Source organism: Oncorhynchus nerka, linkage group LG18 (genome assembly GCF_034236695.1).
Source record: "Oncorhynchus nerka isolate Pitt River linkage group LG18, Oner_Uvic_2.0, whole genome shotgun sequence".
NCBI lineage: Eukaryota > Metazoa > Chordata > Actinopteri > Salmoniformes > Salmonidae > Oncorhynchus > Oncorhynchus nerka.
This window is the reverse complement of record NC_088413.1, coordinates 30,568,474-30,856,831: the sequence shown is the minus strand read 5'-3', so window position 1 is coordinate 30,856,831 and position 288,358 is coordinate 30,568,474. Positions and strand designations below refer to the sequence as shown.

General features: G+C 42.7%; 15 protein-coding genes, 3 long non-coding RNA genes and 2 pseudogenes across 31 annotated transcripts; 17 read left to right on the top strand and 3 right to left on the bottom strand.

Annotated features, from left to right (window-relative positions):
• Positions 1 to 2,290: 2,290 nt before the first annotated feature.
• LOC115146716 (uncharacterized) lies at positions 2,291 to 15,036 on the top strand. The gene is made up of 7 exons (XM_065003953.1): positions 2,291 to 2,794; positions 3,176 to 3,306; positions 3,507 to 3,689; positions 5,980 to 6,129; positions 6,548 to 6,659; positions 6,942 to 7,069; positions 13,084 to 15,036. The coding sequence occupies exons 1-7, from the start codon at positions 2,512 to 2,514 to the stop codon at positions 14,080 to 14,082; spliced, it is 1,986 nt and encodes a 661-aa protein (XP_064860025.1). The 5' UTR covers positions 2,291 to 2,511; the 3' UTR covers positions 14,083 to 15,036.
• A 3,830-nt stretch (positions 15,037 to 18,866) lies between these two features.
• On the top strand, positions 18,867 to 21,657 carry LOC135559471 (oocyte zinc finger protein XlCOF29-like). The gene is made up of 3 exons (XM_029687145.2): positions 18,867 to 19,368; positions 19,528 to 19,658; positions 19,841 to 21,657. Exons 1-3 carry the CDS (start codon positions 19,092 to 19,094, stop codon positions 21,014 to 21,016), a joined length of 1,584 nt encoding a protein of 527 aa, XP_029543005.2. The 5' UTR covers positions 18,867 to 19,091; the 3' UTR covers positions 21,017 to 21,657.
• Positions 21,658 to 26,175: 4,518 nt separating this feature from the next.
• Positions 26,176 to 63,257, top strand: LOC115145633 (zinc finger protein 34-like). Of its 5 annotated transcripts, none has more exons than XM_065003970.1 (10): positions 26,176 to 26,669; positions 27,447 to 27,571; positions 27,759 to 27,941; positions 32,786 to 37,543; positions 40,885 to 41,015; positions 41,202 to 41,387; positions 48,278 to 48,418; positions 48,794 to 48,905; positions 55,718 to 55,845; positions 60,456 to 63,257. In XM_065003970.1, exons 4-10 carry the CDS (start codon positions 37,249 to 37,251, stop codon positions 60,480 to 60,482), a joined length of 1,020 nt encoding a protein of 339 aa, XP_064860042.1. In that variant the 5' UTR covers positions 26,176 to 26,669; positions 27,447 to 27,571; positions 27,759 to 27,941; positions 32,786 to 37,248; the 3' UTR covers positions 60,483 to 63,257. The 5 variants fall into 5 exon arrangements, with proteins under 5 accessions (XP_064860042.1, XP_064860040.1, XP_064860039.1 ...); XM_065003968.1 differs by having other exon boundaries at positions 55,718 to 56,681; XM_065003967.1 differs by lacking the exon at positions 60,456 to 63,257 and having other exon boundaries at positions 55,718 to 58,173.
• Positions 63,258 to 80,363: 17,106 nt separating this feature from the next.
• Positions 80,364 to 112,846, top strand: LOC115145663 (uncharacterized). The gene is made up of 7 exons (XM_029687187.2): positions 80,364 to 80,850; positions 86,439 to 86,569; positions 86,756 to 86,944; positions 91,331 to 91,495; positions 102,795 to 102,906; positions 104,712 to 104,839; positions 111,682 to 112,846. The coding sequence occupies exons 1-7, from the start codon at positions 80,559 to 80,561 to the stop codon at positions 112,627 to 112,629; spliced, it is 1,965 nt and encodes a 654-aa protein (XP_029543047.2). The 5' UTR covers positions 80,364 to 80,558; the 3' UTR covers positions 112,630 to 112,846.
• On the top strand, positions 86,952 to 90,922 carry LOC115145692 (zinc finger protein 22-like). The gene has a single exon (XM_029687216.2). It carries the CDS (start codon positions 87,131 to 87,133, stop codon positions 87,986 to 87,988), a length of 858 nt encoding a protein of 285 aa, XP_029543076.1. The 5' UTR covers positions 86,952 to 87,130; the 3' UTR covers positions 87,989 to 90,922.
• On the top strand, positions 105,937 to 107,114 carry LOC135561852 (gastrula zinc finger protein XlCGF49.1-like; annotated as a pseudogene).
• Positions 110,059 to 120,051, bottom strand: LOC135561854 (uncharacterized). The gene is made up of 2 exons (XR_010459695.1): positions 119,741 to 120,051; positions 110,059 to 114,809 (listed from the first exon to the last, which is right to left on the bottom strand). It is a non-coding gene; the product is annotated as an uncharacterized LOC135561854 (long non-coding RNA).
• LOC135561853 (uncharacterized) lies at positions 113,751 to 117,778 on the top strand. The gene is made up of 2 exons (XR_010459694.1): positions 113,751 to 114,024; positions 114,705 to 117,778. It is a non-coding gene; the product is annotated as an uncharacterized LOC135561853 (long non-coding RNA).
• A 139-nt stretch (positions 120,052 to 120,190) lies between the features above and the next one.
• LOC115145646 (zinc finger protein 8-like) lies at positions 120,191 to 122,911 on the top strand. The gene is made up of 3 exons (XM_029687168.2): positions 120,191 to 120,696; positions 121,070 to 121,200; positions 121,395 to 122,911. The coding sequence occupies exons 1-3, from the start codon at positions 120,414 to 120,416 to the stop codon at positions 122,487 to 122,489; spliced, it is 1,509 nt and encodes a 502-aa protein (XP_029543028.1). The 5' UTR covers positions 120,191 to 120,413; the 3' UTR covers positions 122,490 to 122,911.
• A 7,008-nt stretch (positions 122,912 to 129,919) lies between these two features.
• On the bottom strand, positions 129,920 to 136,379 carry LOC115145678 (zinc finger and BTB domain-containing protein 18-like). Its single transcript, XM_029687204.2, has 3 exons — positions 135,881 to 136,379; positions 132,203 to 132,333; positions 129,920 to 131,996 (listed from the first exon to the last, which is right to left on the bottom strand). Exons 1-3 carry the CDS (start codon positions 136,137 to 136,139, stop codon positions 130,887 to 130,889), a joined length of 1,500 nt encoding a protein of 499 aa, XP_029543064.2. The 5' UTR covers positions 136,140 to 136,379; the 3' UTR covers positions 129,920 to 130,886.
• A 6,540-nt stretch (positions 136,380 to 142,919) lies between these two features.
• Positions 142,920 to 149,631, top strand: LOC115145647 (zinc finger and BTB domain-containing protein 18-like). Its single transcript, XM_029687169.2, has 3 exons — positions 142,920 to 143,190; positions 146,411 to 146,541; positions 146,743 to 149,631. The coding sequence occupies exons 1-3, from the start codon at positions 142,920 to 142,922 to the stop codon at positions 148,030 to 148,032; spliced, it is 1,692 nt and encodes a 563-aa protein (XP_029543029.2). The 3' UTR covers positions 148,033 to 149,631.
• On the bottom strand, positions 144,412 to 146,811 carry LOC135561851 (uncharacterized). 2 transcript variants are annotated; one of them, XR_010459692.1, is made up of 3 exons: positions 146,723 to 146,811; positions 146,064 to 146,512; positions 144,412 to 144,740 (listed from the first exon to the last, which is right to left on the bottom strand). It is a non-coding gene; the product is annotated as an uncharacterized LOC135561851 (long non-coding RNA). The 2 variants fall into 2 exon arrangements; XR_010459693.1 differs by having other exon boundaries at positions 146,064 to 146,491; positions 146,723 to 146,806.
• Positions 149,632 to 154,169: 4,538 nt separating the features above from the next.
• Positions 154,170 to 173,074, top strand: LOC115145650 (zinc finger E-box-binding homeobox protein zag-1-like). The gene is made up of 6 exons (XM_029687172.2): positions 154,170 to 154,667; positions 155,216 to 155,340; positions 157,504 to 157,671; positions 170,833 to 170,997; positions 171,388 to 171,499; positions 171,724 to 173,074. The coding sequence occupies exons 1-6, from the start codon at positions 154,385 to 154,387 to the stop codon at positions 172,674 to 172,676; spliced, it is 1,806 nt and encodes a 601-aa protein (XP_029543032.2). The 5' UTR covers positions 154,170 to 154,384; the 3' UTR covers positions 172,677 to 173,074.
• Positions 173,075 to 174,329: 1,255 nt separating this feature from the next.
• LOC115145659 (early growth response protein 1-like) lies at positions 174,330 to 191,293 on the top strand. Its single transcript, XM_029687182.2, has 7 exons — positions 174,330 to 174,809; positions 176,436 to 176,566; positions 180,775 to 180,951; positions 186,536 to 186,697; positions 187,065 to 187,176; positions 187,392 to 187,519; positions 188,975 to 191,293. Exons 1-7 carry the CDS (start codon positions 174,548 to 174,550, stop codon positions 189,992 to 189,994), a joined length of 1,992 nt encoding a protein of 663 aa, XP_029543042.2. The 5' UTR covers positions 174,330 to 174,547; the 3' UTR covers positions 189,995 to 191,293.
• Positions 191,294 to 197,372: 6,079 nt separating this feature from the next.
• Positions 197,373 to 215,008, top strand: LOC115145652 (specificity protein transcription factor 3-like). 5 transcript variants are annotated; one of them, XR_010459688.1, is made up of 6 exons: positions 197,373 to 197,831; positions 198,236 to 198,363; positions 200,053 to 202,809; positions 211,975 to 212,155; positions 214,398 to 214,495; positions 214,694 to 215,008. XR_010459688.1 is itself a non-coding variant. In XM_065003946.1 (6 exons), exons 1-6 carry the CDS (start codon positions 197,573 to 197,575, stop codon positions 208,440 to 208,442), a joined length of 1,776 nt encoding a protein of 591 aa, XP_064860018.1. In that variant the 5' UTR covers positions 197,373 to 197,572; the 3' UTR covers positions 208,443 to 209,487. The 5 variants fall into 5 exon arrangements, 1 of the variants encoding a protein (XP_064860018.1); XM_065003946.1 differs by lacking the exons at positions 211,975 to 212,155; positions 214,398 to 214,495; positions 214,694 to 215,008 and adding exons at positions 205,606 to 205,752; positions 205,879 to 205,990; positions 207,478 to 209,487 and having other exon boundaries at positions 200,053 to 200,217; XR_010459689.1 differs by lacking the exons at positions 211,975 to 212,155; positions 214,398 to 214,495; positions 214,694 to 215,008 and adding an exon at positions 205,606 to 205,691.
• Positions 215,009 to 224,345: 9,337 nt separating this feature from the next.
• Positions 224,346 to 240,369, top strand: LOC115145635 (zinc finger protein 713-like). Of its 4 annotated transcripts, XM_065003944.1 has the most exons (8): positions 224,346 to 224,525; positions 224,635 to 224,853; positions 226,174 to 226,304; positions 226,503 to 226,649; positions 235,977 to 236,162; positions 236,483 to 236,647; positions 238,718 to 238,829; positions 239,014 to 240,369. In XM_065003944.1, the coding sequence occupies exons 2-8, from the start codon at positions 224,643 to 224,645 to the stop codon at positions 239,961 to 239,963; spliced, it is 1,902 nt and encodes a 633-aa protein (XP_064860016.1). In that variant the 5' UTR covers positions 224,346 to 224,525; positions 224,635 to 224,642; the 3' UTR covers positions 239,964 to 240,369. The 4 variants fall into 4 exon arrangements, with proteins under 4 accessions (XP_064860016.1, XP_064860015.1, XP_029543009.2 ...); XM_065003943.1 differs by having other exon boundaries at positions 224,346 to 224,853; XM_029687149.2 differs by lacking the exon at positions 235,977 to 236,162 and having other exon boundaries at positions 224,347 to 224,853.
• A 3,371-nt stretch (positions 240,370 to 243,740) lies between these two features.
• LOC115145723 (zinc finger and SCAN domain-containing protein 2-like) lies at positions 243,741 to 258,985 on the top strand. The gene is made up of 7 exons (XM_065003936.1): positions 243,741 to 244,247; positions 244,609 to 244,739; positions 244,926 to 245,078; positions 250,843 to 250,995; positions 251,378 to 251,489; positions 251,682 to 251,809; positions 257,883 to 258,985. Exons 1-7 carry the CDS (start codon positions 243,965 to 243,967, stop codon positions 258,735 to 258,737), a joined length of 1,815 nt encoding a protein of 604 aa, XP_064860008.1. The 5' UTR covers positions 243,741 to 243,964; the 3' UTR covers positions 258,738 to 258,985.
• Positions 251,817 to 253,025, top strand: LOC115145704 (zinc finger protein 271-like). Its single transcript, XM_029687230.2, has one exon. It carries the CDS (start codon positions 251,960 to 251,962, stop codon positions 252,524 to 252,526), a length of 567 nt encoding a protein of 188 aa, XP_029543090.1. The 5' UTR covers positions 251,817 to 251,959; the 3' UTR covers positions 252,527 to 253,025.
• Positions 258,986 to 259,067: 82 nt separating the features above from the next.
• LOC115145653 (neurotrophin receptor-interacting factor homolog) lies at positions 259,068 to 273,113 on the top strand (annotated as a pseudogene).
• Positions 273,114 to 273,362: 249 nt separating this feature from the next.
• On the top strand, positions 273,363 to 284,971 carry LOC115145720 (zinc finger protein 329-like). Of its 2 annotated transcripts, XM_065003938.1 has the most exons (6): positions 273,363 to 274,799; positions 280,764 to 280,894; positions 280,973 to 281,146; positions 282,910 to 283,062; positions 283,277 to 283,398; positions 284,441 to 284,971. In XM_065003938.1, exons 1-4 carry the CDS (start codon positions 274,517 to 274,519, stop codon positions 283,021 to 283,023), a joined length of 702 nt encoding a protein of 233 aa, XP_064860010.1. In that variant the 5' UTR covers positions 273,363 to 274,516; the 3' UTR covers positions 283,024 to 283,062; positions 283,277 to 283,398; positions 284,441 to 284,971. The 2 variants fall into 2 exon arrangements, with proteins under 2 accessions (XP_064860010.1, XP_064860009.1); XM_065003937.1 differs by lacking the exons at positions 282,910 to 283,062; positions 283,277 to 283,398; positions 284,441 to 284,971 and having other exon boundaries at positions 273,622 to 274,799; positions 280,973 to 282,530.
• Positions 284,972 to 288,358: the final 3,387 nt, after the last annotated feature.

The following is a 288,358-nucleotide window of genomic DNA, read 5'->3' as shown; positions in this document are numbered from 1 at the left end:
TGTGGTTAACATTTATAATATCATGTCTCTATGTGTACAGCAAAGAGTTTTTCATATAAACCTTTATGCTTTTCTGTTCAATTTGTGTTTACAGTCTGCAGTCCATGCAGAAAAAAAGTAGCATCTGGTCAATTTCCACAAGCGCGTGGCTAAACTTCTCAGCTGTTTTGTTTCAACCAATCATTAGAGTGTTTTTGTTTGACCCACACGAACATGACCAAAGCCATGACTGAAACAGGAATGAATTTACCCTGGATATTCACAAAAAAAGTGTGATATTTGAGGCTCTCTGTCACTAAGTGATTGAACAATGTACACCTGGGTTGGGCTCAATTCGAATTGAAGGCAATCCTTTCAGGGAGTAACCTGAAATTCCAATTCAATGTTTGAAAAAACAGCATATATTTTCCATTACTTCTCAAACTGAAAATGAGAAGCCATTTATTCCAAAAGTAATACAAAAAATATATATATTTTAAATTCAAATCCCTTCCTGAATTGACTGACTGCAATTCAAATTGATCCCAACCCTGTTGTACACACATCATGTTATGATTTCAGTTTGTGAGTGTGTGATATGGGGATTAGAATAGATGTTTATTTCGACATTATAAAGAACACCTTTCATAAACAATGGCAAAGCTGCCATGTTGATCTGAGCCTTGCTGTTGGAAAACCACATTAGTTCGCAGATACGCCTCCCCTGACTTAACTCATCGACGTTCGTCAACTTATATCAGTAGTGCTGCTTGTGGCAACATCATCTCGCTGAATCTACCTTTAAAATATGAAGTCAATTTATACACCACCAAACTTAGTTGGAAGTGTTTTTGAGAAAGATGCAGCTTGCAGTGCAACCATTCATTTAAAGTCTCCCATTTTTCACCCCACACAGTAGGTGGCAGCAATACAACTTGTTGGTGCAGTCCAACTTGAAGAAGTAAACAGAAGGGAAAATCTGTACTAGAGATAGTGTCATATAATGGAAACAGAAGGGAGGCGGTTATGTTTAGGGTGAGATTAGGGCGTACTGGATTAAATTGATAGGGAAACATGGAAGAGGAAACAGTTGAACATGTATTATTATTTTGTGAAATGTATGATGTAAAAAATGAGAGGTGTTTGACAGGGTCAATCAAATTTTATTGGTCACACACATATTTTGCGGATGTTGGTGCAGGTGTAGCTCCAACAGTGCAAGAGTATCTAACAATTCATAACGATACAAAAACAATCTAAAAGTAAAAGAATGGAATTAAGAAATATATAAATATTAGGATGACCAGTGTCGGAGTGGCATTGACTAAAATATAGTAGAATAGAATACAGTATATACATATGAAATGAGTAAATCTGAACGTAAATTTTATTACATTTCAGGCTTCAAACAAAGATATAAAACTGTATTTTTTTGTGAAGAATCAACAACAAGTGGGACACAATCATGTAGTGGAACGATATTTCAAACTTTTTTAACAAATCAAAAACTGAAAAATTGGGCGTGCAAAATTATTCAGCCCCCTTAAGTTAATACTTTGTAGCGCCACCTTTTGCTGGCAAAAGGTCGCAAAGTTCAAGGGGGCCGAATACTTTCGCAAGGCACTGTATATATATATATATATATATATATGAGCAGCAGCCTGAGTGATGGCTATTTAACAGTGATGGCCTTGAGATAGAAGCTGGTTTTCAGTCTCTCTGTCCCAGCTTTGATGCACCTGTACTGACCTCGCCTTCTGGATCGTAGCGGGGTGAACAGGACGTGGCTCGGGTGGTTGATGTTCTTGATGATCTTTTTGCCCTTCCTGTGACATTGGGTGCTGCTGTTATTGTACTGGAGGGCAGGCAGTGTGCCCCCAGTGGTGCGTTGGGCAGACCGCACCACCCTCTGGAGAGCCCTGTGGTTGTGGGTGATGCAGTTGCCGTACCAGACGGTGATACAGCCCGACAGCATGCTCTCAATTAGGCATCTGTAAAAGTTGAGGGTATTAGGTGCCAAGCCAAATTTCTTCAGCCTTCTGAGGTTGAAGAGGCGCTGTTGCGCCTTCTTCACCACACTGTCTGTGTGGGTGGACCATTTCAGATTGTCAGTGATGTGTACGACGAAGAACTTGAAACTTTTCACCTTCTCCACTGCAGTCCCATTTTGGGTGGGGGTGATGGAAGTAGGAAGGTTTGTAGGGAATTATTATATTTTATTATAAATGTAGGGTTAGTTAAGATAGTATAGTGGAATAGATGTCGTAACGGTCTCACACTCCAGTACAGTAGGTGGCGGTGTATGCACATGGCAGTTGGTTGCGATTCTCCAATAAAACTTAAAATAAGAAAAAAAGAAAACAGAACTGAAAAGCCTTTTTGTTGTTATTATTTTGACGTTTATTAACTAACACCCTGGAACTCAAAATATGATCAATTTAAATTCACCGCATCGCGTTGGAAACAGGACTGGGTTGATAGATGTTATCTAGGTAACGCTAGCTAGCTGTTAACGGCTAACGTTAGCCAACAATGGATAACTGTATGGTTTTTCACACGCAAATAGCCTCCGTCGTGGAGGTGCTAGCGAATGCAGCCGTGGCAGAGATCTGTAAACTCGTAGACGACGACTATGCAGTGTTTCGTTTGGAAATAACTCAAAGCCAGAAAGAAAACAGGGCTTTGCGTAGGAAACTACAGCTACTGGAACTGAAGGTGGCACGGGAGCGCGCAGAGAGGACAATGCAAGAGCGCGTCCTCGGCAGTCGTCCCAGTAGTGTCAAGATCCTCGACCGATACAGAGCGATGGCAAGAGGTAAATGTAGCAGGAGACTGCGGGACCTGTCGCCCCCTTCCCCTCTGCGCTTGTGTGGCTATAGATGTGTCAACCCCACCTATCTTGGTCAGTTTTAGGATAGTATGCAATAATTCCCCTGATTACTTAGTTATCTTGCGCACAGACACAATATCATATTCTAACCAGATTCTTGATTTACTGCATTTACTATTATTATTTACTCAATGAAAACATGCCTGGAACATAATACATTTAACAATAAATAGTATATCAATAAGTTATAAGCATTACCTTACATCCTTGCCAATTCTAGACAGTGTCAAAACAGTCAATAGTATACAATATAGTGTTGAACATTAGCTAACCTGACCACCTCTTTCCCCCCAATCACTCTCTCAGGTGAAGGACATCTCACTGGAGGCTACAGGAGCTTTGTGAAGCCAACGGGACACAATACAAGGAGTGATGACCAACCAATCACTGTTGATGAGGGGAGTGGAACCTCAACCCAGAACATTATCATGATAGAGGTTAGTGTAATAGTAAAAAATTACAATTACTTTGTAAATCAAATGTGGACGGTTTATTTCAAAGGCTCCCCTCAGCTATTCACTTGCTTACATTTACATCCTAATTTATCTGCCATAGGAGAGCTTGTGAGACTTCCCTTTGACATTGTTATCCAATTCAACCCATGTACTGATAGTAATGTCCTCTCTTCTTGTGTCAGTCTGCAGATGCAGAGGCTGCAGATCCTGGAGTCAAACTGGAGAGGTCTGGAGGAGAGGAGGACCCGCGGCACAGCAGAGACATCCAGACTGGAGCAGCATCTGGAGTGGTGCCCCCTGTAGCCACGGAGGACCTCACCACCGCCGCTGCGCTCCAGGCCAGGAACCGTTGCAGCATCACGGAGGTCAGTCGAACGCTCTCCGACACAAAGACTTTAACTCTAACACACAGGCTCTTACACACACGATATGAACAGAGATCAGAGCCAAAGAGACGAGGGCCACCAGTCTGACCTCCTGATCCTGGTTTCTACTACTTACTAGTGATTCACCAGAGCCAGAGGATGGTTTATTCCCGTGGAGATGGTGATGCGTTAGACACTCACGGTGATGATCTGTTTTGTTCTTACGCTACAGAGATGGTCCCTGGAAACATATCCTTGGGTTTAGAGACACAGACTGATCTGTCTAGAGGGGACTGGAACTGGTACATTTCTGTATGGACCTCGCTTAGTACACAGGGGCATTGTCATGCTGAAACAGGAAAGGGCCTTCCCCAAACTGTTACCACAAAGTTGGAAGCACAGAATCATCTTGAATGTCATTGTATGCTGTAGCGTTAAGATATCCCTTCACTGAAACTAAAGGGCTTAGCCCGAACCTTGAAAAAATAGCCCCAGACCATTATTCCTCCTCCACCAAACTTTACAGTTGGCACTATGCATTTGGGCAGGTAGCGTTCTCCTGGCATCCGCCAAACCCAGATTCGTCCGTCGGAGTGCCAGATGGTGAAGCGTGATTCATCACTCCAGAGAACGTGTTTCCACTGCTCTAGAGTCCAATGGCGGTGAGCTTTACACCACTCCAGCTGACACTTGGCATTACCCATGGTGATCTTAGGCTTGTTTGCGGCTGCTCGGCCATGGAAACCCATTTCCAGACAAACAGTTCTTGGGTAGATGTTGCTTCTAGAGGCAGTTTGGAACTCGGTAGTGAGTGTTGCAACTCGCTGCTGTTACTTGTAAACATTTCTACTTCACAATAACAGTACTTACAGTCGACCGGGAGGCTCTAGCAGGGCACTCTTACGTAGGTGTCATAACCAGCCATAAAATAACACAAAACATGTCTCAACAGATCTAAATATGTGTTATGATCATATTATTACAGGTTATGACCGTGTCAAGTGAAGTGTTACCAAAAATCCTTCTTTACCTTGTCTCCTCCACTTCATCTACACTGATTGAAGTGGATTGAACAAGTGACATCAATAAGGAATCATAGCTTTCACCTGCATTCACCTGGTCAGTTTGTGTCATGGAAAGAGCAGGTGTTCATAATGTTTGGCAGACGCTCTGGATAAGAGCGTCTGCTAAATGACTTAAATGTAATGTAAATGTTTGGTATACACTCAGTGTATAAGGCACGTAAAGCCTAAAAGTCTGTTTCATATAGTGTTTGTACTGTGTATCTGATGTTCGCAAATTTTCCAAAGACACTTTTTTTAAATGAGAAAATTAATGCAGTTCATTAACTTCAGGCAGATATTTTTGTTGAGACATGTCAAGTATGTGTGGTTTTCATGTGGTGTATTTAAAACTGGTTTGTTCAATGAACACAAAGTGGGACTTTTCATTCTAAGACTTTGATTGAGACTTGCGTTAGCATACATCACATCTGATCTTACCCTATTCTGCAAACGCACAACAGTGCTTTATAACCAATATACACTTAGTCCACAAAACATTAGGAAAACCTGCTATTTCCATGACATAGAATGACCAGGTGAATGCAGGTAAAAGCTATGATCCCTTATTGATGTCACCTATTAAATCCACTTCAATCGGTGTAAATGAAGGGGAGGAGACAGGTTAAAAATGATTTTTAAGCATTGAGACAATTGAGACATGGATTGTGTATGTGTGGATGGGCAAGACAAAATATTTAAGTGCCCCTGTATGGGGTATGGTAGTAGGTGCCAGGTGCACCCGGTTTGATTGTGTCAAGAACTGCAACGCTGCTTGATTTTTCACACGTGTATCAAGAATGGAACACCACCCAAAAGGACATCCAGCCAACTTGAAAGCATTGGAGTCAACATGGGCCAGCAACCCTGTGGAACACTTTCGACACCTTGCAGAGTCCATGCTCCGATGAATTGTATTTGGAAGGTGTTCCTAATGGTTTGTACACTCAGTGAACACTCACCAAATATACCTACAAATACCCATACACTATACACTAGTCAGGTTTGTTTGTCTGATGATTACTTGACTTATCATTGCTGACCTTTTACCCACAACATCATATTTATGTCCACCATGACAGGTTTAACATCAATGAAGTCATTCTGTAACTACATTATAGGACTCAAACATAGTGGGGATGGGTGAAGACTCCATGTTGAAAGTGTTTATTATCTGTGTGTACGTACCTGAGGGAGTGTATGTCTGTGTAATCACCTTTCTCTTCCAGGAGAAGGGTTCAGAGGTGCTGCTGGTGAAGGAGGAGGGGTGTGAGGAGGTTCTGGGGAACATGGTCATGGAGGACAACCAGACTACACCTCCTTCTGAACCCACAGAGGAACCAGCTGAGAAGCACAGGACCACACACAGTCTCACTGAAGTGAGCCCACTGTGAACTACTGGCTGAATGGTATTCGGTCAGGGCCCATATCCACAAAGCCTCTCAGAGTAGGAGTGCTGATCTAGGATCAGTTTAGCCTTTTAGATCATAATGAATAACATATGTAAAGATCCTAGATCTGCACTCCTACTCTGAGAATCTTTGTGGTTACGGGCCCAGGTCTTGACCATACCTTTGAATTATAAAACTATTAAAGAGTGTCAAGTAATCAAATTAACTAACATGTTTGCATACTGTAGTTCTCAAAGCAATCCATTACTGCCCAATCGTAATCACTCTTCTTTCACCCCAGCTGCCAAACTAACCCTGATTCAGATGACCATCCTACCCATGCTCCAAAGCAGGGTGCTGATATCAGATTTCTTGATCCAACATCCTCTCACTCTATCTCTTACAGTCAGTAGACATGGAGGATGGGAAGCCTGATCTGCTACTAGTCAAAGAGGAGACGATAGAAGACGGACCAGAGAGCATTGACCTGCTGAGTGGACTAAAGATGGGGGAGCAAGGTAAGGGAGAAATACATATAGCCTACATACAGAAATAGATCTTCAATGGGGATAGTAATACATATAGCCTCCATACAGTAATACATCTTCAATGGGGATAGTGATGCACCTGGCTATGTGTTCTTATTTTTCTTCATTCATAAAATGATATCAGTACAACTTGTGTTTACATACAAAAACACACATAATGTATGAACTGGACCTGGTAATTGATGAAAGAAAATCCATATGTAGAGTTCTCTGCCATGTTTATAAAGTCTATTTTGTAACCTCTTCCTGCAGGTGGTTGGCTGGAGGCTAACAGAGGAGACTGGGTGGCCATCTTGGATTCCCAGACTCAGACGGGTGCAGCCAAGGGCCCCGGGGACGAAAACATTGAGCAGGCCAGGACCAGAGGCGACATGGCTGAGGTCAGTGGCTGGGACCGCATCCTCAACTCTGGGCTGGGGAATACAACTGTTAACCACAACCAGAAACAGACAATGGAAAACAAAACATCCTAATTTAGTCTCCATGACAACAGACTGGCTGAGACCAGGGCGAGGCGTAGAATTGGTCTGCAGGGTCGGGGAGGTGTCCCTATGTGGCGGGAGAGAACAGATAGACTTGTTTAGCGATGCTCCGTCCTGCTCCTATAGTTGTGATTCAGAGAGACTGATGGCACCGCAGGTTAACCCCCTAACAGGTGCTGCCTTCAGCCTGCCTTCTATAGGATCTATCAACTGGAACATGATCCCTGCGACAACACAGACACTCTCTGGCCTTCGTCCTCGTCACACCTTCCTAATGTTAAACCAAACCTCAGACAATGCCAAGGCCTCAACACTAAATGGCTACACAAGCCCATTGACAAATGAGAGTAGTTGAGAAGGAACAGGTGGATATCCACCAGAGGATACACACGGAGGAGAAACCGTTCAGCTGCCACTTGTGCCGGGCCAGTTCCTCCCACTCATCCAGCCTGTAGAGGCACCAGAGGGTCCACACAGGGGAGAAATCCTACAGCTGCCCCCAGTGTGAGAATCAAATCAAATGTATTTATGAAACCCTTTTTACATTAGCAGATGTGACTAAGTACTTATACAGAAACTCAGCCTAAAACCCCAGGGCTTAGAGCTTGAGGTAGTCACCTCATACAAGTACTTGGTAGTATGGCTAGACGGTGCACTGTCCTCCTCTCAGCACATATCAAAGCTGCAGGCTAAAGTTAAATATAGACTTGGTTTCCTTTATCGTAATCACTCTTTTCACCCCAGCAGCCAAACTAACCCTGATTCAGATGACCATCCTACCCATGCTAGATTACGGAGACGTAATTTATAGATCGGCAGGTAAGGGTGCTCTCGAGTGGCTAGATGTTCTTTACCATTCGGCCATCAGATTTGCCACTAATGCTCCTTATAGGACACATCACTGCACTCTATATTCCTCTGTAAACTGGTCATCTCTGTTTACCCGTCTCAAGACCCACTGGTTGATGCTTATTTATAAAACCCTCTTAGGCCTCACACCCCCCTATATGAGGTATCTACTGCAGCCCTCATCCTCCACATACAACACCCGTTCTGCCAGCCATTCTGTTAAAGGTCCTCAAAGGACACACATCCCTGGGTCACTCCTCTTTTCAGTTTGCTGCAGCTAGCGTCTGGAACGAGCTGCAACAAACACTCAAACGGGACAGTTCTCAATCTCTTCATTCAAAGACTCAATAATGGACACTCTTACTGACAGTTGTGGCTGCTTTGTGTGGTGTATTGTTGTCTTTACCTTCTTGCCCTTTGTGCTGTTGTCTGTGCCCAATAATGTTTGAACCATGTTGTGTTGTAGCGGTATTTATTAGAGAGGGGTAAAGAAAGATTTTGTTCGGGCGCCAGGCAGGTATTAACCATGCCGAAAGGAAAAGAGTAGAATAGAGAGTACCACTACCAGACCCACACACATCAGCAGAAGAGACTGCCTAGAGTGTAGCCTGTTTACCAGATAGCCAGTGGAGAAAAAAGAGAATACACACCATATAAAACCCACATCACAGCACAGGGGTAACCCCAACAAGAATACATCATACTAATACTAATAATGGCAGAACAATTCAACAGCAACTTCATACAAGAACAAACCCAGTCATCAACAGAGGATTTGCAATAATCTGTATTATTTTCTAGTGGATGAGTGCAGAGGGTATGAATGTGGGGGGTGTTCATCGACACAACAAAGGCCTTAAAAATATCCACAGTCTTCTCGGCCACATGTCATTAGTACACCTCAATACAGTTCACATAACAATACACAACTTGCAAGCAACCTCCCTTCTAACTAAAATGTCCATCAAAATACTTCTGTCAGGGCAATAATAGTCCAGCTCTAATGAACTTCAATGGGAAGTGCATTTGAAAAATAGAGAGTCTGTTGCAAGGTAAAGCACTGGAACGAGAGGGAAGAGAAAGAGAGAGAAAAAGAGAAATCTTAGCTGTGGTCTTCAGGCCTGCCGGTGTAATGTCTGACTGTCCGATGGTTTGTTGGTTTGTATGTTAAAGCTTCGCAACAATGTTGCTACTAATCCATGCGATCCATAACGGGCGCGGTCCCAAACAAAAACAACCACGATCTAAAGCGATCACACCGATGATTGAGTTAAATACTTTATAAACTACAAACGCTGAAAACAAACAAAACTTCACAGCACAGCACAGCACAGCACAGCACAGCACAGCACACAATCAAACTGTCGCGCCACCCAAGAGCCCCTCCCCAAAGAGCTGAAAGAGCTCTCTTTATTTCCTCCTTCCTTTACTGCTCATGCGCTCTTAAAGTGGCAGTGCACGGTGAAGGCTCCGTGCAGATTTCGCCACAGTGTTGCTACCATGTTTTGTTTCTACCATGCTGTGTTGTCATGTGTTGCTGCCTTGCTATGGAGTTGTCTTAGGTCTCTGTTTATGTAGTGTTGTTTCTCTTGTTGTGATGTGTGTTTTGTCGTATATTTATATTCTATTTATTTTTAATCCCAGGCCCGTCCCCGCAGGAGGCCTTTTTGCGTTTTGGTAGGTCGTCATTGTAAATAAGAATTTGTTCTTAAACTGACTCGCTTAGTTAAATAAAGATTAAATAAAAAATAATTGTATTTCATTTGAAATAAAAGCCAGGAACTTAGGAAGAAACCTAGAGAGGAACCATGGCCTGAGGAGTAGGCAGTCCTCTTCAGGCTGTGCCAGGTGGAGATAAGAGTACACGGCCATTAAGGCCAGATCGTTCTTCAAGATGTTCAAACATTCAAATCAAAGTTTATTTGTCACGTGTGCCAAATACAACAGGTGTAGACCTTACAGTGAAATGCTTACTTACAAGCTCTAACCAATAGTGCAAAAAAGGTATTAGGTGAACAATAGGTAAGTAAAGAAATAAAAACAACAGTAAAAAGACAGTGAAAAACAGTAGCGAGGCTATATACAGTAGCGAGCCTATAAAAGTAGCGAGGCTATGTACAGACATCGGTTAGTCAGGCTGATTGAGGTAGTATGTACATGTAGATATGGTTAAAGTGACTATGCATATATGATGAATAGAGAGTAGCAGTAGCGTAAAGAGGGGTTGGCGGGTGGTTGATGGCGGGACACAATGCAGATAGCCTGGTTAGGTAATGTGCGGGAGCACTCGTAGGTCGGGTCAATTGAGGCAGTATGTACATATGTACATGAATGTATAGTTAAAGTGACTGTGTATATATGATAAACAGAGAGTAGCAGCAGCATAAAAGAGGGGTTGGGGGGGCACACAATGCAAATAGTCAGGGTAGCAATTTGATTACCTGTTCAGGAGTATTATGGCTTGGGGGTAAAGACTGTTGAGAAGCTTTTTTGTCCTAGACTTGGCACTCCGGTACTGCTTGCCATGCGGTAGTAGAGAGAACAGTCTATGACTGGGGTGGCTGGGGTTTTTGACAATTTTTAGGGCCTTCCTCCGACACCACCTGGTGTAGAGGTCCTGGATGGCAGGCGGGCTTAGCCCCATGTGATGTACTGGGCTGTACGCACTACCCTCTGTCGTGCCTTGCGGTCGGAGGCCGAGCAATTGCCGTACCAGGCAGTGATGCAACCAGTCAGGATCTCTCGATGTTGCAGCTGTGGAACATTTTGATAATCTCAGGACCCATGCCAAATCTTTTTAGTTTCCTGAGGGGGAATAGGCTTTGTCGTGCCCCCTTCATAACGGTCTTGGTGTGCTTGGACCTTTCTAGTTTGTTGGTGATGTGGACACCAAGGAACTTGAAGCTCTCAACCTGCTCCACTACAGCCCCGTCAATGAGAATGGGGGCGTACTTGGTCCTCCTTTTCCTGTAGTCCACAATAATCTCCTTAGTCTTGGTTATGTTGAGGGATAGGTTGTTATTCTGGCACCACCCGGCCAGGTCTCTGACCTACGGTGATCAGGCCTACCACTGTTGTGTCGTCTGCAAACTTAATGGTGTTGGAGTCATGCCTGGCCATGCAGTTGTGGGTGAACAGGGAGTACAGCTGGGAACTGAGCACGCACCCCTGGGGGGCTCCAGTGTTGAGGATCAGCGTGGCAGATGTGTTGCTACCTACCCTTACCACCTGGGGGCGGCCCATCAGGAAGTCCAGGATCCAGTTGCAGAGGTGTTTAGTTCCAGGATCCTTAGCTTAGTGATGAGCTTTGAGGGTACTATGGTGTTGAACTATAGTCAGTGAATAGCATTCTCACATAAGTGTTCCTTTTGTCCAGATGGGAAAGGGCAGTGTGGAGTGCAATAGAGACTGCATCATCTGTGGATCTGTTTGGGCGGTATGCAAATTGGAGTGGGTCTAGGGTTTCTGGGAAAATGGTGTTGATGTGAGGCATTACCAGCCTTTCAAAGCACTTCATGGCTACGGATGTGAGTGCTACGGGTCTGTAGTCATTTAGGCAGATTGCCTTTGTGTTCTTGGGCACAGGGACTATGGTGGTCTGCTTGAAACATGTTGATATTACAGACTCAATCAGGGACATATTGAAATGTCAGTGAAGACACCTGCCAGTTGGTCAGCACATGCCCGGAGCACATGTCCTGGTAATCCATCTGGCCCCGCAGCCTTGTGTATATTGACCTGTTTAAAGGTCTTACTCACGTTGGCTACGGAGAGCGTGATCACACAGTCGTCCGGAACAGCTGATGCTCTGACCAGCAGGGTCAAATAATAATCACAGTGGTTGTGCAACAGGTCAGCACCTCAGGATAAAATGTCAATTGGCTTTTCATAGCCGAGCATTCAGAGGTTGAGACAGCAGGTGCGGGGGATAGTGAGAGAGAGGGTCGAAAACAGCAGGTCCGGGACAGGTTAGCACGTCTGGTGAACAGGTCAGGGTTCCATAGCCACAGGCAAAACTGCATGACCAGGTGAACTGGGAAAGGGGACAGCCAGCAGTCATCAGGTGAGGTAGTCCTGAGGCATGGGAGAATTAGAGGGAGCATAATTCATACAGGACAAGAGATAAGACAGGATAATTTCACCAGACAGACTGACCCTAGCACCCTAGGTGGGGGGGGACAGAAAGATCACGTCAGTGACTCAACCCACTCAAGTGACAAACCCCTCCTTGGGGTGGCATGGAAGAGCACTAGTAAGCCAGTGACTCAGCCCCCGTAATAGGGTCAGAGGCAGAGGATCCCAGTGGAGAGAGCAAGGGCAGTTCGTCACTCCAGTGCCTTGCCATTCACCTTCGCTCCCCTGAGCCAGAGTCATTCGCAGTCATGTGAAATCCATAGAGTAGGGCCTAATTTGTGTATTTACATTGACTGCTTTTCATATATGAACTGTAACTCTGTAAATCTTTTAAAATGTTGCATGTTGCGTTTATGATTTTGTTCAGTATATGTTCCTTTAGGATGATACTGTTTTTTTAATAGTGAGTTGAGGATATTGCCTTAATTCATGTTTACTTGACACAAAGTATTGAAGGTCTTTGTAATGTAATGTTTAACCTTGTACAACATTTTCAAAAATGTATTTTAACAAAGCGAGGGTACCAGATTTACAGAAAAATGTAGTGTCACCAAAGTGAGAAAGTTATTCTTCTTGTCACGCATCGTTTTGTGCAATGAAAGTACTGTACTTCACTTTATGTGAGTGTATATATACCATTTTGTTGAAATTCAATACAAAAATTGACTGTCTGACTTGGTTATTTTTGTATCATTACAGGGACTGAGTTTCCCTTCTCTCAGTCAAACCTAAACATTATACTTAGTTCTTGAATCAACACATATGGACATTTTTTATAATGAACTTCAATGGATCCACATTGTTGGGTACTTGAATCACAGTGTTGGGGATGGGCTTGACTGTGGTTATTAATTTTCATGTTTCTGTGTGTACAGCAAATAATTTCTTCTATAAACCTTTATGCTTTTCTGGCCAATTTGTGTTTACAGTCTGCAGTCCATGAGGAACTGTTGATATCCGGTGTTGCTGGTGGGAGAGACTGGACCTCTGATGCGGCCGGTCACAAACCCTGGCCCCAGATCAGGACCCTGGATCAGGAGCCGTCAATCTTCCTTCCTGAGTCAGAACCAAGACTGAACCATGAGGGACAGAGACTCCACCACCACACAGAAGACAACCAGTGGACAGGTGGACTGAACAACCTCAGTCCTGGTGGTCATCAGAGAGACAGAGGCTCCAGTCTGCAGCCCAGACCCTCTTCGCATTCTCGGTGCAGGGATGAAGCAGGGCCTGGGGCTGATAGAGATAGACCCTCCTGTTCCTATGATACAAACACCACAGTATCCATGATGAACAGAGCAGGTCACCCTGGGCTTCAGTCTTCACCGAGAGTAATGGGAGACCCCCCTGGTGGGAGTCGAACAGGAAGTCTGTCTTCTCCTTCAGGATCTCATCTAACGCCTGATGATTGGGTTCATAGAAAGCCTGGACCTGGGTCTAGCCTTCCCCAACTGCCTCCTGGTTACCCCACCAATACAGACAGGGTCAGGATGGGTGTTCACCACAAGAAGTATCTAGCTGATAACAAGGCACACAATCCCAACAACACCGAAACAATGGCTTTATGTCAAGGAGGGAGCTCAAAGACTAACCAGATGAGGGTGGTAGCTCCTGCTTCTACCTCCTCTGGTGTTATTTGGTCAAAACGTGGGAGGCCAAACATGAAGACCGACGCTAACAAGCCATACGCCTGCCCCACATGTGGGAAGTGCTTTGCTGAGGCGAACTACGTGAAGATCCACCAGAGGGTCCACACAGGGGAGAAACCATTCAGCTGTACCCAGTGTCACATGCGCTTCTCAGAGGCTGGCACCCTGAAGAGGCACCAGAGGGTCCACACAGGGGAGAAACCCTACAGCTGCCCTCAGTGTGAGAAAAGGTTCTCCCACCAGCACCATCTGAAGAGGCACCTGAAGGTCCACACATGAGAAAGGCCATTCGCCTTCTCTGAGGTTCTCAGAGAGGAGCTACCTCAGGACACACCAGCAGAAAAACCATTACACTTCATAACATAAAAGGTAACCATTCCCTCCTCAGGGTACAGGAATCACTACTGTAACCCCCTAGTTCCTTAGGGCCACCCAATAGCACATTGTCTTCCCATCATTGGTGTTAGTGCGGTGACATACTGCCGACCTTCACTTTCTCTCATTAGCTTTAGTCCTGCCCTCTAACCTCTCATTCCCTATTTGTGTTTTTGATCTTCTCTTCCTCCAAGCTAACCCTTAAATATTTCTACCTCACATTTAATAGTTCTCTCCTTTTGCCCCCCTAACCATGCATGTACTCTTTGAGGGTGTCTCTTTTTCTGAGTTCCTTTTATTTGTGTGTACAGAACATGATTCCTTTCTCATCTTTATCTACCCTCTTATCTTCCTACTTCATGCTGCTCATTGGTTAACTGTCACCGTGGAAGCCCCCATTGGGCCCACCCCCAAGCCACGCAGCAAAGATCTGGATAGGCTCGGTCAGGTGGACCAGATCCATAGAGCCAATCGGGATGCTTCTTAATCTTCTCTCAAGACAAAGATTCATTTTCATTACTGTCAACAGAAAAGATCCACAGATGCATTTGGAATAACGATAGGGAAAGTGTTGAATATTCCTGAATAGAATATTGCATCCAGACATTGTGTGATATAAACAGTATAATGCATATAAGTCTAAAAGGTATATTATAGTGTTTGCACTGTGTAGGATATATGATGTTCACCAATCCCTATTACATCCATTTAACTACTTTATTTTTTACCAAGACACTTTTAATGATAATAAATGCAGTTCATCAAATTAATGCAGATTATTTTGTTGAGAATTGTATGTGGTTTTCATATGGTGTATTTCATTTATTTTAATGTTTAATAAACACAAACTTATATTGAGACTCTCTCTAGTATACATCACATCTGATCTCACCCTATTCTACATACCGACAGCTTATATACACTTACTAAATATACCTACACAAACACCTATTGTACAAATAATTTAGTCAGGTTTGTCTGATGAAATTTGATTTATTATTACTTATATTTTACCCATATTTATGTCCACCATGATGGGTTTAACAACAATGAAGTCATTCTCTAACTACAGTATAGGACTCAAACATAGTCAGCCTGGTCTCAGAGAAAAACATGTTTTACTAAAATCCATGCCACTCCATTTAGCATGATATGTTACTTTACATTAGGGATATGGTTAGGTTTAGGGGAAGGGTTAGCTAACATGCTGAGTAGTTAAAGTAGCAAGTAGTTGCAAATTAGCTAAAATGCTATATTTGTCCATGAAAACATGCAACCATTGGGTTGCTAGAAGTTTGTTTTATCCACCCACCCACCCATCCCCCCTGACCAACCACCTTCTTTTCGTTTTTTGCTTTAAGTAACCTACTGTCATACCAAGAGTAACATATACTAATTTGAGTGTCCTGGATTTATGTAGGCCAATGTAATGTAACCTAATCTAAAAAATGTACAGAGGTTGTTCAGTCCACTGGTGGATGTAAATATTTTTCCTCATAATCCTGGACTATCGGACCAAAATCGTATTATGTTTGCAATCACAACAGATAATCTGCTCAGACCACAACCAAGGATTATCAAAAGTTGCACTATAAATTCTCGGACAACCCAAAGATTCCTTGATGCCCTTCCAGACCCGCTCCACCTACTCAAGGATGTCAGAGTACAAAAATCACTTAACCACCTAACCGAGGATTTAACATTGAATAGATGGAGTCGCACCTCTTAAAACTAAAAACATTTGTCACAAGAAATCAGCTCCCTGGTATACACTAAATACACAAGCCCTGAAACAAACTTCCAGAAAATTGGAACGGAAATGGCGCTCCACCAAACTGGAAGTCTTCCGACTAACTTGGAGAGACATTACCATGCAATATCGAAGAGTCCTCACTGCTGCTCGATCACCCTACTTTTCCAACCTAATTGAGGAGAATAAAAACAATCCATATTTTATTTTTGATACTGTCGCAAAGCAGCATTCCCCAAGAAAGGATGGCCTTCACTTCAGCAGTGATGAATTCATGATCATAAACATTTTTTAAATAGATTTCTCAAACTCAGTTGTCCAGAACTACTTAATCCTGTATCTCTCGACACATTAACGAAAATAGTCATAGCCTCTAAACCTTCTAGCTGCCTACTGGACCCTATTCCAACTAAACTACCGAGAGAGCTACTTCCTGTGCTTAGCCCTCATATGTTGAACATAATAAACGGCTCCCTATACTCCAGATGTGTACCAAACTCACTGGAAGTGGCAGTAATAAAGCCAAACCTGAAAATTCCAAACCTTGACTCGAAAATGTGAAAAACGATCAGCCTATATTGAATATCCCATTCCTCTCTCAACAGAAAAGCTGTTGCACATTGACTCATACAAATAATGTATACAAAACGCTCCAGTCTAATTTTCAACACTATCATAGTACTGAGACTGCACTTGTGAAGGAGGTAAATTACCTTTTAATGGCGTCAGACCAAGGCTCTGAATCTGTTCTCGTGCTCCTAGACCTTAGTGCCACTTTTGACACCAATCACCACATTCTTTTGTAGAGATTGGAAATCCTAATTGGTAAACATGGTTTAGTTCTTGCCTGGGTTAGATCTTATCTGTCGGAATGATATCAGTTCATCTCTGTGGACTTAAGTTGATAAAAGTGTCTAACACAACATTAGGTAATAATATATGCATTATCAAGGATTTATAATCATCTATAATGGGGCGGTCATTTTGGACCAGGAACACAGCATTAATTAACATGAAACGAACACAACAGGAGGGTTAACCAAACCCTTTGAGCTATGACCCCAACCAATAAGATCCTTTCTCAGTGTAAATGGAAGTGGGGTGTCTTGATTTGGCTCATAGAGAATTATTTAAACATCTAGTGACCAAAAGGCCATATTAGCATGGGCAGCGCCATTGAGGGCTTCCACCATTTTAATGTAGTCAACATGGGACTTCCTGGTAACCCTGTTGGAGTCATGTCCAACCGGGTCATCAGGAGGGATCAGCCAATCGTGAATAAGAAAATATACAAATTCAAAATGGAGATTGCCTCAATGGCACTGCCCATGCTATCACTGAAGCTATAATGGCACAGATACAAATATGAGTCCTCTACCTATCTCTATGATTTGTCGAGTTCTCTCTGACTTATAACGCAGATGTGGAAGAATGGGAAGAAAGGCGCCAGGCTCAAACCTACGTCTCCTGAATATATACCTAGTAATGGTGTTAAAGAGTACAAATCAACTACTGAGTGTGAGACCCTGTCTCCTGTTACAAGTCACCAACGAGGGTGTGACATGGTGTTTGGAAGTGAGCCAGACCAGGATGAAGTACCTGAGGTGACAGGTGTGGTAGAGACTTCCAACGTTTGCCCTGAGAGGTGGATTCTGTCTTTTTGGCTAACCCGTACATTGTTTCAAGCGGAGTAAAAGGACAAACTGGGAACTGTACATCTGTCAAAGTTTTGAGAAGTGGAATTGTTTTGCTTTTTTGTGCATCCGCCGGCACAGAGGCAGCGGGGAAACTGTGTCACGTGCCTCTGGGATCGACATGTGTAGTGCTTTGTTCTTCAGAGCAGGGTGCCACTCAAAAGAGTGATCAATGGGGTAGCGTTGAGTGTAGAGGTGGATCAAATGAAAAAGAATATTCCTGGTGTTTGTGACACCCGCTGTTTGGTGAGACGTAGACCCGGTGGCAATGGCAAGACTGAGAATACGGTCTGTCTCGTTGAGCTTTGACCTGACCGTACCTGATACGGTCAGGTTAGGTTATATTTGCTAAACTGTGATGGCATCTGTTCCGAACCTACTACGGTGCTTTATGTGCTAAGGACTCGGACATATTGCAGCAGTGTGTAGAAAGGAGATCCCGCGATGTGGGAAATGTACAGGAGGGCATAGCCGGAGATAGTGTACAGTTGGGATAAAGAAAGCAGATTCCACTGTGGGGGCACCCATGCAACTGGGGATCCGAAGTGCCCTTTGAAGGAGAGACAGGTTGAGATTGACAGAGTTAGAGTGGGGTAGACAGTGTCCTATTCTGAGGCAGTGAAGAGAGTATAGGATAGCCCAAGGGTGAGTGATTAGACTGGGAGCCCCCCTGTGAATAAGAGAGAGATCCAGAGAGGATGAGTTTTAGTAAGGTAGGATTTCTTGTGTTTATTGCTATGGTTAATTGTACTGCACTGATGAAGCGTGAATCCCAGAAAATACATGTGGTAGCGGAAGTAGCAGAGACATTTGTGGGTGCAAGAGATCTACAAGGGGTTTCGAAGAGTAGGGGTTCCATGCACCTGGTCAGTTGGCCTGGAGTATGATCTGGTAGGGCTAAAGTAGTGGGATTGGGGGTGGTGAGTTTATGAGGTATGGTGGTGTATATGTGTAGGGTTATCAGGAACAGGCAACTCTAGTCTTTAGGGACCAGAGTGGCGTCACACTTTTTCTCCATCCCAAACACAGCTGATTAAACTAATTGCATTCTAAACTGAAGGTCATAATTAGTTGATTATTGGAGTCATGTTTGTTAGCTGGGGGAAAAGTGTTACACCAATCAGGTCCCATCCCTGGATTAGATGGTGGTGAGATTAATTCCCCTTTTTGTGTGACAATGTGCAATTCACCCTCCGACCTGTGAAAGGCAGCAATACTTGTATTGTCTGCCGGAAACTCACACAAATAAGTACACGGAAGTCAACAAGAACAATTTCCACGATAGCGTTTTTATTGTTGTTATTTCGACGTTTATAAACACCCTGGAACCTAAAATATGATTCATCTAACTGCACAGCATCACATACTTACCATATGTAGTGTTTAATTGGCGTTGGAGACAGGACTTGGTTGGTTGATAGATGTTATCTAGGTAACGCTACCTAGCTATCTGCTAACGTCAGCTAACCATGGCTAACTGTATGGTTTTTCACACTCAATTAGCCTCCATCATGGAGGTTCTAGCGAATGCAGCTGTGGCAGAGATCTGTAAACTCGTAGACGACGACTATGCAGTGTTTCGTTTGGAAATAACTCAAAGCCAGAAAGAAAACAGGGCATTGCGGAGGAAACTACTGGAACTGAAGGTGGCTCGGGAGCGCGCAGAGAGGACAGTGCGAGAGCGCGTCCTCGCCAGTCGACCCAGTAGTGTCAAGATCCTCGACCGATACAGAGGAATGGCAAGAGGTACATTTTGCAGAAGGCCGAGACTGGGTAGTATATCAGGAAGTTAGAGGTGTTACCTTACATCCTTGCCAATTGTAAACAATGTCAATATTGTACACTTTAGTGTTGAGCATTGACAGTGCCTAACCTAACCACCTATTTCCCCCCAATCACTCTCAGGTGAAGGACATCTCACTGGAGGCCACAGGAGCTTTGTGAAGCCAGCAGGGCACAACACATGGAAAGACGACCAACAAATCACTGTTGATGAGAGGAGTGAAACTTCAACCCAGCATGTTATCGTGATAGAGGTTTGTGTAATAGTGTTGCATAAAAAATGTGTTACTTGGTAAATTAAATGTGGCCCGTTTATTTCAGAAAGGGTACCCTCAGCTATGTACATCATCATTTATCTGCCAATGGGGAGCTTCCCTAGGACATTGTTATCCTGTTCAACTCATGTACCAGTAATAACCTCCTCTCTTCTTGTCAGTCTGTGGATGCAGAGGCTACAGGTCCTGGGGTCAAACAGGAGAGGTCTGAAGGAGAGGAAGACCTACAGCACAGCAGAGACATCCAGGCTGGAGCACCCCCTGTAGCCACAGAGGACCCCGCCCCAGCGCAGCCCAGGACCCGACACAGCATCAGTGGACTGCAGAACGCTGTCCTCAAGTCAGAGTCCGGCACCGAGACTTTAACTGTAACACACAGGTTCTTACACACAGGATCTGACCACAGATTAGACCCAGAGAGACTAGGGCCACTGGCCTGTCCTCCTGCTCCCGGCTCAGAATATTTACCAGTATTTCACCAGAGCCAGAGGACGGTTAATTCCTGTGGGGATGTTGAGGGTGATGCATTAGACACTGGCAGTGATGATCCATCTTGTTCTTACACTACAGAAATAGATCCTGGCAAAATGCCCTTGGGTTTAGAAACACAGACTGATCTGTCTAGAGGTGACTGGAACCGGTACAGTAATAGGTTATACTCTGAAGGGTGCCTAGATAAGAAAGGGGAGGTTATAATGGTAGATGAGGTGAAAGTGGAGGGCGACTCTCCTCCCACATGGAATGCAGATAGTCACCTAGGAGACAGACACTCACAGGGCAGAGATTTCTTAAATTACAGGGGAAGCTTAGAGACAAATCTAAATGTCGCCACCCACTCCTCTTTACATGCGTTCAGGGGTCGTGACCCAGTGTTCACGTCGATGGCACCTTCCGATTCACATAGCGACGTCCTTTTCGATCAGTTATTGAACTCAAACAACACGGCTAGAGCCCAGGCTCAGGGGGAAGGAGCCACATCAGGCAATAGTAAAGAGAAAAGATTCCTCTGCATGTTCTGTCACAAAGGCTTCAGCTGTCCCCAGAAGGTGGAGAGGCACCAGAGGGTCCACACAGGGGAGAAACCCTTCAGCTGTACCCAGTGTGAGAAGAGGTTCTCCCGCCAGGACAACCTAAAGATGCACCAGAGGGTTCATACAGGGGAGAAACCCTTCAGCTGTACCCAGTGTCACATGCGCTTTGCCCTGGCAGGCAACCTGAAGATGCACTTGAAGGTCCACACGGGAGAAAGGCCATTCGCCTGTACGCACTGCGGGAAGAGGTTCTCAGAGAGGAGATACCTCAGGATACACCAGCAGAAAAACCATGCCATTCTATGATATAGAAAGTAACCATTCCACTCGATAGCTTCTGACGTTTAGATCAAACCCTGCATTAAAGACAAAGATGAATTTGTCAGCAGAATAGATCCACTGATTACTTTTGACTTATCATGGCTGCCTTTTTTCAGTATAGGACTCAAATGTAATGGGGATGGGTAAACTCTCCATGTTGATAGTGTGTTATCTGTGTGTTCATATATGTCTGTGTCCTCGGTATCACCTCTCTTCCAGGAGGAGAATCCAGAGTGTCGATTTATATATTACACTAGATGACTGATAAGGGGCTCTGTTTTGAAACCGCACCTCCATCTTGGCACTCCCCCACCCATGTAAAAAATATTTTGGAAGCTCCAGAAATGCATTTATTAATGTCTACATTTGTTTTTGCCATTTTTATTATATTACAGACATCTTAATGCATACTTTAAATTATATTATGTAAGCTAAACAATTTTTTTGAAAGGAAAATGAAAAAAAATTATACTTAAGGAAAATGTTAAGGTTCTAATATTACTGTCCCTACTAGGAAAATAAATACTTAAAGCTGCAATATGTAACTTTTTGGTGACCTGACCAAATTCACATAGAAATGTGAGTTATAGATCTGTCATTCTGATTGAAATCAAGTCTAAGTCTAATTTTTACGTCTTTTACTTTCCATTTTGTACACCGGCTTCAAACAACTGAAAGTATAATATTTTTGGTAATGGAAAATATATTTCACAGCGGTTTAGATGGTAGATTGATTCTCTGCACTATACTTACTTGTTTTGTCACAAATGGAAATTAGGTGAACTATTTAAGCAATAAGGGCAGAGGAGGTGTGGTATATGGCAAATATACCATGGCTAAGAGCTGTTCATATGTGCAACGCGGAGTGCCTGGACACAGTCCTTAGCCATGGTATATTGGCCATATATCACAAACCCCCGAGGTGCCTTATTGCTATTATAAACTGGTTACCAACGTAATTAGAGTAGTAAAAATACATGTTTTGTCATACCCGTGGTATAGGGTCTGAAATACCATGGCTGTCAGCCAATCAGCATTCAGGGCTCGAACCACCCAGTTTATAATTTAATTTGAACAACCAGGAAATGGGGGAGCGATTTCTGCATAGTGCAGCTTTAAATACATGTAATTTTGTCCTTGAAACTTTTTAATTGAAAAACTGTAGAACTCCATTCCTTCCTATGGAGGACATGCTCCTTCTGGGGAGTGCCAATATGGCTTACAGGTGGTTTCAAAGCCGCTCACTGGCCAATAGATCGTTATCAATAAAACGTCACAATAAGATGCAGAGTGTTCGATTTGCCTGCTTGAGGGGCAAGGAGACCCCAGCTCCTCTAAAACCATTGACAACTGTGTGCCGTTTTCAAGGGATTGTTAAATAAATGTTAACCTGTCTAGGACTGGGGTTCTGCTAGCGGAAAAGCAATGGAACGAGAGCTACCTCTCGTGTGAATACGCGTGACTGAGATCGAGGCTGCTGCCGGACCTCTGACTCAATCCCCTCTCATTTGGCCCCCCTTCACAGTAGAAGCCTGAAACAACGTTCTAAAGACCGTTGACATCTAGTGGAAGCCTTAGGAAGTGCAAAATGACCCATATCCCACTGCGTATTCGATAGGGCCTGAGTTCAAAAACTACAAACCTCAGATTTCCCACTTCCTGTTTATTTTTTCTTAGGTTTTTGCCTGCCATATGAGTTCTGTTATACTCACAGACATCATTCAAACAGTTTTAGAAACGTAAGAGTGTTTTCTATCCAATACTAATAATGATATGCATATATTAGCATCTGGGACTGGGTAGGAGGCAGTTTACTCTGGGCACGCTTTTCATCCAAAAGTGAAAATGCTGCCCCCTATCCCAAAGAAGTTAACTATTTGGTTGTAATATCATAACCTCGTCAGAACTATACATTTCCATGCAAAACAATTGTGCAGATTTAGCTACATCAAAGTTATACAGCCAATATACAGCATGCTTTTAATTATCAGTAAACATCAATTGATCATGTCATTTCAGATATTTGATGTTAGCCCACGACATCTCTCAGTAGTGGCCACTATTCATTTGATAATTGCATGATATAAAAGTGAACTATATCTGACAAGTATGAGTGGTTTAGATTAATATCCCATCCTTTGTGGGCTCTGCCAGTCAAGTGGCAGAAGGGCGCACTTGCCGTTGCAATGTTAGCAGATAATGTTTACTTTGCAAGTTTTTCAGTGTATAATCACGATTGCTGCTGACAGACATGATAGGCTATATTGATTGATGAACCAGGTGAAATTGGCTAGCTAGCAAATAACAGATCACGTCAATATGGCTGGTTAACAAGCCAACTTTCAAATAATTAACTAGATGGCTATATCCAAATCATGTTTGATTTGCGGGCCATCTATAATGGTGATGACAGTAGTCCGACTCACATCCTTACCAGGATGAGGATTTGACGATGTCAAGCTAAATTACGCATGTTGTTTGCTTAGCTATCTAACTACATGCCAAATTGGTTATCTGAAAAACAGTGCCTTTTTAAAAAACATTTATTTAACCTTTATTTAACCAGGTAGGCCAGTTGAGAACAAGTTCTCATTTACAACTGCAACCTAGCCAAGATAAAGCAAAGAAGTGCGACACAAACAACAACACAGAGTTACAAATGAAATAAACAAACGTACAGTCAATAACACAATAGAAAAAAATCAATATACAGTGTGTGCAAATGAGGTAAGAATAGGGAGGTAAGGCAATAAATAGGCCGTAGTGGAGGAATAATTACAATTTAGCAATTAACACTGGAGTGATAGATGTAGATATGCAGAAGATGAATGTGGAGTTTAGAAGCTTCTAGTGGGCTAATTGACATGATTCAATTGGAGGTGTACTTGTGGATGAATTTCAAGGCCTACCTTCAAACTCGGTGCCTCTTTGCGTGACATCATGGGAAAATCAAAAGAAATCAGCCAAGACCTCAGAAAAAAAATTGTAGACCTCCACAAGTCTGGTACATCCTTGGGAGCAATTTCCAAATGCCTGAAGGTACCACGTTCATCTGTACAAACAATAGTACACAAGTATAAACACCATGGGACCACGCATCCGTCATACTGCTCAGGAAGGAGACGCGTTCTGTCTCCTAGAGATGAATGTACTTTGGTGCGAAAAGTGCAAATCAATCCCAGAACAACAACAAAAGACCTTATGAAGATGCTGGAGGAAACAGGTACAAAGTATCTATATCCATAGTAAAACGAGTCATATATCGACATAACCTGAAAGGCCGCTCAGCAAGGAAGAAGTCACTGCTCCAAAACTGCCATAAAAAAGCCAGATTACGGTTTGCAACTGCACATGGGGAAAAATATCGTACTTTTTGGAGAAATGTCCTCTGGTCTGATGAAAAAAAATTGGAACTGTTTGGCCATAATGACCATTGTTATGTTTGGAGGAAGAAGGGGGAGGCTTGCAAGCCGAAGAAGCACGGGGGTGGCAGCATGATGTTGTGGGGTTGCTTTGCTGCAGGAGGGACTGGTGCACTTCACAAAATAGATGACATCATGAAGCAGGAAAATTATGTGAAGCAACATCTCAAGACATCAGTTTAACAGCTTTAACATCAGAAGTTAAAGCTTGGTCACAAATGGATCTTCCAAATGGACAATGACCCCAAGCATACATCCAAAGTTGTGGCAAAATGGCTTAAGGACAACAAAGTCAAGGTATTGGAGTGGCCATCACAAAGCCCTGACCTCAATCCTATAAAAAATGTGTGGGCAGAACTGAAAAAGTGTGTGTGAGCAATGAGGCCTACAAACCTGACTTAGTTACACCAGCTCTGTCAGGAGGAATGAGCCAAAATTCACCCAACTTATTGTGGATGGCTATCCAAAACGTTTGACCCAAGTTAAACAATTTAAAAGCAATGCTACCAAATACTAATTGAGTGTATGTAAACTTCTGACCACTGGGAATGTGATGAAAGAAATCAAATCTGAAATAAATGATTATCTCTACTATTATTCTGACATTTCACATTCTTGAAATAAACTGGTGATCCTAACTGACCTAAGACAGGGAATTTATACTATGATTAAATGTCAGGAATTGTGAAAAACTGAGTGTAAATGTATTTGGCAAAGGTGTATGTTAACTTCCGACTTCACCTGTATGTGGCTAAATCTAGTGCGCCTACTGCGATGACCAATGAAATAGCTCAAATTACCAATCGAATAGCTCAAATCATGACCCAGCCAGAGCAAAGCTGATACTAGAGAATTAATTACTTTTAAAACCATTACCAGAGAGAGACTGTCAAAGAATATAGCAAAGAGCTGCTGTTTTTATGTGTGTTCATGTCTAGGATTTTATTCAGAAACACAAAACGTGCTTCTCCCTACTTACACTCGCGCTGCAATGAATCAGTAGCGAAGTGTATCGATAACATTTTTATTATTAGCAACAGCTAGTCATGTTTATTTTAATATCAAGGAATATTTCACTTTCTCTGGTCTTAGGAACAATATACATATGGGCACGAGGTAGATGCGGTGCGACTCAGGTTTCGGCATCAAGTGGAATACAGTGTCCCCTCTCTCTCACAGGAGGAACAGAAAGAGACTTGCTTTGGCAATGTTAACACATGTTTCCCATGCCAATAAAGCCCTTGAATTGAATTGAATTGAGAGCTGGAACCGCAAGAGGCGGACCCTCTGCTGCTCTCTCCCTCCCTTCGCTGAGACTAATGCCTTGTTCAAAACAACTAGGAACTCGGAAATCCCTCTGACTTCAGTGCATTCTATACAACTAGGAACTGAAAAAAACTAGATCCGACTAGGGAAAATCGTTTTGAACAGTCATCCAACTAGGATTTCCAATCCAGAAACTCGGCATCTTTCTAGAGCTCTGACTTTAAGACCTGAAGGTCACTGAAGTCATGATTTCATCTCTAGTTCCCAGTTGTCTTGAAAGCACCATGAGTACCATCAGTCCCGTAAAATAGTAAAGCAAATTATTTGCAAATTGTATCCACGATGAACATTTTAATTAGGTATGGTTAAACTTTAGAACTACCCTGTCTCTGTTCCACACTCCAGTCGGTGGCGGTAATGCATCCACTAAAGTTGGTTGCCAACCGCCATTTAAAAACCACTGAAGAAGTGTAAACGGAAGTGAACAGTGACCAAGACAAATTTCCACGTTAGCATTTCTATTGTTATTTAGACATGTATTACACCATGGAACTCAGAATATGAGTCATTTAACTGCAGAGTATCATAAACGTATCCCAGGTAGTCTTTAATTCGCGTTGTAGACGGGCCTTGGTTGATCGATCTGTTATCTAGGTAACGCTAACTATCTAGCTGCTAATGTTAGCTAACAATGGCTAACTGTATGGTTTTTCACACTCAAATAGCCTCCATCATGGAGGTGTTAGCGAATGCAGCTGTGGCAGAGGTCTGTAAACTGGTAGACGATGACTATGCAGTGTTTCGTTTGGAAATAACTCAAAGCCAGAAAGAAAACAGCGCATTGCGAAGGAAAGTACAGCTACTCGAACTGAAGATGGTACGGGAGCGCATCCTCGCCACTCGCCCCGGTAGTGTCAAAATCCTTGACCGATACAGAGGAATGGCAAAAGGTACAGTTTGCCGAGGTTGAGGGGCCTGTCGCCCAGTTCACATCTGCACATGTTTGACTTTAGATGTGTTAACCACATATGGTTAACCATTGTCCAGAAACCTGATGTTAAATTTCATGACATTGGAGACCACACCAAATGAGCGTTTGAATCAGGAAAGTTCTCTCTCAGGACCTCGACAAGCCAGAATGCTGAATACAATACTTTTATTTATTTTGCCTGATGTCTGTGCAGTTGGTCCTTTTGCAGGTAGGAATGTTAGACAATATATCCAAAGAAATTATGATTATGTCAACTTTTTAAAATATGAATGCACTTCCAGCACATTTATTACCCATAGCGGTAAAGTAAGATAAAATAACTGTATTCAACATACTGGCTTGTAAAGGTCGTGAGAATAAACTTTCCTTATCCAAACGCTCATTTGTGCCTTTAGTAGAATTCAATGTAATTCGACATAGTTTCCAGGCTAAGTTAACCGGAATTGGGTCTTGGTCAGTTTTTTGTTAGTATGCAATAATTCTCCTTTAGTTCACTTGCAGAAAGACCCACTATCATATCATAATCAGAAAACATTTACCGCATTAAAAAGCAATATGATGCATGGAACATAATAAATCAATCTATAAATCGTATATCAAGAAGTTATGCGAAGCGTTACCTTACATTCTTGCCTATTCTACACACTATCAAAACGGTCAATAGTGTAGTATAAGTATTAAGCATTGACAGCAGATAACCTAACCACCTCTTTTCCTCCCAATCACTCTGGTGAAGGACATCTCACTGGAGGCCACAGGAGCTTTGTGAAGCCAGCGGGACACAATACATGGAGAGATGACCAACCAATCACTGTTGATGAGGGGAATGGAGAGTCAACCCAGAATGTTATCGTGATAGAGGTTAATGTAATAGTATTACAGTACATCAAATGTGGCCAGTTTATTTCAGAAAAACTCCTCAGATATTTGCTTGCTTATATGTACATCCTCATTTATCTGCCACATGGGAGCTTGTGAGACTTCCCTATGACATTATTATCCAATTCTACTCATTTACTGGTAACAACCTCCCCTCTTTTTGTGTCAGTCTGCAAATGCAGAGGCTGCAGGTTCTGGGGTCAAGCTGGAGAGATCTGAAGGAGATGAGGACCCGCTGCACAGCAGAGACATCCAGACTGGAGCAGCTCATGGAGTGGCGCTCCCTGTAGCCACTGAGGACCTCACCACTACTGCTGCGCCCCAGACCAGGACCCGATGCAGCATCACGGAGGTCAGTGGAACGCCGAACGCCGTCCTCAAGGCAGAGACGGAGACAGAAACAGAGACTTTAATTGTAACACAAAGGCTATTACACACAGGATCTAACCACCAATCAGACCCCAAGAGACTGGACTGTCTTCCTGCTCCACACTCAGAGCATTTAATGGTATTTCACCAGAGGCAGGGGACAGTTAATTCCCGTGGAGATGGTGATACATTAGACACTGGCGTTGATGATCTGTCTTGTTCTTACGCTACAGAGATGGACCCTGGCAACATGCCCTTGGGTTTAGAGACCCAGACTGATCTGTCTAGAGGGGACTGGAACCGGTACAGTAGTAGTGTATACTCTGAAGGGTGCTTAGATGAGAAAGGGGATGTTATAGTGGTAGATGAGGTGACTGTGAAAGTAGAGGGTGACGCTCCTCCCACATGGAATGCAAAGAGTCACCTAGGAGATGAACACTCACAGGACAGAGATTTCTTAGATTACAGGGGAAATCTAAATGTCGCCACCCACTCCCCTTTACACACGTTCAGGGATCGCGACCCAGTGTCCACATCAATGGCACCTTCCGATTCACACGGCCATGTGATTTTTGATCAGGTTTTACATTTAAACGATAGGGCTGTAGCCCAGGCTCGTGGAGGGGGAGCAACAACGGTCGGGAAAGAGAAACTTGCTAACTGGAATGCAGACGAGACTCACTTAGGAGAAGGACACGCGCAGGGCAACACTAGTGACTTCTTAGACTACAGGGAAAGTTTAGAGACAAATCTAAATGTCGCAACCCATTCGCCGTTACACACAGTGTCCATGTCGATGGAACCTTCCGATTTGCACGGCCGTGTTTTTTCCAATCAGGTATTGAACTCAAACGACCAAAGGGCCAAGGCGCGGAGAGGGGGAGCAACAATGGTTGGAAAAGAGAAGCGGTTCCTCTGCATGTTCTGTAACAAAGGCTTCAGCTGCTCCCAGAAGGTGGAGATCCACCAGAGGGTCCACACAGGGGAGAAACCCTTCAGCTGTACCCAGTGTCACATGTGCTTCACCCATGCTGGCAACCTGAAGAGGCACCAGAGGGTCCACACAGGGGAGAAACCCTTCAGCTGTGCCCAGTGTCATATGTGCTTCGCTCAGACTGGTGACCTGAAGAGGCACCAGAGAGTCCACACTGGAGAGAGGCCGTTCGCCTGTACGCACTGTGGGAAGAAGTTCTCAGAGAGGAGCTACCTCAGGACACACCAGCAGAAAAACCATCCCACTCTATAACATAGAAAGAAACCATTCCACTCGATAGCTTCTGATGTTTAGATCAAATCCTGCATTAAAGACAAAAAATAATTTTAATTGTTGTCAGCAGAAAAGATCCACAGATGAATTTGGAATAACGAGAGTAAGATTTCAGTGTTGAATATTCCTGCGTAGAATATTGCATCCAGACATTGTTTCATATACAGTGAGGGAAAGAAGTATTTGATCCCCTGTTGATTTTGTATGTTTGCCCACTGACAAAGAAATGATCCGTCTATAATGTTAATGGTAGGTTTATTTGAACAGTGAGAGACAGAATAACAACAAAAAAATCTAGAAAAACGCATGTCAAAAATGTTATAAATTGATTTGCATTTTAATGAGATAAATAAGTATTTGACCCCTCTGCAAAACATGACTTAGTAGTTGGTGGCAAAACCCTTGTTGGCAATCAGAGGTCAGACGTTTCTTGTAGTTGGCCACCAGGTTTGCACACATCTCAGGAGGGATTTTGTCCCACTCCTCTTTGCAGATCTTCTCCAAGTCATTAAGGTTTCGAGGCTGACGTTTGGCAACTCGAACCTTCAGCTCCCTCCACAGATTTTTATGGGATTAAGGTCTGAAGAGACTCCAGGCTTAATGTGCTTCTTGAGCCACTCCTTTGTTGCCTCCAGGACCTGGAATATCCAATGACCTATTTTCAATGCCCTGGCTGAGGAAGGAGGTTCTCACCCAAGATTTGACAGTACATTGAGCCACTCCTTTGTTGCCTTGGAAAAACACCCCCAAAGCATAATGTTTCCACCTCCATGTCTTTTGATTGGTCATTGTCATGCTGGAATATCCATCTCATCTGACAGTTGTCCTCTGAATCATTCAATGGCGAACTTCAGGCCCTGGCTGAGGGGGAAGGAGGATTTTCTCAGTGTGCTACCAATTGTTTTCTTATTTGAGCAGTACATTGCCCTGTCCATTCCTCGTTCTCATCCCGAGGTGAGATTGATGCGAGGGAGATTGACAGTTCTTTTTGCCCTGTCCCCTTAGCAGCCCATTCCAAAACTATTCTGTCTCTGGAGAGTTTGGAATCTGTTCAAATAAACCTACCATTAAAATTATTAGACTGCAAATCAATTTCATTTTTTGTCAGTGTTATTCTGTCTCTCACTGTTCAAACGTACAAAATCAGCAGGGGATCAAATACTTTTTTCCTTACTGTATAAGCCTAAAATGTCTGTTACATATTGTGTTTGTACTGCGTAGGTTATATAACTATTTAATTACTTCCATTCAACTATTACTACTTTTTCCCAAGACACTTTTAATGAGAGAATTATTTCATTTATGCAGTTTATCAAGTTCATGATAATTTTTATTTGAGGCATGTGTATACTGTGTGGTTTTCATATGGTGTATTTAAAACTTGTTCATCTTTAATAAACACAAAATGGGACTTTTCATTCTAATACTTTTACGTCACATCTGATCTCACCCTATTCTGCAAACACCGACAGCGCTTTTGAACCAATATACACTTACTAAATATACACTACAATTCAAAAGTTGTTGGTCACTTACAAATGTTTTTGGAAGAAAAGCACTTTTTTTGTCCACTGAAATAACATCAAATTGATCAGAAATACAGTGTAGACATGTTGTAAAAGAATATTTTAGCTGGAAACGGATTTAATGGAATATCTACCTAGGTGTACAGAGGTCAATTATCAGCAACCATCAGTCCTGTGTTCCAATGGCACGTTGTGTTAGCTAATCCAAGTGTATAATTTAAAAGGCTAATTAATCATGAGAAAACACTTTTACAATTGTTAGCACAGCTGAAAACTGTTTCGCTGATTAAAGAAGCAATAAAACTAGCCTCCTTTAGACTAGTTTAGTATCTGGAGCATCAGCATTTGTGGGTTCGGTTACTGGCTCAAAATGGCCAGAATCAAAGCACTTTCTTCTGAAACTCGTCAGTCTATTCTTCTTCTAAGAAATGAAGGCAATTCTGTGTGAGAAATTGGCAAGAAACTAAAGATCTCGTACAACGCTGTGTACTACTCCCTTCACAGAACAGCGCAAACAGGCTCTAACCAGAATAGAAAGAGTGGGAGGCCCCGGTTCACGACTGAGCAAGAGGACAAGTACATTAGAGTGTCGCCTCACAAGTCCTCAACTGGCGTCTTGATTAAATAGTACCCGCAAAACACGAGTCTCAACATCAACAGTGAAGAGGCGACTCCAGTATGCTGGCCTTCTAGGCAGAGTTCCTCTGTCCAGTGTCTGTGTTCCCCGAGTCGCCTCCTCACTGTTGACGTTGAGACTGGTGTTTTGTGGGTACTATTTAATGAAGCTGCCAGTTGAGGACTTGTGAGGCGTCTGTTTCTCAAACTAGACACTCTAATGTACTTGTCCTCGGCTAGCGATTCTCTGGTCCTGCCCCTATAGTTCTGATTCAGAGAGACTGATGGCGCCTGAGGTTGACCCCCTTACCGATGCTGCCTTTAGCCTGCCTTCTATAGGATCTATCAACTGGAACATGAACCCTGTGACAATTGACACTCCCTAGCCTTCATCCTCCTCACACTCTCCTTATGTTAAACCAGACCTCAGACAATGCCAGTGCCTCAACGCTAAATGGCTACACAAGCCCATTGACAAGTGACAGTAGTAGTAATGCTATCAGTAGATCCGGTGACCATGATAAGCACTTCCTGTGTTTGTTGTGTGGGAAAGCCTTCTGTTTCCCCAAACAGGTGGAGATCCACCAGAGGATGCACATGGGGAAAAATCTTTTGGCCTGTGTGAGAATATGTTCTCCCACCAGCACCAGCTGAAGATGCACCTGTAAGTCCATAAGGGAGAGAGACCATTTGCCTGTACACACTGCTGGAAGAGGTTCTCAGAGAGGAGCTACCTCAGGATACACCAGCAGAAAATGCACACAGTCCATGTATAGAGTATATTGACGTAACGTAGTACTAGTTAGTTAGTTTGTTTGTAGTTAATTCTCTTGGTTTAGGATGTAGTGGGGAACTGGATGAGATTAACTGAGGAAAGAATGAGTATGATGAGACAGAGTAGATGATTGTGATGGTGTCTGTAAAAATGCTTCACTGATGAAGAGTGACAACCTTGTCCTGTTTGATGGTCATGTTTTATAATGAGGAATTGAGTGGCTATGTTTACTTGACATTAAGTAGTGTGTAATGTAATGACAGTGTTAAATATGAATTTGATCAAAAGTGAGGGTACCAGATTTATAGAAAAGGTCAAGTGTTACCATAGTGAGAATGGTTATTCTACTAGTCACGTATCGTTTTGTGCAATAAAAGTACGGTACTTCATGTTGTGAGCGTATGACTATTTTGTTGAAATGAAGGTTTTCCTTATCTCAGTTGAACCAAAACATACTTAATTTGAGTCAACACATTGCCATTATTTTTTAGAATCTCCAATGACTCCATATTGTTTGGTACTTGAATCAGTGTTAGACATGTGTTTGACTGTGGTTAACATTTTATCATGTCATGTTTCTGTGTGTACAGCGAAGAGTTTCTTATATAAACCTTCATGCTTTTCTGTTCAATTTGTCTTTACAGTCTGCAGTCCATGAGGACCTGCTGATATCCAGTGTTGCTGGCACTTGAGGAGCGGGACACTAATCTGGACCCCTATAAGAAATCCAGCTATGCCCTCAGACGAACCATCAAACAAGCAAAGTGTCAATACAGGATTAAGATTGAATCGTACTACACCTTCTCTGACGCTCGTCGGATGTGGCAGGGCTTGGAAACTATTACGGACTACAAAGGGAAACCCAGCCGCGAGCTGCCCAGTGACGCGAGCCTACCAGACGAGCTAAATGCCTTTTATGCTCGCTTCAAGGCAAGCAATACATAAGCATGCACGAGATTACCAGCTGTTCTGGATGACTGTGTGATAATGCTCTCTGTAGCTGATGTGAGCAAGATCTTTAAACAGGTTAACGTTCACAAAGACACGGGGCCAGATGGATTACCAGGACGTGTACTCAAAGCATGCGCAGACCAACTGGCAAGTGTCTTCACTGACATTTTCAATCTCTCCCTGACTGAGTCTGTAATACCTACATGTTTCAAGCAGACCACCATGGTTCCTGTGCCCAAGGAAGTAAAGGTAACCTGCTTAAATGATTACCGCCCCGTAACAATCACGTCGGTAGCCATGATGTGCTTTGAAAGGCTGGTCATGGCTCCCATCAACAGCATCATCACGGATACCCTAGACCCACTCCAATTCGCATACGGCCCCAAAAGATACACAGATGATGCAATCTCAATCGTACTCCACACTGCCCTTTCCCACCTGGACAAAAGGAAGACCTATGTGAGAATGCTATTCATTGACTCATTGTGCCCACGAAGCTCATCACTAAGCTAAGGACCCTGGGACTAAACACCTCCCTCTGCAACTGGATCCTGGACTTCCTGATGGGCCGCCCCCAGGTGGTAAGGGTAGGCAACAACACGTCTGCCGCGCTGATCCTTAACACTGGAGCCCCTCAGTGGTGTGTACTTAATCCCCTCCTGTACTCCCTGTTCATCCACGACTGCGTGGCCAAACACCATCATTAAGTTTGCTGATGACACAACAGTGGAAGGCCTGATCACCAACAACAATGAGACTGCCTATAGGGACGAGGTCAGAGAACTGTCAGTGTGGTGCCAGGACAACAACCTCTCCCTCAATGTGAGAAAGACAAAGGAGCTGATTGTGGACTACAGGAAAATTTGGGCCGAACAGGCTCCCGTTAACATCAACGGGACTGTAGTGGAGCGGTTCAAGAGTTTCAAGTTCCTTGGTGTCCAAATCACCAACGATCTATCATGGTCCTAACACACCAAGACAGTCGTGAAGAGGGCATGACAAAACCTTTTCCCCCTCAGGAGACTGAAAAGATTTGGTATGAGTCCCCAGATCTTCAAAAAGTTCTACAGCTGCACCATCGAGATCATCCTGACCGGTAGCATCACCTCCTGGTATGGCATCTGACCGTAAGGCGCTACAGAGGGTGGTGTGTATGGCCCAGTACATCACTGGGGCCAAGCTTCCTGCAATCCAGGACCTATATAATAGGTGGTTTCAGAGGAAAGCCCATAAAATGGTCAGAGACTCCAGTCACCCAAGTCATTGACTGTTTTCTTTGCTACAGAACGGCAAGAGGTACCGGAGCGAAAGGCTCCTCAACAGCTTCTACCCCCAAGCCATACGAATGCTGAACAATTAATCAAACAGCCAAGGGATTATTACATTGACCCCCCCCTCCTCCATTTGTTTTATTGCTACTTGCTGTTTATTATCTATGCATAGTCACTTCACCCCTACCTACATGTACAAATTGCCTCTAACTTGTACCCCCGCACACTGACTCTGTACCGCTACCCCTTGTATATAGCCTTGTTATTGTTATGTTATTGTGTTACTTATTTTTTACTTTAGTTTGTTTGGTAAATGGTTTTTTTCTTTTGTTTTTTAAACTTTTTTACTCCTTTTTTCTCCCCAATTTTGTGGTTTCCAATTGGTAGTAGTTACAGTCTTGTCTCATCGCGGCAACTCCTGTATGGACTCGGGAGAGGCGAAGGTCGCGAGCCAAGCATCCCCCGAAACACAACCCAACCTAGCCGCACTGCTTCTTGACACAACGCACATCCAACCCGGAACCCAGCCGCACCAATGTGTCGGAGGAAACACTGTACACCTGGCGACCTGGTCAGCGTGCACTGTGCCCGGCCCGCCACAGGAGTCGCTAGTGCGCGATGAGACAAGGATATCCCTGCTGGCCTAACCCGGACGACGCTAGGCCAATTGTGTCGCGGCCAGCTGCGACAGAGCCTGGGCTCGAACCCAGATTCTCTAGTTGCACAGCTAGACCACTGCGCCACCCGGGAGGCCCTTGTAAATATTTTCTTAACTTTTCTTGAAATTCACTGTTGGTTAAGGGCTTGTAAGTAAGCATTTCAAGGTAACTTGTTGTATTTGGCGCATGTGACAAAGTTTGATTTGATTTTCCTCTCCTGAAAACCCTGAGCAGTCGAGAGATGGTGAACTCTCAGAAATTGAACCTGAGAAAAATGATTTGTAAGATCCTGCGCTGAGAGGTGAGGTGAAGGCTTCCAAGCCTCAACCGAATCACCAGGAAAATACTAGAGATGACTTGGGCCCAGTGGGAGTACAATTCTTGAGGAGCATGCTAACAGATACATTGTGATATAGCTAGTTAGCATTGGCTTGCGAAACTAGCTCTAACTTCCATACTGGACATAAAAATGGTATCCACTAGTTCATCTGCCTGGGGAAGTAGTATCCTGAAGTATCCCTTTAAATTGTACTGTACAGATGGAATGGAAATCCCAGAAGATTGAATTGGTAGTAGCAGCAGAGAAGTTTTCGGGTGTCATATTTGAATGTAGAAGGAACTACGGGGGTTTTGAGAGAAGGGGTTCCAGCCTCCCAGACTGATGGTGTTGATGTAGGACCTGTTAGGGCCAAAGTAGTGTGAAGGGGTGGTGCTATATAGAGAGCAATTTTAATGGTGTCTTTTCATAGGCACTAACACCCTCCATGGTTTGTTGTAAAAAGCCTATAGGGAATTTAATGGAGTTTTTGTAGGGTTTTTGGATAAATGCCGGAAATAAGGTCTGTGGTAAACACAGGTTGTGTCTGAATACCCATACCAGTGTACTATATACTTAAACTGCATGGTATGTACTCATCTCAGTGCTAGAGGCGTCACTACAGGCCCTGGTTCGATTCCAGGCTGTATCACAACCAGCCGTGATTGGGAGTCCCAAAGGGCGGCGCACAATTGGCCCAGCGTCGTCCGGGTTAGGCCATCATTGTAAATAAGAATTTGTTCTTAAACAGACTTGCCTAGTTAAATAAAGGTATAAAACAAATTGTCTCATACTATTTATGACAATGTTTAGTAAAAAGCATGCGTTATGCCACAGCCGTAGCATACTCCTTTGATATGGCTTCGCAGATATAAACCAGAAAGTGAATCCTCAAAAATCTCTGGATACACAGTTCTAAATCCAAATATCATCCCTATTTATAAATCTGTTTTCAAATATGTTCAATTCAATGGTCATGATAATTTTAAGGACAACAAAACACACATTACATTTTAACAGAGACTCTTTGCAGGTCTTCTTTGCCAACTTAAAAAAAAAATGGTTTTACTTCCAGAGAACTATGATATCTCAATGTCCTCCTTTTTTTCCAGTTTGAATGCATTGTGGGTGTGAAATGTCCAAAAAGTTTACAATTCATTCATACTACATCCAGGCATTTAAAGCGTTCAACATTTTCAAAATGTCACATACTATAAAACAAAACAAAAATCACATACTCAAACAGCCTTTCTATTTAGGATGTAGTATGGGTATTTGGATACAACCACTGGCTTAGATCTTAAACGTTTTGTTCTATGACAATCTTAATCAGCTAACATCAAGGCCTAAAATAAACTTTTTGGTCCACCAGCCACTGGCAGGTACAGGAAAAAATCTTACCAGACACTCAGATTTTTTTTATCAGTCAAATTATTTTTGGGCCATAATTACATACAATTTTTTTTTTTACAGATGACCATGCTTTGTAATGTTTCTAATACAATTGTATTAGTAAGAAGTAACGTGGTATATTACTAAATTTCACAAAACAATGTGTGACTTCAGTCTTTTAACCAAAATATCAGATGATGTTTCCCTTTTTTGTGAACAAAAGTGCAATGCACTTTCCGAACAGTGAACAGCAGCAATACGCAACAAAGCGTCTACCCGGCCGGAAAACTACACGAAGAAGTAGTAAACGGAAGTGAACAGTGATCAAGAACAATTTCCACGTTAGCGGTTTTTTGTTATTTAGACATTTATTAACACCTTGGAACTCAAAATAGGATTAATTTAACTGCACAGCATAACTTATGTATCCCTGGTAGTGTTTAATTTGCGTTGAAGACAGTACTTGGTTGATATAGGTGATATAGTTCATGATAGTTAGCTGCTAACGTTAGCTAACAATGGCTACCTGTAACTCAAACGTTATGATTTTTCACACTCAAATAGCCTCCGTCATGGAGGTACTAGCGAATGCGGCCGTTGCAGAGATCTGTAAACTCGTAGACGACGACTATGCAGTGTTTCGTTTAGAAATAACTCAAAGTCAGAAAGAAAACAGGGCATTGCGGAGGAAACTACAGCTAATTGAACTGAAGGTGGCACGGGAGCGCGCCGAGAGGACAACGCGAGAGCGCGTCTTCGCCAGTCGTCCCAGTAGTGTCAAGATCCTCGACCGATACAGAGGAATGACAAGAGGTAGGCTACACTTTGCAGAAGACCGAGGCTGCGGGGCCTGTTGTCCCGTTCCCCTCTGCGCATGCGCATGTGCTCAGATGTCTTACCCAGAGTTTGGTCTTGGTCAGTTTTTGGATAGTATGCCATACTTCCCCTATCGTGCATTTTTTCCCCCCATGTTACCTTTATTTTACCAGGCAGGTTAATTAATAAGAAATACTTATTGCACAAAGATATTCAAACCAGATTTTTGATTTACTATATTTACTATTGTTATGCTCAATTAAAATAACGTGATGGATGGAACAAAATCAATAAATGTCAAGAATTTATTATACGTGTTACATTACATCCAGGGCTATATTACCAAACGGCACGCAGCGCATGTGTCTTAACCTCCCGGGGCCCCCCACCAATATTTTGGGGGCCCCAATATTTTGCTGGGGGAGGTCGGGCTCCCCCAAATAGCATATGAAAGCACCAGTTGTGGGCAAGGTTCCCTTAACATGCAGCTGGCCAAGAACAGAGCAGCACGTTTTGGTCTTCACTGTAGTCAGAGGGCTAATTTCAATACTATATATGCCAGTCTTTCTTGGCTAAAAGTTGAGGAGAGTCCGACTACATTGCTTCTCGTTTTTATCAGAAACAATGTGTTGAAAATTCCTAATTGTTTTCATTGTCAACTTACACACAACACTGACACACACACTTAACCCACCAGACATGTCACCAGGGGTATTTTCACAGTTCCCAGGTCCAGAACAAATTCAAGGAAATGTATACTATTATACAGAGCCAGGATTGCATGGAACTCCCATCTTTTTTATATCTTTTTTATGAATAATGCAACACCTCACGACTAATGTTGCCTCAAATTTGATTGGGGTTTGGTCTTTGTTTGGGAAACTTGAACGTTGTGAGTTGTACCCTGCAAACTAAAGGGATTTCTTCTGAGCAGCAGTCCTTCGATGAGGTTTAACGGCGGTTGGCATCCAATAAATGTTGCATTACCGCCACCTACTAGACTGAAGTACAACACCCTTATACTTTTGCTTAAATAAAATAAATAAATACCCTACCATCTAACACTACACAAAAGAAGAAAAAAAGATCACCACTATTTAAAAATATTTAGTGCTACCTCAGGCCAACAGCCTGAAAGGATGGGACACCACCACTTAACACACCCTGTAACTCTTTTGATGTCAAGTCTCGCACACCCAAATATCTCTCTGCAGTTTTCATCCCTGCAGTACAGTTGATGACCATTTCTATAAATGCTAAAAATCCAGTCTTACTGAAACATATCATTTGTTGGCCTATCCCTCTGTATTGGTGCAAATCTACTACTCACACCACTCCTATCAGGATCCATCCACCTTGACCCATCTTCCTCTACTTTCTTCACTTGCCTCAGCATATGACAACTTCTGCGAACGGGACATTTCTGATCCCCAGTCCCATGGGCACCCCTACCATTAACACATACCACTACTTTCCCTAATGCTATACATTCCTTTGTCTCATGACGTTCTGCACACTTCTCACACCTAGGAACCTCCCTCCTATACACTGCTGCCACATGCCCAGAGCAGCAGTCCTGGAGGAGGTGGTTGGTTGTGGGTCACCTGGAGGTCAGGCCCCCCCAGATAGAGTACGATCAGGTCATAAACTATAGCAAATGTGTGGAATTGCAGGGAATTCGGTTAAAAACTCAAAAAGTTTCTCTCAACCTCATGGCAAAATGTGTACAATATCATGAGATTAGCTATAAAACGGTACATTTTTCTCTCTACCTCATGGCAAAATGTGTAGAATTGCAGGAAATGAGATAAATGTGTAAAATAGCATGAGATTATCTATAAAACTGCACATTTGCCCTGGAGGTACAGTGGGGTCCGATATTATTGACACCTTTGATAAAGATGAGAAAAAATGACTGTAAAATATATTATTCAAATACTGAACTATGACTTTTTTTGGGGGTGGGGGGTGTATATTATTTTCACCACCACTGATGGTCATGTCATCTGACTAAAGCACCGCTTCTAATCCAAGTGACAATGCTGTTTAGCAAACTCCAGGTGTTTTCCTTTTTTGGATGACATTAAAATAGAGCTCTTTGGCCACGCACACCAGTGGTGGGCTTGGTGTTGAAATGAGGATGCATGGAGCAGAAAATAACCCCATACCTACTGTAATATATGGTGGTGGGTCATTGATGTTATGGCTCTATTTTGATGTTTGATGTTATGGCCCAAGGACCAGTGGAAGTAGTCCATAAGCGCAGACGTAGGGTATCAATAATCTGGAAGCATTCTGTATGGAGGAATGGTCTATAGCCTTGTTCACATTGGCAGTTTGAAGTGACTACATTTTTTTCCCTTGCGTATCTGATTTGAATCTGATATTTTACCTACATTCTGACAGCCAAAAAGCACATCGAATCAGATATTTCAAGCCATACAAATCTGATTCCTGGCCATGTGACTTGTGTCTGAACAGTCAAATCTGATTTATTTGCCCTCGAGTGGTTTTTAAGACTTATTTGGCATATCTTGTTGCTTGCTAGCTACTCTGCTGACAGTTTTGACAAGATTATGTGGTAGCTAACTAGCTTGTTCATCTTTTACAAACAAATGAGTGAATATGCCAGAAAGCTAAATGGCTTCCCAGCCAGCTAGTTGACTGCTGTGACTAGTCAAAAAGGACTCATTTTGAAAGTTGGATCTTTAAAAGCGTTCATAGCAGGCATTGTTGTCACCTTAGCTTGCTACATAACTTCTGAGTGATAGGAAGCAGGTGCACCACCACCAATCAGCCTACACAACTGTGCACACACCCGCCGTTGCTATGACAACTAGCGTAGCCATGTCAGGAAATGACTGATTTGAGCGTCAAGGCCTTCAGCTTGAACCAGGCTTTACATCCTTCTCAATGTGTTCTCCAACTCAAAAAACATTAGGAAAAGGCTCCCTGCCATTATCCTCATAAGGTGAGGTATTGAAAACAGTAGTGTCAATCATTTGGAACCCTACCCTTTTTGAGAATTGTATTTATTACTTGTTAAACAAAATCGATTTCTCAGAGCAATTGTATTATTATAATTCCCTCTTTTTGGAGCATACAATAAAGTTCAGTATTTTAAGGGTTTATTTTATACAGTCATTTTTGTTCATTGTTATTATTAAGGGTGTCAATAATTTCGGACCCCACTGTAGATGCCCCGGGGCCCCAGATGTGGTAGTCCAGCCCTGCTTACAGCGTTGCCAATTGTAGACAGTGTCATTAGTGTACAATATAGTGTTGAGCATTGACCGTACCTAATTTAACCACCCGTTTTCCCCCAATCACTCTCTTAGGTGAAGGACATCTCACTGGAGGCCACAGGAGCTTTGTGAAACCAACGGGACATAATACATGGAGAGATGACCAACCCATAGCTATAGATGAGGGGAGTGGAACCTCAAACCAGCATGTTATCCTGATAGAGGTTTGTGTAACATGACAGTACATCAAATGTGTCCCGTTTATTTCAGAAAGACTCCCCTCAGCTATACACTTGCTTACATGGACATCCTTATTTATCTGCCATAAGGGAGCTTGTGAGACTTCTCTATGACATTGTTATCCAATTCAACTCATGTACCAATAATAACCTCCTCTCTTCTTGTGTCAGTCTGCAGATGCAGAGGCTGCTAGTCCTGGAGGATCGTCTCTGGTCAAACAGGAGAGGACTGAAGGAGAGGAGGACCCACGACACAGCAGAGACATCCAGATTGGAGCGGTTGGAGTGGCACCCACTGTAGCCACGGAGGACTTCGCCTCCGCGGCCCATCCTAGGGCCCAATGCAGCATCACGGAGGTCAGTGGAACGCCGAATGCCGTCCTGAAGTCAGAGAAAGACACAGAGACTTTAGCTGTAACACAAAGGTTCTTACACACAGGACCTGACCAAATGTCAGACCCAGTGAGACTGGAGTTGGGACCACTGGGCTGTCCTCCTGCTCCTGGCTCAGAGTATTTACTTTACGGTAACCCGAGCCTGAGGACGGTTCATTCTCATGGGGACTCAGGTGATGTGTTGGAGACTGGCAATGATCCGTCTTGTTCTTACACAACAGAGATGGACCCTATCAACATGCCTTTGGGTTTAGAGACACAGACTGATCTGTCTAGAGGGGACTGGAAACAGTACAGTAGTAGCATATACTCTGAAGGGTGCCTAGATAAGAAAGGGGAGGTTATAGTCATAGATGAGAGGACTGTGAAGGGCGAAGCTCCTCTGACATGGAATGTAGATGAAACTCACTTAGTAGTAGGACACTCACAAGGCAGAGATTTCTTAGATTACAGAGAAAGCTTAGAGACTAATCCAAATGTTGCTTCCCATTCCCCTTTACACACGCTCAGGGATCTCAACCCAGTGTCCACGTCGATGGGGCCTTCCGATTCACAGAGCCGGGACTTTTTCGATCAGGTATTGAACTCAAAGGATCAAAGGGCCAAGGCTCGGGGAGGGGGAGCAACATCAGGCAATAGTAAAGAGAAGCGGTTCTGTAATGAAGGCTTCAATTGCCCCCAGAAGGTAGAGATCCATCAGAGGGTCCACATAGGGGTGAAACCCTTCAGCTGTACCCAGTGTCATATGCACTTTGCTGAGGCTGGCAACCTGAAGAGGCACCAGAGGGTCCACACAGGGGAGAAACCCTTCAGCTGTGTCCAGTGTCACATGCACTTCGCCCGGACGGGTGACCTGAAGAGGCACCAGAGGGTCCACACAGGGGAGAAACCCTTCAGCTGTACCCAGTGTCACATGCGCTTCGCCCAGGCTGGCAACCTGAAGATGCACCTGAAGGTCCACACGGGAGAAAGGCCATTCGCCTGTACGCACTGCGGGAAGAGGTTCTCAGAGAGGAGATGCCTCAGGATACACCAGCAGAAAAAACATTCCATTTTATAATAAAGAAGCCATTCCACTCAATAGCTTCTGACACTTAGATCTAACCCTGCATTAAAGACAAAGATTAATTTACATTGTAGTCAGCAGATGCATTTGAAGTAACGAATGTAACAGATTTCAGTGTTGAATATTCCTGTGTAAATATTGCATCCAGACATTGTGTGATACAATGCATTCAGGAAGTATTTTTCAACATTTTGTTACTTTACATCCTTATTCTAGTATTGATTTTATATATTTTCTTCATCAACCTACAGACAATACCCCATAATGACAAATCAAAAAGTTATTTTTTTTTATTTTTGCAAATTTATAAAAAAAAAATAACTGAAGTATGACGTTTACATAAGTATTCAGACCCTTTACTCAGCACTTTGTTGAAGCACCTTTGGCCTCAATTACATCATTGAGTCTTCTTGGGTATGACGCTACAAGCTTGGCATACCTGTATTTGGGGAGATTCTCCCATTCTTCTCTGCAGATCCTCTCAAGCTCTGTCAGGTTGGATGGGGAGTGTCGAGGCACAGCTATTTTCAGGTCTCTCCAGAGATGTTCGATCGGGCTCTGGCTGGGCCACTCAAGGACATTCAGAGACTTGCCCCGAAGTCACTCTTGGTTGTGTGCTTAGGGTCATTGACCCATTGGAAGGTGAACCTTCACCCCAGTCTGAGGTCCTGAGCGCTCTGGAGCAGGTTTTCATCAAGAATCTCTCTGTACTTTGCTCCGTTCATCTGTCCCTCGATCCTGACTAGTCTCCCAGTCCCTGACGCTGAAAAACATATGCTGCCACCACCGTGCTTCACCGTAGGGATGGTGCCAGGTCTCCTCCAGACGTGATGCTTGGCATTCAGGCCAAAGAGTTCAATCTTGGTTTTGTCAGACCAGTGAATCTTGTTTCTCATGGTCTGAGAGTTTTTCGGTGCCTTTTGGCAAACTCAAAGTGGGCTGTCGTGCCTTTTACTGAGGATTGGCTTCAGTCTGGCCACTCTACCCTAAAAGCCTGATTGGTGGAGTGCTGCAGAGATGGTTGTCCTTCTGGAACATTCTCCCATCTCCACAGAGGAACTCTGGAGCTCTGTCAGAGTGACCATCAATTTGATTTTTGGTCACCTCCCTGGCCAGGTTCGCTGGGCGTCCAGCTCTAGGAAGAGTCTTGGATGTTCCAAACTTCCTCCATTTAAGAATGATGGAGGCCACTGTGTTCTTGGGGACATGTCTCAGAGCTCTACGGACAATTCCTTCGACCTCATGGCTTGGTTTTTGCTCTAATATGCACTGTCGACTGTGGGACCTTTATATAGACAGGTGTGTGCCTTTCCAAATCATGTCCAATCAATTGAATTTACCACAGGTGAACTCCAAGTTGTAGAAATGATGATCAATGGAAATAGGAAGCACCTGAGCTCAATTTCGAGTCTCATAGCAAAGGGTCTGAATTTGCAAACATTTCTAAAAACCTGTTTTCGCTTTGTCATTATGGGGTATTATATATCAATTGATGAGGAAAAATAATTATTTAATCCATTTTAAAATAAGGCTATAACATAACAAAATGTGGATAAAGTCAAGTGGTCTCAATAGTTTCCAAATGCACTGTTTTATAAGCATTATATACAATGAACAAAAAACATAAATGTGATGTGTTGGTCCCATGTTTCATGAGCTGAAATAAAAGATCACAGAACTTTACCATATGCACAAAAAGGTTATTTCTCTCAAATGATGTGTACTAATTTGTTTACATTCCTGTTAATGAGTTTCTCCTCTGACAAGATAGTCCATCCACCTGACAGGTGTGGCATTTCAAGAAACTGATTAAACAGCATGATCATTACACAGGTGCACCTTGTACTGGGGACAATAAAAGGCCACTCTAAAATGTGCAGTTTTGTCACACAAGTTTTTCTACCTCCCTATTTCTCACCAATTTCAATGTTGTCTCATCGCTGAAACTCCCCAACGGGCTCGGAAGGCGAAGGTGGAGTTATGCGTCCTCCGAAACATGCTCCGCCTTTGAGGGAGCGTGCAATTGGCATGCTGACTGCAGGAATGTCCACCTGAGCTGTTACCAGAGAATTGAATGTTCACTTCTCTACCGTAAGCTGCCTCAGCGGTTTGCTGATGTCAACGTTGTGAACAGAATGCTCCATGGTGGCGGTGGGCTGATGATATGGGCAAGCATAAGCTACGGACAACGAACACAAATGTATTTTATTCGTAGCTATTTGAATACAGAGATAGCATGACTAGATCCTGAGACCCATTGTCTTGCCATTCATCTGCCGCCATCGTCTCATGTTTCAGCATGATAATGCACTGCCCCATGTCACAAGCATCTATACACAATTCCTGGAAGCTGAACATTTCCCAGTTCTTCCATGGCCTGCATACTCAGAAATGTCAGCCAATGAGCATGTTTGGGATGTTCTGGGTCGACGTGTACGACAGTGTTCCAGTTCCTGACAATATCCGGCAACTTCGCACAGCCATTGAAGAGGAGAGGGACAACATTCAACGGGCCACAATTAACAGCCTGATCAACGCTTTGCGAAGGAGGTTTGTCGCGCTGCATGAGGTGAATGGTGGTCACACTAGATGCTGACTGGTTTTCTGATCCACGCTCCTGCTTTTTTTGAAGATATCTGTGACCAACAGATGAATATCTGTGTTGTCGGTCATGTGAAATCCATAGATTAGGGCCTAATGAATTTATTTCATTTGACTGATTTCCTTACAGTGGCAAGAAAAAGTATGTGAACCCTTTGGAATTACCTGGATTTCTGCATAAATTGGTCATAAAATTTGATCTGATCCTCATCTAAGTCACAACAATAGACAAACACAGTCTGTTTAAACTAATAACACACAAACACTTATACTTTTTCATGTCTTTTTTGAGCACACCATGTAGACATTCACAGTGCAGGGTGGAAAAAGTATGTGAACCCTTGGATTTAATTACTGGTTGACCCTCCTTTGGCAGCAATAACCTCAACCAAACATTTTCTGTAGTTGCGGATCAGACCTGCACAATGGTCAGGAGGAATTTTGGACCATTCTTTTTTGCAAAACTGTTTCAGTTCAGCAATATTCTTGGGATGTCTGGTGTTAACTGCTCTCTTGATGTCATGCCACAGCATCTCAATCGGGTTGAGGTCAGGAATCTGACTGGGCCACTCCAGAAGGCGTATTTTCTTCTGTTGAAGCCATTTTGTTGTTGATTTAGTTTTGGGTTGTTGTCCTGTTGCATCACCCAACTTCTGTTGAGCTTCAATTGGCAGACAGCCTTACATTCTCCTGCAAAATCTCTTGATAAACTTGGGAATTCATATTTTCCTTCTGATAGCAAGCTGTCCAAGTACTGAGGCAGCAAAGCAGCCCCAAACCATGATGCTTCCTCCACCATACTTTACAGTTGGAATAAGTTTTTGATGTTGGTGTGCTGTACCTTTTTTTTCTCCACACATAGTGTTTTATGTTCCTTGCAAAGAACCCAACTGTAGTTTCATCTGTCCACAGAATATTTTGCCAGTACCGCTGTGGAACATCCAGGTGCACTTTTGCAAACTTCAGAGGTGCAGCAATGTTTTTTTTGGACAGCAGCGGCTTCTTCCGTGGTGTCCTCCCATGAACACAATTCTTGTTTAGTGTTTTACGTATCGTAAACTCGTCAGCAGAGATGTTAACATGTTCCAGAGATTTCTGGAAGACTTTAGCTGACACTCTGGGATTATTCTTAACCTCATTGAGCATTCTACGCTGTGCTCTTGCAGTATTCTTTCCCATAAGGCCACTCCTAGAGAGAGTAGCAACATTGCTGAACTTTCTCCATTTATAAACAATTTGTCTTACTGTGGACTGATGAACATCAATGCTTTTAGAGATACTTTTGTAACCCTTTCCAGCTTCATGCAAGTTAACAATTCTTAATCTTAGGTCTTGTGAGATCTCTTTTGTTCGAGGCATGGTTCACATCAGGCAATGCTTCTTGTGAATAGCAACCTCAAATTTTGTGAGTATTTTTTTATAGGGCAAGGCAGCTCTAAACAACATCTCCAATCTCGTCTCATTGTTTGGACTCCAGGTTAGCTGACTCCTGACTCCAGGTTAGCTGACTCCTGACTCCAGGTTAGCTGACTCCTGACTCCAGGTTAGCTGACTCCTGACTCCAGGTTAGCTGACTCCTGACTCCAGGTTAGCTGACTCCTGACTCCAGGTTAGCTGACTCCTGACTCCAGGTTAGCTGACTCCTGACTCCAGGTTAGCTGACTCCTGACTCCAGGTTAGCTGACTCCTGACTCCAGGTTAGCTGACTCCTGACTCCAGGTTAGCTGACTCCTGACTCCAGGTTAGCTGACTCCTGACTCCAGGTTAGCTGACTCCTGACTCTAGGTTAGCTGACTCCTGACTCCAATGAGCTTTTGGAGAAGTCATTAGCATAGGGGTTCACATACTTTTCTCAAACTACACTGTAAATGTGTAAATTATGTATTCAATATAGACAAAAAAGGATGTGTGTGTTATTAGATTAAGCACAGTATCTTTGTCTATTGTTGTGATTTACATTTTATGACCAATTTATGCAGAAATCCAGGTAATTCTAAAGGGTTCACATACTTTTTCTTGCCACTGTATATGAACTGCTGCATGTTGCATTCATATTTTTGTTCAGTGTATATAATCCTAAAATGTCTGTTACATATTGTGTTTGTACTGTGTAGGCTATATTTTCACATGCCTATTTCATTCAATTACTTTATTTCTTTCCCAAGACACTTTTAATGAGAAAATGAATGCGGTTGATCAAATTCATGCAGATTTTTTGTTGATGTGTGTGATTTTCATATGGTATATGTCGTGGACTTATTGTCATCAAAAGGAGAGACTTTTACATTTCTTCAAAACAAGTCAATTTTGTTATTTAATTACTGCAGTAATGGAGCTTCTCAACGAGCCCCCCGTATGTGATTCGTTGAGAGCCCAACCAGCAGGACAAAGCCACAGCATTTTATAGCGAAGTCCATCCTCCTGGATGTTCATGACAAATCACAGATGTATAGAATGGGTCACAAGGTTAGGATTCGTATGAAAGATACTAATAATTCACAGCAAACAGTATCTGCTGTAAAGACTGATCTCATTGTGTAGAAACCAGAGTCTGGACCCCAGCTCCATACTGGAGCCATCTCCCCCTGGTACCCCAGTACAGAAACATTAACTCATGCTCTAGAATGCAGTATCCCCCAAAAACATCAGAAATCATCTGTCAGTGTTAAATCTCCCAGAGGCCCATCAGTAGAACACACACAGATGAACGTGTTCTAAGAACCCCCTATTATGTTGCATAAAACAACCATTTGATGCATTAACAGTATTATAACAATCTTGCAATATGTATTTAAAACTTGTTTAATAAACACAAAATGGGACTTTTCATTCTAACACTTTAATTGATTCTCTTTAGTATACATCACATCTGATCTCACCATATTCTGCATAAACCCAACAGTGCTTTATAACCAATATACCCACACAAACACCTACTGAATGTCAAAATAGGTTAGTTAGTTTTGTCTGACTTTTGACTTATCATAGCTGACTCATATTTACCCACAACATCATATGTATGTCCACCATGATGGGTTTAACAACAATGAAGTAATTCTGTAACTACAGTATAGGACTCAAACATATTGGGGATGGGTAAAGACTCCATTTTGAAAGTGTGTTTATTTGTGTGTATGTACCCGAGGAAGTGTATGTCTGTGTAATCTGTATCACCTCTCTTCCAGGAGGAGGAGGGTCCAGAGGTGCTGCTGGTGAAGGATGAGGGTCTGGGGAACCCTGAGGGGGAGGACAACCAGACTACACCTCCTCCTGAACCCACAGAGGAACCAGCTGAGCAGCACAGGACCACACACAGTCTCACTGAGGTGAGCCCCATGTGAACTACTGTCTGTATGGTATTAGGTCAGGGCCCATATCCTCAAAGCCTCAGAGTAGGAGTGCTGATCTAGGATCAGATTAGCCTTTTCGATCATACTGAATAAGACTACATAGACAGGTGGGGACCTGATCCTCGATCAGCAATTCTATTCTGAGACTCTGTGGATACGGGCCCAGGTCTTGATTAATTGTATCTTAAGTGTGGGACCATTCCTTTCAATGATCAACCAATTAAAGAGTGTAATAGCATTACATTTACGCTACATAGCAATCCCTCATTGGCCAATCAGAAGATGCTCCATAGCAGGGTGCTGATATCAGATGTCTTGATCCAACATTCTCTCACTCTATATCTCTTACAGTCAGTAGACATGGAGGATGGGAAGCCTGATCTGCTGCTGGTCAAAGAGGAGACTATAGAAGATGAACCAGAGAGCATTGACCTGCTGAGTGGACTAAAGATGGGGGAGCAAGGTAAGGGAGAAATACATGTAGCCTCCATACAGTAATAGATCTTCAATGGGAATAGTGATACTCCTGGCTGTTGTTTTTGCTTCATTCTAAAAATAAAATCAAAATAAGTTATGTTTACCTTCAGAAGTTTCAAGTTTTATTTGTCGCATGCAAAGCAAGTACAGTGAAATTCTTAACTTGCAAGCCCAACCCAGAAGTACAGTATTCAATATCAAATAGTATAACTAATAAAAAATATATTGAAAAGGAGAAATAAGAGAGGAAGCTATATACAGGGTCAGAGCCAGTACCAAATGTACAATGTGCACCGATACTGGAGTGTTTGAGGTAGATACAGTGCCTTCGGTAGGTATTCACACCAGTGGCGGTCGGTCGGTGCCATTTAAGATGAGGGAGGATTTATTTTATTTTTATGAGCATGGCCTTTTCTATTACAGCATATTGAATGACTGTCATTCGTATTTTATTCATCCAGCCCAATGTAACATCGACAGGTTTAGGATACTACACGATACTCAAATTTTGCCTATACTCATCATGAGGTTGCTACAAAAGGTCAAGAGAAAAATGAGAGTAATCCAGACAGTTGACACATTCAATACCGCTTGCACACTCTTGCCTGCATCTAGCTGATCTAGGGTGTAGTCATTAGTCCAGTTGCAAATGAGAGTTTCTATTGGACAAATGTAGGTATGTTTATCCCCGTTTCGTTCCGTTTGCTTCCGTTTAAGAAATGTTTTTCAACAGAATCAGCAGAATGAATACACTCCTGATCACCACAAACACAGTTCACTTTCATAGCAGCCACATACAAAAATAATGATCATTTGCTCATTGTATAATTCGTTCTCGCATCTATGCGCTCTCCTCCTGGACAAAAAAAACTTTCCAAGCCAAACCTTCATTCCATAACTGCTAACCGCTACTCACAGCCTACATCGTTGTCACCTAACATCATAGTCAGCATATATAGCTACTAGCATGAATAAATGTAAGTCGCTCTGGATAAGAGCGTCTGCTAAATGACTTAAATGTAAATGTAAATCAGCAACAAACGTTAGTTTTCAGCAAGCGGTTTAGTATTTACACCGGCGGTAATAAATTAATAAAACCAAAAGCTTACCTTGACTTGGAAGTGCTCCAGTGTTAGATGTGCTATGTTAGCTAGTTGTCTCTCTCTCTCTGTTTGAGTCGCTAGCTAGACAAGTGAAAGTGAAAGTAAAAAAATAAATATATACACTGTTCAAAAGTTTGGGGTCACTTAGAAATGTCCTTGTTTTTGAAAGAAGAGCAAGTTTTTTTGTCCATTAAAATGACATACATTTTTATCTGAAATACAGTGTAGACATTGTTAATGTTGTAAATTACTATTGTTGCTGAAAACGGCTGAATTAAAAAAAAATGGAATATCTACAGTTAAAGGGAAGTTTACATACACTTAGGTTGGAGTCATTAAAACTCGTTTTTCAACCACTCCACAAATGTCTTGTTAACAAACTATAGTTTTGGCAAGTCGGTTAGTACATCTCCTTTGTGCATGACACAAGTAATTTTTTCAACAACTGTTTACAGACAGATTATTTCACTTATAATTCACTGTATCACAATTCCAGTGGGTCAGATGTTTACATACACTAAGTTGACTGTGCCTTTAAACAGCTTGGAAAATTCCAGAAAATGATGTCATGGCTTTAGAAGCTTCTGACAAGCTAATTTACATAATTTGAGTCAATTGGAGGTGTACCTGTGGATGTATTTCAAGGCCAATTTCCAAATGCCTGAAGGTACCACGTTCATCTGTACAAACAATAGTACGCAAGTATAAACATCATGGGACCACGCAGCCGTCATACTGCTCAGGAAGGAGAGCTGTCATACCGCTCAGGAAGGAGACTGGTTTTGTCTCCTAGAGATTTGCGAAAAGTGCAAATCAATCCCAGAACAACAGCAAAGGACCTTGTGAAGATGTTGGAGGAAACAGGTACAAGAGTATCTATATCCACAGTAAAACGAGTCCTATATCGACATAACCTGAAAGGCCGCTCAGCAAGGAAGAAGCCACTGCTCCAAAACCGCCATAAAAAAAGCCAGACTATGGTTTGAAACTGCACATGGGGACAAAGATCGTACTTTTTGGAGAAATGTCCTCTGGTCTGATAAAACAAAAATAGAACTGTTTGGCCATAATTACCATTGTTATGTTTGGAGGAAAAAGGGGGAGCCTTGCAAGCCAAAGAACACCATCCCAACCGTGAAGCACGGGGATGGCAGCATGATGTTGTGGGGGTGCTTTGCTGCAGGAGGGCCTGGTGCACTTCACAAAATAGATGGTATCATGAGGATATATTGAAGCAACATCTCAAGACATCAGTCAGGAAGTTGAAGCTTGGCCCCAAATGGGTCTTCCAAATGGACAATGACCCCAAGCATACTTCCAAAGTTGTGGCAAAATGGCTTAAGGACAACAAAGTCAAGGAATTGGAGTGTCCATCACAAAGCCCTGACCTCAATCCTATAGAAAATGTGTGGGCAGAACTGAAAGTGTGTGCGAGCAAGGAGGCCTACAAACCTGACTCAGTTACACCAGCTCTGTCAGGAGGAATGGGCCAAAATTCACCCAACTTATTGTGGGAAGATTGTAGAAGGCTACCCAAAACATTTGACCCAAGTTAAACAATTTAAAGGCAATGCTACCAAATACTAATTGAGTGTATATAAACTTCTGACCCACTGGGAATGTGATGAAAGAAATCAAATCTGAAATAAATCATTCTCTCTACTATTATTCTGACATTTCACATTTTTAAAATAAAGTGGTGATCCTAACTGACCTAAGACAGGGAATTGTTACTTGGATTAAATGTCAGGAATTGTGAAAAACGGAGTTCCGACTGTACATAGGCGTACAGAGGCCCATTATCAGCAACCATCAGTCCTGTGTTCCAATGGCACGTTGTGTTAGCTAATCCAAGTTTATCATTATAAAAGGCTAATTGATCATTAGAAAACCCTTTTGTAATTATGTTAGCACAGCTGAAAAGGGTTTAACACTATTTCTTATCAATTCAATGTTATTTTAATGGACAAAAAAATGTGCTTTTCTTTCAAAAACAAGGACATTTCTAAGTGACTCCAAAGTTTTGAACGTTAGTATACATACCCCAACCAGAAGCCATGGATTACAGACAACATTTGCACTGAGCTACAGGGTAGAGCTGCGGACTAACCCGGAAGCTTATAAGAAATCCCGCTATGCCTTCCGACGAACCATCAAACAGGCAAAGCGTCAATACAGGACTAAGATCGAATCGTAGTACACCGGCTCCGACGCTGGTCGGATGTGGCAGGTCTTGCAAACTATTACAGCCTACAAAGGGAAGCACAGCCGAGAGCTGCCCAGTTACACAAGCCTGCCAGACTAGCTAAGTAACTTCTATGCTCGCTTCGAGGCAAGTAACACTGAAACATGCATGAGAGCATCAGATGTTCCGGAAGACTGTGTGATCACGCCCTCTGCAGCCGATGTGAGTAATACCTTTAAACAGGTCAATATACACAAGGCTGCGGGGCCAGACGGATTACCAGGACCTTACTCCGAGCATGTGCTGACCCACTGGCAAGTGTCTTCACTGACATTTTCAACCTCTCCCTGTCTGAGTCTGTATTACCAACATGTTTAAGCAGACCACCATAGTCCCTGTGCTCAAGAACACTAAGGTAACCTGTTTAAATGACTACCGACCCTTAGTACTTACGTCTGTAGCCATGAAATGCTTTGAAATTCTGGTCATGACTTACATCAACACCATTATCCCAGAAACCCTAGACCCACCCAATTTGCATACCACCCCAACAGATCCATAGATGATGCAATCTCTATTGCACTCCATGCTGCCCTTTCCCACCTGGACAAAAGGAACACCTATGTGAGAATGCTATTCATTGACTACAGCTCAGAATTCAACACCATAGTGCCCACAAAGCTCACCACTAACTATAGACCCTAGGACTAAACACCTCCCTCTGTACTTGAATCCTGGACCTCCTGATGGGCCACCCCCAGGTGGTAAGGGTAGGTAAAAACACATCCGCCACGCTGATCCTCAACACTGGGGCCCCTCAGGGGTGCGAGCTCAGTCCCCTCCTGTACTCCCTGTTCACTCATGACTGCACGGTCAGGCATGACTCCAACACCATCATTAAGTTTGCCGATGACACAACAGTGGTAGGCCTGATCACCGACAACGATGAGACAGCCTATAGGGAGGAGGTCAGAGACCTGACCGCGTGGTGCCAGGACAACAACCTCTCCCTCAATGTGATCAAGACAAAGGAGATGATTGTGGACTACAGGAAAAACGAGGACCAAGCACGCCCCCATTCTCATCGACAGGGCTGTAGTGGCGCAGGTTGAGAGCTTCAAGTTCCTTGGCGTCCACATCACCAACAAACTAACGTTGTCCAAGCACACCAAGACAATCGTGAAAAGGGCACGACCAAACCGATTCCCCCTCAGGAGACTGGAAAGATTTGGCATGTGTCCTCAGATCCTCAAAATGTTTTACAGCTGCACCATCGAGAGCATCCTGACGGGTTGCATCACAGCCTGGTATGGCAACTGCTCGGCCTCCGACCACAAGTCACTACAGAGGGTAGTGCGTACGGCCCAGTACATCACCGGGGTCAAGCTTCCTGCCATCCAGGACATTTATACCAGGCGGTGTCAGAAGAAGGCCCCACAAATTGTCAAAGACTCTAGCCACCCTAGTCATAGACTGTTCTCTCTGCTACCGCATGGCAAGCGGTACCAGAGCGCCAAGTCTATGTCCAAGAGGGTTCTAAACAGCTTCTACCCCTAAGCCATAAGACTCCATTACATCTAATCAAATGGCTACCCATACTATTTGCATTGCCCCCCCCCCCCACGCTGCTGCTACTCTCTCTGTTATTATCTATGCATAGTCACTTTAACTCTACGTACATGTACATATTACCTCAATTACCTCGACACCGGAGGGCCCCCCCCTGCACATTGACTCTGTACCAGTACCCCCTGTATATAGCCCCGCTATTGTTATTTTACTGCTGCTCTTTAATTATTTGTTATTTTTATCTTACTTTTTTGGGGTATTTTCTTAAAACTGTATTGTTGGCTAAGGGCTTGTAAGTGAGAATTTCACTGTAAGGTCTACCTGTTCTATACAGCACGTGACAAATAACATTTTATTTTATTAATATATTTAGTATAGTTTTATCTTAAAAGGAACTTTATTTTTATGAAATTCACTGAGGAGGTCGGTCCTCCCCTTCCTCCTCTGAGGAGCCCCTCTTGATTCACACCCCTTGACCTTTTCCACGTTTTGTTGCCTGAATTTCTTTTTTTTGTCACTGGCCTACACACAATACCCCATAATGTCATAGTAAGATTGTTTTTCAAAATGTTTACAAATGAATAAAAAATGAAAAGCTGAAATGTCTTGAGTCAGTAAGTATTCAACCCCTTTGTTATGCCAAGCCTAAATAAGTTCAGGAGTAAACATTTGCTTAACATGTCACATAAGTTGCATGGACTCACTCCGTGTGCAACAATAGTGTTTAACATGATTTTTTACTGACTACCTCATCTATGTACCCCACACATAGAATGATCTGTAACCCTCCGTCGAGAAGTGAATTTCAAACACAGATTCAACCAGGGAGGTTTACCAATGCCTCGCAAAGAAGAGCACCTATTGGGTAAAAAAAAAAAAAAAAAAGTAGTCATTTAATATTCCTTTGAGCATGCGGAAGTTATTAATTACACCAGTCACTACAAAGTTGCGGAGAGGAAAGAAACCTGAGGATGGATCAACAACATTGTAGTTACTCCACAATACTAACCTGAGTGAAAAGAAGTAAGTCTGTACAGAATAAAATATTCCAAAACATGCATCCTATTTGCAACAAGTTACTGAAGTAATACTGCAAAACAATTGGCAAGGCAATTAACTTTTTGTCCTGTATACAAAGTGTTATGTTTGGGGCAAATCCAATACAACACATTACTGAGTACCATTCTCCATATTTTTAAGCATAATGATGGCTGCATCATGTTATGGGCATGGGTTATCGTTAAGGACTGTAGTGTTTCGGGATAAAAAATAAACGTAATGGAGCTTAGCCCAGGCAAAACCCTAGAGGAAAACCTGGTTTAGTCTGCTTTCCATCAGACAATGGGAGATTAATTTGCCTTTCAGCAGGACATTGACCTAAAACAGGCTAAATCTACACTGGATTTTCTTACCAAGAAGACAGTGAATGTTCCTAAGTGGCCGAGTTAGTTTTGACTTCAACGTACTTTAAAATTGATGGCAAAACTTGAAAATGGTTGTCTAGCAATGATCAACAACCCATTTGATAGAGCTTGAGGAATTTTGCAAATATGTTGCACAATTGTTGCACAATCCAGGTGTGGAAAACTCTTAAGAGACTTACCCAGAAAGACTCACAGCCGTAATCGCTGCCAAAGGTGCTTCTACAAAGTATTGACTCGGGGGTTAATAATTAAATAAATTAGCTGTTTCTGTATTTTATTTTCAATAAATCTGCTAAAACATTTTTTAAACATGTTTTCACTTTGTCATTATGCGATATTGTATGTGGATGGGTGAGATTTTTTGTTTATTTTTAAACCATTTTGAATTCAGGCTGTAACAACAAAATGTGTAATAAGGAAAGGGTTATGAATCCCTAATAATGTATGAACTTGACCAGGTAATTGACAAATAAAACAACCATGTTTGTAAAGTCTATTTTCTAACCTCTCCCTGCAGGTGATTGGCTGGAGGCTAACAGAGGGGACTGGGCAGCCCTTTTGAATTCCCAGACCCAGACTGGTGTAGCCAAGGGCCCAGGGGACAACATCAATGAGCAGGGCAGAACCAGAGGCGACATGGTGGAGGTCAGTGGATGGGACAGCGTCTTCAACTCTGGACTTGGGAACAACACTGTTAACCAGAAACAGACAGTCGAACACAAAGCAACAGCTGAACTTAGTCTCTATGACGACAGACTGTCTGAGACCAGGGAGAGGGGTAGATTTGGTCTGCAAGGACGGGGGCGTGTCCGTATGCAGCGGGAGAGAACAGACACAGACTCGGCTAGCGATGCTCCGTCCTGCTCCTATAGTTGTGATTCAGAGCGACTGATGACACCTCAGGTAAACCCCCTAAAAGGTGCAGCCTTCAGCCTGCCTTCTATAGGATCTATCAACTGGAACATGGACCTTGCAAAAACACAGACCCTCCCTGGCCTTCATCCTCCTCACACTCTCCTTATGTTAAACCAGACCTCAGACAATGCCAGTGCCTCAACACTAAATGGCTACATATGCCCTTTGAGAAATGACAGTAGTGGTGACACTATCATCAGATCCGGTGGCAAAGAGAAGCGCTTCCCATGTTCATTCTGTGGGAAAGCCTTCAATTTCCGCAAACAGCTGGAGATCCACCAGAGGATGCACACAGGGGAGAAACCATTCAGTTGTCACCTATGCCGAGCCAGTTTCTCACACTCGTTCACCCTGAAGAGGCACCAGAGGGTCCACACAGGGGAGAAACCCTACACCTGCCCCCACTGTGAGAAGAGGTTCTCCCACCAGCACCATCTGAAGAGGCATTTGAAGGTCCATACGGGAGAGAGGCCGTTCGCCTGCACTAATTGTGGGAAGAGGTTCTCAGACAGGAGCTACCTCAGGATACACCAGCAGAAAAACCATTCCCATCTATAACATAGAAAGTAACTATTCCACTCGATAGCTTCTGATGTTTAGATCAGACCATGCATTAAAGACAAATGCATGTTTTTTTGTCAGCAGAAAAGATCCACAAATGCATTTGGAATAACAAGAGTAATAGATTTCAGATTTTCATCTAGACTTGTACAGTGCCTTCAGAAAGTATTCACACCCCTTGACTTCTTTCACATTGTGTTATGTTACAAAGTGGGATTAAAATGGATTTAATTGTACTTTTTATGTTAACAATCTACACAAATGTAGATCTTTAATGTCAAAGTGTAAGAAGAATTCTAACATTTGTAAAACATTTATGAAACAAACACTAATATACTGTATCCTGATTAGTATTCATACAGTGCATTCGGAAAGTATTCAAACCCCTCGACTTTTTCCACATTTTGTTAAATTATAATCGTATTCTAAAAATCAATTCAATTGTTTTTTTCCCCTCATCAATCTACACACAATGCAAAAACAGTTTTTTTTTGTACTTTTAGCACATTTCATAAAATATTTCTTAACTGAAATATCACATTTACAAAAGTATTTGTTGGAAGTTGAACCTTTGCCTCAGTTGGAGGTCCTGAGCGCTCTGGAGCAGGTTTTCATCAAGGTTCTCTCTGTTCTTTGCTCCGTACATCTTTCCCTCGATTCTGATTAGTCTCCCAGTCCCCGTTCGCTGAAAAACATCCCCACAGCATGATGCTGCCACCACCATGCTTCACTGTAGGGATGGTGGCAGGTTTCCTCCAGACATGATGCTTGGCATTCAGGCTAAATAGTTACATCTTGGTTTCATCAGACCAGAGAATCTTATTTCTCGTGGTCTGAGAGTCCTTCAGGTGCCTTTTGGCAAACTCCAATTGGGCTGTCATTAGGGCTGTGGCGGTCACCAATTTTCGTCAGCTGGTGATTGTCAAGCAAATAACTCTGTCTCACGGTAATTGACCGTTAATTAACAGACACGTTTAGCATCTCCTGGCTTCCACACATAGCCTACAAGCCACTGATGCAGACCTTAGGAACATCTATATTTTAAAAAGCATAATAAATCCATGTAATAAAGCCTACACCTTCACAATAAATCTATTTATTTTAGACAGGTCTAAAGAAGCATGATATGAAGAACATGTTGTCTATTTCACAAGAACAGAATAGCATACTCTGAGTTGTCCTTATGTAAGGCCCAGATCTGGCAATGCCAAATGGGTGTGGGCTACACTATTTCATTTAGCAGATAAGATTTGCTTAGAATACCGTGGCATTATTTTATAGTATGAAGAATACAATTGAACAAAGCTGAAAAAAATTAAGGATATTTTCTCCAAATGATTTGAGTGCGCACATGCAGTTATTCTGTGTTGAGCGCTTAACAAAGAAATAGGTAGTCCTATATGCTTAATTTTGAGTTATTAATGTAACTTTAGTCGTCCTGCAAATGTTGGGCTATATGTTTTGATTTGTAATAAATTGTAAGGCTGCATGATGTGACACTTTTTTCAAATCATCATTAGAGAGTAACTTGAAAGGCATGAGCTCTGCTTTGTTTTTTGATAAACACTTGATAATGCATAGAATTTTAAGGGCGGCTTCCCCTTTTGTGTGGCCGTAATGCACCTAAAAAATTCCATGCCTTTTGCGTCCTTTGGCCATTATGCCCTTCTCCCTGAGTGCTGTGTGCTCCGAATCACCACTCTCATGGTTCACCATCACGTGATCAGATATATCTCACAGGCTACAAGTGAAGATGGACACATCAGGGATGCAACTGCGAGGTGCATATTGAATATATTGGAAGAGCTGCCCACATTTACTTTTCGCCAGCAAGATGAGTAGCCCTAACAAACAGCAAAAGCACTAGCCTATGTCAATCTACTATCCCCCATAGTACAAAAGTCGACCTATTCTACTCTGTGTGGGAAATAAATATTCCTAACAGACTGGGACAGTTGTGAAATGCGATAGATTCCAAAATAATACAACCACTATCAACACAATGTGGCTTACGCAACAGATCGGAACGTTTAGCTTAAAATGTTGATAAACTATTAGGTTATTTTTTCACATTATACGTGCAGCAATGCGCACATAGTAGTAGGCTACAAGCGCAAATGTTCCATTAGCGGAAAACACCATTATCAAAAGTGACCGTAATGCAATTATGTATGTAATGCTTTTATTATAAAGGTGCATTTTTATGGTAAATTCTTTCCCAAACTTGAAACTCACACACTGCTTATGTATGCCAGTTAGGCGCTACACTCCTTGTAAAGTGAATTAATGTGCTTAATTTTAAGAAGTTATTTGGCCGCTTCAGTTGTAATACAAACCTTATCAAAACATAAAGGCCTAGGGCCTCCCGCGCAGTGGTCTAAGGCACTGCATCACAGTGCTAGATGTGCCACTAGAGATCCTGGTTTGAGTCCGGGCTCTTTCGCAGCCGGCCGTGACCGGGAGACCTATGGGGTGGCACACAATTGGCCCAGCGTTGTCTGGGTTAGGGGAGGGTTTGGCCGTCAGGGATGTCCTTGTCCCATCGCGCTCTAGCGACTCCTGTGAAAAGCTGGGCGACCTGTATGCTCGGCCTGCGACCTGTATGCTTTCGTTGGCTGGCCCTTGCTACATATTCGTCGCCAAACCCACTGGCTCCAGGTCATCTATAAGTATTTTCTAGGTAAAGCCCCAGTCACTGGTCACCCGTAGCATATGCTCCAACAGGTATATTTCACTGGTCACCCCCAAAGCCAACACCTTCTTTGGCTGTCTTTCCTTCTAGTTCTCTGCTGCCAATGACTGGAACGAATTGCAAAAATCACTGAAGCTGGAGACTTATATCTCCCTCACTAACTTTAAGCATCAGCTTTCAGAGCAGCTTACTGATCACTGCACCTGTACACAGTCCATCTGTAAATAGCCCATCCAACTACCTCATCCCCATATTGTTATTTATATTTTGTTGCTCTTTTGCACCCCAGTATCTCTACTTGCACATCATCATCTGCACATCTATACCTCCAGTGTTAATGCTAAATTGTAATTATTTCGCCACTATGGCCTATTTATTGCCTTACCTCCCTAATCTTACCTCATTTGCACACACTGTACATATATTTTTCTATTGTGTTATTGACTGTACGTTTGTTTATCCCATGTGTAACTCTGTGTTGTTGTTTTTGTCACACTGCTTTGCTTTATCTTGGCCAGGTAGCAGTTGAGAACTTGTGAGAACTTGTTCTCAACTGGCCTACCTGGTTAAGTAAAATAAAAAACATATACTGTAGGCCTATGGGCTAGGCTACATGAGGTGTGTGAATAGGATTTTTTTAAAGTCGGGAAAAAAGGCATTGTTTCTATTGCTGGGCATCATTCACAAGTGATAATATATGAATCATGAAGTGTTTGATTGCGCACCCTCGGGCTCATGCAGTGGAGGAGATCTTCGTGGGTTATACTCAGCCAAGTCTCAGGGTAGTAAGTTGGTGGTCTGTTGATATCCCTCTAGTGGTGTGGGGGCAGTGCTTTGGCAAAGTGGGTGGGGTTATGTCCTGCCTGATTGGCCCTGTCCAGGGGTATCGTCAGACCGGGCCACAGTGTCCTCCGACCCACCCTTGTCTCAGTCTCCAGTATCTATTCTGCAATAGTCTTTGTACCGGGGGGCTAGGGTCAGTCTGTTATATCTGGCGTAATTCTCCTGTCTTATCTTGTGTTCTGTATGAATTTAAGTATGCTCCCTCTAATTCTCTCTCTCTCCCTCTTTCTCTCCCCTCCCGAAGGTCCTGAGCCCTATGATCATGCGTTAGGAATACTTGGCCTGATGACTCCTGGCTGGCCCCAGTCCACCTGGTCGTGCTGCTGCTCCTGTTTCAACTGTTCTGCCTGCGGCTAGGGAACCCTGACCTGTTCACCGGACGTGCTACCTTGTCCCGGACCTGCTATTTTCGACTCTCTCCCTCTCTTTACCGCACCTGCTGTCTCAACTTCAGAATGCGCCGATATGAAAACGCAACTGACATCTACTTCTGACCTGTTGTTGTTGCACCCTCTACAACCACTGTGATTATTATTTGACCCTGCTGGTCATCTTGAACGTTTGAACATCTTGAAGAACAATCTGGCCTTAATGGCCATGTTCTCTTATAATCTCCACCTGGCACAGCCAGAAGAGGACTGGTCAACCCTCAGAGCCTGGTTCCTCTCTAGGTTTCTCCCTAGTTTTCTGCCTTTCTAGGGGGGTTTTCCTAGCCACCATGCTTCTACGTCTGCATTGCTTGCTGTTTATGGTTTTAGGCTGGGTTTCTGATTAGCACTTTGTGACATCCGCTGATGTAAAATGTGCTTCATAAATACATTTGATTGATTGATTACATTTGTATTGATGTCAGAGGGATTAGAGGGACCATAGAGTGCGGAGTACCAGGCAATTAGCAAGTTTGGTAGGCTACTAACCAGCAGCAGCATCAGAACATGGAGAAGCTTAATTACCGTGACTCAACAGTCACAATATAATTTGATGGCCTTCATAACTTGACCGGTGTGGCGGTAAAACTGTCACCGCAACATCCCTAGCTGTCATTTTCCTTTCACTAAGGAGTGGCTTCCATCTGGCCACTTTACCATAAAGGCCTGATTGGTGGAGTGCTGTAGAGATGGTTGTCCTTCTGGAAGGTTCTCCCATCTCTACAGAGAAATTCTGGAGTTCTGTCAGAGTGACAATCGGGTTTTTGGTTACCTCTCTGACCAAGGCCTTCTCCTCCGATTGCTCAGTAGACCGGGCGGCCAGCTCTATAAAGAGTCTTGGTGATTCCAAACTTCTTCTATTTAAGAATGATGGAGGTCACAGTGTTCTTGGGGACCTTCAAAGCTTCAAGAAATGTTTTGGTACCCTTCCCCAGATCTGTGCCTCGACACATTCCTCGGGGCTGTATGGACAATTCCTTCGACCTCATGGCTTGGTTTTTGCTCTGACATGCATTGTCAAATGTTGGACCTTTATACAGTTTAAGTCGGAAGTTTACATACACTTAGGTTGGAGTCATTAAAACTCATTTTTCAAGCATTCCACAAATTTCTTGTTAACAAACTATAGTTTTGGCAAGTCGGTTAGGACATCTACTTTGTGCATGACACAAGTAATTTTTCCAACAATTGTTTACAGACAGATTATTTCACTTATAATTCACTGTATCACAATTCCAGTGGGTCAGAGGTTTACATACACTAAGTTGACTGTGCCTTTAAACAGCTTGGCAAATTCCAGAAAATTATGTCATGGCTTTAGAAGCTTCTGATAGGCTAATTGACATAATTTGAGTCAATTGGAGGTGTACCTGTGGATGTATTTCAAGGCCTACCTTCAAACACAGTGCCTCTTTGCTTGACATCATGGGAAAATCAAAATAAATAACCCAAGACCGCAGAAAGAAATTGTAGACCTCCACAAGTCTGGTTTATCTCTGGGGTCAATTTCCAAATGGCTGAAGGTACCACATTCATCTGTACAAACAATAGTATGCAAGTATAAACACCATGGGACCACTCAGCTGTCATACCGCTCAGGAAGGAGACACGTTCTGTCTCCTAGAGATGAATGTACTTGTGTGAAAAGTGCAAATCAATCCCAGAACAACAGCAAGGACCTTGTGAAGATGCTGGTGGAAACCGGTACAAAAGTATCTATATCCATAGTAAAACATTTACATTTTACATTATCGACATAACCTGAAAGGCCGCTCAGCAAGGAAGAAGCCACTGCTCCAAAACCGCCATAAAAAAGGCAGACTAGTTTGCAACTGCACATGGGGACAAAGATCATACTTTTTGTAGAAATGTCCTCTGGTCTGATGAAACAAAAATAGAACTGTTTGGCCATAATGACCATCGTTATGTTTGGAGGAAAAAGGGTGAGGCTTGCAAGCTGAAGAACACCATCCCAACAGTGAAGCGGGGGTGGCAGCATCATGTTGTGGGGGTGCTTTGCTGCAGGAGGGACTAGTGCACTTCACAAAATAGATAGCATCATGAGGAAGAAAAATTATGTGGATATATTGAAGCAACATCTCAAGACATCAGTCAGGGACTTAAAGCATGGTCGCAAATGGGTCTTCCAAATGGACAATGACCCCAAGCATACTTCCAAAGTTGTGGCAAAATGGCTTAAGGACAATAAAGTCAAGGTATTGGATTGGCCATCAAAGCCCTGACCCCTCAATCCTATAGAAAATTTGTGGGCAGAACTGAAAAGGCGTGTGCGAGCAACGATGCCTACAAACCTGACTCAATCACACCAGCTCTGTCAGGAGGAATGGGCCAAAATTCACCCAACTTATTGTGGGAAGCTTGTGGAAGGCTACCCAAAAACATCTGACTCAAGTTAAACAATTTAAAGGCAATGCTACCAAATACTAAGTGAGTGTATGTAAACTTCTGACCCACTGGGAATGTGATGAAATAAATAAAAGCTGAAATAAATCATTCTCTACTATTATTCTGACATTTTGAGTCTTATAGCATAGAGTCTGAATACTTATGCAAATTAGGTATCTGTTTTTTTATTTGTAATAAATTGACAAACATTTCTAAAAACCTGTTTTCACTTTGTCATTATGTATTGTGTGTAGATTGAGGTAAAATTGTATTTAATCAATTTTAGAGTAAGGCTGTAACGTAACAAAATGTGGAAAATGGAAGGAGTCTGAATACTTTCTGAATGCATTGTACACACACCATTATCTATATACATTGAGTGTACAAAACCTAAGAATTTTTAAGCCTTGAGACAATTGAGATAGTGGTTGCCAGGCGCACCGGTTTGTGTCAATAACTACAATGCTGTTGGGTTTTTCATGCTCAACAGTTTTCCGTGTGTATCAAGAATGGTCCACCACCAAAAGGACATCCAGCCAACTTGACACAACTGTGGGAAGCATTGGAGTTAACATGGGCCAACATGGGTTAACATGGATGATCATTAAGACTCTTGGAAGAATATTCTCTGGAAAGATGATTTTAAAAAACAACAACACTGCATTCCACATTAAGAACCTTAAACCAAAGGTCAAGCATTCTAGTGTGATGGTTTGGGGATGCTTTGCTGCTTCAGGACCTGGACAACTTGCCTTAATAGAAGGAACCATGAATTCTGCTCTGTATCATAGAATTCTACAGAATAAGGATAATGTCAGGCCATTCGTCTGTGAGACAATGATCCAAAACACACAATCAGGTCTACATGAAAATTATTTTAGTCAAAGTAAGCTGTAAGCTGTGTTACAAGAGCTTCTCCTTCCTGAGTAACCTTATCAGACACAGGGGTGTCCACAAAATGGGACAATTGTAGTAGCGTGGCTTGCATTTCGCTGCACCTGCGATAACATTCTTTGAAGTGTCCTGGGGGTAAGAGGTTTTTTTCATTATTACTACGTCCCTCAGTTGAGCATCTGGATATGCTCACATTCTCACATGATATACTTGTTTGGTGTGCTGGCATAGCCAAAACACTAATTTTATTGAATTGTAACACTATATTTCCCCTCTGAATGTAGTTTTGCCTACAGCCTATTCATAAAATAGACCCTCCTTTTTTAAATAATACCTTTATAACAAGTCAGGTCTGCTGAGAAGACATGTATCCAAGTGTAAAGCATAGCAGGGGAATTTGCGACAATCCTTTACTTGGCGATACTTGATTCCCGACTTGGAAGACAACCCATGTCTTCTAAACTTCCAGGTCTAGTTAAAGGTGGTTATTTGGAATTTAGAAAACTCTGTTTTGAAATGAAATCCATTTATTTCTCCTCACCACAGTGCCCCAGGCCAGGACCAGACGCAGCATTACAGAGGTCAGTGGAACGTCCGTCCTCAAGTCAGAGACGGACACCGAGACTTTAACTGTAACAAAGGCTTTTACGCACAGAATTTCACCAGAGCCAGAGGCCTGTTCATTCCCATGGGGATGGGGATGGGGATACGTTAGACACTGGTGTTGATGATCTGTCTTGTTCTTACGCTACAGAGATGGACCCTGTCAACATGCCCTTGGGTTTAGAGAGACAGACTGATCTGTCTAGAGGGGACTGTAACCGGTATAGTAATAGTGTATACTTTGAAGGGTGCCTAGATAAGAAAGGGGAGGGTCTGGTCGTAGATTAAATGACTGTGAAAGTAGAGGGCGACGTTCCTCCCACATGGAATGCAGATAATCACCTGGGAGACGGACACACACAGGGCAGAGATTTCTTAGACTACAGGGAAAGCTTGGAGACATATCCAAATGTTGCGACCCACTCCCCTTTACACATGTTCAGGGATCGCAACCCATTGTCCACGTCGATGGGGCCTTCCAATTCACATGGCCACATCCTTTTTGATCAGGTATTGAACTCAAACGACAGGGCTAGAGCCCAGGCTCAGGGAGGGGGAGCCACATCAGACAGTAGTAAAGAGAAACGGTTCCTCTGCATGTTCTATAACAAAGGCTTCAGCTGCCACACAGTGTCCCATGCGCTTTGCAGAGGCTGGCACCCTAAAGAGGCACCAATGGGTCCACACAGGGGAGAAACCATTCAGCTGCCCCCAGTGTGAGAAGAGGTTCTCCCACCAGCACCATCTGAAGAGGCACTTGAAGGTCCATACGGGAGAGAGGCCATTCGCCTGTACGCACTGCGGGAAGAGGTTCTCAGAGAGGAGCTACCTCAGAATACACCAGCAGAAAAAACATTCTACTCCATAGAGTAGAAAGTAACTATTCCATTCGATAACTTCTGACATTTAGATCAAACCCTGCATTAAAGACTGATTCATTTTCATTGTTGTCAGCAGAATGGATCCACAGATTCATTTGGAATAACGAGAGTAACACATTTCAGTGTTAAATATTCCTGGGTAGAATATTGCATCCAGGCATTCTGTGATATATAAGGCCTAAGATGTCTGTTACATACTGTGTTTGTAAAATGTAGGCTACAGTGCCTTCGGAAAGTACTCAGACCCCTTTACTTTTCCCACATTTAGTTGCGTTACTGCCTTATTCTAATATGGATAAAACAATAAAACAAATCCTCAGCAATCTACACACAATACCCCATAATGACAACAGGTGTTTAGACATTTTTGCAAATGTATTACAAATAAAAAACAGAAATACCTTATTTACATAAGTATTCAGACCCTTTGCTGTGAGACTTGAAATTGAGCTCAGGTGTATACTGTTTCTACAACTTGATTGGAGTCTACCAGTGGAAAATTCAATTGGTTGGACATGATTTGGAAAGGGACACACCTGTCTATATAAGGTCCCACAGTTGACAGTGCATGTCAGAGCAAAAACCAAGTCTCGAGGTTGAAAACCAAGCCAAGATTGTGTCGAGGTACAGATCTGTGGAAGGGTATCAAAAAAAGTCTGCAGTGTTGAAGATCCCCAAGAACACAGCGGCCTCCATCATTCTTAAATAGGAAAAGTTTGGAACCACCAAGACTCTTCCTAGAGTCTGGGAGACTAGTCTGGATCGAGGGAAAGATGAACGGAGCAAAGTACAGAGAGATCCTTGATGAAAACCTGCTCCAGAGTGCTCAGGACCTCAGACTGGGACGAAGGTTCATCTTCCAACCGAACAACGACCGTAAGCACATAGCCAAGACAATGCAGGATTGGCTTTGGGACAAGTCTCTGAATGTCCTTGAGTGGTCCAGCCAGAGCCCGGACTTAAACCCGATCAAACATCTCTGCAGAGACCTGAAAATATCTGTGCAGCAACGCTCCCCATCCAACCTGACAGAGCTTGAGAGGGTCTGCAGATAAGAATGGGAGAAACGCCCCAAATACAGGTGTTCTAAGCTTGTAGCATCATACCCAAGAAGACTCGACAATGTAATCGCTGCCACAGGTTTTTAGCAAAAATGTATAAAACACGATTTTTGCTTTGTCATTATGGGGTATTGTGCATAGATTGATGAGGGAAAAATACAATTTAAGCAATTTTAGCATAAGGCTGTAATGTACCAAAATGTGGAAAAAGTCAAGGGGTCTGAATACTTTATGAAGGCGCTGTATGTGGTTCACAAATGCTGTTCTTCCTGGACCAGGCCAAAATCCACATAATTCGTAAGAAGAGGAGGGGTTCCAGGGGTTGGCGAGCCGGATGTCTGGTGAGACTGCATCGATGAGTGGATAATCCGCCTTTACCCTCTGTTATACTGGAGAACGTTAAATCACTGGAGAATAAACTGGATGATCTCCGTTTGAGACTACTATCAACAGGACATTAAAAACTATAATATCCTATGTATCACAAAGTCATAGCTGAACAAGAACATGGATAATATACAGTTAACTGGATTTTCCGTGCATTGGCAAGACGGAACAGCAGCCTCCGGTAAGATTGGGGGTGGATATTGTCTCTTTTTATAAATAAAGATAATTGCACCGTGGGTGATTTTTTGGGTTTCGGCATCATTGTGCTTTATTAACAACAGCTGGTAGGCAATCTAATATTAAGGAAGTGTCCAGGTTTTGCTCGGCTAAATTTGAGTATGTAGACAAAATATTTTCCAAGATAGTTTATCTACACTGAACAAAAATATAGTTACAGTTCATTATAAGGAAATCAGTCAATTTAAATAAATCAATTAGGCTTTCACATGAATGGAAATAGAGATGGTCACATATAGCTCTAAAAAAAAATTTGGGCGTGGATCAGAAAACCAGTTACTATCTGGTATAACCACCATTGCCTCATGCAGTGTGACATCTCCTTCGCATAGAGTTGTTCAGGCTGTTGATTGTGGCCTGTGCAATATTGTCTCACTCCTCTTCAATGGCTGTGTGAAGTTGCTGTATATTGGCGGGAACTGGAACACGCTGTCATACACGTTGACCCAGAGCATCCCAAATATGCTCAATTAGGTGACATGTATGGTGAGTATGCAGGCCATGGAAGATCTGGGACATTTTCAGCTTCCAGGAATTGTCCACAGTTCCTTGTGACATAGGGCCGTGCATTATCATGCTGAAGCATGAGGTGATGACGGCGGGTGAATGGCACGACGGGTCTCAGGATCTTGTCACGGCATCTCTCCTCGTGTTTGTCCTCGTTTGTCCTCGTGTTTGCAGTAAACCTAAAATGTCCTCTCTGAACGACTCGTTTTGAGGGAAGCGAACACAAACACATAATTGTCACTTACATCAGTGTTTTCGTCAAGCGCAATACTAAAACACGGCGCCATGGAAATGTCAGTAATCAGTTGCTTACCGATATCTTCTATGTTATGGTCGAGTCTGAGAGTTGCAGTCCCTTAATTTGCTTTAAAATAGCTTAATTGTTTGTGAAATCAGCATAAAATATTTTGGGTGAGGCCAAAAAAACATTGTCAAATAATCTCTGCGTCTGTGAAGACCTTCTTCTTTCTCGCGAGTATCCAAGCAATCTCATATGTTGCCTCTGTCGTTTTCTCTGCAACAGTGCTAGACCTGTCCATCATTTGTTGCTGTCCTTTGAGTTGCGCTATTTTGTTGTTTGATGTTGCTTTGTGGCGGATATGTTTTGTCAAAGTGGGCATGGTGTGACTGGAAATGTCACTCTAAATTTCTAATTTAAAACAATTGACTGCCTTTGGTAAAAGAATACAAGGTGAGCTAGTTCCATCATGCAGTACAGAAAAACACTGTCTGTCCATTTCACTTTGAACTGTCTGTGTTCTTGAATCGACCGTATCATTATCTTAGCCACTGGAGCCACGTTAGCTAGCTGCATTTCCTCGCCGCCATCTTCCCGATTTTTCTGGTTCTCCAGTGGTTGTTCGTTCATAGCTGTCACATTGTTCTCCAGCTCTTCCCCCTAATTTTCATTGTCAATAGATTTACATTTCTTTTTTACAATAAATCGATCCATGTCAACCAGACTGCAAAATTAGCGAGTGGCAAACTAATGTTTTGGTCGCTGTAGCTAAGCATTTGCGTTCTGTTTGGCAAATGTTCTATTTGGCCTCTCTTTTCAACAGCTGAGCTGTAGTGCCATCTCTCTGCCGTCCAGGGAACAATAGATATATTCAATGAAGTGATTCAGGCCTGCATTAAAGACATTGAATTGAAATTGTATCATTGTTATGTATTATGAATGGAAAATCACCACAAGCTGCAAATTAAGGGCTCTCTGGCCAAATGTGGCCTGCAGGCTGCGCAATGAGGACCACTGGCCTATACTATATGGAGGAGGTCAGAGACCTGGCATTGTGGTGCCAGACAACAACTTCTCCCTCAACGTGAGCAAAACAAAGGAGCTGTTCATGGACTTCAGAAAAAGGAGAGGCAAGCACGCCCCCATTCGTATTGACAGGGCTGTAGTGGAGAAGGTCGAAATCTTGAAGTTACTTGGTGTCCACATCACTAAGGACCTTTCATGGTCCAAACTAGGGTTGCACATTTTGGGGAATATTCAGAGGTGGAAACGTCTAATTAATGGGAATATATAGGAATTAACAGAAATTTATGCAAATTAATACCATTTGAATGTAGATGTTTTTTTGCATTGGATATACACTACCGCTTAAATGTTAGGGGTCACTTAGAAATTTTCTTGTTTTTGAAAGAAAAGCAATTTTTTTTGTCCATTTTAAAATAACATCAAATTGATCAGAAATAGTGTAGACATTGTTAACGTTGTAAATTATTATTGTAAAACCTCTCAGCGCAAGGTCTATTTTCTTGAATTTCGGCCTGTCTGACGTGCCTACCTGTCTGTTACTCAGGCCCAGAAGCTAGGATATGCATGTATTTGGTGGGATTGGATAGAAAACACTCTGAAGTTTCTAAAAATGTTAAAATAATGTCTGTGAGTATAACAGAACTGATATAGCAGGCGAAAACCCGAGGAAAATCCATCCACAAAATATTATTCTTGGAGCTCCGAATGACTCCCAATGCAATGCTATTGAAAGATCTCATTTCTGGCTCCCAGATTGCAGTTCCTATGGCTTCCACTAGGATGTCAAGTCTTTATACAAGGTTTTAGGCTCGTTTTTTTATTTTATTAAGAAGTATTTGTAGTCTTTCCAAGGTGAGCACCAGGGCAAAAGTAGTATTTTTGCTTGTGTGAACGTGGGCACGCTCTTCGTTCTTTTCCTTTCCTATTGAACATAGTTTACTCCATGTGTAACTCTGTGTTGTCTGTTCACTCTGCTATGCTTTATCTTGGCCAGGTCGCAGTTGCAAATGAGAACCTGTTCTCAACTAGCCTACCTGGTTAAATAAAGGTGAAATAAAAAAAATAAAAAAAGTAATCTACGTCTGAAATATGATCATTTATTTACATATTAGACAACCTGAAGATTAATAAAAAACATTGTATGACTCGTTTGGACGAACTTTGCTGGTAACTTTTTGGAATCCTTTTGTATGCATGTTGAAGGAGTTGATTATTGAATTCAATGGCGCCAACTAAACAGCGTTTTTGGGATATAGAGAAGGACTTTATCGACCAAAACAACCATTCATTGTGTAGCTGCGACCCTTTGGATTTCAAACAGAGGAAGATCTTCAAAAGTAAGTGATTTATTTATCGCTATTTGTTATTTTGTGACACCTGTGCTGGTTTGGAAAATATGCTAATGTGAGGCACTGTCCCCAGACAATCGAATGCTATGCTTTCGCCATAAAGCCTTTTTGAAATCTGACAACGTAGTTCGATTACCAAGATTCTAAGCTTTTGAAACATGTAAGACAATTGTATTTTCATGAATGCTTAATATTACCATTTTTTTATTTTTTGAATTTGGCGCTCTGCAATTTCACCGGATGTTGTCGATTTTGATCCCGTAATCGGGATCCGTGCGCTAAGAGGAAACGGCTGATTTTTTATGGAATATCTACATAGGCGTACAGAGGCCCATTATCAGAAACCATCATTCCTGTGTTCCAATGGCACGTTGTGTTAGCTAATCCAAGTTTCTCATTTTAAAAGGCTAATTGAACATTAGAAAACCCTTTTGCAATTATGTTAGCACAGCTGAAAACTGTTGTTCTGATTAAAGAAGCAATAAAACTGGCCTATAGACTAGTTGAGTATCCGGAGTATTAGCATTTGTGGGTTCGATTACAGGCTCAAAATGGCCAGAAACAAAGGACCTTCTTCTGGAACTCGTCTTGTTCTGAGAAATGAAGGCTATTCCACGCGAGAAATTGCCAAGAAACTAAAGATCTCGTACAACGCTGTGTACTACTCCCTTCACAGAACAACGCAAACTGGCTCTAATCAGAATAGAAAGGAGTGGGAAGCCCCGGTGCACAACTGAGCAAGAGGACAAATACATTAGAGTGTCTAGTTTGACAAACAGATGCCTCACAAGTCCTCAACTGGCAGCTTTATTAAATAGTACCCACAAAACACCAGTCTCAACGTCAACAGTGAAGAGGCAACTCTGGGATGCTGGCCTTCTAGGCAGAGTTGCAAAGAAAAAGCCATATCTCAGACTGGCCAATAAAAAGAAAAGATTAAGATGGGCAAAAGAACTGACATTGGACAGAGGAACTCTGCCTAGAAGGCCACCATCCCGGATAGAAATAAAACAACAATTTAGTTACGAATTGAACTTTAAACAAAAGAAAGGGAATATTTAATGATCCCCAATGTACTGACCCCAAAATATTTTCAACATACATCTGTGAAATGATAGTCAAGAAACTAAAGCTTTGGTTGTCTTCCTCTCAGGCTTCCATGTCTTCTCCCTGGACCTCCTCAATGTCCACCTCTTAAACTTCAGACTCTGAGGCCTCATCTTCACTGTCACTTTCCAACCTTGTTGAGGATGGCTCGTTGTCAGGCTCAAAAAGCCTCAAATTTTCCCAGATGGCCACCAATTTTTCAACCCTTGTATTGGTCAGCCTGTTGTATGCTCTGGTGTGTGTTCCCAAACAAGGACCAGTTGCGCTCTGAGGTGGCTGCTGTTGGGATTTGGAGGATGAGGGACGCAACAGGGAAAAGAGCCTCAGATCTACAAAGTCCCTTCCACCAGATGGCTGATGAGATATGTTGGCACAACTTCCATATTGCATCTCCATCCCAAAGCCCTTGCTTGGAAGTGTACTTCGCCAGACTGCCAAGAACCTTGTCCTCATCCAAGCTAAGGTGGTGAGACACGGTAGTGATGACACCATAGGCCTTGTTCATCTCTGCACCAGACAGGATGCTCTTGCCAGCTTACTTGGGGTCCAACATGTACTCTGCGGTGTGTATGGGCTTCAGGCAGAAGTCTTCACGCTTTTGATGTATTTCAGAACTGCAGTTTCCTCTGCTTGGAGCAACAGTGAAGTGGGCAAGGCAGTACAGATTTCTTCTCTTACATCTGCAAGCAGAGTCTGAACATCAGACAGGATGGCATTGTCTCCCTCAATCTGTGCAATGGCTACTGCTATAGGTTTCAGGAGCTTCAGGCTGCTTACCACTCTCTCCCAAAATGCATCATCCAGGAGGATCCTCTTGATGGGGCTGTCCATATCGGCAGACTCCTTCCCCTCCAGGAGACTGTCAAACATGATGACAACACCACCCCAACGGGTGTTGCTGGGCAGCTTCAATGTGTTGCTCTTATTCTTCTCACTTTGCTTGATGAGGTAGATTGCTGCTATAACTTGATGACCCTTCACATACCTAACCATTTCTTTGGCTCTCTTGTAGAGTGTATCCATTGTTTTCAGTGCCATGATGTCCTTGAGGAGCAGATTCAATGCATGAGCAGCACAGCCAATGGGTGTGATGTGAGGGTAGGACTCCTCCACTTTAGACAAGCAGCCTTCATGTTCTCAGCATTGTCTGTCACCAGTGCAAATACCTTCTGTAGTCCAAGGTCATTGATGACTGCCTTCAGCTCATCTGTAATGTAGAGACCGGTGTGTCTGTGCTCTTACAGAATATTGGTTGAGAGGTGGTAGTTCATTATTCCTTGCCAACGAGCATTCGACTACCCATCAGAGATGATTCCAATACAGTTAGCCTTCTCTATGATTTGCTTGACCTTCACTTGAATTCTGTTGAACTCTGCATCCAGCAAATGAGTAGATAAAATATGTCTGGTTGGATGGGTGTATGCTGGACAAAGAACATTCAGAAAAAAACTTCCAATACACATTGCCTGTGAGAATCAGAGGTCAACCAGTTGCATACAGAGCTCGAGCAAGACAGTCATCAGCATTTCTCTGACTACGTTCCTCCATTGAATCCAAAAAAACTTCTGATTCCAGGAGGACCATGAGCTGTTGCTATCGATAAGGTGTCTGATTCATAATTTTCTCCTCAAATAGAAGTAGAGGGACTTTTGTCAGAGGTTGCTTGTGAGCGCTGAGGGAACTTTATGCACTTGGCTAGATGATTCTGCATCTTTGTTGCATTCTTCACATATGATTTGGCACAGTATTTGCAAATGTACACATATTCTACATTAGCTGCAATGAAATGTCTCCACACATCAGATAGTGCCCATGGCATTTAAATAGTTAAGCAGTTAGATTAAACAACTCCATTGTAAGATAAATGTTTTAAAATGAAACATGTATGGACACATGTGAATTAACAGTCCTCAGTTAGCAGGCTCAAGCAAGCTAAAACCCACACGATAGCAAAAACTAACTAGCAGAAATTGTTAACAAGTTAGAAATGATTTAAACACACTTTGCTGTAGGCTACTAGTTAACAAAAAAATAATGTATGTCCTATAAAATATATTCACCCCACCCAGTATTGTAATCAAAAAAACAGAAAGCATATAGTCCTTAGCTCAGACAGTGTAGTAGTGTGGGCTCAATAGCATCTCATTAGTGTACAAGATCTTGAGAATCAACTGTACATGTGATGGAAGAATGCACTGTGCATGCAGAGGGTTGCAATTCCATTGAATTGGGGATAGTTTAACCAAAATATGCCACAAGACCTAGAATTGCCTTATGTGTATCCCACAAAAATGTTTTCACTGTTTTAAGCTAACTTTTTTGATAAATTTAAGCAAAATTCCCCAAATTCCAGGGCTTAACTTCCCATGGAAAATGTCATAAATTGTCCGGAAAGTTTCTGACCCTTTGCAACCCTAGTCCAAACACGCCAACACAGTTGTGAGGAAGGCACCACAATGCCTGTTCCGCCTCAGGAGACTGAAAATATTTTTCATGGGTCCTCAAATCCTTCAAAGGTTCTCTGCACCAGAGAGAGCATGGTTGCTGGTTGCATCACCGCTTGGTATGGCAACTGCTCGGCATCTGACCGCAAGGCTCTACAGAGGGTAGTGCGTACAGCCCAGTACATCACTGGCGCCGAGCTCCCTGCCATCCAGGACCTCTATATCAGGGGGTGTCAGAGAAAGGCCACCCAAGTTATAGACTGTTCTCTCTGCTACCGCATGACAAGTGATACAGGGAGCCAAGTCTGGGAAAAATTCTCCTTAACAGCTTCTACCCCCCAGCCATAAGACTGCGGAACAGTTCATCAAATGGCTACACAGACTATTTGCTTTGACCCCCTTGTTTTACTCGTATCTATTCTTATTTTTTGCACTGACTTGTTCAAGTGTATGTCTGTGTAATCTGTATCACCTCTCTCTTCCAGGAGGAGGAGGGTCCTGAAGTGCTTCTGGTGAAGGAAGAGGGGTGTGAGGAGGGTCTGGGGAACCTTGAGGGGACCATGGTCATGGAGAACAACAAGACTACACCTCCTCCTGAACCCACAGAGGAACCAGCTGAGCAGCACAGGACCACATACAGTCTCGCTGAGGTGAGCCCACTCTAATCTACTGTTTGAATGGTACTAGGTCAGTGTCTCAGAGTAGGAGTGTTGATCTAAGATCCATTTTGCCTTGTAGATCATAACTAATAAGATTATATGGACAGATCCTTTATTTAACTAGGCAAGTCAGTTAAGAACAAATTCTTATTTACAATGACGGCCTACCCCGGCCAAACCCTCCCCTAAACCGGACGACCCTGTGCGCCGCCCTCCCGATCACGGTCGGTTGTGATACAGCCCGTGATCGAACCAGGGTCTGTAGTGGCGCCTCTAGCACTGCCAAGCAGTGCCTTAGACCGCTGCGCCACCCTATATTGGTACTCCTACTATGAGGCACTTTCTGGATACCGGCCCTGGTCTTGACATGCCTTTGAAAGATCCAATTCCAACCCAAACGGTGTCAACTAAACCTAACCTTATCTCTTGCAGTCAGTAGACATGGAGGATAGGAAGCCCGATCTGCTGCTAGTCAGAGGAGACTATAGAAGACGGACCAGAGAGCATTGATCTGCTAAGTGAACTAAAGATGAGGGAGCAAGGTAAGGGCAACATACACTATATATACACAAAAGTATGGACACCCCTTCAAATTAGGGGATGTGGCTATTTCAACCATACCCATTTCCGACTGGTGTATAAAATCGAGCACACAGGCATGCAATCTCCATATACAAACATTGGCAGTAGAATGGCCTTATTGAAGAGCTCAGTGACTTTCAAAGTGGCAGAGTCATAGGATGCCACCTTTCCAACAAGTCAATTCGTATGTCCTCGGTTGCCACACTCAGTAACAAGTTCCAAACTGCCTTTGGAAGCAACGTCAGCACAATAACTGTTCGTCGGGAGCTTCATGAAATGGGTTTCCTTTTCTGAGAAGCCACACACAAGCCTAAGATCACCATGCGCAATGCCAAGCGTCGTCTGGAGTGGTGTAAAGCATGCCGACAATGGAGCAGTGGAAACACATTCTCTGGAGTAATAAATCATGCTTCACCATCTGGCAGTCCGACAGACAAAGCTGGGTTTGGAGGATGCCAGGAGAATGCGACCTGCCGCAATGCATAGTGCCAACTGTAAAGTTTGGTGGAGGAGGAATAATGGTCTGAGGCGGATTTTCATGGTTCGGGCTAGGCCTATTTGTTCCAGAGAAGGGAAATCTTAACCCTACAGCATATAATGACATTCTAAACGCGTCTGTGTTTCCAACGTTGTGGCAACAGTTTGGGGAACATCCTTTCCTGTTTCAGCATGACAATGCCTCGTGCACAAAGCAAGGTCCATACAGAAATGGTTTGTTGATTGGTGTAGAAGAACTTGACTGGCCTGCACAGAGCCCTGACCTCAACCCCATCAAACACCTTTGGGATGAATTGGAACGCCGACTGCAAGCAAGGCCTAAGCGCCCAACATTGGTGCCCGGCCTCACTAATGCTCTTGTGGCTGAATGAAAACAAGTCCCTGCAGCAATGTTCCAACATTTAGTGGATAGCATTCCCAGAAGAGTGGAGGCTGTTATAGCCAATTATAGCAAAATGGGAGGGACCAACTCCATATTAATGCCCATGATTTAGGAATGAGTTGTTCGACGAGCAGGTGTCCACATATTTTTGGTCATGTTCTGTACATACATATACAGAACGTAGATATACTTCAATGGGAATTGTTGGGGATGAATCAGAATTAGATAGGGTTGGCAGTTTGCAGTTATCCCTTCTCAGCTAGGGCTCAGTTACTTGGGCCCCAGAGAGGGGAGAGATCAGGCTTGTCTTCATATGTGAACGTATCTTTTAAATCATATGAAGGGATGATTGAGGGGGAACCAATTATCTCTTCGCTCAATGTCTGTGTGCTAGTCACTCCCTCCTTTTCCCATTTGGGGGAAGAGTATGGCAGTGTCTGGAACCATTGTATGTCCCCTCTGATGTTGCCCTTCTCTTGACCTAGTATAAGACCTAGAGGCTCACTCTCCTCAATGAGCTTGTCCAGGAGGGAGTGTATTTGAGATGGGAGTATCTAGAATTGACAAGTGATATATGCCATTGGATGAGGTAATGTTTTGGTACTATGTTGTACCAAGAACGAGTTTAGAACCTCGTTTAGGAGACCAAACTGAACGATAATTTATAGCTAATGCTGTCTGGCTATGGGATACTCCTCTCTCAAGTAAAAGTCTTTCTTTGTGAACAGTTCCTATTGTCTGTGGTTTGTCATGTCGACTAGGGGATGGATCTTTGCTATAAAATATCTCAGTTGCCATTATGTTGAACACTCCCAACTTTTCATTAGAGATGCTGAAATGTTGAAAGTCAAATGCTAAAGCAAAAGCTTAATTCTTATTAAACTTCACCTTTAAGTGTACCTCTGACCGGTGTGATTTGCTCTCTCATCATTTGGTAATACAGGAAATTTCCACGACAGACTATTGATGCACCTTGCTATTATTTATTTTCATTCATAAAATTAAATCAGTACAACTTATGTTTACATAAAAAAAACACATTATAAAATGTATGAACTTGACCAGGTATTTGACAAAAAATAAACTCTATAGAGTTTTCTCTGCCATCTATTTTCTAACCTTTCCCTGCAGGTGGTTGGCTGGAGACTAACAGAGGAGACTGGGCAGCCATCTTGGATTCCCAGACCCAGCTAAGGGCCCAGGGGACAATGTCACTGAGCAGGCTGGGACCAGAGGCTACATAGTGGGTGCCAGTGGATGGGCCAGCATCCTCAACTCTGGGCTGGAGAACAACACTCAACCAGAAACAGACAGTGGAACACAAAAAAAAACATCTAGACTTAGTGTCCATGACTATAGACTGGCTGCAACCATGGCAAGGCGTAGATTTGGTCTGCGGGGACCGGGAGTTGTCTGTATGCGGCGGGAGAGAACAGACAGACTTGGCTAGTGATGCTCCATCCTGCTCCTACAGGTGTGATCCATATGGTCAAGTGCTGCAGAGCATGGACTTGAACCTGATCAAACATCTCTGGAGAGACCTGAAAATAGATGTACAGCAACGGTCCCCATCTAACATGACAGCGCTTGAGAGGTTCTGCAGAGAGGAATGGGAGAAACTCCCCAAATACAGGTGTGCCAAGCTTGTAGCGTCATCCCCAAGAAGACTCGAGGCTGTAATCACTGCCAAAGGTGCTTTAACAAAGTACTGAGTAAATGGTCTGAATACTTATGTGATATAAATTAGCAAAAATGTCTAAAAACCTGTTTTTGTTTTGCCATTATGGGGTATTGTGTGTATATTTAATCAATTTTAGAATAAGGCTGTAATGTAACAAAATATGGAAAAAGTCAAGGGGTCTGAATACTTTCTGAATGCACTGTACACACAAAACGTAGGTTACATGGGGGAGAGGTGCTGAGGAGTGGTTTCCATCTGGCCACTACCATAAAGGCCTGATTGGTGGATGTCAGTACATACACCCAAAAAGTAGGTTACATGGGGAGAGGTGTTGTGCTGTGAGGTGTTGCTTTGTTTTTTTAAACCAGGTTTGTTGTTCACTGGCACTATATGAGATGGAAGTGAGTTCCATGCAATCATGGCTCTGTACAATACTGTGCTTTTCCTTGAATATTCTGAACCTGGGGACTGTGAAAAGACCCCTGGTGGCATGTCTGGTGGGGTAAGTGTGTGTGTCAGTGCTGTGTTTAAGTTGACTATGCAAGCTATTAGGAATTTCCAACACATTCATGTTTTTTATTTTAAAAAACAAAAAGCAATGCAGTCAGTCTTTCCTCAACTCTTAGACAAGAGAGACTGGCTTTCATATGATTGATATTAGCCCTCTGATTACAAAGAGCAAAACATGCTGCTCTGTTCTGGGCCAGCTGCAGCTTAACTAGGTCCTTCTTTGCAGCACTTGACCACATGACTGGACAATAATCAAGAGGTAATAATCTAGAGCCTGCAGGACTTACTTTGTGGAGTGTGGTGTCAAAAAGCAAAGCATATATATCCTGGACAGACCTCCTCCATGATGCAACAACCATGATGTTGGTGTTTTATGAGGAAATGATAGTGCCTTAATTGATGTCGTGAAGCTGTGTGTAATCTTATGTTGAACCTTTTCCAAAGTATTCCAAAATGTATTTTATCAAAGTGAGGGTACCAGATTTACAGAAAAGGTCAAGTGTTACCATAGTGAGAAAAGTTATTCTAATTGTCACATACATCTTTTGTATAAATAATAAAAGTACTGTACTTCACCTTATGCGAGTATGACCATTTTGTTGAGGTGAAATACAAAATTGACTGTGTTGAATGACATGGTTATTTTTGTATCATTGCAGGGACTGAGTTAGGAATGGGTACTGTTATTCATGGATGGAAATATCCATGGACATTAGTATTTAATTAGCCTTGCTACTTTTGCTAGCTAGCTAGCTGGCTACTGTAGCTAAATAGCTTATTTAAAACGATTTAATGCAGTTAAGACAGGCACTACCAGATGGTATGATAAGTAAGGCAGCAGCAAGTTTGTCTAACTAGCGCAAGTTGGTTTGGATACTTTCTCGGTCTCCCTCTGTGCCGCACATTGACTTGACTCCTCTCTCGCCCCTCCCCACCCTTTTGCTGAAACAACGGCGCACCCGTGAGCAAAGTTTTTTTTAAAAAGTTTTCTTTAAATGCATGTAGTTCGACTGTACAGATATCATTTGTATAGTTAAATCATTTCAAATTCAACAAGTGCTCAGCATATGTGGGAACTCCTTGGAAAAGCATTCCAGGTGAAGCTGGTTAAGAGAATGCCAAGTGTGCAAAGCTGTCATCAAGGCAAAGGGTGGCTACTTTGAAGAATCTCAAATAAAATATATTTTTTATAAAAAATAAAAAAATTTGGTTACTACATTATTCTATATCTGTTATTTCATAGTCTTCACTATTATTGTAGAAAAGGAAAAAAAAAAAAAAAAAAACCTGGAATGAGTAGGTGTGTCCAAACTTGACTGGTACTGTACTTGTGTAAATACCTGTTTTTAGAGAGACAGTAAATCTAGGCTAAAACAAGGACAGTTTAATATTTATCTTACAGGCTCTGGTTTTGTCGCACCTGGACTACTGTTCAGCCATGTGGTCAGGTGTCACAAAGAGGGACTTAGGAAAAATGCAATAGGCTCAGAACAGGGCAGCACGGCTGGCCATTGGATGTACACAGAGAGCAAACAATAACATGCACGTCAATCTTTCCTGGCTCAAGGTGGAGGAGAGATTGACTTCATCACTACTTGTATTTCTGAGAGGTATTGACATGTTGAATGTACTGAGCTGTCTGTTAAAACGACAAGCACACAACTCAGACACCCATGCATACACCACATGATAAGCCACCAGAGGTCTCTTCACAGTCCCCAAGTCCAGAACAGACTATGGGAGGCGCACAGTACTATATAGAGCCGTGACTACATGGAACTCTATTCCACATCAGGTAACTGATGCAAGCAGTAGAATCATATATATATATATATTTTTTTTAACACCTTATGCAACAGTGGGAACTCAGAAGCAACACAAACATAGGCACAGACATATGCATACACACACACAGTGTGGGTCTGAGGGCACACACTTAGTGTGTTGTGAAATCTGTTATGAATGTATTGTCATGTTTTTTAAATTGTATAATTGCCCTAAATTTGCCGGACCCCAGGAAGAGTAGCGGCTGCCAATGGGGATCCGTAATAAATTCAAATACTGAGGTGATGTAAATGGAATTAAGTCAGTATTTTCTACTCTATTCTTTCTAAACAAGTCTGCTCTCAGCTTGAAAGATAACGATCATCGGAGATTTGATGTAATAAGCAGTACCGTATTTAAAAGAATAGAGCGCATACTTTTTCAATTTAACCACACCCTTTGGGCTATGACGCCAACCAATAAGATAATTTCTCTTCGGTGTAAACGGAAGTGACCAGTGCCCGAGAAACAGTTTCCACGTTAGCGTTTTTATTATTGTTATTTAGACATTTATTATTACCCTGGAATTCAAAATATGTCTCATTTAACTGCTCAGCATCATATTCTCACTCCAGGTAGTGTTTAATTCGCGTTGGAGACAGAATTTAGTTGATAGATGTTATCTGTTTAACGTTTGCTAACAATGGCTAACTGTAACAGTAACGTTATGGTTTTTCACACTCAAATAGCCTCCATCATGGAGGTGTTAGCGAATTCAGCCGTGGCAGACTTATGTAAACTCGTAGACGACGACTATGCAGTGTTTCGTTTGGAAATAACTCAAAGCCAGAAAGAAAATAGGACATTGCGGAGGAAACTACAGCAACTGGAACTGAAGGTGGCACGGGAGCGTGCAGAGAGGACAACGCGAGAGCGCGTTCTCGCCAGTCCGAATAGTGTCAAGGTCCTCGACAGATACAGAGGAATGACAAGAGGTACATTTAGCAGATGGCCAAGGCTGCGGAACCTGTCGCCCTGTTACAATATGCGCATGTGTTGAGATGTGTTACCCAGATATGGGTCTTGGTCAGTTTTTGGTTAGTAGTATGCAATACTTCCCCTGAATACTTAGTTAGGTAGCTAGCTATCGTGCAATTTTTTATTTTACCAGGATGGTAATTTAAGAGCAAATTATTCTTGCACAAAGACACAATATAAAATTCTAACCAGATTCTTGATTTACTGTTTTTCCTATTGTCACACTCAATTAAAATAATGTGATGCATGGAACATAATAAATAAATAGTATATCAATAAGTAATGAGTAGTATTACCTTACATCCAAGGCCGATTACCGAACTGGCAACTGCCCTGGGCGCCCCCAACCCCTCCAAAAATAACTTTTAAGATTGATGGCCTGTCATGACAAATACTGTCCACTTACCAAAATGTGTCCATCTCTGCGCCACAATAGGATTCAATTAGTTGTTAGCGTCCGTTGCTGTATCAATGGTGTGATGAACTAATGCGTCCAATTTTGGAGATCATTACAGCCAAAACCGGTATGTAAACAAAGCTGATTTCCCGTGACAATTATGCTGCTAAAACGAGTTTCTACGATTCAAAATAGCAACAACAACAAAAAACGTGGAAACTGCACATTAACTTAGCTTTCAGATCACCAAGTGAGCTCCTATGCAGCTATTGTCAATTCATTCATGTGCAATTCAGTTCATACACTGGCTCATCTGGCTGGCATGTTTTTATTTTGAGCTTCCCTCGTCTTGTCTTGTCTTAAAAGTATGCTTTCATTAGTCATATTATTATTGTTATTCCTTTCCTGTCTCCCTTCCTCCACCACATGTCATAGCTCAGTACTACAGTAGTGCACTTGTGGTTGAATATAATACAGGACATAACAAACAGTTGAATAATGTTGAACTCACAAATACCAAAAAGGGATTTACAACAATGAATTGACCTAATTGATTAATTAAATGAGCAACTTGTGAAAACCAACCTGTCAGTAATTAAGATTGAAAAATGTAAAAGGTTTCAATTTTTGTGGACTTGTTTATTTGATCTAATAGACCCACGTGGCAGTTGTAGACTGAAATATATGAGTATAGGCTAACATCTAAACATAAACAATAAAACACCATTTAGTTGAGAAAACAAAGGTATGAATGAGAAGTAAAGTACATCATATGAGAAGAGGGAGATCCTCAGAGTTTGCAGAAATAGAGTATGGGTGATTGTTTTGTTGTTGCCATCTCTATTCTGGCATGTGGGATAGAAAGGAGGTGGGTGCTATGGGTGGTTCTGCCCATCACTTGCCCTCGACAGGCAGCTAGTGACCAAAGGGGGACTGGAAGAAGGAGATTGCAAAATCCAGAAACACAGCTGCTCTCTTCACTCTTGGAGTGTTTGCAGTGGTAGTGTATGTAGCGCATCTGTGTATCTCACTGTGCCCAAGGATGAAATGGCAAGCACAAGTTCTTTGCAGATTATATTAACCAACATGACAATAACAGTAGCTGTAGATAATGTAATGAAAAGTGGGATCTTGGAGGGTGGTTCACACTACTGCGTGTGGTCACGTCATATCACTGAGTCTGCGTTCAAGTATATGCATTATGTACATAAACACATGCATTCACTCACTCATTTATCAGGAGATGACTGCATTACTCTTGATGTTACATGTTACAGAATGTAACATGAGTAAATGTGTAGAAAAAAGAGGGAAGGGAAGCACTGCTGAGATACTGTAGTATATAGATATGGAAACAAACAGGCAGTCTTGTTTTACTTCTCTTAAAAGCTCAATACTTTTTGAGAAGTAGCCATTATTTACTATTTTACATCTGGGGTTGCTGTACATAACTTTAACCCATTGTATAAGAGATTCACCGAAATAAAGTAATCCAGGCATTTATATATAAATTCTAGTCGTGCTTTATCAAACGCCTTTTCAAAATTTGCTATGAAGACCAGGCCTGATATCTTTGATGTTTCATCATGTTGTTTCAAGTAATTGTCGTATATTATCTCCAATATATCGTCCATGTAAAAAACATGTCTGATCGGGATGAACAATATCTGGTAAAATATTTTTTATTCTATGTGCAATGCATTTCGGCAGGATTTTCGTGTAAGAGGCCTCCGTTTTTTTAAATGGACTGGATCTTTATACTTATCACCTGGGTCCTGTTTTAGTAGTAATAAAATCAGACCTTGTTGAGTACCTGAAAGTCTACAATTTTTATAGGATGAATTAAAACACGCTAATAATGGATCTTTGAGTACATCAAAAAGGTCTGATGTACCTCTACTTGTATACCATCAAGCCCTGGTGTTTTTCCAGATTGAAAATATTTAATTGCCTTAAACAGTTCCTCCTTTGTACATTGGCCTTCGCACAGGTCTTTCTGTAAATTTGTTAATTTTACATTATTATTAGGAAAGAAATCCTTATAGTTAATTAACATCATTCAGTGGAAATGGAGGAGACAACAAAAAAACAACAACATATGTTTCAAAGATTTTGCTTCTTCTTTCAAAATATAATTTGGTGAATCATGGATGACTCCATCATTTGTAATGAGTTTCTGTAAATTCTTTTTTGTAGCATTTCTATGTTGAAGATTCAATAAAACGTTTGTGCATTTTTCACAATTTTCCATCCAATTCGCTTTATTTTTTATAATACATTACTCTTGATTGTTCTTGAATAAGTACCCCAAATTCTTTTTGTTTTTCCTCTAACCTATTTTGTACCTCTATAATACAGTTTCCATTACCATCTACCTGCGCTGTTATTTCCACTATTTCCTTATTAGTCTAATCTCTTTTGAGCTAAACTGCTTTTGATTTGTATTGTATTGAATGGCCTCTAAAAGTACATTTAAAAGTGACCCATACAATAAGGGGATCTTCTGTTGTGCAGAAAAATGTCAATTATGAATTATTTTCTCTTAGTTAATTAAGAATAAATTGTCTTCCAATAGGCTTTGATTACATTTCCCATATCCCTGTCCACGTGGAAATTCTGTAAGAGTTATATGGAGGACAATTAGATGGTGGTCCGATCGCATTCTGTCTCTTTTTAATACTTTTTAAAACTTTTGATGCCAGGATGAATGAGACCAGGAAGTAATCCAGACGGCTAGCTTGATTAAACCTCCTCCGTGTATATCTCACAAGGTCAGGGTTTTTCAGCCTCCATATATCCACTAGTTCTAATTTAGCCATGATATTTGTGATCTCCTTAAGTGCTTGAGGGTGATAGTTTGTAGTGCGATTTCCTTTACATTGATGTACTTAAAACCGTATTATAATCTCCCACCATAATAATAGATTAATTCGTTGCTTGTGAGCTCAATAGATTATTATATATATTTTCGATGAACTGTGGATCATCATTATTTGGCCCATATACATTAATTAGCCATATCTGTTTTTGGTCCAGTAGCATATTTAAAATAATCCACCTTCCCCGAGGATCTGTTTGCCCAGTGTGAACAATCGGATGACATTTTTTATTAATTAGTATAATCACCCCTTTTGAGTTTCTTTGCCCATGACGAAAATATTTCTCCCTCCCAGTCTCATATATGTTTGTAGTGAGTTTCCTGTAAACAATATATATTATATTCTTTCTCTTTTAGCCAGGTAGAAATGTATCTTCTTTTTTTATGATCTGCTCAGCTATTGCAATTGGCTATACTTGTTTGTAAACTTACCATTCAAAAGCACCAGGTTGATTAAGTGTCCATATAGCTGTACCATAATATTTGCACTGTTAAGCATACTGTAGCTGCAACTTTGTAAACCTCCAATTGTCCTCACATTTCACCCACTAAAACCTCCCCCATATCTAGGCCCAAGACCATCAGACCATCTCCCTGACTTATGACGCACCTTTGCGTCCTAAGGCAAATCCTTGGCCACCAATTGGCGTAGGCCAGAGGGAAATATGGGCAGTCCCATGAAAACAATTCAGTACTGCCACCCTTCACTAACACATTCAAAGCACTGTAGGTCTATTGCATATCTATGAGGGTGCTTTTTAAGAGAACTAACCAAATAATATGGAAAGTCATAAAAAAATATAAATAACAATAATAGATCATATTAATAGAAATATTAACAGTGCAATAGTATACATTTATGCACATATTTAGAAAGTCCTAGCAATGCTGTAAGCATGTCAGCCCCACCTGCTCAGATTTTTGGATCCAATTGTTTGATATACATTATCAGTCAAAAGTTTTGACACACTACTCATTCCAGGGTTTTTCTTTATTTTTGACTATTTTCTACATTGTAGAATAATAGTGAAGACATCAAAACTATGAAATAACACATGGAAACATGTAGTATCGAAAAAAGTGTTAAACAAATCCAAATATATTTTAGATTCTTCAAAGTAGCCACCCTTTGCCTTGATGACAGCTCTGCACACTCTTGGCATTCTCTCAACCAGCGTCACCTGGAATGCTTTTCCAACAGTCTTGAAGGAGTTCCCACATATTCTGAGCACTTGTTGGTTGCTTTTCCTTCACTCTGCAGTCCAACTCATCCCAAACCATCTCAATTGGGTAGAAGCCGGGTGATTGTGGAAGCCAGGTCAATCTGATGCAGCACTCCATCACTCTCCTTCTTGGTCAAATAGCCCTTACACAGCTTGGAGGTGTGTTGGGTCATTGTCCTGTTGAAAAAAAAATGATAATCCCACTAAGCGCAGACCAGATGGGATGGCGTATCACTGCAGAATGCTGTGGTAGCCATGCTGGTTAAGTGGTGGATTTGGTGTTGAAATGAGCAGAAAACAACCCCATACCTACTGTAATATATGGTGTTGGATCTTTGATGTTATGGGGCTATTTTGCTTCCACTGGTCCTGGGGCCCTTGTTAATATCAATGGCATCATGACCCAGTACCAGGATTTTAGTCCAAAATCCGGTTGCCTCTGCCAGGAGGCTGAAACTTGGCGGCAAGTGAATCATCCAGCACTCATCAAAATCCACAAATAAATGGTTAGTTGTCCACAAAATCCAATTTTTGCAATGATCATCTCAGTCTCTGGATTTGAAACCCATTGAAAACCTGTGGTTTGAATTGAAGTTGGCAGTCCATAAGCGCAGACAAAGGATATCAAGGATCTGGAAGGATTCTGTATGTAGGAATGGTGTAAGATTCCTCCCAATGTGTTCTCCAACTCATAAAGCATTTTAGAAAAAGTATTGGTGCCATTAAGGTATTGAAAGTATTTAAAAATGGGTGTAAAACAAAATATTGTTCTCTGAGCAATTGTATTAGTATAATATAATATAATTTCCCCAATTTGTTTTGCATACAATGTTGCTCAGTATTTTAATGATTTATTTTGCTCATCTTTATCAAGGGTTTCAATAATTTCAGAGCCCACTGTAGGTGCCCCAGATCCCCAGATGTGGTTGTCCAGCCCTGATAACATCGTTGCCAATTGTAGACGGTGTCAATAGTGTACAATATATCATTGAGCATTGACAGTAGTACTTAACTTAAGCACCCTCTTTCCCCCAATCACTCTCTTAGGTGAAGGACATCTCACTGGAGGCCACAGGAGCTTTGTGAAGCCAGCGGGACACAATACATGGAGAGATGACCAACCCATAGCTATAGATGAGGAGAGTGGAACCTCAACCCAGCATGTTATTGTGATAGAGGTTAGTGTCATAGTGTAACGTAAACAAATTACACTACATCAAATGTGGCCTGTTTATTTCAGAAAGGCTCAGCTATTTACTTGCTTACATGTACATTCTTATTTATCTGCCTTAGGGGAGCTTGTGAGACTTTGTTATCCAATTAATCTCATGTACCGATAATAACCTCCTCTCGTCTTGTGTCAGTCTACAGATGCAGAGACTTCAGGTCCTGGAGGATCGTCTCTGGTCAAGCAGAAGAGGATTGAAGGAGAGGAGGACCCACGACACAGCAGAGACATCCAGACTGGAGCAGTGGCGGGAGTGGCGCCCCCTGTAGCCACGGAGGACATCGCCACAGCACCGCAGCCCAGGACCCAACGCTGCATCACGGAGGTCAGTGGAACGCCGAACGCCGTCCTCAAGTCAGAGACAGACACAAAGACTTTAACTGTAACACGCAGGCTCTTAGACACAGGATCTGACCACAGATCAGCCCCAGAGAGACTAGAGCTGGAGCATCTGCGCTGTCCTCCTGCTTCCAGCTCAGAGTATTTACTTTACGGTAACCCGAGCCCTAGGATGGTTCATTCCCATCGGGACTCGGGTGACGTGTTAGAGACTGGCAATGATCCGTTTTGTTCTTACGCTACAGAGATGGACCATGGCAACATGCCCTTGGGTTTAGAGACACAGACTGATCTGTCTAGAGGGGACTGGAACCGGTATAGTAGTAGTGTATACTCTGAAGGGTTCCTAGATAAGAAAGGGGAGGGTCTGGTCATAGATGAGGTGACTGTGAAAGTGGAGGACGATACTCCTCTGACATGGAATATAGACGAGACTCACTTAGGAGAAGGACACTCACAGGGCAGAGATTTCTTAGTTTACATGGACAGTTTAGAGAAAAATGTAAATGTTGCCACCCAGTCCCATTTACACAGGCTCAGGGATCGGGACCCATTGTCCACGTCGATGGAGCCTTCCAATTCACACAGCCGTGTCCTTTTCGATCAGTTATTGAACTCAAAGGACCAAAGGGCCAAGGCTCGAGGAGGGGGAGCAACATCAGGTGATAGTAAAGAAAAATGGTTCCTCTGCATGTTCTGTAACAAAGGCTTCAGCAGCTCCCAGAAGGTGGAGATCCACCAGAGGGTCCACACAGGGGAGAAATCCTTCAGCTGTACCCAGTGTCACATGCACTTCGCCCATGCTAGCAGCCTAAAGAGGCACCAAAGGGTCCATACAGGGGTGAAACCATTCAGCTGTACTCAGTGTCACATGCGCTTCGCCCAGACTGGTGACCTGAAGAGGCACCAGAGGGTCCACACAGGAGAGAAGCCCTACAGCTGCCCCCAGTGTGAGAAGAGATTCTCCCACCAGCACCATCTGAAGATGCACCTGAAGGTCCACACGGGAGAAAGGCCATTCAGAGAGTAACTAACTAAGGCTTCACCATCAGAAAAAACACTCCACTATAACTTATAAAGTAACCATTCCATTCGATAGCTTCTGACTTTTACATCAAACCCTGCATTAGACAACGATACATTTTCAATGTTGTCAGCAGAAAGATCTACAGATGCATTTTGAATAACGAGAGTAACAGATTTCAGTGTAGAATTTCCCTGGGTAAAATATTGCATCCAGACATTGTGTGAGATAAAAGGCATATATAAGCCTAAAAGTCTGTTACATATTGTGTTTGTACTGTGTAGGCCAGGGATTCTCAACTGGGGGGGTCGCACAAATATCTAGTAGTAAAGCGAATCCTGAAGAGAGTACCGAACCACTGCTTCCTACACAGGGAGGCATTGGCAGAGAAGGATATGGTGCCTGAGCTCCACGCCACTCTCCAGGATGTGATCAAGTGTGTCAACAATATCAAAAATAAAAGGTGTTTCCAGGCCTTCTGCAGGGATATGGGGAGCGAGCACCAGCAGGTGCTTTATCATGCAGAGGTCCGCTGGCTTCCAGTGGTAAAATGTTGGGTCGCTTTTATGAGCTTCGAGCAGAGATTGCTGTGTCTCTTTAGGAAAACAAGTAATCTCTGCACAAACATTTCGATTGGAAGGAATGGCTCACACAGTTTGCCTACCTGGCAGATAGTTTTGATCATCTGAATTCGCTCAAATTGTCAATGCAAGGGAGGGGGCACAATTGATTTGAACAGAGGGACAAAGTGGATACCTTCAATATGAAGCTTACCGTTTGGTCAAATCATGTTTCTAACAGGAGTATTGACATGTTTCCCAATGCTGATTTAGAGATTCAGAATCTGATCAACAAAGCGCTCGGCGACACACTGACAAAAACCGTTAAACAGCATCTTGTCAAGCTGCCGGGAAAGTTTTGCGACTACTTCCCGGAGGAGAATAAGAGACAAGACAACAAACATAATTTTTAATTTTTTTATTAAAAAAAACATTTAACCTTTATTTTTAACTAGGCAAGTCAGTTAAGAACAAATTCTTATTTACAATGATGGCCTACCCTGGCCAAACCAGGATGACGCTGGGCCAATTGTGCACCGCCCTATGGGACTCCCAATCACAGTCTGGACAGCCAGCATGACCTCCGAGTTGCCCTGTCAACCATTACCCCGAACTTCAATAAACTTATCAAACTGAAGAAACACCCCCAACTTTCCCACTGATACGCCACACACCCGCACACACACACAATAAATAAACAGGTTAATGAGTTATTGTTCACTAGGTTAATTATTATTGTTAATTAATTCTGACATTCATATTACATGTTATTGAACTGGTAAAAAAAAGTATACCTTTAATTAGAGGTCGACCGATTATGATTTTTCAACGCCGATACCGATACCGATTATTGGAGGACCAAAAAAGCCGATGCCGATTTTTTTGTTGTTTGTAATAATGATGCTACAACAATACTGAATTAACACTTATTTGAACTTAATATAATACATCAATAAAATCAATTTAGCCTCAAATAAATAATGAAACATGTCCAATTTGGTTTAAATAATGCAAAAACAAAGTGTTGGAGAAAGTAAAAGTGCAATATGTGCCATGTAAGAAAGCTAACGTTTCAGTTCCTTGCTCAGAACATGAGAACATATGAAAGCTGGTGGTTCCTTTCAACATGAGTCTTCAATATTCCCAGGTAAGAAGTTTTAGGTTGTAGTTATTATAGGAATTATAGGACTATTTCCCTCTATACCATTTGTATTTCATTAACCTTTGACTATTGGATGTTCTTATATGCACTTTAGTATTGCCAGTGTAACAGTATAGCTTCAGTCCCTCTCCTCGCTCCTTCCTGGGCTCGAACCAGCAACACAACGACAACAGCCACCATCGAAGCACCGTTACCCATGCAGAGCAAGGGGAACAACTACTAGAAGGCTCAGAGCAAGTGACGTTTGAAACGATATTAGCGCGCGCTAACTAGCTAGCCATTTCACTTCGGTTACATCAGCCTCATCTCGGGAGTTGATAGGCTTGAAGTCATAAACAGCGCAATGCTTGACGCACAACGAAGCGCTGCTGGCAAAACGCACAAAAGTGCTGATTGAATGAATGTTTACTTGCCTGCTTCTGCCTACCACCGCTCAGTCAGATACTTGTATGCTTGTATGCTCAGTCAGATTATATGCAACGCAGGACACGCTAGATAATATCTAGTAATATCATCAACCACGTATAGTTAACTAGTGATTATGATTGATTGTTTTTTTTTGATGAATCGGTCGACCTCTACCTTTCATCAAACTTTAAGGTTGTGAAACTATTCACATGGTAATTGATGATTAAGAATTCCTAATGATTGCTGTTTTTTCTAAACTGGCATGTGTTGCTGTTCATTAACATTATTGGACTGGTGTTAATTTCATGTTCTGAGTCTGATAATGTATTACACCCCACTCCTGAACTGGTCCCCTAATTAAAATGGCTTATTCTCTTGAATTTACAATAAATGTTTTCTCAGTTAATATGGCTGTCTAATTACTTTCTTTAATACCACAATAGTAGCCTGTTGAGACAGTCTATTTTGCAAGTGAAGCCAGCCCAAGAAAGCAAGTGGCAATACAACATTACAGAATGTAATCATCAACAGTCCATAATATTGGGTCGCGACTCAATTGTCATTGTAAAATTTTGGTCCCCAGGCAAAACCAGTTGAGAACCACTGGTGTAGGCTATAATGAAATAGGCATTTGTGAACATCATACTTTCATTCCACTACAGATTTTTTTCTCTAGAGACACTTTTAATGAGAAAATGTATGCAGTTTATCAAGTTTATTTAGATTTTTTGTTGAGACCTGTATGTGTGGTTTTCATATAGTGTATTTATAACTTGTTCACTTTTAATAAACACAAAATTTGACTTTTCATTTGAAGACTTATATTGTCACTCTCTTTAATATACCTCACATCTGATCTCACCCTATTCTGCATATACCCAGCAGAGCTTTATAACCAATATACACTTAACTATAAATAAATATACCCCCACACTAACAAACACCTACTGTACACAAAATATTTGTTAACAAAAGTAGTGCACTGGGCCTTAAATAGTTCTGTATTAGTGGAAGGATTTGATATTTGTCCAGGACCCCCACCCCCCTTTGGTGAAAACAATTGCAGCACCCTCTCCCAGGTTTTACTGATGATGACTTTTGTATGTATTTTTACCCACAACATCATATTTATGTCCACCATAATGGGTTTAACAACAATTCAGTAATCCTGTAACTACAGTGTAGGACTCAATAATCTGTATCATCTGTCTCTTCCAGGAGGAGGAGGCTCCAAAGGTGCTGCTGGTCAAGGAGGAGGGGTATGAGGAGGGTCTGGGGAACTCTGAGGGGAACATGGTCATGGAGGACAACCAGACTTCACCTCCTCTTGAACCCACAGAGGAACTAGCTGAGCAGCACAGGACCACACACAGTTTTACTGAGGTGAGCCCACTGAACTACTGTCTGAATGGTATTATGGGGGTGCCACAGGGTTCAATTCTCGGGCCGACTCTTTTCTCTGTATATATAAATTATGTCTCTCTTACTGCTGGTGATTCTCTGATCCACCTCTACGCAGACGACACCATTGTGTATACTTCTGCCCCTTCTTTGGACACTGTGTTAACAAACCTCCAGACGAGCTTCAATGCCATACAACACTCCTTCCGTGGCCTCCAACTGCTCTTAAATGGTAGTAAAATTAAATTCATACTCTTCAACCGATTGCTGCCCTCACCCGCCCACCTGACTAGTATCACTACTCTGGACGGTACTGACGTAGAATATGTGGACAACTACAAATACCTAGGTGTCTGGTTAGACTGTAAACTCTCCTTCCAGACTCACATTAAGCATCTCCAATCCAAAATTATTTCTAGAATCGGCTTCCTATTTCGCAAAACAAAGCCTCCTTCACTCATGCTGCTAAACATACCCTCGTAAAACGGACTATCCTACCGATCCTTGACTTCGGCGATGTCATTTGCAAAATAGTCTCCAACACTCTACTCAGCAAATTGGATGTAGTCTATCACAGTGCCATCTGTTTTGTCACCAAAGCCCCATATACTACCCACCACTGCGACCTGTGTGCTCTCGTTGGCTGGGCCTCGCTTAATATTCGTCGCCAAACCCACTGGCTCCAGGTCATCTATAAGTCTTTGCTAGGTAAAGCCCCGCCTTATCTCAGCTCACTGGTCACCATAGCAATACCCACCCGTAGCACACACTCCAGCAGGTATATTTCACTGGTCAAAGCCAATTCCTCCTTTGGCCGCCTTTCCTTCCACTTCTCTGCTGCCAATGACTGGAACGAATGGCAAAAATCACTGAAGCTGGAGACTTATTTCTCCCTCACTAACTTTAAGCATCAGCTGTCAGAGCAGCTTACCGATCACTGCACCTGTACACAGCCCATCTGTAAATAGCCCACCCAACTACCTCATTCCCCAAATTGTTATTTATTTTTGCTCTTTTTGCACCCCAGTATCTCTACTTGCACATCATCATCTGCACATCTATCTCTCCAGTGTTATTGCTAAATTGTCATTATTTTGCCACTATGGCCTATTTATTGCCTTACCTCCATAATCTTACTACATTTGCACACACTGTATAAACATTTTTCTATTTTTATTTTTTCTATTGTGTTATTGACTGTACTTTTGTTTATTCCATGTGTAACTCTGTGTTGTTGTTTTTGTTGCACTGCTTTGCTTTATCTTGACCAGGTCTCAGTTGTAAATGAGAACGTTCTCAACTAAATAAAGGTGAAATAAAAATGTAAAAACGAGGTCAGGTCCCATATCAAAAAGCCTCTCAGATTAGGAGTGTTGATCTATGATCAGTTTTGCCTTTTAGATCATAATGAGTAAGATTATATGGAAAGATCCTAGATCAGTACTCCTATTCTGAGGCTCTTTGTGGATCTGAGCCCAGCTCTTGATTGATTTAGTCAAAAAGGGAGACTGCACTTCCTGATTTGGCCTTGTTTTTCATCAATGCGCAATGCTAGCGGCCATGACTGAAGGCAACGAGTTGTCTTTTGTTTTGATCAGTGGAGGCTCCTCAGAGGGGGAAGGGAGAGGACCTTCCTCAGTGAATTTCATAAAAATACAAATAGTGAAACAATAAAATTTCTCCTTTTTCAGATAACTATACCAAATATATTCACATATCACCAAATAATTGATTAAAACACACTGTTTTGCAATGAAGGTCTACAGTAGCCTCAACAGCACTCTCTTGGGTAGCACCATGGTGTAGCCGGAGGACAGCTAGTTTCCGTCCTCCTCTAAACAGTTATTATTTATTTAATAATATATAAGCTCCTTGATAAGCTCCTTTCCTGAGGACGGCTCACCTCTCACAGTTCTGGGCGACTTTAACCTCCCCACGTCTACCTTTGACTCATTCCTCTCTGCCTCCTTCTTTCCACTCCTCTCCTCTTTTGACCTCACCCTCTCACCTTCCCCCTACTCACAAGGCAGGAAATACGCCGACCTCATCTTTACTAGATGCTGTTCTTCCACTAACCTCATTGCAACTCCCTCCAAGTCTCCGACCACTACCTTGTATCCTTTTCCCTCTCGCTCTCATCCAACACTTCCCACACTGCCCCTACTCGGATGGTATCGCGCCGTCCCAACCTTCGCTCTCTCTCCCCCGCTACTCTCTCCTCTTCCATCCTATCATCTCTTCCTCTGCTCAAACCTTCTCCAACCTATCTCCTGATTCTGCCTCCTCAACCCTCCTCTCCTCCCTTTCTGCATCCTTTGACTCTCTATGTCCCCTATCCTCCAGGCCGGCTCGGTCCTCCCCTCCCGCTCCGTGGCTCGACGACTCATTGCGAGCTCACAGAACAGGGCTCCGGGCAGCCGAGCGGAAATGGAGGAAAACTCGCCTCCCTGCGGACCTGACATCCTTTCACTCCCTCCTCTCTACATTTTCCTCTTCTCTCTCTGCTGCTAAAGCCACTTTCTACCACTCTAAATTCCAAGCATCTGCCTCTAACCCTAGGAAGCTCTTTGCAACCTTCTCCTCCCTCCTGAATCCTCCTCCCTCCCCCTCCCTCTCTGCAGATGACTTCGTCAACCATTTTGAAAAGAAGGTCGACGACATCCGATCCTCGTTTGCTAAGTCAAACGACACCGCTGGTTCTGCTCACACTGCCCTACCCTGTGCTCTGACCTCTTTCTCCCCCTCTCTCCAGATGAAATCTCGCGTCTTGTGACGGCCGGCCGCCCAACAACCTGCCCGCTTGACCCTATCCCCTCCTCTCTTCTCCAGACCATTTCCGGAGACCTTCTCCCTTACCTCACCTCGCTCATCAACTCATCCCTGACCGCTGGCTACGTCCCTTCCGTCTTCAAGAGAGCGAGAGTTGCACCCCTTCTGAAAAAACCTACACTCGATCCCTCCGATGTCAACAACTACAGACCAGTATCCCTTCTTTCTTTTCTCTCCAAAACTCTTGAACGTGCCGTCCTTGGCCAGCTCTCGCTATCTCTCTCAGAATGACCTTCTTGATCCAAATCAGTCAGGTTTCAAGACTAGTCATTCAACTGAGACTGCTCTTCTCTGTATCACGGAGGCGCTCCGCACTGCTAAAGCTAACTCTCTCCTCTGCTCTCATCCTTCTAGACCTATCGGCTGCCTTCGATACTGTGAACCATCAGATCCTCCTCTCCACCCTCTCCGAGTTGGGCATCTCCCGGCGCGGCCCACGCTTGGATTGCGTCCTACCTGACAGGTCGCTCCTACCAGGTGGCGTGGCGAGAATCCGTCTCCACACCACGTGCTCTCACCACTGGTGTCCCCCAGGGCTCTGTTCTAGGCCCTCTCCTATTCTCGCTATACACCAAGTCACTTGGCTCTGTCATAACCTCACATGGTCTCTCCTATCATTGCTATGCAGACGACACACAATTAATCTTCTCCTTTCCCCCTTCTGATGATCAGGTGGCGAATCGCATCTCTGCATGTCTGGCAGACATATCAGTGTGGATGACGGATCACCACCTCAAGCTGAACCTCGGCAAGACGGAGCTGCTCTTCCTCCCGGGAAGGACTGCCCGTTCCATGATCTCGCCATCACGGTTGACAACTCCATTGTGTCCTCCTCCCAGAGCGCTAAGAACCTTGGCGTGATCCTGGACAACACCCTGTCGTTCTCAACTAACATCAAGGCGGTGGCCCGTTCCTGTAGGTTCATGCTCTACAACATCCGCAGAGTACGACCCTGCCTCACACAGGAAGCGGCGCAGGTCCTAATCCAGGCACTCGTCATCTCCCGTCTGGATTACTGCAACTCGCTGTTGGCTGGGCTCCCTGCCTGTGCCATTAAACCCCTACAACTCATCCAGAACGCCGCAGCCCGTCTGGTGTTCAACCTTCCCAAGTTCTCTCACGTCACCCCGCTCCTCCGCTCTCTCCACTGGCTTCCAGTTGAAGCTCGCATCCGCTACAAGACCATGGTGCTTGCCACGGAGCTGTGAGGGGAACGGCACCTCAGTACCTCCAGGCTCTGATCAGGCCCTACACCCAAACAAGGGCACTGCGTTCATCCACCTCTGGCCTGCTCGCCTCCCTACCACTGAGGAAGTACAGTTCCCGCTCAGCCCAGTCAAAACTGTTCGCTGCTCTGGCCCCCCAATGGTGGAACAAACTCCCTCACGACGCCAGGACAGCGGAGTCAATCACCACCTTCCGGAGACACCTGAAACCCCACCTCTTTAAGGAATACCTAGGATAGGATAAAGTAATCCCTCTCACCCCCCTTAAAAGATTTAGATGCACTACTGTTCCACTGGATGTCATAAGGTGAATGCACCAATTTGTAAGTCGCTCTGGATAAGAGCGTCTGCTAAATGACTTAAATGTAAATGTAAATAATTTTGTACTTTTAACCCTTTTTCTCCCCAATTTCATGGGATCCAATTGGTAGTTACAGTTTTGTCTCATCGCTGCAACTCCCTTACGGACTCGGGAGAGGCGTCCTCCGAAACACGACCCAACCAAGCCGCACTGCTTCTTGACATAATGCCCGCTTAACCCGGAAGCCAGCCACACCACTGTGTCGGAGGAAACACCGTACACCTGGGGACCATGTCCTCGTGCATGCGCCCCGCCTGCCACAGTAGTCGCTAGAGCGCGATGGGACAAGGACATCCCTGCCGGCAAAACCCTCCACTAACCCAGACGATGCTGGGCCAATTGTGCGCCACCCCATGCGTCTCGAGGTTGCGGCCGGCTGCGACAGAGGCTGGAGTCGAACTGGAGCATGGGCTCGAACTGCGATGCAGTGCCTTAGACCATTGCGCCACTCCGGAGGCCCCTCTGAACAATTTTTAACAAATTAATTTCTTTAAAAATTAGGGAGAAGTAAGAGAGAGAGAGTTAGTTATATTTAGTTGTATTTTTTCCCACTTTCACTTATCTAGCTAGCTAGCAAATGCAGCTAGCTAGCTAGTTTAGCATACTCAAACACCCGGCTCAAACAGCAAGGGATACTATGTTAGCTAGGCTATCACTGGAACTCTTCTGAGTCAAGGTAAGCTTTTGGTTTTATAAATGTATTGCCACCGGGGCCTGCCGGTGTAACTGCTAAACTGCTTGCTGTACACTGTAACGTAGCTGGTTTAATAACGCATAAGTTATAGTAGCTAGCTATGTTGACTATGACGTTAGGTGACAACTATGTAGGCTGTGTGTAGCGGTCTAGCAGTTATGGAATGAAGGTTTGGAGAATTTTTTTTTTTGTCTGGTCACATACAGCTGTTGTGTTGTGCATTGAAGTCCACAAGCGAAGGGAAAAGTTGCGAGGACGAGAGCGCAAAGATGCGAATAGGTATTATAGTAGGAATTATACACTGAGCAAATTATCATGTTTTTTTGTATGTAGCTGCTATGAAAGGGAACTGTGTTTGCAGTGATCAGGGGTGTATTCATTCCGCCGATTCTGTTGAAAAACATTTTTTAAACTGAAGCAAACGGAACGAAACGGGGATAACCATACCTTAATTTGTCCTATAGAAACTCTCATTTGCAACTGTAGGACTAATGACTACACCCTAAATCAGCTAGATGCAGGCAAGAGTGTGCAAGGCGGTATTGAATGTGTCAACTGTCTGGATTACTCAGATTTTTATCTTGACCTATTATAGCAACCTCATGATGGGTATATGGACAATTTGAGTATCATGTAGTCTCCTAAACCTGTCGATTGTTACATTGAGCTGGACGAATAAAATACGAATGACAGTCATTCAATATGCTGTAATAGAAAAGGCCATGATCATTAAAAAAATCCTCTCAAATGGCACTGACTGTCACTGGATGTGATGTGGTTGTTTCTTTGCCATTAAATCACAACAAACAAGGGCAGTAGTGAGTACAGCGAGGTAAGCTAAGCTAGTTTTGCTATGAAGAGAACAAAGTTTTGAAGTTGAGGCCTTTCTCCCCCTGACGGTCAGCTAATTGACCCTTTGCTTAGGCTCGCTCTAGGATATTGGGTAACCAATCGCAGTGCTCCAATGGATTTAAACTGTTGTCAAGTCCTCGGACAAGCTCATGCTTACATTGCATGAAAGCCAGTGAGGGCTATGGCAAAGTGGTCTTGTGATAATTGTTTGTGTTTCTGCTGGTCAGAGGCAGCAGGCGCTCCACGTTAAACGAATGGGGACAAGAGAGGTGAATTGTTTTGCTCTCTGGGAAGGGTGCCATTGAGAGGATTGATTACTGGGGTAGGGGTAAATGTGAAAGTTGACCAACTGAAGGGGAAGATTCCCGGTGTTTATAATGCTCATCATTTGGTGCGACAGAAACAGGGAGGGTGAGTGGTGAAACAGAAGAGTCGCTGTCTGTCCTTTTGAGTTTTGATGTTGTGTCTTTGCCCGACAAAGGGATGTTAGAATATATAAGTTATCCCATACAAGCTTTTGTGCCAAATACGTTATGTTGTTACAGGTGTCAAGCTTAAGTGCAGTGGCAGCAGAGTCTAGGAGGGAGGTTCCTAGATGTTAGAAGTGTGCAGAAGGGCATGATACAAAGGAATGTGTAGCATTGGGGAAGGTAGTGGTATGTGTTAATTGTAGGGGTGCCCATGGGGCTGGGCATCAGAAATGTCCGGTGCGAGAGAGGCAGGTTGAGGTTTCCAGGGTTAGAGTAGTGCAGAAGTTGTCATATTCTGAGGCAGTGAAGAAAGTAGAGGAAGATGGGTCAAGGGGGAGGGATCCTTAGAAGAGTGGTGTGAGTAGTAGATCTGTACCAGTACTGAGGGGTAGGGCAACAAGTGATATATGTTTCAGTAAGATTGGATTTTTGGCATTTACAGCAATGGTTATCAACTGTACTGTAGGGATGGAAAGTCACAGAAAATGGAGGTGGTGGCAGATTCAGAGAGATATTTGGGTGTGCAAGACTTGACATCAAAAGAGTTACAGGGTGTGTTAAGTGGTGGTGTCCCATCCTTTCAGGCTGTTGGCCTGAGGTAGCACTAAATTGTTTTAAATAGTGGAGTAGGGTGGTGGTTTTTAGTGAGTGTAGGGTTAGATGGTATGGTATTTGTTGATTTATATATTATATAAACTCAACAAAAAAGAAACGGCCCTTTGTCAGGACCCTGTCTTTCAAAGATAATTAGTAAAAATCCAAATAACTTCACAGATCTTCATTGTAAAGGGTTTAAACACTGTTTCCCATGCTTGTTCAATGAACCATAAACAATTAATGAACATGCACCTGTGGAATGGTCGTTAAGACACTAACAGCTTACAGACGGTAGGCAATTAAGGTAACAGTTATGAAAACTTAGGACACTAAAGACGCCTTTCTACTGACTCTGAAAAACACCAAAAGAAAGATGCCCAAGGTCCCTGCTCATCTGCGTGAACGTGCCTTAGACATGCTGCAAGGAGGCATGAGGACTGCAGATGTGGCCAGGGCAATAGATTGCAATGTCCGTACTGTGAGACGCCTAAGACAGCGCAACAGGGAGACAGGACGGACAGCTGATCGTCTTCGCAGTGGCAGACCACGTGTAACAAAACCTGCACAGGATCGGTACATCCGAAAATCACACCTGCGGGACAGGTACAGGATGGCAACAACAACTGCACCAAATTACACCAGGAACGCACAATCCCTCCATCATTGCTCAGACTGTCTGCAATAGGCTGAGAGAGGCTAGACTGAGGGCTTGTAGGCCTGTTGTAAGCCAGGTCCTCACCAGACATCACCGGCAACAACGTTGTCTATGGGCACAAACCCACCGTTGCTGGACCAGACAGGACTGTCAAAAAGTGCTCTTCACTGACGAGTCGCGTTTGTCATTGCAGACAACGCTGTGCTTTACAGAGAAGACATCCTCCTCCCTCATGTGGTACCCTTCCTGCAGGCTCATCATGACATGACCCTCCAGCATGACAATGCCACCAGCCATACTACTCGTTCTGTGCGTGTTTTCCTACAAGACAGGAATGTCAGTGTTATGCCATGGCCAGCGAAAAGCCTGGATCTCAATCCCATTGAGCACGTCTTGGACCTGTTGGATCGGAGGGTGAGAGCTAGGGCCATTCCCCCCATAAATGTTTGGAAATGTCTGGTGAATTCCAGGGCAGATAGTATTTTGACCATTGACCAGATCCAATGTGACCAACCTGATTCAAGTGTCCTCCATTACTCTGAAGCGGGACTGGTGTCTGGCCACTGCCTCAGCCTTCTGTAACAGCTCCTATTTTTTAATTTGTTTATTTATTTGACCTTTATTTAACTAGGCAAGTCAGTTAAGAACAAATTCTTATTTTCAATGACGGCCTAGGAACAGTGGGTTAACTGCCTGGGGGGGGGGGGGGTCTAGAGATCCTGGGTTCAAGTCCAGGCTCTATCGGGAGACCCATGGGGTGGCCAACAGGGATGTCCTTGTCCCATCGCGCACTAGCGACTCCTGTGGAGGGCCGGGCGCAGTGCATGCTGACACAGTCTTCAGGTGTACGGTGTTTCCTCCTACACATTGGTGTGGCTGTCTTCCGGGTTAAGTGGGCATTGTGTCAAGAAGCAGTGTGGCTTGGTTGGGTTGTGTTTTGGAGGATGTACGGCTCTTGACCTTCGCCTCTCCCGTGTAGACTGTAACTACCAATTGGATACCACGAAATTAGGGGTAAAAAAAAAAATATATATATATATAATAAAAAAATGGCTCTAATTTAATTTGAAAATATCTACAAAAAAAAATACATTTCAAAAGATTAGATCAATTTACCACAAAATCATTTTGTTGAAATATCTCCAAAAGTTGTTCAGCAGGAACATTGAAAGCCAGGGAAAATGTTGGGAAAATAATTTGGTGATATCTTGCGGTCTTTATGTGAATTACAAGGGGGTGGTCAGTTACCCTCAATTACCATTTATTGTATTTTTTAAAGAGCATCTTATGAACTGCACACACACCAAAAACCCTGTTGTTTTGACAAGTGGCAATAAATCACTGATATCGATTGGGGGGGAAATCAGGTTGTACACACTGTTGAAACTAACACAGCTAAAACAAACACTGGAGATATTTGTTAGATCCAGTGGTGACCCATCATTCAGGGCAGGTGGGGCTCTGTTTTGAGCCCCACATTTTTAGCAAATAATTTGGTCTATTTTCCCCTCTTAATTTCGTCTACTGTTCTGACTTGGTGCGGCACATGTAGCCTATAACTTGTTTTAGAGAAATGTAATCATCGAAAATTGTAAGAGCTTTCATTGTCTGCTTATATGCCCCATTTATTTATCCTACAGTTCTGACTTGGTGCACACAGAGAATACTGTAAGAAAGGCCCATGTTCTGAATTCTGTCGCTGTACATTTCAAAAGTGCTGAACAAATAGTTATATTGACTGCGTCCATCCTAGCTCACTCGCTCATGAATGTCTTTAATTGAAATTACGGAATGCCTTTTATCTGCTCGTCCCCTTATGCCATAGTTTGTACATCTCAATTGTCAGTAGAAACCACATTTGTTTAAGTAAGTCAGCCAAATCAGCTATGCCCCACCAAGATTTACATGCTAAAATTGCCACTGGTTACATCACTGGTTAGAGAAAAACCTGCAGAAGACAGTCAGCTACATTTTCGAGTGATGCATTTTGATTTGGGGGTCGCCAAAATGGAAAGAGAAACGCACCACTTATTTGTCGATATCATTTTGAAATCAATTGCACGAGAGTGGGCAGATGAGGATGTGACATTTTCTAAAGATCGTTCACCGGGTGGATGTTTCTTTATTGTGACAAATGATAATGGAAACTGTGTTTTTTAAAATAAATTATTGCCAAATAATTTTGAAGGTACGTGGGGGCATGTGATGTCAACATGTAGGCCTTACTATGAAGCACCACTCCACATTTAATTATAAATGCCTACTGCCGGCTAAATCTATTTTTCAACTATAAAAATAATGTTTCTTTGCAGGATCTTTGTCCTGACTTTCAAGAATTGCTGAATTGTTTTTCTGGTCGGCTGAATGCAATTTTAACCATCCAATTATTTGCAATGCAAATTTCACCATGGCACTTACCGCAGCGATACTTTGCCACATGATAATTATTAGAATATGGCAAATATGAGTAAATTCTTGCATTCTATTCATGCTGGCTTTCGTGGGCTACCTGAGACATGAAAGAGATAGGTGGGAGGGAATACAGGCTATCGCCAATTTATTCATGCACAATTTGCCTAAATGGGCAATGGAAACACTTCACCCACTACATTTATTGTCAACACTTTATTTTATAGGTATGACGTCATTTACTTCCATCCGTTTTAATTGACACAATGGAAACGCACCTTAGCAGACAATTGTCGCATCTATTTTCAATGTACACTTTCTAAATGTCAACAAAATATCACAGGACAAGTTAATGGAAAGAAACATTGCTAGGTTGGCTGCTAGTTAAGTGATAATTTGACTGTCTAATCCATGTTAGATACCTACGGTATCATTCCCCTTTTATCTTTGGTATCATAGCCTGCCTGGCTCGCTAGCATTATCAAATCATTTTGTATAACCAAAAGTAGCTACTACCAACACCAGTGGTTTGATGGTTGACATGCAGCAGATTTGACCGTGTCGGATGTAAATCCATTCCTGGCCATATTGTTGAAATGCATTGGAAGTTTGCATCATCTTTATGTAAGGCCATTTTCACTCCTATTTGCCGTGCTTTGGACCCATATGTAGATTTGACAACAAATGTCCACATGGTAGCTGGAGCACAGCTGGGGGGCGTGTTGTCTCTGGGCATCATTGGCAAAAGTGGGCAAGTAGGTAATCCAAACCAACCCTCCAGTAAGTCGTGACGAACTCACTAACAAAACTCAATTTTGGACGAGACTGACTTTATGACCAAAATTATTAAATCATTAAATCATATTAAATCATATTTACACTTTGTAGTAAATTTTGACACTAGAATGACTGTCATATCGATGCCACATAGGCCTTTTAAAAACAGAGAAGTTGGTTCTAAGCTAAGGGGTTGACCTTCAAGTGTGGGACTATGCCTTTAAATGATCAAACCATTAAAGAGTGTCAAGTAATCAAATCAACTAACATGTTTGCATATTATCAAATCAATTAATATCTTTGTATAGTACTCATTGAAATCCCTCATTGCTCAATCAGAAGATGCTCCATAGCAGGGTGCTCATATCAGATGTATTGATCCAACATCCTCTCACTCTGTATATCTTACAGTCAGTAGACATGGAGGATGGGAAGCCTGATCTGCTGCTGGTCAAAGAGGAGACAATAGAAGACGGACCAGAGAGCATTGACCTGCTGAGTGGACTAAAGATGGGGGAGCAAGGTAAGGTTGACATACAGTGCATTCAGAAAGTACTCAGACTCCTTCACGTTTTCCACATTTTGTTACGTTACAGCCTTATATTAACATTTATTTTAAAAAAGTCATCAATCAATACACAATACCCCATAATGACAAAGCAAAAACACGTTTAGACATTTTTGCAAATGTATTAAAAATAATAAAATATCTCACATTTACGTAAGTATTCAGAACCTTTACTCTGTACTTTGTTGAAGCACCTTTGGCAGCGATTACAGTCTTCTTGGGTATGACACTAAAAGCTTGGCACACCTGTATTTGGGTAGTTTCTTCCGTTCTTCTCTGCAGATCCTCTCAAGCTCTTCCAGGTTGGATGGGGAGCCTCACTGCACAGCTATTTTCAGGTCTCTCTAGAGACGTTAGATTGGGTTCAAGTCCGGGCTCTGGCTGGGCCATTCAAGGACATTCAGAGACTTTTCCCGAAGCCACTCTTGCTTTGTCTTAGCTGTGTGCTTAGGGTCGATGTCCTGTTTGAAGGTAAACCTTCGCCCAAGTCTGAGGTCCTGGGCGCTCTGGAGCAGGTTTTCATCAAGGATCTCTGTACTTTTCTCCGTTAATTTTTCCCTCGATCCTGACTAGTCTCCCAGTCCATGCCACTGAAAAACATCCCACAGCATGATGCTGCCACCATGCTTCACCGTAGGGATGGTATTGGCCAGGTGATGAGCGTTGCCTAGTTTCCTCCAGACGTGACACTTGCATTCAGGCCAAATCGTTCAATCTTGGTTTCATCAAACCAGAGAATCTTGTTTCTCATGGTTAGAGTCCTTTAGGTGCCTTTTGGCAAACGGGCTGTCATGTGCCTTTTACTGAGGAATGGCTTCCGTCTGGCCACTCTACCATAAAGGCCTGATTGGAGGAGTGCTGCAGAGATGGTTGTCCTTCTGGAAGGTTCTCCCATCTCCACAGAGGAACTCTAGAGCTCTGTCAGAGTAACCATCGGGTTCTTGGTCACCTCCCTGACCAAGGCCCTTCTTCCCCGATTGCTCAGTTTGACCGGGTGGCCAGCTCTAGGAAGAGTCTTGGTGGTTCCAAACTTTTTCCATTTAAGAATGATGGAGGCCACTGTGTTCTTGGAGACCTTCAATTCTGCAGACATTTTTTTGTACCCTTCCCCAGATCTGTGCCTCGAATCAATCCTGTCTCGGAGCTCTATGGACAATTCCTTCGACCTTTTGGCTTGGTTTTTGCTCTGACATGCACTGTCAACTGTGGGACCTTATATAGACAGGTGTGTGCCTTTCCAAATCATGTTCAATCAACTGAATTTACCACAGGTGGACTCCAATCAAGTTGTAGAAACATCTCAGGATGATCAATGGGAACAGGATGCACCTGAGCTCAATTTCAAGTCTCATAGCAAAGGGTCTGAATACTTAAAAAAATATATTTAAAAAATACATTTGCAAGAATTTATAAAAAACTGTTTTTGCTTTGTCATTATGGGGTATTGTATGTAGATTGATGATGGAAAATGTTTATTTAATACATTTTAGAATAAGGCTGTAACGTAACAAAATGTGGAAAAAGTGAAGGGGTCTGAATACTTTCCAAATGCACTGTACATTTAGCCTACATACAGTAATAGATCTTCAATGGGAATAGTGATACACCTGGCTTTTATTTTTTCTTAATTTATCAAATTAAATCAATACCACTTATCTTTACATACAAAAACACACATTATAATGTATGATTTAAAAAATCTTCATATGTAGAGTTCTCTGCCATGTTAGTAAAGTCTATTTTGTAACCTCTTCCTGCAGGTAGTTGGCTGGAGGCTAACAGAGAAGACTGGGCAGCCATCTTGGATTCCCAGAATCAGGCCTGTGCAGCCAGGGACCCGGGGGACAACATCACAGAGCAGGCCAGGACCAGAGGCAATATATTGGAGGTCAGTGGATGGGACTGCATCCTCAACTCTGGGCTGGGGAACAACACTGTTAACCAGAAACAGACAGTAAAACACAAAACAACATCCAATCTTAGTTAGGGGTGGGCATTTGTCTGGCACGGAGGGAGAGAGAGAGAAAGTAGCCAAACCTGACTCGCGCTGGTTAGACAAACTTGTTGCTGCCATAGGTTATCTATCATACTATCTGGTAGTGCCAATCTTGACTCCATCAAATCGTTTGTAAAAAACTAGCTAAATACAGCAGTCAGCTAAGTAGCAAGGCCAATTAAAGCTATTTTGCTACGCTCCTCGTACAACTCTAGTCATATGAAACAGCCTACCTGTTGGATGATCAGTGTAGTCTACTTCTCATTTAGCCAACGTAATTCTGTCATTTTTCTTACATTTTGCATCGATTTAACATCTCCCTCTCAATGTAGTGCCATTTTGATTGATTACAATAGCAACACCTGTGAAACGTGTGTAGGCTACCGGTGTGTCTTTTTTATGGGGCGCACTTATAAAAAATATATAATAATGTATATAATGGTCTATCCTTGTAGGCTATGTAGAAACGTCACAAAGATAATTGTATTTCATTTTAGACAAAGTCTTTTCATTGTTCAAATATACGTCAATTTTTTTTCTCTCTCAGGAATGAATACTTTCCCATGTAATCGAATATTAATGTCTGTTGATATTCAAATATTCAAATAATGTGCCCATCCCTAATATTAGTCTTCATGGCAACAGACTGGCTGAGACCAGGGCGAGGCGTAGATTTGGTCTGAGGGGACAGGAAGGTGTCTGTATGTGGCTAGAGAGAATGGACACAGACTCAGTCCTAGTTGTGATTCAGAGAGACTGATCGCGCTTCAGGTTAACCCCCTAACAGTGGTATTCAAAGTTGGGGTCACAACTGAAGTGGGGTTGCCAATATTTGTTTTTAAATGCATTTTCTGTATTTGTTTTTTGAAAAAATGAACAGTACAGTTTATTGTATGGGACAATATACAAACATTTTTGAGAAAGGTAATTAGAAAAATACAATTTTAATGAGTAAATGTGTTTTTTATTTTAATTTTGAGATGAATTTTGAGCTAAGAGATGAAAATGTAATGATTTTGACATTATTTGTTGAAATATACCAATTTTAAGGTTGTGTCATTGTATTTGGAGTGGGGTCACAAGTAATAATTGCGGGAAAAAAATCTTTCAGCCTGCCGTCTATAAGATGTATCAACTGGAATATGGACCCTGCGATAACACCGACACTCCCTGGCCTTCATCTTCCTCACAATCTCCCAATGTATACCAGACCTCAGACAATGCCCGTTCCTCAACACTAAATGGCTACACAAGCTCATTGACAAACGACAGGAGAAACTGAATCAGTAAAGGTGGAGGCATAAAAAAGAAGCGCTTCTCGTGTTCGTTCTGTGAGAAAGATTTCAGTTTCCCCAAACAGGTGGAGACCCATCCGAGGATGCACACGGAAGACAAATTATTCTGCTGCCATCTGTTTCTGGACAGTTTCTCTGACTCGTCCAACCTGAAGATGCACCAGAGGGTCCACATGGGAGAAATCTTACAGCTGCCCCCAGTGTGAGAAGAGGTTCTACCACCAGCACCAGCTGAAGATGCACCTGAAGGTCCACACGGGAGAGAGGCCGTTCTCCTGTACGCACTGTGGGAAGAGGTTCTCAGAGAGGAGTTACCTCGGGATACACCAACATAAAATGCACACGGCCCATGTATAGAGGGCCGTGTGTAACATGTAATGTAGTACTAGTTAGTTAGTAGTTCATTCTGTTGGTTTTGGATATAGAGCCCCACAGTGGAGTTGTCATAATACCCATAGAACCTCGTGGTCAAATAGGAAAATGGTTACAATCAATTCCACCATTCATTTTTCCCATAGGGGAGTTTAAAAACACTTACGATAAGGTCTGTATTTCGTGTAGCCTTACTCTGGCGTGACATTTTGATAACCATGTGTCATGACTTGCCCTGTTGGGTGATGATCATAGAGCCAGATCTCCCCCTCTCCCCACCAGTTTTATGACCGATCGTAAATACTGTGTAGAAACTCTGCCATTGGGTTTGGCAGGATTGAGGGGAAAGAAACCTCTTTGTTACAAGGAGATTTCTCCCGCCAAAACGGTAACATCAAAAGGTTGAATAATGAAACAATATTTCTATAATCCAAAACTGTTGGAATGGTCTGTGGGTACTTAAAGAACAATCTTGTCGAATTCATTACTAATTGGTGATGTAACTAGTAGAACACAATTTGTGAGAAGATGTAATGTGATGTTCGCCTTCTAAATGAGAGAATTGTTTTTCATATGAAGTCTTAACCAAGTCAGTGGCCACGCCCAGGTGAGCACAGGCATTACAACAAAAGGAGGGAATGCCCCTTTTTCCCCAAGTGCTTAAATAGGACTCGTGACAAAATGTACATTAGTCAAGAAAACAAGGACGGGAGTCCCCACGTTGAAATGGCTACCACTCTATAGACCAGTTATGTGCAGTTCCAGCCTAATACGTTACAAATGTTTAAGAAATCTACAAAACTAAAGACTACACATTCACAGTCTGCAGCTGTATATGTAAAATAGTCTAAGAAACTTGACCGAAGACGAGAGGAGAACATTTCCCTATCGAACGACCATTGGTACGTCTGACGTATCCATTATAACAGACACTTCAAGAACAAAGCGAACAAGCTACGACTACAAAGGACATGGTGACCTCTGGTGGACAATCAGAGACTTACACAACCAGAGACTTGGTCGACTGACTCTCCAGAAAATGGACCGGCGATTTCAACAGGGAGACAACAAAGCCATACAATCGTAAATATGTATATTGCAATTCTTTTCGAATCAATCAATCAATCAAATGTATTTGTAAAGCCCTTTTACATCAGCCAATGTCGCAAAGTGCTATACAGAAACCCAGCCTAAAACTCCAAACAGCAAGCAATGCAGATGTAGAAGCACGGTGGCTAGAAAAACTCCCGAGGAAGGCAGGAACCTAGAGAAGAACAATGTTCTGAGGGGTGGCCAGTCCTCTTCTGGCTGTGCCGGGTGGAGATTATAACAGTACATGCCCAAGATGTTCAAACGTTCATAGATGACCAGCAGGGTCAAATAATAATAATCACAGTGGTTGTAGAGGGTGCAACAGGTCAGCACCTCAGGAGTAAATGTCAATTGGCTTTTCATAGCCGATCATTAGGAGTTGACAGCAGGTGCGGTAGAGAGAGCCGAAAACAGCAGGTCTGGGACAAGGTAGCACGTCCGGTGAACAGGTCAGGGTTCCATAGCCACAGGCAGAACAGTTGAAACTGGAGCAGCAGCAGGTGGAATGGGGACAGCAAGGAGTCATCAGGCCAGGTAGTCCTGAGGCATGGTTCTAGGGCTTAGGTCCTCCGAGAGAAAGAGAGAGAGTTAGAGGGAGCATTCTTAAATTCACACAGGACACCGAATAAGACAGGAGAAATACTCCAGATATAACAGACTGATCCTAGCCCCCCGACACATAAACTACTGCAGCATAAATACTGGAGGCTGAGACAGGAAGGGTCGGGAGGCACTGTGGCCCCGTCCGACGACACCCCCGGACAGGGCCAAACAGGCAGGATATAACCCCACACTACTAGAGGTATATCTTCAAACCACCAACTTACTACTCTGAGATAAGGCTGAGTATAACCCACGAAGATCTCCCCCACGGCATAAACCCGAGGGGGGCGCCAACCCGGACAGGAAGATAACGTCAGTGACTCAACCCACTCAAGTGGCGCACCTCTCCTAGGGACTGTATGGAAGAGCACCAGTAAACCAGTGACTCAGGCCCTGTAATAGGGTTAGAGGCAGAAATTCCCAGTGGAGAGAGGGGAACCGGCCAGGCAGAGACAGCAAGGGTGATTCGTCGCTCCAGTGCCTTTCCGTTCACCTTCACACCCCTGGGCCAGACTACACTCAATCATAGGACCCACTGAAGAGATGAGTCTTCAATAAAGACGTAAAGGTTGAGACGGAATCTGCGTCTCTCACATGGATCGGCAGACCATTCCATAAAAAATGAAGCTCTATAAGAGAAAGCCCTGCCTCCAGCTGTTTGCTTAGAAATTCTAGGGACAATAAGGAGGCCTGCATCTTGTGAGCATAGCGTACGTGTAGGTATGTTCGGCAGGACCAAATCGGAAAGATAGGTAGGAGCAAGCCCATGTAATGTTTGTAGGTTAGCAGTAAAACCTTGAAATCCGCCATTGCCTTAACAGGAAGCCAGTGTAGAGAGGCTAGCACTGGAGTAATATGATCACATTTTTTGGTTCTAGTCAAGATTCTAGCAGCTGTGTTTAGCACTAACTGAGGTTTATGTTGTGCTTTATCCGGGTAGCCGGAAAGTAGAGCATTGCAGTAGTCTAACCTAGAAGTGACAAAAACATGGATACATTTATCTGCAACATTTTTGGACAGAAAGTTTCTGATTTTTGCAATGTTACATAGATGGGGAAAAAAGCTGTCTTTAAACAGTCTTGATATGTTCGTCAAAAGAGAGATCAGGTTCCAGAGTAACACCGAGGTCCTTCACAGTTATATTTTGAGACAACTGTACAACCATCAAGGTTAATTGTCAGATCCAACAGAAGATCTCTTTGTTTCTTGGGACCTAGAACTAGCATCTCAGTTTTGTCCGAGTTTAAAAGTAAAAAATGTGCCGCCATCCACTTCCTTATGTATTAAACACAGGCTTCCAGGGTGGGCAATTTTGGGCCTTCACCATGTTTCATTGAAATGTACAGCTGTGTATCGTCCGCATAGCAGCGTCCGCAATGACATCACCAAGAGGTAAAATATATAGTGAAAACAATAGTGGTCCTAATATGTAACCTTGAGGAGCACTGAAATTTACAGTTGATTTGTCAGAGGACAAACCATCCACAGAGACCAACTGATATCTTTCCAACAGATAAGCTTTAAACCCAGCCAGAACTTGGTCTGACGCCATTAAAAGGTAATTTACCAACGTCACGGGTGCAGTCTCAGTGCTATGATGGGTCTAAAACCAGACATTTTGTATACATTGTTTATCTTCAGGAAGGCAGTGAGTTGCCGTGCAACAGCTTTTTAAAAAAAAGTTTATTGAGAGGAATGGAAGATTCGATATAGGCCGATTTATTTAAAAAAATATTTTCTGGGTCAAGGTTTTGCTTTTTGAAGAGAGGCTTTATTACTGCCACTTTTAGTGAGTTTGGTTCACATTCGGTGGATAGGGAGGCGTTTATTATGTTCAACATAGGAGGGCAAGGCACAGGAAGCAGCTCTTTCAGTAGTTTAGTTGGAATAGAGTCAGCGGCCTTTCATCTGCAAAGTATTAGCATTTCCATGAGCATAGTTATCAGCTGTACGTACGATAGTGAAGTCCTTTGTCTTTTCTCCTGCTCTTTTTTTACATGCCCCTCCCTTTTCACTAATGTACTTGTCCTCTTGTTCAGTTGTGCACCGGGGCCTCCCACTCGTTCTATTCTGGTTAGAGCCTGTTTGTGCTGTTCTGTGAAGGGACTAGTACACAGCGTTGTACGATATCTTCAGTTTCTTGGCAATTTATCGCATGGAATAACCTTCATTTCTCAGAACAAGAATAGACTGACGAGTTTCAGAAGAAAGTTCTTTGTTTCTGGCAATTTTGAGCCTGTAATCAAACCCACAAATGCTGATGCTCCAGATACTCAACTAGCCTAAAGTAGGCCAGTTTTATTGCTTCTTTAATCAGGACAACAGTTTTCAGTTGTGCTAACATAATTGAAAAAGTGTTTTCTAATGATCAATTAGCCTTTTAAAATTATAAACTTATGTAGATATTCCATAAAAAATCTGCCGTTTCCAGCTACAATAGTCATTAACAACATTAACAATGTCTACACTACAATTTCTGATCAATTTGATTTATTTTAATGGACAAAAATGTAGCTTTTCTTTCAAAAACAAGGACATTTCTAAGTGACCCCAAACTTTTGAATGGTAGTGTATATCTTTAAGAGTTCATTCGGAAAACGGTAACTCGTTAAATAAACTTTTTCCGTGGTGCCCCATGATTGCTTGTGAGTTAATTGTTACAGGATTAATTTAATCATCATAATAATTAAACATAGTTAATCGATTTGATAAAACAATCGTCATAACATTAATGACACATGTAAATATTTGTATGTAGTAGAGAACTGGACGAGGTGAACTGAGGAAACCTTGGTGTGGTGTGATGGTGTCTGTAAAATTGCTTTACTGATGAAAAGTGACAACCTTTGATGCTGGTGTTTTATAATGAGGAAATGATAGTAACTTAATGTTTACTTGACATCAAGCTGTGTGTAATGTAATGTTCAACCTTTTCCAAAGTATACTAAAATTCATTTTATCAAAGCGAGGGTATCAGATTTACAGAAGATATAGTGTTACCATAGTTGGAAGTTATTCTGCCTGACACACGTATCGTTTTGTGCAATAAAAGTACTGTTCTTCACGTTATGTGAGTGTATGACCATTTTGTTGAAATGAAATACATTTACTCTGTACTGACTTTTTGTATCATTGCAAGGGCTGAATTTCCCTTATCCCAGTCGAACCAAAACATACTTCATTCTTGAATCAACACATTTGGATTTAAAAATAAAAATAAACACCAATGACTCCAGATTGTTAGGTACATGAATCACAGTGTTAGAGATGGGCTTGACTGTGGTTAACATTTTATAATGTAATGTTTTGTGTGTACAGCAAAGAGTTTCTTATATAAACCTTTATTCTCTTCTGTACAATTTGTGTTTACAGTCTGCAGTCCACGAGGACCTTCTGATATCCGGTGTTGCTGGTGGGAGAGACTGGACCTCTGAGGCGGCTGGTCACAAACCTTGGCTCCGGATCAGGACCCTGGATCAGGAGCCGTCACTTTTCCATTCCGAGTCAGAAACAGAACCGAACAATGAGGGACAGAGACTCCACCACAACCACCACACAGAACACAACCAGTGGACAGGTGGACTAAACAACCTCAGTCCTGGTGGTCATCAGATAGACAGAAGCTCCAGTCATGGATCCAGTCTGCAGTCCAGACCCTTCTCTTCACAGTCTCAGTGCAGGGATGAAGCAGGGCCTGGGGCTGATAGAGATAGACCCTCCTGTTCCTATGATACAAACACCACAGTGTCCATGATGAACAGAGCAGGTCATCCTGGGCTTCAGCCTTCACAGAGATTGGTGGGAGACCCCCCTGGTGGGAGTCTAACAGGAGGTCTGTCTTCTCCTTCAGGATCTTGTCTAATGCCTGGCGAATGGGTTCACAGAGGGCCTGGACCTGGGTCTAGCCTTCCTCAATTACCTCATGGTTACCCCACCAATACAGACAGGGTCAGGATGGGCATCCATCACAAGAGGTACTTAGCCTATAACACAGGACACAACATCAACACCCAAACAACAATGGCTAGAGGTCAAGGAGGGAGCTTAAAGACTAACAACCTGAGGGTGGTGGCTCCTGCTTCTGCCTCGTCTGGTGTCATTGGGTCACAACGTGGGAGGCCATGTATTAGGACGGACGCCGACAAGCCGTACACCTGCCCCACATGTGGGAAGCGCTTCGCTAGGGCAGACTATTTGAGGGAGCACCAGGCCGTTCACACCAAGGACAAGCCCTTCAAGTGCAAACTATGTTACAAGACCTTCTCCTTCCTGACTAACCTTATCAGACATAGGAGTGTCCACAACCGGGAGAAATTGTAGCAGTGTGGCTCGAGATGTACACAGGGGATATCCAGGAACTATTCTTAAGTTGACATATAGTTGTGAAGTGTTTTGGGGTAAGATGCTAATTAACCGCATACCCTTCATTAACCCTTTGTTAACTTGTCATTTGAAACAGGCTTGTAAGGACAGTTTAATATTTACCTTACTGAGGTGATATAGATGGAATAAAGTTATTCTAATATTTTCTACTGTATTCTTGCTGTATTCACACTGTTCTTTCTAAACACGTCTGCCCTCCACTTGATAGATACTGACATTGGGAGATTTGATGTGTAATGTAATAAACAGTACCATAATTCAAAGAGCAGCATGCATACCTTTTTCATTTAAGCTCACCCGTTCAGCTATGATGCCAACCAATAAGATAAGGTCTCTTTATTGTAGAACAATTTCCACGTTTGTGTTTATTGTTGTTATTTAGACATTAAAGTCCTGGAACTCAAAATATGCCAAATTTAACTGCACACCATCACATACTTACTGCAGTAGTCTTTAATTTGCATTGGAGACAGGACTTGGTTGATAGATGTTATCTGGATAACCCTAGCTAGCTGCTAATTTGAGCTAATGTGGCTATCTGTATGGTTTTTCACACTCAAATAGCCTCCATCATGGAGGTGCTAGCGAATGCAGCCGTGGCAGAGATCTGTAAACTCGTAGACGACGACTATGCAGTGTTTCGTTTGGAAATAACTCAAAGCCAGAAAGAAAACAGGGCATTGTGAAGGAATCTACAGCTACTGGAAACTAAAAATGGCACGGGATCGAGCAGAGAGGACAACGTGAGAGCGTAGTGTTTAAGATCCTCAACAGATACAGAGGCATGTCAAGAGGTACAAATAGCAGAAGGCAGAGGCTGCGTGGCCTGTCGCCGTGCATATATAGCTCAGTGTCTGTCGCCTTGTTCACCTTTGCACGTGTTCAGATTCGTTATCGAGAATTGGGTCTTGATCAGTTTTTGGATAGTATGCAATAATTCCCCTGATTACTTAGCTAGCACAAAGGCACAATATCATATTCTAACCAGATGCTTGATTAATGCACTTCTTATTATTTAGTCAATAAAAACAATGTGATGCGTGGAACATAATATATCGATCAACAAATAGTATAGAAGTTATGAGAAATGTTACCTTACATCCTTGCCAATTCTAGACAGCATCAATGGTATGGAATAGCTGTTGACACAATAGTATACCGTTGAGCATTGACAGTAGCTAAACTAACCACCTCTTTTCCTTCTATCACTCTCTCAGGTGAAGGAGATCTCACTGGAGGCCACAGGAGCTTTGTGAAGCCAGTGCGACACAATCACTGTTAATCACTGTTGTCAAGCTGGAGAGGTCAAGGACCCGACTCAGCATCACGGAGGTCAGTGGAACACTGAGCGCCGTCCTCATGTCAGAGACAGACACCGAGACTTTAACAGGGCTGGGGCGACGGAGCTGTCCTCCTTTCCGCATTTAAAGTATTTACTTGATGGTAACCTGAGCCCGAGGACTGTCCTGTCCAATCGGGTCACAGGTGATGCGTTACAGAGTGGCAATGATCAGGTCCTGTTCATACGCTAGAGAGATGATACCTGGTGACGGGCCTGTGGGATTAGATACACAGACTAATCCAATGAGATACCGTAGTAGTGTACGGTATTAAAAAAAGTATATATATGTAGATATCACCTTTATTTAACCAGGTAGGCCAGTCGAGAACAAGTCCTCATTTACAACTGCAACCTGGCCAAGATAAAGCAAAGCATTGCGACAAAAACAACACAGAATTACACATAAACAAACGTACAGTCAATAGAAAAGAAAAATCGAAAAATCTATGTACAGTGTGTGCAAATGTAGAAGAGCAGGGAGGTAAGGCAATAAATAAGCCACAGAGGTGAAATAATTACAATTTAGCATTAATACTAGAGTGATAGATGTGGGCGCCTAGATAAGAAAGGGGATGCCCTTTTTGTGTGTCTATTCTTGTCTTTGAGGCTGCATAGCTGGCTACCTACTATCTTGAAACTCACTGACAACTTTTTTCACTTACTTTACCAGCCTGTTATGGTTTGTGACCCTGTGTTACTCAGCACAGTGAGGGGCAAGAAGCAGGAGTGGACTGGGTCAGGCAGGAGTGGTTCTGAGCCAGGCGGCTAGTTGGTCCTGGCAGCAAGAAAGAAAGAAGAACATGAAGATATATCCAACGTACTGTATGGTGCAGTGGGATATACTTAAAAGGACTTCAGTTTGTGCTTAACAATCCAATCTAATGTTACTTTGTGCATATCCCCACAATATGTGATAAGGTTTACAGAAAAAAAGTATACCGTTTTTGTTTTAAAGTAATCTCTTTATGTCATAATTACTTAAGACTAACTATCCTTGTTAGCTCATTGAATAGCATCTGAACCTATGTTGAAGTGTATTTAATTTACTGCCAATCTGGATATGCCTTGTTTGACACTCTTTCTGCATATGAATGAGGGAGTTTGATTAAGATGAACCAGCGTGCACCAGGACATGGCTCATGATTTGAACGGGCGAAAGCGGTGCGAGAGGAAAGCCCTGCTCAAATAGAACCGTAATCTGCGCCACCAGGTCATATTGCCAACAAGGCAGCATGGTGCATTGTTCAGGAACATGCAACATACATTGTTAAATAAATACTTTTCTGACTGGTTTAATAAGGCAGATAAAGTACGTATGCGTTTCAAACACTTTGCATGTGTTGTAATCATTATTCCACGTGCTTAGCATACGTCACTTTGTTTTGAGATGACTTTGCCATGTCACCCTGTTCACGCCCAGGAGGCAGCCCGGTTTCACAACGAATGCAATCACTTTTCACCTGGTGAAATCTCCACCTTCCTGGGCACATGTGCCAGCATAATCAAATCCCCTCATTGGGACTTAAAATCGGATCCTGGGGTCCGGCAAAATTCAGGCAGTTATACAATCATTACAATACATTCATTACAGAATTCACAACACACTAAGTGTGTGCCCTCAGGCCCATACTCCACTACCACATATCTACAATGCAAAATCCATGTGTATGTGTGTGTATAGTGGTTATGTTATCATGTGTGTGTATGCATGCGTCTGTGCCTATGTTTGTTTTACTTCACAGTCCCCGCTATTCCATAAGGTGTATTTTACCTGCTTTTTAAATCTGATTCTACCGCTTGCATCAGTTACCTGATGTGGAATAGAGTTCCATGTAGTGATGGCTCTGTGTAGTACTGTGCGCCTCCCATAGTCTGTTCTGGACTTGGGGATTGTGAAGAGACCTCTGGTGGCATGTCTTGTGGGGTATGCATGGGTGTCTGAGCTGTGTGCGAGTATTTTAAACAGACAGCTCGGTCCCTTCAGCTTGTCAACACCTCTTACAAAAACAAGTAATGAGGAAGTCAATCTCTCTTCCTCTTTGAGCCAGGAGAGATTGACATGCATGTCATTAATGTTAGCTCTCCGTGTACTTTTAAGGGCCAGCCGTGCTGCCCTGTTCTGAGCCAACTGCAATTTTCCCAAGTCCCTCTTTGTGGCACCTGACCACACGACTGAACAGTAGTCCAGGTGCGACAAAACCAGGACCTGCAGGACCTGCCTTGTAGATAGTGTTGTTAAGAAGGCAGAGCTGTGTGTTATTATGGAAAGACTTCTCCCCATCTTAGCTACTGTTGTATCAATATGTTTTGACCATGACAGTTTACAATCCAGGGTAACTCCAAGCAGTTTAGTCACCACAACTTGCTCAATGTCCACATTATTCATTACGAGATGTAGTTGAGGTTTAGTGAATGATTTGTCCCAAATACAACGCTTTTAGTTTTGGAAATATTTAGGACTAACTTATTCCTTGCCACCCATTCCGAAACTAACTGCAGCTCTTTGTTAAGTGTTGCAGTCATTTCAGTCGCTGTAGTAGGTGACGTGTATAGTGTTGAGTCATCCGCATACATAGACACACTAACCTTACTCAAAGCCAGTGGCATGTCGTTAGTAAAGATAACGTTTAGATGGGCCATATAACTGTTTTTTTTCTCCAGAAAATCTGCAATCCAAATGAACCTATCCCAGCCACCATCTTTTTTTGGGGAAGCCCAATTGATTCTGAATTCAGGCATTTCAAATGTGTTGTTATGCTCAGACTTCATGATGTAAGGACTAAGGCAGGGGTGTCAAACTCAATTCCTGGAGGGGCGAGTGTCGGTTTATTAGCATCCTTTACTCATGCTGCCAAACATACCCTTGTAAAACTGACCATCCTACCAATCCTCGACTTCTGCGATGTCATTTATAAAAATAGCCTCCAATACCCTACTCAACAAATTGGATGCAGTCTATCACAGTGCCATCCGTTTTGTCAACAAAGCCCCATATACTACCCACCATTGTGACCTGTACACTCTCGTTGGCTGGCCCTCGCTTCATACTCGTTGCCAAAACCACTGGCTCCATGTCATCTACAAGACCCTGCTAGGTAAAGTCCCCCCTTATCTCAGCTCGCTGGTCACCATAGTATCAGCCACCTGTAGCACGCACTCCAGCAGGTATATCTCTCTGGTCACCCCCAAAACCAATTATTTCTTTGGCCGCCTCTCCTTCCAGTTCTCTGCTGCCAATGACTGGAACGAACTACAAAAATCTCTGAAACTGGAAACACTTATCTCCCTCACTAGCTTTAAGCACCAGCTGTCAGAGTAGCTCACAGATTACTGCACCTGTACATAGCCCACCTATAATTTAGCCTAAACAACTACATCTTTCCCTACTGTATTTATTTTGCTCCCCATTATTTTTATTTCTACTTTGCACATTCTTCCACTGCAAATCTATCATTCCAGTGTTTTACTTGCTATATTGTATTTACTTTGCCACCATGGCCTTTTTTTGCCTTTACCTCCCTTATCTCACCTCATTTGCTCACATCGTATATAGACTTGTTTCTACTGTATTATTGACTGTATGTTTGTTTTACTCCATGTGTAACTCTGTGTCGTTGTATGTGTCGAACTGCTTTGCTTTATCTTGGCCAGGTCGCAATTCTAAATGAGAACTTGTTCTCAACTTGCCTACCTGGTTAAATAAAGGTGAAATAATAAATAAATAAAATTAGTTTGGAACGCTCACCTATTTTTCTAGGTCTTAATTGAACATAAATTCAAAGGTAATAACCCAGTAGACACGCAGCTCTCCTGGAATTGAGTTTGACACTCCTGGACAAAGGTGTTGGACTGACTGCCCCAAGGAGTCCCAGCCTGGCTACCCATCAAATTCTCTTTTGTAGGATATTATGCAGTTATACTGTAGATAGAATTATGGTAGACTGATGATATGCAAACATTATAAAGTACCAGTATGGTGGATTTCACCAGAATGTAATCTTGGGGGAACATCACATCAAGGACAAAGAACACCTTATCCAGGTTTGCCAGCCTGGGGTGAGCACCACCCAAGATGGCTCTAGGTCTGGTGTGTCCTATCCATGACCTATGAATGCAGACACAGACAATGTGGCTGCAGAGCATAAATACAGTCATTGCAGGCACCTTCCTGATGCCAATTGATCATTTTATTTGACAAAAATAACTTTACATCATTCACACTATGAAAATAGATACTGGATAAGAATAGGCATTCCAATATCATAACTTAGGCTACGTTTTATTGCATAATATTACTTTTTTAGGGAAGAAGGTGAGAGACAAATATAAAACTACTTTCTTTGTTCTCTGGCATGGTCTACCAGCAGTTTGCCACCTGGATCTTGACTGGGGATTTTGCCTCCCTCTCCCTTGTCACTGCCTTGGGTGTGGGCAAGGCACTGCATTTTCTGAGGTGGAAGAGACCGGTAGTTGACACCTGAGGTGGTTGATCTCTTCTTCCAATGGGCTAGTCTCCAATTGGCATTGATAGATAGTTTGTCCAATATGCAGACTTTTTAAAGGGGCAATCAGCAGATCCTACATACATTTTTTTGACTTATAAATTAATTATATGTATCCACTGATTCTTGAATAATATAAATTATAAATGCCTCATGAGCTTAGTTCAATTGTCACACCCCATCAGAACCCAAAATACAAGCTTGTTTAACGCCAATGTTTGTAAACAGAGAAAATGTCACCTCATTACATGGATGTCATAAGGTGAATGCACCAATTTGTAAGTCGCTCTGGATAAGAGCGTCTGCTAAATGACTTAAATGTAAATGTTAAAACTGTCTATGCATTTGAGTGTTTACATTTCTCCAGGCCCTTCTCTCAGCTTTTCACCATACCAGGGGCGGGGAAACCGCATTGTTATTGTTTCTACTGGTGATTGCCATATCTTAGAATGATGGAAACATACATTTGAAAGTGGCATTAATATAATAACTTCAATCATTTTAAATGCATGCCATGCTAGACATTACAATAATTCAGAGTTTGCATTTACCACAAGGTCAATTATCTATTATTACCTTACAAGTGTACAGACATCTTGTAATTTTGTTGACATTCTAGAAGGGATCAGATGAACAGATAATAGCCAGATAGATACATTATAGTAACCAGTGGTGTAAAGTACTTAAGTAAAAATACTTTAAAGTACTACTTAAGTCGTTTTTTACTTCACTACATTATTTTACTTCACTACATTCCTAAAGAAAGTAATGTCGTTTTTACTCCATACATTTTCCCTGACACCCAAAAGTACTAGTTACATGGTGAATGCTTATCAGGACAGCAAAATTGTCGCGCATTTCAAGAGAACACGTGGTCATCCCTACTGCCTCTGATCTGGCAGACTCACTAAATACAAATGCATCATTTGTAAATTATGTCTAAGTGTTGGAGTGTACCCCTGGCTATTCGTAAAATTTAAAAACAAGAAAATGGTGCAGTTTGCTTTGCTGAATATAAGGAATTTGAAATTATTTATACTTTTACTTTTTATAGTTAAGTATATTTAGAACCAAATAGTTTTAGACTTCTACTCAAGTAGTATTTTACTGGGTGACTTTTACTTGATTAAGGTATCTATACTTTTACTCAAGTATGACAATTGGATACTTTTTCCCACCACTGATCGTAATTAGCTAACGTTACCTTACTGAGTAACGTTAGTTGTCTTCACTTTCTTCCAGCGGTAGTCTGTCAAACTCGCCAGCTTTTTATTGATTCCATGAAGTGCAACGCAGCATACCAACTTCAATGATGCTACTTTAGCTCTATTTTCTGTAGCTGAAAAGAAGCAATTCTACTCGTAACCATATCTAATTCGTTAGCTAGCTTGCTTAGTTCACATATAGCGTGGCATTTAGCTTGTTATCTGTCAGTCAATCGTAATAGCTGGATGGACACGGGAATGCGAAAAGCAGACTGTCTCCTCGAAAGCGGCGGTGAAAGGGATGCTGAGAGCCCATTGGCTATCGAACGGCCAATGTCGTGAGGCGTGGGTCTTGAATATTTCGGTTCACTACCGTAATTAAAAGAACAGCGCGCATTACCTTTCATTTAACATCATCCTTTGAGCTATGACGCCAACCAATAAGATCCCTTTCTCTTCAGTGTAACCGGAAGTGAACAGCGACAAAGTACAATTTACACGTTAGCATTTTTATTTGTTATTTGGACGTTTATTAACACACTGGAACTCAAAATAGGACTAATTAGCTGCACAGAAGCACATACGTACACCCTATAGTATTTAATTAGCAGGGATTGGTTGATAAATGTTATATAGTTAACGCCAGTTAGCTAGCTGTGAACATTAGCCAACATGGCTAACTGTGTGGTTTTTCACACTCAAATAGCCTCCATCATGGAGGTGCTAGCGAATGCAGCCGTGGCAGATATCTGTAAACTCGTAGACGACGACTATGCAGTGTTTCGTTTGGAAATGACTCGAAGCCAGAAAGAAAACAGGGCATTGCGGAGGAAACTACACCTATTGGAACCGAAGGTTGCACGGGAGCGCGCAGATAGAACAACGCGAGAGCGCGTCCTCGCCAGTCGTCCCAGTAGTGTCAAGATCCTCGACCGAAACAGAGGAATGGCAAGAGGTACATTTTTCAGAACGAAGAGCAGTGCCTGTCGCTTTTTCCACGCTGTGACTGTAGAACCAGAATTGGGTCTTGGTCAGTTTGTTGGCTAGTATGCAATAATCGCTTGGCTATTTTGCACAAAGACAAAATATAATGTTCTAACCAGATAATTTATTTAGGGAATTTCCTATTATTTACTTATTGAAAACAATATACTGCATGGAACATAGTGAATCAATCTATAAATTGTATCTCAAGAAGTTATGCAAAGTGTTACCTTACATCCTTGTCATTTCTAGACAGTGTCAAAACGGTCAATAGTGTACATTATAGTGTTGATCATTGACAGTGGCTAACCTAACCATCTCTTTTCCCCCAATCACTCTCTCAGGTGAAGGACATCTCACTGGAGGCTACAGGAGCTTTGTGAAGCCAGCGGGACACAAAACATGTAGAGATGACCAACCAATCACTGTTGATGAGGGGAATGGAACCTCAACCCAGAACGTTATCGTGATAGAAGTTAGTGTAATAGTATTACATAAAAATTACAGTACATCAAATGTATCCCATTTATTTCAGAAAGGCTCCCCTCGGCTATTCACTTGCTTACATGTACATCCTCATTTATCTGCCATAGGGGAGCTTGTGAGACTTCCCTATGACATTATTATCTAATCCTACTCATGTACCGGTAATAACCTCCTCCTTGTCAGCCTGCAGATGCAGAGGCTGCAGGTCCTGGGGTCAAGCTGGAGAGGTCTGAAGGAGACGAGGACCCACGACACAGCAGAAACATCCAGACTGGAGCGGCTGGAGTGCCTCCTGTAGCCACAGAGGATCCCTCCACCACCCTAGTGCCGCCCAGGATCCGACGCAGCATCACAGAGGACAGTGGAACGCAGGACACCATCCTCAAGTCAGAGACAGACACTTTAACTGTAACACAAAGGATTTTACACACCAGATCTGACCCAGAGATACTGGGGCTGGGGGGACTGGGCTGTCGTTCTTCTCCCAGCTCAGAGTATTTACTTTACGGTAACCCGAGGACGGTTCTGTCCCATCAGGACTCCGGTAACTCATTACAGACTGGCAATGATCCATCTTGTTCATACACTGCCGAGACAGGGATGATACCTGGTGACATGCCTGTGGGCTTAGATACACAGACTAATCCAATGAGAGGAGACTGGAACCGGTACAGTAGTAGTGTATATTCTGAAGAGTGCCTAGATGAGAAAGGGGATGGTCTGGCCTTAGATGATGTGACTGTGAAAGTGGAGGGCGACGCTCCTCTGACATGGAATGAAGTCGAGACTCATTTAGGAGAAGGACACTCGCAGGGCAACAGCAGAGACTTCTTAGACTACAGGGAAAACTTGGAGACAAATCTAAATGTCACAACCAATTCCTCTTTACACTCAGTGTCCATGTCCATGGCACCTTCCGATTCACAAGGCCTATTCGATCAGGTATTGAACTCAAACGACCAAAGATCCAAGGCTCGGGGAGGGGGAGCAAAAACAGGCGGTAAAGAGAAGCGGTTCCTCTGCATGTTCTGTAACAAAGGCTTCAGCTGCCCTCAGAAGGTGGAGATCCACCAGAGGGTCCACACAGGGGAAAAACCCTACAGCTGTACCCAGTGTCACATGCGGTTCGCCCATGCTGGCAACCTAAAGAGGCACCAGAGGGTCCACACAGGGGAGAAACCCTACAGCTGCCAACAGTGTGAGAAGCGGTTCTCCCACCAGCACCATCTGAAGATGCACCTGAAGGTCCACACGGGAGAGAGGCCATTCAGAGAGTAACTACCTGAGGATACAGCAGCAGAAAAACCATTCCACTCTATAACTTAGAAAGTAACCATTCCACTTGATAGCTTCTGACTTTGACATCAAACCCTGCATTAAAGACAACGATTAATGTTGTCAACGGAAAAGATCCACAGATGCATTTGGAATAATGAGAGTAACAGATTTCAGTGCTAAATTTTACTGGGTAGAATATTGCATCCAGACATAATGATATATAATACATATATACTGTAAGCCTAATGAGTCTGTTACATATTGTATTTGTACTGTGTAGGCTATATGATGTTCACAAATTCCTATTTCATTACATCCATTCAATACTTTATATTAATGCAGTTTATCAAGTTCATGCAGATGTATGTGTGGTTTAAAACGTGTATGTTTAATAAATAAACATTTTGACTTTGTTCTCCTTATTTGAGACTCCCTTTAATATACATCACATCTGATCTCACCCTATTCTACATACACACAACAGAGCTTTATAACCAATATACACTTACTAAATATACCCACACTAACAAACACCTACTGTACACGTCAAAATAGTTTAGTCAGGTTTGTCTGATGACTTTTGACTTATCATAGCTGACTCATATTTATCCACAACATCATGTGTCCAACATGATGGGTTTAACAACAATGAAGTCATTCTGTAACTACAGTATAGGACTCAGATGTGGTGGGCATGGGTAAACACCCCATGTTGAAAGTGTGTTTATTATCTGTGTGTACGTACTTGAGGGAGTCTACGTCAGTGTAATCTGTATCACCTCTCTCTTCCAGGAATAGGAGGTGCTGCTGATAAAGGAGTAGGGGTGTGAGGAGGGTCTGGGGAACCCTGAGTGGACCATGGTCATGGAGGTCAACCAGACTTCACGTACTCCTGAACCCACAGAAGAACCAGCTGAGCAGCATAGGACCACAAAAAGTACGTCGACACCCCTTCGGCTATATCAGCCACACCCGTTGCTGACAGGTGTATAAAATCGAGCACACAGCCATGCAATCTCCATAGAGAAACATTGGCAGTAGAATGGCCTTACTGAAGAGCTCAATGACTTTTAATGTGGCACAGTCAGGATGCAAGCTCTCCAACAAGTCAGTTCGAAAATTGTCTGCCCTGCTAGAGCTGCCCTGGTCAACTGTAAGTGCTGTTATTGTTAAGTGGAAACGTCTAGAAGCAACAACTGCTCAGCCGCTAAGTGGTAGGCCCCACAAACTCACAGAACGGGACTATCAATTGCTGAAGCGAGTAGCGCATAAATATTGTCTGTCCTCGGTTGCAACACTCACTACCGAGTAACAAACTGCCTCTGGAAGCAACTTCAGCACAAGAACTGTTCGTCAGGAGCTCGATGAAATGGGTTTCCGTGGCCATGCAGACACACTCAAGCTTATGATCACCATGCGCTATGCCAAGCATCAGCTGGAGTGGTGTAATTTTCGAAGCCATTGGACTCTGGAGCAGTGGAAACGCGTTCTCTGGAGTGATGAATCACACTTCTCCATCTGGCAGTCCGATGGACAAATCTGGGTTTGGTGGATGCCAAGAGAACATTACCTGCCCAATGCATAATGCCAACTGTAAAGTTTGGTGGAGAAGGAATAATGGTCTGGTGCCGTTTTTCATGGTTCGGGCTAGGCCCCTTAGTTCCAGTGAAGGGAAATATTAACGCTACAGCATACAATGACATTCTAGACGATTCTGTGCTTCCAACTTTGTGGCAACAGTTTAGGGAAGGCCCTTTCCTGTTTCAGCATGACAATGCTCCCGTGCACAAAGCGAGGTCCATACAGAAATGGTTTGTTGAGTTCGGTGTGGAAGTACATGACTGGCCTGCACAGAGCCCTGACCTTAACCCTATCGAACACATTTGGGATCAATTGGAATGCCGACTGCGAGCCAGGCCTAATCGTCCAACATCAGTCCAAATGTTATTTGTCACATACACACATTTAGCAGATGTTATTCTGGGTGTAGCGAAATGCTTCCATTCAGTCACGCTCTGCAAGTCCCTGCAGCAATGTTCCAACATCTAGTGGAAAGCCTTCCCAGAAGAGTGGAGGCTGTTATAGCAGCAAAGGGGGGACCAACTCCGTATTAATGCCCATGATTTTGGAAAGAGATGTTCAACGAGCATGTAGTGGTCATGTAGTGTATTAGGTCAGGGCCCGTATCCATAAAGCATCTCAGAGTAGGAGTGATGATCTATGATCAGTTTAGCCTTTTAGATCATAATGAATAATTATATGATGGGGGCCTGATCCTCTCGATGAACACTTCTACTCTGAGACTCTTTGTGGCTACAGGCCCAGGTTTTGATAAATGTTGTCTTAAAGATGCACTATGCAGAAATCGCTTCACCATTTCCTGGTAGATACAATTCTAAAAGTTTGCTTAGTTTCAGTTTGCGACTAAACAAGCAAATATTCAACTTAATATTAACAACATTTGAAATGTAGATGTTGATAGACCAATGTATCAGCTATTACACCATGTAACGGTTTGTTGAATTTGTTGAAATTAGGACAGGGATTGAGGTGTTTTACTCTGAGCCAAAACTAACTGGAAAATGCTCAAGTTATCCTTTGAAACGTTTAACTCCAATCAAGAGCCAACCCGCAACTTTCAATAAAAAAACACACTTGCAAATTAAACATCTAATCAATCCGATTTAATCAAAGAGCACTTGAACAAGAGTTAGAAAAGTTTAAGATGAGGGGGATGAAGTAGTTGATGTTGTTTGGCAGCGTGGGATTGGTGCCAACAGCAAAGCAACTTCCCTTAATGTATCCTGGAGAGAAATAGAGAGAGCACGTGACATTCAAATTCTGTGAAAGGGACACAGTCTAACAAATAGGTAGCAAGTCAATAGCCTGATGTGGCCACCAATCCAGAGGCAAACTATGGATGAAGTTCATGATGATCTGCTGAGATGCCATACTGTGCCCTTCTCCTGCAGGCACATTCTGAATCCACACAACGCCCATACAAACACAAAGTATTAGCATTGACTGTAGTTTAACTGGATATTGTTGTATTGAATGTGTAAGCAATAGCTATGCAAAGTGCCAGATATGTCACGATTTACAGTAACTTCAGTTCATTATTACTCAGCCAATAAGCACCAGCATTAGTCAGCCAGAAGATCTAACTAAGTTAGCTACAGAATGTAATGGAGAAATTTAACCTTTCTGCATCAAGTACCTCTGACTGGGCAGCTTAATTTTAGCAGGTTGAGGGACTAACTTACTTCCACTAGCTACTTCTAGCTAACATGACTATAGCCAGACGTTAGCCAGCTTACTAGCTTGCAAGCATTAACATTAGCTAGCTAGCCACCTGGTGCAAGCCAATTTCAGTTGTTGATTTCGTTCTATTGGCATGCTAATTTCATGGTAAATTCAGCATCTTAGCTAACATTACTATTTTTAACTTCCTGTCACACAAAGGTCTAATCCTTTCTGTGTGCTGCCGACAGTGCAGATCAACCCAGACTGTAAACAAACCCACATGCACTCTGAATAACTAACGTGTACTTCTGGGTATGAACGAAATAAAAAAGGGATACATTTTGTTTTCTGTTACTCGACGCACAATTTTGAAACCATAAACGAGAAATTAGTTTATATTCAATTTTCGTTCTTAAAATGATGAAACCAAACACAATAAATGAGCAATTTCCCAGCAAAGCTGTCATCAAGGCAAAGGGTGGCCACTATGAAGAATCTCAAATATAAAATGTATTTTGATTTGTTTAACACTTTTTTTTTGGTTATTACATGATTCCATGTGTTATTTCATAGTTTTGATGTATTCACTGTTATTATACAATGTAGAAAATAGTAAAAATAAAGAAAACCCTGGAATGAGTAGGTGTGTCCAAACTTTTGACTGGTGCCAGTTTCATCAGAATAACCCAGGTAAGCTTGTGTTGTGAGCTCTGTTGAGAGACAGTTAAGAGGGACGTGACTTTAGCATGTTTTGGTTGTTGTTGCATTGATATACACAGTGACGTACATCAGTATAAATACAGCCAACTTTGAGTGTGTGACTTGTGTGGCTGAGTAAGTGAGTGGCAATGTTTGCTTCAGCCATGGGAGATTTTTGTCGCCATGGTGCCGTAATAGCAGCCAATTGTACATCCCTTATGTACAATTGTTTTATATTTATAATCATAAGTTGTTTGTTTTTTTGTAATGGAATTGTTTAAATTGACTTCCTGTTTTATTTTTATTCATTTTTTTTTTTATCATAATCTGATCATTTTGATGATTCAAATCAGTTAGTTGGCTTGAGGGGAAAAGAGGAGAGAACTATTCTGACCGTTGTGGCTGCTCTTGAGTAGCATCACCCAAGTGTACACACCGGTTGAGTCTAACTGTATGCTTTCAGGCAGAAGTCTATTAATTTCAATGGGAGGCAATCCGCACTGCTGCAACTCAATTCAATTTAAATGCCAATATAAGGGCTTTATTGGCATGGGAAACATATGTTAACATTGCCAAAGAAAGTGAAGTAGATAATAAACTAAAGTGAAATAAACAATACAAATTAACAGTAAACATTATTCACAGAAGTTCCAAAAGAATAAAGACATTTCAAATGTCATATTATGTACATACAGTGTTGTAATGATGTGAAAATAGTACAAAAGGGAAAATAGTAAACCACCGAAGAAGTTGCTAATGTGTGATTCTTTTTGATGTGATGCGCCTCGTGGATTGTGAAGACTATGTAAAATGTACAGTACAATAATAACATGTGTGAGGGAGGCATTATGCCTCATTCACAAGCACTCCATTACCTTGCGTTGGATGTCATTCACAGAATCGCAACGTTCCCCTGCAAGTGAAGGCTCCGTTTGAATTTTTCAAAACTGTGCAATCTCACTTCGTCTGGCCAGAGTCCGTCTAAGACTCGGAAGTTAACAAACCACTGAATATGAAAATATGGGGTTTTCGAAGATGGGTTTATGGGATAGCTAGCAAATTGTAAACGTTTACCCATTCCTATAAGTGAGTACTATTTTAGTAGTATATATATTTTTTTTTTTAAATATGCGTTGGCTGTTAAGCCAATCATACTTTGACTGTTGCCTCCCGTCTTTGTTGTGATAATTATTAGGGCTGAAGGTCACTAGCTACAATAAAGAATAGCTTCTAGCTAGCTAAGTAGCTTGACTTGCTGGAAAGTTATAGAAACAAGTTTTGGAAAAAGTAAGTAACCAAAACATGTTTTATTATAAACTGAAACAATGATTCTCCTGTCCTGAATGAAATTGTCATATTTTGCAACTTCACAAAATAAATGCGATCTCTGACGAGAATCTACGCTACCCTCATCTATGCTCTCCGTCCAGTAGCGGAACGAGAATTTATGAAGATAATTTATGGCGTAATGAAATACAGTACCAGTCAGAAGTTTGGACACACCTACCCATTCCAGTGTTTTTTCTTTATTTGGACTCTTTTTCTACATTGTACCTGTGAACCCATACAAACATAGTCACTATTCTATTACCAATGTCAGTTAGAACAGGTGATATCTCACACACAAACAGATACTATGTTGAAGTTTGAACAGGTCAGACTAAACCTACCGGAGCAATGTGGATGGGTAGTCAGACATGAAGTGAACAGTGAATTACATTTGGAGGTTTAACCCACTGCAATCATATTGATTTACATGTTACAATGCCAATCTTTGCTCCTTCTGGAAGGTCCTGGCGTCCATTCATGACAAGTGGATCAGTCTTTCTGGTTAAGTCTCTTAGAGCTTTCCACACCTGGATTGTGCAACACTGGCCCATTATTCTTTAAGCTCTGTCAAATTGTTTGTTGATCATTGCTAGACAACCATTTTCAGGTCTTGCCATAGTTTCGACTTAAATCTGCTTGAAAACCGGTAACTCGGCCACTCAAGAACATTCACTGTCTTCTTGGTAAGCAGGCTGTATCACATCCGGCCATGATTGTGAGTCCCAGAGGGCGACATACAAATGGCCCAGCGTCGTCCAGGTTTGGCCCGGGGTAGGCCATCATTGTAAATAAGAATTTGTTCTTAACTGACTTTTGTAGTTAAATATAGGTTACATTTTAGAAAAGCAACTCCAGTGTAGATTTGGTCTTGTGTTTTAAGTTATTGCGCAGCTGAAAAGTAAATTAATCTCCCAGTGTCTGGTGGAAAGTAGACTGAACCAGGTTTTCCTCTAGGATTTTACCTGTGCTTAGCTCTATTCTGTTTATTTTTTTATGCTGAAAAACTCCCCCAGTCCTTAACGATTATAAGCAAACCCATAACATGATGCAGCCACCACTATGCTTGAAAATATGGAGAGTGATGTTTTCTATTGGATTTGCCCCAAACATAACACTTTGTATTCAGGACAAAAAGTGAATTGCTTTGCCACCATTTTTGCAGTATTACTTTAGTGCCTTATTCTGGACAGGATTCCTCCTTTTCACTTGGTCAATTAGGTAAGTATTGTGGAGTAACTGCAATGTTGTTGACCATGCTTAGTTTGCTCCTATCACAGCCATTACACTCTGTAACTGGTTTAAAGTCACCATTGGCCTCATGGTGAAATCTCTGAGCGGTTTCCTTCCACTCCGGCAACTGAGTTAGGAAGGGTGCCTGTATCTTTGTAGTGACTGAGTGTATTGATGCACCATCCAAAGTGTAATTATATAATAACTTCACCATTTTGAAAGGGATATTCAATGTCTGCTTTTTAAATTTAATCTACCAATAGGTACCCTTTGTGATGAATTGGAAAATTTCTCTGGTCTTTGTTGTTGAATCTGTGTTTGAAACACACTGCTCAACTGAGGGACCTTACAGATAACTGTATGTGTGGGGTACAGAGTTGAGGTAGTCATGCAAAAAAATCATGATAAACACAATTATTGCACACAGTGAGTCCATGCAACTTATTATGTGAGTTGTTAAGCAAATGTGTACTCCCGAACTGTTTACTTGCCATAACAAAGGGGTTGAATACTTACTGATTCAAGATATTTCAGCTTTTCTTTTTAAAATTAATTTGTAAAAACATAATTCCACTGTAGATCAGTGACAAAAAAAAGAAATATGAACCTTTTTCAAATTTGTGCAAGTACGGCCCCAGAGTGTTTACCCATCCACACTACATTTGAGTCCTATAATGTAGTTACAAAATGACTTAATTGTTGTTAAACCCATCATGGTGGACATAAATATTATGTTGTGGGTAAAAATAAGTCAACTACGATAAGTTAAAAGTCAGACAAACATGACTAAACTATTTTGACGTGCTACAGTAAGTGTTTGTTAGTGTGTGGGTATATTTAGCAAGTGTATATTGTGGTTATAAAGTTCTGTTTATGCAGAATAGGGTGAAATCAGATGTGATGTATAATAAAGAGTCTCAATGATCGCCTTAGAAAAATATAATTTTATGTTCATTAAACATAAGTGTTAAATACACCATATGAAAACCACATATACAGGTCTCAACTAAAAATCTGCATGAACTTGATAAATTGTATTAATTAAAAGTGTCTTGGGAAAGCAGTTCAATGGATGTAATGTAATAGGCATATGTGAACATAATTTAGCCTACACAGTACACATACAATAAGTAGACTTTTTAGGCTTATGTTCTTTATATACTGAGTGTACAAAACATTAAGAACACCTGCTCATTCCATGACAAAGTGACAAAGTGAAAGCTATGTCTTATTGATGTTAGCTGTTAAATCCAATTCAATCCGTGTATATGAAGGGGAGGAGACAGGTTAAAGAAGGATTTTTAAGCCTGGAGACAATTGGGAAATGGATTGTGTATGTGTGCCATTCAGAGGGTGAATGGGAAAGACAAAATATGTAAGTGCCATTGAAGGAGGTATGGTAGTAGGTGCCAGGCGCACCGGTTTGTGTCAAGAACTGCAACGCTGCTGCGTTTTTCACGCTCAACAGTTATCCGTGTGTGTATCAATTATGGTCCACCACCTAAAGGACATACAGCCAACTTGATAACTGTCGGAAGCATTACAGTCAGCATGGGCCAGCATCCCTGTGGAACGCTTTCGAGTACATGTCCGACTAATTGAGGTTGTTTTGAGGGCAAAAGGGGGGGTGCAACTTGATAATAGCAATGTGTTCATGATGTTTTGTACACTCAAGTGTATATCACACAATGTCTGGATACAATATTCTTCCCAGGAATATTCAACAATGAAATCTTTTACTCTCGTTATTCAAAATGCATCTGTGGGTCTTTTCTGCTCACTACAATGAAAATTAATCTTTGTCTTTAATGCAGGGTTTGATCTAAACGTAATAAGCTATGGAAGTGGAATAGTTTTTCTGCTAGGGTATCCTGAGGTAGCTCCTCTCTGAGAACCTCAGGCGAACAGCCTTTCTCCCATGTGGACCTTCAGGTGCCTCTTCAGGCTGCCAGCCTGGGTGAAGCGCATGTGACACTGGGTACAGCTGTAGGGTTTCTCCCCTGTGTGGACCCTCTGGTGCCTCTTCAGGCTGCCAGCCTCAGCAAAGCGCATATCACATTGTGTACAGCTGAAGGGTTTCACACCTGTGTGGACCCTCTGGTGGATCTCCACCTTCTGGAGGCAGCTGAAGCCTTTGTTACAGAACATGCAGAGGAACCGTTTCTCTTTACTACTGCCTGATGTTGCTCCCCTTCCGTGAGCCTGGGCTGTAGCCCGGTTGTTTGAGTTCAATACCTGATCGAAAAGGATGCCGTGTGAATCGGAAGGCCCCTTCGACGTGGACACTGGGGCACGATCACTGAGCGTGTGTAAAGGGGAGATGCTCGAGACATTTGGATTTGTCTCTAAGCTTTCCCTGTAATCTAAGAAATCTCTGCCTTGTGAGTGTCCTTCTCCTAAGTGAGTCTCATCTGCATTCCATGTAAGAGGAGCATCGCCCTCCACTTTCACCTCATCTACCGCTATAACCACCCCTTTCTTATCTAGGCACCCTTCAGAGTATACACTACTACTGTATCGGTTCCAGTCCCCTCTAGAAAGATCAGTCTGTGTCTCTAAACCCAAGGATATGTTGGCAGGGTCCATCTCTGTCGTGTAAAAACAAGACAGATCATCACCGCCAGTGTCTAACGCATCACCATCAGTATTTCCACAGGAATTAACAGTCTTCTGGCTCTGGTGAAATACTGGTAAGTACTCTGAGCCAGGAGCAGGAGGACAGCCCAGTGGCCCCATCCCCAGTCTCTCTGGATCTGATCTGTGGTCAGATCCTGTTTTTAAAAGCCTTTGTGCTACAGTTATGGTCTCAGTGTCTGTCTCGGACTTGAGGACAGCGGTCAGCGTTCCATTGACCGCTGTGATGCTGCGTCGGGTTCTGGGCATGGTGGTGGGGTCCTCTGTGGCTACAGGGAGCACTCCAGTCTGGATGTCTCTGCTTTGACCTGGGTCCTCTCCTTCAGACCTCTCCAGCTTGACCCCAGGCCCTGCAGCCTCTGCATCTACAGACTGACACAAGAAGAGGAGGTTATTACCGGTACATGATTTGTAAAGGATAACAATGTCGTAGGGAAGTCTCACAAGCTCCCCTATGGCAGATAAATAAGGATGTACATGTAAGGAAGTGAATAGCTGAGGGGAGCCTTTCTGAAATAAACTGCCCACATTTGATATGCTGTTCAAAGTAACATTTTATATGCAACAATTACACTAACCTCTATCACAATAACGTGCTGGGTTGAGGTTCCACTCCCCTCATCAACAGTGATTGGTTGGTCATCTCTCCATGTATTGCGTCCTGCTGGCTTCACAAAGCTCCTGTGGCCTCCAGTTTGATGTCCTTCACCTGACAGTGTGATTGGGGGAAAATAGGTGGTTAGGTTAACTACTGTCAATGCTCAACGGTATATTGTACACTATTGACTAGGGATGCACGAGATATCGGTGAACGTCGACCGGTATTAGCTAAAAATGCCAACATCGGTATCAGCCCGGTGTCTAGTTTAACGGCGATGTTAAAAGCCCATGTCAAAGCTACCGTACCAATATAACGTAGGTACATGACATAATGACGCCACGTCGAGCAGTCATTTGAAAGAGTAATACAATTTCAGTGAGACAACTCAAAGGCGAAATCCATTAAAGCCAAGATAGTGGAATTCATTGCCCTTGACAATCAACCGTTCCCTGTCGTGGGCGATGTTGGCTTTCGCCGACTGGTCGAGCACCGGTACACACTACCAAGTACGCTATTTTTCAAATGTTGCCCTACCGGAGTTACACAGTAATATTGTCACTGCTATTACATGCATACTGTGGAAAGCTGTTTGGGTATTTGCATGTCAAAAAATAAAGCACTGTCAAAGCTGTCCAAAAATTCTGCAAACAAGAAAACACCGACCACGAACGATGTGTTTACAATACCGCGTTGGTAATAAAGCATCATTTGTTCGACCGCAACTTCTGGGGTAGCTAGCTTTAGCTTTGTACCAATACAACCAGCCTGAACACAATGACCAGAAGAAACTGCAGTCATTTTCATTATTCTTGGCAATGATTTAGGAATCCTTGTGAGTAAGTATTAGCTAGGTTGCCACTTGTTATTCACCTATTGAAATTGAACTTCAGTTTATGAAAATAAATAGCTAGCCAGCTACTTATCGCTGTTAACCAAAGCTAACGTTATAAGCAGCCAGCTAGCTTCATCTGGCAAGTGATGCTCAACCGGACCGGGTTATGTGTTGTGAAGCTAGCCACAATAAGAATTAAGCACAATAGTGGAGTTTGCGGTTTGCCTTAAAAATAAAAGTATGTAATTGACAGTGATGCAAATTAATATAAACAGTAGAATTATGCCATACTTTTATTTTGAAGGATAACCGCAAAGTCCACTATTGTGGCTAATCCTTATTGAGGCTAGCTTCACCTAGATGGGTCCGACCACCATTAATCAAATAAGAACTGTCTTGTAAATTAGGGTTATTTTAGATGACACCTAGCTATATAAACTCAGCAAAAAAGAAACGTCCCCTTTTCAGGACCTTGTCTTTCAAAGATAATTCGTAAAAATCAAAATAACTTCACAGATCTTCATTGTAAAGGGTTTAAACACTGTTTCCCATGCTTGTTCAATGAACCATAAACAATTAATGAACATGCACCTGTGGAACGGTCATTAAGACACTAACAGCTTACAGACGGTAGGCAATTAAGGTCACAGTTATGAAAACTTAGGACACTAAAGAGGCCTTTCTACTGACTCTGAAAAACACCAAAAGAAAGATGCCCAGGGTCCCTGTTCATCTGCGTGAACGTGCCTTAGGCATGCTGCAAGGAGGCAAGAGGACTGCAAATGTGGCCAGGGCAATACATTGCAATGTCCGTACTCTGAGACGCCTAAGACAGCGCTACAGGGAGAAAGGACGGACAGCTGATCGTCCTGTAACAACACCTGTACAGGATTGGTACATCCGAACATCACACCTGCAGAACAGGTACAGGATGGCAACAACAACTGCCTGAGTTACACCAGGAACGCACAATCTCTCCATCAGTGCTCAGACTTTCCGCAATAGGCTGAGAGAGGCTGGACTGAGGGCTTGTAGGCCTGTTGTAAGCCAGGTCCTCACCAGACATCACCGTCAACAACGTCGCCTATGGGGACAAACCCACCGTCGCTGGACCAAACAGGACTGGCAAAAAGTACTCTTCACAGATGAGTCGCGGTTTTGTCTCACCACAGGTGATGGTCGGATTCGTGTTTATCGTCGAAGGAATGAGCGTTACACCTATGCCTGTTGTACTCTGGAGCAGGATCAATTTGGAGGTGGAGGGTCCATCATGGTCTGGGGCGGTGCGTCACAGCATCATTGGACTGAGCTTGTTGTCATTGCAGGCAATCTCAACGCTGTGCGTTACAGGAAAGACATCCTCCTCCCTCATGTGGTACCCTTCCTGCAGGCTCAACCTGACATTACCCTCCAGCATGACAATGCCACCAGCCCTACTGCTCGTTCTGTGCGTGATTTCCTGAAAGACAGGAATGTCAGTGTTCTGCCATGGCCAGCGAAGAGCCCGGATCTCAATCCCATTGAGCATGTCTTGGACCTGTTCGATCGGAGGGTGAGGGCTTAGGGCCATTCCCCCAAGAAATGTCCGGGAACTTGCAGGTGCCTTGGTGGAAGAGTGGGGTAATATCTCACAGCAAGAACTGGGAAATATGGTGCAGTCCATGAGGAGATGCTTTGCAGTACTTAATGCAGCTGTTGGCCACACCAGATACTGACTGTTACTTTTGATTTAGTTCCCTTTGTTCAGGGACACATTATTCAATTTCTGTTAGTCACATGTCTGTGGAACTTGTTCAGTTTATGTCTCAGTTGTTGAATCTTGTTATGTTCATACAAATATTTACACATGTTAAGTTTGCTGGAAATAAACGCAGTTGACAGTGAGGACGTTTCTTTTTTTGCTGAGTTTAGTTAACTAGCTAACTATAGCTACTGAAACAGATTGTCATTTTGCTATGTTTTTGAGCTTGCTAGCTTGTTTTTTAATGACCAGCACTGTAGGTGTGTGAGACAACTTTACCAGCATTATAGCATATGTATTGTTGAATCGTTGTGACATATGAAATACTGAAATAAATGATAGTGTAATAACTACGTAAAAAATGAATGAACGTGTTAAATTATGTGACGTGCAGTCATATTCAGGTCCTGATTGGTCAAATAGTGTCATTTGACATATATTTTTTGACTCGCAAAGACCCAAACGGCGTTCCATAGAAATCCTGGTTGAGAATAAAATGACTCAACAAATGAACAATGAAACAGCACAGCAAGTAAGTGAAATAAATAGGATTTGATTATGTTTTACTGGTAATGGGGACATACGTAAATGCCAACAAAATAACATTTGAACAGTGTGGTGTAACCTTGATTTAACTAGGCAAGTCAGTTAAGAACAAATTCTTATTTACAATGACAGCCCGGACGACGCTGGGCCAATTGTGCGCCGCCCTATGGGAATCCCAACCACGGCAGGATGTGATACAGTCTGGATTCGAACCAGGGACTGTTGTTACGCCTCTTGTAATGAGATGAAGTGCCTTAGACCGCTGTGTCCGTGTGTGTAACTGTTTACCTGTATTAGAACGCTTAAAAGGATGCAAATATTTTAAATATGGGGTTATCTGCATTTATTTTTTTTGTCAAGGAAAATATCATATCAGTAAATAAATAATCTGATTAGATCTGGCTAATTAATCATGGGAATTATTGCAACTATCCAAAAACTGAACAAGACCGAATGCTGGTTAATAACGCATCTAAGGTCACACATGCGCAGAGAGAAACGGGGCGACAGGCCCCGCAGCCTCCTGCAAAACGTACCTCTTGCCATTCCTCTGTGTCTGTCGAGGATCTTGACACTACTAGGACGACTGGCGAGGACGCGCTCCCGTGCCACCTTCAGTTCCAGCAGCTGTAGTTTCCTCCGCAATGCCCTGTTTTCTTTCTGGCTTTGAGTTATTTCCAAACGAAACACTGCATAGTCGTCGTCTACGAGTTTACAGATATCTGCCACGGCTGCATTCGCTAGCACCTCCATGATGGAGGCTATTTGAGTGTGAAAAATCATACAGGTCGCCATTGTTAGCTAACATTAGCATCTAGATAACGTTACCTAGACAACGTAGATCAACCAAGTCCTGTCTCCGACGTGAATTAAAGACTACCCGAGGTAAACGTGTGATGCTGTACAGTTAAATGTATCATATTTTGAGTTCCGGAGTGTTAATAAACGTCTAAATAACAACAAAAATGGTAACGTGGAAATTATTCTTGGTCACCGCTCACTTCCGTTTACGCACAGAAGATAAATTATTGGCGGATCGCAACCGTGAGGCACATACAACGCCACCTACTGTACTGGAGTGTGGGGCCATTCACGGCCTCCCCTTCGACGAGGTTTAACGGCGGTTGGCTCACAATATGTTGTGTAACTGCAACCTACTAGACTGGAGTACAACTCCATTATACTTTGCTTGAAATTGTTTTTACAAATACCCTACCATCTAACACTAAAATCACAAAACAAATAATAATAATAAACACCACTCTACTCCACTTAAATCTAATTAGTCCTACCTCATGCCAACAATCTGAAAGGATGGAACATCACCACTCAACACACCCAAAAACTCTTCTGATGTCAAGTCTCGCACACCCAAATACCTCTCTGCAGCTGCCACCACAACCTCAATTTTCTGCGACTTATGTTCCATCCCTGCTGTACAGTTGATAACCTTTGCTAAAAAATCTTACTGAAACATATATCCCTTATTGGCCTACCCCTCTGTACTGGTACAGATCTACTACTCTCGCCACTCCTCTCAGGATCCCTCCCCTTTGACCTACCTTCCTCTATTTTCTTCACTGCCTCAGCATATGACAACTTCTGCACTACTCTAACCCTAGAAACCTCAACCTGAGTCTCTCGCATGGGACATTTCTGATCTCCAGCCCCATGGGCAACCCTACAATTAACACATACCACTACTTTCCCCAATGCTACACATTCCTTTGTCACATGCCCTTCAGCACACTTCTCACACCTAGGAACCTCCCTCCTACACACTGCTGCCACATGCCTATAAGCTTGACACATGTAACAACGTAATGTATTTGGCACAAAAGCTCATACAGGATAACTTATATATCCTAACATCACTTTGTCGGGCAAAGACTCAACTTCAAACACACAATGACTCTTCTGTTTCCCCACTCTCACCACCCTGTCTGCGTCGCACTAAACGACAAGCATCACAAACACCGGTTATCTTCCCCTTCAGTTGGTCAACTTTTACAGTTACTACTACCCCAGTAATCACTCCTTTCATTGGCACCTTTTTCTTGAGTGAAAAAATTCACATTTCTTGCCCCAATTCATTTAAATCCAAGCGCCTTCTCCCTCTGACCAGTAGAAACACAAACGATTATCACAAGACCACGTCTGGTTACCCTCAGTGATTCCACAGTACCCAACTCTGTTTTCACTCACCCTGAACCCACAAATGGATCAGCCAAAAGGCAAGGGTCCACTTTTTCCAAAAACTTCACTCCTACTGTCAGACTCATCTTTATCCTGACCCTCTGTGCAAGCCACAGACTCCGAGAACTTCACCACACCTACCACCTCAGATACTCAACCCGCATTCTCTTCAGCTCACTCTGCTTACACTTTCTTCCATTCTTCTTGAACAAACCATCTCCCTTTTTTCCGCCATTTTTAACCGACTCAAGCTCACAATCTTCCTTCCTCTCTCAGACCTCCTCTGCCTCTCTTTTTCCCCTCCATTCCTCCTCCATATTGCAAGTAAACGTCTCCTTGTGATAATACTGCACTGCTCCTGACATACATCTTGTTCTAGCTTTCTAAAGGGACGTCATAAAACCGTCTGTCACAATCTCTGTACAATCAGCGCTCAACAGTGCATCCCACTTATAAAGCAGCTGCTTCGTCTTGATGTTAATCTTCATCAAAATCTACCGAAACACTTTTCAATTTCAAACAAGTGCGCTCTTCCAACCACCATCTCTGCAAAATCTTCCCCCAAAATGTTACGTCCGTTGGTCACGGCCTCCTCTATTCATGTATTCCTCTTATCTAGCTCCGTGTTTCCACCTACTGTTTTGGAGTGCGAGTTCATTACACATCGTTGAAAAATTGCCATACTAATCCAACACCCATTTAAAAAACTCATCACTATTCCACTAGCTACTTGACCCCATCTGATCCTACACCAGGCTGGGAGGATGGGACACTATTCAATTCAATGGGCTTTATAAAATAAAATAAAATAAAAATTATTGGCATGGGAAACATGTTTACATTGCCAAAGCAAGTGAAATGGATAAACAAAAGTGAAATAAACAATAAAAAGTGGACAGTAAATGTTACAATCACACAAGTTCCAAAAGAATAAAGACATTTCAAATGTAATATGTCTATATACAGTGTTGTAACGATGTTTAACTAGTTACAATAAAAAAAAGGGAAAATAAACTAATCTGGGTTGTATTTACAATGATGTTTGTTTTTCACTGGTTGCCCTTTTCTTTTGGCAACAGGTCACAAATATGGCTGCTGTGATGCACACTGGTATGTCACCCAATAGATATGGGAGTTTATCAAAATTGGATTTGGTTTTCAAATTCTTTGTGGGTCTGTGTAATCTGAGGGAAATATGTGTCTCTAATATGGTCATACATTTGGCAGAAGGTTAGGAAATGCAACTTAGTTTCCACCTCATTTTGTAGGCAGTGTGCACATAGCCTGTCTTCTCCTGAGAGCCAGGTCTGCCTACGGTGACCTCTCAATAGCAAAGCTATACTCACTGAGTCTGTACATAGTCAAAGCTTTCCTTATTTTTGGGTCAGTCACAGTGGTCAGATATTCTGCCACTGTGTTCTCTCTGTTTCGTGCCAAATAGCATTCTAGTTTGCTCTGTTTTTTTGTTAATTCTTTCCAATGTGTCAAGTAATTATCTTTTTCTTGTCATGATTTGGTTGGGTATAATTGTGTTGCTGTCCTGGGGCTCTGTGGGGTCTGTTTGTGAACAGAGCCCCAGGACAAGCTTGGTTTGGGGACTCTTCTCCAGGTTCATCTCTCTGTAGGTGATGACTTTGTTATGGAAGATTTGGGAATCACTTCCTTTTAAGTGGTTGTAGAAATTAACAGTTATTTTCTGGATTTTGATCATTAGCGGATATCGGCCTAATTCTGCTCTGCATGCATTATTTGGTGTTTTACATTGTACGCAGAGGATATTTTTTCAGAATTCTGCATGCAGAGTCTCAATTTGGTGTTTGTCCCATTTGGTGAATTATTGGTTGGTGAGCGGACACCAGACCTCACAACCATAAAGGCCAATGGGTTATATAACTGATTCAAGTATTTGAATGGCAGCTTCATTAAATAGTATCCGCAAAACACCAGTCTCAAAGTCAACAGTGAAGAGGCGACTAAGGGATGCTGGCCTTCTAGGCAGAGTTCCTCTGTCCAGTGTCTGTGTTATTTTGCCCATCTTAATCTTTTTATTTTTTATTGGCCAGTTTGAGATAGGGCTTTTTCTTTGTAACTCTGCCTAGAAGGCCAGCATCCCGGAGCTTCTTCACTGTTGACGTTGAGACTGGCTTTCTGTGGGTACTATGTAATGAAGCTGCCAGTTGAGGACTTGTGAGGCATCGGTTTCTCAAACTAGACACTCTAATGTACTTGTCCTCTTGCTCAGTTGTGCACCGGGGCCTCCCACTCTTTCTATTCTGGTTAGGGCCAGTTTGCGCTGTTCTGTGAAGGGAGTAGTACACAGCGGTGTACGAGATTTTCAGTTTCTTGGCAATTTCTTACATGGAATAGCCTTCATTTTTCAGAACAAGAATAGACTGACGAGTTTCAGAAGAAAGATCTTTGTTTCTGGCCATTTTGAGCCTGTAATCGAACCCACAAATGCTGATGCTCCAGATACTCAACTAGTCTAAAGAAGGCCAGTTTTATTGCTTCTTTAATCAGCAACATAGTTTTCAGCTGTGCTACCATAATTGCAAAAGGGTTTTCTAATGATCAATTAGCCTTTTAAAATAATCAACTTGGATTAGCTAACACAGCGTGCTATTGGAACACAGGAGTGATGGTTGCTGATAAGGGCCTCTGTAGATATTCCATTAACAATCTGCCATTTCCAGCTTCAATGTCTACACTGTATTTCTGATCAATTTGATTTATTTTAATGGACAAAAAAAATGCTTTTCTTTCAAAAACAAGGACATTTCTAAGTGACCCCAAACTTTTGAACAGTAGTGTATGTTTCTATATACATCACCACCTACTGTACTGGCGTGTGAGCTAGAGGTCTTCACAGAGCCACCTCTACCTGAATACCAGATCCGGGACCGAGCGGGTCCGGATCATGAATTCGAAATAATGTCACAGGTCTGGGTCGGATCTGATTGTCAAGGGTCTGGGGTATGTGTAATTTTTTACTGACTTGTCCGGAAGGGCCGTACATATCTGAATGCGACTGCTGCAGTAGAGAATTTTTATAATTTATGCTGCTGCGCTTGCTTTTCACGAGAGTGGAGCGTGGCACATATAGGTAGGTTGTTGGCCAATCATAAGTAATCAAAGCTGCAATAGGCTACAGTCATAGAGCCTCTGTCTGGCAAAAGTTCAAATATCTAAATCAATGGAAGATGGAATTAAAATGATGGAATTAAAAGTTAAAGAAGAAGGATAGGCTAATATTCTGAATTGAGTTATTTGTAATTGTAGGATGAGAAAGCACACACTGGAGCCTCAATTAGCCTAGCTAGCTAGCTTAACTAGCTTCTCCCAGTTTGATGCAGTCAAGACAGGTATTACGTAATCATATTTGATGATAAATAACCTAGCTATAATGCCACGTTCAAAACAGCTAGGAACTTGGAAATCAGAGACTTCCGACTTCAGTGTGTTCAAGACAACTGGGAACTCTGAAAGAAAACTATCTCCGACTGGGAAAAATAGTTGTCCAACTCGAACTCGGGCCTCTTTCAAGAGCTCCAACTTTCTGACCTGAAGATCACTGACGTCATGACTCGTCATGATTTTTCAGAGTTCCCAGTTGTCCTGAACGCACCTTTAGCGCAAGTCGGCTTGGTTGCCATCTCTCCCTCCCTGCTCCCAATGTAATCTCCCTCTCTCTCCCTTCTCGCACGCTTTATCAGTCGGTTAATAAAGTAGCATAAAAATAAATACATATCGGCTGCTTCCCTCACTCAGATTGGACCGGGTCAGGATCCGAGCAGTTCCGAATTGGGTTAGTTGTCCTTGGGTCCGTTTGGAACGGGTTTTAAAACATGTATTATTTAAAAAAAAATATGTATAAATATGGATCCAGGTGGGAAAGCCCCAGGTCCATTTTGGGACGGGTCCAACACAAGTGTTCCCTACCAAGTGTTCGCTCCCTACCAGACTGGGCACACATTGGATGAATCAACGTGGTTTCCACGTAATTTCAATGGAATTACGTTGAACCGACATCTGTGCCCAGTGGGATGCTACTATATTATCTTAAAGAGCGACTGCCTTTAAAAAGCAACGGATCCCTTTGAAAAACGGCCTATGTGGCATCTATATAAATCAGAAACAGTTATTCTAGTGTCAAAATTGACTACACAGTGTAAATATGATAATTTTGGTGACAAAGTCAGTCTTGACTAAAACGGAGTTTGGAACATCCATTTGTCACAAGGGGTGAACTGCCCTGCAGCTCCGACTTTGTTTACATACTACAACACATTGCGCTTTTTTTACTTGAGAAATACTGCACCAAACACCTTAGTGAGACGTAAAATTGCGCAACCAAAAACGTCAAAAAATATTACAGATTTATTGAGTTATCTTCGATTATTTAGGGAGATTTTGAGGAAGTGAAATCGGCTTCGTTGTCTACAGTGTATCATGGAGGACAAACGTTAACAAAATGCGGAATCGGTCAATAAAAACATTTCTAAGACTGAAATCAAAATTTTCTAATGAGCAACAGAAAAACACTTGGCAATCGGCGTTTTGAGTCGCTTTTAAACTAAACATGGATTTATAATAAAAGAAAGTACAAACCTCACTGCTCCCATCCACTCACCCAATCCCCAACCAACCTCTATGACCCTATCAATTTTTGGGCTATCAAATCCTGACGGCCAACCTTACCTATTCATGTAAAGCTTGGTAATGCGAGACACGCTGTAAGAGCTTTCATCTCCAAACCACTGCAATGTAAGAATTGTCATGGATTTGGCCAAGTTTCAAGTGTGTACAGACGAACAGAGTATACTGAAGAACGTTGTGTACAACGATGACGTTGATGCAATTGTGGTGGCAGGATGCACATTAAATTGTGTGATCGCCAATATACCATAGAAGACGATACAGTAAACCTAGGCTACAATAAGGACCGTTTAATATTTAACTTACTGAGGTGATGTAGATTGAAAAGTCGTTCTATACATACCTACTCTATTCTTGCTAACACATTGTTCTTAATAAACAAATATGCTCTCAGCTTGAAAGATACTAATCATAATACTGATGTGTAATGTAATAAACAGTACCGTAATTCAAAGAACAGCGCGCAATGCTTTTCATTTAACCACACCCTTTGAGCAATGACGCCAACCAAAAATAATTTATCTTCAGTGCGTAACCGGAAGTGAACGTTGACCAAGAACAATATACACGTTAGCATTGTTGTTATTTAGACGTTTATTAACACATTGGAACTCAAAATATGACTCATTTAACGGCACAACATCACATACTTCAGGTAGTCTTTAATTCACGTTAGAGATAGGACTTGGTTGATAGACGTTATCTAAGTAACGTTAGCTAACAATGGTTTTTCACACTCAAATAGCCTCCATCATGGAGGTTCTAGCGAATGCAGCTGTGGCAGAGATCTGTAAAGTCGTAGACGACGACTATGCAGTGTTTCGTTTGGAAATAACTCAAAACCAGAAAGAAAACAGGACATTGCGGAGGAAACTACAGCTATTGGAACTGAAGGTGGTACGGGAGCGCGCAGAGAGGACAATTAGAGAGCGTGTCCGCGCCAGTCGTCCCAGTAGTGTCAAGATCCTCGACCAATACAGAGGAATGGCAAGAGGTACATTTTGCAGAAGGCCGAGACTGTGGGGCCAGTTTCCCTCTGTGCATGTGTTCAGATTTGTTACCTAGAATTGGGTCTTGGTCAGTTTTTGGATAGTATGCAATACAGGGCCGGTCGTAGATTTTTGGTGGCCCTAAAAAAAAAAATCGTTTTAGAATGAGGGTTTGTTACACATTTTGCCATGACTTGTGCCATGTTAATATCAGTGTTTAATTTGAGCTGAATCCTGCACGAGCAGGATCTGGCACCTTGCTGTTTTGGACTGTTTCGTGTCGGAACCTATTTGGTTGGATCTGGTGCCTCTCGTGGCATAAATTATTTCGACTTTTTGCAATGTAAAAATTTTGAATAAAAGCGATCAAAGTTCATACAAGTAGCCTCTTTGTTGATTCTCCTGTCCACCCCACACACACACACACAAACAAACAACATACTGTGAAAAAGTAGATTTTCAGCCCGGGCCTGATATTCTAAGTATGTATTCAGGTTAGGCCCAGGCTTATGGTTTGCGCAACATTGTAACCTATGTTTGAGACCAATGTGTGACCGCGGCTGTGTGACAAGCGTGCCTGTATCTCTCTCCGAACTAGAATGTGATTAACTTTCTATGATCTCCCTCCCTCTTCTGATAGACATGAGTCTGCAACTCTTATCTCTCCAGAGTTGCGCCTCTTATTTCCTTGTAGAAGCATAGTCACGCGAAGGGTTCTGGAGGAGCTGCAGCACCCCTGATATATTGAAATACATTTTCTAAAGTTACTGCTGTCTGTTCAGGAGAAAAAAAGAAATAATTTCAGAATAGCTTACTACACAAATGTAGTCAGAGGACAAATAGCTTCTTTTAAATAATAGCTGTGGAGTGTAGCCTAATAACAAGGCGGGAACGCACGGCAAATCTGTCAGTGAACAAACAGCAAGCAGACAAAACAGGCCTTTAGCAATATTTCAAATACAATCACGGGAAAACACAGGTTGAAAAGCAAATAGCTCCTGCTGAACATAGAATGATCTGTATGCTACCAACATTTTTGATCAACTTTCAAATATTGTTTTACAAAGTAAAACGAGAGAGAAAGGCTTTTGGCACGATTGCATCGGACATCACCAGCGAGTGAGCTGCGCATCATTGGACAAATCAGTTTAACTGGAAAGCATTTTAGGACTAATTTCCTCATATTGTAGCCAACAATATGCGGCTTCACACACCTAGGCTATTGATGGATTCAAGATATTGTCTTTTTATTGATTTCAGATTCTGAGTTAGTCCGTATCAAAGTAGCCTGTCATTTAAGATCATTTGAGCGGTATTAAAACATATTCTGCCAAAGTCTCCAGTCATGTAAAATTATGTAAAATTGCCAGAAATCCGTTTTTATAAAAGGCCACTTTTCTGACAGTTTGTGCAGAAATTCTTCGTTTGCTGGTCTCAGTCCGGGTGGCTGGTCTCAGACAATCTCGCAGATGAAGAAGCCTGATGTGGAGATCCTGGGCTGGCGTGGTTATGCATGGTCTGTGGTTGTGAGGCCGGTTAGACGTGGATGGATTATCTTGGCAAAGGAGAAATACTCATTAACAGGGATGTAAACAAATGTGTCCACAATTTGAGAGAAGCTTTTTGTGTGTATGGAACATTTCTGTTATCTTTTTTATTTCAGCTCATGAAACATGGGACCAACACTTTTCATGTTGCGTTTTATATTTTTGTTCAGTGCAGATAGTCAGTCGGGTGGCTAGCTGCCGACAGAGACTGCTTTTTCAGTAACGTTGAAGGGCTCTGTCTAGTGGTTAGAGCGTTGGACTAGTAACCGGAAGGTTGCAAGTTCAAAACCCCGCGCCGACGAGGTACAAATCTGTCGTTCTGCCCCAGAACAGGCAGTTAACCCACTGTTCCTAGGCCGTCATTGAAAATAAGAATTTGTTCTTAACTGACTTGCCTAGTTAAATAAAGGTAAAATAAAAATTACTGGATGAAGCTAATTGGAGCCTACTTTACTTTACAGAGAGTAGGCTACTGAGACATAGTGATGTGGCGAGGCTGAGGCAGGTTTCGATGCATGCAGAGGAGCTCTGACGAAGGCCAAGAGACCCATAAGCAGTGTGCAGGCTTCTTATTCTTAAAAAAAACTTCTCTAAAATGATGTTGTAGGCGGCTTATGGTAGAGAAATTACCATTCAATTCTCTAACAGCTCTGTCTCATCGTGCTCTAGCAACTCCTTGTGGCGGGCCGGGCGCCTGCAAGCTAACTTTGGTCGTCAGTTGGACGGTGTTTCCTCCAACAGATTGGTGAAGGTATTGTGTCAAGGAGCAGTGCGGCTTGGCAGGGTCGTGTTTCGGAGGACGGATTTTTCTCCCCAATTTCGTGATATCTAATTGGTAGTTGCGGTCTTGTCTCATCTCTGCAATTCCCCTACAGACTCGGGAGAGGCAAAGGTCGAGAGCAATGCGTCCTCCGAAACACGACCCTGCCAAGCCGCACTATGCCTTCACCAATCTGTCGGAGGAAACACCGTCCAACTGACGACCAAAGTTAGCTTGCAGGCGCCCGGCCTGCCACAAGGAGTTGCTAGAGCACGATGAGACAGAGCTGTTAGAGAATTGAATGGTAATTTCTCTACCATAAGCCGCCTCCATCGTTTTAGAGAAATCTCAGCCTGCCAAACCCTCCCCTAACCCGGATGATGCTGTGACACAGCCTTGGATCGAACCCGACGCTGTAGGGGCGCGTCAGCACTGTGATGCAGTGCCTTAAACCACTACACCACTCGGGAGGCCTTATTTTTAACTTATCTAATTGTTACCATGCACCTGCAACAAGATAGCTCTGATGTGCAAGTGTATATTTGAATGTTGAAAGTAAAACACAAGTCACCTCCTTCTCCCGCCCCTACATCTGGACCCTTCTGGGAGGGAGAGGAGCCTGTCCACAGATGCACCTTAGGAGGATGAGGAGATGATGACTGGTAGGTTGATGGAGTGGCAACTCCTGCAGCGTCTCATCCATCACCGCATACCACTGAATGCGGCTATGGCCTCCCTCTCCCTTGGTGCTGAGTCTGGTGGGGGCAGCTTTCAACTCTTAAAAATATGGAAAAGGATAGCTTTCAGCATCAAAGTAGGGATATTCGAACATGGCCAGTGTCAATAGTGTACAATATAGCGTTGAGCATTTACAGTACCTAACTTTAACCACCTCTTTTCCCCCAATCACTCTCTCAGGTGAAGGTCATCTCACTGGAGGCCACATGAGCTTTGTGAAGCCAGCGGGACACAATACATGGAGAGATGACCAACCAATCACTGTTGATGAGGGAAGTGGATCTTCAACCCAGCATGTTATTGTGATAGAGGTTAGTGTCATAATGTAACATAAAAATGTACAGTACATCAATTGTGGCCCATTTATTTCAGACATGCTTCCCTCAACTATTAATTTGATTACATGTACATCCTTATTTATCTGCCATAGGGGAGCTTGTGAAACTTCCCGATGACATTGTTATCCAATGCTACTCTTGAATCGGTAATAACCTCCTCTCTTCATGTGTCAGTCTGCAGATGCAGAGGCTTCTGGTTCTGGAGGATCATCTCTGGTCAAACAGGACAGGACTGAAGGAGACGACCCACGGCACAGCAGAGATATGAAGCTGGAGACTGGAGCAGCGGCTGGCGTGGCGCCCCTTGTAGCCACGGAGGACCTCGCCACCATGACCCATCCAAGGACCCGACGCAGCATCACGGAGGTCAATGGAACGCTGGACGCTGTCCTCAAGTCAGAGACAGACACCAAGACTTTAACTGTAACACACAGGCTATTACACACTAGATCTGACCACAGGTCAGACCCAGAGAGACTGGGGCGGAGGCGACTGAGCTGTTCTCTTGCTCCCGGCTCAGAGTATTTACTTTACGGTAACCCGAGCCCGAGGACGGTTCATTCCCATCGAGACTCAGGTTACGCGTTAGAGACGGGAAATGATCCGTCTTGTTCCTACACAACAGAGATGGACCCTGACAACATGCCCTTGGATTTAGAAACACAGATTGATCAGTCTAGAGGGGACTGGAATCGGTACAGTAGTAGTGTATACTCTGAAGGGTGCCTAGATAAGAAAGGGGAGGTTATAGTGGTAGATGAGGTGAAAGTGGAGGGCGACGCTCCTCTGACATGGAATGTAGACGATACTCACTTAGGGGAAGGACACTCACAGGGCAGAGATTTGTTAGATTACAGGGAAAGCTTAGAGACAAATCCAAGCATCGAGACCCACTCCCCTTTACATGCGCTTAGGGATCGCGACCCAGTGTCCAAGTCGATGGACCATTCCGATTCACACATTCTTTTTGATCAGGTTTTGAACTCAAATGACCAAGGGGCCAAGGTTTTGGGAGGTGAAGCAAGCAGTAGTAAAGAGAAGCGGTTCCTCTGCATGTTCTGTAACAAAGGCTTCAGCTGCCTCCAGAAGGTGGAGATCCATCAGAGGGTCCACACAGGGGTGAAACCCTTCAGCTGTACCCAGTGTCACATGCGTTTCACCGAGGCTGGTAAACTGAAGAGGCACCAGAGGGTCCACACAGGGGAGAAACCCTTCAGCTGTACCCAGTGTCAGATGCGCTTCGCCCAGGCTGGGCACCTGAAGAGGCACCAGAGGGTCCACACAGGGGAGAAACCCTACAGCTGCCCCCAGTGTCACATGCGCTTCGCCCAGGCTAGCAACCTGAAGATGCACCTGAAGGTCCACACGGGAGAACGGCCGTTTGCCTGTACACACTGCGGGAAGAAGTTCTCAGAGAGGAGCTACCTCAGGATACACCAGCAGAAAAACCATTCCACTCTGTAACATAGAAAGTAACCATTCCACTTGATCGCTTCTGACATGTAGATCAAATGCTGCATTAAAGTCAAAGATTCATTTTCATTGTTGTCAGCAGAAAATATCCGCAGATGCATTTTTAAAAATGTATTTTACCTTTATTGAACTAGGCAAGTCAGTTAAGAACAAATTCTTATTTTCAATGACGGCCTAGGAACAGTGGGTTAACTGCCTTGTTCAGGGGCAGAACGACAGATTTGTACCTTGTCAGCTCGGGGTTTGAACTTGCAACCTCCCGGTTACTGGTCCAACACTCTAACCACTAGGCTACCCTGCCGCCCCATTTGGAATAACGAGTAATACAGAGGGGTTGGGTTAAATGCGGAAGACATTTCAGTTGAAGGCATTCAGTTGTACAACTGACTTGGTATTCCCTTTCCATAATATATTTCAGTGTTGAATATTCCTGGGTTGAATAATGCATCCAGGCATTTTGTGATCTACAAGCCTTAAAAGTCTGTTGTATATTGTGTTTGTACTGTGTAAGCGATGTGTTTATAAATGCCTATTTCATTACTTCCAACTACTTCATGAGAAAATGAATGCAGTTTTATCAAGTTCATACATATTTTTTGTTGACATGCATGTGTGGTTTTTATATGGAGTATTTAACACTTAAATACACGTAACCATATACAGTTTGAAAATGGCAAGAGTTGGGCACTAATAAGCAAACATTGGAACGTGGTAGCTGTATAACACTGAATGGGTAAGCGCTGTATGGGTTTTGACTGAGGGAAATGCAGTAAATTAAGATGGCTCAATGTTTATGATCACTATGTTTGATGTACAGTTACAAGATGTCATGTCGTCATACCCTGGCTTCTTCTGAACAGACCGAGCCTGTTTGTTTATTGTGAAGAAAACTCACTGCTGAACATGCACCTGAATGCACTCATGACTCCCTTCGATGCGCACCAAAATTACGATCCGTTTCTCTGAATTACCTTGTGAAAGCCTAACATTGTAAGATCATATTTTATAACTTAGCCAGTCATGTTTGCAATAGAACAAGCTTTCAGATTATGCCCACTTTACCCAGATTGCGATTTATAATGGACTGTTTTTGGATTGCGTAAACGACAGTAATTTGGTGGCGGGGATGCAGGGTTGTGTTCTGAACAGAACAACTACACATGTGTTTGCTTCCTCAACGGCACAGCTATTTTCTACATTGTAGAATAATAGTGAAGATGTCAAAACTATGAAATAACACATATGGAATCATGTAGTAACCAAAAAAGTGTTAAAGATTCTTCAAAGTAGCCACTCTTTGCATTGATGACAACTTTGCACAGCTTTGCAATCGTTTTTTCACCTTAAGTAACCTATCTTATGTTACCATACCAACATAACATATCATACTAATTTGAGTGACCTGGATTTACTTTAACTCTGTTATGTCTGGTCTATGAGGCCAGTCTGGAGATTGATACCATTTCAAAGCTTACAAACATGGTTGTCAAACTATTTTATAATTTCTTGAAAAAAAGTTATGAAAATTGTAATTTTCTTAATCTTTAACGTCAATTATCTAAAATGCGTATAAACCAATTTTTAAAATTATATTCGCATTTGCTGCTTGGACTCTTTTACATCATCTGTGTGGTGTTTTGTCCACCATCGGTTGAATATAGGGTGAGTGTCATGTCAATCATATAAATAAAAGATAGATGTGGTAGTTGCTGCAGCAGAAAAATATTAGGGTGAGAGATTTTAGTGCAGAACATCTGCAGGGAGTTTTGAGAGAAGGGGCCAAAGTAGTGGGATGGGGTGGTGGATCTTTGGGGATAGTGTATAGGTGCAGGGTTAGATCATGGTGTAATATTCCCTTTTTTTGTGACCAAATGTGAAAACTGCACTCCTTTCTGTGAAAAACAGCAATACGCAACACAGCATCTAGTCTGCCGGAAATTCACAAAGAAGAAGAATAAACAGAATAAACAGAAAAGACAGTACACTATTTACCAAAGATTATGGATATACTGACAAGATACATGTCTCTCTGCCCTAACAACGGGAGTAGTTGTTCACAAAGCGGCACTGCAGGCTGTCTAGCTCCCGCCTATACTTTCTTTGAATTGGTGGATACATCTCATTATTGTAATTAGGGATGCACGATATCTCGGTAAGCATATCGGAACCGGCCTCTATTAGCTAAAACAACATCATCATTGGCCCGATGTCTAGTTTAAAGCCGATGTGCAAAACCGATGTCAAAACTGACATGCATACTTATATAACGTAGGTAGATTACGTAAAATGACGTAAAATATAGCGCAACACAGCATTCCTAACCTAGCCCACAATGTCTGCTGTGTGGATCGAGCAGTTAACAAGATGAGCAGTCATTTGAAAGAGTAAGAACATTTCAGCGAGACAACTCAAAGGTGAAATCCAATAATGCCAAGATAATGGAATTCATTGCCCTTGACAATCAACCATTCTCTATCGTGGATGATGTTGACTTTCGCAGACTGGTCGAGCACCGGGACACATCACCAAGTAGGCGCTATTTATCAGGTTGCCCTAGCGGAGTAACACAGTATTGTTGAAACTCACCTCCATGAGCTACTTGCACTGCTATTAGCTTCACGACTGACATTTGGACCAGCGATGTCAGCCGCATTATGAGTCTAACAGCACAGAGGAAAGCCGTATTGCATGCTCAAGAATGTGCTGGTTCTCATACTGCTGCTGCCATTTCAATGGCATTTGAGAACATGTTTGAAACTTGGAAACATGAACACTCTGAGCTCCATTCGAACAACTGACTCGAGAAATAAGCTCAACTGCATCTGCAGCAGACGTGATACCCTGTCATGGCATTGAAACATCTGCTCAACAAAAATGCCAACACAGATCGTCGGGTTAATGAGGAAGAGAGGCCACGGACAGACAGAGCTGAAAGAGCTTGACATGTATGATGAAATCCTGGTTGAGACTGAACAAATGAACAACAAAACAGCACAGCAAGTAAGTGAAAGAAATAGGTTTTGATTACGTTTTACTGGTAATGGGGACACATATAAATGCCAACAAAATAACTATTTGGTCAGTGTGTGTGTTTCAACTGTTTAACAGTACTAGAATGCATAAAAGGCAGCTAAAATGTTTATCAGTTATCGGTATCGTTTTTTTGGAGCAAGGTAAATATTGGATATCGGTATCGGCCAAAAATGTCATCAGTGCATCCCTAATTGTAATCTTTAAAAAATATATTAAATTAGGATTGCATTCAATGGAGTGAGATGCTATGCTTACTAGCCTCATTCCATGAATATGCATAGCCATCTCGGGACAACTCTAATATAGACGTATACTATGATTCGGGGAGTGAGTTTATAAGGAAGTGTATAGGAGATGTTGTACCCACTGTGACTATTAAAATATACCCTAAACAGAAACTGGATAGATGGTAGAAGCTGAAAGAGAGTACCACCGCATTTAACCAGGTTAAGGCAACTGGGAATGGCAGAAAATAAACAGAGTAGTCATAGCCTCCGCAAGGAAATCAAACAAGAAAAATGTCAGTATAGAGACAAAGTAGAGTCAATTCAACGGCTCAAACACGATATGTATGTGTCTACAGATTTATTTAACCTTTAACCCAACACTTTAACCACTAGGTTACCTGCTGCCCCAATCACAGACTACAAAAGGAAAACCAGCCACATCTTGCTTCCAGACAAACTTAACACCTTCTTTGCCCACTTTGAGGATAACACAGTGCCACCGACGTGACCTGCTACCAAGGACTGTGAGCTCTCCTTCTCCGTGGCCAACGTGAGTAAGACATTTAAACGTGTTAACCCTCGCAAGGCTGCCGGCCCAGACGGCATTCCTAGCTGCGTCCTCAGAGCACCAACTGGCTGGTGTGTTTACCGACATTTTCATTCTCTCCCTATCCCTGTCTGCTGTCCCCACATGCTTAAAGATGGCCACCATTGCTCCTGTACCCAAGAATGCAAAGGTAACTGAACTAAATGACTATCTCACTTCTGTCATCATGAAGTGCTTTGAGAGACTAGTCAAGGATTATATCACCTCTACCTTACACCCTAGACCCACTTCAATTTTCTTACCGCCCCAGTAGGTCCACAGACGATGCAATTGCCATAACACTGCCGTATCCCATCTGGACAAGAGGAATACCTATGTAAGAATGCTGTTTATTGACTACAGCTCTGCATTCAACACCATAGTACCCTCCAAGCTCATCATTAAGCTTGAGGCCCTGGGTCTCAACCCCACCCTGTGCAATTGGGTCCTGGACTTCCTGACAGGCCGCCCAAAGGTGGTGAAGATAGGAAAAAATATCTCCACTTTGCTGATCCTCAACACTGGGGCCCCACAAGGGTGCGTGCTCAGCCCCCTCCTGTACTCCCTGTTCACCCATGACTGCGTGGTCATGCACGCCTCCAACTCAATCATCAAGTTTGCAGATGACACAACAGTAGTAGGCTTGATAATCAACAACGACGAGACAGCCTACAGGGAGGAGATGAGGGCTCTTGGAATGTGGTGTCAAGAAAACAACCTCTCACTTAACGTCAAGAAAACAAAGGAGATGATCGTGGACTTCAGGAAACAGCAGAGGAAGCACCCCCCTATCCACATTGACGGGACAGTAGTGGAGAAGGTGGAAAGTTCCTCTGCGTACATATCACTGACAAACTGAAATGGTCCACCCACACAGACAGTGTGGCGAAGAAGGTGCCACACCGCCTCTTCAACCTCAGGAGGCTGAAGAAATTTGGCTTGTCACCTAAAACCCTCAAACTTCTACAGATGCACAATTGAGAGCATCCTGTCTGACTGTATCACTGCCTGGTACAGCAACTGCACCGCCCACAACCGCAGGGCTCTCCAGAGGGTGGGGGGGGAAGGGGGGTCTGCACAACACATCACCGGGGCAAACTACCTGCCCTCCAACACACCTACAGCACCCGATGTCACAAGAAGGCCAAAAAGATCAAGGATAACAACCACCCGAGCCACTGCCTGTTCACCCCACTACCATTCAGAAGATGAGGTCAGTACAGGTGCATCAAAGCTGAGACCAAGAGACTGAAAAACAGCTTCTATCTCAAGACCATCAGACTGTTAAACAGCCATCACTAACACAGAGGCTGCTGGATACATAAGACTTTAAATCATTGGCCACTTTAATAAATGGAACACTAGTCACTTTAATAATCCATTGTAATAATATGTACATATCGTGTATTACTCATCTCATATGTATATACTGTATTCTATTTATTGTATCTTAGCCCATGCCGCTCTGACATTGCTCATCCATATATTTATAAACTGGACAGTTTTTATCTCCATCTCTTCATGGACACTCTTACAGACAGTTGTGGCTGCTTTGTGTGATGTATCGTTGTCTCTACCTTCTTGCCCTTTGTGCTGTTGTCTGTGGCCAATAATGTTTGTACCATGTTTGTTGTCATGTTGTGTTGCTATGTTGTTGTCTTAGGTCTCTCTTTATGTTGTGTTGTCTCTTTTGTCATGTGTTTTGTCCTATTTGCATTTTATAATAAGAATGTTATCCCAGCCCCGTCCCCGCATGAGGCTTTTTGGTAGGCCGTCATTGTAAATAAGAATTTGTTCATAACTGTCTTACCTAGTTAAATAAATGTTAAATTTAAACATAAAAAATCATTTCCTTTACTTAGATTCGTTAGTATTAGGTATTTGTTGTGGAATTGTTAGATATTACTTGTTAGACATTGCTGCACTGTCGGAACTAGAAGCACAAGCATTTAGCTACACTCACAATAACATCTGCTAACCATGTGTATGTGACCAATACAATTTGATTTGATATAAAGTGGTTTTTCTCCGAATTGCCGGGACGTCACGTGTCCTACTTATATCAGTACATTCGTAACAACTTAAGCATTACGAAACGTATATTCGATCAAATAAACCCACATAGTCATAACATTTTTTGTTGACCAAATTCAACTCTCATTGACCATATCTAACCACTCCTTGCTTGATTGGCGAAACAACGAAAAAACGCCACCTGCTGGAAGGAGACAGACTTTCTGCCGAGTTGGGCCTGTCTCTTCCTCTATGGTATTAGAAACTGTGAAACTGAAGAAAACGGAAGTGAACAGTGACGAAGAACAATTTCCACATTAGCGTTTTTATTGTCATTTAGACGTTTATGAACACCCTGGAACTCAAAATATGACTCATTTAACGGCACAGCATCATATACTTACCCAAGGTAGTGTTTAATTCGCATTGCAGACAGGATTTGTTTGATAGATTGTATCTAGGTAACGCTAGCTAGCTGCTAACAATGGCTAACTGTATGGCTTTTCACTCTCAAATAGCCTCCATTATGGAGGTGCTAGCGAATACAGCCGTGGCAGACATATGTAAACTCGTAGACGACGACTATGCAGTGTTTCGTTTGGAAATAACTCAAAGCCAGAAAGAAAACAGGACATTGCGGAGGAAATTACAGCTATTGGAACAGAAGGTGACACGGGAGCGCGCAGAGAGGACAATGCGAGAGCGCGTCCTCGCCAGTCGTCCCATTAGTGTCAAGATCGTCGACCGATACAGAGGAATGCCCAGAGGTACATTTTGCACAAGACCGTGGCTATCGCCCCGTTCCCGTCTGCGCATGTGTTCAGATGTATTACCCAGAATTTTGTCTTTGTCAGTTTTTGGATAGTATGCAATACTTCCCCTGATTACTTACTTAGCTGTCTTGCACAAAGACACAATATTTCCCGGAAGGCCGAGGCTGCGCAGTTTGTCACGGTTCATGTATAGCTTTGTGCCTGTCTTGCACGTGTTTTTTACATGTGTTACCCAGAATTGGGTGATGATCAGTTTTTGAATACTATGCAATAATTCCTATGATTACTTATCTAGTGCAAAGACACTATCATATTCATACCAGATTCTTGATTTACTGCATTTCCTATTATTTACTCAATGAAAACAATATGATGATTATGTTTCATGCAATCAACCTATAAATAGTATATCAATAAGTTATGAGGTGTTACCTTATATCCTTGCCAATTCTAGACATTGTCAATAGTGTACAATATACCATTGAGCATTGACAGTAGCTAATCAAACCACCTTTTTTCCCCCCAATTAATCGATGGTGAAGGACATCTCACTGGAGGCCACAGGAGCTTTGTGAAGCCAACAGGACACAATACATGGAGAGATGACCAACCAATCACTGTTGATGAGGGGAGTGGAACCTCAACCCAGCACATTATCATGATAGAGGTTAGTGTAATAGTATTACATACAGTACAGGGTAGCCTAGTGGTTAGAGCGTTGGACTAGTAACCGGAAGGTTGCAAGTTCAAACCCCCGAGCTGACAAGATACAAATCTGTCGTTCTGCCCCTGAACAGGCAGTTAACCCACTGTTCCTAGGCCGTCATTGAAAATAAGAATTTGTTCTTAACTGACTTGCCTAGTTAAATAAAGGTCAAATTAAATTAAAACATCAAATGTGGCAGGTTTATTTCAGAAAGGCTCCCATCAAACTATTTACATGTACAGTACCAGTCGTAAGTTTGGACACACCTACTCATTCAAGGGTTTTTCTTTATTTTTACTATTTTATACATTGTAGAATAATAGTGAAGACATCAAACTATAAAATAACACATATGGAATCGTGTAGTAACCAAAAAAGTGTTAAACAAATCAAAATATATTTTATATTTGAGATTCTTCAAAGTAGCCAACCTTTGCCTTGATGACAGCTTTGCATTCTCTCAACCAGCTTCAGATGGAATGCTTTTCCAACAGTTTTGAAGGAGTTCCCACATATGCTGAACACTTGTTGGATGCTTTTCCTTTACTCTGCGGTCCAACTCATCCCAAACCATCTCAATTGGGTTGAGGTCAGGTGATTGTGGAGGCCAGGTTGTCTGATGCAGCACTCAATCTCTCTCCTTCTTGTTCAAATAGCCCTTACTTAGCCTGGAGGTGTGTTGGGTCATTGTCCCACTAAACGCAAACCAGATGGGATGGCAATTCGCTGCAGAATGCTGTGGTAGCCATGCTGGTTAAGTGTGCCTTGAATTCTAAATAAATCACTGAGTGTCACCAGCAAAGCACCCCCAAACATCACACCTCCTCCATGCTTCACGGTGGGAACCACACATGCGGAGATCATCTGTTCACCTACTCTGCGACTCAAAGATACGGCAGTTGGAACCAAAAATCTAAAGTTTGGACTCATCAGACCAAAGGACAGATTTCCACCAGTCTGATGTCCATTTCCTGTGTTTCTTGGCCCAAGCAAGTCTCTTCTTCTTGTTGGTGTCCTTTAATTGTAGTTTCTTTGCAGCAATTCGACCATGAAGGCCTGATTCATGGGGCGGCAGGTAGCCTAGTGGTTAGAGCGTTGGACTAGTAACCGGAAGGTTGCAAGATCGAATCCCCGAGCTGACAAGGTACAAAATCTGTCGTTGAGCCCCTGAACAAGGCAGTTAAGACATGAAGGTCAGTCAATATGGAACATTTCACTGTTCCTAGGCTGTCATTGAAAATAAGAATTTGTTCTTAACTGACATGCATAAAGGAAAAATACAAATTCACGCAGTCTCCTCTGAACAGTTGATGTCTGTTACTTAAACTCTGTGAAGCATTTATTTACATTTAACATTTACATTTAAGTCATTTAGCAGACGCTCTTATCCAGAGCGACTTACAAATTGGTGCATTCACCTTATGACATTTGGGCTGCAATTTCTGAAGCTGGGAACTAATGAACTTATCCTTTGCAGCAAAGGTGTCTTCCTGTGGCGGTCCTCATGAAAGCCAATTTCATCATAGCGCAACTGCACTTGAAGAAACTTTAAAAGCTCTTGAAATGTTCCGTATTGATTGACCTGTCTTAAAGTAATGCTTATTTGAGCTGTTCTTGCCATAATATGGACTTGGTCTTCTACCAAAAAGGTCTTATCTTCTGTATACCCCCTACCATGTCACAACACAACTGATTGGCTCAAACGCATTAAGGAAAGAAATTCCACAAATGAACTTTTAACAAGGCACACATGTTAATTGAAATGTATTCTAGGTGACTACCTCATGAAGCTGGTTGAGAGAGTGCCAAGCTTGTGCAAAGCTGTCATCAAGGCTACTTTGAAGACTCTCAAATATAAAATATATTTTAATTGAACACTTTTTGGTTACTACATGATTCCATATGTGTTATTTAATAGTTTTGGTGTCTTCACTATTATTCTACAATGTATAAAATAGTAAAAATAAAGAAAAACCCTTGAATGAGTACGGTAGGTGTGTCCAAACTTTTGACTGGTACTGTACATCCTTATTTATCTGCAATAGGGGAGCTTGTGAGACTTCCCTACGACATTGTTATCCAATTCCACTCATGTACCAGTAACCTCCACTCTTTTTGTGTCAGTCTGCAGATACAGAGGATTCAGGTCCTGGGGTCAAGCAGGAGAGAATTGAAAGGGAGGACACAAGACACAGAAGAGACGTCCAGACTGGATTGACTGGAGCGCCCCCTGTATCCAGGGAGGACCCCTCCGCCTCGCCTCAGCCCAGGACACGACACAGCATCACGGAGGTCAGTGGAACGCCGAACAACGTCCTCAAGTCAGAGACCGACACTAAGACTTTAACTGTAACACACAGGCTCTTACCCACAGAATCTGACCACAGATCAGACTCCGAGACGCTGGGGCCACTGGGCTGTCCTCCTGCTTCCAGCTCAGAGTACTTACCGGTATTTCACCAGAGCCAGAGAACGGTTCTTTCCTGTGGAGATGGTGACGCGTTAGACACTGGTGTTGATGACCTGTCTTGTTCTTACGCTACAGAGATGGACCCTGGCAACATATCCTTGAGTTTAGAGACACAGACTCATCTGTTTAGAGGGGACTGTAACCAGTACAGTAGTAGTGTATACTCTGAAGGGTGCCTAGATAAGAAACGGGAGGTTGTAGTGGTAGACGAGGTGAAAGTGGAGGGCGACGCTCCTCCCACATGGAATGCAGATAGTCACCTAGGAGACGGACACTCACAGGGCAGAGATTTCTTAGATTACAGAGAAAGCTTAGACACAAATATAAATGTTGTCACCCACTCCCCTTTACACGCATTCAGGGATCGTGACCCATTGTCCACGTCGATGGCACCTTCCGATTCACACGGCTGCGTCGTTTTCGATCAGGTGTTTAACTCAAATGACCAAAGGGCCATGGCTCGTGGAGGGGGAGCAACATCAGGAAATAGTAAAGAGAAACGGTTCCTCTGCATGTTCTGTAACAAAGGCTTCCGCTGCCCCCAGAAGGTGGCGATCCACCAGAGGGTCCACACAGGGGAGAAACCCTTCAGCTGTACCCAGTGTCATATGTGCTTTTCCCAGGCTTGTCACCTGAAGAGGCACCAGAGGGTCCACACAGGGGAGAAACCCTACAGCTGCCCCCATTGTGAGAAGAGGTTCTCCCGCCAGGACCAGCTGAAGATGCACCTGAAGGTCCACACTGGAGAGAGGCCATTTGCCTGTACGCACTGCAAGAAAAGGTTCTCAGAGAAGGGCAACCTCAGCATACACCAGCAGAAACACCATTCCACTATGTAACATAGAAAATAACCATTCCACTCTATAGCATCTGGCGTTTAGATCAAACCCAGCATTAAAAACATAGATTAATTTTCAGTGTTATCAGCAGAAAAGATCCACAGATGCATTTAGAATAATGATAGAAACAGATTTCAGTGTTGAATATTTGTGGGTAGAATATTGCATCCAGATATTGTGTGATATATAAGCCTATAAATAAGTGCTTGAGGTGTTCCGGAAGACTGTTCTAAAAAATGGACCTCTAGGAGATAAAAAATCGGCCTAGTTTGTGCCAGTTCTTGTGGAGTAGTGGTGGACCTGAGTATTAAATGTGAATAGTGATTGAAAAGAAACAGGGAGTACGTATTTTTTTTAGTTGAAAAGAAACGGGGAGTACGTTTTTTTTATTTTATTGAAATGCATACAGATTTTAAGTTGGTTGATGTCATGAATATTAAGAACTTGAAAGCAATGGAAAAGTGGAGAGGAACTGGCACGACTGTCTGAAATGAGTTGCAGGCATCACAAAACGTTTTCGGAGACTTAATATGTTAAGGTTACTTTTGTAAGTATTGGCCTAGACCAGGGCTATTCAACTCTTACCCTACGAGGTCCAGAGCCTGCTGATTTTCTGTTCTACCTGATAATTAATTGCACCCACCTGTTGTTCCAGGTCTAAATCTGTCTGTGAGTAGAGGGGAACAATGGAGAAAGAAATACAGCACAACTGGCTCCAGAGTTGAGTTTGAGGGGCCTAGACTATATTGCAACTTAAGGATGCATTAAGGTGTATTACAGATTTAATATTATTTTACTTGAGATGAGATGTTGAATTCGTCTGATGACACAAATATCTCTCGCAATTTTATTGCAGACAAATTAAGTGGGATTTGCCCAGTTTATTTTTTCGTCAATGAAAACACCTAGGAATTTGTTAGTTTTAACACTGGGTAGTAAAGGAAATGTATAATTGTTTTATTCAACTGTTGGACCGAGGACAGACACTGGTTACAATATGCCATTTGATTATATTCCAATCGTCTAAATTCTGTAGGCTACCCGTAAAAGGCGCTGCATGGTCAATCCGACATCTGCATTGGCCGTGTAGCATTTACGGTGATACGGCCTCTGCAGAAGTCAGGGAATTCATACTTTTTGTGCTTCACGGAGCAGAGCTGTTATGAAGGAACTTGTCAAGGAAGTGAGTTTGTGTTTATACAGGACCTTCCGCCGCCCACCTACCGTCAGCCAATCATGTCAATGCGGAGATATACGGAGCCCTCTGCATTGTTACAAAATTTGGGAGGCGCAAGGCGATGCGGTACAGAGCTTAATTTGGCCTCTGCATGCTTCCGTAGGCACCGCAATTGCTTCACACATCCAATACGGAGCCTCCGACCACATTTTCAGATCGAGCATAAATAGGCTTTTAGCCTATCCATTGTCACATTATGAAAGGTGTGAAAACAGATAATAGGCTGCATTTTGTGTCCCTGGCTGAGTTGATGAGCTGATTTGGGCAATCAGTTGATTGACATGTAGAACCTACTGTAGAACGATACATTTTCCTCCAGTGTGGATGCTCGCCTACGTTTTATAGTTAGGCTGTGTATAATTTGTCAATTTAGTTATTGTCTTTGGTGTGGATTGAAAGTGTGTATTGTGTGGACTTAATAGTTCATTTTGTAAAGCTGTCAAGATGTTTGAGCCTATCCCAAGATGATTTTGATGAGCTGAGACACTTTTCTCTGGATAGTCAATTATCAGACTATTTGTTTTACTTCTTGAAAACATTGAAATAAATGCAATTCACTTGTGGGCCTAATGTAGGCTCAGGCTTGCCACTAGATCACCCAGCACTGGGCGAGAACTCATGAGGCTCGGAGCCAAAGCACGCTGCTTAGACCTCGGCAGGTCACAATGCTGTAGCAAGCCGTAAGAATACAATGAATACCAGTGGCGGTCAATGTCGTTTAAGATGAGGGAGGTCAATTATATTTTTTTACGAGCATGGCCTTATTTATATTACAGCATATTGGATGGCAGTCATTCATATTCCATTCACCCAGTTCAATGTAACATCGATAGGTTTAGGCTACAATGTGTTACTCTATACCCATCATGAGGTTGCTACAAGCTAGCCTATGAATGAACGTTTACAACGTAGGTGCACACAGGTCGAGAGAAAGATTTGAGGTGACCGACAGTGACACCGTCGTAGAAACTTTTACACAGGGAGACTCAAAGTCAATCTTAAATGAATCATTGTTTATTTTCATGCATGTGACAGACCAATACCTCATGTGACTTCTCTCTAAGCTGAAACCTTGAAACTGAGAGATCCCTTTCTCTAAACAAGGTTCTGGGGGTACTGCCAAATTCAGATACTGATAGTGAGGATTCGTTCAACCAGTCACTTGCATGAACCAAGAAATTGGTTATTAGAAAAGCACACACTTAAAAATGTCTATCACATTCTCACTTGTGGGACAATAATCGTTACATTTTAAGGTAAGCATTAGATTTTAGCTTCTATATCATATTTATAATAAAGTAAAGGAAATCAACACATTAAACCGGACACTTTATCATTTCAAACCCTTCTTTCTGGGTTGTACTTTTAAAACCATTGCAGTAGAATGTTTTAACTTAACCTTCGCTTCATACAGTTGAAGTCAGAAGTTTACTTACACTTAGGTTGGAGTCATTAAAACTTCACATTTCTTGTTAGCAAATTATAGTTTTGGCAAGTCGGTTAGGACATCTACTTTGTGCATGACACAAGTAATTTTTCCAACAATTGTTTACAGACGGATTATTTCACTTTTAATTCACTGTATCATAATTCCAGTGGGTCAGAAATTTACATACACTAAGTTGACTGTGCCTTTAAACAGCTTGGAAATTTAAAAAAAATGATGTCATGCTTTAGAAGCATCTAATAGACTAATTGACATCATTTGAGTCAATTGGAGGTGTACCTGTGGATGTATTTCAAGGCCTACCTTCAAACTCAGTGCCTATTTGTTTGACATCAATGGAAAATCAAAAGAAATCAGCCAAGACCTCAGAAAATAAATTGTAAACCTCCACAATTCTGGTTCATCCTTGGGAGCAATTTCCAAACGCCTGAAGGTACCACGTTCATCTGTACAAGCAATAGTACGCAAGTATAAACACCATGGGACCACGCAGCCGTCATACCGCTCAGGAAGGAGACGCGTTCTGTCTCCTAGAGATTAACGTAATTTGGTGCGAAAAGTGCAAATCAATCCCAGAACAGCAGCAAAGGACCTTGTGAAGATGCTGGAGGAAACGGGTACAAAAGTATCTATATCCACAGTAAAACGAGTCCTATATCGACATAGCCTGAATGGCCACTCAGCAAGGAAGAAGCCACTGCTCCAAAACCACCATAAAAAAGCCAGACTACGGTTTGCAACTGAACATGGGGACAAAGATCGTACTTTTTGGAGAAATGTCCTTTGGTGTGATAAAACAAAAATAGAACTGTTTGGCCATAACGGCCATCGTTATGTTTGGAGGAAAAAGGGGGATGCTTGCAAGCTGAAGAACACCATCCCAACCGTGAAGCACGGGGGTAGCAGCATCATGTTGTGGGGGTGCTATGCTGCAGAAGGGACTTGCGCACTTCACAAAATAGATGGCATTATGAAGAAGGAATATTATGTGGATATATTGAAGCAACATCTCAAGACATCAGTCAGGAAGTTAAAGCTGGGTCACAAATGGATCTTCCAAATGAACAATGACCCCAAGCATACTTCCAAAGTTGTGGCAAAATGGCTTAAGGACAACAAAGTCAAGGTATTGGAGTGGCCATCACAAAGCCCTGACTTCAATCCTATAGAAAATTTGTGGGCAGAATTGAAAAAGCGTGTGTGAGCAAGGAGGCCAACAAAACTAACTCAGTTACACCAGCTCTGTCAGGAGGAATGGGCCACAATTCACCCAACTTATTGTGGGAAGCTTGTGGAAGGCTACCCAAAACGTTTGACCCAAGTTAAGCAATTTAAAGGCAATGCTACCAAATACGAATTGAGTGTCAAATGTCAAAGAAAATAACACCGTTTTACTTTTTTTTTTCCAAATTGGTTTATACTCCCTTATCTTGGCGATCTCACTACAGAGTTACAGGGTCAGGGAGTTGAGGGCTAATCCTTAGGCAGAAATCCCGACCATCCAGCAGACCCAATCTGGTGAAATTTGTTATTGAAGCAAGACAAAAAAACAAAGAAAACAAAAACAACAGCAATATACATATCACTTGATGTGGGGAAAACTTTAATCCATTTGAGTAACTGTCAACCATTACCAACACATTTTTTCCTTTTACAAGCAGGCATGTGAAGAAAATCTATTTGCATATTTACCAAAGGGCCACAGGGGACTGGTAATTCCCCCTTTGGACACGACTCACATCGTGATTCATGCGTCCAAAAAAACCAACACTGCCTTTTCCCTTGATGATTCCATCTTAACTTAATAAAAAATAGACTAGAGACAGATGTCCCTCATTCAGGGGCAGCACACTCTCTCTCTCCTTCTCGTGTTCTGAATCACACACAGGACTGTTGATGATAAATTATAAAACTTCCTCTTAATTATTATTGTTTCCATAGTACATTTAAATGTCACCCAATATCTCCAGTCTTTCTAGTGAGGGTGATCAGGCTTCACCAGAAAGTGAGGTCAGAGGTCATTCAACCCATTAAGTGAGTGTTTGTTTCCGCTGTACCTCAGACATTATTTAAAGATAAAGATATTTCAAACATTCTGTGTACCAGGTTTAGTTTTTCAGTACATTTCATATCAAGATTATTTAAGTGTGCAACCAGAACTCTAAAAAGTTTAACTTCCAAAATGTTTATTTGTGTACCCTTTAAGTTGCATAATTTCTAACCCGTGAAAAACCACTAAAACAAAAATAAAAAGACCCCACACAATAAATCAGAGTACAAACCACTAACAAATATTAATTAACAAGTGGGTTGTGTGGGTGCTGGCTTGTGTGTGGTAAAACTTGTAGGGTAAAAACAAACAAAATGGCCAGGCCTTAGCTAGCAGTCAAGCTGAATAGGCCTCTTCTAAAGTTAAAAATCCCAGAGCCTGTCTCTTGTTACCATTGTCATTTTGACCTGTTGCGTTGACATACAGTTCTGTACAAACTGTCCCTGGGACATAAAATGGTCAAAATAAGGAACCTGTTGTTTAGCAAATCTACTAGGACCTTCAAAAAGTTGGTGCTGGCTTATCAGCTCAATATTCGTGACTAAAAACATTTACTTGGATCTACTTCAATTCTGGACACAGTTCCACGTAATGGAAACAGGCTGTTTTAAATTATATTACCTTCTTACTTAAATCACTGGTGCTAGCCAAACTATAGAATAATAATTGGAAATTGTCATAAACGTGTCATTTCAATTATTCACAGATTTTCCCACTGTGTCCCTTACAGACAGTTTTTTTTTCAGTGAGTACTGGCGGCTAGCTGTTCCACAGGAAGCTTATCTCTAACCCAAATACTAGATATCGGCCTCCCTCTTCAAATTACTAAGATATTGCATTAGTGCTATCTGAAAGCCACTTACCATTCACTTTCACTTTGTTCCTTTCCTTTGTTCCTTCAAACTTATTAAATGTCTATTTAAAGATTCATATGTAATTTATTTATTTGACCTTTTATTTTACTAGGCAAGTCAGTTAAGAACAAATTCTTATTTTCAATGACGGCCTAGGAACAGTGGGTTAACTACCTGTTCAGGGGCAGAACGACAGATTTGTACCTTGTCAGCTCGGGGATTTGACAGAACAACAAAAGAAAGGGAATATTGAATGATCCCCAATGATCCATCGCATCTCCCAAAAACTTTTAACATACATCTGTAAAATGATAGTCTAGAAACTAAAGCTTTGGTTGTCTTCCTCTCAGGCTTTCATGTCTTCTGCTTAAACCTCCTCAATGTCCACCTCCTGAACTTCAGACTCTGAGGCCTCATCTTCACTGTCACTTTCCAACCTTGTTGAGGATGGCTCGTTGTCAGGCTCAAAAACCTCAAATTTGCCCGGATGGCCACCAATTTTTCAATTGGTCAGCCTGTTATGTGCTTTGGTGTGTGTGTTCCCAAACAAGGACCATTGTGCTCTGAGGCGGCTGATGTTGGTGGGATGTGGAGGATGATGGAGGCAACAGGGGAAAGAGCCTCAGATCCGCAAAGTCCCTTCCACCAGGTGGCTGATGAGATACACTACCGTTCAAAAGTTTGGGGTTACCTAGAAATGTCCTTGTTTTTGAAAGAAAAGCACATTTTTTTGTCCGTTGAAATAACATCAAATTGATCAGAAATACAGTAAATTACTATTGTAGCTGGAAATATTTACAGCAGCCATCACTCCTGTGTTCCAATGGCACGTTGTGTTAGCTAATCCAAGTTTATAATTTTAAAAAGCTAATTGATCATTAGAAAACCGTTTTGCAATTATGTTAGCACAGCTGAAAACTGTTGTTCTGATTTAAAGAAGCAATAAAACTGGCCTTCTTTAGACTAGTTGATTATCTGGAGCATCAGCATTTATAGGTTTGATTACAGGCTCAAAATGGCCAGAAACAAATTACTTTCTGATGAAACTCATCAGTCTATTCTTGTTCTGAGAAATGAATGCTATTCCATGCGATAAATTGCCAAGAAACTGAAGATATCGTACAACGCTGTGTACTACTCCCTTCACAGAACAGTGCAAACTGGCTCTAACCAGAATAGAAAGAGTGGGAGGCCCCGGTGCTGGCCTTCTAGGCAGAGTTCCTCTGTCCAGTGTCTGTTATTTTGCCCATCTTTTCTTTTTATTGGCCAGTCTGAGATATGGCTTTTTCTTTGCAACTTTGCCTAGAAGGCCAGCAACCCGGAGTCACCTCTTCATTGTTGACGTTGAGACTGGTGTTTTGCGAATACTATTTAATGAAGCTGCCAGTTGAGGACTTGTGAGGCGTCTTTTGGTATTTATTTTTAGGTGGGGGGTAGGATTCATTTAAGAGGTAGGGTTTAACTCTCAGACCATGAGAAACCAGATTCTCTGGTCTGATGAAACCAAGAGTCACATCTGGAGGAAACCTGGCACCATCCCTACGGTGAAGCATGTTGGTGGCAGCATCATGCCTTGGGGATGTTCTTCAGCAGCCGGGACTGGGAGACTATTCAGGATCGAGGGAAAGATGAACGGAGCACAGAGATCCTTGATGAAAACCTGTTCCAGAGCGCTCAGGACCTCCGACTGAGGCGAAGGTTCACCTTCCAACAGGACACTGACCCTAAGCACACAGCCAAGACAACGCAGGAGTGGCTTCGGGACAAGTCTCTGAATATCCTTGAGTGGCCGAGCCAGAGCCCGGACATGAAGCCGATCGAACATCTCTGGAGAGACCTGAAAATAACTGTGCAGGGATGCTCCCCATCTAACCTGACAGAGCTTGAGAGTATCTGCAGAGAAGAAACTCCCCAAGTATAGGTGCGCCAAGCTTGTAACGTCATACTCAAGAAGACGCAAGGCTGTAATTGCTGCCAAAGGTGCTTCAACAAAGTACTGAGTAAAGGGTCTGAATACTTATGTAAAACAGTTGTTTATACATTTGCAAAAATGTCTAAACCTTTGTCATTATGGGGTATTGTGTGGAGATTGAGGAAAAAAACAATTGAATACATTTGAGAATAAAACTAACGTAACAAAATGTGGAAAAAGTCAAGGAATCTGGATACTTTCCAAATGCACTGTGTAGTGTACACACATACTAACGAACACGTCAATATAGTTTAGTCAGGTTTGTATGATGTTGACTTGACTTCATAGCTGACTCATATTTACCCACAACATCATATTTACAGTGGGGCAAAAAAGTATTTAGTCAGCCACCAATTGTGCAAGTTCTCCCACTTAAAAATATGAGAGAGGCCTGTAATTTTCACCATAGGTACACATCAACTATGATAGACAAAATGAGGGGGGGAAAATCCAGAAAATCACATTGTAGAATTTTTTATGAATTTATTTGGAAATTATGGTGGAAAAATAAGTATTTGGTCAATAACATTTACATTACATTTAAGTCATTTAGCAGACGCTCTTATCCAGAGCGACTTAAAAATTGGTGCATTCACCTTATGACATCCAGTGGAGCAGCCACTTTACAATAGTGCATCTAAATCTTTTAAGGGGGGTGAGAAGGATTACTTTATCCTATCCTAGGTATTCCTTAAAGAGGTGGGGTTTCAGGTGTCTCCGGAAGGTGGTGATTGACTCCGCTGTCCTGGCGTCGTGAGGGAGTTTGTTCCACCATTGGGGGGCCAGAGCAGCGAACAGTTTTGACTGGGATGAGCGGGAACTGTACTTCCTCAGTGGTAGGGAGGCGAGCAGGCCAGAGGTGGATGAACGCAGTGCCCTTGTTTGGGTGTAGGGCCTGATCAGAGCCTGGAGGTACTGAGGTGCCGTTCCCCTCACAGCTCCGTAGGCAAGCACCATGGTCTTGTAGCGGATGCGAGCTTCAACTGGAAGCCAGTGGAGCGGAGGAGCGGGGTGACGTGAGAGAACTTGGGAAGGTTGAACACCAGACGGGCTGCGGCGTTCTGGATGAGTTGTAGGGGTTTAATGGCACAGGCAGGAGCCCAGCCAACAGCGAGTTGCAGTAATCCAGACGGGAGATGACAAGTGCCTGGATTAGGACCTGCGCCGCTTCCTGTGTGAGGCAGGGTCGTACTCTGCAGATGTTGTAGAGCATGAACCTACAGGAACGGGCCACCGCCTTGATGTTAGTTGAGAACGACAGGGTGTTGTCCAGGATCACGCCAAGGTTCTTAGCGCTCTGGGAGGAGGACACAGTGGAGTTGTCAACCGTGATGGCGAGATCATGGAACGGGCAGTCCTTCCCCGGGAGGAAGAGCAGCTCCGTCTTGCCGAGGTTCAGCTTGAGGTGGTGATCCGTCATCCACACTGATATGTCTGCCAGACATGCAGAGATGCGATTCGCCACCTGGTCATCAGAAGGGGGAAAGGAGAAGATTAATTGTGTGTCGTCTGCATAGCAATGATAGGAGAGACCATGTGAGGTTATGACAGAGCCAAGTGACTTGGTGTATAGCGAGAATAGAGAGGGCCTAGAACAGAGCCCTGGGGGACACCAGTGGTGAGAGCACGTGGTGAGGAGACGGATTCTCGCCACGCCACCTGGTAGGAGCGACCTGTCAGGTAGGACGCAATCCAAGCGTGGGCCGCGCCGGAGATGCCCAACTCGGAGAGGGTGGAGAGGAGGATCTGATGGTTCACAGTATCGAAGGCAGCCGATAGGTCTAGAAGGATGAGAGCAGAGGAGAGAGAGTTAGCTTTAGCAGTGCGGAGCGCCTCCGTGATACAGAGAAGAGCAGTCTCAGTTGAATGACTAGTCTTGAAACCTGACTGATTTGGATCAAGGTCATTCTGAGAGAGATAGCGGGAGAGCTGGCCAAGGACGGCACGTTCAAGAGTTTTGGAGAGAAAAGAAAGAAGGGATACTGGTCTGTAGTTGTTGACATCGGAGGGATCGAGTGTAGGTTTTTTCAGAAGGGGTGCAACTCTCGCTCTCTTGAAGACGGAAGGGACGTAGCCAGCGGTCAGGGATGAGTTGATGAGCGAGGTGAGGTAAGGGAGAAGGTCTCCGGAAATGGTCTGGAGAAGAGAGGAGGGGATAGGGTCAAGCGGGCAGGTTGTTGGACGGCCGGCCGTCACAAGACGCGAGATTTCATCTGGAGAGAGAGGGGAGAAAGAGGTCAGAGCACAGGGTAGGGCAGTGTGAGCAGAACCAGCGGTGTCGTTTGACGGATGTGTTAGCAAACGAGGATCGGATGTCGTCGACCTTCTTTTCAAAATGGTTGACGAAGTCATCTGCAGAGAGGGAGGAGGGGGAGGGGGAGAGGATTCAGGAGGGAGGAGAAGGTGGCAAAGAGCTTCCTAGGGTTAGAGGCAGATGCTTGGAATTTAGAGTGGTAGAAAGTGGCTTTAGCAGCAGAGACAGAAGAGGAAAATGTAGAGAGGAGGGAGTGAAAGGATGCCAGGTCCGCAGGGAGGCGAGTTTTCCTCCATTTCCGCTCGGCTGCCCGGAGCCCTGTTCTGTGAGCTCGCAATGAGTCGTCGAGCCACGGAGCGGGAGGGGAGGACCGAGCCGGCCTGGAGGATAGGGGACATAGAGAGTCAAAGGATGCAGAAAGGGAGGAGAGGAGGGTTGAGGAGGCAGAATCAGGAGATAGGTTGGAGAAGGTTTGAGCAGAGGGAAGAGATGATAGGATGGAAGAGGAGAGAGAAGCGGGGGGAGAGAGAGCGAAGGTTGGGACGGCGCGATACCATCCGAGTAGGGGCAGTGTGGGAAGTGTTGGATGAGAGCGAGAGGGAAAAGGATACAAGGTAGTGGTCGGAGACTTGGAGGGAGTTGCAATGAGGTTAGTGGAAGAACAGCATCTAGTAAAGATGAGGTCGAGCGTATTGCCTGCCTTGTGAGTAGGGGGAAGGTGAGAGGGAGAGGTCAAAAGAGGAGAGGAGTGGAAAGAAGGAGGCAGAGAGGAATGAGTCAAAGGTAGACGTGGGGAGGTTAAAGTCGCCCAGAACTGTGAGAGGTGAGCCGTCCTCAGGAAAGGAGCTTATCAAGGCATCAAGCTCATTGATGAACTCTCCGAGGAACCTGGAGGGCGATAAATGATAAGGATGTTAAGCTTGAAAGGGCTGGTAACTGTGACAGCATGGAATTCAAAGGAGGCGATAGACAGATGGGTAAGGGGAGAAAGAGAGAATGACCACTTGGGAGAGATGAGGATCCCGGTGCCACCACCCCGCTGACCAGAAGCTCTCGGGTGTGCGAGAACACGTGGGCGGACGAAGAGAGAGCAGTAGGAGTAGCAGTGTTATCTGTGGTGATCCATGTTTCCGTCAGTGCCAAGAAGTCGAGGGACTGGAGGGAGGCATAGGCTGAGATGAACTCTGCCTTGTTGGCCGCAGATCAGCAGTTCCAGAGGCTACCGGAGACCTGGAACTCCACGTGGGTCGTGCGCGCTGGGACCACCAGATTAGGTGGCCGCGGCCACGCGGTGTGGAGCGTTTGTATGGTCTGTGCAGAGAGGAGAGAACAGGGATAGACAGACACATAGTTGACAGGCTACAGAAGAGGCTACGCTAATGCAAAGGAGATTGGAATGACAAGTGGACTACACGTCTCGAATGTTCAGAAAGTTGAGCTTACGTAGCAAGAATCTTATTGACTAAAATGATAAAAAATGATACAGTACTGCTGAAGTAGGCTAGGTGGCAGTGGCTGCGTTGTTGATTACGTTATGTTGCGTAAAAGAACGACAATAGCTGGCTAGGTAACCTAGAAAATCGCTCTAGACTACACAATTATCTTTGATACAGAGACGGCTATGTAGCTAGCTATGTAGCTAGCTACGATCAAACAAATCAAACCGTTGTACTGTAATGAAATGAAATGAAAATGTGATACTACCTGTGGAGCGAGGCGGAATGCGACCGGGTTGTTGAGTTCTAATCGGTAGACGTTGGCTAGCTGTTAGCTAGCTAGCAGTGTCTCCTACGTTAAGGACGACAAATAGCTGGCTGCGTTGTTGATTCAGGGGCTAGCTGGCTAGCTAGCTAGCAGTGTTGATTACGTTGCGTTAAAAGAACGACAATAGCTGGCTAGGTAACCTAGAAAATCGCTCTAGACTACACAATTATCTACACAATTATCTTTGATACAGAGACGGCTATGTAGCTAGCTATGTAGACGGTGGGCGTTAACTAGCTGGCTAGCTGCTGGGCAGATACGTTAGGACGACGAAATACGATAATTACGCAATTATCTTTGATACAAAGACGGCTATGTAGCTAGCTAAGAAGAAATTGCTAAGATTAGACAAATCAAACCGTTGTACTATAATGAAATGTAATGAAAAGTTATACTACCTGCAGACCGAAGTGCGGATGCGACTGCTCGCTCCAACCCGGAAGTTGGAGCGTTTCTCAATACTTTGTTATATACCCTTTGTTGGCAATGACAATGACAATTATCTGTGTGTGTACATACCTGAGGGAGTGTACATCTGTGTAATCTGTATCACCCGTCTCTTCCAGGAGGAGGAGGGTCCAGAGGTGCTGCTGGTGAAGGAGGAGGGGTATGATGAGGTTCTATGGAACCCAGAGGGGACCATGGTCATGGAGGACAACAAGACTACACCTCCTTCTGAACCCACAGAGGAACCAGCTGAGCAGCACAGGACCACACACAGTCTCACTGAGGTGAGCCCACTGAACTACTGTCTGAATGGTATTAGTTTGGGCCGTATTCCACTAAGCCTCTCAGAGTAGGAGTGCTGAAGTAGGATCAGTTTTGTAATTTTAGATCACAAGACTATGTAGACAAGTGCGGGACCTGATCCTCGATCACCACTTCTACTCTGAGACTCTTTGTGTATAAGGGCACTGGTTTTGATATATTGTCTGGTAGTGTGGGACCATGCCTTTGAATTATCAAACCATTCATTAAAGAAGGTCAAGTAATCAAATCAACTAACACGTTTGCATAATACTCACAGCAACCCCTCAATGCCCGATCAGAAGATGCTCCATAGAAGGGTGCTCATTTCAGATTTCTTGATCCAACATCCTTTCACTCTGTATCTCTTACAGTCAGTAGACATGGAGGATGGGAAGCCTGATCTGCTGATTGTCAAAGAAGAGACAATAGAAGACGAACCAGAGAGTATTGATCTGCTGAGTGGACTAAAGCTGGGGGAGGAAGGTAAGGGAGAAATAATAGTCTACATACAGTAATAGATCTTCAATGGAAATAGTGATGTACCTGGCTATTATTTTTCCTTAATTTTCTTCATTCATAAAATGAAATTTGTTTACATACAAAAAAACACAATGTATGAAAATGCTCAGGTAATTGACAATAAAAATCCATATGTAGAATGTTCTCTGCCATGTTTGTGAAGTCTATTTTGTAACCTCTTCCTGCAGGTGGTTGGCTGGAGGCTAACAGAGGAGACTGGGCAACCATCTTGGATTCCCAGTCCGGTGCAGCCAAAGGCCAAAGAGACATCACTGATCAGGCCAGGACCAGAGGCGATATAATGGAGGTCAGTGGATGGGACAGCATCCTCAACTCTCAGCGGGGGAACGTTAACCACAACCAGAAACTGACAGTTGAACACAAAACAACAACCAAATTTAGTCTCCATGACAACAGACTGGCTGAGACCAGGGCGAGGCGTAGATTTGGTCTGCAGGGTCGGGGAGGTGTCCGTATGCGGTTGGAGAGAACAGACACAGACTCTGCTGGTGATGCTCCGTCCTGCTCCTATAGTGGTGATTCAGAGAGACTGATGGCGCCTCAGGTTAACCCCCTAACAGGTGCTGCCTTCAGCCTGCCTTCTATAGGATCTATCAACTGGAACATGGACCCTGCGACAACACAGACACTCCCTGGCCTTCATCCTCCTCACACTCTCCTAATGTTAAACCAGACCTCAGACAATGCCAGTGACTCAACACTAAATGGCTACACAATCCCATTGACAAATGACAGTAGTAGAGACGTAATCTGTAAATCTGGCAGCGCCAAAGAGAAGCGCTTCCCATGTTCATTCTGTGGGAAAGCCTTCAGTTTTCCCAAACAGGTGGAGATCCACCAGAGGACTCACACAGGGGAGAAACCATTCAACTGTACACAGTGTTATATGCGCTTCGCCCGGGCTGGCCACCTGAAGAGCCATCAGAGGGTCCACACAGGGGAGAAACCCTTCAGCTGCTCTCAGTGTGAGAAGAGGTTCTCCCACCAGCACCAGCTGAAGAGGCACCTCAAGGTCCACACGGGAGAGAGGCCGTTTGCCTGTACGCACTGCGAGAAGAGGTTCTCAGAGAGGAGCTACCTCAGGATACACCAGCAGAAAATGCACATCGTCCATGTATAGACATGTAATGTAGTACTCGTTCGTTTGTTTGTAATTAATTATGTTCGTTTTGGATGTAGTAGGGAACTGGATGAGGTGACCTGAGGAAATAATGAGTATGATGAGGCAGAGTAGATGATATGGTGATCGTTGGTGTGATGGTGTCTGTAAAAATGCTTCACTGATGTAAAGTGAACCTTGTCCTGTTTGATGCTGGTGTTTTATAATGAGGAAATGATAGTATCTTAATTCATGTTTACTTGACATGAAGTAGTGAAGATGTGTCTAATGTTGAACCTTTTCCAAAGTATTCTATCAAAGCGATGGTACCAGATTTATATAAAAGGTAGTGTTACCATAGTGAAGTTATTCTACTTGTGATTGCTATTTTGTTTAAATTAAATTCTAAATTGACTCTGCTGACTGACTTGGTTAATTTGTATCATTTTTTTATATATATATTTTAGAATACACTCTAATGGCTCCATATTGTTAGGTACTTCAGTTTTCAAGATGGGCTTGACTGTGGTTCAGATTTTATAATGTCATGTTTCTGTGTATGCAAGAAAGAGTTTGTAAATTAAGTTTTCTGCTTTTCAGTATAATCTTTGTTTGCAGTCTGTAGTCAATGAAGACCTGCCGATCCGGTGTTCCTGGCGACTGGGCAGGATCATGGATCAGGAGCTGTCGCTCTTCCTTCCCGAGTCAGAACAAAGGCCCCAACCACGAGGGACAGAGACTCCACCACAACCACTACATAGAACACAACCAGTGGACAGGTGGACTGAACAACCTCAGTCCTGGTGGTCATCAGAGAGACAGAAGCTCCAGTCAGGGATCCAGTCTGCAGCCCAGAACATTCTCTTCACAGTCTCATTGCAGGGATGGAGCAGGACCTGGGGCTGATAGAGACAGACCCTCCTGTTCCTATGATTCCAAACACCACAGTATCCATGATGAGAAGAGCAGGTCACCCTGGGCTTCAGCCTTCACAGAGTGTAGTGGGAGACCCGCCTGGTGGAAGTCGAACAGGAAGTCTGTCTAATGCCTGGTGAATGGGTTTTTCCACCTGAGGGTGCTAGCTCCTGCTTCTACCTTCTCTGATGTCACTCGGTCACAACGTGGGAGGCCGAGTATTAGGACGGACGCGGACAAGCCGAACACCTGCCCCACCTGTACAGCGCGTCACAAATGCGAACTATGTGAAGGCACACCAGACTGTTCTCACCAAGGAGAGGCCCTTAAAGTTGCAAGCTGTGTTACAAAAGCTTCTCCTTCCGGAGTAACCTTACCAGACATAGGAGTGACCACAATGGGGAGAAATTGTAGATGTATGCACTTCTGGGAACAATTCTTTACTGGAAATATTATAGTTATCCTGTGAAGTGTTTTGTCTAAGAGGGTAATTAACCGCATATCCCTCATAAACCCTTTTGTTAACTAGACTAGAACAAGCACTTAAATATTTACCTTACTGAGTAGATGGAATAAAGTCATATTATTATATTTTATCACACTGTTCGTTCTTAACAAGTCTGCTCTGAACTTGAAAGATAGTGATCATGAATAGGAGATTTGATATGTAACGTAATAAGCAGTACCGTATTTCAAAAAACAAAGCGAGCGCACACCTTTTTCAGTTACCAGCCTTTGAGCTATGACGCCAACCAATAAGATCTTTTCTCTTCAGTGTAAACGGAAGTGAGCAGTTACCAAAAACAATTATCACCATAGCGTTGTTAGTATTGTTATTTAGACGTTTATTAACACCTTTGAACTCAAAATATGCTTAACTGCACAGCATTACATACTTACCTCAGGTGTGTTTATTTCGCGTTGGAGACAGGACTTTGTTGCTAGATGTTCTAGGTAAGGCTAGCTAGCTGCTAACAATGGCTAACTGTAATGTTTTTCATACTCAAATAGCCTCCGTCTTGGAGGTGCTAGCGAATGCAGCCGTGGCAGAGATCTGTAAACTCGTAGATGACGACTATGCAGTATTTCGTTTGGAAATAACCCAAAGCCAGAAAGAAAACAGGACATTGCGGAGAAAACTACAGCTGCTGGAACTGAAGGTGGCACGGGAGCGCGCAGAGAGGACCATTCGTCCGAGTAGTGTCAAGATCCTCGACGGATACAGAGGAATGGCAAGAGGTACATTTTGCAGAAGGCCGAGGTTGCGCTGCCTATCGCCCCATTCCCCTCTGCGCATGTGTGACCTTAGATGTGTTAAACACATACTGTAGAATAGATGGTTAAAACGTCTTAGGGATAGCCCCCTTTAAATGTACGCCGAAATAACATACCCAAATCTAACTGCCTGTAGCTCAGGCCCTGAGGCAAGGATATGCATATTCTTGGTACGATTTGAAAGGAAACACTTTGAAGTTTGAGGAAAATTTGAATTGAATGTAGGAGAATATATAACACAATAGATCTGTTCTTTGAAATGCAACAGAAAGGGCCCTGTTCCAGCCATTACTCTGGTTGTAATTCCGATGGTGCCCACAAGAAGGCAGCAGTGTATGTGTGGATAATTTGAAGCATGAGCGAACTACATGACATTTCGTGTGGTACATTTGGGAAAATCGTGAAGGAGACATTTGCATTCATATTACATTTTTCTGCAAGAATATCGTCAAATCTGTTTACTTGGACTTTGATTTAGCTTTTCCAGTATTAGTAGCCATATTATAAGGTCTACATTTGCAAAACAACCCGTTTTCATAACTTCATAACTCTGAATATTTGTATAATTTTTGTCCAAAAGGAAAAGGCATGCTGTCGTACAAGGTTAGTAGATACATTTTACGACAGATACAATGTTTACTCTCGTAAAGCCCAGCTCATGAGCTATCTAGCTAGCTTTGTTTGACCCCGATTGGTGCTTATTTGACAACGTTAGAGTTGTTCAAGTGAAATCTGCCCGCGTCAGTAGCGTGCCACGAAGGAGTTGCTCTCTGACCAAATATGGTGTCCTATAGGATATACAACACCCCAAATGATATAATGAAGTCTCGTTACGTTCTAGGATCTCTGAGGAATACATACGAACATGATTTGACTGGTTGAAACAACGTTTCGGGTTAGATTTTCAGATTCCTTTCTTTGCTAATTGAACGAGTGGAAATACAAAATCGATTGTGCGTGCTATATGGACCTTTTTAGGATATGAACAAGGATTTTATCTAACAAAACGACACTTCATGTTATCTCTGGGACCCTTTGGATAATAAATCGGAGCACAATTTCAGAAGCTAAGTCCACATTTCACCTTCAGGGGTGAATTTATCAAACCTATCGTGGCGAAAAAACTGTTTTGTTAGGAGCTTTCCTCAAATAATAGCATGGCATTTTTTTGCAGTAATATAGCTACTGTAAATTGCAGTGCAGATATATGAACAAGAATTTAAGCTTTCAGTCGATATATGACACTTACATGGTGACACTAGGCGCTGCATGATTTACAACTGTCCAGTTGACGGAACTTGGGTGTTGGTCAGTTCTTTTTATAGTATGCAATAACTCCCCTGATTACTTGGTTGTCTTGCCCAAAGACACTCATATTATAACCAGATTCTTGTTTTCTGCACTTCATATGATTTACCCAATGAAAACAATGTGATGCATGGAACATAATACATCAATCAATAAATAGTCATCAAGAAGTATTACCTTACATCCTTGCCAATTCTAGACATTATTAATTGTGTACAGTATACCGTTGAACATTGACAGTAGTTAACCTAACCACCTATTTTCCCCCAATCACACTCTCAGGTGAAGGACATCTCACTGGAGGCCACAGGAGGGTTGTGAAGCCAGCCGGACACAATACATGGAGAGATGACCAACCAACCACTGTTGATGAGGAGAGTGGAACCTCAACCCAGCACGTTATCGTGATAGAGGTTAGTGTAATAGTATAACATCAAAATTACAGTTCCTTTGTTAATCAAATATGGCCCATTTATTTCAGAAAGGCTGCCTTCAGCTATTCACTTGCTTACATGTATCTGCCATGGGGGAGCTTGTGAGACTTCTCTGACACAGTGTATTTGCTGCAGTCATTTATCTGTGGCGCTGCGCCACGGCAAATAAATATGGAACTTGAAAAGAATATGTCTCCCGAGGCACACTTTTAAGATTCTAGAACAGTGCACATTTACTCTGCAAGCAACACGAGTAATGCATGACAACCCCATAATAGAATCGTTTCTCTTTACCAAGTTGGCTTGTTGTTGTGTGTTCTATGCGAGAGAGATATTCCTCTGAAGGTGCATTCAAGTTATGAGTGCCAGGGAGGGAAACATGAATTCTGATAAGCAGTCAATGCATAAAAATTCTTGCAATCACCGGGAAAACAGCTGTTTTAATGGCCTTTGTTAAATATAGGGGATCCCAGTTTTCCATTCATACTTTATTTATTTCTCAACTCCTTAGCGAACTGCACCATTTTAAACCCATCGTTTTTAGCAGTGGCATGGTTAAGCACATTCCCACTCCAATTCCATGTGAGTTTATCGGGGAGAGTGGGGAAAAATGTAACACGGGTCAATTGTATAGTAACTTGGGGTAAAACACAACCCTTCCTCTAAATATTTTTGGGGAGTGACCATTGTGATGAGACAGATAACATTTTTAGTTGAGGAAGAGTAGTGGCAACCAGGGAAAGTGTTGGGGGTGACATGAAATGGTTTCGGGGGGGGGGGGGGCTACATCATATTCGCTGTGTTTATTCAAGTTTTTGGGGATACAAAATTCAGCAATGGGATGCTAACTAGTTAAAAGATAATATTTGGGATCTAGCTAATGATTAGCCCAATAGGGTAAATGCCGATAGGCAACCCCGTGCTTCAGCCTATTTGTTTATAGCCACTATGCTCCATCAGTTGGGCTACAGGTGATAATGCTTATTACTAATGGCACATTTGATAACATGGACAATGCATAGGCTATATTTAATAAATTTAAAAAATGTGTCAACCCGAGAGTCGTCCTGTTATTTCGACCAATCAATTGGTTAAAATGTTGAAACTTGTTTTTCCATATGTAGACGTCTATGCATTTGAATAAAATTAACTACTGAGCTTGTCTAATACTTTAAGCACACTGTTTGATTAAATAACTAAGACACACAAATTACTTAAGAAAGAGCCCGATGATCACACTTTGCTACAAAAAATGACAAGTGAGTGCCTGTGTGACTGGCTTACGTTGTCTCGCTTTCCTCCCTATTGCAGTGAAAAGGTACCACTGCACAGTATGTTTTTATTGCAGTGTCCGTGCTGATGCTGCGAACTCATTTCAGGCATTTAGTTTCTTACTGAAAAGTTATTTTACCGAAATCCCTAATTTGTTTAGGAAAAACATTCCCTCAACCCTTGCTCTCTTTACGTGAAACATGTAAGCATCGCATGCGACCAATATGGCCTGACCTATAGCCTATCATAATGACATCAATAAATTGGTTATAACAAACTACGAACACAGTAACACGTGACAGCAAAACGGATGTGGAGGACGTGAAAAATAAACTTGAAATGGGTGAATGTTTACTGGTTTCTTAGGAGGTAAAGGGGAAGTCAGATCTGTGGAAGACATTTGACCTAGTTGTGGAAACGACTGGGGATCAAGAAAAATGAGGATCTAGGAGCAAGCGTTGCGTAAATATTGTGTGCCAAACAGGTGTTGTTCGATTACATAAACATTCATTAATAAACATCACTAAATGACAATACTAATGATTTATAAAGCCTTTATTACAGCAGACTAAAAACAGTTGCATGCATTCGTGAATTGCGGTTTATTTATTGTTTAGGCTAATTATTCAAAGCTCCCTTTGTTATTTAATTTAAAACTAAAATGCTTGATTGCTTTTCAAAGCATTAATGTCTAATATGCTGTGTGATGGCATGAACAAAGGAATCATTGACTGATTCATATACAAGGCTATATATTGAAATAAAATATAAAATATATATATATATATATATATATATAGTAAGTAAGTTATGGTATTATGACTAAACAGGACGCGCTCTTAAGCCTATAGCTCGATGGTGGTTATACAAGGCTACTATATAAAGCCTACTAATGATAATATCATTACGTATAATAATGATGATCATAATATTAAATGTAATAATAACAATTAGAAGATCACGAAAATGTAGGGTATAGAGCGAGTGCTGCATGCATATTATGTGACAAACAGGTGTTGATAGATTACAATAAAAAAAATCTGCCTGTTTAGTGTTGCACCATTATTTTTTACATACAGTTGAAGTCGAAAGTTTACATACACTTAGGTTGGAGTCATTAAAACTCGTTTTTCAACCACTCCAGAAATGTCTTGTTAACGAAGTCGGTTAGGACATCTACTTTGTGCATGACACAAGTAATTTTTCCAACAATTGTTTATAGATTATTTCACTTTTAATTCACTGTATCATAATTCCAGTGGGTCAGAAGTTTACATACACTAAGTTGACTGTGCCTTTAAAGAGCTTGGAAAATTCCAGATAATGATGTCATGGCTTTAGAAGCTTCTGATAGGCTAATTGGCATTATTAGAGTCAATTGGAGGTGTACCTGTGGATGTATTTCAAGGCCTACCTTCAAGCTCAGTGCCTCAGCTTGACATGATGGGAAAATGAAAATAAATCAGCCAAGACCTCAGAAAAAAATGTGTAGACCTCCACAATTCTGGTTCATCCTTGGGAGCAATTTTCGCCTGAAGGTACCACGTTCATCTGTACAAACAATAGTATGCAAGTATAAACACCATGGGACCACGTTGCCGCCATACCGCCATTGCCGCCATACCGTCTCCTAGAGATGAATGTACTTTAGTGTGAAAAGTGCAAATCAATCCCAGAATAACAGCAAAGGACCTTGTGAAGATGCTGGAGGAAACAGGTACAAAAGTATCTATATCCACAGTAAAACGAGTCCTATATCGACATAACCTGAAAGGTCACTCAGCAAGGAAGAAGCCACTGCTCCAAAACCGCCATAAAAGACTACGGTCAGACTACGGTTTGCAACTGCACATGGGGACAAAGATCATACTTTTTGGAGAAATGTCCTCTGGTCTGATGAAACAAAAATAGAACTGTTTGGCCATAACGACCATCGTTATGTTTGGAGGAAAAAGGGGGAGGCTTGGAAGCCGAAGAACACCATCCCACGGGGGGGGGGGGGGGGGGGGGGGGGGGGGGTGCTTTGCTGAAGGAGGGACTGGTGCACTAAACAAAATTGATGGCATCAAGAGGTATGAAAATTATGTGGGTATATTGAAGCAACATCTCAAGACATCAGTCAGGAAGTTAAAGCTTGTTCGCAATTGGGTCTTCCAAATAGACAATGACCCCAAGCATACTTCCAAAGTTGTGGCAGAATGGCTTAAGGACAACAAAGTCAAGGTATTGGAGTGGCCATCACAAAGCCCTGACCTGAATCCTATAGAAAATGTGTGGGCAGAACTGAAAAAGCGTGTGTGAGCAAGGAGGCCTACAAACCTGACTTGGTTACACCAGCTCTGTCAGGAATGGGCCAAAATTCACCCAACTTATTGTGGGAAGCTTGTGGAAGGCTACCCGAAATGTTTGACCCAAGTTAATAAATGTAATAAATTGAAATGTCAGGAATTGTGAAAAACTGAGTTGAAATGTATTTGGCTAAGGTGCATGTAAACTTCAGACTCCAACTGTAATATAACCATATACAACTTCAGTATCACGTCTTAGAGTAATGGACTGTGCCATCCCCATGGCGTCCACAATGGATTAGTCCACTGAAACAGGTGCGAATCAGACAGGTGTCTTGTGCACAATGAAAAAACCCTCTACATTTAGACTGCTCGACTAAAGAAATCTCGGTCACCAACAGCCTATCCACCAAACAATCTAAGAGTTGACTAAATGGGGTCAGCCCTAAAATCATTTTACAAATATGTTATTGGGGCAAATTTCTGGAGATATAAATGATATTTTAGATGGTGTCAGCATTTTATTTTCCTTCATTTTGGATAAGAATTCAACCTTTTCCCCCCACTGCTACGACATTGTTATCAATTCTACTCATGTACCTTTAATAAACTCCTTCTTCTTGTCAGTCTGAAGATGCAGAAGTTGCAGGTCCTGGAGGATCGTCTCTGGTCAAGCAGGAGAGGACTGAAGGAGAGGATCCACTACACAGCAGAGACATCCGGGCTGGAGCAGCAGCACCTCCTGAATACACGGAGGACCTCACCGCCAAACCCCAGCCCAGGGCCCGACACAGCATTGCGGAGGTCAGTGGAAAGCCGAACGGCGTCCTCAAGACAGAGACGAACACAGAGAATTTAACTGTAACACAAAGGCTCTTACACACAGGATCTGACCTCAAGTCAGACCCAGAGAGACTGGGGTTGGGGAGACTGGGCTGTCCTCCTGCTCCTGCGTCAGAGTATTTACTTTACGGTGACTCGGGGACAGTTAATTCCCATCTGGACTCAGGTGACGAGTTTGAGACTGGCAATGATCCGTCTTGTTCTTACACTACAGAGATGGACCCTGCCAACATATCATTTGGTTTAGAGACACAGACTGATCTGTCTAGAGGGGACATGAACCGGTATAGTAGTAGTGTGTACTCTGAAGGGTGCCTAGATGAGAAAGGGGAGGTTATAGTCGTAGATGAGGTGGCTGTGAAAGTAGAGGGTGACGCTCCTCCCACATGGAATGCAGATAGTCACCTAGGAGACGGATACTCACAGGGCAGAGATATCTTAGATTACAGGGAAAGCTTAGAGACAAATCTAAATGTCCCGACCCACTCCCCTTTACACACGCTCAGGGGAGCAACATATGGCGGTAGTAAAAATAAACGTTTCCTCTGCATGTTCTGTAACAAAGGCTTCAGCAGCCCCCAGAAGGTGGAGATCCACCAGAGGGTCCACACAGGGGAGAAACCCTTCAGCTGTACCCAGTGTCACATGCGCTTCGCAGAGGCTGGCACACTGAAGAGGCACCAGAGGGTCCACACTGGGGAGAAACCGTTTGTCTGCCACGTGTGCCATGCTAGTTTCTCACACTCGTTCAACCTGAAGAGGCACCAGAGGGTCCACACAGGGGAGAATCTTACAGCTGCCCCCAGTGTGAGAAGTCCTCCCACCAGCTGAAGATGCACCTAAAGGTCCACATGGGAGAGAGGCCGTTCGCCTGTACGCACTGCGGGAAGAGGTTCTCAGAGAGGAGCTACCTCAGGATACACCAGCAGAAAAAAGAATTCGCTCTATAACATAGAAAGTAACCCTTTGATTCCATTGCCTCTGATGTTTAGATCAAACCCTGCGTTAAAAGACAAAGATTCATTTTCCTTGTTCTGAACAGAAAAGATCCACAGATTAATTTGGATTAACGACAGTAACAGATTTGAATATATCTGAGTAGAATATTTTATCCAGACATTGTGTGATATATAAGCCTAAAAAGTCTGTTACATATTGTGTTTGTACTGTGTAGGATATATGTTCACAAATGCCTGTTTCATTACTTTCATTTAACTACTTAAATGTTTTCCAAGACACTTTTAATGAGTATATTAATGCAGTTTATTTATCAAGTCCATGCAGATTTGTAGTTGAGACATGATGTGTGTGTGGATTTCATATGGTGTCATTTAAAACGTGTTCATGTTTTAATAAACACAAAATGGGACTTATCGTTCTAAGACTCATTGAGACTCTCTTTAGTATACATCACATCTGATCTCACCCTATTCTACATACATACAACAGTGCTTTATAACCAATATACACTTACTAAATATACCTACACATACCCACACACTAACAAACACCTACTGTACACGTCAAAATAGTTTAGTCAGGTTTGTCTAATGACTTGACTTATCATAGCTGACTTATTTTTACCCACAACATATTTATGTCCACCATGATGGGTTTAACAACAATGAAGTCATTCTGTAACTACAGTATAGGACTCAAGTGTAGTGGGGATGGGTAAACACTATGTTTAAAGTGTGTTTATCTGTGTGTACGTACCTGAGGGAGTGTATGTATGTCTGTTAGTGATGCGCGGCTTGACTCACTGAGCAGTTCCCCTATGGTTATATCTGCAGGGAATGTTTAAGGGTCATGGAATATTGTGTGGTTGGTGGCGAGCGGATTGAATAAAGAGAAACAATAGCTTTAAAAAAATCCATAAATGTTTAATTATTGTGTAATTTATATCTATAGGGTAAATTTAGCCCAAAATAATGAAAGAAAAACTTTTAGTGGCTTTAGTGCATAAGCCCAAGTTTTAGCCTACACGCCAAATTCACATAGAAATGTGTTATCGAGCTGTCATTCTCATTTAAATCAAGTTTAAGAAGCCCGAGTCTGAGGTCCTGAGTGCTCTGAAGCAGGTTTTCATCAAGGATCACTCTGTACTTTGCTCCGTTCATCTTTTCCTCGATCCTAACTAGTCTCCCAGTCGCTGCTGCTGAAAAACATCTCCACCGCATGATGTTGTAACCACCATGCTTCACCGTAGGGATGGTGCCAGGTTTCCTCTAGACTTGGCATTGAGGCCGAAGAGTTCAATCTTGGTTTCATCAGACCAGAGAATCTTGTTTCTCATGGTCAGAGTCCTTTAGGTGCCTTTTGGCAAACTCCAAGTGGGCTGTCATGTACCTTTTACTGAGGAGGGGCTTCCGTCTGGCCACTCTACCATAAAGGCCTGATTGGTGGAGTGCTGCAGAGATGTCCTTCTGGAAGTTTCTCCACATAGGAACTCTAGAGCTCAGTCAGAGTGACTATTGGGTTCTTGGTCACCTCCCTGACCAAGGCTTTTCTCCCCCGATTGCTTAGTTTGGAACTAAACTAAGCAATCTGGCCAAACTTCTTCCATTAAAGAATGATGGCCACTGTGTTCTTGGGGACCTTCAATGCTACAGAAATGTTTTGGTACCCTTCCCCAGATCTGTGCCCCGTCACAATCCTGTCTCTGAGCATCTACGGGCAATTTCTTCGACCTCATTGCTTGGTTTTTGCTCTGACATGTACTAACAACTGTGGGACCTTTATATAGACAGTTGTGTGCCTTTCCAAATCTTGTCCAGTCAATTGAATTTACCACAGGTGGACTCCAATCAAGTTATAGAAACATCTAAAGGATGATCAATGGAAACACCTGAGCTCATTTTCGAGTCTCATAGCAACGGGTCTGTATACTTACAGGACCAGTCAAAAGTTTGGACACAATATTCTATATTTTAGATTCTTCGAGGTACAAAATTCAAAAGGCACTCGCACATCTGAGCCATCTTTTTTGCAGGTGCATGGTAACAGGTGAACAAGATGAAGGAAAAAGGAAACCGCACACTGCTCTTGATAGTATCACTGATCTTTAATCATCTTACGTATCGGCCTCACCGCCTTCGTCAGAGCTTTTGTGAGTTAATTATTTTTTTGCCAACCTTATGTAGACCTAGCCCCGCCCACATCCGTTCCACTCATCGAAAGGGGTTGGAGGGGAAGGAAAAACAAATAAATGCTACCAAATATAACAATGCATTTCATAAATATTTGAGTAAAGTGTGCAAATTAGATGTATTAAACACGTCTATAAAACCACTATGAGGACATAGCAAGTTTGCATTAATCGTTGACGTCGTATGAAAAATTATGTCCCTATCTTAAATAAATTAATTCATGTTCAAATTCTCAACATACCATACATAGGCATTTAATCATTAAGTCCTTTAGGAAATAATGTCTGGAGGGTGAAAATCCCCAAACATTCTCTTTTACTCAGAGTATTATTGATATCACCACCCCTGTCTGAAATCTTAACTTTCTCTATACCACAAAATCTAAAGGTAGAAATGTCATGCTTCAGGTCATTAAAATGTACTGCGACTGGATAATCCGTTGTTTCTCCTGATTTGAACTTTTATGTTCACTAATCCTCTGTTTGAGAAAACGAGAAGTTTTACCGACATTGCACAGCCCACATGGACATTTAATAATGTAAATAACATGGGTGGTGGAACACGTAATAATGTCATTTATTTGGAAGTGTTTTCCTGTGTGTGGGGGGCAGAAATATTCACATTTCATCATATTGTTGCACTGTGCGCATCCTGCATTTATAGCTACCATTTGGAAGAGGGCGTAACAATTCTTCTTTATTTTTACTATTTTCTGATGTCTTCACTATTATTCTACAATGTAGAAAATAGTAAATATAAAGAAAAACCCTAGAATGTGGTGTGTCCAAACTTTTGACTGGTACTTTATGTAAATAAGGTATCTGCTTTTAAACTATTTGTTAACTGTTTTTGCTTTGTCATTATGGGGTATTGTGTGTAGATTGCTAAGGATTTGTATGTATTTAATACCTTTTAGAATAAGGCTGTAACGTAACAAAATGTGGAACAAGTCAAGGGGTCTGAATACTTTCTGAATCCACTGTAAGCATTTATTGCATTAAAATGACACAACATATGTAGGTAAAAAAACGTATAATAATTTGACTTCGAAACAGGATTGAATACAAATTTCTTTCAGCATCTTGAGAGAATGCGAATGCGCAGTTCGATACTGTCTGTAGAGGTGCTATCTTTTTCAGCATCATAAAAGCTGATAGTATTTCAATCACATAAAATATGCAACCAAGCCAAACTGAAATCTTATCAGAAACTTCTTGGGTCAGTGTCACAGTTTTCAATTTCCCTACAACCGGTCAAACTCATTTGGAAATTTTGCTGAGAAATTCATTCCCGTTTTTTATTTTTGTATTGCATTTTCTCCCCGGTCCCTAAAAGGCTTGTGAAATAAACAGAGATGACAGAGAACTTCACCAATGTCAATTAGATTGAAGCATTGGTTCTATCGATTTGTGACATTCTGGTGAGCAAGGGTTTATTTAGTCTTCTACGGCAACATGTATTGACAGAAGAGAAGCCTCATGTACTGTATCTACACTGAAGAAAATATAAACGCAACAAATAAAGTGTTGGTCCCATGTTTCATGAGCTGGAATTAAAACTCCCAGAAATGTTTCATAAGTACAAAAATATTATTTATCTCATTTTATTTACAAATTTGTTTACATCCCTCTTAGTGATCATTTCTCATTTGCCAAGATAATCCATCCACCTGACAGAAGTGGCATATCAAGAAGCTGATTAAACAGCATGATCATTACACAGGTGCACCTTGTGCTGGGCACAATAAAAGGCCACTAAAATGTGCGGTTTTATCACACAACACAATGCCACAGAGGTCTCATGTTTTGAGGAAGCGTGCAATTAGCTGTTGCCAGATAATTTTATGTTAATTTCTCTACCATAAGCCACCTCCGGTTGGCAGTAAGTCCAACCAGCCTCACAACCTCAGACCACCGGGGGGACTCATTCTGATTGGCTACCATGTGGGTGGGCCTATGCCTTCCAAGGCCCTGCGCCCCTGCCGTCATGTGAAATCCATAGTTTAGGGCCCAATTTATTTCAGTTGACTGATTTCCTTATATGAACTGTAACTCAGCAAAATCTTTGAAATTGTTGCATTTTGCGTTTATATTTTTGTTAAGTATAATTACAGATAAGTTGACTAACAAGTAGCACACCACAATGTAGGAAATTATAAGCAGAATCAGGCAAAAAACAAAAACACCCCCTGTCAATTTTTTTGTTGCCATCTCTGATTGTAGCCTATAGTGCATTTTCTATATTTACGTGTTATGGTTGGGTGCGGGGCCTCTGATTTTCACTTTATTACACATGGTCAGGAGGATGGGGGGGGGTTATTAGCAATTGCTTGCTGGTGCAGGTGAACAAACCCATACACCAATGTCTGTATAATTTGTACCACCTCTCTCTTCCAGGAGGAGGGTCCGAAGGTGCTGCTGGGGAAGGAGGAGGGGTGTGAGGAGGGTCTGGGGAACCCTGAGTGGACCATGGTCATGGAGGACAACCAGACTACACCTCCTCCTGAACCCATAGAGGAACCAGCTGAGCAGCACAGGACCACACACAGTCTCACTGAGGTGAGCCCACTGTGAGCTACTGTCTGCATGGTATTAGGTCAGGGCCTGTATCCACAAAGCCTCTCAGAGTAGGAGTGCTGATCTAGGATCCTTTTAGATCATAATGAATAAGATTATATGGCAAGATCAGTACTCCTACTCTGATTCTCTTTGTTGATACGGGCCTAGGTCTTCATACATGTTGTCTCAAATGTGGGACCATGCCTTTGAATTATCAAACCATTAAAGAGTGTCAAGTAATCAAATGAACTAACACGTTTGCATAGTACTCATAGCAATCCCTCATTGGCCAATCAGAAGATGCTCCATAGCAAGGTGCTCATCAGATTTCTTGATCCAACATCCTCTCACTCTGTATCTCTTACAGTCGGTAGACATGGAGGATGGGAAGCCTGATCTGCTGCTGGTCAAAGAGGAGACAATAGAAGACGGACCAGAGAGCATTGACCTGCTGAGTGGACTAAAGATGGGGGAGCAAGGTAAGGGAGAACTACATATAGCCTCCATACAGTAATATACAATATCGTCAATGAGAATAGATGAACCGAATAGATGAATCAATACAACTTATGTTTACATACACAAACACACATTATCATGTATGAACTGGACCAGGTAATTGACAACAAAAAAACTCCATATGTAGAGTTCTCTTCCATGTTTGTAAAGTCTATTTTATAACCTCCTCCTGCAGGTGGTTGGCTGGAGGCTAACAGAGGAGACTGGGCAGCCATCTTGGATTCCCAGACCCAGACGGGTGCAGCTATGGGCCCAGGGGACAACGTCACCGAGCAGGGCTTGACCAGTGGCGACATAGTGGAGGTCAGTGGATGGGGCAGCATCCTCAACTCTGGCCTGGGGAACAACACTGTTAACCAGATCCAGAAGCACAAAACAACATATCCACTACAACAGACTGGCTGAGACCAGGGCGAGGCGTAGATTTGGTCTGCAGGGACTGGGAGGTGTCCGTATGCGGCGGGAGAGAACAGACACAGACTCTGCTAGCGATGCTCCGTCCTGCTCCTATAGTGGTGATTCAGAGAGACTGATGGCGCGTCAGGTTAACCCCCTAACAGGTGCTGCCTTCAGCCTGCCTTCTATAGGATCTATCAACTGGAACATTGACCCTGTGACAACACGGAGAGGATCTAACTCAGGATACACCAGCAGAAAATGATTAGTCTATGCTGATATGTAGTAATAATAATAAATGTATTTCTTTATTTTATATAGCGCTTTTCATACAGAATGTCAGTCTCTTTTAAAAAACAAACTAAAACAAATTCAGGGAGCTGGCAGTTCATGGGAGAGGGTCTTCCACAGCTAGATGATGATGCAGTTCAGTAAAGGAGTAGCTTGATTGGAGGTGGCGTCGATGGTACAGCCAGGGAGGGAGACACATCAGTCAGACAAGCCTGGAGCTTTTCATCAAGCACCTCTGTCTCTACAGTTCACAGGTCCTCCTCCTCTGTAGGTAGGCTGGAATCTCCATCACCGAATGTGTAGCCTCCATCTGTGTGATGCATCTGCAGCAATAAGTGCCTGGAGGCCACCACACCTGGGCAGTAATCAGCAACAGTCTCCTACGAGGCCAGCCTGTGTCATCCCCTCACACCACAGTCCACATCTTTCCATGTAGTACTAGTTAGTTAGTTTGTAGTTAATTCTGCTGGTTTTGGATGTAGTAGGGAGCTGGATGAGGTGAACTGAGGAAAGAATGAGTATGATGAGACAGAGTAGATGATATGGTGGTGGTTGGTGTGATGGTGTCTTACAATGCTTCACTGAGGAAGAGTGACAAAAGTTGACCCTTTAGGTTGATGCTTGTGTTTTATAGTGAGGTAAGGATAGTGCCTTAATTTGTTTACTTGACATGAAATAGTGAAGCTGTGTATGTAATGTAATGTTGAACCTTTTCCGAAGTCCTCAAAATGTCATTTTATCAATGCGAGGGTGCCAGATTTACAGAAAAATGTATATTACCATAGTGAGAAAAGTTCTTCTTCTTGACTGTGCTGATAATCTTTTTAAATAATTGCAGGGACTGAGTTTCCTTTATCTCAGTCGAAACAAAACATTATATTTAATTCTTGAATCAACACAAATGGAAATGTTTGATAATAAACTCCAATGGCTACATATTGTTAGGTACTTGAATTACTGTTAGAGATGGGCTTGACTGTGGTTTTATAATATCATGTCATGTTTCTGTGTGTACAGCAAAGAGTTTCTTATATAAACCTTAATGCTTTTCTGTTCAATTTGTTATTACAGTCTGCAGTCCATGAGGACCTGCTGATATCCGGTGTTGCTGGCGGGAGAGACTGGACCTGTGAAAGGGCTGGTGTCAAACCCTGGGCCCGGATCTGGACCCTGGATCAGGAGCCTTCACTCTTCCATCCCAAGTCGGAACCACGACCCAACCACGAGGGACAGAGACTCCTCCACACCACAGAACACAACCAGTGGACAGGTGGACTGAACAACCTCAGTCCTGGTGGTCATCAGATAGACAGAGGCTCCAGTCAGGGATCCAGTCTGCAGCCCAGACCCTTCTCTTTACAGTATCAGTGCAGGGATGAAGCAGGACCTGGGGCTGATAGAGATAGACCCTCCTGTTCCTATGATACAAACACCACAGTATCCATAAAGAACAGAGCAGGTCACCCTGGGCTTCAGCCTTCACAGAGAGCGGTGGGAGACCCCCCTGGTGGGAGTCTAACAGGAAGTCTGTCTTCTCCTTCAGGGTCTCATCTAATGCCTAGTGAATGGGTCCATAGAAGGCCTGGGTCAAGCCTTCCTCAGGTACCTCATGGTTACCCCACCAATACAGACAGGGTCAGGATGGGCGTTCACCACAAGATGTACTTAACCTATAACACAGGGCACCATCCAAACAACACCCAAACAATGGCTAGAGGTCAAGGAGGGAGCTCAAATATTAACCACCTGAGGGTGGTGGCTCCCGCTTCTACCTCCTCTGGTGTCATTGGGTCACAACGTGGGAGGCAGAGTATTAAGACAGACGCCGACAAGCCGTATGCCTGCCCCACGTGTGGGAAGTGCTTCTCTGAGGCAAACTATGTGAAGGAGCACCAGACCGTTCACACCAAGGAGAGGCCCTTCAAGTGTAAACTATGTTACAAGAGCTTCTCCTTCCGGAGTAACCTTATCAGACATAGGAGTGTCCACAATGGGAAGAAACCTTTCAGCTGTACCCAGTGTCATATGCGCTTCTCCCACTCATCCAACCTGAAGAGGCACCAGAGGGTCCACACAGGGGAGAGACCCTAAAGCTGCCCCCAGTGTGAGAACAGGTTCTCCCACCAAAACCAGCTGAAGATGCACCTGAAGGACCACACTGGAGAAAGGCTGTTTGCCAGGAAGAGTTTCTCAGAAAGGAGCTACCTCAGGATACACCAGCAGAAAAACAATTCCACTCTATAACATAGAAAGTAACCATTCCCCTCGATAGCTTCTGAAGTTTAGATCAAACCCTGCATTAAAGACAAAAATTAATTTTCATCGTCAGCAGAAAAGATTATTCCTGGGTAAACTACTGCATCCAGATATTGTGTGATATATAAGCCGAAAAATACTATTACGTATTGCTTTTTGTACTGTGTAGGCTATATGATGTTCACAAATGCCTATTTTATCAAGTTCATGCAGATTTTCTTTTGAGACATTACACTAACATTTTTGTAAATTAGAAGACTTAAAATTAGTGCATTCATCTTAAGAAAGCTGGGTAAGACAACCACAACAGAGTTATAGGAAGTACATTTTTCCTCAAAGTACTTCGTGCCTTCAGAAAGTATTCACACCCCTTGACTTTTTTCCACATTTTGTTCTGTTACAGCCTACATTTGAAATGGATTCAAATGGATTCATTGTCAAAGTGGAAATGTGTTTTTCGCAATTGTCTTTTAAGTCAATGAGTATTCATGCCATCTATTATGGCAAGCCTAAGTAAGTTCAGGAGTTAAACTGTATTTAACAAATGACAAGTTTTATGGACTCATTCTGTGTTCAATAATAGTGATTAGCATGATTTTTCAATGACTACCTCATCTCTGTAGCCAACACATATAATTACATGTAAGGTCCTTCAGTTGAGCTGTGAATTTCAAACACAGATTCACACACAAACACCAGGGAGATGTTCCAATGCCTCACAATGAAGTGCACCTGTTGGTAGATGGATTTTTAAAAAGCAGCCATTGAATATCTGTTTGAGCATGGTGAATTTATTAATTACATTTTGGATGGTTTATCAGTACACCCAGTCACTACAAAGATACAGGCGTCTTTCCTAACTCAGTTGCCGGAGAAGAAAGAAACCGCTCAGGGATTTCACCATGAGGCCAATGGTAACTTGAAAACAGTTACAAAGTGTAATGGTTGCGATAGGAGAACTGAAGATGGATCAACACCACTGTAGTTACTCCACAATATCAAGCTAATTAACAAAGTGAAAGAAGGAAGCCTGTACAGAATAAAACTATTCCGAAACATGCATCCTGTTTGCAAATGTGGCAAAGCAATTCACATGTTGTGTTGGGGGCAAATCCAATAAAACACCTTACTGAGTACCACTCTCCATATTTTCAAGCATATTGGTTGCTGCATCAGGTTATGAGTATGCTTGGAATCGTTAAGGACTGGGAAGTTTTTTAGGATAAAAAAAAAAGAATGGAGCTTAGCACAGGAAAAACCCTAGTTCAGTCTGCTTTCCACCAGACACAGAGATTAATTCACATTTCAGCAAGACAATAACCCAAAACAGGAGGCCAAATCTACACTGAAGTTGATTACCAAGAAGACAGTGAATGTTCCTGAGTGGTCGAGTTACAGTTTTGACTTAAATCTACTTGAAAATCAGGCAAGACCTGAAAATAGTTGTCTAGAAATGATCAACAACCAATCTGACAGAGCTTGAAGAATTTTGAAAAGAATAATGGTCAAATGTGGCACAATCCGGGTGTGCAAAGCTCTTAGAGATGTACTCAGAAAGACTCACAGCTGTAATCACTACCAAAGGTGATTCTAACACATTGACTCAAGGGTGTGAATACTTATGTAAATTAAATATTTCTGTATTTTATTAATACATTTGCAAAGGCTTCTAAAAAATGTTTTCACTTTGCCAATATGAGATATTGTCACGTTCATCATAATGATGAGACCAAGCTGCAGTGTGAGTATTGTTCCACATAATTTTAATAAACCGAAACTCACTGAACAAAAACAACAAACGAAATGTGACGCTACTGTTGTGCACTCAGGCAACTAAATGGAGACAAGATCCCACAACACAAATGAGGAAAGTGGCTACAACGATAAACAGCTGTCTCTGATTGGGAACCATATCAGGCCAACATAGACATACAAAAACCCATAGACATACAAAAACTAGAGTACCCACTCTAGTCACACCCTGACCAAACCAAAATATATAGAAAAACAGGGATATCTAAGGTCAGGGCGTGGCAGATATTGTGTTTAGATGGGTGAAAAACAAATCTATTTAATCCATTTTGAATTCAGTTTGTAACACAACAAAATGTGGAATACTTCAAGGTGTATTAATGCTTTCTGAAGGCGCTGTATCAGCAAAATCTGTGCTAGTAGGAAGAAACATGTAAACGTTATGGTGGTGGTGGGAAGGGGCACCATGGGATTCATTTAAGGTGCTCTGTGAAGAGGTAGATTTGAGGTGTTTTTGGAAGATGGGCAAGAACTGCTGTCCTAGCTTCAAGGGTATGCTTGTTCCACCATTGAGCTGCCAGGATAGAGAAGAGCTTTGACTTGGTTGAGTGGGGAGCTGATCTCCATTAGGGGTGGGACGGCCAAGAAACCAGTGGCAGATTTGAGTGCTCAGGTTGGGGTGAAGGGTTTTAGCATAGCCTGAAGGTAAGGAGGGGCAGTTCACCTTGCTGCTCTGCAGGCAACCATCATGGTCTTGTAGTGGATACGAACTTCGACTGGAAGCCAGTGGAATGTGCGGAGGAGCAGGGTGACATGGGAGAACTTGGGAAGGTTGAACACCAGGCAGACTGCGGTGTTCTGGATAAATTGCAGGGGTTTGATGGCACAAGCAGGGATTCCAGCCAACAGAGAGTTGCAGTAGTCTAGACGGGAGATGACAAGAGCCTGGATTAGGAACTGCATTGCTTCCTGTGTGAGGAAGGGTCGTACTCTACGGATGTCGAGCATGAACCTGCAGGTGAGAGTCACTGCTTTGATGTTTGCAGAGAATGTCAGAGTGTTGTCCACAAGGTTCTTTGCACTCTGGGAGGTGGACACCGTGGAGTTGTCAACCATGATAGTTGTGTCACGAACTGCAACGCTGCTGGGTTTTTCCCTCTCAACAGTTTCCCATGTGTATCAAGAATGGTCCACCACCCAAAGGACATCCAGCCAACTTGACACAACTGTGGGAAGTATTGGTGTCAACATGGGCCAGCATCCCTTGTGGAACGTTTCGATCCCTTGTAAAGTCCATGCCCCGACGAATTGAGGCTGTTCCGAGGCTAATGTTTTGTACACTCAGTGTATACTTAAATATACCTACACATACCCACACACTAACAAACACCTGCTGTACACGTCAAAATAGTTTAGTCAGGTTTGTCTGACTTTTGACTTTGTATAGCTCCCTCATTTACCCACATCATTATAAGTATTTACCATGATGGATTTGATACAGATACAGCAAAACCCCTCAGTCACTTTGGGAGGTTACAAAACCTTTTTTGGGAGGAAACTCTTGTTTGCCTCACATCTTAATTAAACTCGCAAAAAAAAAAAATAGTAGACTTGGAAAAGCATTACTCTAGTCGAAAATGAGCAAAACAGCGTTAAAACATGAGTATAACAGCTTACTACGATCTCATTTATAAAAACATTGCACAAGAGTAACATACTACTCTCAGGGGGAGATTGCTAGTAGACTTTTGGCTGCAAGGCTTAAGCAAAATTAAGCCTTTTCTTGTATCAATACAATTCAAACACCATCCGGTAAAATATCACATGACCCAACAGAAATGAATGATATGTTTAGGAAATTTTATTCCCAATTATATATGTCAGAGGTTGACCCTGATCATATAGAGATGACACATTTCTTATCAACATTCGAAGGCCCCAAACTCAATAGAGGGCAATATGAATTCCATGATTCCCCACTTAGTCATGAAGAACTCAGGAGTGCATTAACATCTATAAGAAGAGGCGAATCACCAGGGCTTGATGGTTTTCCTCCTGAGACGTTTCATGGAATATTGTGGGGTAATAGTTTTTCAATGTATTTGAAAAACATTTCCAGCGCTCTCCCTTTCGATAATTCCCCCTTTTTGGGCTTCCGAGTGGTGCAGTGGTCTAAGGCACTGCATCTCAGAGCTAGCGGCGTCACTACAGATCCTGGTTCGATTTCAGGCTGTATCATAACCGGCCGTCATTGGGAGTCCCATAGAGCAGAGCACAATTGGCCCAGCATCGTCCGGTTAGGGTTTGGCCGGGGTCGGCCCTCATTGTAAATCATAATCTGTTCTTAACTAACTTGCCTAGTAAAATAAAGGTTACATAAAATTAAAATGAATAATTAGCCACTCAGCTATTACTCATAGGCCTACCTGATTACTTCTTATCCCTTGCTCAAATAGCTTACAGCGGTGTCTGTCTCGAGCTCACTGGTGCAAGAGACTCTGAGGGCCCCAAACATTTTATACAATGTTGCAAGTTTGATATCGGGGCTTCAGGCTGGACCCAAGTTAATATACTGAACTATTTCTAAGATTTTACTGAGTTGCAGTTCATATAAGGAAATCAGTCAATTGAAATATATTAATTAGGCCCACAGAGAGAGAACTACTCCTTAAAATAGTCTGAGTGCACTTATTTCTCATTTGCCTGAACGATAGCCAGTCAGCCAGAGTATGCGTGTGCCGAGCCTTTTGCCAAATACAATTCTTGAGGTGGAGTAACTCTGCAAGATCAACGGGCTGAACCGGTTTTTAATTCTCATTTTCTTTATGGGAGCTTGTTTGTTAAACAATAACACTGAAAATACAATTAAAATAAGGACCAAGCGTCTTTGACGGAGGGGATCAAGCTGATTCTATACCATTTTACAGAGGCCAGTTCATGAAGGAAGGCTTGCTCATTAAAGTTTTTTAGCAGGTGTCTATGACAAATCAGGACAGGTCGTTTCATTGAGCAGCCATTACGAACACAGGCTGTAAAACAGTGCCCATTACAGAAAACACCAGAGTGATACCAATTAGGATTATTTGTGAGGATAACATCGAGGAGAGTAGCTTTTTCTGGCTGTTTGGAGTTATACCTTGTGGGATTGGTAATAATCTGAGAAAGATTTAGGGAGTCCCATTGCTTTAGGACTTGGTCAGGTGGTTAAAACATGTCCCAGTTTAGGTCACCAAGCAGGACAAATTCAGACTTAGTGTAAGGGGCCAGGAGAGTGCTTAGGGCAGGTAGGGTACAGGCCGGTACTGATGGAGGACAATAGCACCCAGCAACAGTCAACAAAGAGCTATTTGAAAGTTTAATGCTTAAAACCAGCAAATCAAATTGTTTGGGGACAGACTTGGTGGAGACAACCAAGCACTGAAGTTGATCCTTGGTAAAGATTGCCACTCCCCCACCTTTGGAAGATCTGTCTTGCCGAAAAAGGTTATAACCAGAAAAGGTTAACATCAGTATTCAAAACACTCTTCCTTAACCACATCTCAGTAATGACCAACACATCTGGATTGGAGCTGTGAACCCACACTTTCAATTGATCCATTTTAGGTAATAAGCTTCTAGTGTTAACGTGCAGAAAACACAGGCTTTTACGAGAGCAGATATCAGTGACACTGGCAAGTGTCTTCACTGACATTTTCAACCTCTCCCTGTCCGAGTCTGTAATACCAACATGTTTTAAGCAGACCACCAAGTGCCTGTGCTCAAGAACACTAAGGTAACCTGCCTAAATGACTACCGACCCGTGGCACTCACGTCTGTAGCCATGAAGTGCTTTGACGGGCTAGTCATTGCTCACATCAATACCATCATCCCAGAAACCCTAGACCCACTCCAATTTGCATACCGCCCCAACAGATCCACAGATGATGCACTCTCTATTGCACTCCACACTGCCCTTTCCCACCTGGACAAGAGGAACACCTATGTGAGAATGCTATTCATTGACTACAGCTCAGCGGTCAACTCCATAGTACCCTCAAAGTTCATCACTAAGCTAAGGACCCTGGGACTAAACACCTCCCTCTGCAACTGGATCCTGGACTTCCTGATGGGCCGCCATCAGCCCCCTCCTGTACTCCCTGTTCACTCATGACTGCACGGCCAGATAGGATTCCAACACCATCATTACATGACACAACAGTGGTAGGCCTGATCACCGACAACAACGAGACAGCCTATAGGGAGGAGATTAGAGATCTGGCCGTGTGGTGCCAGGACAACAACCTCCCCCTCAACGTGATCAAGACAAAGGAGATGATTGTGGACTACAGGAAAAAGAGGACCGAGCAGAGGGTAGTGCGAACGGCCCAGTACATCACTGGGGCCAAGCTTCCTGCCATCCAGGACCTCTATATCAGGCGGTGTCGGAGGAAGGCTTTCAGTCCCCCTAAAATAAAATATAATTGTAATGTACTTTATTTTTATTTTTTTCTTCTTGGCTTTTGAAAAGAGCATCAGACACCAAACACTAATCACCCAGTTCCAGGTTGGATGGTGTCCTCAGGTCTTTGCTCTTGCAAACAAACAGCACCCTCTGTATAGCTTGGAAAAAGAAAACCTTTTGTAAAAAACACTGTTAAAAAAATGTGTGAGCTCACATGCAGCTGTGTCTCTCTCAATGGGGGGGGGGCACCAAAAACTGTATTTTTCCTTATGTGTCGGACACCAGTGGAACTAGCCGTTGCCATTTGCATCGGCTAATGGGGATCCTAATAAATCAAATCAAATATGCTTCCAAGCCCAACTGAAATCTTACAGAAACATGTTAGTTAGGTCGATTTCACAGGTTTCTATTTCTTTACAACCGATCAAACGGACATTTTGCACAGAACATATTTTGGATTTTGTATTTTCTCCCTGGTCCCTAAACGAAAGAAGCAGAAATGCCGGTGAAAAATTCACCCATTGAAACATTCATTCAATCATTTATGACATTCTGTTGAGCAAGGGTTTATTTAATCTTCTAGGCCGGGCAACATATCAAAATCAAATGTTATAGGTCACATACACATTTTTAGCAGATGTTATTGTGGGTGTAGTGAAATGATTGTAATATAATAACAGGAGACAAGCTACATGTATACAAGTATATGTTGACTAACAAATAGCCTACCAAAATGTCGGAAATGATACGCAGAAACATATCTAAATTAGGCAGCAACAAAAAAATCATGCGGCCTCGTTCCGATATATTTGACAGTAGCCTACATCGGATTTTCTATATTTGCGGGTATGGGTCGGGTGCAGGACTTAGATGTTCACTTTATCACGTTTAGTCGGGCGGTTGCGGATAAGTTATTAGCAATTGCGGGTGAACAAAAAACTGACCCGCACATGACTAGCGAGCGTAACGTTTTCATTTAACCACACCCTTTGAGCTATTACGCCAACCAATAACGTCGTTTCTCTTCTGTGTAAACGGAAGTGAACAGTGACCAAGAACAATTTCCACATTTGCGTTTTTATTTGGACGTTTATTGACACCATGGAAATCAAAATATGACAAATTTAACCGCACAGCATCACATACTTAGCCCATATAGTCTTTAATTCTCGTTGGATATAGGACTTAGTTGATAGATGTTATCTACCTAGCTGCTAACAATGGCTAACTGTTTGGTTTTTCACACTCAAATAGCCTCCATTATGGAGGTGCTTGCGAATGCAGCCGTGGCAGACATTTGTAAACTCGTAGACGACGACTATGCAGTGTTTCGTTTGGAAATTTCTCAAAGCCAGAAAGAAAACAAGACATTGCGGAGGAAACTACAGCTGCTGGAACTGAAGGTGGCACGGGACCGCGTCCCCGCCAGTCATCCCAGTAGTGTCAAGATCCTCGACCGATACCGAAGCATAGCAAGAGGTACATTTCCTGGAAGGCAGAGGCTGCGCAGCCTGTCGATGTTTATATGGTTTAGTGCCTGTCCCCCCGTTCCCCTCTGCACGTGTTCATATGTGTTACCCAGAATTGGGTCTTGGTCAGTTTTTGAATAGTGTGCAGTAATTCCTCCAATTACTTATTTTGCGTAAAGACACATCATATTCTAACCAGATTATTGATTAACTACATTTCCTATTATTTACTCAATGAAAACAATGTGATAGATGGAACACAATACATATGAATAATAGTATATTAAGAAGTTATGATAAGTGTTACCTTACATCCTTTCCAAATCCTGTCAAAACTGCCAATAGTTTACAATATACCACTGAGCATTGACAATAGCTAACCATCCACCTCTTCTCCCCCAATCACTCGCTCAGGTGAAGGACATCTCACTGGAGGCCACAGGAGGGTTGTGAAGCCAGCACGACACAATACATGGAGAGATGACCGACCAATCACTGTTGATGAGAGTGGAACCTCAACCCAGCACGTCATCATGATAGAGGTCAGCTATTCATTTGTACATCCTTATTTATCTGCCACAGGGGAACTTGTGAGACTTCCCTATGACATTGTTATCAAATTCTTAAGGGTCAGTAGCAAACTGCTCGCCCACAGGACGCCATACACATGGTCTGCGGTTGTGAGGCTGGTTGGACGTACTGCCAAATTCTCTAAAACAACATTGGAGGTGGCTTATGGTAGAGAAATGAACACTAAATTATCTGGCAACAGCTCTGGTGGACATTCCTGTAGTCCGTATACTAGTTGCATGCTCCCTCAAACATCTGTGGCATTCTGTTGTGTGACAAAACTGCACATTTTAGAGTGTCCTTTTTATTGTACCCGGCACAAGGTGAACCTGTGCAATGACACCTGTCATGTGGATGGATTATTTTGGCAAAGCAGAAATGCTCACTAACAGAGATGTAAACACATTTGTCCACCACATTTGAGAGAAATACGTTTTTTTGTGCGTATGGAAAATGTCTGGGATCTTTTATTTCAGCTCATGAAACATTGGTCCAACTCTTTACATGTTGCTTTTATATTTTTGTACAGTGTAGCTAAAATTGTCCATGATGAGATTCTAAATCGCAACCTTTGGTTTGTTTTTGTAGTAAGTAACCATCTGTCTTAAGTACACTCAAAACAACCTAATTATTATCAATTCTATTCAGTCAATTTAGTCACATGTATCAAATAAGTCATAACATTTGTTAACCAAATTTGACACTCATTGAACTCCATATAAAAACTACACACTTAGTGAGCAAAAGAAACAACAAATGCCACCTTCTGGAGAAGACAGATTTTGGGCCCAGTTCTCCCATTGAGACATCTCTCTAATTGTATACGCGTTATGTTTGCAGTTTGTAAGTGTGGGATATAGGAGTATAGAATAGTTTATTTTGATATTCATACGGACAAACTTTTATAAACAATACAAGGTATTTGGACACTACCATGTTAATCTGAGCCTTGCTGTTGGAAAACCACTACAGAGCCTGACGTTTGGCTTTAGAAGATGCACCTCCAGACTTCACTCCTCGACTTCCATCTAGTGGGTTGCTTACCACTCAAACAAGCCCATTGTTTTTCAATGCACCATGAAAGTTGTACTTTCTTGTTTCTTGTTTTGTAGGTTAATAATTTGCATCGTAAAATTCATAAAACACGGTCATATAAGACATATCAAAATGTATGTGTTTCCGAGTGAATTTACCCACCATATACTGGTTTTCATCTTATTTGACAGCCAAGAAGAAGCACAAAGCCGAAACGTTAGAACTGTTTCATTAGAACTACAACTCCCACCAGCTAAACAAGTCTTTGTCTTTCGACAGTTTGTCGGTCTACAAAAAACATATATATTTTTTGCCTTTATAAAAAAGTACTGTCTGGCAACGTTCAGACAAAAGCTCCAGTGTAATCTAATATAAAACGCAGAACGGACGGTCACTATCAGGTTTTTATTTTCCTGTGAGTTGTAGTTCAAATTAGACTAACTTTCACCAATGTGTCGTACTTCTTAAGAGTCAAATGTTTTCAGGTATCTTATATGACTGCATTGTGAATTTGATGATATAAGGTTGAAGCCCATGCAAGAACCATATGGGACTGGAAACAGGAAGTATATGGGACTGGAAACAGGAAGTAGGCAGGACTTTCATAACCTCCTCTCTTGTGTCAGTCTGCAGATGCAGAAGCTGCAGGTCCTGGGGTTAAGCAGGAGAGGTCTGAAGGAGAGGATGACCCACGGCACAGTAGAGACATCCAGACTGGAGTGCCCCCTGTAGCCACGGAGGACCCCAACACTGCCCCAGCACAGCCCAGGAGCCGACACAGCATCACGGAGGTCAGTGGAAAGCCGAACACCGTCCTCAAGTCAGAGACCGATACAAAGACTTTAACGGTGCTGGAGCGACTGGGCTGTACTCCTGCTCCCCGCTCAGAGTATTTACTTCGCGGTAACCTGAGCCCGAGGACGGTTCTGTCCCATCGGGACTCAGGTGACACGCTACAGACTGGCAATGATCTGTCCTGTTCATATGCTACAGAGACAGAGATGATACCTGGTGACATGCCTGTGGGCTTTGATACACAGACGAATCCAATGAGAGGGGACTGGAACCAGTACAGTACAAGTGTATACTCTGAAGGGTGCCTAGATAAGAAAGGGGCGGGTCTGGTCGAAGATGAGGTGACTGTGAAAGTGGAGGGTGACACTCCTCTGATATGGAATCCAGACGAAACTCACTTAGGAGAACAACACTCACAGGGCAACAATAGTGACTTCTTAGATTACAGGAAAAGATTAGAGACAAATCTAAATGTCGCGACCCACTCTCCTTTACACGTGTTCAGGGAATGCGACCCAGTGTCCATGTCGATGGGGCCTTCTGATTCACACGGCCACGTCCTTTTTGATCAGGTATTGAACTCAAACGACAGGGTTAGAGCCCAGGTACAGGGAGGGGGCGCAACATCAGGCAATAGTAAAGACAAACCGTTCCTCTGCATGTTCTGTAACAAAGGCTTCAGCTGCCTCCAGAAGGTGGAGATTCACCAGAGGGTCCACACAGGGGAGAAACCCTTCAACTGTACCCAGTGTCATATGCGCTTCGCTGAGGCTGGCAACCTGAAGAGACACCAGAGGGTCCACACAGGCGAGAAACCGTTCGTCTGCCACCTTTGCCGGGCCAGTTTCTCACACTCGTTCAACCTGAAAAGGCATCAGAGGGTCCACACAGGTGAGAACTCTACAGCGGCCCCCAGTGTGAGAAGAGATTCTCCCACCAGCACCGGCAGAAAATGCACCTGAAGGTCCACACGGGGGAAAGAGTTTCTCGGAGAGGAGCTACCTCAGGATACACCAGCAGAACAACCATTCAACTGGATAGCTGCTGACATTTAGATCAAACCCTGCATGAAAGACAAAGTTGAATTTTCATTGTTGTCAGCAGAAAATATCCACAGATGCATCTGGAATAACGAGAGTGACAGATTTCAATGTTCAATATTTCTGGGTAGAATATTGCATCCAGACATTGTGTGATATATATACAGTGAGGAGAACAAGTATTTGATACACTGCCGATGTTTCAAGTTTTCCTACTTACAAAGCATGTAGAGGTCTGTAATCTTTATCATATCATCACTTCAACTGTGAGAGGCTTAATCTAAAATCCAGAAAAATCACATTGTATGATTTTTAAGTAATTAATTTGCATTTTATTGCATGACATAAGTATTTGATACATCAGAAAAGCCTAACTTAATATCTGGTACAGAAACCTTTGTTTGCAATTACAGAGATCATACATTTCCTGTAGTTCTTGACCAGGTTTGCACACACTGCAGCAGGGATTTTGTCCCACTCCTCCATACAGACCTTCTCCAGATCCTTCAGGTTTCGGGGCTGTCGCTGGGCAATATGGACTTTCAGCTCCCTCCAAAGATTTTCTATTGGGTTCAGGTTTGGAGACTGGCTAGGCCACTCCAGGACCTTGAGATGCTTCTTACGGAGCCACTCCTTAGTTGCCCTGGCTGTATGTTTTGGGTTGTTGTCATGCTGGAAGACCCAGCCACGACCCATCTTCAATGCTTCACGGTTGGGATGGTGTTCTTGGGGTTGTACTCATCCTTCTTCTTCCTCCAAACACGGCAAGTGGAGGTTAGACCAAAAATGGCCTTCTCCCATTCCTCCTCTGGATCATCCAGAGGGTCATTGGCAAACTTCAGATGGGCCTGGACATGCGCTGGCTTGAGCAGGGGGACCTTGCGTGCGCTGCAGGATTTTAATCCATGACGGCGTAGTGTGTTACTCATGCTTTTCTTTGAGACTGTGGTCCCAGCTCTCTTCAGGTCATTGAACAGGTCCTGCCGTGTAGTTCTGAGCTGATCCCTCACCTTCCTCATGATCATTGATGCCCCACGAGGTGAGACCTTGCATGGAGCCCCAGACCGAGGGTGATTGACCGTCATCTTGAACTTCTTCCATTTCACAATAATTGCGCCAACAGTTGTTGCCTTTTCACCAAGCTGCTTGCCTATTGTCCTGTAGCCCATACCAGCCTTGTGCAGGTATACAATTTTATCCCTGATGTTCTTGCATAGCTCTCTGGTCTTGGCCATTGTGGAGAGGTTGGAGTCTGTTTGATTGAGTGTGCGGACAGGTGTATTTTATACAGGTAACGAGTTCAAACAGGTGCAGTTAATACAGGTAATGAGTGGAGAACAGGAGGGCTTCTTAAAGAAAAACTAACAGGTCTGTGAGAACCGAAATACTTACTGGTTGGTAGGTGATCAAATACTTATGCCATGCAATAAAATGCAAATTAATTACTTAAAAATCATCATACAATGATTTTCTGTTTTTTTGTTTTAGATTCCGTCTCTCACAGTTGAAGTTTACCTATGATAAAAATGACAGACCTCTACATGCTTTGTAAGTAGGAAAACCACTGTGTGTGTGTGTGTGTGTGTGTGTGTGTGTGTGTGTGTGTGTGTGTGTGTGTGTGTGTGTGTGTGTGTGTGTGTGTGTGTGTGTGTGTATATGTATATATACACACACACACACACAGTTGAAGTCGGAAGTTTACATACACTTAGGTTGGAGTCATTAAAACTTGTTTTTCAACCACTTCACAAATTTCTTGTTAACAAACTATAGTTTTGGCAAGTCGGTTAGGACATCTAGTTTTTCCAACAATTGTTTATAGACACATTATTTTACTTAATTCATTGTATCACAATTCCAGTGGGTCAGAAGTTTACATGCACTAAGTTGACTGTGCCTCTAAACAGCTTGGAAAATTACAGAAAATTATCTCATGGCCCGAGAAGCTTTTGTTAAGCTAATTGACATAATTTGAATCAATTGAAGGTGTACCTGTGGATGTATTTCAAGGCCTACCTTCAAACTCAGTGGCTCTTTGCTTGACATTATGGGAAAATCAAAAGAAATCAGCCAAGACCTCAGGAAAAAAAATTGTAGACCTCCACAAGTCTGGTTCATCCTTGGGAGCAATTTCCAAATGCCTGAAGGTACCAGGTTCATCTGTACAAACAATAGTACGCAAGCATAAACACCATGGGACCACACAGCCGTCATACCGCTCAGGAAGGAGACGCGTTCTGTCTCCAAGAGATGAACGTACTTTAGTGCAAAAAGTGCAAATCAATCCCAGAACAACAGCAAAGGACCTTGTGAATATGCTGGAGGAAACGGGTACAAAATTATCAATATCCAGAGTAAAAGGAGTCCTATATCAACATAGCCTGAAAGGCCGCTCAGCAAGGAAGAAGCCACAAACCTGACTCAGTTACACCAGCTCTGTCAGGAGGAATTAGGCCTCAATTCACCCAACTTATTGTGGGAAGCTTGTGGAAGGCTACCCAAAATGTTTGACCCAAGATAAACAATTTCAAGGCAATGCTACCAAATACTAATTGAGTGTATGTAAACTTCTGACCCACTGGGAATGTGATGAAATAAATAAATAAATCATTCTCTCTAGTATTATTCTGACATTTCACATTCTTAAAATAAAGTGGTGATCCTAACTGACCTAAGACAATGAATTTTGTACTAGGATTAAATGTCAGGAATTGTGAAAAACTGAGTTTAAATGTATTTGGCTCAGGTGTATGTAAAACTTCTGACTTCAACTGTATATACACTAAATGTACAAAACATTAGAAACACCTGCTCTTTCCATGACATAGACTGACCAGGTGAAAGCTACGATCCCTTGCTAATATCATTTGTTAAATCCACTTCAATTAGTTTCGATGAAGGGGAGGAGACAGGTTAAAGAAGGATTTTTAAGCCTTGAGACAATTGAGGCATGGATTGTGCATGTGTGCCATTGAGGGTAAATCAAATCAAATTTATTTATATAGCCCTTCGTACATCAGCTGATATCTCAAAGTGCTGTACAGAAACCCAGCCTAAAACCCCAAACAGCAAGCAATGCAGGTGTAGAAGCACGGTGGCTAGGAAAAACTCCCTAGAAAGGCCAAAACCTAGGAAGAAACCTAGAGAGGAACCAGGCTATGTGGGGTGGCCAGTCCTCTTCTGGCTGTGCCGGTGGAGATTATAACAGAACATGGCCAAGATGTTCAAATGTTCATAAATGACCAGCATGGTCGTATAATAATAAGGCAGAACAGTTGAAACTGGAGTAGCAGCACGGTCAGGTGGACTGGGGACAGCAAGGAGTCATCGTGTCAGGTAGTCCTGGGGCATGGTCCTAGTGCTCAGGTCCTCCGAGAGAGAGAAAGAAAGAGAGAAGGAGAGAATTAGAGAACGCACACTTAGATTCACACAGGACACCGAATAGGACAGGAGAAGTACTCCAGATATAACAAACTAACCCTAGCCCCCCGACACAAACTACTGCAGCATAAATACTGGAGGCTGAGACAGGAGGGGTCAGGAGACACTGTGGCCCCATCCGAGGACACCCCCGGACAGGGCCAAACAGGAAGGATATAACCCCACCCACTTTGCCAAAGCACAGCCCCCACACCACTAGAGGGACATCTTCAACCACCAATGGGCAAGACAATAGATTTAAATGCCTTTGAACGGGGTATGGTAGTAGGTGCCAGGCGCACAGGTTTGAGTGTGTCAAGAACTGCAACACTGCTGGGGGTTTTATGCTCATGTATCAAGAATGGTCCACCACCCAAAGGACATCCAGCCAACTTGACACAACTTTTGGGAAGCCTTGGGGTCAACATAGACCAGCATCCCTGTGGCACTCTTTCAACACCTTGTGGAGTCCATGCCCTGACAAATTGAGGCTGTTCTAGTTTAAGTGATATTTTTTTTGTTTGTTGTTGACACATGTATGTGTGGTTTTCATGTGGTGTATTTTAAAACTTTGTTTAATAAATTCAAAATGGGACTATTCATTCTAAGACTTTCATTTACACTCTCTTTAGTATACATCACATCTGATCTCACCCTATTTTGCAAAAACCCAACAGCGCTTTATAACTAATATACACATCAAAATAGTTTAGTCAGGTTTGTCTGACTTTTGATCATAGCTGACTCATATTTATCCACAGCATCATATTTATGTCCACCATGATGGGTTTAACAACAATGAAATCATTCTGTAACTACAGTATAGGAATCAAATGTAGTGTGGATGGGTAAACACTATGTTTAAAGTGTGTTTCTGTGTACGTACCTGAGGGAGTGTATGTCTGTATCACCTGTCTCTTCCAGGAGGGTCCAGAGGTGCTGCTGGTAAAGGAGGAGGCTCTGGGGAACCCTGAGGGGACCATGGTCATGGCGGACAACCAGACTACACCTCCTCCTGAACTCACAGAGGAACCAGCTGAGCAGCACAGGACCACACACAGTCTCACTGAGGTGAGCCCACTGAACTACTGTCTGAATGGTATTAGGTCAGGGCCTGTATCCACAAAGCCTCTCCATAGAAGGGTGCTCATATCAGATTTCTTGATCCAACATCCTCTCACTCTGTATCTCTTACAGTCAGTAGCCATGGAGGATGGGAAGCCTGATCTGCTGCTGGTCAAAGAGGAGACGATAGAAGATGAACCAGAGAGCATTGACCTGCTGAGTGGACTAAAGATGGGGGGGCAAGGTAAGAGAGACATACATATAGCACATTGTCTTCCGACAGGTGGTGTCACTCCTACAAGACGCTAGCTCCTCATTGTACTGGTTTCAATCCAAGTACCAATCCCATTTAGAAAACTCCAGAAGGTGCTCTGGTCAATTGACAGGAAAATAGAGCTCTTTGGCCATGCACACCAGTGGTGGGTTTGGTGTCGAAAAACGGAAGCATATGGTGATGGATCTTTGACGTTATTTATTTAGCTTCCTTTGGTCCTGGGGCCCTTGTTAAGGTCAACGGCATCATGAACTTTACCCAGTACCAGGACATTTTAGCCAAAAACCTGGTTGCCTCTGCCAGGAGGGTGAAACTAGTCCGCAAGTGGATCTTCCAGCAAGACAATAAACCCCAAGCACACATCAACATCCACAAAGAAATGGTTAATTGACCGCAAAAATCAACATTTTGCAAAGGCCATTTCAGTCTCCGGACATCAACCCCATTGAAAACATGTGGTTTGAAGAGGACAGTCCATAAGCACAAATGAAGGATATCAAGGATCTGGAGAGATTCTGTATGGAGGAATGGTGTAAGTTCATTCCCAATGGGTTCTCCAATCTCATAAAACATTTTAGAAAACGTCTCTGTGTTGTTGTCCTCGCAAAGGGTGTGTGCTGGAGTATTGAAAACAGGGGTGCCCATAACTTTGACACCTATCTTTGAGATGTATTTTTATTGTTTGTTAAACAAAATCTCTGACCAATTGTGTTATTATCAAAGAATATAATTTGAGCATACAATATATCTCAGCATTTGAATTATTTATTGTATACGGCCTTTTATGCTCATCTTTATCAAGGGTGTCAATAATTTGAGGTGACTGTACATATTAGAACATAACATTGGATATTCACCAATAACCATTTTTTCATTCAAGGTTCATAACAATATGTCCATTCAATAGTAAATGACATCAGAAAAAGAATAGTATCGCAACGGACGTTTGGTTCATTACGTAGGCCGGTCAAAATGTTGGAAGTTCAACCAACAACCCTAGCAACGGAAGCTAGAACTCATCGAATCCCATTGTCATGTATCCCCTAGCATCACATGTTCACCCATACAATAATTTTTTCTTTCATGGTTTTAATAAAATATGTCAATTCAATGATGGTTTACAGCAGGAAAACAATAGTCCACGCCCCATGTCTCTACCATATATGGTTCAAATGTTAGACGATTTACTCAGAGAATTTAGCATAATTAGAGTGAATAGAATGCCATCACGGCCATAGTCAAAAAGTGGTCACTGCTAATAGATATACCTCAATGTGAATAGTGATGTGCCTGGCTATTATTTTTTCTTCATTCAGAAAATGAAATCAATACAATTTATGTTTACATACAAAACACATTATAATGTATGAACTTCACCAGGTAATTGACTTAAAATCTCAACATGTAGAGTTCTCTGCCATGTTTTTTAAAGTATATTTTGTAACGTCTTCCTGCAGGTGGTTGGGTGGAGGCTAACAGAGGAGACTGGGTGGCCATCTTGGATTCCCAGACTCAGACGGGTGCAGCCAAGGGCCTGGGGGACAACATCACTGAGCAGGACAGGACCAGAGGCAACATAGTGGACGTCAGCGGCTGGGACAGCGTCTTCAACTCTGGACTGGGGAACAACACTGTTGACCACAACCAGGAACAGACAGTGGAACACAAAACAACGTACGAACTTAGTCTCCATGACAACAGACTGGCTGAGACCAGGGTGAGGTGTAGATTTGGTCTGCGGGGACAGAGAGCTGTCCGTATGCAGCGGGAGAGAACAGAAACAGACTCTGTTAACGATGCTCCGTCCTGCTCCTATAGTTGTGATTCAGAGAGACTGATGGCGCCTCAGGTTAACTCGCTAACAGATGCTGCCTTCAGCATACCTTCTATAGGATCTATCAACTGGAACATGGACCCTGTGACATCACAGACACTCCCTGGCCTTCGTCCTCCTCACACTCTCCTAATGTTAAACCAAACCTCAGACAATGCCAGTGCCTCAACACTAAATGGCTACACAAGCCCATTGACAAATTACAGTATTAGGATTAATGCTGTCAGTCGATCTGGTGGCAAAGAGAAGCGCTTCCCGTGTTCATTCTGTGGGAAAGCCTTCAGTTTCCCAAAACAGGTGCAGATCCACCAGAGGGTCCACACAGGGGTAAAACCCTTCAGTTGTACCCAGTGTCACATGTGCTTCGCTCAGACTGGTGACCTGAAGAGGCATCAGAGGGTACATACAGGGGAGAAACCCTACAGCTGCCTCCAGTGTGAGAAGAGGTTCTCCCGCAAGCACCAGCTGAATAGGCACCTGAAGGTTCACACGGGAGAGAGGCCGTTCGCCTGTACACACTGCAGGAAGAGGTTCTCAGAGAGGAGCTGCCTCAGGATACACCAGCAGAATGACCATTCCACTCTATAACATAGAAAGGAACCGTATCACTCAATACCTTCTGAGGTTTAGATTAAACCCAGCAGTAAAGAGAAAGAATAATTGTCATTGTTGTCAGCAGGAAAGATCCACAGATGCATTTAGAATATCGAGAGTAACAGATATTCTTTGGTAGAATATTGCATCCAGACATTGTGTGATATACACTGAATGCACAAAACATTAAGAACACCTTCCTAATATTTAGTTGCACCCCCCTTTTTACCCTCAGAACAGCTTCAATTTGTCAGGGCATTGACTCTACAAGGTGTCGAAAGTGTTCCACAGGGATGCTGGCCCATATTGCCTCCAATACTTCCCACAGTTGTGTCAAATCGTCTGGATGTCCTTTGACTGGTGGACCATTCTTGATACATACGGGAAACTGTTGGGTGTGAAAACCCCAGGAGCATTGCAGTTCTTGAAACAAACTGTTGCGCCTGGCACCTACTATGATACCCCATTCAAAGGCACTTAAATCTTTTGTCTTGCCCATTCACCCTCTGAATGGCACACATACACAATCCGTGTCTAAATTGTCCCAAGGCTTAAAAATCCTCATTTAACCCATCTCCTCCCCTTCATCTACACGGATTGAAGTGGATTTAACAAGAGACAACAATAAGAGATCATATTTCTTCATGTCATGGAAAGAGCAGGTGTTCATAATGTTTTGTACACTCACTGTATAAGGCATTTATACAATGAACAAAATTAAACGCTACATGCAACAATTTTAAAGATTTTACTGAGTCAATTGAAATAAATGAATTGGGGCCCTATTGATATCACATGACTGGGCAGGGGTGCAGCCATGGGTGGGCCTTGGAGGGCATAGGCCCACCCACTTGGAAGCCAAGTTTTTTGTTCAGTGTATTTATGATTACTTCCATTCAACTACTTAATTTATTCCCCAAGACACTTTTAATGAGAAAATGTTTATCAAGTTCATGCATATTTTTAGTTGAGATGTGTATTTGTAGTTTTCATATGGTGTATTTAACACTGTTTATTAAACACAAAATGGGACTTTTCATTCTAATACTTTCATTGAGAATCTCTTTAATATACATCACATCTCATCTCACCCTATTCTGCATACACACAACAGTGCTTTATAACCAATATACACTTACTAAATATACCTACACACTAACAAACACCTACTGTAAACGTCAAAATAGTTTAGTCAGGTTTGTCTGACGTTTGACTCATAGCTGACTCATATTTATCCACAACATCATTTATGTCCACCATGATGGGTTTCACAACAATTAAGTCATTCTATAACTTCACTATAGGACTCAAATGTAGTGGGGATGGGTAAACAGTCCATTTTGAAAGTGTGTTTATTATCTGTGTGTACGTACCTGAGGGAGTGTGTCTGTGAAATCTCTATCACCTCTCTCTCTTCCAAGCAGAGGAGGGTCCAGGCTTGTAAATGCATGTGTTTAGAGAGACAGTAAACCGAGAATAGATAAAGCATAGTTGCATATTTACCTTAGAGGGGATGTAGATGGAATAAAGTAATTATATTCTACTCTGTTCTTGCTAAGACACTGCTCTTTCTAAACAAGTCTGCATTGAGTTTGAAATATACTGATCACGAATAGGAGATTTGACATGTAACGTAATAAGCTTTACCGTATTTTAAAAAACAGTGCGCATCACCTTTTCATTTAGCCACACCCTTTGAGCTATGACGCCAACCAATAAGATCCTTTCTCTTCAGTGTAAACGGAAGTGAACAGTGACCAACAACAATTACCACGTTTACGCTTTTATTGTTGTTATTTAAACGTTTATTAACATAATGTTGGAACTCAAATATGACAAATTTAACAGCACAGCATCACATACTTACCCCGTGTAGACTTTAGTTCGCGTTGGAGACAGGACTTGGTTGATCGATGTTATCTAGGTAACGCTAGGTAGCTAGCTGCTAACAATCATGGCTAACTGTATGGTTTATCACACTCAAATAACCTCCATCGTGGAGGTGCTAGCGAATGCAGTCGTGGAAGACAGATATCTGTAAACTCGTAGACGACCATGTCGTGTTTAATTTGGAAATTACTCAAAGCCAGAAATAAATTTTTGAAGGAGGTGGAGGCTGCGTCGCATTTCATATATAGCTCAGTGCCTGTCGCCCCGTTCCCCTCTGTTCAGATGTGTTTCCTAGAATTACATTTTGGTCAGTTTTTGATACAAAGTAATAATTCCCCTGATTTACTTAGCTATCTTGCGCAAAGACACAAAATATTATATTCTAACTAGATTCTTGATTTACTGATTTTACTATTATTTAATTTTTAAATTTTTTTATTTTACCTTTATTTTACTAGGCAAGTCAGTTAAGAACAACTTCTTATTTTCAATGACGGCCTAGGAACAGTGGGTTAACTGCCTGTTCAGGGGCAGAACGACAGATTTGTACCTTGTCAGCTCGGGGATTTGAACTTGCAACCTTTCGGTTACTAGTCCAACACTCTAACCGCCCTCAAGTTGCATGTTACATAATACATAAATCAATAAACAGTATATCAAGAAATTGATGTGTTACATTACATCCTCGCCAATTCTAGATAGTGTAAATAAATATACAGCTGAGCATTGACAATACCTAACCTAATCACTTCTTTCCCCCCAATCACTCTCTCAGGTGAAGGACATCTCACTGGAGGCCAGAGGATCTCTGGAAAGCCAGTGGGACACAATACATGGAGAGATGACCAAGCAATCACTATTGATGAGGGGAGTGGAACCTCAACCCAGCACGTTATCATGATAGAGATTAGTGTAATATTGCTGCATAAAAAATTACAGTTACTTTGTAAATAAAATGTGAACAGTTTATTTCAGAAAGACTACCCTCCGGTATTAACTTGCCTACACTTAAGTTCTAATTTATCTGCCATAGCCACCTGAGAGTCAACAAAAAAAAGGTTTTGGGGGTGAACAAAAGCAGGTTACAAAGAAACAAATGTGAACAAATATTTGTTCACATTTGTTGTATTATATTTGCACTGTAGTGGAAATTACGACTCATTTAACAGTAAATATGAACAGAGAACTTTTATTAACAAGCTCTTATTTAATCTGGAAATGCCCAGAATGTCCTCTCAAATGTCCTCTCCAATGGTGGAACAAACTCCCTCACGACGCCAGGACAGCGGAGTCAATCACCACCTTCCGGAGACACCTGAAACCCCACCTCTTTAAGGAATACCTAGGATAGGATAAAGTAATCCTTCTCCCCCCCCCCCCCCTTAAAAGACCTAGATGCACTATTGTAAAGTGGCTGTTCCACTGGATGTCATAAGGTGAAAGCACCAATTTGTAAGTCTGCTAAATGACTTAAATGTAATGTATAATAGGACCTGACACAGTGGCATGTATGGCATGAGGGCAAAAATGAATTGCTGGGTCTCAGGAGGATAGGGGAGCTTGTGAGACTTCCCTACGACATTGTTATCCAATTCAACTCATATGCCGGTAATAACCTCCTCTCTTCTTGTGTCAGTCTGTAGATGAAGTGGCTGCAGGTCCTGGAGGATCGTCTCTGGTCAAGCAGAAGAGGACTGAAGGAGAGGAGGACCCACGACACAGCAGAGACATCCAGACTGGAGCAGCGTCTGGAGCACCCTCCTGTAGCCACAGAGCACCTCGCCTCGCAGCCCAGGACCCAACACAGCATCACAGAGGTCAGAGGAACGCAGAACACCTTCCTTAAGTCAGAGACAGACACCAAAAGTTTAACTGTAACACAAATGCTCTTACACACAGCATCAGACCCAGAGAGACTGGGGCTGGGGACACTGGGCTGTCTTCCTGGCTCAGAGTATTTACCGGTATGTCACCAGAGCCAGAGGATGGTTCATTCCCTTGGAGATGGTGACACGTTACACACTGGTGTTGATGATCTGTCTTGTTCTTACACTACAGCGATGGATCCTGGCAACATGCCCTTGGGTTTAGAGACACAGACTGATCTGTCTAGAGGGGACTGGAACCGGTACAATAGTAGTGTATACTCTGAAGGGTGCCTAGATAAGGAAAGGGAGGGTCTCATCGTAGATTAAGTGACTGTGAAAGTGAAGGGCTACGTTCCTCCCACATGGAATGCAGATAGTCACCTAGGAGACGGACACTTAGATTACAGGGAAAGCTTAGAGACATATCCAAATGTCGCGACCCACTCCCCTTTACACATGTTCATGGATCGCGACCCAGTGTGCACGTCCATGGGGCCTTCCGATTCACACGGCCGCGTCCTTTTCGATCAGGTATTGCACTCAAATGACACGACTAGAGCCAAGGCTCAGGGAGGGGGAGCAACATCAGGCAATGTTAAAGCGAAACGGTGGAATTTTGTTTTAGAAATGTTTACAAATTAATTAAAATGATAAGCTGAAATGTCTTGAGTCAATAAGTATTCAACCCCTTCGTTATGGCAAGCCTAAATAAATTCAGGAATACAAATGTGTTTTAACAAATCACATAAGTTGCATCATGGACTCATTCTGTGTTCAATAATAGTGGTTAACATGATTTTTCAACGACTACCCCATCTCTGTACCCAAAACATACAATTATCTGTAAGGTCCCTCAATCGAGTAGTGAATTTCAAGCACAGATTGAACCACAAAGAACAGGGAGATTTTTCAATACCTCACAAAGAACGGCAACGACTGGTAGATGTGTACAAATATTTTTTTAAATGACGCTCAACATCTCTTTGAGCATGGTGAAGTTATTAATTAGGCTTTGGATGGTGTATAAATCCCAGTCACTACAAAGATACAGGCGTCAGAAAGGAAGGAACTGTTCAGGGATTTCACCACAAGGCCAATGTTGATTTTAAAACAGTTACAGAGTTTAATGGTTGTGATATGAGAGAACTGAGGATGGATCAACAACATTGTAATTACTCCACAATACTAACCTGATTGTCAGAGTGAAAAGAAGGAAGCCTTTTGCTGAATAAAAATATTCCACAACATGCATCCTGTTTGCAACAAGGCAAACAATGTGTCAAAGAAAGGAACTTTATGTCCTGAATACAAAGCGTTATGTTTTGGGAAAATCCAACATAACACATCACTGAGTACCACTCTTCAAACATCATGTTGTGGGTATGCTTGTCATCGGCAAGGACTAGGGAGTTTTTGGGGGGGATAAACAGAAACGGAATATAGCTAAGCACAGGCAAAATCCTAGAGGAAAGCCTGGTTCAGTCTGCTTTTCAACAGACACTGGGAGACGAATTCACCTTTCAGCAGGACGATAACTTCAAACACAAGGCCAAATCTACACTGGAGTTGCTTATCAAGACGACATTGAATGTTCCTGAGTGGCTTAGTTTTGGCTTACAATTTTTGACTTAAATTGGCTTGAGAATCTATGGGAAGACTTGAAAATGGCTATCGAGCAATGATCAAGAATAATTGGCAAATATTGTACAGCTCAGGTGTGCAAATCTCTTGGAGACTTACCCAAAAAGACTCACAGCTTTAATCACTGCCAAAGGTGTTTCTGACTCTTATCTCATCAAGATATAGATTATTGTTTAATTTTTATTAATTTGTCAAAAATGTTAGGATTTTGACATTACATTTTGACATTACAGAGCCATTACATTATTTTGTGTAGATCGTGTAGATCGTTGACCAAAAAAATGACAATGAATCCCACTCTAACACAACAAAATGTGGAAAAAGTCAAGCGGTGTGAATACTTCCTGAAGGCATTGTAGATGTAGTTGTTGCAGCAGCAGATACATATTTGGATGTGAGAGGTTTAAGTGCAGAAGATCTACAGGGCGGGTCTGATGTAGGATCGTTGGGGCCAAAGTCGTGGGATGGGGTGGTGGCTTTTTGAGAATAGCGTATAAGTGCAGGGTTAGATAGTGGTTCAATTTTCCCCTTCTCCCTTTTTTTGCAATAGTGTCTCACGCCACAGATGATGTAAGACATGCGAGGTGAGACAGGATGTCGAATGGTGCCAGAGAGGATGATGCGTTACCACCACCAACAGCATGGGAGGTAAAATCTTTGCGAGACGCAGAGTTGGTGAAGCATGGAGGAGGAGGTGTGATGGTTTGGGGGTGCTTTGCTGTTGACACTGTCTGTGATTTATTTAGAATTCAAGGCAAACTTAACCAGCATGTCTACCACAGCATTCTGCAGCGATACGCCGTCCCATCTGGTTTGCGCTTAGGACTATCATTTGTTTTTCAACAGGACAATGACCCAACACACCTCCATGCTGTGTAAGGGATATTTGATCAAGAAGGAGAGTGATGGAGTGCTGCATCAGATCACCTGGCCTCCACAATCATCAATCACAATCACCCAATCTCAAACCAATTGAGATGGTTTGGGATGAGTTGGACCACAGAGTGAAGGAAAAGCAGTGCTCAGCATATATGGGAACTGCTTCAAGCATTCCTCATGGAGCTGGTTGAGAGAATGCCAAGAGTATGCATAGCAGTCATCAAGGCAAAGGGTGGCTACTTTGAAGAATCTCAAATATAAAATATATTTTGATTTGTTTAACACTTGTTTTGTTACTACATGATTCCATATGTGTTATTTCATCATTTTGATGTCTTCACTATTATTCTACAATGTAGAAAAATAAGAAAACCCTTGAATGAGTAGATGTGTCCAAACTTTTGACTGGTACTGCATATATACCACTATCCCCAACACGCCCCAGCACCCCTTCCCACTACTTTTGCCCTAACAGATCCTACAAAAGGCCGTCGGCCTGGGAGGCTGGAAATCCTTCTCTCAAAAGCCCCTGTAGTTTTTGTGCACGAAATCTCTGATACGCCAAAACATCTCTGCTGCTGTTACTACCAATTCAATCTTCTGGGATTTCCTTTCCATCTGTGCGGTATTATTAATGACCATAGCAATAAACACCAAGAAGACTTACTAAAGCACAAATTGTTGGGGTCACTCTGTCCTGGCCTACTACTCACAGGGATCCTCTCAGGCTCCCTCACCCTTAACCCACCATCTTCTACTTTCCTCACTGCCTCAGCATATGACACTTTATGCACTGCTCTCACCCTGGCAACCTCACCCTGTCTCACTCGCACAGGACATTTCTGATCCCCAGAAACATAGCCATCCCCACAATTGACACGCTCCACTTTTTCCACCGAAACTACTTACTCTTTTGTCCCATCCCCTCCTGTACACTTGACCATAAACTTGACACCTGAAACACGGTACTGGGTTCGTAACAAAAGCTCTCACGGGATAAGTTCTATGACTTTATGACTTTATCCGGCAAACACACTGAATCATTCACCACCAAACGGCGTGCAACACAGACAACCGGGATCCCCGACTTCAGTTGACCCACCTTAACACTCAACCTCACCCCAGTTATCACTCCTTTCAGTGGCACTGTGCTCTGGAGAGCAAAGCAGGACACCGCTTTCATGGGCCAGAGTAATCTATGGCATTTTCCTGATCAATCAATCAATCAAATGTATTTATAAAGCCATTTTACATCAGTCAATGTCACAAAGTGCTATACAGAAACACAGCCTAAAACTCCAAACAGCAAGCAATGCAAATGTAGAAGCACGGGGGCAAGGAAAAACTCCCTAGAAAGGCAGGAACCTAGGAAGAAACCTAGAGAGGAACCAGGCTGTGAGGGGTGGCCAGTCCTCTTCTGGCTGTGCCGGCTGGAGATTATAACAGTACATGGCCAAGATGTTCAAACCTTCATAGATGACCAGCAGTGTAAAATAATAATAATCACTGTGGTTGCAGAGGGTGCAACAGGTCAGCACCTCAGGAGTAAATGTCAATTGGCTTTTCATAGCCGATCATTCGGAGTTAGAGACAGCAGGTGCGGTAGAGAGAGAGAGAGTCGAAAACAGCAGGTCCGGGACAAGATAGCATATCCGGTGAACAGGTCAGGGTTCCATAGCCGCAGGCACAATAGTTGAAACTGGAGCAGCAGCACGACCAGGTGGACTGGGGACTGCAAGGAGTCATCAGGCCAGGTGGACTGGGGACTGCAAGGAGTCATCAGGCCAGGTAGTCCCGGTAGTCCCGAAGCATGGTCCTAGTGCTCAGGTCCTCTGAGAGAAGAGAGAGAGAGAGTTAGAGGGAGCATACTTAAATTTACACAAGACTCCAGATATAACAGACTGATTCTAGCCCCCTGACACAAACTACTGCAGCATAAATACTAGAGGCTGAGACAGGAGGGGTCGGAAGACACTGTGGCCAGGATATAACCCCACTCACTTTGCCAAAGCACAGCCCCCCACACCACTAGAGGGATATCTTCAAACCACCAACTTACTATTCTGAGACAAGGCTGAGAATACAGTGGGGCAAAAAAGTATTTAGTCAGCCACCAAGTGTGCCAGTTCTCCCACTTAAAAATATAAGAGAGGCCTGTAATTTTCATCATAGGTACACTTCAACTATGACAGACAAAATGAGGGGGAAAAATCCAGAAAATCACATTGTAGGATTTTTAATGAATTTATTTGCAAAATATGGTGGAAAATAAGTATTTGGTCAATAAAAGTTTCTCAATACTTTGTTATATACACTTTGTTGGCAATGACAGAGGTCAAACGTTTTCACAAGCGTTTTCACACACTGTTGCTGGTGTTTTGGCCCATTCCTCTATGCAGATCTCCTCTAGAGTAGTGATGTTTTGGGGCTGTTGCTGGGCAACACGGACTTTCAACTCCCTCCAAAGATTGTCTATGGGGTTGAGATCTGGAGACTGGCTAGGCCACTCCAGGACCTTGAAATGTTTCTTACGAAGCCACTCCTTCGTTGCCCGGGCGGTGTGTTTGGGATCATTGTCATGCTGAAAGATCCAGCCACGTTTCATCTTCAATGCCCTTGCTGATGGAAGGAGGTTTTCACTCAAAATATCACGATACATGGCCCCATCCATTCTTTCCTTTACACGGATCAGTCGTCCTGGTCCCTTTGCAGAAAAACAGCCCCAAAGCATGATGTTTCCACCCCCATGCTTCACAGTAGGTATGGTGTTCTTTGGATGCAACTCAGCATTCTTTGTCCTCCAAACACGACGAGTTGAGTTTTTACCAAAAAGTTATATTTTGGTTTCATCTGACCATATGACATTCTCCCAATCTTCTTCTGGATCATCCAAATGCTCTCTAGCAAACTTCAGACGGGCCTGGAAATGTACTGGCTTAAGCAGGGGGACACGTCTGGCACTGCAAGATTTGAGTCCTTGGCGGCGTAGTGTGTTACTGATGGTAGGCTTTGTTACTTTGGTCCCAGCTCTCTGCAGGTCATTCACTAGGTCCCCCCGTGTGGTTCTGGGATTTTTGCTCACCGTTCTTGTGATCATTTTGACCCCACGGGGTGAGATCTTGCGTGGAGCCCCAGATTGAGAGAGATTATCAGTGGTCTTGTATGTCTTCCATTTCCTAATAATTGCTCCCACAGTTGATTTCTTCAAACCAAGCTGCTTACCTATTGCAGATTCAGTCTTCCCAGCCTGGTGCAGGTCTACAATTTTGTTTCTGGTGTCCTTTGACAGCTCTTTGGTCTTGGCCATAGTGGAGTTTGGAGTGTGACTGTTTAAGGTTGTGGACAGGTATTTTATACTGATAACAAGTTCAAACAGGTGCCATTAATACAGGTAATGAGTTTAGGAAAGAGGAGCCTCTTAAAAAAGAAGATACAGGTTTGTGAGAGCCAGAAATCTTGCTTGTTTGTAGGTGACCAAATACTTATTTTCCACCATAATTTGCAAATTAATTCATTAAAAATCCTACAATGTGATTTTCTGGACTTTTTTTTCAATTTTGTCTGTCATAGTGTACCTATGATAAAAATCATAAGTGTACCTATGATGAAAATTACAGGCCTCTCTCATATTTTTAAGTGGGAGAACTTGCACAATTGGTGGCTGACTAAATACTTTTTTGCCCCACTGTAACCCATGAAGATCTCTCCCATGGCACGAACCGGTGGGGAGCGCCAACCCGGACAGGAAGATCTCGTCAGTGACTCAACCCACTCAAGTGACGTACCCCTCCTAGGGACAGCATGGAAGAGCGCCAGTGACTCAGCCCCCGTGATAGGGTTAGAGGCAGAGAAACCCAGTGGAGAGAGGGGACCTGGCAAGGCAGAGACAGAAAGGGCGGTTCGTCACTCCAGTGCCTTTCCGTTCACCTTCACACCCCTGGGCCAGACTACACTCAATCATAGGACCTACTGAAGAGATGAGTCTTCAACAAAGACTTAAAGGTTGAGACCGAGTCTGCGTCTCTCACATGGATAGGCAGACTATTCCATAAAAATGGAAAGCCCTGCTTCCAGCTGTTTGCTTAGAAATTCTACGGACAATAAGGAGGCCTGCGTCTTGTGACCGTAGCGTACGTGTAGGTATGTACGGCAGGACCAAATCGGAAAGATAAGCCCATGTAATGCTTTGTAGGTTAGCAGTAGAACCTTGAAATCAGCCCTAGCCTTAACAGGAAGCCAGTGTAGAGAGGCTAAACACTGGAGTAATATGATACATTTTTTGGGTTCTAGTCAAGATTCTAGCAGCCGTGTTTAGCACTAACTGAAGTTAATTTAGAGCTTTATCCGGGTAGCCAGAAAGTAGAGCATTGCAGTAATCTAATCTAGAATTGACAAACGCATGGATTCATTTTTCTGCATCATTTTTGGACAGAAAGTTTCAGATTTTTGCAATGTTACGTAGATGGAAAAAAGCTGTCCTTGGAACAGTCCTGATATGTTCGTCAAAAGAGAGATCAAATCAAATCAAATTGTATTTGTCACATACACATGGTTAGCAGATGTTAATGCGAGTGTAGCGAAATATTCCGACAATGCAGTGATAACCAACAAGTAATCTAACTAACAATTCCAAAACTACTGTCTTATACACAGTGTAAGGGGATAAAGAATATGTACATAAGGATATATGAATGAGTGATGGTACAGAGCAGCATACAGTAGATGGTATCGAGTACAGTATATACATATGAGATGAGTATGTAGACAAAGTAAACAAAGTGGCATAGTTAAAGTGGCTAGTGATACATGTATTACATAAGGATGCAGTCGATGATGTAGAGTACAGTATATACGTATGCATATGAGATGAATAATGTAGGGTAAGTAACATTATATAAGGGAGCATTGTTTAAAGTGGCTAGTGATATATTTATATCATTTCCCATCAATTCCCATTATTAAAGTGGCTGGAGTTGGGTCAGTGTCAATGACAGTGTGTTGGCAGCAGCCACTCAATGTTAGTGGTGGCTGTTTAACAGTCTGATGGCCTTGAGATAGAAGCTGTTTTTCAGTCTCTCGGTCCCAGCTTTGATGCACCTGTACTGACCTCGCCTTCTGGATGATAGCGGGGTGAACAGGCAGTGGCTCGGGTGGTTGATGTCCTTGATGATCTTTATGGCCTTCCTGTAACATCGGGTGGTGTAGGTGTCCTGGAGGGCAGGTAGTTTGCCCCCGGTGATGCGTTGTGCAGACCTCACTACCCTCTGGAGAGCCTTACGGTTGAGGGCAGAGCAGTTGCCGTACCAGGCGGTGATACAGCCCGCCAGGATGCTCTCGATTGTGCATCTGTAGAAGTTTGTGAGTGCTTTTGGTGACAAGCCGAATTTCTTCAGCCTCCTGAGGTTGAAGAGGCGCTGCTGCGCCTTCTTCACGACGCTGTCAGTGTGAGTGGACCAATTCAGTTTGTCTGTGATGTGTATGCCGAGGAACTTAAAACTTGCTACCCTCTCCACTACTGTTCCATCGATGTGGATAGGGGTGTTCCTCTGCTGTTTCCTGAAGTCCACAATCATCTCCTTAGTTTTGTTGACGTTGAGTGTGAGGTTATTTTCCTGACACCACACTCCGAGGGCCCTCACCTCCTCCCTGTAGGCCGTCTCGTCGTTGTTGGTAATCAAGCCTACCACTGTTGTGTCGTCCGCAAACTTGATGATTGAGTTGGAGGCGTGCGTGGCCACGCAGTCGTGGGTGAACAGGGAGTACAGGAGAGGGCTCAGAACGCACCCTTGTGGGGCCCCGTGTTGAGGATCAGCGGGGAGGAGATGTTGTTGCCTACCCTCACCACCTGGGGCGGCCCGTCAGGAAGTCCAGTACCCAGTTGCACAGGGCGGGGTCGAGACCCAGGGTCTTGAGCTTGATGACGAGCTTGGAGGGTACTATGGTGTTGAATGCCGAGCTGTAGTCGATGAACAGCATTCTCACATAGGTATTCCTCTTGTCCAGGTGGGTTAGGGCAGTGTGCAGTGTGGTTGAGATTGCATCGTCTGTGGACCTATTTGGGCGGTAAGCAAATTGGAGTGGGTCTAGGGTGTCAGGTAGGGTGGAGGTGATATGGTCCTTGACTAGTCTCTCAAAGCACTTCATGATGACGGAAGTGAGTGATACGGGCGGTAGTCGTTTAGCTCAGTTACCTTAGCTTTCTTGGGAACAGGAACAATGGTGGCCCTCTTGAAGCATGTGGGAACAGCAGACTGGTATAGGGATTGATTGAATATGTCCGTAAACACACCGGCCAGCTGGTCTGCGCATGCTCTGAGGGCGCGGCTGGGGATGCCGTCTGGGCCTGCAGCCTTGCGAGGGTTAACACGTTTAAATGTCTTACTCACCTCGGCTGCAGTGAAGGAGAGACCGCATGTTTTCGTTGCAGGCCGTGTCAGTGGCACTGTATTGTCCTCAAAGCGGGCAAAAAAGTTATTTAGTCTGCCTGGGAGCAAGACATCCTGGTCCGTGACTGGGCTGGGTTTCTTCTTGTAGTCCGTGATTGACTGTAGACCCTGCCACATGATCAGGGTCCATGGTAACGCCGAGGTCCTTCACAGTTTTATTTGAGACGACTGTACAACCATCAAGATTGTCAGATCCAACAGAAGATCTCTTTGTTTCTTGGGACTTAGAACTAGCATCTCCGAGTTTAAAAGTAAAACATTTTCCGCCATCCACTTCCTTATGTCTGAAACACAGGGAGGGCCATTTTGGGGCTTCACCATGTTTCATTGAAATGTACAGCAGTGTATCGTCCGCATAGCAGTGAAAGCTAACATTATGTTTCCGAATTATATCACCAAGAGGTAAAATATATAGTGAAAACAAGTGGTCCTAAAACGGAACCTTGAGGAACACCGAAATGTACAGTTGATTTGTCAGAGGACAAACCATCCACAGAGACAAACTGAAATCTTTCTGACAGATAAGATCTACACCAGGCCAGAACTTGTCAGTGTAGACATATTTGGGTTTCCAATCTCTCCAAAAGAATGTGGTGATCGATGGTATCAAAGCAGCACTAAGGTCTAGGAGCATGAGGACAGATGCAGAGCCTTGGTCTGACGCCATTAAAAGGTAATTTACCACCTTCACGAGTGCAGTCTCAGTCTATGATGGGTCTAAAACCAGACTGAAGCATTTCGTATACATTGTTTGTCTTCAGGAAGGCAGTGAGTTGCTGCGCAACATCTTTTCAGAAATGTTTGAGAGGTAATGGGAGATTCAATATAGGCCAATTAAGTTTAAAAAAATATTTTCAGGGTCAAGATTTGACTTTTTCAAGAGAGGCTTTATTACCTCCACTTTTAGTGAGTTTGGTACACATCCGGTGGATAAGGAGGCATTTATTATGTTCAACATAGGAAGGCCAAGCACAGGAAGCAACTCTTTCAGTAGTTTAGTTGGAATAGGATCCAGTATGCAGCTTGAAGGTTTAGAGGCCATGACTATTTTCATCAATGTGTCGAGAAATAGTATGAAAATCTTGAGTGTCTCCCTTGATCCTAGGTCCTGGCAGTGTTGTGCAGACTCAGGACAACTGAGCTTTGAGAAAATACGCAGATTTAAAGAGGAGTCCATCGTTTGCTTTCTAATGATCATGATCTTTTTGTCAAAGAAGTTTATGAATTTATTACTGCTGAAGTGAAAGCCATACTCTCTTTGGGAATGCTGCATTTTAGTTAGCTTTGCGACAGCATCAAAAATAAATGTTCCATTGTTATTTTTCTCCTCCATTAAGTTGGAAAAATAGAACGATCGAGCAGCAGTGAGGGCTCTTGGAGGACTCTTGGCTCTTGGACAAAACCAAGAGTCGGTGATGGTTCCGAAAGCCTTTTGAAGTGGGTCTGTGGACTTTTCCATTTGAATATTAAAGTCACCAAAAATGTGAATATTATCTGCCATTATTACAAGGTCCGATAGGAATTCAGGGAACTCAGTGAGGAACGCTGTATATTGCCCAGGAGGTCTGTAAACAGTAGCTATAACAAGTGATTGAGTAGGCTGCATAGATTTCATGACTAGAAGCTCAAAAGATGAAAATGCAGTCCTTTTTTTTGTAAATTGAAATTTGCTATCGTAAATGTTAGGAACACCTCCGCCTTTACGGGATGCACAGGGGATATGGTCACTAGTGTAACCAGGAGAAGAGGCTTCATTTAACACTCATCAGGCTTAAGCCATGTTTCAGTCAGGCCAATCACATGAATATTATGATCAGGGATTAGTTCATTGACTATAACTGCCTTGGACGTGAGGGATCTAACATTAAGTACCTCTATTTTGAGATGTGAGATATCACAATCTCTTTCAATAATGACAGGAATGGAGGAGGTCTTTATTCCAGTGAGATTGCTAAGGCGAACATCACCATGTTTCATTTTGCCCAACCTAGGTTGAGGCACAGATGGGGATAGCTCAATGGGGATAGCTGAACTGACTACACTGACTGTGCTAGTGGCAGACTCCACTAAGCTGGCAGGCTGGCTAACAGCCTGCTGCCTGGCCTGCCTGGCCTGCATCCTATCTCATTGTGGAGCTAGAGGAGTTAGAGCCCTGTCTATGATCATAGATAAGATGAGAGCATCCCCCAGCTAGGATGGAGTCAATCACTCCTCAGCAGTCCAGGCTTGATCATTAGGCTCGGAAGCCTTCACCTCACCTAACGACCCAAGTTATTTCTCCTCACTTTTGTCAGGATCAATTTCAAGTTCACTATCCATGACTACTCAGGGTTTTCAGCATTTTTCTCTTCTGTGCTTGACCCAAAGGAGAAAGTACTCAGCTTATATTTCGCAGTCGGTTGGGGTTTGCACCTCGTGCCATTCTTGCTGCTTCAATTCCTCTTGCCATCCACCCTCTTCCTCGCCCGGTCCTCCAACATGATGACTTCCATCTCTGTGTGAGACTTCAGGAACGTCTACAGGTTGCGTGCACACATACCATTTGAGATGCAAAAATACCATCGGAGACGCAAATGCATGTGCTTTGAGGTTCGCAGACCTTGTGGCATCAGTGTGCATAATCTGCAGCATTAGTGGGTACTTAGTGGAACCACACTGCTTTCAGGGCAGGTCTACCGGTGACTAAGTGACTAAGTTCATTTTCATAGCAGGTTAGGAGAATTTACGCAGCAGTTTATGAGAGTTATGTTAAGGTTAAAACCTCTTAAGGATCCAACTTTTTTTTTCCAATTTTCTTCTAAAATGACATCCAAATCTAACTGCCCGTAGCTCAGGACCTGAAGCAAGGATATGCATATTCTTGATACCATTTGAAAGGAAAAACTTGTATCAAGATTGCCCTAATAGCTACTGTAAATTGGACATTCCAGTTAGATTAACACGAATTTAAGCTTTCTGCCCATATCAGATGTCTATGTCCTGGGAATTTTTTTGTTACTTACAACCTCATGCTAATCACATTAGCCTACGTTAGCTCAACTGTCCCGTTGCGGTGGACACTGGTCGCACAGTTAAACCCTGAGAACAGTCTTGTTTTCCACTAATACAATTATGCACTGAATGTTTCTCTTTTCTTGTGACCAATGTGCAGTCCGCACTCCGACCTGCAAAGGGCAGCAATACGCAACACAGCGTTAAGTCTGACGGAAAACCACACGAAGAAGAAGTAAACTGAAGTGAACAGTGACTGAACCATTTCCACGTTGGCGTTTTTATTGTTATTTAGACGTTTATTAACACCCTGGAACTCAACATATTACTAATTTAACTGCACAGCATCACATACTTACAAGGTAGTGTTTAATTCGAGTTGGAGACCGGACTTGGTTGATAAATGTTATATAGGTGACGCTAGCTAGCTGCTAACAATGGCTAACTGTATGGTTTTTCACACTCAAATAGCCTCCATCATGGAGGTACTAGCAAATGCAGCCGTGGCAGACATCTGTAAACTCGTAGACGACGACTATGCAGTGTTTCGATTGGAAATAACTCAAAGCCAGAAAGAAAACGGGGCATTGCGGAGGAAACTACAGCTACTGGAACTGAAGGTGGCACGGGAGTGCGCAGAAGGGACCAATAGTGTCAAGATCCTCGACCGATACAGAGGAATGCCAAGAGGTACAATTTGCAAAAGGCGGGGGCTGTCTCCCTGTTACCTAGAATTAGGCTCAGGGATAGATTTAGAATATATATTTTTTATATTGTTATAGACACCACCCCCTTCGGCACACCATATTTTTTTTGTAAACAAATCCGTGCACCAAGATGCAATTCGACACGTGTTAAGTTATGTGGAAGTCAAAGCCCCATTATAATAAAGCCATAATAACATTTGTGATGTGGCATAGGCTACAGTTTTCAGGATTTCCACACATTTGTAAGCAGGGTCCTTTTAAAAGAAAGCCTTTTTAAATACAAATTTCACGCAATTCTACTTCATTTACATGACAAAATACATGAGCTAAATCGTTTTTAATATCACATAAATGAGTGGCTACACTGACAAACACAGATAAATCTGGTCCTGAATTCGAACCCAAAAATTGCCCTGGCTCACCTAATGATGAAGATGAAGACATAGGCTACTACTCCCAGTGATGGCCGATGTGCTCCTCTTGGCAATAGCCTATCTCAAGATGAGCTACTTAGAAAAACAGTGCTACTGTTAGCAAGAAATTGGGAGCCACAGCCAACCATAGAAATATAATCACAGATGGCAGTTCCCATTCAAGTCATGAGTGGTTTAAATCCACTTGTTGAATCTATGCCAAGGTCCATTGAAGCCGTTCTGGCAGCTCTTGATGGCCCACACCCTTTTTAAGACACCTTATGCTGGTGTTTCCTTTGTTTTGGCAGTTTACCTGTATGTGCTTGTGATCAAGGATAAAAAAGTAAATCTATTTGCCTCTTGGGCCCAGTCCCCGACTCACACAATTGACCAGTCACATTTCTTTATTATGCAGTTTATTTTATTAATCAGTTACCCAATCAAGGTGCCCCCCTCCCCCCATCTGATGATTAGCAGAGTGGCAGCAGCAGGCTGTCTACACTCATTGAGAGCGGGCCCCTGAATCCTCCTGTAGTTGACAGTTGCAGTAAAAAAAAACATTTTTGCTGGTCCGCTACGGGTCTGAGCCTAGGTGCTTCATCCTCAGTAAGCCCCTGCATTAATCTATCCCTGACTGGGGTTGGTCAGTTTTTGGATCGTATGCAATAATGCCCCTGATTACTTAGCTAGCTATCTTGCACAAAGACTTTATCATATTCTAATTAGATTCCTGATTTACTGAATTACCTATTATTTACTATGGAAAGAATAATGCAAGGAACATAATCAATCAATCAATCTATAAATCGGATATCAAGAAGTTATGTAAAGTCATCCTGACCAATTCTAGACAGTGTTAGACACCTCTTTTTCCCCAATCACTCTCTTAGGTGAAGGACATCTCACTGGAGGTCACAGGAGCTTTGTGAAGCCAACAGGACACAATACATGGAGAGATGACCAACCAATCACTGTTGATGAGGGGAGTGGAACCTCAACCCATCGTGTTACCATGATAGAGGTTAGTGTAATAGTATTACATCAACATTACAGTACATCAAATGTGTTTAGTTTATTTCAGAAAGACTCCCCTCAGCTATTCATATGATTACATGGACATCCTTATTTATCTGCCATAGGAGAGTTTCAGACTTCACTATGACATTGTTATCCAATTTCAGTCATGTATCGGTAATAACCTCCGCTCTTCATGTGTCAGTCTGCAGATGCAGAGGCTGCAGGTCCTGGAGTCAAGCAGGATAGCCCTGAAGTAGAGGACCCACAACACAGTAGAGACATCCAGACTGGAGCACCCCCTGTAGCCACGGAGGTCCCCACCGCCGTCGCCCAACGCAGCATCACGGAGGTCAGTGGAACGCCGAACGCCATCCTCAAGTCAGAGACAGACACAGAGACTTTAACTGTAACACACAGGCTCTTACACACAGCAACTGACCACAGATCAGACCCAGACAGACTGGGGCTTGGGACACTGGGCTGTCCTGCTCCAGACTCAGAGTACTTACCGGTATTTCACCAGAGCCAGAGGATGGTTCATTCCCATGGGGATGCGGATGGTGACACATTAGACACGGGTGTTGATGATCTGTCTTGTTCTTACACTTCAGAGATGGACCCAGGCAACATATCCTTGGGTTTAGAGAGACAGACTGATCTGTCTAGAGGGGACATGAACCGGTACAGTAGTAGTGTATACTCTGAAGGGTACCTAGATGAGAAAGGGGAGGTTATAGTCGTAGATGAGGTGACTGTGAAAGTGGAGGGCGACGCTCCTCCTACATGGAATGCAGATAGTCACCAAGGAGACAGACACTCACAGGGCAGAGATTTCTTACATTACAGAGAAAGCTTAGAGACAAATACAAATATTGTCACCCACTCCCCTTTACACGAGTTCAAGGATCGCGACCCAGTATCCACGATGATGGCGCCTTCCGATTCACTCGACCGTGTCCTTTTCGATCAGGTATTGAACTCAAACGACCAAAGAGCCAACGCTCGGGGAGGGGGAACAAGCAATAGTAAAGAGAAACGGTTCCTCTGCATGTTCTGTAACAAAGGCTTCAGCAGCCCCCAGAAGGTGAAGATCCACCAGAGGGTCCACACAGGGGAGAAACCCTTCAGCTGTACCCAGTGTCACATGCGCTTTGCCCAGGCTGGTCACCTGAAGAGGCACCAGATGGTCCATACAGGGGAGAAACCCTACAGCTGCCCCCAGTGTGAGAAGAGATTCTCCCGCCAGGAACAGCTGAAGATGCACCTGAAGGTCCACATGGGATAGAGGCTGTTTGCCTGTACTCAATGATGGAAGGGATTCTCAGAGCGAAGCTACCTCAGGATACACCAGCAGAAAAACCATTCTACTCTTTAACATGGAAAGTAACCATTCCACTCAATAGCTTCTGATGTTTAGATCAATCCCTGCATTAAAGACAAAGATGCAATTTCATTGTTTTCATCAGAAAACATCCACATATACATTTGGAATAATGAGATTTAGACTAACAGTGTTGAGTATTCCTGGGTAGAATATTTTATCCAGACATTGTGTGATATATATAAGCCTAAAAAAGTCTGTTACATATTGTGTTTGTACTGTGTAGGCTATATGATGTTCACAAATGCCTGTTTCATTACTTATGTTCAAGTACTCTATTTTTTTCCCAACATAGTTTTAGTGAGAAATGTAATGAGAAATGTATGCAGTTTATCAAGTTCATGCAGATTTTTAGTTGAGACTAGTGACGGGTGCATTTTCATGTTTCAGCATGACAATGCCCCTGTGCATAAAGCGAGGGTCATACAGAAATGGCTTGTCAAGATCAGTGTGGAAGAATTTGACTGGCCTGCACAGAGCCCTGACCTCAACCCCATTGAACACCTTTGGGATGAATTGAAATGCCGGCTGCGAGCCAGGCCTAATCGCCCAACATCAGTGCCCGACCTCACTAATGCTCTTGTGGCTGAATGGAAGCAAGTCCCTTCAGAAATGTTCCATCATCTAGTGGAAAGCCTTCCCAGAAGACTGGAGGCTGTTATAGCAGGAAAGGGGGACCATATTAATGGCCATGATTTTGGAACGAGATGTTTGACGAACAGGTGCCACATATTTTTGGTCATGTAGTGTATTTAAGTAGAGCAAATTGATATATATAATCCCGAAATCAGCTAACTGTCAACAGTAGAACAAAGCTTAAAATGATTGAGTGAAAATGAATGGTGAATTTGCTTCAGGACCACCAGTTGATTAACAGATGTAGGCCTACTGTAGAATGATAAACTTTCCTCCAGTGTGGATGCTGACCCACGTTTTACAGTTGGGCTATTGTCAAATGAGTTATGGTCTTTGGTGTGGATATTATTTTGTAAATCTGTCGAGATGCTTATGCATTTCAACGTACCCAAAGACGATTTAGTTGAGCCGAGACACTTTTCTCTGATGTGTAAATGATCAGACTATTCGTTTTACTTCTTGAAAACATTGAAATAAATGCAACTCGTGAGGCTTGGAGCGGGAGTGCTCTGTTTTAGACCACTGCTCTACGGCAGGTCACAATGCTCTTGTAAACACTAAGAATGTTATGGATACTCACTCCCCAGTAGGAGCAGTCCTCCATAGGATTGAATGGAATTCTACTGTATTTCAATAAAGGACAAAATTACATGTATTTAATTTTTTGTTGTTGTTGTAGTGGGGACAGTAACATAAGTGATCTCAAAGTATACTTTAAGGAAAATGTCTTTACATATTCCTTTTTTTGTTTTTGTTTATTGCACATAATATAATAACACATTTCGCATTAATGTGTCTGTAATTAAATACATGTGGAAAAAATGAATGTGGACATTAATAAATGCATTTATATAGCTTCCCCCCAAAAAATCTTTACAATGGTGGGGGAGTTCCAAGATGGAGGCACAGTAGCTTCAACACAGTGCCCCCAAACAGTCGTCTAGTGTACAGTGGGGAGAACAAGTATTTTATACACTGCCAATTTTGCAGGTTTTCCTACTTACAAAGCATGTAGAGGTCTGTAATTTTTATCATAGGTACACTTCAACTGTGAGAAAATCCAGAAAATCACATTGTATGATTTTTAAGTAATTAATTTGCATTCTATTGCATGACATAAGTATTTGATACATCAGAAAAGCAGAACTTAATATCTGGTACAGAAACCTTTGTTTGCAATTACAGAGATGTACGACATGCGTTTCCTGTAGTTCTTGACCAGGTTTGCTCACACTGCAGTAGGGATTTTGGCCCACTCCTCCATACAGACCTTCTCTAGATCAGGTTTTGGGGCTGTCGCTGGCAATACGGACGTTCAGCTCCCTCCAAAGATGTTCTATTGGGTTCAGGTCTGGAGACTGGCTAGGCCACTCCAGGACCATGAGATGCTTCTTACGGAGCCACTCCTTAGTTGCCCTGGCTGTATGTTTCGGGTAGTTGTCATGCTGGAAGACCGAGCCACGACCCATCTTCAATGCTCTTACTGAGGGAAGGAGGTTGTTGGCCAAGATCTCGCGATACATGGCCCCATCCATCCTCCCCTCAATACGGTGCAGTCATCCTGTCCCCTTTGCAGAAAAGCATCCCCAAAGAATGATGTTTCCACCTCCATGCTTCACGGTTGGGATGGTGTTCTTGGGGTTGTACTCATCCTTGTTCTTCCTCCAAACACGGCGAGTCGAGTTTAGAACAAAAAGCTATTTTTGTCTCATCAGACCACATAACTTTCTCCCATTCCTCCTCTGGATCATCCAGATGGTCATTGGCAAACTTCAGACGGGCTTGGACATGCGCTGGCTTGAACAGGGGGACCTTGCGTGCGCTGCAGGATTTTAATCCATGACGGCGTAGTGTGTTACTAATGGTTTTCTTTGAGAATATGGTCCCAGCTCTCTTCAGGTCATTGACCAGGTCCTGCCGTGTAGTTCTGGGCTGATCCCTCACCTTCCTCATGATCATTGATGCCCCATGAGGTGAGATCTTGCATGGAGCCCCAGACCAAGGGTGATTGACCGTCATCTTGAACTTCTTCCATTTTCCAATAATTGCGCCAACAGTTGTTACCTTCTCACCAAGCTGCTTGCCTATTGTCCTGTAGCCCATCCCAGCCTTGTGCAGGTCTACAATTTTATCCCTGATGTCCTTACACAGCTCTCTGGTCTTGGCCATTGTGGAGAGGTTGGAGTCTGTTTGATTGAGTGTGTGGACAGGTGTCTTTTATACAGGTAACGAGTTCAAACAGGTGCAGTTAATACAGGTAATGAGTGGAGAACAGGAGGGCTTCTTAAAGAAAAACTAACAGGTCTGTGAGAGCCAGAATTCTTACTAGAGAGTTGCTAGTGCGCGATGGGACAAGGACATCCCAGCCAAACCCTCCACTAACCCGGACAATGCTGGGCCAATTGTGCGTCCCCTCATGGGCCTCCCGGTCGTGGCCGGCTGCAACACAGACCGGGATCGAACCGGATCTGTAGTGAACTCTCAAGCTCTCAGTACCTTAGACCGCTGCGCCACTCGGGTGGCCCCAAGATTCAACAACTGTAGTGTCAGTCAGTGTCAACGAAGTGCAATTGGTGCTCCCAGTTCAGGAGACCATCATGTTCAACAGCTAAAATTGTATTGGAGCTGTCCATGGCAGGTTGTTTATTTTATTTTATTATTTTACCTTTATTTAGGCAAGTCAGTTAAGAACAAATTCTTATTTTCAATGACGGCCTAGGAACAGTGGGTTAACTGCCTGTTCAGGGGCAGAACAACAGATTTGTACCTTGTCAGCTCGGGGGTTTGAACTTGCAACCTTCCGGTTACTAGTCCAACGCTCTAACAACTAGGCTACCCTGCCGCCCCTAGGTTGGGGAGAAATATTTTTTTTAAATAAAGGGGTGGGGAAAAAAGGCCAAATTAATTAAAGGAATCGATCAGTGGTCTACAGCCGGAGCACTTTACTTAGACCGCTGTGCTACAGCAGGTCATGATGCTCTAACAAGAACTAAGAATTCTATGAATACTGATGAGACACAGGCATTTGTTTTAAACCTTCCCTAAACCACCATAAAATTGTGTTTGAGCTGTCCATGGTGGTTTGGGAAGAATTATACAGTACCGGTCAAAAGTTTTAGACACACCTACACATTCAAGGGTTTTTCTTTTATTTTTAACTATTTTCTACATTGTAGAATAATAGTGAAGAGATCACAACTCTGAAATAACATCTGGAATCATGTTGTAACCAAAAGAGAGTTAAACAATTCTTCAAAGTAGCCACCCTTGGTCTTGATGACAGCTTTGCAAACTCTTGGCATTCTCTCAGTGGGCTTCAGTCGCTTGCAGTAGGCCTACTAGGGCGGAGGGGGTGAAAGACCAGCTGGTCGTACTTCAGGTATGCAATGTTGCCTCTCTTGTGCTGTTCAATGAGTCGTGGCAGCGGATCCTTTCTTTTAAGGCGTACCTTTTTGGAGAAGTCTTCATTGATGAAGAACAGATAAGAACTGAGCTCTTTGGCCATGCACACCAGTGGTGAGTTTGGCGTTAAATTGAAAAAATGCATAAGCAGATGAGAACCCCATGCCCACTGTAATATATGGTGGTAGATATTTGATGTTATGGGGTAGTTTTGCTTCCACTCGTCCTGTGGCCCTTGTTCAATGGCATCATGAACTTTACTCAGAATCAGGACATTTTAGCCAATAACCTGGTTGCCTTTGCCAGAAAGCTGATAGTTCAAATGGATCTTCCAGAAAGACAATAACCCAAAGCACACATCAACATCCACAAAGATTGACCACAGAATCTGTCTCCAAACTCAAATCCCATCGAATACCTGTGGTTTGAATTGAAGAGGGCAATCTTTAAGCACAGAAGGAGGATGTCAAGGATCTGGAAAGATCCTGTACTGAGGAATGGTCTAAGATCGTTCCCAATGTGTTCTCCAATCTCATAAAACGTTTTAGAAAAAGTCTCAGTACCGTTATCCTCGCAATGTGAGGTATTGAAGACAGGGATGCCAATCATTTTGACCCCTATATTTTTGAGAAAGAAAAATATGACTTGTTAAAGAACATCTCTTTCTCTGAGCAATTGTATTAGTATAAAATAACATACACTTCCTATTTTTTGCATACAATATAGCTCAGTAAATGAATTATGTACTGTATTTTATAGTCATTTTTGCTCATTTTTATCAAGGGTGTCAATAATTTCGTACACCACTGTGTCTTCCCTCAGATGCATTATGATGCAACAAGCGCAAAACATTTGAACAGAAATGACAATTATGACAATAACTGTTTCCATTTGTGTGACAAATAATCGTTACCCCAAATTCCATAATAGTCAGCCCTGCATGCAACCATTGGTCGATGCTTGCAACGTCTGAGCAGGGGAGCTCGACCATGATGTGGTTAGCTGATACGTCAAATGCATATCCAGGTGTTGTAAGGTGTCAGCAACCTATGAGCAGAGAAACGCACCCATTGAGATACATCGATTTCCGTCATACCTTGTCCAGAGACTGGTTTCCTTGCCCTTTAAGCAATGTTTAATTGTGTAATTTGGGTGAACTATCCCTTTAAACCTAACCTATGACCTGACCCATCACTTGATGTATGTATTACTGCCCCATAGTGGCAAGAAGTGGCATAAAAAAATAACTATAAAACTTCAACTAAATAAAAACGAGTAAATCAGATCTGAAAAACAATTTCAAATAAAAATCTTAAAATTAATAGAAATAAAAAGTTATATAAAACCCACAAACTATAACATTGGTAGGAAGACAAATACATTTATTTATTTAAGATGCTCTTTCAAGTGGTAGAGTTTCAGACGTTTTTGGAAGATGAGCATGGACTGGTACCACCATTGGGGTGTCAGGACAGAGAAGAGCTTTGACTGGGCTGAGCGGGATCTGATCCCCCATAGTGGTGGGATGGCCAAGAGACCAGTGGCAGAACGGAGTCCTCAGGTGGGGTGTAGGGTTTGAGCACAGCCTGAAGGTAGGGAGGGGCACTTCCCCTTGCTGCTATGTAGGCAATCACCATGGTCATGTCGTGGATGGGAGCTTCGACTGGAAGCCAGTGGATTGTGCGGAGGAGCGGGGCAACATGGGGGTCATTCCACCTCAAAAAGCACAAGATAGAGGATTTCGACACCCACCATCCCAGATTGTTCTGAAAGCGTTTCTGTTGGATACAGATAATATTAGCTTTCCTGCAACATTATTTTGTTGAAATACAATTAGATCTCTGAGAAATTCAACTAATTGATTGCACCCTAACAATGAGTATATAGTATCAGTTCTCTGTCTGACAAGTAGCATGTGTCATGACTGTCCTGCTCGGCTCAGGTTACCAATGACCACAATCCTGCAGAGAGATTTCATCCCCAGCAGAGGAGAAGGGATCTCAAGGGATAGGAGGATGTGGGGGTTTTATGACCCCTCACGCCCATGGTAAATCTTAGGCCACAGACAAATTCCTTTTGTCCTGTCACTATGGAGAACCAGCCTCAGAACATTAAACATTAAATAAACGAGCTTTGGAACAATGGATTCCGTCAGCCACAATGGTGGTCATGACGATAGACGGAATATGAAAATGTATGTCATTTTTGTTTTGTTATTAAAGGTTCATAGATGACGTTATAAGAAAACATTGTAACGTTAAGACTTTTCCTAGTATATGTTTGATGTTTATACATTGTACGTTGTATGGAAAATGTCCAAATCAAAGAGAATGTTTTGGTAAAGATGAAATGTGAAATCAGTTGTCTAAAATTGGATTTGAGTAAAATCTAGACCTCTTAACTTGGTACGCCAAGAGAATTGCCCTAAAGGCTGTTTACGCCCACTTCTGACCCGAGGGTATAAAACCTGTGAGTGAAGAATTAACAGATTAACAGACTAAGTGACCCAAGCTGTAGCCGAGGCCTAAAAAAGTCAACGAACCCAAAACTCAACCCAAGGTTGAAGACAAAGAAATATTTTTCTACCCAAGCTACGGATGAGTAGCTGTGTCTAAGCGGGTGAATTCAAGCCAGACCACCTAGCCTCCACTCTCCATTGAATCGGGGTATCTACACTGTTTCATTCCTATGCTGTGAGCTCTGAGCTACAGAGCTGTATGTCCTCAGAAGACCCCTTCCAGAGCAAGGGCTAGGAAACAGACCACTAAGCCAAAAGGACACTGACATCGTGAGGACAACCAGAGAATTGCGCCGGAGAAGTGCGTCATTGACCAGCCTAAACGGTCCAAGCGGACCTTCCCATCTGAGACCTCCCACACGTAATTACATCATTATATTTTGACCCATAAGAGCGGCAGTTTGGGGCAGGAGTTAAAATAAGCATAGCTGACAAATTCACCCAAATATATGTCTCTCGTGTACTTTCTCTTTTTCTCTCTCTTTTAAATCCCCATTTTGGGTAACACGCGCCACAGTGTTTTGGCCCGTTATACTAAGTTCTAATCAATAGCCTAGAATGTGTTTTTGTGTATGTGTATCTTTTATCATAATTTTAGCTTTTTAGTAAATAAATACTCAACTAAGATTAGTGTGGTACGAACTCATTGGTGAGACCCGGGTCTGTGCAGATTCCCGGATTATGCGGCGTTCAGAATGAGACTGTAGAGGAAACTGATTCATTAGCGACTGTTGTAAAATCGATATTCTGATATTCTTTGAGTTAATTTGGGAAATAGAAACTCAATGAAACTAATTTTCCCATGGTGCCCCAGGTTAATAATTGCTTGATTCAGTTAATCACGCAATTAGAAACCTTTAATAATTTGTTGCTCAACAGTCGTCACATTAACTAATACAATGTCACGACACATGGTTGGAGCTGCGGCTTGGAGTATTGTTTCATTGTCCTATGTAATCTCAGTGAATTTTTTGTTTGTTGGGGGGGGTCTTTTTTTATCATCTAATAGCAGGAACAGCACAATCTAGTGGTCAGAACCTAGTAATATCAGGATGTAGAATGGGACATAAACAACTAAAATTACTAATTTCCCTGAACAGGGAAAAAAAACATACATTTCAACAATAATACATTACATAGGATGAAGAAACCATACTCTAAGCCGCAGCTCCATACTACATGTCAGATAGAGAACTGATACTATATACTCATTGTTGGGGTGGGATTGGTGTGGAGTATGGGTGGCTTTTAACCAGTACATTTCTTCATGTCTTACTCAATGTTAGAAAAAAGTTTGTCCCAAGTCAAATGATAGGTACTGTATTTATTGAATTTTATATGAATCCTATAAATTAAAATGTCCAATTTGGGTGCAATCAATTAGCTTAATTTCTCGGGATTCAATTATATTTCAACAAAATAATGTTGCAGGAATGCTAATCTTGTTTCTAACTACAGAAATGATGGTGGGTGTCATGGCTTGCAGAAATGACATAGAACAACCCATGGGAGAACTTGGGAAGGTTGAACACCTGGCGGGCTGCGGCATTCTGGATAAATTGCAGGGATTTGATGGCACAAACAGGGAGCCCAGCCAACAGAGTTGCAGTAGTCTAGATGGGAGATGACAAGAGCCTGGATTAGGAACTTCACTGCTTCCTGTGTGAGGAAGGGTCGTACTCTACTGATGTTGTAAAGCATGAACCTGCAGGAGAGAGTCACTGATTTGATGTTTGCAGAGAATGACCGGGTGTTGTCCAGGGTCACGCCAAGGTTCTTTGCACTGTGGAGTTGTCAACCATGATGGAGAGGTCTTGGAGTGGGCAGGCCTTCCCCGAGAGGAAGAGCAGCTTCGTCTTGTTGAGCTTCAGGTGGTGGACCGACATCCCAACAGAGATGTCTGCAAGGCACACAGAGATACACGTGTATGTGTGGTTTTCATATGGTGTATTACACACACAAACAAACACCTAATGTTCACGTCAAAATAGTTTAGTCGGGTTTGTCTGATGATGACTTTTGACTTATCATATCTGACTCCTGTTTACCAACATCATATTTATGTCCACCATGATGGGTTTCACAACAATGAAGTCATTCTGTAGGACTCAAACGTAGTGGGGATGGGTAAACACTCCATGTTGAAAGTGTGTGTGTGTGTGTGTGGTGTGTGTGTGTGTGTGTGTGTGTGTGTGTACCTGAGGGAGTGTATGTCTGTGTAATCTGTATCACCTCTCACTTCCAGGAGGAGGAGGGTCCAGAGGTGCTGCTGGTGAAGGAGGAGAGGTGTGAGGAGGGTCTGGAGAACGCTGAGCGGCCCATGGACATGGAGGACAACCAGACTACAACTCCTCCTGAACCCACAGAGGAACCAGCTGAGCAGCACAGGACCACATACAGTCTCACTGAGGTGAGCCCACTGTAAACTACTGGCTGAATGGTATTAGGTCGGGGCGTATTCCAATAAGCCTCTTAGAGTAGAAAATCAGTTGTAAGTGCTGAGAATAGAGAGATTTCACTCCAACTCTAATGGGTCAAAATATAAGCTATGCATGAAGCCTCTTTAGTCGTAAGAGTCACACCTGGTTGACAGATATTTAGGAGACCTCTTGAGCTGTCCTAACCAGTTAAGAGTTACCAGCAGGTGTATTGATAATAGTAAAATTCAGTGAGTCAGTGGTTCCTGAGCCACACGCAATTGCTTTGGAGTTGTTCATTCTTAAAAGTCTAAGCTGTTGGGGGAGGGGGGTCTCCTAAATATTCTTTACTACTATAGCCCATAGAAATTGATTGACACATTCCTGAATGGCAAAACATTTAATCACAAGGAATAAGGTTTTGAAGTGTCTGTCCTATATCTAGGAGATATAAGAAAGCTCAGGAAATATATATATGTTTTTGACAAATATTTAACCCCTTATTTTTGTTGCCACAAAACTACCTCCGTATTTCCGTTCATTTATATGGATTACCTTTAGAACAGTCCTGCGATGGATTGAGCCGCTGATATCTCTGGCTTAAATTGACGGATGTTACTTAGGTTGACGCATTGGTGCTCCAATACTCTCTAGGGCAGGAATGGGCGACTTTAATGGGGGTGAACTCATCATGAGGGGCTGCTGTGGCTCGTGGGTCCCACATAACCTCCCCCACCACCCCCTTCGAGCAAAACATTTTAAAATGTTGTTGTTTTAAAGCAAGTTTCCTGCAATTCTACACATTTTGCCATAGGGTGGTGGCAAATGTTTGCAGTTTTTAAATATGATAACTGATGATCAATGGGCCCCACCCGGTCGGTAATTCGACCTTGCTTACTACAAGTTTAGATAGTTGGCCTCTAGACTAATTTATCAATCTAAAAATGTTTAGCTGACATGGGTCAATTGAGTGACATGAGGCACAACTACATTTTGAAATTGCTCCTTGTGGATTCTATTATTCTAACTCTCAACAGTATGTTGAGACCCCGACTCAGTCCCTTCATTGCAGATAGATTGTGGGTTCTATCAATGTAATTGTCTGTATCATTTCCAATCCCCCATATATTTATGTTTAATCTTTAAAAAAAATATATATATATATATATATTTGACCCTAATCCTACCACCCCTCCCCTAATTTGAGTAAACTAATGGACAAGAACACTTAGGCCCAATATGTTTGCATGTGTAACAGTATAACTTTAGACCGTCCCCTCGTCCATACCCGGGCGCGAACCAGGGACCCTCTGCGCACATCAACAACAGTCACCCTCGAAGCAGTCACCCTCACCCTTTTTTTAACAACATTTTGCACTCCAAAGGAATTACTTGAAATAACATGTATAGTAGGTAATTAAATAATCCAAAGAAAAACGTGTTTATTTATCAGGGTTTGGATCAATTCCAGTCCTCTTCAATGCTTTTCAATGAGAAAAATGTGGAATTGGAATTTGGTTTACTTTCTGAATTGACTGAAATTGAATTGACCCCAACCCTGTTATTCATTAGCCTTGTGGTTATTAGTATTTGGGCATTTCATGTGAAATAGGGCTGACAAAGGGAAGGGGCCCTTCACAGAAACATACTATAGTCCTTCTCTAGGTTAAGATGATATAGCAATATCAACACATTCTTCTACCAACTCGAAAGTAATTGCATGTGGCACAGGAACCACTGACTCGCTGCGTTGTCCTATTATCAAGACAGCTGCTGGTAACTCTTAACTGGCTAGGACAGCTCATGATGTCTCTTAAATATTTGTCGACTAGGTGGGACTCTTATGACTATAGAGGCTTAATGCATAGCTTCTATTTTGACCCATGAGTGTATGAGTAAAATGTATATATTCTCAGCACGTCAAGTAATCAAATCAACTTTGCATGGTATAAAGTTAACTAACATGTTTGCGTAGTACTCATAGCAATCCCTCATTGCCCAATCAGGAGATGCTCATATCAGATTTCTTGATCCAACATCCTCTCACTCTGTATCTCTTACAGTCAGTAGACATGGAGGATGGGAAGCCTGACCTGCTGCTGGTCAAAGAAGAGACAATAGAAGATGAACCAGAGAGCATTGACCTGCTGAGTGGACTAAAGATGGGGGAGCAAGGTAAGGGAGAAATACATATAGCCACCATACAGTAATAGATCTTCAATGGGAATAGTGATGCATCTGGCTATCAACACAACGTATGTTTACATACAAAAACTACACATTGTAACGTATGAACTTGACCAGGTAATTGACCCCCAAAAATATTTTTTTAAGTCTATTTTGTAACCTCTTCCTATAGGTGGTTGGCAGGAGGCTAACAGAGGAGACTGGGTGGCCATCTTGGATTCCCAGACCCAGACGGGTGCAGCCAAGGGCTCACGGGACAACATCACGGAGCAGGCCAGGACCAGACACGACATAGTGGAGGTCAGTGGATGGGACAGCGACCTCAACTCTGGGCTGGGGAACAACACTGTTAACCACAAACAGACAGTGGAACACAAAACAACATCTGAACTTAGTCTCCATGACAACAGAATGGCTGAGACCAGGGTGAGGCGTAGATTTGGTCTGCAGGGGCGAGGAGTTGTCTTTATGGGAACAGTCACAGACTCTGCTAGCAATGCTCCATCCTGCTCCTATAGTTGTGATTCAGACAGACTGGTGGGGCCTCAGGTTAACCCCCTAACAGATGCTGCCTTCAGCCTGCCTTCTATAGGATCTATCAACTGGAACATGGTCCCTGCGACAGCACAGACACGCCCAGGCCTTTGTCCTCCTCACACTCTCCTAATGTCAAACCAAACCTCAGACAATGCCAGTGCCTCAACACTAAATAGCTACACAAGCCCATTGACAAATGACAGTAGTAGTGACGCTATCAGTAGATCTGGTGGCAAAGAGAAGCGCTTCCCGTGTTCATTCTGTGGGAAAGCTTTCAGTTTCCGCAAACAGGTGGAGATCCACAAGAGGATGCACACAGGGGAGAAACCGTTCGGCTGCCAACTGTGCCGGGCCAGTTTTTCACAATCATCCAGCCTGAAGAGGCACCAGAGAGTCCACACAGGGGAGAAACCCTTCAGCTGTACCCAGTGTGAGAAGAGGTTCTCCCACCAGCACCATCTGAAGGTGCACCTGAAGATCCACACGGAGGAGAGGCCATTTGCCTGTACGCACTGCGGGAAGAGGTTCTCAGAGAGGAGATACCTCAGGATACACCAGCAGCAAATGCACACAGCCCATGTATAGAGTATAGTGACATGTGATGTAGTACTAGTTTGTTTGTAGTTAATTCTGTTGGTTTTGGATGTAGTAGGGAGCTGGATGAGGTGAACTGAGGAAAGAATGAGTATGATGAGACAGAGTAGATATGCTGGTGGTTGGTGTGATGGTGTCTGTAAAAATGTTTCACTGATTAAGACTACCAACTTTTGTCCAGTTGTTTGATGATAATGTTTTATAATGAGAAAATGATTGGGTCTTAAGTTTACTTGACATGAAGCTGTGTGTAATGTTGAACCTTTTCCAAAGTATTCTAAAATTAATTTTAACAAAACAAGGGTACCAGATTTACAGAAAAGGTTGTGTTACCATAGTGAGAAAAGTTATTGTACATGCCACGTATCGTTTTGTACAATAAAAGTACTGTACTTCACGTTATGAGTGTTTGACCATTTGACTGTGTGCTGACTGACTCTGTATTTTTTTTTGTCATTGCAGGGACTGAGTTTTCCTTATCTCAGTCATACCAAAACATTATACTTAATTCTTAAATTGACACTTTTGTATATTTTTTATAATAAACTCCAATAGCTTCATATTGTTAGGTTCTTGAATCACAGTGTTAGAGATGGGCTTGACTATGGTTTTAAAATATCATGTTTGTGTGTACAGCAAAGATTTTCTTATATAAAGCTTTATACTTTTCTGTACAATATGTGTTTACGGTCTGCAGTCCACGAGGACCTGCTGATATCTGGTGTTGCTTGCGGGAGAGACTGAGCCTCTGAAGTGGCTGGTCAAAATCCCTGGCCCTTGATCAGAAGCCTTCGCTTTTCCTTCCCGAGTCAGAACAAGGACCCAACCACGATTGACAGAGACTCCACCACCACACGGAACACAACCAGTGGACTGGTGGTCATCAGAGAGACAGAAGCTCCAGTCAGGGATCCAGTCTGCAGCCCAGAACATTCTCTTCACAGTCTCAGTGCATGGTTACCCCACAAATACAGACAGGGTCAGGTTGAGCGTTCACCATGAGAGGTACCTAGCCTATAACACGGCACACAATCCCAACAACACCCAAACAATGGCTAGAGGTCAAGGAGGGAGGTCAAATACTAACCACCTGAGGGTGGTGGCTGCTGCTACCTCTGGTGTCATTGGGTCATAACGTGGGAGGCCGAGCATTTGGACAGATACTGTCAACCTGTACGCCTGCCCTAAGTGTGGGAAGCGCTTTGCTGAGGCAAACTATGTGAAGAGGCACCAGACCGTTCACACCAACGAGAAGCCCTTCAAGTGCAAACAATGTTACAAGAGCTTCTCCTTCCTGACTAACCTTACCAGACACAGGAGTGTCCACAACGGGCAGAAATTGTGGCAGTGTGGCTTGAGATGTGCACAGTGGATATCTGGGAACTATTCTTTAGCGCTGACATATTATAGTTATCATGTGAAGTGTCTTAGGGTAAGGGGGGTAATTAACCACATACCCCTCATTAACCCTTTGTTAACTTATCATTTGAAACAGTCTTGTGGAAATACATGTTTGAGACAGTGAACCTAAGCTAGAACAAGTATAGTTGAATATTTACTTTACTGAGGTGATGTAAATGGAATAGTAATTTGATTATTTTCTACTATATTCTTGCTAACACACTGTTCTTTCTAAACAAGCCTGCTCTGAGCTTGAAATATACTGATGAATTTATTTGATGTGTAATGTAATAAGCGGCACCTTATTTCAAAGAACAGCGCGCAGACCTTTTTATTTAACCACACCCTTTGCGCTGCTATGAGGTAAACCAACAAGATCACTGAAGAAAGCCGTTGGTGAGACGCTGGAGAGCGAGCGCAAGTGCTATTTAAAGCTGAAAGTGCGTCGAGTACAGTACAGTACTGAGAAGGATGAATGGACAACAGTGAAGTCTTAAGAATGGAACGAAAAGAGCTCAAATTGTTGTGGAAAGTGAGTCTGATGAATCGTTTATTTTTGGATCAAGTTTTTGGGATGAGGATGTTCACTTTGGAAACCATTTTGGAGTCAGGATGGTGAAGAAGTGGATGCAGTCAGTAACCAGGAGTGGTATATCTAAAGGACAAAAGGAGCGTGCATTGTGGCTCGCGAAATCATCTACCCATGAAGTGGACAGCTTTGATTTTTCAGAACAGGGCAACGGTAAAAGTATCATCTCTGGCATCGCGACATTAGTATCTCAGGCTGAAAAGTCCAGGGGTAGTTCATGTTCGTCTCTTGACCCGTATGGTGGATGGGGAAAACCGAGCAAATTTGATCTGTATTACTGTTGTTTATTAAGAGTATCTCCCGACCATGTAAAGCTGGGATATATTAGCGGACTTAACTCCACGGTGAAGGAAGTTTTCTGATGAACTTCACCACTAGTTGCCATCTTAGAGCAACAGCAATAAGCAAACAGTCAGTGGGTGTATTTGATTAGCATTTACTGAAAAAGTAAGGATTTCAGCAAACAAATAAAAGTCAGAACTACCGTGGACTCGTACAATGTGGGCGTTTTAATATATGTTGTTTTTGTTGAAAGTATTGACCTTGGGCGAATCGATGTAGTCGGAGCTAGATTCCACAAAGCCTGGTCTCGGCTCCACGCCTTAAGTTCATCAACACTGGTGGAAAATATATGCAATTGTCATATTTCAGTAAAAGTAAAGATAACTTGATAGAAAATTACTCAAGTAAAAGTCACCCAGTAAAATCCAAAGAAATTGGTTTTTAAATATACTTAAGTATCAAAAGTAAATGTAATGGCTAACATATACATAAGTATTGAAAGTGAACGTATAAATAATTTAAAATTCCATTTATTAAACAAACCAGATGGCACCATTTTTGTGTTTTTTAAAATGTATTTACGGATAACCAGGGGCACTCCAACATTAATTTACAAACTAAACATGCGTTTAGACAGCCGGCCAGAATTGAGCAATTTCCTGTCATGCTAGCGATTCAAAATGCAACGAGTACTTTGACTGTCACGGAAAATCTATGGAGTAAAACGTATTTTTTTTGTTTTTGTAATGTAAGTTAGTAAAAGTAGTCAAATATAAATAGTAAAGTACAGACACCCCCAAAAATGACTTAAGTACTTTACACCACTGTTCATCAGAAACTAACTTCACCTGGGAGTTTATTCCTCTCGGATAAATAAAAGCTACGCCATGAGAGCGTTCGTGGAAACGCGCGTTTCAAGTGTTTGCAGACGGGATGGTATGTTATTGAAGAGTCTGAATGTAAAATGTTGCAACTGCGGTGGGCATCATATTCCCGACTTCCATGAGTGCCCTGTTAGGGTGAAAGAGGTTGAGGTGTCAATGATCAGGGCTGTCCAGCAGATCTTCTATGTGGAGCTGGGGAGAGAGACTAATGGGCCAGTGGATGCACAACATTTACAACAGTAAATGTTCCTCGTCAGTCAAGAGATCTGGATACAGTCATTGTGTAGGTGGATTTTGTAACACTTATTGACACATGTATTGTTCAAGTGTCCAATAAATCATTGTCTGTGGCTGAAAAGTATTAGGGGCATCAATATTTCATGGCAGAAGCACGGGCAAGGATACTGTCGTTGGGAGATGGCACGACCTCCCAGGCTCTTTTCTGAGCCTGTCTAGGGACCTGATTAGAATGTTTGATTTGAACAGAAAAGCAGGTTGAATTCGAAATGTAAATGTAAGTTTATTTTTTTTTGTCGTTTGACTTATCCACCCATACAGTAGGTGGCGGCATGCACTTCAAATTGTTGCGAAAGCCATTAAACCAGAGAGGAAGAATAAAAAACGAATTCGTCAGTATAAACGGAAGTTAAAATTGACCCAATAACAATCTTACATTTAGCGTTTTTGTTGTTATTTAGACGTTTATTAACACCCTTGAACTCAATATGAATCCCTCGACTGCACAGCATCAATTATTTACACCTGGTAGTCTTTAATTCGCGTTGTCGACAGGACGATATGTTTTCTAGCTAGCTAGCTGCTAACGTTAGCTAACAATGGCTAACTGTATGGTTTTTCACACTCAAATAGCCTCCATCATGGAGGTGCTAGCGAATGCAGCTGTAGCAGAGATCTGTAAAATCGTGGACGACGACTATGCAGTGGTTCGTTTGGAAATAACTCAAAGCCATAAAGAAAACAGGGGATTGCGGAGGAAACTACAGCTGCTGGAATTGAAGATGGCACGGGAGCGCGCAGAGAAGACAGCGCGGGAGCGCGTCCTCGCCAGTCGTCCCAGTAGTGTGAAACTCCTCGACCGATATAGAGGATTGGCAAGAGGTACATTTTGATGTTGCACAAGGCCGAGGCTGTCGCCCCGTTCCTCTCTGCGCATGTGTTCAGATGTGTGACCCAGAATTGGATTTTGTTCAGTGTTTGGATAGTATGCAATATTTACCCTGTTTACCTAGCCATGTTTTTTTTTTTACAAAATATCATATTCTATATAATATTGTAACCAGATTCTTAATTTACTGAATGTCGTGTTGTCAAACCCAATTAAAATAATATGCATGGAACAATCAATAGTTATAGAAGTTACAAGAAGTGTCACCTTCCATCCTAGACAGTTCCAATAGTGTACAATTGAGCATTGACAGTACCTAATTTAACCACTCATTTCCCCCAATCACACTTTAAGGCGAAGGACATCTCACTCGAGGCCACAGGAGCTTTGCGAAGCCAGCAGGACATAACACGTTTAGAGATGACCAACCAATCACTGTTGATGAGGGGAGTGGAACCTCAACCCAGCATGTTATTGTGATAGAGGTTAGTGTCACAGTGTAAGAAATTACAGTACATCAAATGTGGCTGTTTATTTCAGAAAGGCTCCCCTCGGCTATTAATTTGCTTACATGTACATTCTTATATCTAACATATGGGAACTTGTGAAACTTAGATATTGTTATCCAATTAAACAAATTTACTGGTAATAATAACCTCTCCTTGTGTCAGTCTGCAGAGGCTGCAGTCACTGGGGTCAAGCTGGAGAGGTCTGAAGGAGAGGAGGACCCACGGCATAGCAGAGACATCCAGACTGGAGCGTCCCATGTAGCCACGGAGGACCTCACCGCCACCGCGCCCAGGACCCGACGCAGCATCACGGAGGTCAGTGGAACGCCGAACGCCGTCCTCAAATCAGAGACGGACACATAGGCTTTAATTGTAACACAAAGACTTTTACACACAGGATCTGACCATAGGTCAGACCCAGAGGGGCTGGGGCGACTGGGCTGTCCTGTTCTCAGCTCAGATTATTTACTTTACGGTAACCCGAGCCCGAGGACTGTTCATTCCCATCGAGACTCAGGTGACGTGTTAGAGGCTGGCAGTGATCTGTCTTGTTCTTACACTACAGAGATGGACTCTGGCAACATATCCTTGGGTTTAGAGACACAGACTAATCTGTCTAGAGGAGACTGGAACCGCTACAGTAGTAGTGTGTACTATGAAGGGTGCCTAGATAAGAGGTTATAGTCATTGATGAAGTGACTGAAAGTGGAGGGTGATGCTCCTCCCACATGGAATGTGGATGAGACTCACTTAGGAGAAGGACACTCACAAGGCAGTGATTTCTTAGAGTACAGGGAAAGTTTAGAGACAAATCCAAATGTCGCGACCCACTCCCCTTTACACACACTCAGGGATTGAGACCCAGTGTCCACGTTGATGGGGCCTTCCAATTCACATGGCCGCCATGTCCTTTTTGATGAGCTATTGAACTCAAACAACAGGGTTAGAGCCCAGGCTCAGGGAGGGGGAGCAACATCAGGCAGTAGTAGGCGGTTCCTCTGCATGTTCTGTAACAAAGGCTTCAGCTGCCTCCAGAACGTAAAGACCCACCAGAGGGTCCACACAGGGGAGAAACCCTTCAGCTCTACCAAGTGTCAGATGAGGTTCACCCACTAGAACAAGCTAAAGATGCATCTGAAGGTCCACACAGGAAAAAGGCTGTTTGCCTGTTTGCGCTGCAGGAAGAGGTTCTCAGAGAGGAGATACCTCAGGATACACAGGCAGAAAAAACATTCCACTCTATAACATAGAAAGTAACCATTCCACTCCATAGCTTCTGGCGTTTAGATCAAATCCTGCATTATAGACAAATATTAATTTTCATTGTCAGCAGAAAATATCCACTGGTGCATTTAGAATAGTGAGATGAACATATTTCAGTGTTGAATATTCCTGGGTAGAATATTGCATCCAGACATTGTGATATATAAGGCATATTATAAGCCTAAAAAGTCTGTTACATATTGTGTTTGTACTGTGTAGGCTATATGATGTTCATACAGATTGAGACATATTTTAAATGTACATTTTAGTCATTTAGCAGGCACTCTTATCCACAGTGAATTACAGTTAATGCATTCATTTTAAGAAGCTGGGCTACACAACCACGTAACACAGTCGTAGCAAGTACATTTCCTTAAAGTACTTACCAGCAAAGTCAGTGCTAGTAGGAAGACTCATTCCTTTTTGGAAGGGACTCTGCTGTTCTAGCTTCAGGGTGAAGCTGGTTCCATCATTGGGGTGTCAGGACAGAGAAGAGCTTTGACTGGTCTGAGCAAGAGCTGACCACTTGTAAGGGTGGGACGTTGAAGAGACCAGAGGTGGCAGAATGGAGTGCTTCGTTTGGGGTGTAGGATTTGAGCATAGCCTGAAGGTAGGGAGGGGCAGTTCACTTTGCTGCTCTGTAGGCAACCATCATGGTCTTGTAGTGGATACGAACTTTGACTGGAAGCCAGTGGAGTGTGCCGAGGAGCGGGGAGACATGGGAGAACTTGGCGGACTGCAGCGTTCTAGATAAGTTTCAGGGGTTTGATGGCACAGGAGGGGAGCCCATCCAACAGAGCGCTTCAGAAGTCTAGACGGGAAATGACAACTGCGTGGATTAAGGCCTGCTCCGCTTCTTGTGTGAGTAAGGGTCGTACTCTACGGATGTTGTTCCCTGGGAGGAAGAGCTGTTACATCTTGTCAAGGTTGAGCTTGAGGTGGTGGGCAGACATCCAAGCTGAGATGTCTGCCAGGTACTCAGAGATACGTGTGTATGTGTGATTTTCATATGGTGTATTTAACAATTGTTAATATTTAATAAACACTGACTATGACTTTTATTGAGACTCTCTTTAGTATATATCACATCTGATCTCACCCTATTCTACATACACCCAAGAGCACTTTATAACTAATGTACACTAAATATACCTACACAAACCCAGGCACTAACAAACACCTACTGTACATGTCAAAATAGTTTAGTCAGGGTTTGTCTGACTTGACTTATGATAACTGACTTACAGTGGGGCAAAAAAGTATTTAGTCAGCCACCAATTGTGCAAGTTCTCCCACTTAAAAAGATGAGGCCTGTAATTTTCATCATAGGTACACTTCAACTATGACAGACAAAATGAAAAGAAAAATAAAGAAAATCACATTTTTTTAAAATGAATTTATTTGCAAATTATGGTGGAAAATAAGTATTGGGTCACCTACAAACAAGCAAGATTTCTGGCTCTCACAAACCTGTAACTACTTCTTTAAGAGGCTCCTCTGTCCTCCACTCATTACCTGGATTAATGACACCTGTTTGAACTTGTTATCAGTATAAAAGACACATGTCCACAACCTCAAACAGTCACACTCCAAACTCCACTATGGCCAAGACCATAGAGCTGTCAAAGGACACTAGAAACAAAATTGTAGACCTGCACCAGGCTGGGAAGACTGAATCTGCAATAGGTAAGCAGCTTGGTTTGAAGAAATCAACTGTGGGAGCAATTATTAGGAAATGGAAGACATACAAGACCACTGATAATCTCCCTCGATCTAGGGCTCCACGCAAGATCGCAACCCGTGGGGTCAAAATGATCACAAGAACGGTGAGCAGAAATCCCAGAACCACACTGGGGGACCTAGTGAATGACCTGCAGAGAGCTGGGACCAAAGTAACAAAGCCTACCATCAGTAACACACTACACCACCAGGAACTCAAATCCTGCAGTGCCAGACGTGTCCCCCTGCTTAAGCCAGTACATGTCCAGGCCCATCTGAAGTTTGCTAGAGAGCATTTGGATGATCCAGAAGAAGATTGGGAGAATGTCATATGGTCAGATGAAACCAAAATATAACTTTTTGGTAAAAACTCAACTCGTCGTGTTTGGAGAACAAATAATTCTGAGTTGCATCCAAAGAACACTATACCTACTGTGAAGCATGGGGGTGGAAACATCATGCTTTGGGGCTGTTTTCCTGCAAAGGGACCAGGATGAATGATCCGTGTAAAGGGAAGAATGAATGGGGCCATGTATCGTGAGATTTTGAGTGAAAACCTCCTTCCATCAGTAAGGGCATTGAAGATGAAACGTGGCTGGGTCTTTCAGCATGACAATTATCCCAAACACACCGCCTGGCAACGAAGGAGTGGCTTCGTAAGAAGCATTTCAAGGTCCTGGAGTGGTCTAGCCAGTCTCCAGATCTCAACCCCATAGAAAATCTTTGGAGGGAGTTGAAAGTCAGTGTTGCCCAGCAACAGCCCCAAAACATCACAGCTCTAGAGGAGATCTGCATGGAGGAATGGGCCAAAATACCAGCAACAGTGTGTGAAAACCGTGTGAAGACTTACAGAAAACGTTTGACCTCTGTCATTGCCAACAAAGGGTATATAACAAAGTATTGAGAAACTTTTGTTATTGACCAAATACTTATTTTCCACCATAATTTGCTAATTCATAAAAAATCCTACAATGTGAAAAAAATTCTCATTTTGTCTGTCATAGTTGAAGTGTACCTATGATGACAATTACAGGCCTCATCTTTTTAAGTGGGAGAACTTGCACAATTGGTGGCTGACTAAATACTTTTTTGCCCCACTGCATATTTACCCACAACATATTTATGTCCACCATGATGGGTTTAAAAACCATCAAATCCTTCTGAAACTACAGTATAGGACTCAAACATAGTGGGGATGGGTAAACACTCCAGAGCCATACTTGTGAACATTAGAAACCGTTTAAATGTAAACAGTTACTCTGTTTCTGTGTGTTAGCCAATTAAACTAATTGATTTACTTGCACGTGAGAGTAGGTTATTGTTTATTTATTTAACTGGGCAAGTCCGTTAAGAACAAATTCTTATTTTACAATGACTGTCTACCCCGGCCAAACCCTCCCCTAACCTGCTCTATGGGACTCCCGATCACTGCCGGTTGTGATACCGGGGTCGGGCCTGTAGTGACGCCTCTAGCACTGAGATGCAGTGCCTTAGACCACTGCGCAACTCGGGAGACAAATTGTAGTTGGTCCCATCAGATAACCTTCCACATGTTAGTCCGATGCGAACCTCACCAGATGACCGTAATTATTTGCTGGAACAAGTTCTGCATCAGCCAATTATAAATGTTGACGTAGATTGAGGTGAACAAACACTAGCATAAGAGCGACCTTAAAGTCAAACACTCAATATTATCCTACAGATGGCAGTATTGCAGTAACCGTGTTAGTTCTTTTTTTAAAGTTGAGCACGAGTCCGGACTCAAACCCACGTTGGCGAGCATCCACACTAGAGGAAAGTTTATCTTCTAAAGCAGGGCAGGTCCTAGCTTTTGGGGGATTTGGTTGGGGAGCCCACCACCCCACGGCAAAACATTTTGTGTCCTTTGACGGCAGAGAGAATTTCAGTTTTGAAGTTGCTGTAATTCTACACATTTTGCCATGGGGTTCAGGCCGTTTATGCCTTGGACCGGCCCTGTTCTACAATACACCTGTCAATCAACTGATCAACGCATCCTACTGCACGCTGTAGGCCTATTAATAAGGTGGTAACACAAGACCATTCACTGCTTTCAGGGTGTGTTCATAGTCATAGAGACAACTGAAAGTAAGAAGCTAGATATTATGCTTACACTAATTGTGTGAAGAGGAAGTGCAGGCGAAACCCTGTAAATGAAGATTACCAATACATTTTATGAGTAGGTTCTTCTTCCTGTTGCTGACCGACACACAGGCTACTGGCACTGCTACATAAATCATTGTTGCTACTATAGGCTATATTACATAGAATTGTAGGCTTACATTTACAATGTTTTAGATGCATTTTTATAATCTACTTCTTCACATATGCGTTATTTGAGTCGAGGGCCCACAGTGGCGTGCTTTTTCCGTAAATGCAATCCTTGCCCCGAGGGGGATTCGAACTCTCAGCCATCGTACCTTGCCGTCTCTGGGCTTACTGTTTTAGTGGATTACACCACCAATTAGTGATGGAAGTAAGGGTAAATTACAACTATTTGGCAAGACCACGAGCATCTTCAACCTTTTTTAAAACGATGAATGAATATTAACTTACATGTTGTACAACCTACATCTTTATTACTGAACATTGTCTAACATTACTACTAACAGCTAGTAGCCTTGTCAAGGATGCATCAATGCAAGATTGGCATATGTTGTTACAGACCAACAAAACAAAAGGCAACCTTGAATTTGTAGATTTAAAATATCCCTCTGGTGGCCAGGGTTGACCTATTTTAAGAAATACAATTTGTTGGTGGATATAAAGTCTAAGATCTTTGATAGGCTGATGTGGAATTTTGTTCCAGGAAATAATCAGTCATTTGGTGAGGTTAGCATAGGGCTAACGTGTACCAGGTTATCTGATGGGACCAGCTACAATGCAGCGTTCTATCACGTGCAAGTAAATTGACCATTTTAACTGGCTGATGCACATTTTGTGACAGAGCAACTGTTTGAATTTAATGTTAGTTTCTAATGTTCACACGTATGGCTCATCCATCATTAAAGTGTGTTTATCTGTGTGTGTGTACCTGAGGGAGTGTATGTCTGTGTAATCTGTATTACAACTCTTCCAGGAGGAGGAGGGTCCAGAGGTGCTGCTGGTGAAGGAGGAGGGGTGTGAGGAGGTTCTGGGGAACATGGTCATGGAGGACAACCAGACTACACCTCCTCCTGAACCCACAGAGGAACCAGCTGAGCAGCACAGGACCACACACAGTCTCACTGAGGTGAGCCCACTAAACTACTGTCTGAATGGTATTAGGTCAGGGCCCGTATCCACAAAGCCTCTCAGAGTAGGAGTGCTGATCTAGGATCAGTTTAGCCTTTTAGATCATAATGAATAGGATTATATGGAAAGATCCTATATCAGCACTCCTACTCTGAGACTCTTTGTGGATACGGGCCGAGGTCTTCATACATGTTGTCTTAAGTGTGGGACCATGCCTTTGAATTATCAAACCATTAAAGAGTGACAAGTAATCAAATCAACTAACATGTTTGTATAGTACTCATAGCAATCCCTCATTATCCAATCAGAAGATGCTCCATAGCAGGATGCTCATATCAGATTTCTTGATCCAACATCCTCTCACTCTGTATCTCTTACAGTCAGTAGACATGGAGGATGGGAAGCCTGATCTGCTACTAGTCAAAGAGGAGACAATAGAAGACGGACCAGAGAGCATTGATCTGCTGAGTGGACTAAAGATGGGGGAGCAAGGTAAGGGAGAAATACATATAGCCACCATACAGTAATAGATGTTCAATAGGAATAGTGATGCGCCTGGCTTTTTTATTTTTCTTCATTCATTAAATCAAATCAATATAACTATAACGTATGAACTTGACTCAAAAGAAAACTCCATATGTAGAGTTCTCTGCCATGTTCGTAAAGTCGAACCTCTTCCTGCAGGTGGTTGGCTGGAGGTTAACAGAGGAGACTGGGCGGCCATCTTGGATTCCCAGAAACAGACTGGTGCAGCCAAGGGCCCAGGGGACAATGTCACTGAGCAGGACAGGACTAGAGGCAACAGAGTGGAGGTCAGTGGATGGGACAGCGTCCTCAACTCTGGGCTAGGGAACAACACTGTTAAGCACAACCAGAAACAGACAGTCGAACACAAAACAACAACCAAACTTAGTCTCCATGACAGCAGACTGGCTGAGACCAGGGCGAGGTGTAGATTTGGTATGTGGCGAGAGAGAACAGACACAGACTCGGCTAGCGATGCTCCGTCCTGCTCCTATAGTTGTGATTCAGAGAGACTGATGGCACCTCAGGTTAACCCCCTAACAGATGCTGTCTTCAGCCTGCCTTCTATAGGATCTATCAACTGGAACATGGACCCTGCAACAACACAGATGCTCCCTGGCCTTCATCCTCCTCACACTCTCATAATGTTAAACCAAACCTCAGACAATGCCAGTTCCTCAACACTAAATGGCTACACAAGCCCAATGACAAATGACAGTAGTAGTAACGCTATGAGCAGATCCAGTAGTAAAGAGAAGCGCTTCCCATGTTCATTCTGTGGGAAAGCCTTCAGTTTCCCCAAACAGGTGGAGATCCACCAGAGGATGCACACAGGGGAGAAACCTTTTGGCTGCCACCTTTGCCGGGCTAGTTTCTCCCATTCGTCCAACCTGAAGAGGCACCAGAGAGTCCACACAGGGGAGAAACCCTACAGTTGTCCCCAGTGTGAGAAGAGGTTCTCACGCCAGCACGATCTCAAGATGCACCTGAAGGTCCACACTTGAGAGAGTCCGTTCAACTGCACGCACTGCGGAAAAAGGTTCTCAGAGAGGAGCAACCTCAGGATACACCAGCAGAAAATGCACATGACCCATGAATAGTGTATACCCACTGGGTACACCACGTCATTTTATCTATTTTCACCTACTCAAAATGACAGCTAATAGGTTGTTGAATTCCCAATGTGTTATCACAGATTTCAACCATCAAAAATTGAAACCAAATTCCAATGGAAAAATCTGTCAGATTTTTTTGGTTTTAGTTGTCACTTTTTGTGTTATCACAGAGCTTTCAACCATAGGAATACAATGTCAGATATTGTTATTTATATACAACTTAATGTGTTATGACTGTGATTGATCTAATAGCACTACCAAATTACCACTATTTTTGGACAACTTAAGATGTTGTACACCGCATTCAGCCAAGTGTGTAACATCCTAAGGTGTCTGATAAGTGGTGGAAAATGTTGTATTATTGAGTCAGTACACATACCCCCCCCCCCACGCAGCTCACCATTTAAAGCTAGTTAATAAGGAGGAAAATTATGCCTTTGCAGCCTGAATGGGGGATGCTTTATGTACGAGCCGGTCCACAGGGGAAACGAGTGTATTACCGGGAATGCACATCAATCCTAGACAATAGTGCAGATCTAGCGGCCACTATAGGCTGGCTGTCCTGTAGTGGTGCACTATAGTGGTGCAATTGCCATCATACTTGAGACACTGGCGAACTCATAAAACAACTATCTTAACTTGAAATTGGTGCTGACTATTCGGATATCTCTCTTAGCAACCTAGATGTTGTTTCAGCAATAAGGCATGAGAGCCCGGGAATTATCGCGTGATAATTCTCAACTAAGGGCTGTTCTTATGCCCAAGGTGAAGCCAAGGGCTGTGGAAACAGCCCTTAGGAGGGAGTTATCGCACAATAATTCCCAGGTTCTCATGCCTTATTTCTTTCATAAAACATTTGTCAACATATACATACAGTTGAAGTTGGTAGTTTACATACACTTAGGTTGGAGTCATTAAACTTTGTTTTTCAACCACTCCACAAATTTCTTGTTAACAAACTATAGTTTTGGCAAGTCGGATAGGACATCTACTTTGTGCATGATGAAGTAATTTTTCCAACAATTGTTTACAGACAGATTATTTCACTTACAATGAATTATATCACAATTCCAGTGGGTCAGAAGTTTACATACACTAAGTTGACTGTGCCTTTAAACAGCTTGGAAAATTCCAGAAAATGTCATGGCTTTAGAAGCTTCTGATAGGCTAATTGACATCATCAATTGGAGGTGTACCTGTGGATGTATTTCAAGGCCTACCTTCAAACTCAGTGCCTCTTTGCTTGACATCATGGGAAAATCAAAAGAAATCAGCCAAGACCTCAGAATTTTTTGGGGAGACCTCCACAAGTCATCCTTGGGAGATCAGCAAGGAAGAAGCCACTGCTCCAAAATTACCATAAAAAAGCCAGACTACGGTTTGCAACTGCACATGGGGATAAAGATCGTAATTTTTGGAGAAATGTCCTCTGGTCTGATGAAATACAACTGTTTGGTCATAATGACCATCGTTATGTTTGGAGGTTAAAGGGGAGGCTTGCAAGCCGAGGAACACCATCCCAACCGTGAAGCACGGCGGTGGCACCATCATATTGTGGGGGTGCTTTGCTGCAGGAGGGATTGGTGCACTTCACAAAATAGATGGCATCATGAGGCAGGAACATTATGTGGATATATTGAAGCAACATCTCAAGACATCAGTCAGGAGGTTAAAGCTTGGGAGGCAAATGGGTCTTCCAAATGGACAATGACCCCAAGCATACTTCCAAAGTTGTGGCAAAAAGAAGAAAGTCAAATACCTCAGAAAAAAAAGTCTGGTTCATCCTTGGGAGCAATTTCCAAACGCCTGAAGGTACAACATTCATCTGTATAAACAATAGTACGCAAGTATAAATACCATGGGACCAAGCAGCCATCATACCGCTCAGGAAGTAGACGTGTTCTGTCTCCTAGAGATGAACTTACTTTGGTGCGAAAAGTGCAAATCAATCCCAGAACAACAGCATAGGACCTTGTGAAGATGCTGGAGGAAACGGGTACAAAAGTATCTTTATCCACAGTAAAACAAGTCCTATATCGACATAACCTGAAAGGCCACTCAACAAAAAAGAAGCCACTGCTCCAAAACCGCCATAAAAAAGACAGACTACGGTTTGCAACTGCACATGGGGAGAAAGATCGTACTTTTTGGAGAAATGTCCTCTGGTCAAAAAAATAGAACTGTTTGGCCATAATGACCATCGTTATGTTTGGAGGAAAAAGGGGGAGGCTTGCAGGCCGAAGAACACCATCCCAACTGTGAAGCATGGGGGTGGCAGAATCATGCTGTGGGGCTGCTTTGCTGCAGGAGGGACTGGTGCACTTCACAAAATAGATGGCATGATGAGGCAGGAAAATTATGTGGATATATTGAAGTAACATCAAGACCTCAGTCAGGAAGTTAAAGCTTGGTCGCAAATAGGTCTTCCAAATGGACAACGACCCCAAGCATACTACCAAAGTGGATTCAAAATGGCTTAAGGACAACAAAGTCAAGGTATTAGAGTGGCCATCACAAAGCCCTGACCTCAATCCTATAGAGAATTTGTGGGCAGAACTGAAAAAGAGTGTGTGTGAGCAAGGAGGCCTACAAACCTGACTCAGTTACACCAGCTCTGTCAGGAGGAATGGGCTAAATTTCACCCAACTTATTGTGGGAAGCTTGTGGAAGGCTACCCAAAACGTTTGACCCAAGTTAAACCATTTAAAGGCAATGCTACCGAATACTAATTGAGTGTATGGGAATTTCTGACCCACTGGAAATGTGATGAATGAAATAAAAGCTGAAATAAATCACTCTTCTATTATTCTGACATTTCACATTCTTAAAATAAAGTGGTGATCGTAACTGACTAAGACAGGGAATTTTTACTAGTAATAGTCAATGATGAATATCAAGCTAAGTAGGGCTGAGCTTGTAGATAGATTAACTCTCTAGTAGTAGGTGCTGCCCAGACTATTGTTTAAATGTTTTTCTTATAGTGGATATTACGTTGAAGATGACTTTGTTTCAAAGGTAAAAATAAAAACAATTATACATTCATGACTTGTTTCAAATCCAATGTATTTTCCACGTAGCTTCCATGTCACAATACTTTGACAAATTATGTTGAAACAACGTTGAATTAACCAGTTTGTGCCCAGTGGGTAGTGATGTGTAATATAGTACTAATTCGTTTTTTGTAGTTCATTCTGTTGGTGTTGGGCGTAGCTGGGAACTGGATGAACAGAGGAAAGAATGAGTATATTGAGGCAGAGTAGATGTGATGGTGTCTGTCACTTTTCATCACTTTAGCATTTTTACACATTTTGTCCCATTTTAGGTGTTTTAGACAATCATAGTGCCTTAATTCATGTTTATTTGACATGAACCTGTGTGTAATGTTGAACCTTTTCCAAAGTATTCTCAAATTAAATTGATCAAAGCGAGGTTACCATAGTAAGAAGTTATTCTACTTGTCATGTATCGTTTTGTGCAATCATAAAAATGATTCTAATGCCATTTTGTTTAAAAGAAATACTAAATTGACTCTGCTGACAAACTTGGTTATTTTGTATCATTTGCAGACTGTTTGGACTTATGTCTGTCTATCTCTGTATATTACTCAGCGTAAATAAAAAAGTCCCTTTTCAGGTCCCTGTCTTTCAAAGATAATTCATAAAAATCCAAATAATTTCACAGATCTTCATTGTAAAGGGTTTAAACACTGTTTCCCATGCTTGTTCAATGAACCATAAACAATTAATGAACCTGCACCTGTGGAATGGTCGTTAAGACACTAACAGCTTACAGACCATAGGCAATTTAAGGTCACAGTTCTGAAAACTTAGGACACTAAAAGAGGCCTTCCTACTGACTATGAAAAACACAAAAAGAAAGATGCCCAGGGTCCCTGCTCATCTACGTGAATGTGCCTTAGGCATGCTGCAAAGAGGCATGAGGACTGCAGATGTGGCCTGGGTAATAAATTGCAATGTCCGTTTTGTGAGACGCCTAAGACAGCGCTACAGGGAGACAGGATGGACAGCTGATCGCCCTCGCAGACCACATGTAACAACACCTGCACAGGATCGGTACATCTGAAAATCACACCTGCGGGACAGGTACAGGATGGCAACAACAACTGCCCGAGTTACACCGGGAACGCACAATCCCTCCATCAGTGCTCAGACTTTCTGCAATAGGCTGAGAGAGGCTGGACTGAGGCAGGTAAGGCAGGTCCTCACCAGCCCTCACCGGCAACAACGCCGCCTATGGGTACAAACCCACCGTAGCTGGACCTGACAGGACTGGCAAAAAGTGCTCTTCACTGACGAATCGTGGTTTTGTCTCACCAGGGGTGATGGCCGGATTCGCGTTTTTCGTCGAAGGAATGAGCGTTACACCGAGGCCTGTACTCTGGAGCGGGAGCGATTTGGAGGTGGAGGGTCCATCATGGTCTGGGGCGGTGTGTCACAGCATCATCGGACTGAGCTTGTTGCCATTGCAGGCAATCTCAACGCTGTACGTTACAGGGCATCCAAGACATCCTCCTCCCTCGTGGTACCCTTCCTGTGACCTTATCCTGACATGACCCTCCAGCATGACAATGCCACCAGCCATACTGCTCGTTCTGTGCGTGATTTCCTACAAGACAGGAATGTCAGTGTTCTGCCATGGCCAGCAAAGAGCCCGGATCTCAATCCCATTGAGCACGTCTGGGACCTGTCTTGGATCGGAGGGTGAGGGCTAGGGCCATTCCCCCCCAGAAATGTCTGGGAACTTGCAGGTGCCTTGGTGGAAGAGTGGGGTAACATCTCACAGCAAGAACAGGCAAATCTGGTGCAGTCCATGAGGAGATGCACTGCAGTACTTGATGCAGCTGGTGGCCAGACCAGATACTGACTTTTTATTTTGACCCACCCCCCTTTGTTCAGGGACACATTATTCCATTTCTGTTAGTCACATGTTTGTGGAACTTGTTCAGTTTATGTCTGTTAAATCTTGTTATGTTCATACAAATATTTACACATGTTAAGTTTGCCGACAATAAACGCAGTTGACCGTGAGAGGACGTTTCTTTTTTTGCTGAGTTATTTATATAATAAACTCCCAATAGCTCCATATTGTTAGGTTCTTAAATCACAGTGTTAGAGATGGGCTTGACTGTGGTTAACATTTTGTGTCTTGCCATGTTTGTGTGGACAGGAAAGAGTTTCTTGTATAAATCTTTTTATATGCTCTTCTGAACCATCTTTGTTTACAGTCTCCAGTTCACGAGGACCTACTGATATCTGATGTTACTGGCAGGAGAGACTGGACCTACGAAGCGGCTGGTCACAAACCCTGGCACCAGATCAGGACCATGGATCAGGAACCGTTGCTCTTCCTTTCCGAGTCAGAACCAGGACCCAACCGCGAGGGACAGAGACTCCACTACGTAGAACACAAGCAGTGGACAGGTGGTCTAAGCCACCCCAGTCCTGATGGTCATCAGAGAGACGGAGCTGATAGAGAGAGACCCTCCTGTTCCTATGATACAAACACCACAGTATCCATGATGAACAGAGCAGGTCACCCTGGGCTTCAGCCTTTACAGAGAGTGATGGGAGACCCCCCTGGTGGTAGTCTAACAGGAAGTCTGTCTTCTCCTTCAGGGTCTCATCTAATGCCTAGTGACTGGGTTCATAGGAGACCTGGGTCTAGCCTTCCTCAGTTACCTCATGGTTACCCCACGAATACAGGCAGAGTGACGATGGGCGTTCACCACGAGAGGTTCCTAGCCTATAACACAGCACACAATACCAACAACACACAAACAATGACTAGAGGTCAAGGAGGGAGCTCAAAGACTAACCACCAGAGTGTGGTGGATCCTGCTTCTACCTCCTCTGGTGTCAACGCGTCACAATGTGGGAAGTCGAGCATTACGACTGACGCCGACAAGCCGTACGCCTGCCCCACATGTGGAAAACGCTTCGCTCATGCGTACTATGTGAAGACTCATCAAACCGTTCACACCAAGGACAAGCCCTTCAAGTGCAAACTATGTTACAAGAGCTTCTCTTTCCTGACTAGCCTTATCAGACATAGGAGTGTCCACAACGGGGAGAAATTGTAGCAGTGTGGCTTGAGATGTACGCAGGGGATATCCAGGAACTATTCTTTAGCTAAAATATGATAGTTATCATTTGAAGTGTCTTGGGGTAATTGACCACATACCCCTGATTAATCCTTTTGTTAACTTGTCATTTGAAACAGGCTTGTGTAAATCTGTTTTTAGAGAGACTGTAAACCTAGGCTAGTTCAAGCACAACTGAATAGTTACCTTACTTAGTAGACGTAATAAAGTCATTATTTTCAACTCTATTCTTGCTAACACTTATTTCTAAAGTCTGGTCTTACCTTGAAATATAGTGATCATGAATAGGAGATTTGATGTATAACGTAATAAGCAGTACCGTATTTCAAAAACAGCGCGCATAACTTTTTCAATTAACCACACCCTTTGAACTATGACGCCAACCCATAATATAATTTTACTTCAGTGTAAACGGAAGTGACCAAGAACATTTTCCACGAAAGCGTTTTTGTTGTTATTTAGACGCTTATTACCAACCTGGAACTCAAAATATGACTAATTTAACTGCACATCATTACATTAGTTACCTCAGGTAGTGTCTAATTCGCGTTGGAGACCGGACTTGGTTGATAGCTAGCAAGCGTTACCTAAAACTGCTAACAATGGCTAACTGTATGATTTTTCACACTCAAATCGCCTCCATCATGGAGGTGCTAGCAAATGCAGCCGTGGCAGATATCTGTAAACTCGTAGACGACGACTATGCAGTGTTTCGTTTGGAAATAACTCAAAGCCAGAAAGAAAACAGGGGATTGCGGAGGAAACTACAGCTACTGGAACTGAAGATGGCGCGGGAGCGCGTCCTCGCTAGTCGTCACAGTAGTGTCAAGATCCTCGACCGATACAGAGGAATGGCAAGAGGTACATTTTGATGTTGCCGAGGCTGTCGCCCCGTTCCTCTCTGCGCATGTGTTCAGATGTGTGAACCAGAATTGGATCTTGGTCAGTGTTTGGATAGTATGCAATGCTTACCCTGTTTACCTAGCCATCTTGCAACAACAACACAAATAGTTTGGGACCAGGCTTCTTGCACTAGGACAAAATATTATATTCTAACCAGATTCTGGATTTACTGCATGTCCTGTTGTCAAACTCAATTAAAATAGCATGATGCATGGAACAATAAATAGTATATCAAGAAGTTATAAGAAGTGTTACCTTACATCCTAGACAGTTTCAATAGTGTACAATATAGCATTGAGCATTGACAGTACCTAATTTAAGCACCTCTTTTCCCCCAATCACTCTCTTAGATGGAGGACATCTCACTCGAGGCCACAGGAGCTTTGTGAAGCAAGCGGCACATAATGCGTGTAGAGATGACCAACCAATTACTGTTGATGAGGGGAGTGGAACCTCAACCCAGCATGTTATCGTGATCGAGGTTACTGTCTTAGTGTAACATTAGAATTTACAGGACATCAAATGGCTCCCCTTGGCTATTAATTTGCTTACAAGTTCACCCTTACATATCTAACATATTGTGAAACTTCCCTGAGATATTGTTATCCAATTAAACTAATTTACTGGTAATAACCTCCTCTCTTCTTGTGTCAGTCTGCAGATGCAGAGGCTGCTGGTCCTGGGGTCAAGATGGAAAGGTCTGAAGGAGAGGAGGACCCACGGAACAGCAGAGACATCCAGACTGGAGTGTCCCATGTAGCCACGGAGGACATCACCGCCACCGCTCCCAGGACCCGATGCAGAATCACGGAGGTCAGTGGAACGCCGAACGCCGTCCTCAAGTCAGAGACGGACACAGAGACTTTAACTGAAACACAAAGACTTTTACACACAAGATCTGACCACAGGTCAGACCCAGAGGGGCTGGGGCGACTGGGCTGTCCTCCTGTTCCCAGCTCAGATTATTTACTTTGCGATAACCTGAGCTCGAGGGCGGTTCAAGTTAATTCCCATCGAGACTCGGGTGACGTGTTAGAGGCTGGCAGTGATCTGTCTTGTTCTTACACTACAGAGATGGACTCTGGCAACATATCATTGGGTTTAGAGAGACAAACTGATCTGTCTAGAGGGGACTGGAACCTGTACAGTAGTAGTGCATACTCTGAAGGGTGCCTAGATAAGAAAGGGGAGGTTATAGTCTTAGATGAGGTGACTGTAAAAGTGGAGGGTGATGTTCCTCTGACATGGAATGTAGACGAGACTCCCTCAGGAGAAGGACACTCACAAGGTAGAGATTTCTTAGATTATAGGGAAAGCTTAGAGACAAATCCAAATGTCACGACCCACTCCCCTTTACACACACTCAGGGATCGAGACCCAGTGTCCACGTTGATGGGGCCTTCCAATTCACACGGCCGTGTCCTTTTTGATCAGGTATTGAACTCAAACAACAGATCTAGAGCCCAGGCTCAGGGAGAGGGAGCAACATCAAGCAGTAGTAGAGAGAAACGATTCCTCTGCATGTTCTGTAACAAAGGCTTCAGCTGCATCCAGAAGGTGGAAATCCACCAGAGGGTCCACACAGGAGAGAAACCCTTCAGCTGTACACAGTGTCACATGCGCTTCACCCAGGCTGGTGACTTAAAGAGGCACCAGAGGGTCCACACAGGAGAGAAACCCTTCAGCTGTACCCAGTGTCAGATGCGCTTCTCCCACTCGTCCAGCCTGAAGAGGCACCAGAGGGTCCACACAAGGGAAAACCCTAAAAGTACCCCCAGTGTAAGAAGAGTTTCACCAACTAGAACAAGCTAAAGATGCATCTGAAGGTCCACACAGGAAAAAGTATGTTCGCCTGTACGCACTGCAGGAAGAGGTTCTCAGAGAGGAGCTACCTCAGGATACACCAGCAGAGAAAACATTCCACTCTATAACATTGAAAGTAACCATTCCACTCAATAGCCTCTGACGTTTAGATCAAATCCTGCATTATAGACAAATATTAATTTTCATTGTCAGCAGAAAATATCCACAGATGCATTTAGAATAGTGAGAGTAACATATTTCAGTGTTGAATTTTCCTGGGTAGAATATTGCATCCAGACATTGTGATATATAAGGCATATTATAAGCCTAAAAAGTCTGTTACATATTGTGTTTGTACCGTGTAGGCTATATGATGTTCATACAGATTGAGACGTATTTTAAATGTACATTTGAGTCATTTAGCAGGCACTCTTATCCACAGTGAATTACAGTTAATGCATTCATTTTAAGAAAGCTGGGCTAAACAACCACGTAACACAGTCGTAGCAAGTACATTTCCTTAAATAAAGTACTTAGCAGCAAAGTCAGTGCTAGTAGGAAGACTTATTCTTTTTTGGAAGGGACTCTGCTGTTCTAGCTTCAGGAGGAAGCTGGTTCCATCCAGCTTTGACTGGTCTGAGCAAGAGCTGACCACTCGTAAGGGTGGGGCGGTAAAGAGACCAAAGGTGGCAGAATGGAGTGCTTGGAAGCCAGTGGAGTGTGCCGAGGAGCGGGGAGACATGGGAGAACTTGGCGGACTGCAGCGTTCTAGATAAGTTTCAGGGGTTTGATGGCACAGGAGGGGAGCCCATCCAACAGAGGGCTTCAGAAGTCTAGACGGGAAATGACAACTGCGTGGATTAAGGCCTGCTCCGCTTCTTGTGTAAGGGTCGTACTCTACGGATTTTGTAGAGCATGAACCTTGGAGCGGGGTAGGCCTTCCCCGGGAGGAAGAGTGAGCTTGAGGTGGTGGGCAGACATCCAAGCTGAGATGTCTGCCATGTACGCAGAGATACGTGTGTATGTGTGGTTTTCATATGGTGTATTTAACAATTGTTTGTTTAATAAACACAATGGGACTTTTCTAAGACTTTTATTGACTCTCTTTAGTATATATCACATCTGATCTCACTCTATTCTGCAGACACAGAACAGCGCTTTATATGCATTATACACTTCAATATAAATAATACACACTAACACCTACTGTTCAAGGTAGTTTAGTCATGTTTGTCTGACTATTGACATGATAACTGACTTATATTTACCCACAACATCATATTTATGTCCTTTAAGTCCTTCTGAAACTACAGTACAGGACTCAAACATAGTGGGGCTGGGTAAACACTCCAGAGCCATACTTGTGAACATTAGAAACCATTTAAATTTAAACAGTTACTCTGTTTCACTCATTAATTTACTTGCACGCAATAGTTGGCTACATTGTAGCTGGTCCCATCAGATAACCTACACGTTAGTCCGATGCGAACCTCACCAGAAGACAGTGATTATTTCCTGGAACAAGTTCTGCATCAGCCAATTATAAATGTTGACGTAGATTGAGGAGAACAAACACGAGCAAAGGAGCGACCTTAAAGTCAAACACTCTCATTATTTTCCTACAGATGGCAGTATTGCAGTAACAGTGTTAGTTATTTTTTTAAAGTTGATCACGAGTCCGGACTCAAACCCACATTGGCGAGCATCCACACTCGAGGAAAGTTTATTGTTTATCTTCTAAAGCAGGGCCGGTCCTAGCTTTTGGGGGCCCTAAGCGAGATTTGATTGGGGGGGCCACCACCTCACAGCAAAACATTTTGTGCCCTTTGACGGCAGAGAGAATTTCAGTTTTAAAGTTGCTGTATTTCTACACATTTTGCCATGGGGCTCAGGCCGCTTATGCCTTGGACCGGCCCTGTTCTACAATACACCTGTCAATCAACTAATCAACGCATCCTACTGCACGCGGTAGGCCTATTAATAAGGTGGTAACAAATCAAATCAAATTTATTTATATAGCCCTTCGTACATCAGCTGATATCTCAAAGTGCTGTACAGAAACCCAGCCTAAAACCCCAAACAGCAAGCAATGCAGGTGTTGAAGCACGTTGGCTAGCAAAAACTCCCTAGAAAGGCCAAAACCTAGGAAGAAACCTAGAGAGGAACCAGGCTATGGGGGGTGGCCAGTCCTCTTCTGGCTGTGCCAGGTGGAGATTACAACAGAACATGGCCGAGATGTTCAAATTTTCATAAATGACCAGCATGTTCAAATAATAGGTCTGGGACAGGTAGCACGTCCGGTGAACAGGTCAGGATTCCATAGCAGCAGTCAGAACAGTTGAAACTGGAGCAGCAGCACGGCCAGGTGGACTGGGGACAGCAAGGAGTCATCATGCCAGGTAGTCCTGAGGCATGGTCCTAGGGCTCAGGTCCTCTGAGAGAGAGCAAGGAAGAGAGAATTAGAGAGAGCATACTTAAATTCACACAGGACACCGGATAAGACAGGAGAAGTACTCCAGATATAACAAACTGACCCTAGCCCCCCGACACATAAACTACTGCAGCATAAATACTGGAGGCTGAGACAGGAGGGGTCAGGAGACACTGTGGCCCCATCCGATGATACCCCCGGACAGGACCAAACAGGAAGGATATAACCCCACCCACTTTGCCAAAGCACAGCCCCCACACCACTAGAGGGATATCTTCAATCACCAACTTACCATCCTGAGACAAGGCCGAGTTTCCCCCACAAAGATCTCCGCCACGGCACAACCCAAGGGGGGGCTCCAACCCAGACAGGAAGATCACATCAGTGACTCAACCCACTCAAGTGACGCACCCCTCCTAGGGACGGCATGAAAGAGCACCAGTAAGCCAGTGACTCAGCCCCTGTAATAGGATTAGAGGCAGAGAATCCCAGTGGAAAGAGGAGGGGAACCGGCCAGGCAGAGACAGCAAAGGCGGTTCGTTGCTCCCGAGCCTTTCCGTTCACCTTCACACTCCTGGGCCAGACTACACTCAATCATATGACCCACTGAAGAGATGAGTCTTCAGTAAAGACTTAAAGGTTGAGACCGAGTTTGCGTCTCTCACATGGGTAGGCAGACCATTCCATAAAAATTGAGCTCTATTGGAGAAAGCCCTGCCTCCAGCTGTTTGCTTAGATATTCTAGGGACAATTAGGAGGCCTGCGTCTTGTGACCGTAGCGTACGTGTAGGTATGTACGGCAGGACCAAATCAGAGAGATAGGTAGGAGCAAGCCCATGTAATGCTTTGTAGGTTAGCAGTAAAACCTTGAAATCAGCCCTTGCCTTGACAGGAAGCCAGTGTGGGGAGGCTAGCACTGGAGTAATATGATCAAATTTTTTGGTCCTAGTCAGGATTCTAGCAGCCGTATTTAGCACTAACTGAAGTTTATTTAGTGCTTTATCCGGGTAGCCGGAAAGTAGAGCATTGCAGTAGTCTAACCTAGAAGTAACAAAAGCATGGATTAATTTTTCTGCATCATTTTTGGACAGAAAGTTTCTGATTTTTGCAATGTTACGTAGATGGAAAAAATCTGTCCTTGAAAAAGTATTGATATGTTCGTCAAAAGAGAGATCAGGGTCCAGAGTAACGCCGAGGTCCTTCACAGTTTTATTTGAGACGAATGTACAACCATTAAGATTAATTATCAGATTCAACAGAAGATCTCTTTGTTTCTTGGGACCTAGAACAAGCATCTCTGTTTTGTCTGAGTTTAAAAGTAGAAAGTTTGCAGCCATCCACTTCCTTATGTCTGAAACACAGGCTTCTAGCGAGGGCAATTTTGGGGCTTCACCATGTTTCATTGAAATGTACAGCTGTGTGTCATCCGCATAGCAGTGAGAGTTTAGGCTAATCTGAAGATTGTGCTGGCTAAAACTAAAACTGGCGAGTGTAGAGAGTATAGAGATATTGTTATCCACGTCGGCACCAACGATGTTAGGATGAAACAGAGGTCACCAAGTGCAACATAGCTTCAGCGTGTAAATCAGCTAGAAAGATGTGTGTCGGCATCGAGTAATTGTCTCTGGCCCCCTCACAGTTAGGGGGAGTGATGAGCTCTACAGCAGAGCCTCACAACTCAATCGCTGGTTGAAAACTGTCTTCTGCCCCTCCCAAAATGTAGAATTTGTAGATAATTGGCCCTCTTTCTGGGACTCACCCACAAATAGGACCAAGCCTGGCCTGCTGAGGAGTGACGGACTCCATCCTAGCTGGAGGGGTGCTCTTATTTTATCTACCAACATAGACAGGGCTCTAACTCCTCCAGCTCCACAATGAAATAGGGTGCAGGCCAGGCAGCAGGCTGTTAGCCAGCCTGCCAGCATAGTGGAGTCTGCCACTAGCACAGTCAGTGTAGTCAGCTCAGCTATCCCCATTGAGACCATGTCTGTTCCTCGACCTGGGTTGGGCAAAACTAAACAATCTCACTAGGATAAAGACTTCCTCCATTCCTGTCATTATTGAAAGAAATCGTGATACCTCACATCTCAAAGTAGGGCTACTTAATGTTAGATCCCTTACTTCAAAGGCAATTATACTCAATTAACTAAGAACATTCACTGTTTTCAGGGTGTGTTCATAGTCATAGAGACAACTGAAAGTAAGAAGCTAGATATTAGGCTTACACTAATTGTGTGAAGAGGAGAAGTGCAGGCAAAACCCTGTAAATGAAGATTACCAATACATTTTATGAGTAGTTTCTTGTCCCTGACCGACACACAGGCTACTGGCACTACTACATAAATAATCATTGCTACTATAGGCTATATTACATAGAATTGTAGGCTTACATTTACAATGTTTTAGATGCATTTTTATAATCTACTTTTCACATATCCATTATTTTAGTCGAGGGCCCACAGTGGAGCACTTTTTCCTCAAATTAAATCCTTGCCCAGAGGAGGATTCGAACTCACGGCCATCGTACCTTGCCGTCTCTGGGTCTACTGCCTTAGTGGATTACACCACCAATTAGTGATGGCAGTAAGGGTAAATTACAACTATTTGACAGGACCACGAGCGCCGTCAACTTTTTTTAAACAATGTACAGTACCAGTGAAAAGTTTGGACACACCTACTCATTCAAGGGTTTTAATTTGTTTTTACTATTTTCTACATTGTAGAATAATAGTGAAGACATCAAAACTATGAAATCATGTAGTAACCAAAAAAGTGTTAAACAAATCAAAATCTATTTTATATTTGATATTCTTCAAAGTTGACACCCTTTGCCTTGATGACAGCTTTGCACACTCTTGGCATTCTCTCAACCAGCTTCAACTGGAATGCTTTTCCAACAGTCTTGAAGGAGTTCCCACATATGCTGAGCACTTTTTGGCTGTTTTTCCTTCACTCTGTGGTCCAACTCATCCCAAACCATCTCAATTGGGTTGAGGTTGGGTGATTGTGGAGGCCAGGTCATCTGATGCAGCACTCCATCACTCTCCTTCATGGTCAAATAACCCTTTCACAGCCTGGAGGTGTGTTGGGTCATTGTCCTGTTGAAAAACAAATGATAGTCCCACTAAGCACAAACCAGATGGGATGGTGTATCGCTGCACAATGCTGTGGTAGCCATCCTGGTTAAGTGTGCCTTGAATTCTAAATAAATCACTGACAGTGTCACCAGCAAAGCACCATCACACCACCACCACCTCCATACTTCACGATGGGAACCACACATGCGTACATCATCCGTTCACCTACTCTGTGTCTCACAAAGACATGGCGGTTGGAACCAAAAATCTCAGATTTGGACTCATCAGACCAAAGGACAGATTTCCACCAGTCTAATGCCCAATGCTCGTGTTTCTTGACTCAAGCAAGTCTCTTCTCATTGGTGTCCTTTAGTTGTGGTTTCTAAGCATAAATTCGGCCATGAAGGCCTGATTCACGCAGTCTCCTCTGAACAGTTGATGTTGAGATGTGTCTGTTACTTGAACTCTGAAGCATTTATTTGGGCTGCAATTTGAGGTGTAGTTACATCTAATGAACTTATCCTCCGCAGCAGAGGTAACTTTGGGTTTTCCTTTCCTGTGGCGGTCCTCATGAGAGCCAGTTACATCATAGCGCTTGAGGGTTTTTGCGACTGCACTTGAAGAAACTTTCAAAGTTCTTAATTTTCCGGGATCCACTGGCCTTCGTGTCTTAAAGTAATGATGCTGTCATTTCTCTTTGCTTATTTGAGCTGTTCTTGCCATAATATGGACTTGGTCTTTTACCAAATAGGGCTATCTTCTGTATACCACCCCTACCTTGTCACAACACAACTGATTGGCACAAACGCATTAAGAAGGAAAGAAATTCCACACATTTAAGAAGGCACACCTGTTAATTGAAATGCATTCCAGGTGACTACTTCATGAAGCTGGTTGAGAATGCCAAGAATGTGCAAAGCTGTCATCAAGGCAAAAGTTGGCTTCTTTAAATAATCTCAAATATTCAATATATTATGATTTGGTAACTACATGATTCCATGTGTCATTTCATAGTTTGATATCTTTACGATTATTCTATAATGTAGAAAAAAATAAAAACGAAGAAAAACACGGGAATGAGTAGGTGTCCAAACTTTTGACTGGTACTGTATGAATATAAACGTACATGTTGTATAATCCTCCTACAGCTTTATTGCTGAACATTGTCTAACATTAGTACTAACAGCAAGTAGCCTTGTCAAGGATGTATCAATGCAATATTGGCATATGTTGTTACAGACCAACAAAACAAAAGACAACCTTGAATTTGTAGATTTAAAATATCCCTCTGGTGGCCAGGGTTGACCTATTTTAAGAAATACAATTTGTTGGTGGATATAAAGTCTAAGATCTTTGATAGGCTGATGTGGAATTTTGTTCCAGGAAATAATCAGTCATTTGGTGAGGTTAGCATAGGGCTAACGTGTACCAGGTTATCTGATGGGACCAGCTACAATCCAGCTACAAATCACGTGCAAGTAAATGTATGATTTTAATTGGCTGATGCACATTTTGTGACAAAGCAACTGTTTGAATTTAATGTTAGTTTCTAATGTTCACAAGTATGGCCCATCCATCATTAAAGTGTGTTTATTATCTGTGTGTATGTACCTCCTGTCCTTTCCAGGAGGAGGAGGGTCCAGAAGTGCTGCTGGTGAAGGAGGAGGGTCTGGGGAACACTGAGGGGACCATGGTCATGGAGGACAACCAGACTACACCTCCTGAACCCACAGAAGAACCAGCTGAGCAGCACAGGACCACACACAGTCTCACTGAGGTGAGCCTACTGTGAACTACTGTCTGAATGGTATTCGTTCAGGGCCTGTATCCACAAAGCCTCTGAGTAGGAGTGCTGATCTAGGATCAGTTTAGCCTTTTAGATCATAATGAATAAAATTATATGGCAAGATCCTAGACCAGCACTCCTACTCTGATTCTCTTTGTTGATACGGGCCTAGGTCTTCATACATGTTGTCTTAAGTGTGGGACCATGCCTTTGAATTATCAAACCAAATAATCAAATGAACTAACATGTTTGCATAGTACTCATAGCAATCCCTCATTGCCCAATCAGAAGATGCTCCATAGCAGGGTGCTCATATCAGATTTCTGGATCCAACATCCTCTCACTCTGTATCTTGCAGGCATGGAGGATGGGAAGCCTGATCTGCTGCTGGTCAAAGAGGAGACAGTAGAAGATGCACCAGAGAGCATTGATCTGTTGAGTGGACTAAGGATGAGGGAGCAAGGTAAGGGAGAAATGCATATAGCCTACGTACAGTAATGACTGCTTTATACACTCTTGGCATTCTCTCAACCAGCTTCACCTAATAAAATGCCAAATACCAAAAATAGATCTTAACTGGGATTAGAAATTTGCCTGGATTGTTTTTTCTTAAATCAATATAACTTATGTTTGCATACATAGAGTTTTCTCTGCCATGTTCGTAAAGTCTATTTTCTAACCTCTTCCTGCAGGTGGATGGCTGAAGGCTAACAGAGGAGACTGGATGGGTGCAGCCAAGGGCCCAGGGGATAATGTCACTGAGCAGGACAGGACTAGAGGCGACATAATGGAGGTCAGTGGATGGGACAGTGTCCTCAACTCTGGGCTGGGGAACAACACTGTTAACCACAACCAGAAAAAGACAGTCGAACACAAAACAACAACCAAACTTAGTCTCCATGACAACAGACTGGCTGAGACCAGGGCGAGGCATAGATTTGGTCTGCAGGTACGGGAAGGTGTCCATATGTGGCGGAAGAGAACAGACGCAGACTCGGCTAGCGATGTTCCGTCCTGCTCCTATAGTTGTGATTCAGAGAGACTGATGGTACCTCAGGTTAACCCCCTAACAGGTGCTGCCATCAGCCTGCCTTCTATAGGATCTATCAACTGGAACATGGACCCCGAGACATCACAGACACGCCCAGGCCTTTGTCCTCCTCACACTCTACTGTTAAACCAAACCTCAGACAATGCCAGTTCCTCAACGCTAAATGGCTACACAAGCTCATTGACAAATGACAGTAGTAGTAACACTGTCAGTAGATCCGGTGGCAAAGAGAAGCGCTTCCCGTGTTCATTCTGTGGGAAAGCCTTCAGTTTCCCTAAACAGGTGGAGATCCACCAGAGGATGCAGACAGGGGAAAACCTTTTGGCTGCCACTTGTGCAGGGCAAGTTTCTCCCAAACGTCCAACTTGAAGAGGCACCAGAGAGTCCACACAGGGGAGAAACCCTACAGCTGTCCCCAGTGTGAGAAGAGATTCTCACGCCAGCACGATCTCAAGATGCACCTGAAGGTCCACACTTGAGAGAGGCCGTTCACCTGTACGCACTGGGAAAAGGTTTTCAGAGAGGAGCTACCTCAGGATACACCAGCAGAAAATGCACATGGTCCATGAATAGTGTATACTCACTGGGTTCACCACGTCATTTCAACATGTAGAATTGGGTATTATTTGGTATTTGGTAGATACATTGATCTATTTTCACCTACTCAAAATGACAGCTAAAAGTTTGCTGAATTCCCAATGTGTTATCACTATGCTTTCAACCATCTAAAAGTGAAACAAAATTCCAATGGAAAAATCTGTCAGATTTTTGGTTTCGTTTTCACCTATGTGTTGTCACTGAGCTTTCAAAAATTTAAAATCACACTAAAGTTCAAAGTTAAAATCACACATGGTCAGATATTGTTAATTTATACAACAACTTAATGTGTTATGACTGTGATTGATCTAATAGCACTACCAAATGACCACTATTTTTGGACAACTTAAGATGTTGTACACCGCATTCAGCCAAGTGTGTAACATCCTAAGGTGCCTGCGGCTCACCATTTAAAGCTAGTTAAGGAGGGAAATTATGCCTTTGCAGCCTGAATGAAGGACGTTATATGTACGAGCCAGTCCACAGGGGAAACGAGTGTATTACCGGGAATGCACATCAATCCTAGACGATAGTGCAGATCTAGCGGCCACTATAGGCTGGCTGTCCTGTAGTAGTGCACTATAGTGTTGCAATTGCCATCATACTTGAGACACTGGCGATCTCATAAAACAACTATCTTAACTTGAAATTGGTGCTGACTATTCGGATATCTCTCTTAGCAACCTAGATGTTGTTTCAGCAATAAGGCATGAGAACCCAGGATTTATCCTGTGATAACTCCCGACTAAGGGCTGTTCTTATGACCAAGGTGAAGCCAAGGGCTGGGGAAACAGCCCTTAAGAGCTTGTTATCACACAATAATTCCCTGGTTCTCATACCTTATTTATTTGATAAAACGTTTGCCAACATACACTACCTTTCAAAAGTTTGGGGTCACTTAGAAATGTCCCTGTTTTGAAAGAAAAGCACCTTTTTATTCATTAAAATAACATCAAAATGATCAGAAATACAGTGTAGACATTGTTAATGTTGTAAATGACTATTGTAGCTGGAAACTGATTTTTTAAAATGTATTTATGGAATATCTACATAGGCGTACAGAGGCCCAATATCAGCAACCATCACTCCTGTGTTCCAATTGCACTTTGTGTTAGCTAATCCAAGTTTATAATTTTAAAAGGCTAATTGATCATTAGAAAACCCTTTTGTAAGTATGTTAACACAGCTGAAAACTGTTGTCCTGATTAAAGAAGCAATAAAACTGTCCTTCTTTAGACTTGTTGAGTATCTGGAGCGTCAGAATTTGTGGGTTCGATTACAGGCTCAAAATAACCAGAAACAAAGAACTTTCTTCTGAAACTTGTCAGTCTATTCTTGTTCTGAGAAATGAAGGCTATTTCTTGCGAGAAATTGCCAAGAAACTGAAGATCTCATACAACGCTGTGTACTAGTCCCTTCACAGAACAGCGCAAACTGGCTCTAACCAGAATAGAAAGAGGAGTGGGAGGGCCCTAGTGCACAACTGAGCAAGAGGACATGTACATTAGAGTATCTAGTTTGAGCAATAGATGCCTCACAAGTCATAAACTGGCAGCTTCATTAAATAGTACCCACAAAACACCAGTCTCAATGTCAACAGTGAAGAGGTGACTCCGGGATGCTGGCCTTCTAGGCAGAGTTCCTCTGTCCTCTGTCCTCTTTTACCCATCTTAACCTTTTCTTTTTATTGGCCATTCTGGGATGTGGCTTTTTCTTTGCAACTCTGCCTAGAAGGCCAGTATCCCGGAGTCGCCTCTTCACTGTTGATCCAACATATGTATTATGAACTTCTAGATTCCATTTGAAACCAACCAAAGCTTGAAAACGCCATTGTCTCTTTTTACTTTTACACTGGGCTGAATTGAAACAATAGCTGTTGATGACGTTCCAAATGCTATATAGGCCTAAATAGCATCATTGATGATATATGATTCATGAAGAAGGGTTACATTTCATTTTCTCTGTTTAACCTACCCTTTAGAATGACTTCCATAGCAACAGTGAATCTATTAAGTGGACGTTTCTCAACAATCATTCTAACGATAGCACGTTGGTAATGGTCAATGACGAATAGCTAAGCAGGGCTGGACTTGTAGATAGATCCACTCTCTAGCCTATTGTTTGTGTTTTCGTTAAGTGGATAATACGTTTTTTGTTTCAAAAGTATAAATAAAAAATGTTATGTTTGACTTTTTTCTAATCCAATGTATTTTCCACGTCACAATAACGTTGATTTAACCAGTTCGTATCCAGTGGGTAGTGATGTGTAATATGGTACTAGTTAGTTTGTTTGTAGTTCATTCTGTTGGTATTGGCCGTAGCTGGGAATTGGGTGAGATGAACTGAGGAAATAATGAGTATATTGAGGCAGAGTAGATGATGGTTGGTGTGATGATGTCTGTAAAATGCTAAAGTGACAAACTTTGTCCCTTTAGGTGTATAAGATAATCATAGTGCCTTAATTCATGTTTATTTGACATGAAGTTGTGTGTAATATAATGTTGAACCTTTTCCAAAGTATTCTAAAATGAATATGATCAAAGTGAGGGTACCAGATTTACAGAAATGGTCAAGTGTTACCATAGTGAGAAGTTATTCTACTTGTCACATATGGTTTTGTACAATAAAAATGATTCTAATGCCATTTTGTTGAAAACCTATATTGATTATGCTGACTAACTTGGTTATTTTGTATAATTTGCAGACTGTCTGGACCTTTATATATATATATATATATATATATATATATATATATATATAAATAATAAACTCCAATGGCTCCATATGGCTAGGTTCTTGAATCAGTGTTAGTTACACTTCATTGTGGTTAACATTGTATAATATGTCATGTTTCTGTGTGTACAGCAAAGGGTTTCTTATATATACCTTTATATGCTCTTCTGAACAATCTTTGTTTACAGTCTGCAGTCCATGAGAACCTGCTGATATCCAGTGTTTACTGGCAGGAGAGACTGGACCTCTGAAGTGGCTGGTCACAAACCCTGGCCCCAGATCAGAACCCCGGATCAGGGCCATGGATCAGGGCCATGGATCAGGTGTATCCCAACCGTGAGGGACAGAGACTCCACCACCACACAGAACACAACCAGTGGACAGGTGGACTGAACAACCTCAGTCCTGGTGGTCATCAGAGAGACAGAGGCTCCAGTCTGCAGCCCAGACCCTTCTCTTCACAGTCTCAGTGCAGGGATGATACAGGGCCTGGGGCTGATAGAGATAGACCTTCCTATTCCTATGATACAAACACCACAGTATCCATGATGAACAGAGCAGGTCACCCTGGGCTTCAGCCTTCACAGAGAGTGGTGGGAGACCCCCTGGTGGAAGTCTATCAGCAAATCGGTCTTCTCCTTCAGGGTCTCATCTAATGCCTGGTGACTGGGTTCATAGAAGGCCTGGGTCTAGCCTTCCTCAGCTGGCTCATGGTTACTCCACGAATACAGACAGGGGCACCTATGCAAACTATGTGAAGTCGCATCAAACCATTCACACCAATGAGAGGCCCTTCAAGTGCAAACTATGTTACAAGAGCTTCTCCTTCCCGAGTAACCTTATCAGACATAGGAGTGTCCATAATGGGGAGAAATCATAGCAGTGGATATCTGGGGACCATTCTTTAGCTAAAATATTATAGTTATCATGTGAAGTGTCTTGGGGTAAGAGGGTAATTAACCACATGCCCCTCATGAACTTGTCATTTGAAACAGGCTTGTGTAAATACCTGTTTTTAGAGAGACTGTAATCCTAGGCTCGTTCAAAGATAGTGATTATGAATAGGATGTGTGATAAGCAGTATTTCAAAGAACAGCGCGCATAACTTTTTCAATTAACCACACCCTTTGCACTATGACGCCAACCCATAAGATCATTTTACTTCAGTGTAAACGGAAGTGAACAGTGACCAAGAACATTTTCCACGAAAGCGTTTTTGTTGTTATTTAGACGTTTATTAACACCCTGGAACTTAAAATATGACTAATTTAACTGCACAGCATTACATTAGTTACCTCGGGTAGTGTTTAATTCGCGTTGGAGACCGGACTTGGTTGATAGCTAGCAAGCGTTACCTAGAACGTCTAGCTATTAACAATGGCTAACGGTATGATTTTTCACACTCAAATAGCCTCCATTATGGAGATGCTAGCGAATGCAGCCGTGGCAGATATATGTAAACTCGTAGACGACGACTATGCAGTGTTTCGTTTGGAAATAACTCAAAGCCAGAAAGAAAACAGGGCTTTGCGGAGGAAACTACAGCTACTGGAAATGAAGGTGGCACGGGAGCGCGCAGAGAGGACAATACGAGAGCGCGTCCTCCCCAGTCGTCCCAGTAGTGTCAAGATCCTCGACCGATACAGAGCGATGGCAAGAGGTACATTTAGCAGGCAGGGTGTTAATGTTAGATTTAATCTAGTCTTAGTCATTTTGACAAACATATCATTCAGTCATATAAAATATAAATAAGTCACATTTTTGTCGTTTGAATAATGATTTAGTCTAGTTATTGTCAAAATGACGAAAACAGTGGGCCATTTTAGTCAATGAAATGCCCTTTCATTTTAGTCACATCACATTTGTATTGCCTCATTAACCTACAATAAACATAAATCACACATACAGTGTACAAAACATTAGGAACCCCTTCCAAATGTTTACTCTCAGAACAGCCTCAATTTGTTGGGACATGGACTCAAGGTGTCAAGCATTCCCCTGGGAGGCTTCCCCATGTTTACTCCAATGCTTCCCACAGTTGTGTCAAGTTGGCTGGATGTTCATTGGGTGGTGGACCATTCTTGATACACATGGGAAACTGTTGAGCATTGCCTTATTTATTTTATAGCATACTGGGTGACTGTCATTCATATTCCTTTCACCCTGCTTAATGTAACTTCGATAGGTTTAGGTTACTACATGATACTCAAATTTTCCCTACACCCATCATGAGGTTGCTACAACCTTGCCTATGAATGAAAGTTTACAATGTAAAGGTCGAGAGAAACATTTGAGTAATCAAGGTGACAGACAGTGACACATTCAATACCACCTTGCACACTCTTGCCTGCATCTAGCTGATCTAGCGTGTAATCATTAATCCAACAGTTGCAAACTAGAGTTTCTATTGTACAAATTCAGCTATGTTTATCCCCGTTCTGTTTGCTTCCATTGAAGAAACGTTTTTCAACGGAATCGGCGGAACGAATACACCCCTGATCACACGCAAACACAGTTCACTTTCATTGAGCTGCATACAAACGGCATGATCACTGCTCGTTCATTTCTTGCAGGCTTTAGTGTACAATACATCAGCTGTCTGTGACCCAGGCTGTACACACAGCCTACTTCGTTGTCAACATAGCTACTAGAACTAATGTGTTAAACACGCTACAATCATGCAGTACAGTTAGCAAGAAGTTTAGTAGTTACACTGGCGGGCCTCGTGGCATTAAATTAAAACCAAAAGCTTACCTTGACATGGGAATGTTAGTGTTGGCTAGCCATAGCCAGCTAGCTAACATGGCATCGCTGTTTGAGCTGGGTGTTTGAGTAGACTAAACTAGCTAAGTGAAAATGGGGGAAAAAAATTCAAAATATCTCTCGCTTTCTTGCTTCTCCTTCATTTTTGAAGAAATGTATTTGTTCAAAACTGTCCAACTATTGTCTTTCTCTCATTGAGTCAACTGCTCAACACATTTTATGCACTGCCGTGCTAGCTAGCTGTAGCTTATGCTTTCAGTACTAGATTCATTCTCTGATCCTTTGATTGGGTGGACATGCCAGTTCATGCTGCAAGAGCTCTGATAGGTAGGAGAATGTCCTCTGGAAGTTTTCATAATTACTGTGAAAATCTATGGAAGGGGGTGAGAACCATGAGCTTTCTAGGTTTTGTATTGAAGAGGAGGGCGGAAGGAGGACGGAAACTAGCTGTCCTCTGGCTACACCATGGTGCTACCTTAGAGTGCTGTTGAGGCTACTGTAGACCGTCATTGCAAAACAGTGTTTTATAATCAATTATTTGGTAAGATGTGAATATATTTAGTATAGTTTTATCTTAAAAGGTTAACTTTTTTCAGGTTTTAATTATTTTTTTATGAAATTCACTGTGGAGGATGACCCTCCCCTTCCTCCTGATGAGCCTCCACTGATCAGATGAAAACATGACTGATTGTGTTTATACCACAATAAAATGTAATACATTTTAAAAGTTAAATAACAGATCTTTACGACTACGCCCACAGAGATCCTATTGAATTAAGAGATTGTATATTTAAATCTATGACTAAGCTCGTCCATACCGGGAATAAATTAAATCTACTTTCACCCCTTCTTATATCAGAATTATCTGGCCATGTAAATTCCTAATTCGGGCTACATAGATAATACACATTACATACAAAACAAAAATACACACAGAAGCGCAGAGCAGTGTTTTGCCCCAGTGATGTAGTAGAGTCACTAAACCTTGATTCCCCTGTGCTCGAGTTGCTGTGGCTGAAGTCGGACCAGGACTCGGGCACTGGGACTCGAAGTGCTCAAGTCTGAGCCACTGGGTCCACATGAACTCAAAATAAAGTTATTTACCCAGTCAAATATAGCGTAGTGGCAATAGGAATTTAGCAACTAGTGTCTTCTAATCAGCCAATCCCATTCCAGGCATCACTTACCTGCTTCTCTCCATCTGCTCTTAAAGCTCATTTTTTCCTCCATTTTTTAAAATTGAATTTAGCTGTGATGCAGTCCCTGATCAGTTGTATGTTGTTACATTTGTACATTTGATACATTGGAGCAGCTCAGAAAGTGAGCCATTTTGATACATTGTATATCATTTCATCCTTGGTATAACCAGTGCATAGGCCAGTCTGGGTAGGCTTTGCAAGTTCTGTGTCACACAGCAGTGCCAGAGAAGAAAAACAGCTTTGCGACAGGCATGTGTGCAGCTTTACAGCAAAGAAAACTGTAAAAATCCAATATGTCTTGAGTAGAAGTGTGAATATCAGTGACAGGTTTTTTTGTGTGTAGCACGTGCGTAACGTTTAGAAAACGAGAACAAGCATTGGGGGGGACAGGGCGAAAAGGACTCTAGGCCACTGAATTTTTCGGCCGTGGTATTGCGATACTTGGCCTGGTATCATTTGTAAAATGTGACAACACTACAGTCTATAGGGATGAGGTCAGTGACCTGGAAACCTCTCCCTTGACTTCAGCAAGACAAAGGACCAAAACGCTCCCATTCTCATTGACAGGGCTGTAGTGGAGTTTCAAGTTCTTCGGTGTCCACATCACTAAGGAATTATCATGGTCCACAAACACCAACCCAGTTGTGAAGATGGCACGACAATGCCTCTTCTCCCTCAGGAGACTGAAAAGATTTGGCATGGGCCCTCAGATCCTCAAAGTTCTACAGCTGCGCTATTGGCAACTGCTTGGCATCTAACACAGAGAGGCCCAACTCGGAGGAAAATCTGTCTCCCTCCAGTCTGTCTCCCTCCGTTTGATCATTTTCGCCCACCAAGCAATGAGTTTTTGCAGGGAGGTCAATGATAGTGTTGAATTTTGCCAACAAAAAAATGTTCTGCCTTATTTGCTACGTGAGTTTTGTTTGGTCGAATAGAAGCTTCGTAATGCTTGAGGTGTTACGAGTGTAAGTACGACGTGACATCCCGGCAACTTTGGGGGGAAAAAAACACATTTTATATCATAATTGCTTCAAGATGGCTATTATAAATGTAACGAGGCTAGTAGTGTAGCTTCTTTTTTTATTTTTTTTTATTTTTTATTTTTTTATTAACAACAAATCAATACATAAAGCACATGAGGGAACACAAGCATACATAGATTACAAACAATGGACAATCGAGCTAGGGGGTACAATTTCACATTACAATTACACAAGGACCTTAAGGGACATGCATATACTTACAATTCTAACAGCTTTTTTGTTAGTAGAGCATTTAACCGTCTTAAAATACAGTTCAATTTCTTTTTGTAGGATACGAAAATGTGGTTTTCTGTTTGTAAATTTACATTTGTGTATATGAAATTTGGCCAAAAGAATAATGAAATTAATTACATAAAAATGATTCCGCTTATTTCTATTGTATGTAAAGAATCCAAACAGTACATCTCTCCACAATAGTGTAAAATCTTCATAAATGTGTTCAATTATAAACCTACTGATGTCTTGCCACAGTTTTCTTACATGCATACAATGCCAAAAAAGATGCACAACTGTTTCTGGGTGGTCATTACAAAAGGAGCAATTTGAGTTGATGTTTTCCTTAAACTTCTTCATATAGTGGTTGGCAGGATAGTATTTATGAATAATTTTAAAGGAAACTTCCTTAATTTTGTTAACAAGTAGGTATGTTTGTGGCAACATCCAAACTTTTTTCCAACAGATATTATCAATAAATCCATTCCAGTAAGGCATGACATAAGGTATAGATACAACATCCTGCTGAAACAAGGATCGTATCGCTCTGTTGTTGAATGGACCAAAAGAGAAACAAATCTTTCCTACTGATGAGTCAACAGGGTCAATAGAAGGTAGGCTCTGAGGGTCAGGTCTTGACATGTTCCTGAATAACATAGCAACACCTGAGGGAATGGCATCTAAAACAATTGCAAAATCTTTAGGTGTTACAGGGACCTTGTAAAGTGATAAGAATTCTTTATAACTGAGTAAAAGACCCTCTGCATTTACCAGTTGGCTCACCAATAGGATATTATTTCTGAACCAATATTCTAAAAACAGAGAGGTATTTTTATACAATATATCCCGATTATTCCATATATAATATCTGTGTGGAGAAAAATTGTGTTTATAAATTAAGGACCATGACAAGAAAACCTGCCGATGAAAAGCAGAAAGTTTCACTGGAACTTCGTCAATATTATAATTGCAAAACAACATGAAGTTAAGGCCACCAAAAGTATAGAAGACATGATGAGGAATACAATTCCAGATAGAAGTGGGTCTTCTTAGGAATTGTTTTATCCAATTGATCTTGAAAGTATTATTTAAAGTAGTAAAATCCAGAAAATTCAGTCCACCATTCTCATAAGTGTTCATTACAACAGTTTTCCTAATGTAATGGGTACGGTTTCTCCAAAGAAAGTTGAAAAGCATCTGGTAGTAGTGTAGCTTCTCTCTCCATTGAATACTGGCGGTTGACGTCAACAACCCTCATCGAATATTCAAAAAAGGATTACAATAATGAGACGTATCCACCAATCCAAAGAAAGGATAGTTGGGAGCTAGACAGCCCTCCGTGCCGCTTTGTGGACAACAACTCCCATTGTTAGGACGGAGAGAAGTGTATCTTGTCAGTATATCGTAATCGTTGTCTCGCTCCCCTGTGATCCGGAAACCGATAAGTGGTCGAGGAGCGTGTCAATCACTGACGTATAATAAGAACTGGAGACTGTATCTAAAATGTCTGACCGTAGTTTTCCCGGTTTATACAGACTAACTTCACATGCGCACTAGCACATAGGGAGCAGCGACGACGTCATCCCAAAACATGGCAGACATTGGGTGAATATAAAATGTTAATATCTTTGGCTGTGAGTGATTATATATTTTAAATATAATTAAATTGCTGTTTTGTGCACAAAGGTGAGGACTAAAGTGTTTTAGGAATTGTCTAATCGCACTTCTCTATGTGATTGCCTATAGAAATTGCCTTTATCTGCCACACCCCCTTTGAAACAGCTATTGTATTTTCAGAGGAGAAAAGCATGCACACATTTAACAACGATATGCTACTTAACCTTTTATCTATAAAATGTCTTTCACAGTTAATTTAATTTGTTTAGTTTTTTATCACATTACACATTTATTTTGGGATCCACCTGTAAACCTCATTTGCCTGATTGAAATTGCGGAGAAAAGGCCATTGTCTCCGTCCAGTAGTGGAACGAGATTGCGTGAAGATGATGTACGGCGTAGTAAAATACGTCACGATGTGAGTTCGGATTCACAACAACTCAACCCTCTGCGCACATGTGTTCAAATGTGTTAACCAGAATTGGGTCTTGGTCAGTTTTTGGATAGTATGCAATAAGTCCCCTGATTACTTAGCTATCTTGCACAAAGACACTGATATTATAACCAGATTCTTTATGTACTGCATTTCCTATTATTTACTCAATGAAAACAATGTGATGCATGGAACATAATACATCAATCAATAAATAGTATATCAAGAAGTTATGAGAAATGTTATGAGAAATGTTAACTTACATCCTTGCTAATTGTAGACATTGTCAATAAATATATTGTTGAGCATTGACAGTAGCTAAACTAACCACCTCTTTCCCCCAATCACACTCTCAGGTGAAGGACATCTCACTGGAGGCCACAGGAGCTTTGTGAAGCCAGTGGGACACAATACATGGAGAGATGACCAACCAATCACTGTTGATGGGGGGAGTGGAACCTCAACCCAGCACGTTATCGTGATAGAGGTTAGAGCACATTCCCTACGACATTGTTATCCAATTCAACTCATGTACCGGTAATAAACTCCTCTCTTCATGTGTCAGTCTGAAGATGCAGAGGCTGCAGGTCCTGGGGTCAAGCCGGAGGGGTCTGAAGGAGAGGAGGACCCATGGCACAGCAGAGACATCCAGACTGGAGCAGCATCTGGTGCGCCCCATGTAGCCACGGAGGACCCCACCTCCCCTGTCCAGCCCAGGATCCGACACTGCATCACGGAGGTCAGTGGAATGCCGAACTTCGCCCTCAAGTCAGAGACCAACACCAAGACATTAACTGAAACACACAGGCTATTACACACAGGAACTGACCACAGATCAGACCCAGAGAGACTGGGGCCACTCAGCTGTCCTCCTGCTCCCGGTTCCGAATACTTACCGGTATTTCACCAGAGCCAGAAGACGGTTCATTCCCGTGGAGATGGTGATCCGTCTTGTTCTTACTCTACAGAGATGGACTCTGGCAACATGCCCTTGTGTTTAGAGACACAGAATGATCTGTCTAGAGGGGGGTGGAACCGGTACACTAGTAGTGTATACTCTGAAGGGTGCCTAGATAAGAAAGGGGAGGTTATAGTCATTGATGAAGTGACTGTGAAAATGGAGGGCGACATTTCTCTCACATGGAATGCAGATAGTCACCTAGGTGACAGACACTCACAAGGCAGAGACTTCTTAGATTACAGGGAAAGTCTAGAGACAAATCCAAATGTCGCGACCCACTCCCCTTTACACACACTCAAGGATCGGGACCCAGTGTCCACATCAATGGGGCCTTCCGATTCACACAGCCTTTTCGATCAGGTATTGAACTCAAACGACAGCGCTAGAACCCAGGCTCGGGAAGGGGGAGCAACATCAGACAGTAGTAAAGAGAAACGGTTCCTCTGCATGTTCTGTAACAAAGGCTTCAGCTGCCTCCAGAAGGTGGAGATTCATCAGAGGTTCCACACAGGGGTGAAACCCTTCAGCTGTAACCAGTGTCATATGTGCTTCGCCCAGGCTGGTGACCTGAAGAGGCACCAGAGGATCCACACAGGGGAGAAACCCTACAGCTGCCCCCAGTGTGAGAAGAGGTTCTCCCGTCTGGACAAACTGAAGATGCACCTGAAAGTCCACACGGGAGAGAGGCCGTTCGCCTGTACACACTGCAGGAAGAGGTTCTCAGAGAGGAGCTACCTCAAGATACACCAGCAGAAAAAACATTCCACTCTATAACATAGAAAGTAACATTTCACTCCATAGCTTCTGAGGTTTAGATCAAATCTTGAATTAAAGAGAAATATTAATTTGTATTGTCAGCAGAAAAGATCCACTGATGAATTTGGAATAACGAGAGTAACAGATTTCAGTTTTGAATATTCCTGCGTAGAATATTGCATCCAGACATTGTGTGATTTATAAGGCATATAAGCCTAAAAAGTCTGATACATAGTGTTTGTACTGTGTAAGATATATGTTCACAAATGCCTATTTGATTACTTCCATTAAACTATTTAATTTTTTAAAGTTCTTGCATATTTTTAGTTGAGATGTGTATGTGTGGTTTTCATATGGTGTATTTAACACTTGTTTATGTTTAATAAACACAAAATGGGACTTTTCACTCTTGACTTTCATTGACTCTCTTTAGTATACATCACACCTGATCTCACCCTATTCTACATACACCCAAGAGCACTTTATAACCAATATACACTTACTAAATATACCTACGCATACCCACACACTAACAAACACCTACTGTACACGTCATTATAGTTTAGTCAGGTTTGTCTGATGATGACTTTTGACTATTTTTACACACATCATATTTATGTCCACCATGATGAGTTTAACAGTGAAGTCATTCTATAACTACAGTATAGGACTCAAATGTAGTAGAGATGGAGAAACACATTTTAAAAGTGTGTTTATTATCTGTGTGTGTGTGTGTACCTGAGGGAGTGTATGTCTGTGTAATCTGTATTACAACTCTCTTCCAGGAGGAGGAGGGTCCAGAGGTGCTGCTGGTGAAGGAGGAGGGTCTGGGGAACCCTGAGGGGAACATGTTCATGGAGGACAACCAGACTACACCTCCTCCTGAACCCACAGAGTAACCAGCTGAGCAGCACAGGACCACACACAGTCTCACTAAGGTGAGCCTACTGTGAACTACTGTCTGAATGGTATTAGGTCAGGGCCTGTATCCACCAAGCTTCTGAGTAGGAGTGCTGATCAACACAACTTATGTTTACATAGAAAAACACATTATAATGGATGAACTTCACCAGGTACTTGACTCAAACATCTCCACATGTAGAATGTTCTCTGTCATGTTTGTAAAGTCTATTTTCGAACCTCTTCCTGCAGGTGGTTGGCTGGAGGCTAACAGAGGAGACTGGGAGGCCATCTTGGATTCCCAGACCGGTGAAGCCAAGGGCCTGGGGGACGGCATCACTGAGCAGGCCAGGACCAGAGGCGACATAGTGGAGGTCAGTGGGTGGGGCAGCATCCTCAACTCTGGGCTGGGGAACAACACTGTTAACCACAACCAGAAACACAGTTGATTACAAAACAACAACCAAACTTAGTGTCCATGACAACAGACTGGCTGAGACCAGAGTGAGGCGTAGGTTTGGTCGATGGAGAAGTGTTATTTGGTGGGAGAGAACAGTCACAGACAAGCCTAGCGATGCTCCGTCCTGCTCCTATTGTTGTGATTCAGAGAGACTGATGGCGCCTCAGGTTAACCCCCTAACAGGTGCTGCCTTCAGCCTGCCTTCTATAGGATCTATCAACTGGAACATGAACCCTGCGACAACACAGACACTCCCTGGCCTTCATCCTCCTCACACTCTCCTAATGTTAAACCAGACCTCAGACAATGCCAGTGCCTCATCACTAAATAGCTACACAAGCCCATTGACAAATGACAATAGTAGTAACGCAATCAGCAGATCCTGTGGCAAAGAGAAGTGCTTCCTGTGTTTGTTCTGTGGGAAAACCTTCAGTTTCCCCAAACAGCTGGAGATCCACCAGAGGATGCACACAGGGGAGAAAGATTTGGCGGCCCCCTGTGTGAGAACAGGCTCTCCAACCAGTAGTACTGCGCAATTAACAGAAATGTAGATTATTTTTCCAATTTTAAACAACTAATTGACTGATGTTGGTTCAATTATTTGAATTCCATTAGTTTTGTTCTGTGACCGCAATGCAGCAGTGTCTCTAGAGAAGTCAGATCAAGGCCAAATTGTGCAATGTAGTAGAGTTGTAGTTTCCAACAGGACAATATTTTCTGTAGTTTAGCACAGAAAACGTGGTAATTAACTACAATGACCATAATCCATTGCGTGCCTACTTGTCCGGTCTGAGACAGAGAGAGACCAAAGAAGGCGCGACGAGAGGGATAGAGAGCAGTTGCTTTACCTGAAAATACACGATCTAAGATTGATATTTGGTATTCAGTCATAAAAGTATGCCTTATTTACTTTGAAGAACTAAGAACACAATTAAGATTGTGATTTTTTTCACCAGCACCACAGAGTCCACTCAGGGGGAAAACCCTACAGCTGCCAACAGTGGGAGAAGAGGTTCTCTCGCCAGGACCAGCTGAAGATGCACCTGAAGGTCCACATGGGAGAGGGGAGCTACCTCAGGATACACCAGCAGAAAATGCACAAGACCCATGTATAGAGTATTTGACATGTAATGTAGTACTAGTTAGTTTGTAGTTAATTCTGTTGGTTTTGGGTGTATAGGGAACTGGATGAGGTGAACTGAGGAAAGAATGAGTATGATGATACAGAGTCGATATGGTTGGTGTGATGGTGTCTGTAAAAAATGCTTCACTGATGAAGAGTTGACAACCTGTCATGTTTGATGCTGATGTTTTATAATGAGGAAATGATTGTGCCTTATTTCATGTTTACGTGACAGGAAGTTAAGAATAAGAAAGATTGAGATAAGAACATAAAGATGAGTGTAATGTAGAACCTTTTCCAAAGTATTCTAAATTTTATTTTATCAAAGCAAGGGTATTTTTTATAATAAACTCCAATGGCTCCATATTGTTAGGTAATTGAATCACAGTCGTAGAGATAGAGAAGTCAGAATCAGGACCGAACTACGAGGGACAGAGACTCCACCACCACACAGAACACAACCAGTGGACAGGTGGACTGAACAACCTCAGAGGCTCCAGACAGAGGCTCCAGTCAGGGATCCATTCTGCAGCCCAGACTCTTCTCTTCACAGTATCAGTGCAGGGATGAAGCAGGGCCTGGGGCTGATAGAGATAGACCCTCCTGTTCCTATGATACAAACACCACAGTATCCATGATGAACAGAGCAGGTCACCCTGGGCTTCAGCCTTCACAGAGAGTGGTGGGAGACCCCCCTGGTGATAGTCTAACAGGAAGTCTGTCTTCTCCTTCATGGTCTCATCTAATGCCTGGTGACTGGTTTCATAGAAAGCCTGGTCCTGGGTCTAGCCTTCCTCAGTTACCTCATGGTTACCCCACCAATACAGACAGGGTCAGGATGGGCTTTCATCACAAGTGGTACCTAGCCTATAACACAGCACACCATCCCAACAACACCCAAACAATGGTTAGAGGTCAAGGAGCGAGCTCTAGTGTCATTGGGTCACAACGTAAGACACCGAGCATTAGGACGGACGCTGACAAGCCGTAACCCTACCCCACGTGTGGGAAGCGCTGTGCTGAGGGTGAACTATGTAAAGAGGCACCAGACCGTTCACACCAAGGACTTTCAAGTACAAACTATGTTACAAGAGCTTCTCCTTCCTGAGTAGCTTTATCAGACACAGGAGTGTCCACAATGGGGAGAAATCATAGTAGTGTGGCTTGAGATGTACTCAGGGGATATTTGGGAACCATCCTTTAGCTGACATATTATAGTTATCATGTGAAGTGTCTTGAGGTAAGCGTTTTCTTTCTGTGTCCTTTCACATTCTCAGATGACACAGACTTGTTGTTTGGTGTGCTAGCATAACAGAAACACTGTCATTGAAGTGTAACACTGTATTTTCCCTCAATTTGTTTTTTCCGATGTTCTATTCATAACAGATAGACCCCAACATTATGTGGTACCTGTTTCTTTATGTACCAAACATTTTTAAATAGGTGATCAAACCTGTTGATATGTTGACTCTGCCTGTTTATCATTTAGAATTTAAATTGGCCTTGGTTTTATTGGCTTCCTTCAAACCTATATAGGTTTCTGTCCTTGCCACTGATGGGATCTAACCAGCCATTCTTTTCAGGTCATTTCCGGTCATTTGTCCACCTCACTTATAGTGAAAGATCGTGAGATGGCAATCGGCAGATCTATCACAGAGACCAACTGGCTGTATACACGGGAGAGCTGTGTTAAGGGTTGCGTCAATCGAATCTGGTATCAGGATAAAATTGTGAACCAGAGTCACTAATTTAAGTATATTACTTTAAGTATTTTTATTTAACACAAGCGATAAATGGCAAATGCAATTTCCTGCATATTCGTATATACGGGTCCGCTGTAACACCACGCAGGGTAGAACAGAGAACTAGCCAACACACTAATATTATCTTCTAAAATACTCTGACAGAAGTAGTTCCTGCTTCCGAGCTGGCCTGTCAGAGTAGAGACTGGCCGCCTATTGTTGATTGTTGGCGCATGAACTGGTCCCAGCCCCTAGGCGCTTCAGCGGTCAGGCGTTGTTGCTGTGTAGAATATCTATGCGCTCATACTCTTGATACAGTTATCACACACCTGGCTCCTGTTATCTAACAAAAGACTGTTTGTTCTCGCAACACTATGTTCTGCATGTGCCCCCAACAACTCATGATAACTGCCTACACCTCAAGGCCAGCCACAGCCTTTCTGCTAGTCACACCATATGTTGCAAAATTTTACTTCTAACATACACAGGCACCCTCATGATAGGCCAAGCATATTTTCAATCCTCACAGCTGATGGCAGTACTGTTGTCCTTGCAATGGGGAGGGTTGTTGTGTGTTCGGACTTGTGTGCAGTATTGATAAGTGAAGTCATTCAAATCACGGAGGAGACAAGACATGATATATGAGGTACTCCAAATTCATTCCCGGTGAGGCAGATGGGGTGTACAGATTCGTTTGGCTTGTGTCCCCGCCCATGTGGGGGTGGAAGAGACTGAGGAAGTAGATGTGCTAGCTAGACAGGCCCTTAGGAGAGAAGCGGTGCCCATGAGCAAGGCAGAGGCTAAGGGTGGGACACAGCCGGTTGAATAAGACATTAAGGGCGCTATTGCTCATTGGCAATTTCGACTTGTTGAAATTGGCACTCTGCTGTTTTCCATCCCTTGCGCCAGGGTTGCTAATTTACCTGTTTAACATCAACTCGCTTTCGCTGAGATGGGAGGGAATATTTTATATGTGTCCTTAAAAACGTGAACCAAACTGGAGATATGTAAGATTGAGAAGGTTACAGAGGCATAAATATCATACCCCCACTCAAAATAAAATGGCTAACCTCCCCTGTTATTGGTAATGGTGAGAGGTTAGCATGTCGTAGGGGTATGGTTTTTGTGCCGTTGACTTGCAAATAAATAAATAAAAAATCCTACGATGTGATTTTCTGGATTTTTTTTCTTCATTTTGTCTGTCATAGTTTAAGTGTACCTATGATGAAAATTACAGGCGTCTGTCATCTTTTTAAGTGGGAGAACTTGCACAATTGGTGGCTGACTAAATACTTTTTTGCCCCACTGTATGTGTATGTGACCAATAAAATTTGATTTGAACTCGGAATTCCATGTCAAAAACCGACATCTTTCTAGAGCTCCGACCTGAAGATCACGGTGTTGAAGGATTTTTATCAATAATGACTAAATAATGTATGCATTTGGCATAGAGTTATAACTCACAGAGTTATCTGTTGTCTGTTAAAGAATAAAGATGGACATCAGGAAAGATGTCTGGTCCCCAACCAGGGAGGGGAGAAACCGTTGGGCGTGCAGTAGATTTTGTAACATATGGTAGCCGAAGATAAGCAATGTGTATGTGTTGGAATTGAATTGAAAAGCTGCTTTGTCATGATCCAGGAGGAGGAGGGACATTTTAGTAAGACATGACGCTATGTGTGATATATAAACTAATGACGTGATTATGCTCAGAGCTCTTGGGAATAAACGCTATTGATTAATTTTGAGACTGATCTTTGCCTGTTTCATGCAAATAAGAACCTTACAAATTCTTAGAAACGGACAAAGTGTTTTGCTTTGTTATAATTGAATTGGTTAATGAACATATAGGAATTGAATTCCTCTAACACACGGACGTCATGATTTTACCTAGTTTTTTCCCCCAGAGTTCACAGTTGTCTTGAAGGCACCATGGCCATTAGATGCAGGTACCATCAGTCCAGTAAAATAAAAAGCAAATTATTGACAAATGATTTAAATTTATGCTC

What these genes read in the sequence shown, in the direction of transcription:
- LOC115145678 (XM_029687204.2), bottom strand. Translation starts at nt 136,139, where the DNA reads ATGGCGACCTGTATGATTTTTCACACTCAAATAGCCTCCATCATGGAG. An exon ending in ACACAGAGGAATGGCAAGAG is followed by an intron (nt 132,334 to 135,880) that starts GTACGTTTTGCA and finishes TCACACTGTCAG; the next exon opens with GTGAAGGACATCAAACTGGA. An exon ending in AGCACGTTATTGTGATAGAG is followed by an intron (nt 131,997 to 132,202) that starts GTTAGTGTAATT and finishes TTCTTGTGTCAG; the next exon opens with TCTGTAGATGCAGAGGCTGC.
- LOC115145723 (XM_065003936.1), top strand. Translation starts at nt 243,965, where the DNA reads ATGGCTAACTGTATGGTTTTTCACACTCAAATAGCCTCCATCATGGAG. An exon ending in ACTAAAGATGGGGGAGCAAG is followed by an intron (nt 251,490 to 251,681) that starts GTAAGGGAGAAA and finishes CTCTTCCTGCAG; the next exon opens with GTGGTTGGCTGGAGGTTAAC. An exon ending in CTAGAGGCAACAGAGTGGAG is followed by an intron (nt 251,810 to 257,882) that starts GTCAGTGGATGG and finishes CTTTGTTTACAG; the next exon opens with TCTCCAGTTCACGAGGACCT.
- LOC115145646 (XM_029687168.2), top strand. Translation starts at nt 120,414, where the DNA reads ATGGCTAACTGTGTGGTTTTTCACACTCAAATAGCCTCCATCATGGAG. An exon ending in AAACAGAGGAATGGCAAGAG is followed by an intron (nt 120,697 to 121,069) that starts GTACATTTTTCA and finishes TCACTCTCTCAG; the next exon opens with GTGAAGGACATCTCACTGGA. An exon ending in AGAACGTTATCGTGATAGAA is followed by an intron (nt 121,201 to 121,394) that starts GTTAGTGTAATA and finishes CCTCCTTGTCAG; the next exon opens with CCTGCAGATGCAGAGGCTGC.
- LOC115146716 (XM_065003953.1), top strand. Translation starts at nt 2,512, where the DNA reads ATGGATAACTGTATGGTTTTTCACACGCAAATAGCCTCCGTCGTGGAG. An exon ending in ATACAGAGCGATGGCAAGAG is followed by an intron (nt 2,795 to 3,175) that starts GTAAATGTAGCA and finishes TCACTCTCTCAG; the next exon opens with GTGAAGGACATCTCACTGGA. An exon ending in ACTAAAGATGGGGGAGCAAG is followed by an intron (nt 6,660 to 6,941) that starts GTAAGGGAGAAA and finishes CTCTTCCTGCAG; the next exon opens with GTGGTTGGCTGGAGGCTAAC.
- LOC115145659 (XM_029687182.2), top strand. Translation starts at nt 174,548, where the DNA reads ATGGCTAACTGTAATGTTTTTCATACTCAAATAGCCTCCGTCTTGGAG. An exon ending in CCACACACAGTCTCACTGAG is followed by an intron (nt 186,698 to 187,064) that starts GTGAGCCCACTG and finishes TATCTCTTACAG; the next exon opens with TCGGTAGACATGGAGGATGG. An exon ending in CCAGTGGCGACATAGTGGAG is followed by an intron (nt 187,520 to 188,974) that starts GTCAGTGGATGG and finishes TTGTTATTACAG; the next exon opens with TCTGCAGTCCATGAGGACCT.
- LOC115145635 (XM_065003943.1), top strand. Translation starts at nt 224,601, where the DNA reads ATGGCTAACTGTATGGTTTTTCACACTCAAATAGCCTCCATCATGGAG. An exon ending in CCCAACGCAGCATCACGGAG is followed by an intron (nt 226,650 to 235,976) that starts GTCAGTGGAACG and finishes TGATGTTTGCAG; the next exon opens with AGAATGACCGGGTGTTGTCC. An exon ending in AGGCACACAGAGATACACGT is followed by an intron (nt 236,163 to 236,482) that starts GTATGTGTGGTT and finishes TCTCACTTCCAG; the next exon opens with GAGGAGGAGGGTCCAGAGGT.
- LOC115145647 (XM_029687169.2), top strand. Translation starts at nt 142,920, where the DNA reads ATGGTTTTTCACACTCAAATAGCCTCCATCATGGAGGTTCTAGCGAAT. An exon ending in ATACAGAGGAATGGCAAGAG is followed by an intron (nt 143,191 to 146,410) that starts GTACATTTTGCA and finishes TCACTCTCTCAG; the next exon opens with GTGAAGGTCATCTCACTGGA. An exon ending in AGCATGTTATTGTGATAGAG is followed by an intron (nt 146,542 to 146,742) that starts GTTAGTGTCATA and finishes TTCATGTGTCAG; the next exon opens with TCTGCAGATGCAGAGGCTTC.
- LOC115145652 (XM_065003946.1), top strand. Translation starts at nt 197,573, where the DNA reads ATGGCTAACTGTTTGGTTTTTCACACTCAAATAGCCTCCATTATGGAG. An exon ending in ATACCGAAGCATAGCAAGAG is followed by an intron (nt 197,832 to 198,235) that starts GTACATTTCCTG and finishes TCACTCGCTCAG; the next exon opens with GTGAAGGACATCTCACTGGA. An exon ending in AGCACGTCATCATGATAGAG is followed by an intron (nt 198,364 to 200,052) that starts GTCAGCTATTCA and finishes CTCTTGTGTCAG; the next exon opens with TCTGCAGATGCAGAAGCTGC.
- LOC115145650 (XM_029687172.2), top strand. Translation starts at nt 154,385, where the DNA reads ATGGCTAACTGTATGGCTTTTCACTCTCAAATAGCCTCCATTATGGAG. An exon ending in AGCACATTATCATGATAGAG is followed by an intron (nt 155,341 to 157,503) that starts GTTAGTGTAATA and finishes TTTTTGTGTCAG; the next exon opens with TCTGCAGATACAGAGGATTC. An exon ending in CCACACACAGTCTCACTGAG is followed by an intron (nt 170,998 to 171,387) that starts GTGAGCCCACTG and finishes TATCTCTTACAG; the next exon opens with TCAGTAGACATGGAGGATGG.
- LOC115145704 (XM_029687230.2), top strand. Translation starts at nt 251,960, where the DNA reads ATGTGGCGAGAGAGAACAGACACAGACTCGGCTAGCGATGCTCCGTCC.
- LOC115145633 (XM_029687144.2), top strand. Translation starts at nt 26,411, where the DNA reads ATGGCTAACTGTATGGTTTTTCACACTCAAATAGCCTCCATCATGGAG. An exon ending in ATACAGAGGAATGGCAAAAG is followed by an intron (nt 26,670 to 27,446) that starts GTACAGTTTGCC and finishes ACTCTGGTGAAG; the next exon opens with GACATCTCACTGGAGGCCAC. An exon ending in AGAATGTTATCGTGATAGAG is followed by an intron (nt 27,572 to 27,758) that starts GTTAATGTAATA and finishes TTTTTGTGTCAG; the next exon opens with TCTGCAAATGCAGAGGCTGC.
- LOC135559471 (XM_029687145.2), top strand. Translation starts at nt 19,092, where the DNA reads ATGGCTAACTGTATGGTTTTTCACACTCAATTAGCCTCCATCATGGAG. An exon ending in ATACAGAGGAATGGCAAGAG is followed by an intron (nt 19,369 to 19,527) that starts GTACATTTTGCA and finishes AATCACTCTCAG; the next exon opens with GTGAAGGACATCTCACTGGA. An exon ending in AGCATGTTATCGTGATAGAG is followed by an intron (nt 19,659 to 19,840) that starts GTTTGTGTAATA and finishes TCTTCTTGTCAG; the next exon opens with TCTGTGGATGCAGAGGCTAC.
- LOC115145692 (XM_029687216.2), top strand. Translation starts at nt 87,131, where the DNA reads ATGGTTCATTCCCATCGGGACTCGGGTGACGTGTTAGAGACTGGCAAT.
- LOC115145663 (XM_029687187.2), top strand. Translation starts at nt 80,559, where the DNA reads ATGGCTAACTGTAACAGTAACGTTATGGTTTTTCACACTCAAATAGCC. An exon ending in CCACACACAGTTTTACTGAG is followed by an intron (nt 91,496 to 102,794) that starts GTGAGCCCACTG and finishes TATATCTTACAG; the next exon opens with TCAGTAGACATGGAGGATGG. An exon ending in ACTAAAGATGGGGGAGCAAG is followed by an intron (nt 102,907 to 104,711) that starts GTAAGGTTGACA and finishes CTCTTCCTGCAG; the next exon opens with GTAGTTGGCTGGAGGCTAAC.
- LOC115145720 (XM_065003937.1), top strand. Translation starts at nt 274,517, where the DNA reads ATGGCTAACGGTATGATTTTTCACACTCAAATAGCCTCCATTATGGAG. An exon ending in ATACAGAGCGATGGCAAGAG is followed by an intron (nt 274,800 to 280,763) that starts GTACATTTAGCA and finishes TCACACTCTCAG; the next exon opens with GTGAAGGACATCTCACTGGA. An exon ending in AGCACGTTATCGTGATAGAG is followed by an intron (nt 280,895 to 280,972) that starts GTTAGAGCACAT and finishes TTCATGTGTCAG; the next exon opens with TCTGAAGATGCAGAGGCTGC.